The sequence below is a fragment of the Callorhinchus milii genome, unplaced genomic scaffold (genome assembly GCF_018977255.1).
Source record: "Callorhinchus milii isolate IMCB2004 unplaced genomic scaffold, IMCB_Cmil_1.0 Scaffold22, whole genome shotgun sequence".
NCBI lineage: Eukaryota > Metazoa > Chordata > Chondrichthyes > Chimaeriformes > Callorhinchidae > Callorhinchus > Callorhinchus milii.
In genome coordinates this window covers 5,434,289-5,700,757 of record NW_024704763.1, presented here as the reverse complement: position 1 = coordinate 5,700,757, position 266,469 = coordinate 5,434,289, and the positions used below count along the sequence as shown (strand labels likewise).

The 266,469-nt window shown below is 43.4% G+C and overlaps 10 protein-coding genes across 25 annotated transcripts; 5 read left to right on the top strand and 5 right to left on the bottom strand.

Moving 5' to 3' along the window:
• Window positions 1-955: 955 nt before the first annotated feature.
• Window positions 956-58,773, bottom strand: LOC103188829 (leucine-rich repeat-containing protein 49). Of its 2 annotated transcripts, none has more exons than XM_007908963.2 (18): window positions 58,626-58,773; window positions 55,542-55,613; window positions 54,667-54,754; window positions 53,704-53,868; window positions 53,059-53,164; window positions 52,182-52,385; window positions 45,410-45,476; window positions 43,792-43,935; window positions 42,443-42,504; window positions 36,925-37,072; window positions 26,366-26,449; window positions 21,368-21,540; window positions 20,305-20,388; window positions 7,839-8,076; window positions 6,446-6,631; window positions 3,572-3,681; window positions 2,487-2,640; window positions 956-2,129 (listed from the first exon to the last, which is right to left on the bottom strand). In XM_007908963.2, the coding sequence occupies exons 1-18, from the start codon at window positions 58,665-58,667 to the stop codon at window positions 1,926-1,928; spliced, it is 2,331 nt and encodes a 776-aa protein (XP_007907154.2). In that variant the 5' UTR covers window positions 58,668-58,773; the 3' UTR covers window positions 956-1,925. The 2 variants fall into 2 exon arrangements, with proteins under 2 accessions (XP_007907154.2, XP_007907161.2); XM_007908970.2 differs by having other exon boundaries at window positions 53,059-53,143.
• Window positions 58,774-63,636: 4,863 nt separating this feature from the next.
• larp6a (La ribonucleoprotein 6, translational regulator a) lies at window positions 63,637-67,576 on the top strand. The gene is made up of 3 exons (XM_042343070.1): window positions 63,637-64,008; window positions 64,710-64,905; window positions 65,959-67,576. The coding sequence occupies exons 1-3, from the start codon at window positions 63,806-63,808 to the stop codon at window positions 67,033-67,035; spliced, it is 1,476 nt and encodes a 491-aa protein (XP_042199004.1). The 5' UTR covers window positions 63,637-63,805; the 3' UTR covers window positions 67,036-67,576.
• Window positions 67,577-69,454: 1,878 nt separating this feature from the next.
• Window positions 69,455-75,205, bottom strand: tm2d3 (TM2 domain containing 3). 3 transcript variants are annotated; one of them, XM_007908922.2, is made up of 6 exons: window positions 75,116-75,205; window positions 74,839-74,937; window positions 73,710-73,867; window positions 73,168-73,342; window positions 71,946-72,021; window positions 69,455-70,206 (listed from the first exon to the last, which is right to left on the bottom strand). In XM_007908922.2, exons 1-6 carry the CDS (start codon window positions 75,183-75,185, stop codon window positions 70,041-70,043), a joined length of 744 nt encoding a protein of 247 aa, XP_007907113.1. In that variant the 5' UTR covers window positions 75,186-75,205; the 3' UTR covers window positions 69,455-70,040. The 3 variants fall into 3 exon arrangements, with proteins under 3 accessions (XP_007907113.1, XP_007907118.1, XP_042199034.1); XM_007908927.2 differs by having other exon boundaries at window positions 73,710-73,864; XM_042343100.1 differs by lacking the exon at window positions 69,455-70,206 and adding an exon at window positions 70,225-70,381.
• Window positions 75,206-87,108: 11,903 nt separating this feature from the next.
• Window positions 87,109-159,426, top strand: tjp1a (tight junction protein 1a). Of its 9 annotated transcripts, none has more exons than XM_042343113.1 (28): window positions 87,109-87,123; window positions 121,056-121,112; window positions 121,517-121,641; window positions 123,938-124,040; window positions 125,967-126,261; window positions 127,520-127,623; window positions 128,600-128,768; window positions 129,366-129,498; window positions 135,193-135,332; window positions 135,856-135,961; window positions 136,395-136,545; window positions 137,927-138,035; window positions 138,577-138,796; window positions 139,567-139,751; window positions 139,927-140,022; window positions 140,428-140,510; window positions 140,615-140,825; window positions 140,984-141,084; window positions 142,964-143,305; window positions 144,579-144,842; window positions 146,246-147,145; window positions 147,558-147,658; window positions 148,481-148,684; window positions 151,929-152,095; window positions 152,749-153,184; window positions 153,699-153,916; window positions 155,467-155,610; window positions 157,929-159,426. In XM_042343113.1, exons 2-28 carry the CDS (start codon window positions 121,065-121,067, stop codon window positions 158,021-158,023), a joined length of 5,250 nt encoding a protein of 1,749 aa, XP_042199047.1. In that variant the 5' UTR covers window positions 87,109-87,123; window positions 121,056-121,064; the 3' UTR covers window positions 158,024-159,426. The 9 variants fall into 9 exon arrangements, with proteins under 9 accessions (XP_042199047.1, XP_042199048.1, XP_042199045.1 ...); XM_042343114.1 differs by lacking the exon at window positions 87,109-87,123 and adding an exon at window positions 93,994-94,046 and having other exon boundaries at window positions 155,467-155,571; XM_042343111.1 differs by lacking the exon at window positions 87,109-87,123 and adding an exon at window positions 93,994-94,046.
• A 3,578-nt stretch (window positions 159,427-163,004) lies between these two features.
• On the top strand, window positions 163,005-170,974 carry fam189a1 (family with sequence similarity 189 member A1). Of its 2 annotated transcripts, none has more exons than XM_042343110.1 (11): window positions 163,005-163,115; window positions 163,228-163,284; window positions 164,035-164,145; window positions 164,743-164,874; window positions 165,730-165,837; window positions 166,459-166,619; window positions 166,753-166,882; window positions 167,105-167,198; window positions 167,283-167,720; window positions 168,154-168,473; window positions 168,841-168,921. In XM_042343110.1, the coding sequence occupies exons 1-11, from the start codon at window positions 163,008-163,010 to the stop codon at window positions 168,859-168,861; spliced, it is 1,680 nt and encodes a 559-aa protein (XP_042199044.1). In that variant the 5' UTR covers window positions 163,005-163,007; the 3' UTR covers window positions 168,862-168,921. The 2 variants fall into 2 exon arrangements, with proteins under 2 accessions (XP_042199044.1, XP_042199043.1); XM_042343109.1 differs by lacking the exon at window positions 163,005-163,115 and adding an exon at window positions 170,336-170,974 and having other exon boundaries at window positions 163,199-163,284; window positions 168,845-168,934.
• A 274-nt stretch (window positions 170,975-171,248) lies between these two features.
• apba2b (amyloid beta (A4) precursor protein-binding, family A, member 2b) lies at window positions 171,249-190,673 on the bottom strand. Of its 4 annotated transcripts, XM_007908897.2 has the most exons (14): window positions 190,524-190,673; window positions 183,799-183,870; window positions 180,824-181,994; window positions 178,614-178,694; window positions 178,183-178,228; window positions 177,242-177,387; window positions 177,041-177,076; window positions 175,765-175,851; window positions 174,881-175,066; window positions 174,337-174,516; window positions 173,589-173,801; window positions 173,038-173,157; window positions 172,407-172,547; window positions 171,249-172,062 (listed from the first exon to the last, which is right to left on the bottom strand). In XM_007908897.2, exons 3-14 carry the CDS (start codon window positions 181,931-181,933, stop codon window positions 171,991-171,993), a joined length of 2,418 nt encoding a protein of 805 aa, XP_007907088.2. In that variant the 5' UTR covers window positions 181,934-181,994; window positions 183,799-183,870; window positions 190,524-190,673; the 3' UTR covers window positions 171,249-171,990. The 4 variants fall into 4 exon arrangements, with proteins under 4 accessions (XP_007907088.2, XP_007907080.2, XP_007907102.2 ...); XM_007908889.2 differs by lacking the exon at window positions 183,799-183,870; XM_007908911.2 differs by lacking the exon at window positions 183,799-183,870 and having other exon boundaries at window positions 178,189-178,228.
• A 2,278-nt stretch (window positions 190,674-192,951) lies between these two features.
• mphosph10 (M-phase phosphoprotein 10 (U3 small nucleolar ribonucleoprotein)) lies at window positions 192,952-202,134 on the top strand. The gene is made up of 11 exons (XM_007908878.2): window positions 192,952-193,045; window positions 193,478-194,096; window positions 195,432-195,598; window positions 196,236-196,413; window positions 196,929-197,070; window positions 197,963-198,030; window positions 198,725-198,862; window positions 199,846-199,956; window positions 200,242-200,349; window positions 201,008-201,238; window positions 201,854-202,134. The coding sequence occupies exons 1-11, from the start codon at window positions 192,978-192,980 to the stop codon at window positions 202,001-202,003; spliced, it is 1,980 nt and encodes a 659-aa protein (XP_007907069.2). The 5' UTR covers window positions 192,952-192,977; the 3' UTR covers window positions 202,004-202,134.
• Window positions 202,135-203,117: 983 nt separating this feature from the next.
• fan1 (FANCD2 and FANCI associated nuclease 1) lies at window positions 203,118-213,380 on the top strand. The gene is made up of 13 exons (XM_042343138.1): window positions 203,118-203,601; window positions 204,184-204,324; window positions 205,137-205,329; window positions 205,552-205,779; window positions 206,347-206,478; window positions 207,091-207,199; window positions 208,058-208,177; window positions 208,906-209,070; window positions 209,747-209,918; window positions 210,000-210,103; window positions 210,269-210,463; window positions 210,575-210,697; window positions 211,216-213,380. Exons 1-13 carry the CDS (start codon window positions 203,118-203,120, stop codon window positions 211,351-211,353), a joined length of 2,304 nt encoding a protein of 767 aa, XP_042199072.1. The 3' UTR covers window positions 211,354-213,380.
• Window positions 213,282-236,349, bottom strand: mtmr10 (myotubularin related protein 10). The gene is made up of 16 exons (XM_042342936.1): window positions 236,172-236,349; window positions 236,006-236,063; window positions 229,248-229,384; window positions 228,494-228,566; window positions 225,605-225,747; window positions 223,390-223,480; window positions 222,877-223,021; window positions 222,460-222,547; window positions 221,902-221,990; window positions 221,274-221,404; window positions 220,785-220,854; window positions 220,080-220,150; window positions 219,102-219,274; window positions 218,454-218,624; window positions 217,673-217,852; window positions 213,282-217,321 (listed from the first exon to the last, which is right to left on the bottom strand). Exons 1-16 carry the CDS (start codon window positions 236,313-236,315, stop codon window positions 216,722-216,724), a joined length of 2,364 nt encoding a protein of 787 aa, XP_042198870.1. The 5' UTR covers window positions 236,316-236,349; the 3' UTR covers window positions 213,282-216,721.
• A 2,380-nt stretch (window positions 236,350-238,729) lies between these two features.
• Window positions 238,730-265,875, bottom strand: trpm1a (transient receptor potential cation channel, subfamily M, member 1a). Its single transcript, XM_042343137.1, has 27 exons — window positions 265,765-265,875; window positions 262,263-262,342; window positions 261,063-261,267; window positions 260,350-260,563; window positions 259,847-259,971; window positions 258,303-258,474; window positions 257,148-257,322; window positions 255,823-255,946; window positions 255,097-255,169; window positions 254,435-254,535; window positions 253,842-253,997; window positions 253,552-253,686; window positions 252,994-253,044; window positions 250,194-250,334; window positions 249,610-249,639; window positions 248,533-248,822; window positions 247,715-247,943; window positions 247,111-247,232; window positions 246,232-246,364; window positions 245,488-245,616; window positions 245,142-245,393; window positions 244,489-244,663; window positions 242,546-242,566; window positions 242,110-242,254; window positions 241,542-241,738; window positions 240,898-241,030; window positions 238,730-240,017 (listed from the first exon to the last, which is right to left on the bottom strand). The coding sequence occupies exons 1-27, from the start codon at window positions 265,873-265,875 to the stop codon at window positions 238,730-238,732; spliced, it is 5,007 nt and encodes a 1,668-aa protein (XP_042199071.1).
• Between the last annotated feature and the right edge of the window lie 594 nt (window positions 265,876-266,469).

Genomic DNA, 266,469 nt, shown 5'->3' with positions numbered 1-266,469 from the left:
AGCTTACTATTACTGTAGAGGCATGGAGATGAGAAACAAGATGGTAATGTTAAACGTCTACAGGTCTGTCGCTGGTTCCACAGTTGCATTATTGTGTACAGTTTTGGACACTCCATTGTAACGAAGGATATAAAGGCATTTGAAAGGTCAGCATAGGTTCATTCACTAAAATATTGCCAGGGATGAGCAATGAAAAGTCGGGGAATTTAGTGCTGTTTCATTAGAGCTATGGGCCGGGCAAGCCAGATAGAGATTTTCAAGATCATGAAGGGTTATGATAGAATACATATAATAGAATATTTCCACTAGTTGATAAGTCAGTAATGAAGAGGCATGCGGTTAAGATAATCACAGAATGTGGAGGTTGAAAAAAAATGCCTTTACAGAGTGATGGGTGGAATATGAAATTCTCTGCCACAAATCATAGGTGAAGCAGAGTCCATAAATTCTTTCAATAGCGAATTTGATGCTCGAAGAGGAGGAACATTTGTGGGTGTGAGAAGTGAGCAGGAGAGTGATTAGATTAGGTGACTAATGGGCAGAAAAAAACTCCAGCATTGACACTATGGGCTCAATGGCCTGTTTCTGAGATGTAACATTCTGTGATTCTACCTTGCATTTTACAGAGCAGAAGGTTATTTTAATATGTACTTGAGGGAAATCAAGCCATATGCTGCCTCGCCTCATTAGATTCTGTGATAGTTGCTGCAGCAACTGAGAAAAATTCAGAGCTCACCAACCATAAACCATGGCGCATAAATCAGGAGACAATCCTGACAGCTTAGTGGGAAAGCAAACTGAACATAACAGATATGAAGGGTTGGGGAGTGTGTTAGGCTGGGTGTCACTTTATTGTAATACCACTTGAACTTTGCTTCATCAGTTTTAAGAAGTATTTTTTTAACTGGCCTATAGTGCAAATCAATCCAGATGAAACACAATGCTGCAAGTTATGGGAAGTGTAAACTCAAGCAAACTTTATTCATTTTACTTTGGAATTAGCACTGAAGAGGCAAAATAATCTCAGCAAAGAAAAAGCATCAATAGCTCAGCTTTTAAACCAGAAGTTTCAGTGAATTACAGCAATTAAATAAATGAAAAACGTGATAAAATGTACCCGGTATTTATAAAATTAAATGTTAAAGGTATAATAAAGTGAAACATTTTCTTGTTAGCAGCAGAACAATATAGCATACCTCCCTGTTGGCTTTCTTTTATTTGTATGTGAGGTCAAATATACTGGTGCCACGCAGCAGTGCAATGTAATTCAATGGACAAGATGAAGCTGAGCCGCACTGCCCCAGCTCTGAGCAGCCAATGTGCCTAAGTACACAAGGAATGCACCTCAGTGTGGACTTTCTCAAGACAGTGCTAAAAGACAGTGCTTTGTATTAAGTAGGATATATTTACATGTGACTAGTGATAGAAAATGACTGTGAATCTGTTGGAAAACAGTGAACCTTACTTTGAACACTCCAACATAGTGCTTTAGGTGTCTTTCCTCTTATATTTGAGCCATTCTGCACATTCTCTGGGTAGATACATACATCAGGAAGGCTCAGGGGCAGCATGGCACCAATGCTAATTTTTGACACACCTGAAGCATCCCTTGAGCTGTGCTACAGCGCTCAATGGCTGTACAGAAGATGGAAGACTGAATGGGGAACTACCTTGCTTCCTCCTTCTCTCTGCTCAGGTGAGAGCCTTCAGCTCTGATAATTAACCCCACAATCCTACATTAAAACCTCTGGTTTGTGATTTCAATTGAAATGAAGGACATGTCTGACAGAAAGGCCTCTGTGACGTACAGGAGACAACAGTTTCCTTTGTAGTGTAGCAGATGATATTTATAAAGCTGTGATTTTGGTTTCAGTACCATGTGCTGGGAGATAATTGCAGTCCATGCACCGGAGAAGTTGCTGTCTTCATTTCTGATCCATTATTTTCGTCAAGCAGAGCTGCATGTATGACGTTTTATTGCGCATTTCGATCACACAGTCCCGTACGAGCTCAATGAAGATTTGTGGCCAGAGTTTCTGCAGAGACTCATTCTTCTGATCAATGAGACTGGCTTCTTTGACCAGGCTTTGCACGTACTTCTGACAAAAGCATTTCCTCTCCTGCTTACACTTTGAGGAAAAAAAAGTAAGAGATTCAGTAAGGAAACGTCCGGACGGTCTGGCCTAGCACATTCATCCATCTTTCGCTTTTAGATGCTGATAGACTCGCTGTGTATGTACAGCATTGCCTGCTTTTAGTTCAGATTTCCAGTGCTTTTCATCTCTATAAACAAAGTATGGAATTTGGGGAAAGAACATTTATTGTAATGTTACATTATAAGTGTCACGTTTGCTCGGACACTGGTTAGACATGGAATATCAGCAGTGAGCAAATAAATTTGAACAAATGAATGAAAACATTTATTACACGGCTAGAGTTCAACAGTGGCCTTCTAACAGCTCATAACACCAGACATAGCTCCTTACCTGTTCATGTTCAGTTCCACTGTCCCTGATAGTGTAATTCAGCACAGCTCGGCCCATAGACTCGCCTCCAAGCTTCCCGTTGTCCTTACTCTCCTCGAGGCTGGTACCAGCTTTCCTCCCTTTTGCCTCCATTAGGAACTGTAGCTGTTTCCTCCTTTAAAGGACAAAAAAGTATTTGATAGTCTTTCCTTGGTCAGCCTTTTTATTAAATGGGGAGGAAAGGAAATCAGAAAATAGGAAAACATTAGCAGTAGATTTAATGAGTAGAAGATAGAGAGTCTGCTTTTCGCAGCAGGGATCGTGAGTCCTGTTGTTCCTCAGGCGCTAGGTTACAGGCTTTTATGGAGCTGGTGGAAAACCTTCAAGCCAGGAGTCATAGTCCACATTGGGGTCACATACATATGCACGTACAGAGTGTGGATATCTCACATAACAACTTTGATTATTTAATTTAAATAGCAGGACCTCAAGAGTACTAATCTCACAGTCAGCATGGTTTTGTTAAGGGTAGATCATGTCCCACAAACATAATAAGATTTCTTTGACCGAATTATAGGTGACAGAAGAGGATCAATGGATATGATTTATTCGGACATTCAGAAAGAATTTCATAAATTGGCATTTTAAGAGATTACAATGGAGCTTGATTATAACGTGATGGTTGGATCCATGAAACCCGAAGAATGTAAATGCATAATTAGTTACACATATACCCAGATGCCACCTTCTCTGATACTTGTTAGATGTAACCCAAGGTGATTCCCTCACCCCCTTCCCCCTTCGTAAAACTCAAAAAGGCACTGAGATGAATTGCATTGCACTAACTTTTACCTCATGTGCACTGAATCCTCTGGGACCGAATCCCTGACTGTAAATCTTGGCATAAATTCCCAAAGGATAAATCCCAGTTCTAAATCCCTGACAGTAAATCCTCCAGCATTGAATCTCTGGCACCAAGCAGAGTTAAAGTTGGGTGCTTTAAAATGTCTGAATCTGTGTTTTTTTACTGTAACGATAATATTACAACTCGTCATTTTTAATCGGTCATGTCTTATGAAAGGCACGGTTACACGTCAATCTCTTACTTCATCTCTCCCACCAGGGACAGCAGGCGTGTCTGGGGGATCTCGCAGGCAGCCATGTGGCCCAGGATTCCAAAGATTCGTTCACTCATTATCAAATCCAGAGGAGATACCTAGTCAGGGCATAAAGACAATTTTCACTGAGCAAATGGACTGAGTGAGTTTCATTGGATAACAAATTTACATCAACTAATTACACGAGTCGGATTGAACCAATTGGGCCACTGGAAAAGAAGGTGACCAATGCAAAAAATGCAAAAGTAAAATGTTACCCGAAGACCAGATGGATCCCATTAAATCCCTGGCACCTACTATCCCCCTACCTACCTGCCCGTACCCTCCGTTCCTCCGGCTCCGGTCTGCTCCACGTCCCCCGCCCCAATCGTCCTACCATCGGTGGTCGGGCCTTCAGCCTCTCAGCCCCCAGGCTCTGGAACTCCATCCCCCAGTGCCTTCGCCGCCTCCTCCCTCTCCTCCTTCAAGGCCGGTCTCAAAACCTTTCTCTTTGACCGTGCCTTCAGCTCCCCTCTCGACTCTCTTCCCCCTCCTCGCTTCCTCCCTTCCCTCCCCTCACCCTGACCATTTCCCCCCTCCTCGCTCCCTCCCTTCCCTCCCCTCACCCTGACCATTTCCCCCCTGCTCGGGTCCTGACCCAACTGTGCAGCGCCTTGGGACGTCCTCCTGATGTGAAAGGCGCTTTATAAATGGGATCTTGTTGTTGTTGTTGTTGAAACTCCCAGCACTGGAATTCAGACAATCAGGCCACGCCTGACATTGAGACAGAAATCAAGAACATTACCTTTTTTTAAAAAAAGTTATTCTATCAATAAAAACCTGAACATTGGACCCAAAAGTTCTACAGGATTGTAAGTTGTATTCAGAGGTAGAAAAGACACAATATTTCATTACATCCTAAATACAACAATAACTAATGAAGGTGTTGCAACTGGAGCCTTTAAGATTTGTTCCTAAAACAGTTTAAGTTCCTGCAGGAGTGTGTAGTTTCTGAGAGGACATTGTGCAGTGTTCTGTACTTGTATTTGTCTCATGTTGCCCACAGCATGAAAACAGCCCTGTTCAAGGCGACGACAACAACAACAAGATTCCATTTATAAAGCGCCTTTCACATCGGGAGGACGTTCCAAGGCGCTGTACAGTTGGGTCAGGACCCGAGTGGGGGGAAATGATCAGGGTGAGTGGAGGGAAGGGAGGGAGCGAGGAGGGGGGAAATGGTCAGGGTGAGGGAAGGGAGGGAGCGAGGAGGGGGTAGAGAGTCGAGAGGGGAGCTGAAGGCACGGTCAAAGAGAAAGGTCTTGAGACTGGCCTTGAAGGAGGAAAGGGAGGAGGCGGCGAAGGCACTGGGGGATAGAGTTCCAAGGCTCGGTGCTGAGAGGCTGAAGGCCCGGCCACCGATGGTAGGGCGGTTGGGGCGGCGGATGTGGAGCAGACTGGAGCCAGAGGAACGGAGGGTATGGGCAGGTAGGTAGGGGGATAGTAGGTCAGAGAGGTAGGAGGAAGCGAGGCCATGAATGGCCTTGTAGGTGAGGATGAGGATCTTGAAATCGACAAATGACATTCTGTCCATCTCTGACCAGGACTCCCTCTGTCTTCTCGTCCTCTCTGCTGCCTTCGACACTGTGGCCCACTCTATCCTTCTCCATTGCCTCTCTTCTCACTTCAAGGTTCTGTCCTTGAATGGTTCAGATCCTATCTCTCACACCGGCTCCACTTTGTCTCTACAAACGGCATCTCGTCCAGCCCCCACACCATCGCGTGTGGTGTTCCTCACGGCTCTGTCCTCCCTCCTCTCCTCTTCAACCCGTGCATGCTCCGTCTTGGTGACATCATCTGCAGACATGGGATCAACTTCCACATGTATGCGGATGACAGCCAACTCTATCTCTCTGCCTCGAATCCAGGACCACTGATGTGTCTGTCAGACATCAAGTCCTGGTTGAGAGCCAACTTTCTACAGTTGTACGTCAGCAAGACTGAGGCGCTCCTGATTAGCTTGCGCCAGCACCTCACAACTCAGGCACTGGCAGAATCAGCATCCACGGATGCACACTCCGCCTCACCGAGCCAGTCAGGAACCTTGCTCGACCCTCAACTGTCCTTTCTCTCCCACATCTCTGCCTTCCCCCACCACCGCCTGACTCCGCTACATCCTCACTCCTCAGGCTTCTGAAACCCTCATACCTCATACATACCTTCATTACATCTAGGCTCAAGTATGCCAACTCCCTGCTTGTCAGCCTCCCCAACTCTTCCCTCCACAAGCTGCAGATCATTCAGAACTCTGCAGCTCGTGTCCTCTCCCACACCAGGCTCTGCGACCTCATCACACCCACCCTCGCCCTGCTCCAGCGGCTCCCCATTCCTCAGAGGATCGAGTTCAAAACCCTCGTCCTCATCTTCAAGGCCCTCCTACCTCTGCGACCTGCTAACTCCTTATCAACCTGTTTGCTCACTCCATTCAGCAGGCTCCAGCCTGCTCCATGTCCCCCGCCCGGCCCGCCTCACCATCAGCAGTCAAGCCTTCAGGCTCTCAGCCCCCACCCTCTGGAACTCCATCCCACATTCCCTTCGCCTCGCTTTCTCCCTTGCCTCCTTCAAGGCATCTTCCCTCTCTGCCCTCAACCCTCCCTGATCCCAACACCTCCCCCCCCTCCTTCCGACTGTTCAGTGCCTCGGGATATTCTCCCGACGTGAAAGGCGCTTTATAAATGTAATTTTGTATTGCATCACAGAACGTCTCATCTGGTACATTGCCAAATAAATTCAATATCCGAAGCACTAAGAACCATGGTTGGCACAGCACCTACAGGAAAGAAAAATAATTCTATTCTTTCACATAGAATTAATTCACTTGCTTACCTCAATGTCATTTATTTTTTGTAGACCAAAGTGGTTTAGCCTAAAGAGAACGTAATACTTCCACAGGCTGAAGTTCACAACGGGATTGCCCTGAGGATTGATAGTGAGCATGTCCAGGCGGCGCAACTGAGCCAATGCATTGAACTGCTGCAGTTTCTGAATGTTCGTATGTTGGAACTTAAAATGCTGTGAATACAAGAAATGCGCAAAATACAGAATCAGGTAAAAGATGACAAAATTCAAAATTCCCAATTAATTAATTTTTTTTGTAAAAAAACTGTGCTAAATAATCTATATAATGTAGGACATTTAACTCCCTGATGGCCCGGAGGGAGTGGTGGGGGGAACAACACTGATTTCAATCTAATTGATGCATTATCGAGCAGCAGTTATACCTTAACCTCAGAGCAGGGCCGACAGAAGCTGCCAGAGTTGGTTTCATGTACATGGTCTGACATATGCTTCCTAGCAGCTGAGTTTGTGATGGAAACAGGATGGGAGATTAGCAGACAGACAATAGGACACCAAGGGGGGTAATTCTAACCAATAATTGCTCTCCGAAAAACCACCAACATTCTAGCGATCCCACAAAATCCTACCAGAATAACAGGCAGTGAGATGCAAAGTTCACAGTCATCAAATGCCATGAGGGAAGAGACAGGCTTCAGCACACTCCCAGACATGCGTGTTCTTCAGAAACACAGGACTGAATGCTTCAAATGCCAGTCAGCTTTCACCATTCATTTTTATTTCTGACACAAAGTTCTGCTGTAAACTCACCTGCTGATTCTCACTCCTGACAGAAAGCATCTTTCAGCAGTTTAAAAAACACCTGCTGTTTTTGCCCTTTGTGTATGCACCCAAAACAAAGATGTTGAACAAGATACCCACCTATTACAATAGAAGGGGTTGGTCCATAACGAGAGTGCTATGGATTAGCGAGCGCATTAGATCAACAATATAGCTTAAAAAGAGCTTAAACATCATTACAAATCCCAGAATACAGTAGAAAATTGGATATAGTATTAGAAATACAGAGCAGAAACAAAAACAGACACTGTATAAGAGGATATGAAAATAACCAGCGGGAAACATAATCCCAATTTTCTACTCTTTCCCTGTATCCTATAGTAACCTTCCTCTGCATCTGCTTATCTAATTCCTTTTTAAATACCCCGTAGATACCTAATAATCCTCTGGGAGAAAAGAAATCTTTCTACCTTCCCTTTTCATGCTCCTGGTAGGAATCTTAAATATGTGCCTGGTGTATGTGATACACCAAGTACAGACTATGTGTGAGAGTGTGTGCGTATGTATGTGTCTGAACGAACAAAAGAGCGAGCATCAGTTCTCCTAAAATTAATACATTGATGAAACATTATGACTTTCTTACCATAATATTTGGAAATTTAATCCTCAATCGGAATAGCACTGGGACAATCTCATCAAAGTCTATAAACGTAAAGGAGATTGTGGTGACAGCTCCGGCCATCTGCACCCCCCAGCTCCGATCCAGGGAATCGAGAGCACCCGAGCCGTACAAGCACAGAGTGTCCCCTTCCAGCTCTGTCAGGTGTGAGTCTGTGAAGGAGAGCCCTTGTACAGCACTGGGCAGCAATGAATCAGGAGACCTGTGAAGAAGCCACACAATATATTCAATGCTTTTCTAGACTTTTTAAAAAAGAAAACTGCAAAGAATTTATTTAAGAATTTTGCACAACTCTGTGAAATTTTAGGCTTTGCTGCATCAGCGTGAAATGCACACTGGAGTGACTGCCTCAATGTGCAGAGTTACAAAGGACCAGAAAAACAGGAAGCTTTCTTCTTAGATTAGAAATTCTGAATAGTGGGAGTGACTGGCTTTGTGTTTAATGTTTCAGGTTTTATGCATTGCTTACAGATGGATTAACCTGTAATCAAACACATAAAAACCAAAAGAATACTTACAGAAAGGAAAGGACCAATTGTGGAGGATGAAGAACTGGCGGAGATACAATATGAGTACCTTGTCTGTTTTCCAGAAATGGTATAGAATGGAATGTAAGAACAAAAAATTACAATTGTATACAGCGCAGGGAGAAAACAGCTCTGACCGCAATCTTTCAAATATCCTTGGATATGAAGAGTGCTGGGTGATCACAGGGTTGCCAAGTATAAACCTCTGTTCAAGAATAAAGGGATAAAACAAGTAACTGCAGATCAATCTGCCTAACATCTGCAGTGGTAAACATTTAGAAGCCATAATATGGGATAAAATGAATAATATATTAAGAGAGGCGTTGATTAATTAACAACAGCCAGCATGGAATTTTAAAAGGCATAATGTGCCTGACAATATTTAATGGGCTTCTTTGAAGAAATAGCTGAGAGTATTGTTAGAAGGAATCCAGTGGATATTGTGTACACTGATTTTCAAAAGGCATTTGGTAAGGCTTATTGAAAAAATTAAAGTAAATGATATTAAAGGAAGAAGTGGCAGCATGCTGCTCCATACATGCACACAAACCATATTTTTTTGCTACAACGCAAAAGTGTTTATATACTTTTGTACAGTGTAGGGTTAGAGAAAGACTCAAAAAGAGAGATACTCAGAGTGAGAAAGAGCTGAATAGGGAACAATGGCAGAGGCTGAGAGAACTGTAGCAAGAAAGAAGGACTGGCAGAGTGTAGTACTATAATAATAATTATCTGGGATAGGTTGCCAGGAAGAGTGGTCGAGGCCAGGACATTGAAAAGGCGGGTATTCGGGAGAGTTGAGATCAGTGCCTTTTTCATCCAAACTAATCTTGTGATCTTGTGAACTGTAAGATTCTGAATCTGTGTTCTGAACAATTCATAAATCTTGTGTAATTCATTTTATTCATTTGCATCTTTTACTGAATGCTTTTTTTAAACTAATTTATTTCTGCAGAATTATTCCAATTGGAAAATGTTCCTGAGAGATTATTAGTTTTGCCTCATAAGGAATAAACTACATGGTTCCTGGTTTTCTATAGTCCAATCCAAGTAGCATGTTTTATGTGCTCAACAGAAGCTAATTTTGATTGTCCCCTTAATACGCAAGTGGTTACTGGTGGCATTCGATAATATAAGCCAAGATGCAAATCATGAAGGTAAGGTTATTAAGGCATAGAATACTAGAATCTACTATTCAATACTAGCCAATTGTTTGGCTAGTATTGTTTGGAAATAGCTTTATTTATTATCAGCTGGAAATAAATTGTAATTTATTTGGTGAAAGAAACCACTAAAACCACAAGACTGATTTAGTGACGGGAAATTTCACAGCATACAAACCCCAGTGTAAAATCTCCATACCCATTTGATTGCTGCACTTCATTTGTTAAGTAATCTGGAGGTATTTTAGATAAGAACAGATTTTCTTCACAAATATACTTCTGAGGGTGGGGCAAAACCACAACATTTTTAAGGTCACCTCTGAAACTGAACTCCGTCATGATTGGGCTGTACATGGTCTCTTTCAACTCTTTGCACCATTCCAGCTAGTGATTGTTCCTTATGGGACGACTGCCAGAGTAGGAAGGAATTTATAGTCTCAAGTCTTGCAATTAAACTTAGATGTGCTTTCAAACTATGAAACCTGTTGACCATTAGTTTACAGGCAGAGAGGTAGCATTTTCCTCAGGAGCAAATTTACGAAATACATCCTCCCTATCAGTTTGTTACTTTAACATAATTAGATAATTCTCTGCTAATCTCTTCACATGAACACTTTGAAGCCACATTCCTAGGGCACACGGCAGTAAGTTGCAATCCCTCCGTGCACGATTACACATCGCGCCGGTGGCCAAACCTGTGGACATTTCACGGGGATGAAAATACCGAACATTCATTTACAGATTTATAAACACAAAGAAACTACTCAGCCCAAGCTGTGATTAATAGAAATAAGCGGTTTTATGTATGAAGTATGATCTTGAGGCAAAACACTTGCTCTTAGCGACCTCCCACTTAGGTGTCAGTTGCAGGCTGTAATAAATCTGCTCTGCACTACCCCACCCTGAGCTGAACCATCCCCAATGCCTGCAACACCACCCCCACCTCGGCTGGTATCACCATCATCTTGAGCTGCAATGTCCCAACACCCACTGCTGGTAGTTCGACTGCTGACTGCTTATGTCCTGCATCCCGATGGCCTAGTCTTCAGTCACTATACCGCAGTTCTTTGGAACACTCGCTCCCAAATGCCTTTGCCTTGCTCCTTCACTCCCTGCCTTCAAATTGTCAGAGGGGTCCAAGGAATAAACACTGGATCCATTCAACATCACTGAAACTATAAAACATCATTGCTAGTTTGAGCAGAACCATTTGATGGACTTTTTGTAGGTAGAAGGTCAGTTACCAAGGAAACACTGTTATAGACATTTTTGAAATAAACAGACACTTAGATAAACTTCCTTGCAGTATCTGAATATGAAATTCATTACAACTTTCTCAGCAAGACAGGGCAAGCTGGTATTTATTGAGATAAAAAGATTAGTGGGAACTCATATTAGACCAGATGCTGGCTCTTTATGGAATGTGGAATGCATATTAGATTTACAAATACTGTTAAAAGCTATACTGTTGTGTCTATAACATATACAACATGTTTTTTTTAACAAAAACAAAGTCTTTTATCAGCAACAGAAAAGGAAATAGAATAAATGCAGGACATACTTTTAACTTTACGGTCACAGACAGCTTTAAATCCTAATACAGACACATCGTGAGTTGCATACCTCTTGGTAATATAAAGTATCTGCAGATACAGCAAGGAAGACCATTACATTTGAACTAAATAAAAGGAGCAGAGATTAGCGGGAACATCGGAACAGGTGGAGACCACTCAACCCGTTGAGCTTGTTCTGCAAATTTTTAATCCCATTTGCCATGCACTCCACATTCTCACATGTGAAGTAATGTTTTCTAATTTCTCTTCTAATCATTAATATTTAGATTATATCCACTTGTTTTGGATACCACTACCAAAGGAAGAGTTAGTTGTTCACAATATAGCTCGCAAATTCTCTACATTATTTTAAACATCTCAATCAGATCACTGTTTAACCTTTTTATTAAAAAACAGATGGGTGTGACAAGAGTTAGAGGATAAGGACATGGAGGAATTCTGAAATTAATATTTTGCTTTTGTCTTCATAGTGGAAAAGGATTTGATACCAAAGGTACAAGGAAAACTAAAGGTTAGTAAAGGGAAGAAATTGAAAGACATTAATGTTAATACCGCATTGTAATGGATAAATTAGTGGGACTGAAGTCAGAGAAATCTCCAGGACCGAATGGTTTCCTTCCCAGGGTAATAAAAGCAAGTCAAGAAATTGTGGGTGCTTTAATTATAATTTTCCAAAATTCACGGGATTCGGGGATTATTCTAGAAGATTGGAAGGTGGTGAATATGATGCCACTATTCAAGACAGGAGGAAGAGACAAGCCAAATAACTGTACACTGTGACTTGGGATGGAATGCTGGTGGCACAGATGGGCTGCAGAGTTTCCTGATCTGACATTCACTTTCATTTCTAATCGGATACATTTTGTGAGCGCTTCAAGATGTTCACTTGATGTGGGAGCGGCTGTATAAATGCAAGTTATTATCGACCAGTGAATAAGTATTAATAGCATTAATAAAAAGTAATAGTATTAATAAAAAATAATAATAGGAAAGGAATGCTTCTTGTAGTGCAGTGAAAGAGCACCATTACCCCACTGATTACAGCTGCTGTTATGCAACTTCTCGCCAACAACACATATCAAACAGAAAATATTCCAACTGTACTCTTAGTTGGGACTATTTATTGAATTCTGGCACTGTTGCTTGAGCAACTGTTACAATTTCAAGCACAGCAAAACATCAGAAACTCAATCCCACTCAATGGGAAGGAGCCAAATGACCCTGCAATGCTATTGTACTGGAGCTCACAGTGCCAAGGCTAAGGGATGTAAAGAATCAACATTGATTTATCACTTATTTTTCATCTAATTCATAGTATAAAATCCAGGCATGTAATTTGAGCCAGATGCCTGGCAACTAACTTATCTGCCTCAGTCACAACCTAGTCCTTTTGCCAAAAATAAAATTAAAAAATGAATAAGGTTAATTTTCCAAATCAAACCTGAGAACTGTAAAAATGAGCAAGCCTTGGTTGCTTCAGTAAAATCCCTAAACTGCATTTAGGATTTGCAGAAAATCCTTGAACCCTCTGCCCTAAAGAAACATAGATATAGAGAAACAGCACATCTGGAAGTGGAACTAGTAACTTCATTTGCAAGGGAATAAATATAGCTTCAGTTTTAAAATTACACTAGGTTTAACTTATGTCAAAATAATGTACAGAAAGATTTACAGAAAATTAAAATGCTGCACATAACAGGACAATATTAAACACTAAATACTAAATCTGCATATTACAGATTTGTGTAAATGTGCCTATTATAAGGATTGCAATCTGTTGAGAACACTATCTCATGTGTACTGCTGATAATTAACCATTAATGAGTGGTATTTAATGACATATTAGAGGCACATGCAGCTAAACAGAGAAAACAAATCTGTCCAGAACACCAAACCTGATATACTGAGACACAGATAACAAAACACAAATTGGCACTGATGTACTGTAACACTGATATACTAAAGCACAGGCACCAAAGTAAGGCACTGCGGCACAGAGGCTCTGTCACGGTCACTACGGCACTATCTCTCTAAGCCAGTGATACACTGACAGACACTGAGATACAGAAAGTTATCACATATTAAAAATGCATTTATTTGCTTGCATCTCAGCAGTAGAACCATTAAATAATACCTACCTGTCTGCTCAGCATGCTCTGACCTGCTCCACGTCCCCTGCCCGGCCCACCCCATATCCGCGGTCAGGCCTTCAGCCTCTCTGCCCCCACCATTTGGATTGCCCTCAATCCCAAAGTCACTTTGCCTTGCTCCCTCAAAGCATGATTCAAGACCCTCCTCCTCGACCGCACCTTCGACCACCCTCCTACCCATTCCCTCACTGCTCTCAACCCCCCATCATCAACAACAACAACAACTTGCATTTATATAGCGCCTTCCATGCCGGCTGGTGTCTCAGAGCCCTTAACAACAGCGGAGCCCGAGGCCAATCGCCTGCTCGGGTCCAAATTTCTGACTGTCCAGCGCCTTGGGAAGTCCTCCCTATGTGAAAGGCACTGCACAAATGTAATTTGTTGTTGTTGTTCAGGGAAGATCTGGAAAGTAGAATTAATTAAAAAAAAAGGAATGATCTTGCAGTGGCCCCTTCTGACGGAACTTTTTTTGTTTCTGTATTTTTAAAATGTCGCTGTTAATACAGTACCATGATCTGGAGCACCAGATTAAGCTGCCCTAACTCCCATTTGAAACCCACCTTGCCATCCTGTTACAAATTAAAAAAGGGAGTCAAGGCCAGGATAAGATTAGACCTGATCACAACAGCCTGATAAATTGTCAATCCTACTACCAATAAAATGTCATTATAACCAAAAACATATTTTAAGTATTAAAATGTTGGGATAAAACAGTGGACAGAATACGTTTGCTCAGAAATGCTCAGAAACCCGCCGGTTTGTACATAACAAGGAGGTTTAACCCAAAGTCACTCCACTGTGCTGAGGGCAGAATGGACAAAACAGCAAGTATCAGTCATGTGGTCTTTGGAGACATCACAAGATTCTCAGGCTCAGAGTTGTATAGACACAAAGCAAGGGCTGTAATCCAGCTCCTGAGAGCAGGCCAATGTCCATTCATAAAACTTTCCAAAACAGTCGTGGATTCAAATGCGCTACCTGACTTGGCCTCAAAGCAAACTGTACCAGCCAGCTCACTGCTCATCTAATACAGTTATGGGTCGCCAAATTTCAACTAAGTAAAACAAGCTTTCCATTACTAATTTTAGAGTACCACAAGGGCTCAGTGTCTCTGTGCTTGGGAGCCCTGGGGTCAAATTGTGAACAAGCACAGCTAGAGCTGCCAGAGTTGTCGTTCGCAGAGATATTCTTTTTATCAGATACCCCAGGAAAACTGCAAGATACAGGAGACATGGCAGACAGGAACCATCAGCAGAATACAGAGTAATTGAGAAGAGCAAAATGTGCACAGAGCAAGAGAAATCACTTCAAACATTTGGCTGCTGCATGTCTATGCTATCACAAGACACCACTGTACAAGGAGCACACATCCACAATGTGTGTAGCTTAATCTGGTGCTCCAGATCATGGTACTGTACTAACAGCTCATTTTTTAATTAATATCTCCTCCACGATGTGTCCAGGCTTCTTCCACCACTGCTGTATATAACAAGAACTTCACAGATCACCTTGGTGAAGAATTTAAGACCCCTGCCTTTTCCTGGTGATCAATATTATGTGATGTCAAGCGCTCTGAGACTCTACCCTGCGTGGAGGGTGCAAGTTATTGTTGAAGTTGTTGTTGTATTGAACAGTAAAGAGGGTTCAGAGAAAAGCCATGTAGGACATGGGGCACTAGATTATGAAGAGACTTGTTCATAGTTCAGACAACACACGGTACCAGCCACAAACTTCATTCACCATCTCGCCACAGCCTCCCGTTCCGATAATCCCAAGATCAAATTCTAAGTTTCTAGTGTAGACAATTGCTTCTAAGACAAACAAAAATAAATAATCAAGACAATCAAGTATTCATGTTCAAAACATCCCAACTGCACCAGGCTAGTATTAATAACATTGCTCTACTATTTCCACAATCCCGTAAAAAGAGATAACACAAGGGAATACCTCTCTCTCTGACTGTAAAAAAGGGCTGGTATTCAGTTTTGAGTGGAATTTGCTCTGTGAAAGGGAGAGGCTGAGATTCCAGCTGGGAGGAAAAGCAGCTGTTTAAAGTTACAGGTGAGCTGCCTTGTGAGGAGGTAGCAATATATCTCCAGCCAGAAAGAGGGCTGTTTATCTATCCACGAAGTGAAGCCAGAATTCATACAGTTTGAAATAAAGCTGAAACAACTTTATGGTTCTTGTTTTATACTGTTTGCCTTGCAATAAGTAAGAACCCGGTTGTTAGTCGATTGCTGGATCTCTTTCTGGGGGTAATAATCCCTAAAAAAAAATGCACCATTCATTTGCCAATTTCTGTGCCGCTACAAAGTCTAACAATAATATTCTCACTGCATACTCAATGCAATGGTCAAATTCATAAGGGGATTTGACACAGGCTTGAGGCGTATTAATCATGCACGACTTGCATGCAGACTGCATCAGCGCACATGTTGGTCTTATTTGGTCGGAGATCATAACAATTTGCCACAAAATATGGAAAGCTCATTTATCACTCATGAATACTTTCATGAGGGCTTGTTTCTTGAAGTAAACTACTTTTCATAAACGTTTCCCGTTTGCCCCTCTGCCAATCTCCCTTGGCACTCCCCCAGATCTTGAGACCTTTAGGCACTTCTAAGTCCATCTTTGAATTGCTTATCTATGAAATCTGTTGTGCAAATTTTAGAAATCGTTACCCACTTAATTGTATTACAAACATTTGCTACAATAAACCAAGTTGTATTTGTGTTTATAGCTATAAAAGTATCATTATAGAATTCTTAACTAATCAAGAAATATATGAAACATTTTAGATGTCCACACACAAAATATGGTAAGTGATTACTCCTAAACTGGGGTCTAAAGCACAGCTATTTTAAATGGGATTCGGGGTCAAAAAGTGCTTCCCTTCTGGTAAACCTGAAGTATATCACGCAGACCCAGCCCCAGGACAATCTGGTTGAATCCACTTTTGGAGTACAATGTACTACCAGAATGAATCCCCACTAAGAAATCCCATCTGAAGTCTCTGTTTTAGGCCCAACTATGTGTGTAAGCAGTTTGCTGCAAATAATGTCAGTTGTTGAGTATGAAACAGCTCTTATACCTGAGATTAGTTTCAGTCAAGGTTTAAGGATTGAAATACAATGCATTCATCTGATATACAGTGAGGACAAGCACTTTGTCCATTGGCTCTATAACCAAATTGACTGGTAAACTGTAGTCCAGCTCTGTAGGATCAGTCCCTTCTCCACTGACACTAGCTTGAACTGAATCAGTTGGTTCTCAGCCTCAAACAAGACCACACAAGAGCTTCTGCATAGAAGCCAAGCCTTCCTCACTCACTGATTCATACACTGTCTGCATTTTCCAAGAACAAGTGGATCAAGTACATTTCAAGCATTGGCTTAACCCAATGAGGCCACTTCATGTAATTGTAGCTAATTATTCTCTTCAAATGGTGCATTTTATTTTATATCTGGAGCATCAAAATTATAACCAAAAACTTGATTTTCAAGATAACAGTTCGTGAAGGCTAACAAAAATGTGGGCTGTTTCTTAAAGTGTCTGAGTGCTGGCTTGAGCTGCCATGTTATGTATGACAGGGTGGGCGGGGGGGAGAAATGACAGCTGAAATTCCCGTTCCCATTCCTGGACCACGTTCCCTCTTCCCTACGTAAGATAAACACTGTAAGCAGGTCGAGGCTTGCTGCTTTTTCTCAGAAGATGCCCGAATCCACAATGGTGATGCTCAGAAATCCGCAGATCAGGTTTTTAGATAATCTTCTTTCCGTACAACCCACAGGGGAAGGTGTGCATCCAGTATAAGTGACACTCACTTGTATTTTTCACACACCCATCTTCTTAACATGGACAACAGGAATCACTGGCTGGCACCATGGAAGCATGACAGCTCAAGGCAGGAATTATTCCAGTTATAGAGGGTATAATCACAATGTAGCCTTTTGAAAGATCACAAACCGATAAAATGTGAGGTTATTAGATGCTAAGTTCTGGAATGAATTTTGAATATAAATTGGCCATAGCATCAACTTTTAATTTAAGATTATCAGTAGATAAACATGCAGTGTTGGTGCCACTAAAACCAGTCTGTAAAGCACAGTTTCAACTACATTAGCAGTTGCAATTCGCACAAACAAACAAACACAGCCTTCACATAAAAATTTCAAGCATAAATGCTTATAAAGAAGATATCAAGCCAATAATCATGTATCAGGGGCAGAAGATGAGTGAAAATGTGGTCAACCTTCAGTCTTGCAGTTTATGGTTTCTTCTGAAGCACTTAATTAGATTGGGCTTGTAATCACTCCCATCCATGCCACCAAATGCAACCTGCTTCCTGACTTGGTTTTCTTCTGTTGGCTTTATTGCGCTTTCAAGGTGATTTGCCCCAGTATAAATTATTTGAAAAAAAGTGGCAAGACCTCACATCATGACAAGTTTGAGAGAGTTGTCCATCGATATGGGTGAGAGAATGGATATGGCGAGCAAGGTTCAGAGAATGGAGGGCAAGGTGGAGAAATTGAAGGAGGTGGGACAGGATTGGTTTAGATAATAATACTAATTAATAATCCTTGCATTTGATATTGCATTTTTCATGTCTTCTAGACGTCTCAAAACGCTTCACAAAATATACTGTAAAGTGAATTGATTTAGATATAGGTTAAAGTCACCTAGATGTAGCAGAAGCTACACTCAAGGAGTTACGAAGGTTTGGCAGAGTTGGTGAAAGAGTGCACTATTCATGGACTGTGGTAGGAGTAGCCTGGATGGGATTACTGGTCTTTCTTGGTTCCATACTTTCTATTCTTACACCTTTGAATATGAATAATCTAGCAAAATAATAGTACTTACTGGAAAAGGATAATCAAAATACTAATGATCTACCAGACAGAATCTTCACTGTCAGACAATCTTTATACTTACCCGATGGTCACTACCCTATTAGAATGGAACAAGAATACCATGTTATTTGATCCATCCAAGTTTTAGAGGGGAAATGGTAAAACTGGGAGAAAGCCTCAAATCCCATAACTGGAGTAGTGATCGCAAAGGCAAGGGATACGGAGCAGATACTGACTGAGACAGATTGAGCCCAATAATAGAGATCCAAGAGTCAGCAGCCACATGGAATAAATCACAGGGAAGCTGTTGTCAGAGAGGAATGTGATGAAAATTCTGATGAAAAACAGATGATCAATAAAATTATAAAGCTGGCTCACAAAGAGAGAAATAGCATTGAAACTTTTTTTTAAATACTGCAGTGAACTACACTGCACACTAACACATGCAGCAGAAGCACAAGGTCATAGCTGCAATCTTGTGTAATGCCTGCAAAATGTCTGACTGGATTGGAGCACATTTCTCGCACCTCCTTAATGTGAGACAGAAAAAGGCTGCAACTTTAATTTAATTCACTTCTCTGAATGACTTATTGATGAGCAGCAATAACATCAAAGAATGGATATTGTCCTCATTTGATAAGTGCAAACCTAGTTAGTGGAGAACACAGCAACACTCATGTACACCAACTCATTAGTACCTATTCAACTTCCCAAAGTACAATTAATCCAGTAGGACAATTTTGGGCTAAATCCCAAGTAGAGGCGAGATATTCCCATTCTTCACGTGCTCTCTCTAGAGCACTCACAAACCTGAGGCAGAACAGGGCAGTTTCTGCTGGCAAAGAGGTCTTAAGTCATCGGAAAGTTAATTTAGTTTCACTCATGGCAAAGATTGTGACAGTTAAATCCAAGGAGCTAATATATCTAACATGTAGAAATCTTGTGTATATGATTTCATAAACTGGTGATTTCCTGAATTATTTTGATTACTATATCCATAGATCTATATATCGCTATTAAAAATGCACAATTATTCCAATTTACCAATTAATACAGCTGTAGATATAAATGATGGCTGTATATAATCCAGAGACACTCTGTACATAAATGTCTAGTGGATGGAGGGGTAGAGAGGGGTTGAGTTAATGAACATGAAATAACAGTAAGTTACTATGGTCTCTAACTATACTATATAAATTACCTCCAAGAATATTAAACCCAGATGTGAATCTGTAATTACTCCAAGCTTTTCTTTCATTGCAATGTGCTTTATATCACTGTGTTCTCAATTTGCTGGCACACTCTCGCATTTCCCTTGTTAGATCCACGGTAATTTTGCTTTTATACCTAATCAAGTTCAAATGTGAAGTTTATTCAGACCTGATTATGAATCTCAGTTAATCCTGATTTTCCTGCTATCACTATTGACTACCAGAAAATTACTGCAGGTACCAGTAACATAAATGTATTCACGCAACGTGAAAATCACCTGGCGAAAATAGAGCACAAGATTAAATTTGGTGATTTTGTACAGCAATACATATACCAATCAGTTCCAATAACAAACCTCTGCTCTGACTCTACAGCAGATTTATGGCATCATGTTATAAAATAAAAATACAGATTTATGCAAGCAAATTGGGTCCAAACTATGTAAGGTGAAGGAATATGTGCTTTAAAAATAGTGTACAGGGGTAAAATTTGCAAGCTTCCTAACTTAATTACCCAAAGGTTAAAATCCACAAGTTGGTCTGAGCAGCAAAACCCTGAGTTGAGTCAATACAATTGTGATTACACAAATGAATCAAACAGAACATGGCAGTAAACATGTTAATAGTAACAATTCTTGCATTTGACCTAGTAGTTATAATATTGAGAGTATTTTGCTTTGTGAAGTATATCAAAGTACTTCACAAAGCAAAGTTTTTGGAAAATGCAGTGACTGTACGTTTGTAGGTGAACGTTTGCAAGAAAGAAACAATCAGTTGTAGGTCTTGGGAGTGTCTTTCTCAGTCACTTTTTTCGCTCTCTGTCAAGCTGTCTCCCTCCCTCTTTATGTCTTTCTGATTATTTCTCCCTCTTACTTGGGGGAATGTTAGCCAGGAATCTCAACAAGAGTAAAAATCCATGATCAGGAGATGGGTATGTATATTGAATCAACTTTACCTCATGCTGCTGGTCCTCTCTGAATGGCTGGAATCTGACTGTTGAAGTTCCGTCGTCTCCTTGCTTGTCTGCTGCTTCTCAGTGCTGTGGCAGGTGACGTAAAAGTAACGTTACACAGACGACTATGAACAATCAAAGGCCTGAAATTCCTCATGATGTTACCCTTAAAGAAATAGCTTGAAAACCCCCCGTAAGCAGAATTATGGAAGATTCTTAAATCCAGTCTCAATTTGGAAGTCAGTTTCTACAATTCCCACCAAATTATTAATTTTCTAAAAGTCTGTCATTTTCCTTGTGTTTCTGCAAGTCCACCATCTTCTACTCTTGATTAAAGAAATGGTTCTGCAGTGTGGAAGGTAGACCAGAAAGTCACAACTGCAATTGTCCACATGGGAGATCCCAATCTCAGCATGTGGTGCTCAGAGGTAGAAGGTAAGACCAGCCATCTATCTGATTACCAGGAGGAAGGGAGAGATGGTGCTTTTGATTGCTTAACTACCGCTTACAAACACAATGTCGCAACAATTTCACCAGAATAGAAATGTGCCTTTCTTTCACTGCTTTATAACAACAAACCATTTATGTAGCTTTGCCCTTCAGGCAGACGCAGATCACAACACTGCGCAATGGCAGGTTGGACAGTGAGGGAGAGGGGCAAGTGCTCATAGGTGCGGTCAAGAAAGACAAGTCTTAAGCAAGGATTTAAAGATAAATAAAAAGAGGGACTGAATACAGCTGCATACTTATTAGAACTTGTGTTTTTTTTAAATATGTATTACTCAATACATAGTTTAAGAAACGTTTTTATTTCAACCTTTTTCCAAGCAAACACTTGTGCAAGTCAGTTCATACTTTTCTAACCAATACTGTAATTTAATCCCATCCCGTTCTTCTGTTTTTCCACTTAACATGACGGCTGCTCACATTTTTCATAAAAATCTTGTTGAAATTATGGGTTAGAATGTTTACATTTTAGTCAAAGCCAAGAGTTGCAGAGCCACAGAAAGGATTCGACAAGTATGTGCAGCAGATGTTTCAGATTCATAGATGAGGGGACACCTACCTTAGCTCATCTGGCCAGAAATCGTGGCCGTTGCCATTGACGTGACAAGCTTTGTGGATAGTGATGTCGGTACTGAAAGCTTTGGCCTGAGCGTCTTGTTGACTTTTGGCAATGTAGCCGTGCTGCACCTCCCAGCGCCGGGCAGCATTATTGATCGTTTGACGCCGCTTCTCCTGAAAAAGAAACAGAAAAAAAATAACAACTAGAAAATGTTTTTGTCAAAACAACACAGCAAACAAGATCAAAATTAGAACAGTATCTCTTGGATGGTTCAAGGAAAGCTGTTAGAAAAATAAAGTCACTTATGTATATAGAAAGAATCCCATCCAGTGGTCACCACACAAGTCTTCAATACAGATCTGGTAATCTTTTTGACCGTTTCTAAGATCCTGTGTGAATGCAATAACAATAATAAACAATTGTTGCATTTGATATAATGCCAAACAGGTTGAAACATCCCAAAGTAATTGCTGTTATTGGTATATCTGTAAGTAAATGCAGCAGCCAATTTGTCCCACAACCACAAACAGCTATGACATGAATGAGAAATTTACTTGGAAAATTGCTGGCCAGGACAATGGGAGAAACTCCAAATACTGCATTGGGATCTTTAACGTCTACCTGAACAGGCAGATGGGACCTTGGTCTTCCATTCTCTGATAACCCCCGGGAGAAAAATGTATTTCCTCACTTTCCCTTTCTAGCTTATAATCTCACATCATGCCCGCGTGACCTCTAATCACCTACCATCAGTAATAGTTCCTCAGCATTCATCCTCTCAAACTGCATCATTATTTTTAACACTTCTATCCCTCAATCAGCCCTCAAGTGATTATCATCTTCCTAGGGGAGTGGGTGGGGGAAAGGAGATGAGGTAACCTGGGCCTCAATGGAGTTGAGCTGGCTCCAGGATAACGTGCTTGACAACAGAATGTCAGAATCAAGTCAACCTTCCATAGTCCAGCTCCTGACCCGGGCGAGTTTGCAGTGCTCCAGGACACTGCTGATGATGGACTAGCCAGTCGGGCTGACAGGCAGGACTTGAAGGGTAGGGATTCTTCCAACTTTGCTTCGGTTAATCCTTTAAGCCAAAGTCCTAACAGGTTGGGTGATCCTAGCAGGACAAATAGCAGGAAGTGACAGTGCTCTCAAATGACAATTTTAGCCAGTTAAACTCCAGCAGTACCCAACTTCTATGTCTCATACTTTCTAGGATTAGGTCAGGTGGGTATTTGTTTCCCCCCCACCTCCCCCAAACTGCACGGAGCAGAATATAAACCACTATATAGATCCCTCTTGGATTGGGGCCAGGCTTTTGGGTGTTGGGTGAGCAATCAATGGACCCTTCACACTCCAGCATTTTTCCTATTTGCTCTATCCAATCTATTCACCTTCAAATCCCTCCATGGTAAATGTAAATTGTATTATATTTCTTTTAGCAAAGCACAGCTTGAATCTCCACGAAAGGAGGCAGCTATAGCTCCTCAGACCGTTCATCTGAATTTTTGTTTGACACTCGAAAATTCTGCCTTTGTTCTGTCGCCATTTCTTGATTATTGTAGGAGGAAAGCTCGACGGGGTTGGATTGACCCAAAAGTGAATCGAATGGCTTTCCATGTCTAGTTTCCGAGGGGAGGTGTGCTGGTTTGGGCTAGGTCAAGTAACATTTTATGAGATGCTTCCATGGAGATATGAGAAAAAAGGCAATGGTAAAAGGGTCTTTGTCTAAGCAAGGCATGGTGTCTCTGAGCTCTAGGACTGGATACTTGTCCTGATATTATCACATTGATAGACGAGGAAGAGGCGGGTTGAAGAGGCGCTCTGTAATTATAATAACTGTGCTTTGATCTGCAACATACTGCATACATACCCCAGATGTGCAATCAGATTTTTGTTTTTTCTGGCTCCAAATATAATTATATATCACTGTCACATATTTATAGTGTACTGCATTTTAATGTATTGAGGCATTCTATCTGCAAACAATAAAAAACAATAGTTTTTTTTCTAATGTAACTTAAAATAAAATTTCAGGTTTACTTTGCACCAAATATAGGTTCCATTCCAGCTGTAACTTCAAAGTGAGAAACACCTTTCACTTTTACGGGATTCTGCATCATTTTAAGTCAGGTTAATATTTATAGACAGAAGCTGTACAGAGAGAAGAATGCAGAATACTATTTATAGAATCATTGAAATACACCATTGGAAGAGGTCATCCAGTCCATTTAAGCCTTAGCTGTTCTGAATGTGCTTTTTTCAGTCAACATTTAGAGATGCGTGGTAAAATATTTGTAACCCTTACATTTATTATAGCACCTTTCACATCAGGAGGATGCCCCAAAGCACTTCACAGGATATTGTGATATTAATAATAATAATAATAATCCTTGCATTTGATATTGCAGTGACCATGTGTTTTTGTGGGTGAACATGGCAGCCAATTTACATACAGCAATGTCTCACAAACAGCCATGAAGTGAATAACTAATTTTATTTGGATTTTCTTTCTGTTTAACATCTTTATTGGAGATCTCCTGAACCAATTTCGCTACATCTATTTGCAGTGCTTTTTTTGCATTTCAACTGAGAACTGGTAGAGAAAACAAATGAATGTGGGGAATATCAATCAGGTTATGCCAGGCAAAGGGAAGATGGGAATTTTATTGGATCACAGCTTCCTCCATCTCATTCTGAGGTCTGGTTAAGAATTCACCAACAATACCACCCTCCTTAACAACAACAACAAGAACATCCTTCTTAAAGTGTCTCTCAATACAAGGTGTGGGTGTGTGTGTGTATTGGGGCTGGGGAGAGGAAGGTGGTTAGAGTACTAAGTATAAGAAAGTTAGAAGAAAATAAATGATACAAGTATCATCATCTAGGCACTTGCGGGTAAATTATGTAGGTTACAGAGAACGAAGAGATAGAGGGGCAAGATGGGGTCAAGTTACATTCTGACACTCTCCACAATTCAATAAACCAGCCACACTGATTAATGCATTCAGGCAAACACATGATTACAGTACAGAGGAGTGACTGTCATCCAGAGAATTCTCCCTCATCAAGTGTCAAGAGAAGGGAGGAGGGAAAATCATTGCACTGCGTTTACATGGTCTATTTGGCAAATACACGTACGGAATTCAAACACATGAGGTCTAAATAAACTGCAGCATCCTGCAGTGCTCTGCTTGAATAAGCACCAAATGAGGCAAAGTTAATTGAAGAACACTAAACAGTCCAGCTTTAAAGGCAGACAAATCTTGATATATTCCATTCAATAAAATCAATAACTATTCCCAGAGTAAAATACATTTACCAGACTTCATCAGACCACATTGAATCAACAGTAACTGTACACGACTCGACTCGCACAGATCAGATAGCAGGCTCTCTGTGTTAGTGCCTGCCAGGAAACCAGCTTCTCTACAGCCTGTGCCATGCATTGAGATATCTACCATGTCAATCTGACCATTCAAGGAATCCACTATCTTTTGAAGTAACTGACATGTGCAGACAAAGTAAAGAGATTATAATTCAAACAGACTAGCACATGGCAACTCTCCCAGACAGCCATCTGCACTCCTGGACAGGAAGAAATTCCCAGTTGTACAGAACAGGATATTTTGTTTTCAAATCTTCCCTACTTGCAAATAAACTTTAGATCTTCTGCTGATCTAAATAATGCTCCACACAGAGAGTGAGCAAAAGTAATAATGAGCATCAGTAACAGCAGTTAGTACTGAAGGATAGAAAATATTCGAAGAGAAAATTTAATAATGGATATATGCCAAGATATACCCTTATATTTGTGGAATACCAGTTAGCAAATCTCCTTACACTTAGCAAAAACAATATGCCCAGCACCTTCAAAGTAGGATAAGATCTTCAAAGGGCATGGTCAAAGTAGTAAAATCGCTGCATTTAATATAGCAACTTTCACATAGAAAGTTGTCTCAAAATGCTTCACAGGATTTACTGTAAAGTGTAATGACTGTATACTGTAGGCAAATGTGGCAACCAATCTGTCCACTGGAATTCCCCACAAACAACCATGCAATAAACGACCAACTGTATCTTGGCCAAGACATCGAGACAAACTCTTCTGTTTGTGAATAGTGCCATGGGGAATTTAACGTTCACCTGAAAAGGCAGGACTTTGGTTCAATATCTCATCCAAAAGACAGCTCTTCCAACAATGCTGCACACCCCCAGCACTGCATTGGACTGTCAGCCTAGACAAAGTGAGTTCAAACCTTTTTTAGATTTTTAGAAGGGTTTTGCAAGTTGGTGCTGGCAGCGTTAATGTCAGTAGTGTGTGTTGTAAGTGTTGACCAACCCCGGCTGAATAAGACTACAAACTGTTATTGAGATGGAATATTTCCAAATGATTTCTTTGATCTGAACACAGACACAGATTAACCTGGTTCTTCAGACAGAACATTAGGCAATCAGCTGGAAACATTAGTACCAACTGCTACAATTTTGTCTATTACTTTCATTACCATTCACTGCACACTGCCTGTTCCATATCCATTTACTGGCAACTAAAGCAATTTGTGTTTAAAATTTACCAGCCGTGAGAGGTGAGGGGCTGACTGCAAGGGGAACGCCGCAAGAGGCAACACCTATTTCCATAACAATACTTCAAACAAGACACAGACATTTTAAACTGTTGAGTTACATGATTCGTGCTCTACACTAGAAGGAACATCACCTAGTTCTGCTTCTGCATCTCACTTTCTTAGAATGTACAAATGGGAGGCTAGGAGCCACTCACTCTTCCTGCGTTTAACAAACACCAATAGACAAAGAAGACAAATTTAAATTTAGAAATATTTAGTTTGCTAATTTCACTTTTTTCCAAAAGCATGTCTGTTCAAGCCAGTCTGTTCCAACAGATGACTTTGCACATTATAGCTTTTCTCCACAACACTCCTATCAAACAGCAGAACCCGGTCGGTGTCCATTGTGGAAGCACGGACTCTCAGAAATTACCTTCAGAATAGCCTGCTTGTGGATTTCCCGCTTTTTCTCTTCTTCCTTTCTGGCCATGACAGATGCCACTCGCCTTTCTTCCTCCTTCCCAGAAATAAAAAGAGTTAATAAAATGGAAAATTGTGCATTTTCACAGATATCAATCAGCAGTTTCCATCTATCCTGATTTGCTCCTTTCAATATCTGAAAGGCCTCACAACATCACAGGATCAGTGCTTATGACAGTAGTTCGCATTGCAGTAGCAGTTCCTCAGGATCAAGCCCTCCAGCTCCACCCCTGGTGCCAGTGAAAGCTTGTATGCTGAGGCAACAAATTACAAATTACGGTATGCCAAGATGGATGCAAAGTGCTCCAGGCACAAGCCTTGAGATTCATAAATCATAAATTCTTTGAAAACGAAATGATAGATGCTTGAAGAGGAATTTTAAAAGGTATGAGGTGGAAGCAGAAGACTGAGGTAACTGTTGGTCACTCACGTGGGAACAACCAACTAGCACAGAATTGGAGTCGCTGGGAATACCCAGCAGGTCAGGCAGCATCTATAGAGGAAGGAAAGTGAGTCAACGTTTCAAGTCCATGACCCTTCGCCAGTTCTGACGAAGGGTCATGGACCCGAAATGTTGACTCACTTTCCTTTCTCCATAGATGCTGCCTGACCTGCTGAATGTTCCCAGCGACTTCTGTTTTTGTTTCAGATTTCCAGCATCTGGAGTATTTTGTGTTATGACCAGCACAGAATTGATGGGCCAAATGGCATGTTTCGGATCTGGGACTACTGAAAAGGGCGCAAGGGGAGATTCCAATGAACTCGAATAATCAACATTGCAAATAGAACGAATGTTCTCTCACTACTCATGCTCCCTCCAAACACAATCCACGTACAATTGTGATTTGAAGACACAAAAACAATATTAATTGAAAGTGATTTTTCTGTGGAATTATATTCAATATTCATCCCATACTGTAAGACTGGGCCATGGCTACTTTCCAACAGAGCTAGTCAGCTGAACAGCAATACAGTACGGCTGGGACTGTCCAACCAGCTGCGGTAATCTGCTTCAATAGTCAGTAAAACTTCAATTTTAACATCAGAACATGCAGGAATTTAAGAAGAGGAAAAAGCCATTCGACCCAATGAACCCAATAAGCCACAGACTGTTCTATGGCACTAACCGCTATTACTTTCCTAATCCTTTTTCTCTCCCATCTTGCCATAATAATTAATATTTATACATCCCAAGTATCTCTTTCTTGAATCCCTCAATCAATTTCTCACCTATTTCTTTTCTGAGGCAGTGAATTCCAAAATCGTATCACTCTCAGTCCTAATCTCCTCTAAATGTTAAGGTCATGATCATGTTTCAGCTCTTTGAGCTTCCAGTGGACAATGACGAATGATCACTTCTGAGATACATTCACCAGCAAAGGTTCATTGTGATTATGAAAATCATCTCTGTTAGCTTAGCTCTGTACATTATCCACTACTGGCCTATGATTGAGGATTTCTCAAACACATTTTTGATGGTAACTTCAAACATAAACATGAAAAGGTTTCAGATCCCCTTGATCCTTTTTTTTTATTGCTTCTACGAAACATATGAGTGAAAACCAACAAAGTGCAACATTAAGCCTGAGAACATTCAGTGTAGAGTGCAACTGTCTTCTGATGGAAGATTATTGAACTTCAACTAATAATGAACTTGAATCATTTACAATTTAGTAACAAAATCCTGCCGATTATCAGCTTTTTGAACTCCAATTGCAAATCTCACCAAATTATCTGATGATAGGTCTAATAAAGAAGATGGTGAACAAAAGGAAAAGTAGAGGATGAGCAGAGAACAGGACGAGTTTAACCAAACGTGTCTAGAATATGAAGCAGTATGCTACAGCCCAAGACCTAATTTGACATCTGCCAGGGGATAAAGAGCCTGAGGAAAGAACATTCCACTGCACACAAGCTTTTTAAGACTTACATATTTATTTTTAAATAAGCTATGCATAGAAAGCAACAAAGGAAGTAGTGACACCATTCAAACAAGTAAAACAAAGTATTACACAATTAAACAGAGTAATCTCTATCTAAACTGGACTTTTGAGTTAGAAATCATTCAATGGTTTTAGAAGCTTAACATTGAGATATCAGTTACAGCCAGCTCAGCACATCCTCACTATCAGAGTGAAATCTAGTCTTTCAGACCTGTTTTGAACAATTGTCCATGTAAATTCAAAAGGCTAACATAATGGGACATGAAAGATAAGAATTTGAGGTAAAATGTTTTTTTGTTAATATAAATAATCTGAGAAGTGTAGCCTTGATGCCTGCGCTGAAGAAAGACTCAATGTAAAGTGTAGGGATTATTGCAGCACTTCAATAACACCACCAGTGAACTGAACAAAACCCTATCTATAAGCCAGATATCTAATACTGGAAGATTGATGTCTGTAAAAGGCAATAGATTTACGGCTAAGGATTAGTACAATAGACTACCTCACAGAGAAAATACAGGAAAGAGAAGCTGGAGCAAAAGGCTTTCTTTAAATTAATTCAACAAAATGAAACTTCACCTCCCAGAGATTAACATGATGGGTACTAACACGCAGCTATAAATTATCAAATATGTAATCTTTGTGAGATAATACCACAATTCATTCATGAAATTATACACCCACCCACAGGATTCTCCATTTCCAGTGAAGCGTATTTTAATAGAAAGCTTGAATTAACTTACACACTTTACTTTGCAGCTTACTCAGAGATAAAAAAAATTAACCTCCAGCAAACAAACCAAATCACCACTGAATCACTTAGAAACAGAAAACATTCCATACAACTTACTGGTGCAACCAGTTACAGCACTTAACTTAAAGGAAAGTCCCGTCTGTGTGTTCAATGTTAAAGATCCTACATTTGAAAAAAAAGGCAATTTCTTCTTCTTGTGCCAACAATCCTCAAGAATAACTTGGCATTCATCTTATTATTGCTGCTTGCTGTGTTCAAAACAGCCAATTACATCCCCAAAACACTACATACGACAACAATTATAGTGAACATTACTATATGTTCTATAAGATGCAGTTATTTCTCCATACAGTGGTAACATATCAAGCATTCAGTTGGTACCATAAAGCAAGAAAGAATATTAGAATGTTTTAGCACAAAAACAAACCATTCAGCTCATCGGTCAAAGTTTGCGATTTCTCCACACAAACCACTTAAACTAATCTCACCTCACATCAAGAACACACATATGAAGAAACTAACCGTAACTGTTTTCAATTTTTTCTGGCAAGGTGGCATGCAGAGACATTGCTAGCTTCTGTCATCAAATTATGTAGTTTGACAAGAATTAATATTGTGGAAACAAAATTCTTAACCTTCCAAGAAGACATATAACTACTGTAGTTAATGGAATTTCTACGACAGCATCTTGCACACTGGTGCCTCCAGTATACGAATAATTGATCAAACAGAAGTATCTCAAATTTAGTGAGAGTGCTGCTTTAGATTCTCTAATCTGTTTTATTTGAAGGCAGTAGGAGACACTATCCTAGCCTCACAGGGACTAGAACTTTGGAATTCCAGAAATAACAAATATGCAGCTGTCTGTTCGGGGACTACCAAGAAATCCCAAAGTAATTGCCACTCAAGGCGCACACCCTGCTGCGTCCCAACACATTAACACAACCATGTAATAAATTCAAGAAAAATAAGGGAGAGGTCATGATATTTCCAAAAGAACACATCAACCAGGAAAATGCGAGTTAAAGCATGAAGAAATGACCTTGTTACAAGTTACTTAAGTATAAAAGCAAATGGAGAGAGCCCTGTGGTTAACAACAACTTGCATTTATATAGCTCCCTTCATGCAGGGCAGCGTCTCAGAGCGTTTGATTAAATCACACTTCCTCCTATTTTAAAACTAACACTTTCTTTTCAGAGCCTATCGCTGTCTCTGCAATCTCAATTGTATCACGGATACAAGAAAGAGTAGCAATGGAGTGATGGCCTTGGCAGAAGAAACCACTCAGATCAATTGGTTGAATTATTAATAATTATAATAATATTCCTTGCATTTGATGGAGTGCCATTCATGTCAGGAGAGCAACTCAAAGCACTTCATAGGATACCTGTAAATTCTAGCAACTATACATTTTGCAACCATTGCTGATGATGAAAACAATTCTCCTTCATGCCAAATTGAACTGAAGTGAAATGTTTGATGACGTCTGGATGTATAGATCAGAATAATTAATGTTTGAGCAGAAAGGCTAACTGTTGTTTTTTTTTCCATTCTTGAGTAAGCGAGTAATTAAAAGTTTGAACCCTTGGTGCACGAAGAACATAAGAAAGAAGCACTCGCTCACCTTGGAAAATGACAACAAATTACATCAAATATTTTGAGCAGCAAATGCTCCCGCGCCCTTACCACACCCTATCAGAGAAAAATCCTCCAGCCCCTTTCTCCTACTCACTCAATGGAGGAGCCAACTGCACATCCTTATGCCCTGCTTTACCAACAGCTAAGCTTCGCTCACTGTGCCGCAACTCTCAAATTTCCTCCCATTATCCCTCAGCCTCATGGCTTCTCTCCTCTCGCCATTTTCCAGAACATTTCTGAAAACCTATTTCCTCAACATGCTTTCAGTCACCTTGTTTCTACCCCCGCCCCTTTTTTCCACTTAGTCATTCCACACTTTTCCTGTAAATCCTTTGAGGCATTTTGCTACATGAAAGGTGCAAATTAAGTGCAAGTCGTTTTGTAAAGTTAGCTTCAACGTGATCTAATTTTCATGGGTAGTGCCTGGAATACTACCTGGCTCACAGAATGACATGGAGAACACAAGGCTGCCTCCAATCAACTGGACTTTTCCATTTTTTTTCAAATCAGATTGTTACTCAGGAAACAAACTGACAAAAATATGAAAAAATATAGATGGTTGCCAGGTGCTGAGAAAAATCATACTTGCCTCATCACTGACTCAGCCCAACCCACTTAATCTCCTAAGGGAAGCAATAAAACATTAGTAAATAAATGTGCAAGACGCTAAAGAGCCCAACCCCTGAGGGGAATCAAGAACACAGTCCAACCCGACAACCCACAACTTTGACCAGTTGCATTCCACAGGTGCATCATCCACGGTCCCAGCATGTTCCAGACTGCTTAATCATCCATGGCTTTCGCTAACCATACAATCTTCGATCCTGTCCTTAAACACCTATTGAAACTACTTGCTTTTAAAGGGCTTACACTAATTCAACAGCAACAACTCTAGTTGGGATTCTCTTCTCTACAAGTCTACACAATTCTCAGTTTGGTCGAGGCATGCTAATGTTGCACATGTCTGTGGTCTGTCATCTTAAATAGATACGATTTAACACCAATACCTAATATTTTTAAGTTGATCGTTTTGTGCTGCAGAGAACCTGTCGCAGTTCTGAATGGGCCCATTTGCAAAAGGAAAGGGAACATTAAAAAGTTTGGATGGAAGGACGAGCTATATTCAAAATTAGTGTTCACTAGTAGACTAGTGTTATACAGCAGCAGAATATTAATTCTGTTTTAAGAGTAAAATATGATTAGAAACACAGCCACAAGCCCTCTATTTAAATGAGGACAAATAGGCTTTCTTTTTAAAAAAATTAAACAGAACTTCAACTTTTTAAAAAAAGCATTTTCATAATTTTACTCATCAAAATGAGTCTTTTTACTGACAAAATCCAATGAGTTTAATTTGTCAAAACCTGCCAATGGCATGTATGAACAAACCCTGCGTATATTGCACAAAAATTACTTTGCAACCAAGGCATTTTCAAGAATATTTATCTAGCTGCTTTACAGACTAAGTTCTGAATACTGTGTTTCTGAAACTTCAAGGCTTTGATTAGAATAAAACTGAGAAAGAATGGCCTATCTTAATCAAAATCCATACTTGTAGTTTTTTTTAGACCAATGACCTACAGACACACAAATTTCAGGAATAGCTTACTTAGAATAGATTAATACACTTTTATTAAATACCCATGTTGATTTCATACCCTCAAATCTGTAGAGAGAAAGGGGTTTCCAATAGAATAACTCCATGATTTGAGTTGTTCAACATTATAGATACTTCTGTTATAAAACTTTTGCCATCTGTTCACTTTCAAAAGTCCCCAATGTAAGTATCATGTGGGCACTCCACAATTCCACGTCTTGGAAACCTATATAAAACTGCTGTTATCTCTCTGCCTGTCTTTTTATCTCCCGAGGAGGACTATCCTCTCCTTAGATGCAAATTAAATTAAATGCAAATTTGTAGATGCAAATAAGGATTGTTGGCTGACATCCACTATATCTCCAGACAAGTCTAAAAGTAGCTCCCTGCAAGCATTCGGGATTGCCAGGACCTTTAAGGCCTTGGGGAAAGACCTCTTCCTGGCATTAGAGGGAATTGATGCAAACTCAGTGATGGCACCACCATGATTCCACTGGATCTCAAGCTAGAACAGGCTTTGTGAAATTATCACAGCAATATTTTGCACAAAGCAAGAAATTGTGTCAGAGTGGAAAAGGCTGAGAGTTAGAGCTGATAATACTGTTAACTATATAAAGTGGGCCCACTGGCTGCTAAGATGGTTTAGAGCAGATCACTATGAGCTGATAGCCCATGCGAAGCGATTCAAGATTTATAAGGCACAATGTTCTGATTCCAAACTCCAAGTCAAAAACAAGTGAAACTTATCCACTGAAGGGAAAGAGTTCAAACAAAACATTGATGGGACTAAAAGTTAGCATCTAAACCGTGCATTCATTATTGCTTTGCACAGATCATCAGTTGGCCATGTTTCACTATGTTGCACATCTGCATCACTCAAATGCCACAATAACATGAGAAATGTGTAACTGGAGAGTAACCAATTCCAGCCCAATTCAAGCTAAATGCAGAGGTTTCTGTAAATCCTGTTTTGGCCAGTCAATCAGGAAGAGGATACATCTGTTCAAGGTCACCCTCCAGCATTAATCTCATGCTGTCGTACACAGGCCAGATTCAGTGAGATCTTTCGCACAAATATCTATAGAATGACCCCTTCATTCTAATTAACAAACAGCTTTGCAAAGAGCCAAATTCCATTTGCATTAAGGCGACACAATGAAGCTATCAATGGGCTGCCTTATCTTCACTGTTTCCAATCATACCAACAAACTAACAAGGTTATTTTAATAACTACTTGCATTTATAAAGTTCCCTTTATGAAAAAAAATCTCAAATGTGCTTTACAAAGCACTATTGATCCGCAATAAAGTAAATGCTATAAGGGGACACTACTGTAGTTACTAGTTTTATGAGCTAAAATTGAAGGCAACATCGTGAAATGAATAAGTAATTGGTTACAAGAGCTCAGGCCCGGCATAAAAAGGATGTTCTCTGATTGGCAGGCAGTGTTAAGTGGTTTCCCCAGGGATCAGAGCTTGGGGCCCCAGTCTTTCACCCTATATATAAATGAAATGGGTATAGGAATAGAGGGGAATATTTCTGAGCTTGCTGATGACACAAAGCTGGGAGGCATTTCAACTTGTAAAGACAGTAGAAGATTGCAAAGGAACAGAGACTGGTTAAGATAGTGGACATTAAAGAGTGCAGAGTGTGAGGAAGTGCACTTCAGATGTAAGAATAACATATGCGCTTATGTTTTCAATGGAGAAACATTAGGAGAAGACAAGCAGAGGGATCGAGGGAACCAATTCCATAAAGCATTCAAATCTAGTTCGCAGGTGGAGAAAACAAACTCTAAAGCTACTGGGATGCTGGGGTTTACATCAGAGGTCTGGAATCTAAAAGCAAATAAATACGTCTCCTGTTATACAGATTGCTAAGCAGACCCCATTTGGAATGCTGTATTTATTTCAGACAACCAATCTAAGGAAGATGGGCATCCAGCAACAATTCACAGGACTCATTCATATCTGCGGTAAAGGGGTTCAGATATAATGAAAATCTGCAAAGATTGGGTTATATGCCTGAGAACTGAGGAGGTTAATGGGTCATCTGATTGAGCCGATTAAAATAATGAATAGAATTCAAGTTATATAGTGGACAACTCTTCCCTCTGGTAGAAAGATCTAGAACAAGGGAACATCTTAAAATTAGAGCTGGAATGGTTAAGGAATTGGATCAGACAACCCAGGCAGGGCAGAGGCTAAAGGAGTTTACAATGACTGGTCCAGAAAGTTTTAAGCTCAAATACAATATTACAGTATTATAAATGAACAATGATCAGAATTTCTGACATAGACACCTAGCACAGTTTAAAAAAAACTTTAAAAATTTCACATCTAAGTTTCTTGAACTCATTTTCAAAAACAAAACAAAGATAGAGCATGCCAAATACTTTATTTTGTTCTTAGTAGCTTGCAGGTCCTGCAGCAAATAAAAGTGCCAGAGGTAGCAGATTTCTGTGCTGTAGCTTCACATTCACTGAGGGCAGCACTGGTCTGCATACTGACTTCAACAATATAGAAGGGGGTTCTGATGTCTTGATTATTCACAAATTACACAGGATCTTTCTGGTGACATGTACCATGGGCTTTGCCTCTCACCTGAGACTGTCCTGATGCCATATCTAAAAGTGTGGTCAGTGACCTGCAACATGCTGGAAGGTGCAATATCATCTTATCATCTTCTCCAGCGCAGATCAAACAAATCACTCCCTTACCTGTTTTATAAAGCATCAATGTATTGATGAGGAAATGATGCATACATGAGAGAAAAGGGAATTGTACAAGAGAAGGGAATAGGAGGTGTGGGGCTCATGTGGAGGATAAACACCAATACTGGTTGACCAAATGGCTTGTTTCTGTACCATGTCATTCTATGTAATTCTATGCAATGGGTGCGTCCAAACATATGGGAATAGATAATTGGCAGCAGCAAGGCTGTACTGTACATTTTGTACCAGATTAGAAGAGTGAACTTGTCTATTAGGAACTGGAAAGCAGCCCAGAATATCAATCTCAAGCTGCACACTTACGTACTGCAAGGAACAACATCTGGTAACAGTGAATGCATCAGAGGAAACCTGCTTGCTTAAAATGAGTTCATGTTGTCACTTCAGGGGTCTTTGTATGATCTTTAACTTGTCTTCTATATTACATATATATTATATACTCATTATATTCCACTAATCATACTGGGAAAGTGTGGTTTCAGCCCTACCTGATGTCCTGCTTCCAAAAGATACAAACAATTGATTGAATTTTCCATACAGATTTTGATATGTTCACATTCCAAAAGAGAGATATATATTGGAACCTGATTGACTTTTAAGATTGAGATTAGTAGTATTTGATGATCTGTTGAACTGATTATTGAAAGACTGCTGAATCTTTCCAGTAACCTTCACTACGTGTTTTGCCATTCACCTGAGACTATCTTGATGCCATGACTGAAAGGTCCATTGGTGACTAGACCTGCAGGTCACAAAGCCATGTCTAAGTGCAGTCAGTGACCTGCCCTGGAGGTCACATGGCCTTATAGCTAAGACAGAAAGACATGAGCTTCAATAGCAAAATGCTTGTTGTTACCCATGCATTTATTTATGAAGCACACTGGAACTTTCTAAATGGGGAAGCAGATGAAAAAGATATCTGGAGATTCATGTATACAAGTCATTAAATGCTAATTTGCAGATGTTGGAGATTCTGAAGGTACATATTCAGCTTAATGTAAAATGCAATAATAAGTACCGCACATATCACAAATAATCCTAGAACACAAGAATACGAGGAAGTAATTCAGTCAGCCAATTGTCTACTAAATTTATAGCAACTATAATTCCACTTCCTTTCCCTTTTCCATTCTGTATGTTATATCAATATGTTATACCAACTACCAAACTCCCTTTGAACACCTTAAATAGTTGGCCTTCTGATACAGTCCATTCCATATTCTCACATCGAGAATCCAAACCAGACTGAGAGTTCCACATATGTATGCCACCTACACATGAAAATTTCCCTGCATCTTGAAAGGAATGCAACTCACACTGGAAGAATACTTTCTGTTTACCTAATTCCAGAGATATTAGGCTCAGGTTGGCAAGTAGCCAAGGCTTTGGGATGCCAGCGGTGGCTTAAGGCTGGGGTTTAACCTGCTACAACCACATAGCTTGTCATCGAAAGCACTGCACGGCAAGCTTCTCACTGCTTGTCCAGGTATGACTATCCTACCCATTAGGGCTTTGGCTTGCAGAGTTAACAGGAGCCAAATGGGAAGAATTCCTGCTCCTAGTGCAGGATGCTTCTCCAAGTCCTGTTGTTGAGCCAAGGTGGCTAGTCTGTTATCAGCTAGGCCCTGGAGTATTGAAGACTTGCCTGGCTCAGGAACCAGACAACCGAGACCAGGACAGAAGGTTGACTTAATCCTGTCTTTCCATTAAAATAATTTTTTAAGAAATGTAAGAGGTTACAGAGGCGTCACAGAAATTGGATTTTATAAGACTGCATTAGGAGCAAAGCACGATCCATTGACGGATATCTTAAAGGCCTATTTTAGCTCACAGAGTTCAGTTACTCACTGTGATTTTCTTCATGTCGAGGTATCGGAGCTGCAACATGTGCCGGAGAACAGTGGGTCTGTACCATGGCTCCTGAGCTATGGGATTGCCATCCAGGGTAACCTCTGAAAGAGACAGTGAGTCTGCCAAACACACAATGTCTTCAACGCTGATTAAAAACAGAGAAACAAAAAACATATTTGAAGAACATTAATTAAGCTGCCGATAGTCATAAAGGATAAAACAGGATAAAATTAAGTTAAACAGGATAAAATTATTACTGACACTTTTTAGAAAGGCAACGTCAATACTCTTGGGAGCTGTGATAATCACAAAGAGCATAAACATCTTTTGGTAAAGCCACCTGCAAACACCTGATACCAATCGAGCTCTGATACTTATAATAATAATAATCCTTGCATTTGATCTAACGTCTTATCACATTGTTAAGATGTCTCAAAGCGCTTCACAGAATATATTGCCAAGTGGATTGACTGCATATTTTCTACATGAAACGCAGCAGTCACTTGCGTATATCAGTGTTCCACAAACAGTCTTGGAGTGAGTGACTAACCCTCAAAAAAAACATTTTTTCAATCGATTAACAACCGGGTGCCTACTTACTGCAAGGTAAACATAGGCGTGTGGAGTAAGGAACTACCATGTCCATTTCCATTATCCATGCTGTCTTTAAATAGTGAGAATATTATCGATGGCTTAATTGTAAATGTTGGCACTTGTCTTTGTGCGCACACTACTCTATCTCACTCATTTTGTTCTGCCAGCATTTTGGTACTTTTTTAGAGAGCATCAATGTCATCGCTTTCTTTAGAATTTGATGGCACTCGTGGATTAGTGAGTCTCAAGCAGATCCCTGGGGACAAAGCTAAGCCAACATTTAAACTTGTAACATTCTGCAAACTGCCAGTTCAGTTTATGTCATCTCACTTTCATCTGCGACTCTTTACCATTGCTTCTCTGCTCTGCTGCTCTTTTTCACTCCTTCTGCTGTAAATTTCAATTTAACTACATCACGGACCTTTTCCTATTTGATCTACAGTCTCTGTTTCAGGACTTACAGTTGGTTGATGCCATTCACTGGTCCTAAACGTCCTCCACACGCTCTGAATCACTGCTCTTTGCTAACACCAACCCAGTCTCCAGACTTTCCCTGGTCTCCCAAGCTCGTGAGCATGGTAACGCACTGCCTACCCCATAAGCATGTTTGGCAATGTGCTGAGTGAGCTATTTTCTCCAGCTGGTGTACCGTTCTAGGTACTGAACACTGTTTTACTTTAGACTTTACTCTGGCACATATTCGCAACTGTAATTAATGTCAATTTGCTTGGAGCAAATTATTAATGTATCGCATCACTTGTAGTATATTAGTATTAGGCACAGGTTGGCAAGAGCCAAGGCTTGGGGACCACAGAGTGTGCGTTGAGGTACTGCTGGAATCTGACCAGCTAAAACACAATTTAGTGTTCAGTCTGATTTTATGGATTACCCTGAGTAGCCACTTCAGTTTATAACTAGATCTAACTCCTCCAGTATCACCCAAAAAAAGGCTTCACTCCAGTCCATACCATACTAGCTTCTCAAACGTGCATGCAATCAATACTGGCAGCCCAGAGCAGAGTATAGGAAACCTGGATAAACGTGCACCATCTTTTTGTGAGGATGAAATAGGAATTATCTCTCAGGTTTTGTTCAAATTGTGATTCTTTAATTCTACAGAATAAATTACTGAAATATTATACACAATCGAGTGGGAAAAAAATTAAGTAAAAGATTAAAAAAAGGAGTTTATCAGTTGTTTGGGATGTAGTTTCAAAACAATATGGGTCCAACATTCTTGGCAGATACAGTAACACTCACTAACTAAGCAGATATCGATGCACATTTACCTCTGCTTATTTATTCTTCAGTCAACTTTATATCCGTATTGCCACTTACCCTTTAGTATAGTACCACTTTAATTTTTTACACAAGCCTTCTGTATGGCTGCTAACCCAACACGTTTTGAATATTACTGTTCAATAAATTATTTAGCCCAAATAATAACAAAATGACCCACTTTTGAATACTACAGGAAAATTCTATTTATAACTAAGTGGGAACGAGTTCGTTTTCAGCACTGGTCTGATTGTAAAAAAAAGTAATGTACAGGCTCTTCCAAACTAGAATTTTTTTTTAAATTAAAATACTTCCACACTACTCCTCAATTGAATCTATCACCTAATAGCTTTCTAATACACTCCTAAATTTGCTGACACTCGGCAATGCAAACACACTACCGACTGCCTCAATTGTATTTGACTCGTGGAGCCCTGTAGCTCAGTGATTAGAGCGCTTGCCTTGCAAGCGAGACACATGGGTTCAATTCCAGGCAGGGCGAAACATTGGGCAAATTTCCTTACTCCACACGCCTAATAATACTCCCTTCAAAAACAAAATCAATAATAAATTGGTCATTTCAATCCACGACTGTTTGTGGGACGCTGCTGTGTGCAATTGGCTGCCGCATTCGCCCACAAATATACGGTCAATTCACTTTACAGTCTATTCTGTGAAGCGCTTTGAGACGTCGAGAAGACGTGAAAAGCGCTATATCAAATGCAAGGATTATTATTATTATATTTCCAGCCATAGTTCTATGCCTTGCATCTTCCTCCCAAATACCAGGTCATAAACATCCAGATGTTTTTTACTTCTTGTTATAATAATAATAATCTTTGCATTTGGCACATTATCATGTTGGAGGGATGTCTCAAAGTGCCTCACAGGATTCACTGTGAAATGAAGTGATAATGCATTTGTAGGCAAATGCAGCAGCACAATTGCTCACAGCAATGTCACACAAATAGCCATGAAACTAATTTTATCTGGGGATTGTTGGCCAAGACCTCGGGAAAAACTCCCTTCTCTTTTCAAATTGTGCCATGCGATCTTTAACGTTCCCACCGGCAGATGGGATCTCAGTCTCATCTAATATTAAATATATGTTCAGTCCATCTTAGGATCCATTTCCTTCACTTAATATGTTGACATGATCATCAAAAAAACAAAAATTTCTAAATTACGTCCCGTCCAGCTGACATTTAAACATGTGCAACAGGATGTGAATAATGTATGAAACAATTATAAAGCTGTGAAATTGAGCATAGCATAAATATAACCAGGCAAAGCTAATGACTGAATAGTTTCCACTGAGGTTTGTTTTAAAATATATCTGCAACATAAAACTCTTTAAAGGACCATAAAAAGATTGCTGACTAGTTTTTAGACTACAGTACTCTATTTTTCTCAATCCATTAATTACAAGAACATTTAAGTTGCTGAGGGCAGGGGTAATATAAAACTGTACGCATTTTGTTTTTAAACCAACCATTTGCGGTGTTCAACAAGGGCAATGCCCTCATTCAACACTCTCCAGGGACTTTAAATGATTCAGTCTCAAGTCAAAACTACAGTGGTTTCATTCTATTCGAGCGATTGAGAAAGAACATGCACTTTAATCCCCAAAGGGATTGCTATAGTTGTTCGGAGATAGACAATTAAGACAATTAGATGTTCTGCAAATATACAATTCACAGGAGAACTGTTTAGAGACATCTTCAACACCATTTTTCATTTCCCCAGGTCAGTGTATGTCTCACTTGTTCCCATTTGCACAAACTCGCCTGCACACAGCTGTCCTCTGTGATGTGGAAAGGATAGTAAATGAAAGAATGTCTAAGTCCTGAATACAAGTTGTGGTCAGCCAAAGGTCAAATGGGATTTAGGCTAAGACATAATTTGTTATACAGGCGTACTATAAATAGCTTGTTTTATTTGCCTGCCATTTTAGGAAGAAATACATTACATGCATTAAAATTGGGGCAGAAATGTGAAACACATTTTGTTTTTGTCAATATTCTCTTTTATAATTATATTATTGTTTTCATTATAAACATGAGCATATTTAATTAGCCAGAAACAACCAAGAACAAATGTCTCACAAAAGAGCTGTCAGCACCAGAAGCTTTGGAAACTGTATTGAGGTAGAAGAAAGGAACAAGTCAGAGTTCCCAGCTTCCCTGACAGATGATTAACTCTGCAGTTACATAGAGCTGTGCAAAGACTACAATCCAGACAATTGCATGGCTGAAGCATCACTGTTCGACTTGCTTCCGAGCTTTCTGATGCTGAGTAACCTCCTGCCACTTCCACACGAGACACCCAACAATGAACTTGAATGGACCACTTTTGCTCCCTTTCATCATTGATAGATACCATATTATATTATTAAGAAATAAAACAATGCAGCATAGAGATTTTACGGTCATGTTTCTAAACTGTTCCCTCTTAATTATTATGAATATCCCATGGCACATTGCGCTGGACAAGGGGAATCTGCATTGGGCTTACCCTTGTATGAACTTTGCTACTGTTCTGTCATTGGGCCTAACACAAACTAGAAGCATCATTATAACTGTAGAGCAAATCTATTGGTACGAGTGGGTTAATTATTTCAAGTAATAACCACATTATGAGTAAGGTTATTGACAAACCAAGGCCAGTATACATTTGCAATGTGAAGATCAGAAATAGAATAATTAGGTCTAATTTAGGAAGTATTATGAAGTATTACAATCACAAGTCAGGATATATGCAAGTCACATAATATATATAGAAAATGACATGCAGTTAATAAACAGAAACAGTATGAAGGTGGAATGTTCAATTAATACTATACCATTAATTAAACTTGCAGGATATTTTAAAAAAATGAAACTTGTTATTATTCAGTATGAGATTTGGCCTGTCATGAGTTAGCTAACCTCAAACAAGCAATCAGCAGGAGCATCATAATTAGCCTCAGCGACAACATTAGATGCATATGTGAGAAGAGAATTGGCCTTGGCTATGATGCCCCACAGTAATATAAGCTGGCAACATTCACTGTCAAGTCTCACACATAAATAATGGTCACTTCAGCAAGGTACCACACAACAGTAATTGCCTGAAGGACAGTAGAAATAAAATAAGGAGTTAAATACATTCGGGAGATAAAGATGAGAAAAAATTAGAGAGGCACAAAATCATCTTGTTCAACTATATGTACACAGCAAAATTTTATAAACCAATACGTAGCATTTTATATTATTAATATTCATCTTACCGCAAAGCAATCATTCATTTTAATTGCCCTTCACTGATCAATTACTAAAGTATTTAATTCTAAGCTGAGCTCAGACAGCTGCAGTAATGAGGGTGCAGTACCCAAAGGATGCTTTGCTGCATTTCAGTCTGTAAGGATCGGAATAGAAACATCAAGGAACTGCTGGGTTTTCCTCAATGTTACGCACAAGCTGGATTGTAGCTACAATGCCAGAAAATCACCCCAAAGAAAGCAAGGACAAAAAGGTTGATGAAAATATTTTGTAACCGTTAATAACGCAGATTTTATTCTTATGCATGGGAGCATTCAGGCCTTCAAGGGCAGACGATGCTTTTCTGATTATGATTGCAGATTAATACAGGATGCAACTCTTACCTGGATATGTTGTTAAAGCTGAGAAAGAGGCGCTGGAGACAAGGCAAAGTGTCTGCATCGCTCTGTAAGGGAGGGAAGAATCCTCAGCAATATATTTAATACCGCAACATCCTTTTGTGGAGCCCTTGCAGCTCTGTCAGCCCTGTATAACCTTGCCACAGATGGCTGCTCAACTGCAACCTTGCCACTTGCTCAGAAGCATTCCAGGATATTGGAATGATGCACTCAGGCTGATGAAGGAGAAGGATGGGGATTGCACCTCATCTTCATGCTCAGGCTCTCAGGGGAAGAGCAACCTGCCTCCTCAGCACTCAGCTGCAGGAAAAGCCCAGCATGTGCACATTGCATTGCTATTGATTGGCTGTTAAAGCTATCACTCAGCAGCTCACTGCAGTTACAGTATTTTCCAGTTTGCTTTGTGGTAGATTACAGCTCCTCCAGTCCAGCTTCCACCTCCTCGCTCAGTCACAGAGTCGCCAGGTACCCTCTCCCTCAGACGTAGCCTCCAGCTCCTCTCTCAGCCATGGTGTATATAGCGCCCTTAACGTATATTTTCTCTGAGCGCTTTACAAGACACCAAGCCGGGGAAAGGGGGAAGAGAAGAATGGAAAGGTGACCATGGGTGTGATCAAAGAAGACTTTAAGGTGGGACTTAAAGATAGATAGAGAAGGGATCAGTCTCCTGAACAAGGAAGAGAATGCGATTAACATAAATGGCTTGTAGATGAAAACATCAGTATAGGTTTAATGGACCAAATGGCCTTTTCGTGTGCTGTAATATTGTTTGCTTCTATTATTCAGCGCTCTGAGACGCTATCTTGCATGAAGAGTGCTATTTAAATGAAAGCTGGTATTATTGTTTTGATTTACAGGCAGAAACTGCACAACTGAGTAAAATACCTAAACTAATGACATGACAGATGTCTGGTTATTCTTGGACACAGAGCTGGAATGCATTTTAGTTGTTGAAAGCTCTGCCTGCGGGTTACATTTAGCGGCTAAGAGTGGTCCATGGAATCACTGGGGAAGACTTCAATGGAAAGCAGCTGGATCTAAGTGGAGATAGCTAATGGCAAGGTAATCCATGCTTATTCATAGCTGAGCATTCAGAAGTGGTGTCTGGCTGCAAGGTTATAGTTGGGTGAGGCTACTTCACCACCCAGAGACAACACAAAAGTGATTTATTTTCTTTCTTTACAGTAACACAAGTTATGTGCAGTGGCACCATAAACAGGACATTATATAAAATCAATCATAAACAAGTTTCAGATCTATAACCTAAAAAAAATCAATATGTTTGAACCACTACCTCAAACTCTGTACGTGACAAAATAAAAGTTGCGACTTACCACAAATTCAATTTGGTTCCGTCTTAGATTGAGCTCAGTCAATGAATCAAGGCCAGTCACATTTTCCGCCCGAACAATTAAGTTTCCAGCCAGGTTAAGTACTCTAAGTTCCGCCAAATGATTAAGGTTTTCAATTTTACAGATCTGTAAATTTAAAACCTGTATTAATGAATAAGTTCACACAACATAATTTCACACAGCAATATTGATGACAAAAAATATACAAAATTCAAGATTCGAACTCTGGATTATCATTTGTGACAAAGTAGGGGGAAATTTTACTCTGCACCTGGCCATACCTGTGAGTGCTTATAATGCTGTTCCATTCCCCAGTAAAATGAATCATAAGAACTTCACAGCACAGAATGTAGCCATTCAGCCCCTAATTGAAAACTTTAATCATTTGAAGCGAATTGCTAGCTGTTTTGTGACAACTTCCTTCGAGCTATTTAAACTATTTTTTATAACAACAATGTGAATTTAGCTAAACAGCTAAAGTCAAATAAAAGTATATTTCCTTAAGTAAAGTTGAAATGCCCCTCTCACTGCTCTAATTACAGCACCAGGAGAGCAGAACATATGAACACGACACTACCTGGATGTGACTATAATGAGGACTGTCATTTCAGCCAGTAAGAATTTTACCAGCATTTCCGCAGCTGTAAAACTACGTTTGTAAAACTACCCGACATGTAATCTGTCATTTTTCTTAAGTCAGCCAGGTGTCTGATACTGTACATGTGGAAACTGCTTAGTATCCAAATCAGATAGAGTTTCATATATGCATGCCGTCTATGCATGGAAATTTCTGCCTCAAAAAGTTGGGATTAATCTGAGAATTATATCAATATCTCTCATCTAAAATAACTGTTTAGGACCAGAATCACGGGAAACCAGGAAGACTCTGACTCGCATTGTACAAGAGAGGTGAAGCCAGGTGATACTCTTGTCATAAAGTGAAATGTAGATACACGATAATCCTTTAATTTGATATAGAGTCTTATCACATCTTCAAAACGTCTCAAAGCACTTCATAGAATATACCACAAAGCTAATTGCCAATTGCGCACACCAGTGTCCCACAAGCAGTCGTGGATTGAGTGACCAAATTATTATTTTTAAGAGATTATTACCCCGGAAAAGCAATCCACCAATCGACTAACAATTGGGTTCCTACTTACTGCTAGGTAAAAAGAGGCATGTGGAGTAAGGAAACGTGCCCAACGTTTCGCAATTTAGATATTGTAATGTCTGCTGTGGAACTGCTCACCCAGAAACTGACCATTCAGCCTATCACTGTGCTGATCTTTTTGTAATAAAGATTTCACATTCAACCACCTTCTACATAAAGATTTGTTTTCTTTTGTGATCATCAACAACAACAATTTACATTTGGCTGGGAGAAGGGTGGAAAATGAGAAAAGCACAGTATGCTCTTAAATTACTACCTCACTGTACATCAGGATTTAAGAGCAAACACACAAACTCTAAATAACCATTACACTGAAAAGAGTAACATAATGCATGTTTTTCCAGTTTAAGATTCAGAATTCCCTCAGTGCTTTTTACACACTACTAAAGAAGCTGACCTAAAACTGCATTGGAGTGTTCACTGCACCTGGTTTCCGTGGAGATCCAGCACGTCAAGATTGGTCTGGCTCTCAAGATTCGAAATGTGTTTGATTCTGGAAATGATGTACAAAATACCAATGTTAATAGCCATAAAAAGCTTACCCACTATAGAGGTTAAGATGACTAGTCTAGTTGCACAACTTATCCCTTTTTCTCTTTTTGAAACGCTTTCGGTCATCTTTCCTCTCCCCACTCCCCTCAATCCTCGCCCCATCTCAGCCAGTACTCCTCCTCCTCCTCTTGCACCTTACACCCCACTACCACTCTTCTGTGAGAAACAAGACAAAATATTAATTTAGTGTTTCTGCTATTCTGCCATTCTCCATGACAAGAATTTATTACTTTTTGTCTCTAATTGGCCTTACTCTTTCTTTAGTTATTCTTTGCTTTTGATGTGCCCTTTTCTATTTTACTTTATTTTATTTGCTAACCTTTCGTCACACACGTTGGCCCTGTTGGCCTTTCTAATTTCCCTTTTTGCTTCATTACAGTCTCCACATTGGTAGAATAAGCCAAGAAAATGTTTTATGTAACAAAATTGCATTTCAAAACTGTGTCAGAGCATCACATCAAAGGCTGGGTTAGTAAAATGCTGTACACTGTCCAGCGCCTTGGGACGTCCTCCCGACGTGAAAGGCGCTATACAAATGTAATCTAGTTGTTGTTGCATCAGGTATTGGAGGCTGGGTTAGTTCAGAAAAATACTGAAGGCCACACAGAGAGCATAGTACACCTATCTTAAGAGAATTATTCAATGTTTCCAGTCAAGGAGAGATAAAAATAAAAACAGACTTGACTGTGTCAGTAGTGTGTTTAACCTAGGCCCCTAAACCCTCTCTGCAAGCATTCATTGGCTGCCACAGCGGATCCCCAAAAATGGTCACTAGACCTTACAGTAAAATCCCGTGATGCACTTTGATATCCTTATGACATGAAGATCCTGACTCAGATGCAAAGATTAGTATTATCCATTGATGCAAGATACAAATCTGCCAAGGCAAATGGGTTTATGAGATTCATGAACTGGGGAATTGAATATAAAAATAAGGAATTACATTCACTAAGCCTAAGACTATGGAGTGATTTGATAGAGATCTTCAAGATTATGAAGGGTTATGATATGGTGAATAGTAATACAGTGAAACTCTGATAACTCGTAACCCTAAGGTAAATAGCTCAGATGACTACTTATCAGAGTTGACAAATTATCAGAGTTGACAGTTCTTGTAAGTAAAAAGTACTCAAATGACCAGGATATTAAGTGAGTGACTAGTTATGTGGGCTTGACAACCTATCCTAAGGGTGAGTTACCAGAGTTTCACTTTAGATCATTTGAACTGGTTCGCAAGTCATTGAAGAGATGTTGTTGTTGTTGAGAGAGCACATTTTTAAGATATTCACAATGGGAGTTAAACTTGAAAAAATAATGATTTGCTTGAAACACGAAATAATCTGCCACAAATCAAAGCTGAAGCAAAGACCATCAATTACTCTAAAAGGGAATTAAATAGACGCTGGAAGAGGAAGATTAAAGGGAATGATGAATGTCCAGGAAAGTGGTTCTTGTGTGAAGAAAAATATCAGCACAGACCTGATTGGTTCAATGAACCATTTCTTTGCTGTAACATGCTATGATTCCATAAATACTTTTACAAATGCAAGTTTGCATCAATCCCATTTGATTTTCTACAACGTATTCAAACCTCACTTCCCAACTGAAGTGGAACCAATGGAATAAAAAACATCAATTTTCATTAAACTTTGAAAAACTATTAAACTTTTTTTTCACGTTTGCACTGAGTTTGAGTTTTTCTCTAGAAAACAATTCTCATGATTTTGAAAATACAGTTTTTCCTAAATGTTGACAGACTTTTGTATGTGCTGCCACCTACTGTCCAATGTTTCCACAAATAATAATCCTTGCATTCCTTCCACTAGGTTAAATAGCAATGCTTTTCAGTCCATTATCAACTAGATGATTAAAAATAATAATAATTTGGTCACTCAATCCACGATTGTTCGTGGGACACTGCTGTGCGCAATTGGCTGCTGTGTTTCGCCCACAAAATATACAGTCAATTCACTTTACAGTATATTCTGTGAGTGCTTTGAGACGTCTCGAAGACGTGATGAGGCGCTATATCAAATGCAAGGACTATTATTATTATCATCATCAGGGGAGCCTCCTATTGTTCACATTTCTCTCACAACTTTTGAAAGAAGACATCCCACTTGTTCTTTCACATCAGAAGATCGTTAGGATCTGAACCAAGAAACCCTATAACATCTGCCTATTAATGTGCTGCCTTCTATTCCTGACACTAACTCCATCATGTCTCTCTCTGGGACGTCCTCCTGACGTGAAAGGCGCTTTATAAATGGAATCTTGTTGTTGTTGTTGTTCAATGGTGCCTTGTGTTTTACCTCACTTCACCCTCTCAAATAGTGCAGTCCTAACAAGTTCTGGCTCAAACAGCAGCTAAACATGTTTAGCATTCAATCTTTTGAAAGGTTACAGGACAACATCTGCAGAGGTATGATGAACAAAACTTATTGATGTCACCTCAAGAACCATTGGTGGCCCCTTCAGAAGCAGAGTTGTCTCCTCATGCCGAGATGCGTGATTTTATTTGCCATTTCTCAAAAATCTATTGCTATGACATATGCTCAAGACATTAGCAGAATTGAGGCCAAATGACATTTGTTCAGGCCTTGACAACTGGTGGGAAATTCCCATCGGTTTGAGACCCTTTGTCTGTTATTCCCATTCTGCAGTAAAACAAATAAGAGATAAAACGGATGGCAAGCAGCAAGTTCCATCAGACATTCCTTCCACTCAACACGTTGAACAGTCCAAGTCAGCTGACCCAGAACATTGCTGTCATTTTGAAATCGTAACTCAAAATTTTCAATAATTACATGCAATACAGCAACTTTGCTGTACTACTTGAGATAAGGTATGGATTTTCACCCACAAGCAACAAAGAGTTTACTTTGGTGCTATGTGCTCTATTTGTGGAGTCCTGTAGCTCAGTGGTTAGAGCACTCGCTTTGCAAGCGAGAGACCCAAGTTCAATTCCAGCAGAGGGCGAAACCTTGGGCAAGTTTCCTTACTCCACACAGAGCCTAATAATAATCCCTCCAAAACCAAAAACAATAATAAATTGGTCATTTTCAATCTACGACTGTTTGTGGGACATTGCTGTGCGCAATTGGCTGCCGCGTTCGCCCACAAATATACAGTCAATTCACTTTACAGTGTGTTCTGTGAAGCGCTTTGGGACATCCTCCCGATGTGAAAAGCGCTATATCAAATGCAAGGATTATTATTATTATTTGGTGGGGAGGGAGGCAACTTTTGGTCAAGTATTGTCTCTATTTCACAATGGCTATTGAATATTTTCAGTTGAATTAATGTGCAAATTAATCTGCTTTCATTTTTCAATTCGACATTTTTTCTTTTAAATTCAAAGGCAGATAATTTCCTAAACAAAGGTGTGATCCAGCTGCTTCCTTCATTTGTGGTGAACTTCAGCTGAACCACAAATACCTGGAAGTGAAATGTTTGCAAAGAGATGAAGAGAGTGTGTGGGAGGAAAAGGGAAAAAAACATTTGAATAAGCGTGATAGAGAAAATTTGGGGTACTTCAGAATGAATTTCCAAATTAAAATTGATAAAAATTGTTGAACCAATATTTTTTGTAATATATGTTGGTAAGAAAAGAATAATAAATGATATGATGCTGCTGCACTTCACACCCATTGAAACATGATTTCCCCACTATACCAGCCCTTAACCAGTTGCTATACCAGGAAATACTTCTGAAACACTCTGAGATGTTGCAAGGTGATGAGGTGCCAAAAAGTACAGATTCATTCTTTAACATCTTATGCAGCACAGCACCAAGTTCTATACAATGAACAAACGTGCACTATGAACCCTCGAAACTGTAGCTCAGCCACTGGCCACACTGAGGGAATTTATGACTGAGCCCAAGTACCTCATCTGCAAGTTCCCATCCCAGCCATGCCATTAAAGAGGCACGAGATGGATGCTAAATGCTTCACCACAGGCTTCCTTTTAAACCAGTCATGTGAAAACAATTACACCAGTAAATGCTTTCAGAGCTGTTCTCAATTTAAGCAATAACATACTTTTCAAAGAAAAATTTAAAATGCTGCAAGCCAATCACATACTAGTACTGTGCTACTCATTTATTAGTACTATTATGACCTGTACAATTCCAACTATCTATAATCTGCACGATTGTTCACCATAAACAGTTTTTAAACACACACTGCTCATCACACTGCTGGCAAACACTGTTCACCACACACTCAAGCGCAAGCATATAGTGCTCATCACATTGTCACGGGCTGGCACACACTACTTATCACACTGCCACCACTAGCACACAACTCTCACCCCTCAGCCAGGCGTCTGCCACACGCTGCTAGCACACACTGCTCACCACAATCATGCTCTGGCACACACTCCTCACCACAGAACCATATTCTGGCCACACACTGCTCACCACTCTTATGTAATAAATGTAAGCATCAAGTGTGTTCAGTATTTAGGTGTGGGTTTGTAGCCTGAAGCATTAGGCAGATTGTAAACAATGAGAAGCACTCAGTTACTTCAGAACCTTTTCTCTAACCCAGATTTTTAAGTATTCATTACTTTCCATATTAATAATTGTCCATGTACTCCAGACAAAAGCTGGACATCCAGCTATTGCAGTGTTAGTGTACAGAAAATGTTTTCACCACAAGTTTCAAAAGGGTATAAAAAAGTGTCAAAGTTATGAAATCAAGTTCAAATATTTCAGCACCATAAATATGAAACAACATTACTAGGCACTGCCTGCACAGAATATTACTCCAATGAATAAAGCCAAGGGAGGAAAACAAAATGTGAAAAGCTAGAAGTACCCTTCAGCTTCAGAGTGCTTTTCAAATCTTTTTCTCAACATAATTCAAATTCTGGAACCAGAATCACCTTTCAACTTTGGTCAGAAAATGGCCTGGAGCAAACAGACCTTCAGATGTCAAATTTTAATCTGTGAAATCACCTCAATCACAAAAATACTGTTTTATAGTAAGTAACTGTCAATAGCCTGAGACCTTGGTGATACAAGAGCTTTTTAATTGGCAGCAAAGTAATCTTAAAAGGAATTCAAAATTCACACTAAGTAATCAAATGGAGAAGTGGCTTTCAAAATCATTTCACCATAGGGAAGAGATAGTAAAGGTTGTAATAGGCTGTACATTTCAGTACAGAGGAAAGGTTAGTGAGGCTGCAGTGCAAAACACCAGATATGATGCGTAAACAGGAAGAGCTAGTAAAGACCACACATTCTGGGAAAGCTTCCTCTCCACTACCCACGAACTGCAGTATTACACAACGAGCGCAGGACAAAAAGAAGATATCGAATGGTGGGTAAAGTAGCAAAGTATCAGACTACGACTGCGAGGGGCAGCAATGCCGCTCTTTATGCGAGTGGCAGCATTGCTGTAGCAAACTGAGAACAGTAATATGGTAAAATCCTATATTATGCCCACAAAATATACAGTCAATTTACTTTGCAACATCTAGAAGACATGAAAAGCGCTATATCAAATGCAAGGATTATTATTTATCCGATAAAATCTATTGAACTCTTCTTCCTATGTGCTTAAAATGATCAGACAGCTTTGGTTGTTAGCAGGTCTGTGCTTGTATATAAATACCACTGCACTGATGGAAGGAATGTCAAATCAGATTATGGTATGAAAGCAGTTATTTATATAGTTGCAGCACTGCTCATCTACTCTCACAGTAATTTTGATTTATAAAACTATTTTTACATCTTCATATGTGCTTCCACTTAGCAAGGTGGAGTGTGCAACCATGGATGGTGATGTTGTCAGCACCTGAGGTGAGGAGGCGCTGATGCGAGCCAATCAGGAGAGCCTCGGTCTTGCTGACGTTGAACTGAATAAAGTTAGCTCTCATCCAGGACTTGATGTCTGACGGACATTCTGTCAGGACAGCAGAATACTAAAATGTTATCTGTGATCAGAATTATTCAGGTAATTTGCATTTGTATCCTGGTTTTCACAAAATAAATCTCAAAAGTTTTGACAATAATAATAATGATATAGCGCTTTTCCGTCTTCTAGACATCTCAAAGCGCTTCACAGAATGTGCTGCAAAGTAAATTGACCGTATATTTGTGGGCGAAACGAGGCAACCAATTGCGCACAGCAGTGTCCCACAAACAGTCGTGGATTGAAAATGACCAATTTTTTTTTTTTGGAGGGATTATGATTAGGCGTTGGAGTAAGGAAACTTACACAAGGTTTTGCCCTGCCTGGAATTGAACCCAGGTGTCTCGCTTGCAAGGCGAGTGAGCTACAGGACTCCAAGCAGGGAAAAAAATTCAAAGATGTTGACCAATAAGATTTTTAAGATGCTTTTGAAGTCAGGGAGAGGTAGTCAAGCAAAATGAGGCATCATCTTAAGACATTTCTTTACTCAGAAAGAAGCTTGTTAGGGTTTGGAATTTATCAATACAAGTGGTTGTTTAGACTGAATCAATAGAATCATTCAGAATGATACTGGTCAAAGATCTAAGCAGTAAAACCATTACAAGATGTGGAGATGGAGAAAGGGATTAATCGAAAAGGGCAATTTAGAACAGATGGCAACAGCACTGCCACAATGCATATTCTTTTGTACAGAACATTTCTAAATCAAATTATCATGTTATTACCTGTTTTTGCCCAACATAAGGACACGAAGTGACTTCAGAGCAAAAAGGCCACTGATTTCTTCAATATGATTGTTGTAAAGGTCCAAGAAAATGAGCCGCCTGAGGTTGGAAAGGTGCTGGATCTCAGTGATCAAATTGTGCTGGAAATTCAGCAACCGAAGTTGCTGCTCCCCTTCCAGTATTGGACAAACTGTTAGCCTTCTCCTGGACAAATTAATAATACAGATTAGTGCTGTCTCCTATACAGACAGTATTATTGAGAATATCAATGCAATATAATGTGTTTGCCCATTTTCATACACATTTTATAGACGAGCGATTGTCATTAGCTTTAAGAATTAAAACTCGTAAAATGTTTTCACTAAGAACATTCAACCATGCTCAAATGTCCACAGCTGCTTGGGCACATGATGTTTTAGCTCACGTTACGAAGTTCAAGCTTCCCATGACATAATTTAACACTAGTCTGTCTAGATTCAGTCTCCATATCAGATAAACTAGTTAGTCATGAATTTGAGCTTTGTTTGACCTTATCTCTGCTTCAAACCCTATATCCACTCCTTGACCAAGACAGCCCTCTTCCATTTTTAAAACATCACCAAATATTCCCGCAAAAGCAAACAAAAGCCTCATATAAGCATTCATCACTTCAAGAATATATTTCTCAGAAACACTGCAAATCCCTCCAACTTACACCTGCTCTTCCTGTCTTTAAAATCTTCCTAAAAATATATCTGACCATGTCTTGGGTCAGCATCCCTTCTTTTCCGCTCGATGATCCTCATCATCTTTGTGAAGCTTTCGAGAAGCTTCTATAGCATCTCTATAGATAGAGATGCTATAGAAGTAAAAGGTGTTATTATAAAGAAACGCTTACCTGTCTAGATTCAGCCTATCAGCATTCTCTTCCCGCTCCTCTGCTGTGCGATACACAACAGGTATCCCAGGTATTGAAGAGCTCTCTGAAAAAATGACTTGATCACCTGAAAATGCCACCAATTGGACATTTAAAATATTTGATATAGCGCCTAATCATATTGTTGAGACACCTCAAAGCACTTCACAGAATATACTGTAAAGTGGACACACTGCATTTTGTGGGCGAAACGCAGCAGCCAATTACATACAGAAATGTCCCAAAAACAGTCGTGGATTGAGTGACCACATTTTGGGGGGTGGGGGGGGCAGGCATTGGGATTATTACACCCAGAAAACGATCCATCAATTAACTAACAACTAGGTTCCTACGTAATGCTAGGTAAACAGTGTGTATTAAGGAAACTTGCCTTATGTTTCGTCCTGCTCAGGAATCGAAACAGGATCCTCTCTTGTGAGGTGAGCGCACTAACCCCTTTGCTTAGGGACTAACTCGGGTAGCCACATTGCAAAGAGCAAGCAATACATAAAATTACACAACGTACAATAGTGAAAGTTCTCAAGAGCCTTTTCAACAAATGCTTGTCTCACCTAATCTCGTTTGTCATAAAGTGCAAACAAGGAATTTTAGATTCAGAACACGTACCAGGTAAACAGGGCATGTTTCCCACAGTGTGTGAGGATGAGGGGACAGCACTGTGAGAACCCTGTCGTGTTTTATATTTCATTGAAGCCTGAAAATGAGAAGGCAATTCGCCAGCTGTTATACGCGGTACTGAGTACCGGATGGGATCCTCATTGCTAATGAACTCTGCAAAACAATCACGTAAAATATAAAAACAAGAATGCAGCATTTTAACAGAACCATTTACCAGAACACAGCTTAATGCTGAGCTCCGACATTATAAACCTAAACACACTGATAACATCAAATTTCATCATGATTTGTAACAGTGATTGTGAAAGACAGCAGGAAAATAGGTGGCAGATGCAGTTCAACGGAAAATGTACATTTTGTGATATGAAAAGGGAATTGAAATGTACCTTAACTCATAAGATTTTAAATGGAGTCAAAGAGGAGATAGATAAGATACACAAGTTAATAAAGGTGGCAGTGCACATGCCATTAAAGGTCATGGAAATGTGATATAAATCTTTTGTTTTATATCTAGAGGCACAGAATATACAAGAAAGGAGGTAATAATGAACTTGTACAAAATAGCCAGCAGTCACAATGGGCCCAACGGCTTCCTGTTGTGCTGTAGGATTCTAGTTAGGAGGCAGCATTGTAAATGGTTTATATAACATAGGTAGGTAAATAGAACTGAAAGGAATATTTTTTTTTAAAAAGAGCCAACACAGACACAATGGCCTTCTGTGTTGTAAATTTATATGCTCCTACAAAATATTTTAATAAGACGTACACAGTTGCTAGCTGGAATGGGGAATTCTCTGCTACGAAACAGCTGAAGCAGAGTCCACTAGTTTCTTTAAAAGGGAATTAAATGAGTGAAAAAGAATGCGGAACCTGGTTTGACCTGTTCTGAAAGTTAGGAACAGCGAGTAGATGGATTACCAACAATATATAAGATGATATGTTGCACGGCACCTGGTTTGGAGAGAAAATTCTTGTCAGCATCTCCATGCAGGCTTTTACTATGCGAGGCAAAATGCTCCTTATTTAATCTCGAATCAACCTGCAACGATAAATTAATAGCATATAAAAAAATCTGAAGTTCCTCAATTCAATAGTAATTCCACTGTTTCTCAGATCTCCACATCAACTATTTTAGCAACACTGCAAAACAATGGTAATAATTCAGAGATACTGCAAATAGAATGTTGCAAACAACAAAATTACATTTGTATAATGCTTTTCACATCGAGAGGACTTCCTAAGGCACTGGACAGTCAGAATTTTGGACCTGAGCTGGGGGTCAGGATCGGGGAGGGTGGAGGGCAGGGGGTAAGCAGGGTGATCAAAAGCACAGTCAAAGTGGAGGGTCTTGAGATGGGTCTTGAAGGAGAACTGAGAACTGAAGGAAACAGTGAGAACTGGCATAACAGCATCTAAACCTTTAACTTCATATCAACTTGTTAAACAACTCTAACCAGCTTTGTTATACTATTGGTCATAAAATGGACACAGGATTTACTACTCAAAAATTCCTTGTTCAACTCACAGCTCATTAATTATTAGTTTTACTACATCTGATGTCAGTAGATAAATCAAACATTTTTGATAGATAGATAAAATAGTAGATAAAACAAGAAGCATCAATCTACCAAGAGAAAATTTGATGCATGGGAGAAGGGAACAGAGACAGGAAGAGTAGGTGCTTGTATGGAGTATAAACACATACATGGACTAGTTGGACTAAATGACCTGTTTCCATGCAATATCACTCTATGTAACTCCACGTAATTACGTGCAATTGCTAAATCAAACTGTAACATGTTGGTCATTACAAAACCAGGACTTACATGATGCTTTGGGGCAAGTCGATCTCCAACAGATGATGCTTGAACAGTTAGCTTAAGACTGCAGGCATTTACCTGCAAACAAAATTTGTGCGCAATAGTGGTTACTAAACATTAGGCAGAGTGCAAAAGTAAAACTAAGTTGACAGCAGTCCTGTGTCTTCAATCAATCCATGATAATACTGGTCTCTGAAAACCTGATAGCAGCACTTATAGGGTTACTGACTAGGTGGGCCCGGTATCTGATGGGGAACATGATGATGGGGCTGGTCTCTATCCCAGGGGTATCAAGCAGACTGTTATAATATAATAATAATAATCCTTGCATTTGATATAGCACCTTTCACGTCAGGAGGACGTCCCAAAGCCTTCACAGAACACACTGTAAAGTGAATTGACTGTATATTTGTGGGCGAACGCGGCAGCCAATTGCGCACAGCAATGTCCCACAAACAGTCGTAGATTGAAAATGACCAATTTATTATTGTTTTTGGTTTTGGAGGGATTATTATTAGGCTCTGTGTGGAGTAAGGAAACTTGCCCAAGGTTTCACCCTCTGCCTGGAATTGATCTCAGGTCTCTCGCTTGCAAAGCGAGTGCTCTAACCACTGAACAGGACTCCACTACAGGACTCATGAGGTGATATTTGGCAGCTCGTCCATTAGTTTCTAAAATCATATTGATATACTGTCCTGAAATTTTTCTTTAAACCAACCGTCCTCTTTTTAATATGATGTATATTCAAACCTGTGCATTCTGCATTGCATAAGTGACATTCCCATTAAGCAAATGCCAGCTCAGTTAGTAAAAATAGCTAATCAGATGGTGTACAGAATGTTTGCTCACGTACATAGAATGCATTTGCTCAAGTACACATGCAACGGAACACAACTAGCATTGAGTTACTCACTTTTGTACCCGTTTCCCCACACTCTGTCACCAAACTCATCCTATCCCTGAAACCAACCACCTGCTCCCTTGACCCCATCCCCACTCCACTCCTTATCTCCCAGCTCCACTTTCTTGAATCAACATATCACCGACATTGTCAACCTGTCCCTCTCCTCTGGCTCTGTCCCCATTCCTTTAAAAACTGCCACCATCACGCCCACCCTGAAAAAACCCTCCCTATCAGGAGCTAGCAGCTATCAAGCTACCGGCCCATCTCCAACCTCCCCTTTCTCTCCAAGGTCCTGGAAAGAGTTGTCGCCTCCCAACTGTACATCTTCACCCTCTACATGCTCCCCCTTGGTGACATCATCCGCAGACATGGAGTTAACTTCCACATGTATTCGGATGACACCTAACTCTACCTTTCCTCCTCTACTCTCAACTCCACGACCACCGATGTCCTGACAGCCTGCCTGTCCGACATCGAGTCCTGGACGAGAGACAACTTTCTTCAGCTCAACGTGCGAAAAACCGAGGCCCTCCTGATTGGCTCACGTCAGCGCCTCCGCACCTCAGGCGCCGACACCATCAGCATCCAAGGCTGCACTCTCCACCTCTCAAAGCCAGTCAGGAACCTCGGCGTTTTGTTCGACCCTGAGCTGTCTTTTCTCCCTCACATCCGCACCACAACTGGCACCGCCTTCCATCACCTCCGGAACATCGCCAGACTACGGCACTACCTCACCCCTCACGCTGCTAAAACCCTGGTTCACGCCTTTGTCACCTCAAGGCTGGACTATGGGATCTCTCTCCTCGCCGGCCTTCCCGGCACCTCCCTCCACAAGCTGCAGGTCATTCAGAACTCTGCAGCTCGTGTACTGTCCCGCACCAGGCTTCGGGACCACATCACTCCCACCCTCGCTCGCCTCCACTGGCTCCCCATCCCCCAGAGGATTGATTTCAAGATCCTCATCCTCACCTACAAGGCCATTCACGGCCTCGCTCCCTCCTACCTCTCCAACCTACTATCCCCCTACCTACCTGCCCGTTCCTCCGGCTCCGGTCTGCTCCACGTCCCCCGCCCCAATTGCCCTACCATCGGTGGTCGGGCCTTCAGCCTCTCAGCCCCTAGGCTCTGGAACTCTATCCCCCAGTGCCTTCGCCGCCTCCTCCCTCTCCTCCTTCAAGGCCGGTCTCAAAACCTTTCTCTTTGACAGAGCCTTCAGCTCCCCTCTCGACTCTCTTCCCCCTCCTCGCTCCCTCCCTCCCCTCACCCTGACCACTTCCCCCTTGCTCGGGTCATGACCCAACTGTGCAGCACCTTGGGACGTCCTCCTGACGTGAAAGGCGCTTTATAAATGGAATCTTGTTGTTGTTGTTGTTGAGTTGTATAGCGAAGGTAAACTTCACATTGTTACTAAATGGCATTTTCACAACCTGTTGTATTTTTGCTTTGATGATGTTAAAGTGTTATGTTTTGGAATTTAAGTTAAATATTGAGACTTAGCATTATCTATTGTCTTAGCATTAGCCTGCATACTATTTTTGATGACTAAGAATTGTGCAGTGGGGCAATGTTTCATGTAAATTGGTATATTTGAGCAAATATGCATACAATTGCTGTCAACATTTTCAGGTACAGTATTATGTACAATTTTTAAGGGCGCGGCCCACCAAGTGAACAGTGTTAACTTAAATGGCCTTTGGAGCAGAAGATTGACACCCCTGCTCTATCCCTAGTCTCTCTCTCTTTTTCTCTATCTCCAGTCTCTCACTCTCTCTTTCGCACACTGTACCCCAATCTCCCTCTCATACGGTGCCCACCCCCCCAACCTGAAACACTGTCTGCTGCCTCCCAAAATCTGAAAACATTGTCTGACCCATCCTGGTACTCTACATGGCACCACACACACACACACACACATGCCTGACCCCTTCCAGACAGCACTAGTCCTGGCTGCACTTCCCGGGTACTTTTGACTGTTTGTGATCCATTGCTGTGCGCAATTGGCTGCCGTGTTTCGCCCACAAAAAACGAAAGTAATTACATTTACAATACATTTTGTGAAGCGCTTTTGAGACATCTCAACGGCGTGATAAGGCACTGTATCAAATGCAAGGATTATTACATTGGATTGTTATTTGATCACACGGCTCCGGTTCGCAAATCTGTCGCAAACTTAAGCAGGCACTTACGGGGTTACCGACCAGCCGGGCGCGGTATCGGCTGGGCAACATGCCGGTGGGACTGGTCTTGTGCTCGTCTCTAATCCCCCAGTCTCTCTCCCTCTTCCCTGGTCAGTCTCTGTCTCTTTCAATAGCTCTATTCACGCTCTACTCTCTCTCCCAAGCTCTACTCTCTCCCAAGCTCTGCTCTCTCCCAAGCTCTTCTCTCTCCCAAGCTCTGCTCTCTCTCCCAAGCTCTACTCTACTCTATTCTCTCTCTCTCTCTCCAAGCTCTGCTCTCTCTCCCAAGCTCTGCTCTAGTCTATTCTCTCCCTCCCTCCCTCCCTCTCTCTCTCTCCCTCCCTCCCTCTATTCCATCTCCATTCCCACCCACGAGCTCTGTTCCCACTCTCTCTATTTATATTCACACCACATGTTTCGCGCGCGCACTCTCACTCCTCTCTCTCTCTCGCTCTCTCTCTATATATATATATATAACGCTGTCCTGTCTCTGTCCCTCTGCGTATCCCCAGTCGGTGCGCCCCAGTCTCTCTCCCCGCTCGGGACCCCTCTCCCTCAAACCCGCCTCTCCCTGTCGCTGTGTTTTCCCTAACAACCCACACTTCCGGTTCGCCCGGTGCAACCGCCTGACGGACCCCGTGACAACCCGTAGCTGCGCTCACAAGGCCCGGCCTGGACGTAATAATAATAATAATAATAAGTATCCACAAGGAGTGAGAGAGACTCCCCCCGCCACCTCCCCCTTTTAAAATCAATACACTTCTATTTGCGATCGACTGCGGCCAAGTGTGCTGCTCAGCGGATAATTTTTAAACATGTTTTAAACATGTCACAGGGTGAGGAGGTACCGGAGGTTGGGGGGAGGAGGGACAGGCGGGCCGTCGCCATGGTGACAGCGCGACTCCTGCGTTGGATGAAGAGGGAGGGAGCGGCCTCCAGTGAAAGGCTCGGACTTCATCGGAGTCCGCCCAGAAACCCACTCACATCCGACGGTAGGACGCGAAGTCAGACATTTACGGTCATCCTTTGTGAAGCGCTTTGAGGCGTCTCGACGACGTGACAGGCCGCCGGGCTTCATTGTTATGGCCGTATTACCATGTTGTCTGAAGTGACCTTTCTCTGTGTAGGGCTGTGATGATAATAATAACAATAATAATAATCCTTGCATTTGATATAGCGCTTTTCACGTCTTCTCGACGTCCCAAAGCGCTTCACAGAACAGACTGTAAAGTGAATTGACTGTATATTTGTGGGCGAACGCGGCAGCCAATTGCGCACAGCAATGTCCCACAAACAGTCGTAGATTGAAAATGACCAATTTATTATTGTTTTTGGTTTTGGAGGGATTATTATTAGGCTCTGTGTGGAGTAAGGAAACTTGCCCAAGGTTTCGCCCTCTGCCTGGGATTGAACTCAGGTCTCTCGCTTGCAAGGCAACGCCTCGTAACGACTCTACCTGGTGTGATCTTGAGAGATGAGCACAATTACACAATGACTGAGTTAACCTGTTTGCCACAAGTGTAAAATCACTGGCATAGCTGTTCTGGTAAATGGGTTTGGCACTTGCTTTGAACAGAGCTATTTGAACACTCCAACAATGCAACATCCCAGCACTGTATTGAAGTGTCAGTCTAAACTGAGTTCAAAATCCTGACAAAGTGTAACTTAAACGCAGTGGTTCTCCTTTAACACCCCCTCCAACGGGGTCTTGGCCATTCATTTACATTCCTAATATTCATATCATATCTGGACATTTTTATTGTGGAACAGAAAGGCTCAGCAATATGTCCTGCCTAATTTACTGTTAGAAAGAGATTGGCTGTTGATCTTGTAATATGTGATTAATGTTACAACTGTAAAGGAAATATTGCAGCAATGTATTTTGCAATGATCGCAGTCAGTTCCCCTTCCTCTCATATTGGCAGAATTTCACCTCCGGAGGGTTAACAGGAATTTCAATTGCATGATAACTGAAATAAACAAGGTGGCTCTTTACTGTCACAATCATCAGCTCATTCATAAGAAGGGTATTGGTTTAAAAATTCAGAATTCCAGATTGAGTGCCGAACCAGGTCTGTTTCACCAATTTTTAAAATAATTGCAGGAGGAGAAAATGTAAATAGCAATTAAAAAGCCATGAAGGCAAACCATATATCAAATTGTCACCTTGGTAATAATGCCCATTGCACAATGTGCTCAATGCAATAAAGAGAACTGGGTTTATACTAAGTGCAGAAGAAAAATATACAGATCTTGTTGTAAGCCTTTAACTCTGCTAATGTTTAATCCACTCTGACAACAAGTGCTGAGAAAAGCAGATGCATTGAGACTGACAGAATGTTACCATCTGGAGCATTTACTACTGTGAAGCAGTCTGGCAGCATGAAATGTTAGACATTGACATGAGACTGAAAGATAGTAACTGTTCTAAGCAGTGTACATGCAAATGCATGTATTAATAAAATTATGCCTTTATATTTTGATTTGCTTTAGTGCAACTCATAGCAGGGCACACAAAGATTTTTGGGGGGCAATTTTCTGTCCTAAAGTGCAAGCTCTTTGCCATTCTTTCCTCTCCAGTACCTCTCAAAATTGACCCTTCTTCACATGTGATCCCAGTCAATGTGATCCCAGGGTCACTATTTGATCAAGACGGGGGCGAGAAGAGCCATTACAGCCTAGCACCTATCCTTATCCGACATTCACTTTCAAGCAGATGTAACCAAACTGAGATCTGAAGTGGGAACCCTGGCTGATTTTCCCTCTCTCTAACACTAACCCAAGGGGCATTGTGATCAATGGTAGACCGAACTGTAATGATCATTGACTCAGTACATTTTAAGGATGGAGCCTGGGAACTTCAGAAAGTGCCCTTGCTTCTAGGGATTTACAACGATCATGTCTAAAGATAGAAGCAGAGCAACATTGCTAGAACAATTCCATTCCAGTTTCAGAATTTGTTTTCCAGCAAGTTGTTTGCACAGTATTGAACAGACTCTCCACAAAGCCAGTGATGATGTCAATTAATTATTTTTAAAAAGAGCTGAATGAATATCTAGTTATTAGCAGGATTGAGATTAGAGAGATAAATGCAAAGAGAGGATTAAACGATGAGCAGACCAGACTCAGGGTGTTTGCACACCTAACCGCCTGGTCCTCTGCTAATTCAGCTAGAGACAAGGAGGCAAAACTGCTGCTGATTACCCCTTCCCCAAGGAATGGCTGGTGAGCTGAGTTTAGAACAAATCACTTGTGGTGAGGGAGGGTTTAAAAGCAAGAGGACTAATCACACACACAGAGCTCCTATAGAAAGGGCAATGCATATGAAAGAGTCTTCTGGTGAATTGAGTAAAAGAACCACCTAGGACCAAAGATTCACAGGTTCAAATTCACCTCTGTCCTGAATCTCAATCAGGGAAACAAACAATTAAGGCTACATTTTGCATCAAGGCCAAGACACTTGTGTGGGGTAGAGGGTTCCCAATGCAGGGTCCTTTGGGTCCATGCAATCAAGCTCACTCATTCACTAGGAAAGTGCATAAAAGAAAAATGTTTTTTTTTAGGAATGTCCTGTATAGGTTTCATCCATTGGTCAGTAACTCAAAACTGTTTCCAAATACACTCTTACCCTTATGGTGCTCCAGCTGATTCTTTTTGACCTCTGATCCTGAGTGAGGACACAAACAACTTATGTGTTTCTTATCACATACAGTGCTGCCTTGGTTTGGTTTCTTGCTCTTCCTCTGGAGGCTGCCTGAAGGGGCACTGACATCAGGATAATGGAATTTCACAAACTTTTGGGAGCGAAGAAGAGAAAACAAAAAACCCACATCCCTGTGCGCTATTTCTATCATAATTACTGGCACTAACTAACAAGTTGTAAGGGTTTCCCTTTAAATAAAATAATGTGTCACCATGAGATTGGACTGAAGTTTGTTCCTTAGAATAAACTAATGAAATCACTGCCAATTGGTATCTAATTGATGCTAGTTAGTGAAGTTATCCCCAGTTGTAGGGCGCCAGAACCCAGGTAGCATCAGGAGCACGGATGAATCTAAAGCTATTGCCCTCTCTCTCCTCATATAATTATCAATCACAGGAGGTTTGGGGTACAATATGCCATTACCTCATCCAGATCAATCAACCAACTACAGGTGCTGGGGCGAGAGCTTGGCAGTGACTAGTCGTGCAGGCGGGAGAGGGAGGGCATTACAGTCAACCTGGTCAGATTGGGCAGGTTCATACCCAATGGCTGTGTGCTTAGTATTTCTGTGCTTGTGTGGGGGGAAAAAAACAGCTTTGAGGGGGGGTGCCGAATTTTAGCTGATCAGACTCCAGGAGTACCCCAACGCACACTCTGGGATCCCCAAGCCTTGACTCTTGCCAACCTGCACCTAACACGCTCCGGAATTAGGTAAAGCAGGATGCATCCCTCCAGTGAGAGCGCGCATTCCATTCTAATAATCTTATCTCTGGAATTTCCGTGTGGATGTGGAATGCATGAAATTCTCAGCCGGGTTTGCATACCGTGAAGCATGGTGATGGGTTTAATAATTAATTGGTTGCTTCGCTCCCTAACTGTTTGCGGGGACGCTGCTGCGTGCATTCGGCTGCCGCGTTTTCGCCCGCAGAATGTACAGTCAGTTCACTTTACAGTGCATCCTGTGAAGCGCTTTGTCACGTCTCGAAGGCGTGAGAAGGCGCTGTATCGGATGCAAGGATTATTATTATTATTGTTATTCTCGTGTGTTAGCGACGCTTAATATTGGGCTACTTTGGGCTTGGCTTTGGGCTACAAGTTGTATGGTGTCGTATTGCGTGACGGTGTGGGCGGGGCGGCCTGTGATTGGCGGGCGGGGCGGCCTGTGATTGGCGGGGCGGCCTGTGATGGGCGGGGCGGCCTGTGATTGGCGGGCGGGGCGGCCTGTGATTGGCGGGGCGGCGGCTCTAGTGCCGGGGGACCCGGGCGGGGCGGGGTCGCCATGTCCACGCTGCAGGGCGCCTTCCTGCGCTGCGCCGCCTCCCTGGTTCCGCTGCCGCTGCTCGACTCGCTGCAGCCGGAGCCGGGCGGCTGGCGGCTCCTGGCCGGTTGCGGGCGCGGCTTGCGATGTGCGTGTCCCCGGCCTCCCCTCGGCCTCCCGCCGCCCACTGAGCCGAGTGCCCCCCTCCCGCTGCCCGCCAGCCCCACCATGGCTGACCCCGAGCCCCAGCCGCAGGCCGAGCCCCCCCGCAGCCCGGGGACCCCGCCACTCCTACCCGGGGCCGCTCCCTCGTGCAGCCGCGTGAAGATCCGAGTCGTGGCCGAGGAGGAGGAGGAGGAGGACCCCGAACCACAGCCTCTCCCCGTGGGCAACGGCAGCGACGAGGAAGCAGCCCGTCACGAGAAATCCAGGTACCCGCGCCCCGGGGCAGAGAGAGGACCGGCGGGGGGGTAAGAGGGAGAGAGAGGACCCTAAGGGGGTGGGGGTAAGCGAGAGAGGACTCTAGAGAGCCCCCCCCCCCGGGAGTGTGTGGGTGTGGCGGGGGGTGAGGAGAGAGGACCCTGAATGGGTGGAAGAGGAGGGGAGGGGAGAGAGAGAGGGCGCTAAGGGGAGGTAAGAGAAACCGAGGACTCTAGAGAGGGGGGACCCCCTGGGGGTGGGGTGGGGCGGGGCGACGACAAGAGAGAACCCCCTGGGAGTGTGTGTGCAGGCGGGGGGGGGGAAGAGAGAAAGGACCCTGAATGGGTGAGGGATAAGATGCGACGGTGGGCAGTGGAAGATGGGGGGTGGGCTTTATACCACATGTATTTTTAGTGCTGACTTTTTTCTGGAATGAAGTCACTATTAATTGGATCATCTCTTGGTGCATGTAAACTGCTTCCTCCAAAGGATTAAAGGAAGATGCAGACGGGGCACTGTTCCCTGTGGGGCGGAGGGAGGGGAAGGAGAAAGGGAGGGAGGCTCCAGATTCGACTGACTGGACTCTTAACTGAATAAATATTTAGGGCTTCGACAGCAGGTTTTTTTAATTGATTAAGAAACAGTGCATCGAATCGCTGAGGAATTGGAGTCTTTTACTCTGATTTGAAACTGCATGTTGTGTGTGTTCCAGTGGAGCTGAGAACGAAGGGGATGAATTGGAGAGTGACTGGAAGGCACCGGACTCCGAGCTGATACAAAAACTAGTTACCCAGATTGAGTACTATCTCTCTGACGAAAACCTAGAAAAGGATGCATTTCTTCTGAAGCATGTGAGAAGGAATAAAATGGGATACGTCAGTGTTAAGCTGCTGACATCCTTCAAAAAGGTACTTATTGATGATGACGACAACAACTTGCATTTATATAGCACCCTTCATGCCGGGCGGCGTCTCGGAGCACTTAAAGCTATTAAACTCTGACTGTTGGTTGTAGGGTTAGCTCAGGACTGCAGTCAATTGTTTACATTTAACACAAGATCTTAATCTTGAGTTTGTTGCACAACTTAAATGTTGGGTTGAGAAATGTGAATAGGAGGTGTGAAGTAATGTTTGGGATCCCAGCCTCCCTAATGGTCCATTAGGTAAATTGCGATGAGACACAGTCACCAGGAACGTTCCAAGTTTGATTCCTAATTTTTTTGAGCTTATCTGATGTAGTTAGGAAGAGGCAGTATTTTTGTATGGTGGTAGGGGGAGGGGAGCAGAAGAAAGTTTTAAGGATTTTAGGTTCATATATTGTAATCCTATTTAAAATTCACATCTGGGAGTGTTTGTAAATAGATCGTGTTGGTGTCTTTCTATAGAGGATACAATGGGATTGTGCACTTGAAACTTTTAAGGATTTGTAATTGAGCAGTTTAGTAATTTTTTCTCATTGGTGTAAGCCTCTGCTCCTGATCCCAATGATTGCCTGAGTACCCCATCCAAGTGGTGTTTATTCATGTATGATCCTTGACAGTGAATGTTGGCTGACCACTTCATTTCCTCAGCTAACTGCCCTACATATATAAGGCAGGGTAACCCTGACCCTCTCTAACCTTGAGAATACTGAGCAAATTTAGCTTCCCAAATTCAGCCCTAGCTGAGACCAGCAAACTGAGCATTGCCCAGAATTCAAACCAGCCGTTCAGTGATCTCAACAGGGAAAGAAATGATCGCCATCTGCTCTTGATTTGGATGGTTGATGGATGTCCTTTATTTTTTTTTTTGCTCGACCATTTTATTCAGTTGTCCTAAGTTTAATTTGTTAAAAGCCTAAGATAATTTTAAGAATATGAAGTAGATTTAATATTAATATTTGTCCGTATCAGTTGTGCGGGGGGTAATGGTGATCGTTTCCAAGTTGTTCCCTTGATTGTTCCCATTTTAAATGTCCTTCAGGTGAAGCACCTGACGCGTGATTGGCGGACCACTGCACATGCTCTAAAGCTGTCGGAGACACTAGAGCTGAATGAAGAAGGCAGGAAAGTGCGGCGAAAGGTGGCAGTTCCTGTGTTCCCCAGTGAAAACCTTCCTAGTCGGATGTTGCTGGTGTATGACATGCAAAAGTGCCCAGAATTACAGGCGCTGAACCACAACACAGAGCCTGAAAACAGTGGTTTACAAGAGAGAATTATGGAATATCTGCTTAAGATCTTTGGCCTCTTTGGTACTATCTCTTCGGTGCGTATTCTGAAGCCCGGGAAGGACCTTCCTCCAGATGTGAAGAGGCTTAGCAACCGGTACTCACAGCTGGGAACCAAAGAAAGTGTAATCGTGGAGTTTGAAGATGTAGAAGCTGCAATTGAAGCACATGAGTCACTGGGAAAACCGACAGAAGACGATGGCATGAAAGTTGTGCTGATCGGCATGAAGCCACCAAAGAAGAAAGCTGTTCGAGACAAGGAGGACACCGGGAAGGCTAGCTCCAAAAACAAATCTTTGAACAAGCGAGTGGAAGAGCTGCAGTTTGGTGCTGAGGATTCTTCTCCATGCAGTTCATCTGAACCCGACAGCAACCCCACCTCTCCCATGCTTGGGCGCAAGCTGAAACCCAACAACAAGCTGAGTCCCAACACTTACAACAATCACTTGAGCCCCAATGCATCTCCTCGTTCCAGTCCCTGGAACAGTCCCCGATCCAGCCCCTCAGTACAGCGGAAAAACCTGCTTGTAAGGAAATCACCACTCACGGCAGATACAAAACTCAGTCCTAGTACAAGTCCTGATCTTGGCAGGAACTGGGTGGATTATTCGTCCGACAGCAGCACACCACCATGTGGGAGCCCATGGGTGCAGAGACGAAGACAGGCTCAGGCAGTGTCCCATGAGAATAGTCCCACAGGGAGCCCGATGCTTTCACGGAAAATCCTGAATGCTGGCGGACTTCCTCCAGGAGTAGTGAGGTTGCCTAGAGGTCCTGATGGTACAAAAGGATTCCAAATCGGTGGTGAAAGGGGCAAGCCACTTGTCATCTGAATAAAGACATCTGTTCCCTGTTGTAACTTGCTCCAAGAATGACTTGGTTCTGCTTTGTGGACCTGGTCTGTGAGGACCATTTAAAATGAGACCAAATTTTAAATGACTGAGTTGTATGATTTGAGTTTAGGTAGTAGTATATCTGTGAAGTTATGTTTTGATGTAATGCTGGCAAAGCAGCTGAACCCTGTGTTTTTGTATTAGCTTTTTTTCTAAGAATGTATGAACTATACACTTTTTTTTGCTATGCCAGGTAAGCGAAGCAGTTTTATGATTTACATACCAATTGTACAGTGATGGGAACAGCCTAATTGTGAAATACTCATTAGGGTAGCTATGAGATATTGTAGCAAGCTGCTAGCTGCCTTGTTTCTTTATGAACTTACATTGGTTTATTGCAAGTTAGGGGCATTGAGTTACTTACTGTGTTATCATTGACCTTATAGAAAGGGAAGTATTATTCAGAGTGAAGCGCTGATATTTGTTCATTCAGACCAAATTGTTGCTATGATGCAAATAAAAACATATAGCAGTGATGTCATCCTGTTTTGTTATGTGCACTTACTGTGCAGACACTCCCAACTTAACAGCTGGGGTAGATAATTTACAACTTTTACTAACTTTTACTTCACTTGCATTTGTCACTAATAATACTTTGTAATACTGTACTTAGTTCACAAATTAAATGGGGCAATGCTTTCCTACCCCTGACCCAGAAGCCACCTAAATCCAATACATAGTAACAGGTTAGTTTTTATTAGGCATAATGGGTTCATGACATGAACGCTACTTTAAATTATTTGTCCTTTTGCATAGAACGATCACCTTCACTTGCACAGTTCATTCTCCCTGAATTGTTTGAACACCCCTCCACGTTTTCTTGCTTTTCCATTCAAATGAATAGAACACAGTATGGTTTCAAATTGCACAGCTGAATTGAAGGAGTTAAAATCAGAGCTTGCTTCTTTAGATGGAAATTTAAATGGAAACTCAAAATGTTGATACACTGACATTTTATTTTCATATTTACAATCAAACTTCATACAGATAGAGGTATAACGATTTGCATCTTACTGTCCAAGCACTGAAAATACTTCCCCCATATACATTAGGTTACCATTGTACACAGCCCACAACAACTCAAAAAAACTTTCCACCCAAAGCAGAAGTGGAGCAATGTTTTAAATTCCTTGTAATCATACTCATGAGGACATTTTATTGCTAACCTCTTATAGGAACAGAGCTTGACCTCAGGAGGTGTGCAAAGTAAAGCACGTCAGCCAGCAACGTTACTTGAAGTCACACTTTGCTGCACTGAATTAAGTTCCAGGTGGCAAGTTTACATTACATCCTGAATGATGCAACACAATGTTGGATGGTAGCTCACATACCTGCTACTTTGATATTGGCCTAACACCAATCACCAGACTGAGGGCTTAAACCTTAAATTTGTACTGCAGGTGAGGTGCATTAGCAAAGGAAATCCAACTGGATTGTGTGGTTAGAATCCCACATTATCCACTTATTTTTACGGTACCTATCCTTCAAGCATACTGCAGTGAGTGTTAGAAGCCTATTCACCAGGAAGGGGAGCTCATTATTATGATGGAGCTCAATGCTTAAGCATCCAATATTCTCACTGTACACCTTCCAATAGTGGGCATGAACATCACCAGAAGCGGGATCCTCTTATTTTGTTTCCCTCCTAAAGGGGGGAAACTGAGCTAACTAGCACTGCCGCCTCATTTGCCTCGAGTACAACTCAGATCGCCCTTTTGTACCAAATCAGTCTCATCTCCGGAGCAAGTGCCTCGGCTCAGAAATTGGGGGGATTGCATGAATTGGGCCTAGCATAGCATTCCAAAAATATCATCCACCTTTGCATCATAGATCAGGACTGGAGATCATATCTCCAAGAGGAGGTTGACAAAGTGAAATGACTTAATATGTTACATAATAAACTACATTGGTTCTGATTCACTTGCCAATGTTCCAGCATAAAATGACCTGCCACTTACACACACGCGCCTGCATTTATCCTGCCATATCCAACCTTGTCCCATTTGTCCCCAGCTCTTACCTGACATACAACTTGTTCTTTTGTGAGATTAAGATTCCAGTGAATAATAACAATCGTTGCATTTTTATATAGCAGCACATTAACATGTCTTTGAGACATCTCAAAGCACTTTAGAATATACTGTAAAAGTGAATTGACTGTATATTTTGTGGGCGAAACGCAGCAGCCAACTGTACACAGTAGTGTTCCACAAACAGTTGCGAATTGAGTAACCAAATCTTTTTTTGAAAGAATTATTACCCCCAGAAAAGCGATCCGCCAATGGCTAACAACTGGGTTCCTACTTACTGCTATCTTAACAGAGGCATGTGGAGTAAGGAAACTTGCCCAACATTTTGCCCTGCCAGCAATCGAATCCAGGTCTCATTTGCTACAGGATTCCACAATAAGTTAATTGAGCAGTTTTGCAAGCAGCCCAGTCGCCATTCTAATCCCAGTACTGTAAGCACCTTGACAGCTGCCACCATCATTCCTACCAAAGTCCTTTCCCCAACTTAGTTCATTCTTAATCTGCTACTAAAAGATTTTCAGAATCTACTCCCATTTCATGCATCCAACGTTCCTTCCAAGATCCCAACAGCAGTGCAGAGATATTTTACAGTGGTTGTAAATTATTTCACCTCGACAGTGTCTGAAGAAACCAATGCAATGGGTGAAAATAAGGCTACTCGACACTTCACTGACTTTTGGCTGCACATAACTGAAAAAATGTGATCTGATACAATGTTCATACAATTCCTTATTACCTTAGCAAGTCAAGGCAAAAATGCTCAGTACAGATACTGTACACATTAAGCAGCAGCTGTGAGATACACAAGCAATCTTCCCCCATCAGCAACCACATTCACAGTTCTGTTTGGTGCTGTCTTCTGGCTAAAGAAAATGTATAAAATTCAGTCAATGCAGGCAAGGCCTGATTTTCAGATCAAATATACAAAGAACCATCCGCAGGACCCACATATCCAATGCCGATCAGCAGCACATCTATTAAGGTCCAGATTCCAAGGCCTCCGAAGCTGAAGAGTTTGCCGAGACCCTCCTTCCACTGGCCCAAATAGAAACGATCTGCTCCAAAGCCACCCAGTGTGATGCTGTAAATTAAAAAGCGCCAATGTAAGTAAGAAGGAAGTTTATAATCTGCGTAAATTGACATATAGATACTCAGGAGAGGTGTTAGCTGTGCTCACTCTGGCTTTTCGGGCCAACAATCTTCCAAGTAAATTCATCTCATCGCTGTTTGTGGGACCCTTCTCATGCAAACGGCTGCTGCAAAGCCGATAAAAACAGTCATCAAAGATGAACAACAACAACAAGATTCCATTTATTGAGCGCCTTTCACGTCGGGAGGACGTCCCAAGGCGCTGTACAGTTAGGTCAGGACCCGAGCAAGGGGGAGAATGGTCAGGGTGAGGGAAGGGAGGGAGCGAGGAGGGGGTAGAGAGTCGAGAGGGGAGCTGAAGTCACGGTCAAAGAGAAAGGTCTTGAGACCAGCCTTGAAGGAGGAAAGGGAGGAGGCGGCGAAGGCACTGGGGGATAGAGTTCCAGAGCCTAGGGGCTGAGAGGCTGAAGGCCCGGCCACCGATGGTAGGGCGGTTGGGGCGGGGGATGTGGAGCAGACCGGAGCCAGAGGAACGGAGGGTACGGGCAGATAGGTAGGGGGATAGTAGGTCGGAGAGGTAGGAGGGAGCAAGGCCGTGAATGGCCTTGTAGATGAGGGTGAGGATCTTGAATTCGATCCTCTGGGGGATGGGGAGCCAGTGGAGGCGAGCGAGGGTGGGAGTCATGTGTTCCCGAAGCCTGGTGCGGGACAGTACACGAGCTGCAGAGTTCTGAATGACCTGCAGTGTGGAGGGAGGTGCCGGGAAGGCCGGCGAGGAGAGAGTTCCCATAGTCCAGCCTTGAGGGGATAAATGCGTGGACCAGAGTTTCAGCAGCGTGAGGGGTGAGGTAGTGCCGTAGTCTGGCGACATTCCGGAGGTAATGGAAGGCGGTGCCAGTTGTGGCGCGGATATGAGGGAGAAAGGACAGCTCAGGGTCGAACAGAACCCCGAGGTTCCTGACTGGCTTTGAGAGGTGGAGAGTGCAGCCTTGGATGCTGATGCTGTCAGCGCCTGAGAATAGCTGTTTCCACATGATAAGTGCTAAACAAAATTATAATTTGTTCTTTTATATAAAGAATGCATATTTGAATTGGATGCCTAGAACAATAACAGACCAAAGCAAAAGTAGTGCCTCTATTTTAGAGCAAACGATGCACGAATTAAAGCAACAACTTTCACATTCTTGTCTCAAGGCTCTAACAGACTATTACCAACCACTCTCTGTCACCTCTTATAGGTGCAGAGAGTCAGTGTATTTGCTAAAGAAACAGCTTTCCCCCACTGCTCAGAGAGAGAGAAAGAGAGAAGCAGATGAACAGATAATGGAATTGTGCAACTGGTTCGGACTAAACTATAGCTAAAACACTAAAGCATAATGTAAAACAACGGGTAAAATAGCAAAAGAGAAACAAATAAAGTACTTTCACAAGATCTGTGGTAGCACCCAGCATGTGAAACTGGGCAGAATTCCAACTATATCAGTGTCAGTTCAAGTATATTCAGCTATCCAGTTATTATCCCGTTACAATATCTACCATGGCATGGGTTACCTTTTGGAAATCTCAAGCTCACAATGACAGGCAAACAGCTGTAAGGTAACAATGATGTGGGATGCATGCTGCTCCCAGCCTCTAACAAGCGTATATTTATCTTACCTCTCAGCCATGGATGGTGCAAGGAGAGGAACACCAGATAAAGGGAAATGGAGTGCTTTTTAAAAAAAAACATACCTTAGAGCCAGTGCGGTTGACCATTTGTAGCCCCCTGTCAAATTGCAATACATTTTCTTTTGGAACTCCCGATACCCTAGGCACAAAAACAAGATTAATTGGGACCTGAAATTCAGAACTGGATTATTTTCCACTCTTTTGTCATTTATTCAGATTTCCAGGTCTCCTGCCCATGGAACATTACGTGGATTATTTTGAGCTACAGTGTCTTTTTTTAAAAATGAACTAAACATTATTGTGAAGTTACAACACAAATACTCTGCTCATAATTTGTCACTCAAGATAATCTGCTCAGATTCATTAGATAGTAAAAACAGACCAACTGCTCAGGAGGTGAAACCACTGCCCAGAGTAAAAATACATCTACTGAGTGGGAACATGTCAGGTACAATTTTTTCTTTCCCTTCAGTCGGGTATCTATAAATACATACAAAAACACATCGCCATGCTTAAACTAGATAGAGTTCCACATATACTTAGATAATTTTAAGATAATTCTTTGGGGAGAACAAGTTTGCAGGGCTGAGGAGAGCAGGTGAGTGGTATTGATTTGGTTAGCTCTTTTAAAAGAGCGGTACAGACATGATGGGACGAATGACCTCCTTCTGTGCTGTATAATTCTATGGTTCTATGCTATGTATGCCACTTGCACACAGAAAATTTCCAGGAGTCGTATGCACTATCGCTCCCCGATGGGATACGAGGAGCATTAGTTGCAAGTTGGTAAGGCTGGGGTGGGGTGGGGGGGGGTGATGCCACTGAAGTTTAACTAGCTAAAACTGTTTAGCTGCTTGACCAGCTACAGCCACTCTATTCTAGAGCTTTGGCTTGCAGGATTAACAGGAGCTGAGTGGGAAGAATCCATGCTCCTAGTTGCTCCCCAGTCCTACAAAGACCACCCACACACATAAACACACACCCCCAACAAAAACAACAACAACTGGCATTGGCGCCCCTTGGACTGGGAGAGTATGAATTTTAGGCTAATTTTCCCCATTCATCGCCCAGTGACTCCTGCAGATATGCATTCTACCCTCTTCCCAGTGCAGGACTGATCTCTAACACTAAACGGTGACATTTTCATGTGCAACTCCTGCGACATAGAGAACTTGTTTAGCAAAGAAGTGACAGGAAAGTCCCTTCAGGGCTGCACTTGCTTGACAATATCAGCAACCCCTGCTGATTGATTACAACTGAAAAATGTCACTGAAAGACAACTTACCCAAACAATGGACATGGGGTAGAACGGTACAGTTGGAAATGTAATATTCACGAGGACATTGAACTGTCTTGCAGATTTTCAAGTTTGTGCAATTGTATTCAGTGGGTGGTAGTTGCCAACAAAATCGACAGATCATGGTTATTTGGAAAAATTTCTGATCCACTTTATTCTCATCCTGGACATGAGAATGGAAAAGTATATGTTTATATACGAGTTTACTGTTCTTCCTCACAAAAAGGAACAAGGCAAGTTGCAGCTGTATGTCCAAGTACAGCATGGCAGAGACCTTAGAATCTGCAGCCTGGTTGCAGGGCAATTCAGAGGAATGGAAACCTCTTAAAAATAGTAAGTGATTACTTTTCAAAATTAAATATTTAACAGCACCATGGAAATTAAAATGGACAATTCATCAAGCAAAGGGTAATGTAAATTTTACATCACTGACATTTTTGAAATATTGGAAAGTGAAAGCTAGACACAAATAACTGATATCAGATGATTCTTAAATTACAATAAACAATTTGTCCACAATTGCTACTTACTACACACTGTACTCCTGGCTTTGTTGTGCAATTAAATGTTGCATCTTTGCCATACACACACTTGTTATGCATCTCACAAGTCATACAGGATGCAGGCAACTTGCTGCAGAGTCCAGCACTGGGACAGTCTGGTAGGTGAGATGACACCGTGCTCACTGCTGGGGGAAAAAAAATCAGGGGCAATTACCATCTTGTGTCTAAGAACTTAAGGGGCCATTCTCTCTAGTCAGCTAATTCCACATCTTCCAATCTCCGACCACGTTATTCTGCCCTTTGAGACACCATCCCAACATGAAAGGCGCAATATAATAATAATAATCCCTTGCATTTGATAAAGCACTTTATCACGTCTTTGAGATACTGAAGAAGTATCTACTGTGAGGAGAATATACGGTAAAGTGAATTGACTGTACTTTATCGTGGGAAAAACAAGGCAGCTAATTGCACAAAGTTTGTGCCCCACAAACAGTCGTGGACTGAGTGCCCAGATTTTTTTTTTGAAGGAGTTATTACCCCCGGAAAAGTCACCCACTTGCTCTCATTGTGGAGTCCTGTAGCTCAGTGGTTAGAGCACTCGCTTTGCAAGTGAGAGACCTGAGTTCAATTCCAGGCAGAGGGCCAAACCTTGGGCAAGTTTCCTTACTCCACACAGAGCCTAATAATAATCCCTCCAAAACCAAAAACAATAATAAATTGGTCATTTTCAATCTATGACTGTTTGTGGGACATTGCTGTGCGCAATTGGCTGCCGCGTTCGCCCACAAATATACAGTCAATTCACTTTACAGTGTGTTCTGTGAAGCGCTTTGGGACGTCCTCCCGACGTGAAAAGCGCTATATCAAATGCGAGGATTATTATTATTATTATTATCCACCAAATCGACTAACAACCAGGTTTCGACTTCCTAACAGGTAAAAAGAGTTGTGCAGAGTAAGGAAACTCGCCCAGCACGTCCCCTGGCTGGGAATGGAACCCAGGTCCCCTCGCTCGCGAGGCAAGACGCGAGGACGGGGATTCTAATTATTCCGCGTGATTAATCGACGATTAATCGGGGAACGGTTTTTTTTTTTGTTTTTGAAAAAACAGCGGGAGACATATTTCTAGTCAACACACGGTGTGGTTATTTACCTGCCGGCAAAGTACTAGGTGTAGTGTTCAGAATGGTGGTTGGAAGCAAAGAGCTTTCAGCCGAGAGCCCTCGGTTGGGATCCTTAGTGCTGAAGGAGTCTGCAGAGGAACATTAACACTGAAAGTGACTCTCCCCTCCTCCACTGGAGTCAAACAGCCCCTAACACTGCGGACACTCCCCTCTCCCCCTCTGTGCCTTTGTAGCAGAGCCGAGGTCCCGGTCCGCGCGAACTCTCCGCCTCGAGTCCCCCTTTCCCGTCGCCGAGGAGGTACTCACCGCCGCCCAACAGCGCGTGCAGCTGCGACACGAAGAGAAAAAGCTCAAAGCTTCTCGACACCGCCGCCATCGCTGACCCCTAACCCGGCACCGCTCTCCCGACAGCAGACCAATCACAGAGCGCGGAGTGGGGGGCAGCCAATCGCAGAGCGCGGAGGTGGGGACAGCCAATCGCAGAGCGCGGAGGGGGGACAGCCAATCGCAGAGCGCGGAGGGGGGACAGCCAATCGCAGAGCGCGGAGGGGGGACAGCCAATCGCAGAGCGCGGAGGGGGGGACAGCCAATCGCAGAGCGCGGAGGGGGGACAGCCAATCGCAGAGCGCGGAAGGGGACAGCCAATCACAGAGCATAGAGGGAACAGTCAATCACAGAGCACAGAGGGAACAGCCAATCACAGAGCAAACAGCCAATCACAGAGCACAGAGGGCGGGTCAGAGGGTCACTGTGAGTGTAGTGACTGTATTTTCCATGTAAACTCAGCTGCCAGATTTGTGCACAGTAACACCACGAAGACCACCCACAGTGCAGCGACTGACGCCAAATCGGAGGCACAACAAATGGCAATGAAGATCGTAAAAGATTGCCAGAGGACCTACAGTAACTCCCGATCACTCATCACTCCAAGGGAAAAGGGCTCAGTGACGAGTTATCTGGAGCGATGAGTTAAGCAGGTGTATGAGTTACGCATACGTATGAGCGATGAGTTAGGCATAATTAAATCCGGCCGGGATATTGGAAACCTCGTGACTTCAATCAGGGTGACCATAAACATATAAAAAAAATGGAACTCACCACAATTCACGTTTCCTGACAAGCTTGTTGGATTTATTTGCTTGTTGGATTAATGTCTGTATTTCTCTGTGTTGTATTTCTCTGTATTGTTCTTGTTCAGTTTGCGGCTGAACTCAAGTCGGGGCAAATTTGGCCGAGCCAGGGGCACAGTACCTCATCCGGGGCCCGTTCCCAGACATCGTGACGTGTGGTCACCCTGGTTAAGTGCTGGTGACAAGAAGTCAAGTCAGGGTTGAGGAGTTTATTATATATAGGCTAACCGGGTGGTAGATAGGCAGCAATTTCAGTATTAGACAATGTGAAGAAGTGCATTTTGGAAGAATAAGGAAATAAAACACAATAGGCAATATTTTAAATGGTGTTGAGGAACGGAGGTGTGCAGAAACACATCACCAAATGCGTCAGCGCAATTGTTTTAAGGCCAAAATATTTTATACCCAGAAAATAAAACACAAAGAAAACTGAAAATAAAAACAAGGATATAATGCTGAAAGAACTAAACTTCTTGGAGTATTGTGGATAGTTTTGGGCTTTCCATTTATAGAAAGGATATAAAAGCATTTGAAACCGTGCTAGTGCTGAATCATGGATGTTGCCTTGGGAAGTCCTCCTGACATGAAAGGCTATACAAATGTAATTTTTGTTGTACCAGGGATAAGAGTTTTGAAAAATTACAACTTTTTGACTAGACCTGAGAAGCTTGAGAGGTGGCCGATAAGAAATTGTTAAGATTTTCAAAGGTTATAATAGGATAAATAGAAAAATAGGTACAGGAAGAGCCCATTCAGTCCATGTTTATCAGATCATGCCTTTCATCCCATTTCTTCAACTTTTCTCCATACTCTTTAACATCCTTGCTTTCCCAGTATCTATCTATCTATCTCCCTTTTGAACACCACACCTAATTTTACCTCTACGGCCTTGTAGGGAAGTGCGTGTCACATTTTAAACAACCTGCTGTGCAAAAAATATATATTTTCAGATCTCAGCCCTAAATTTAGGAAAAGCTCCAATGCAGGTTTGGAGGGCTGAATGGCCTGTTTTTGTACTGTAGCATTCCATGTCCTTTTCATTCGCCAAAGAATCTCATGTGATGAGGGCACTCAGCATAGGGTTTGTCAGAGACCTTTGAATTTCACTGCGGTCCAGTTGGCAACACTTTCCTTGCTGCAACATATGGCACCATTGGATAATCAAGGCGCAGGCAATGACCAGCCGTCATTTAAGTCGCTTGTTGTGATAAATTAGACTCAATCAATCAACGGGGAGTGAGGATCACTGAAAATCCCTAATTGTAACAATCCTCTTATGTTGCTGAGTGCAAAACGACCTTACTGTCCCTCGCTGCTCTTGCTTTTGTTTGCATCAGAGAGTTTACCGCAAGGAAATTCACCATGAATTTGGGTCCTACATCATCGAACGATGGGCATTTTATTTGCTGAGCAGTATTTTGCCAAAAGGGAAGAAGAGATCTTGATCTCACTGCTGAGGGAGAGAATGTTGCGCAGAACAACTCTCTCCTGGCTCACAAACTGCACCAAACCCAACTGGAAAAGCAGCAAGATAGAGTGGCACGGGAAGACCACTGCCCTGCTCAAGAACCATCGCCAGAGAATAGTCAGGGAGCTCGACGTGAGCGAAATCCTTCCCTACTTGGTCTGCAACAAGGTCTTCTCCCCGGTAGAGTACAAGGAAATCCTCTTCCATCAATGCAGGAATAAAAGAGCTGAAGTGTTTCTAGACTGTTTGGCTTTGAAAGGTCCCAATGCTTTCTGCGTGTTTTGCTCTGTGCTTGAGGATGTCTGCCCCAGTCTCCTCACGTCTTTTCTCCTAGAATGTGAAGGTAAGATTAAGGGCTACAGAGGCTGATTTTGACTCTCACTTTGTTTTAACTCACGTGTTCAAAAGGCTGGTTAGTGCAGATGACCTGACAGATGGAGATTACATACTCTTGAGTAGAATTAAGTACCCTATGACAATGACAATTTGTATCTAGGCCAGTATTTACTCACACTTTCTGAGCACTTTGTTATTGTTATTGCCCCTTCCCACCTCTCTTTCAAGATCCTTATTATCCTCTGCCCTTCCAAGCCTACAAGATGAAACTTTCTCCTCCTCTCCTCACTCAGCCTTCTTATTTTTGCTGTCTTTACCTATACATTCTTTGGCTTTTCCTGCCTTGTTTCCTCTGATTTCTCTGCTCTTCTGTCCTCCTCCAATGTCAACTTCCACATAATTTCTCCCTCCATATCTGCCCACTTTGGCATTAGACATGGCCTTGTCATCTCTGAGGTCAATGGTCATTCAGTGAACAGGCCATTCCTATTATCTGTCTCCTTACCTGTCTCAAATCCTTCCTCATTTCCATTATGCCCCTGGAGAAAACTAACCCCATAAAGAAACCAAAACACAAAATACTGCAGCTGCTGGAAATCTGAAACAAAAATAGAAGTCACTGGGAACACTCAGCAGGTCAGACAGCATCTATGGAGAAAGAAAAGCCCCTTAAGAATTTTGACTAAAAGAACGGTTGAAAAGACAGATAGTGGGCAGGGGTATAGCTTGGCCACCAATGGCAGGACAGAGGGAACAAGCAATAAACCAGAGTCAGAAGAGCAGAGGGCATGAACAGGAGAAAAGGGTCACAATTTTGAATGCGTGGCTTTGAAGGGTCTTTTGCCTCATTTCCAGTGACACTTTAAGTAGCATCTGGTGTAAATGACGCAAGAGTAAATGTGCAGAATGTTTAACTGCTGCAGGGATTTATAAATTTATAAAACAGCAATTGCAGATTCAGTGAAATATCTTTTATTCAAACTGGAAGATAATGTTTTCCTTTCCCCAGAAGAGATAAATTATTCCTTCAGACAGGAGGGGGAGTGTGTTACAGTTTATTAGAATTTGCTTTTGTTTCACCTGACACTGATGAGTCTCACTACCTGTTGGGGTGCGTGTGTGTGTGTGTAAGTATGTAGATCATGAACATGAGTGTCTATGTGTCGCATGATACTAGATGTCCTGGCCAACAATTGCCCAAATAAAATAGGCTAAAATAGGCTTTTCACTTCATAGCTGTTTGTAGGGTTTTGCTGTGCACAAATTGGCTGCCACTTCGCCTCCAAATACACAGTCCTACAGCACAGTAAAATTCTGTGAAGCACTTTGAGATGTCTTAACGTGATAAGATGCTATATCAAGTGCAAGTGTTATAAGATCATGAGAGGTTTGGATGAGGAAGGCCACTTAGTCCATTTGATCTCATCCTTCCAGAACGTATCCTGACCTTTATCACCATTCCCGGTAACCAGTTCTATTTATTGATTCAACCTTATTAAAAACATACTTACTAGTGTCTGATCTGAAATTGCTCTTCACAAGCCTGACCTTTTTCCCCCTTGTTTTCCTGCGTTGGTAAATCTGAAAGTATTGTTGTGAGTTTACGTTCCCATTTAGCATCTTACAAACCTCTACAAGGTCCCCTTTGACTTGTTTGTTTATCTAATCATTCCTCAACACTAGAGATCATCTTTGTTGCTCTCCTCTACATTGCCTCAGAGACCTGGGCATCTCTTTTATATCATAGCAACCAGAACTCCATGCAGTGCTCCAAGTGCAATCAGAACACTGTACATAATAAGTATGATTTCAAGGGCGGAACACAGTTGATTTGACAATGTAGCCAAGCATTATATTTGCCTTGTTAACTGTTGCATAAGAGTTTTGCTATAGTAAGGGATGAGTCAGATCTATCAGGTCTATCTCAGCTTCCCTCTTGGCAAATTTAATGTGCTTCGAGTATGTGTGTCTTCTATTTACTTCCTATACACAGTATCTTGCATCAGTCTGGGTTTATGGCTCATTCAGCCTCCTCTAGCTCCCCTAACTTGGTCTCAGCTGCAAAAGGTAACTGGCATACAACCTGCAAATCCAGATTATTAATTATACATAATATATACAAAGAATACTGGGGGGTCAACACAGTGACATCAGTCTGCAAAGGAGTCTGTCATGTTGTACATTGTCATAGGAAGTCTGGAAATTAGACACATTGGGGTAAAATATTATGGCATTCCTTAACTAATGCCAGTATAAACTATCACTCACCAGGTGGCAGCGCACCCTACCAAATAAGTTTTTGTTCCCATTTTACATCCCAGCTCCCAACATTTTTTCACTCAGAGACTGATATTTTTGTTTGTTTTAGGCCCTAGAGTGTTCTGGCCAACAATCCCCCAAATAAAATTGGCCATTTGTTTCATTGCTGTTTGTGGGACATTGCTGTGCGCCATTGGGCTGCTGTGTCCTACAAGTACACACACTTCACAGTAAAATCCTGTGAAGCACTTTGGGAAATCCTCCCTACCTGAAAGGTCCTATACCAAATGTGTGGATTACCAAATTATTACTGTTATTTGCATGTACATGTATATATATACATGTGTGTAATAATAATGCTTGCATTTAATACAACGCTTACGAAGTCTTCTAGATATCTCAAAGCACTTCCAGAATATACTGTAAAATGAATTGACTGTATGTCTTGTGGACGAAATGCAGCAGCCAATTGCGCTCAGCAGTGTCCTGTCGCTTACAAGGCAAGTGCTCTAACCACTAAGATACAGAATTCCACCATAGGACTATATGGGCATGTAAGGTTTTGCATGCATGTACATATCTGTGTTTTTGAACGAACGTATGTCTATTTGTTTGAGTGCATTTGTATATGTGTGTGTATGTGCACAAATCACCTAACAAGATTTCCGCATGACCAGACTCTGAGTAGCTCCTGCTGTCTCTTAAGTGTATTTTCATCATCCGCAGGAGAGAACAGGTTTTAGAAACAACAACCTCAGCCCTGACACAGCCTGCGACCTGACAGCAATTCTCCTCATTAGCAGTGATGTAGTTTGCATCTAATCTTGGTTGTAGGGATGTGGTTGTGAAGAGCTAAGCTGGGTATTGTGTTTCGGATGTCATTAGGATGTCACAGTGTGAGGAGAGCCAAACCCAGAGGGTAGGATGTTGAACTGTGTTTCTCAAAGGTTTGCTGAGGAGCAACACGTCACATCAAGTCATATCATGCCATCGCTCACGGCCGTGAAACATGAAGCATGATGGAGTGACATTCATTCTCACAGACAGGATGGGGGGAGACATACAACAGCCATCAACCAGCTCATCTCTTCCAGCACAGAATGACCTTTATACAATGGTGTGCAGATGTGTCTCAGAGGGCAGCGTGCAAACCTGTGTGATGGGTGGGGGTGGGGCAAGAGATCAGGGCAGGAAAGTAGTGCCATGGAGGTAGCCCCAGGGGGAGGGGAGGGAGGGGTCCCACAGAATATCATGGCCTGGCCAAAGTGGACGGGAAATTGGTTGGTCATCAACTAATTCTATTTCCTGAATAGTGTCGGGATCACTGGCTGGAACTAACTCAGCAGCGAGCTGACACACCCAGTCAGGAACAACAACAACAAAATTACATTTGTAAAACGCTTTTCACGTTAGGAGGACGTCCTAAGGAGCTGGATAGACAAAGTTACGGACTCGAGCTGGGGATCGGGGAGGGTGGAAGACAGGGGGGGAAATAGAAAGTAGCCAATGGATTACATTCACAAGCTCACTTTCACACTTGGACATTCCCAGTATATATTGGATTGATTCAAGTCCCCCCTCAGTACAGTGCCATCTTCCTTTTCTCACATACACTCCTTAATATGATCATAAAAGTGACGGGTCACTCTCCGTACTTTGCTCTGGCAGACTACAGCAAACCTCGTATATTAGCCGAGCCTTTCCTCATTAACCAAACCTCAGCAGAGAATTTCATACTCTGCTGGTTCAACTACCTTAACCTTCCATCTGTTCCTCACATACATGTCAAATACCTTCCACATTTCTGATCTTCGTGTTCACAAAGAAGGGTGAGTGTGTGGAATGAAGAAGCCAGAATTTGCGTCAACAAATGCAAGTGGAAGTTACATCGCCATTTGGTGAAGAAATTAGCAGACGAACGAATGTGAGAGGTAGAGCAGGAATTATTCAACTTTTTTTTTAATATTTGGACAACCAAGAGTCCAAAATTCTACCGGATTTTATGCAGAAGGAGCATTTTCTTGTAAAATTGAATATTGCACCATATTTTGGAAAAATTCTTAAATTCAGCCTTAATTTTGGAAACCGGTTCTTTTTTTAAAAAAAAGACTGCGAGAAATCAGCTTCCAAATCACAGCTGAATTTAAGAATTTTGAGACAGAATAGCCATCCAGGCTAAAAATAACAACGGGCCTTATATTTTTAGGGGAGGGAGGGAGGTTGGTGGGGAGGTGGGGGGAGGAGGGTTAACATTCATGTGTTCCTGTATTTGTTAGGTTCTGCACCAGTTTCATGCCTGGCTGTACATTCTGCTCACCCAGGCATGGAGACACGGGGTGATCAGCAGGAATTGTTCACTCTGGGCGGAAGGTAGCAGCTGATCACAGCTTACACTTGGCTGGAGCTTTAGTTGCCTGAGTCCACAGCTCCAACTAATTACTGCCATGGATTTGTGCTTGTGGACAGATATTCTTAGCTCCTGACGCTGCGGATTAAGCTTTCACCCCATTTGTAGTGAGTTTTCATGTGGGACAGTCTGGTACACTGTGAGGTCTCAATGTCTAGGTACACTGTCAAGGATAGGGCATTAGCTGCAACCTGGACCATATGTCGCTCGGCAAGTCCACTGGCTGATAAACAGTCTCTAATTATAGAAGCCAATCAACAACGACCTATTTATTTCAGATACAATTAAGCATTCATTTGGTGATGGTTTATTCAAATCCTGGCTACAGTAAATTCAGGTTCAGAGTCCCCACCACGCTCCTCCCTCAGACTTAATGATTGTACATGTACGGTTAGAAAGCATATAGAACTAGGTTTGCCATTTCACAGGTTAACATCAGTCCATGGCTCCCTCAATAATTCAGTGGAGAAAACCTGCACCCAATGTGAGAAAGAGTCTCACAAACTGCAATGCGTCAGGCTCCATTCCCCACTCTCCACTCTGTACCGAGTTACTGAACTCAGCCAGATATCAGTAGGGACGATGATTAACATCAGTCCCCCGAGGTGAGGACAGGGAAAGACAGATGGAGCTTCCTCTCCTAATCACCATCCAGAATGTTCCCCCCACTCCCCGACCGACCCCCCCCCCCCCCGACCCCCTCGCTCCCCAACACACACTCACATTGTTGGGAATCTCTGGATAGCGACACGTGTGTGTGAACATTAAGTGAGTTCAGGATGAGTGCTCAGCTGTGATGTTCCCTGCAGTTAAACAGTCACTCTGTGGGTTCACATCTGAAGGCCAAAGTATTGAAGGATGCCTATGGAATCATACTTTAACACAAGGCACTACCTTTCACTATCTGCCTGACTGGTATAAGGAGCTGCCCGAGTTCTCTTGTACACAAGGCTCATCACACTAACAACTCGAATCTTTGTGATAGCCTGGCTCAGTTGGTAGCACTTTTTCCTCTGACTAAATCAGAAGATGATGGGTTCAAGTCCCACGTCAGGACATTGAACTCATATAGTCCAGGCTGACACTCCGATGCAGTGGTGGGAGTGTGCCACATTGTTGGAGGTGCCGCCCTTCTGATGAGACATTGAATCAAGGTCTTGTCTGCCTTTTCAGATTAGTCGAAAAAAGAAAAGGGTTTCTCCCAGTGTCCTGATCACCAATCCCCCAAATAAAACCTAGTGGTCAAAACTTGGGCTTCCCTTGTCCCAGATCATGCGGTTTGGGAGATCTTTCGAAAGTTTGTGATCGATCAACTGTTAAAGTGTGTTGCTTTCTTTAGCTCCATCCTGTGGAAGCCAGAAGGAGTGTGAGTGGTGTGAGGCCAGCAGTAAGGACAAGGAGCGGGATTACAAACAAAGCCACGTGAAGCACGGAGCCAGTGGGACAGCAGCGTGGCAGCCCAGAGCAGGACCTTCCCACACTCCCACTGACCAGAGGTAACGTAAGTCTGGTTTGCTTCAAGCTAATTCAAAGGGTACGCAGTCGATAAAGGCAATTCAGACTGGAAACACAGGAGAATAAATTGCTTTTTATTATATGCAAAATCCTACTGTTCAGGGGTGGGGGGGAACTGTGTCCTTTCAAAAACAGACAGTGACAGGCACAGAGGGTGAAAAGCACAGACAGTTAGACATAGTGAGAGACAGACAGAGACACACAGAGAGTTAGACATAGAGTGTTAGACACAGAGGGGCAGCCAAGCCAGGGGGCTTGATGTGGAGACAGGGCTGAGAAGAGATCCGGAGCGGGCTGAGCAAGGTGTGTGATAGGGCTGGGTGGGGTGGGGGTGGAGGCGAGGGGGTGGAGCTGAATTTGGGGGGGTGGAAACTGAGTTGAGCTCTTGGTGTCCAATTGGTTTCTAGTCCTGTTAACTGAATATTTTTAGATGTAAATTTGTGTCAAATGAGTACTTCTAGTCAATTGGTGGATCATTTTTCCAGTAGTAATAATCCCATCAAAATTAAAAAATAAATTTAAAAAAATTTGGTCACTCAATCCACGGCTGTTCGTGGAACATTGCTGTGTGCAATTGGCTGCCACATTTCACCCACAAAAATACAGTCATTTCACTTTACAGTATATTCTGTGAAGCTCTTTGAGACGTCTCGAAGATGTGATGAGGCGCTATATAAAATACAAGGATTATTATATTATTATTAATAAGCTGGGGCCAGGTGGCTGGGGGTGATGACTGGGGTTGGGGTGGAGGGGTGATGAGGCGTGGGGGGTGGGGTAACCGGGGGGGGGGGTTGGTGACGGAGAGGAGGGGAGAGCTGGGTTAGCCTGGGCTGGCAGGAGGCCATCTGCTTTTTGATTTAATTAGTTGTTGTTTCAGTCCCAGTGCTTCCAAGATCATTTCTGCTAATCAGATCATTTGTGTCCTGTCTCAAAGCTCTTAAACGCACCCTTATCCTCGCTCAAACAATGGGCATAATACACAGCATTTCAGCGGCAGCAACGCTTTATGAGGAATAAGGTATCAGTGAATTATGTAACCCGGTTCCTTGCAGGCAGAGAAAACCATTCAGTTTCAGTATTTTTTTTCTGCAGGCGATGTGAGTAGGAGCTACAGAATTATAGGCAGTGGATTAATGCGCTATTCTAGGACTAAATAAGATAATCATTGTTGACAGCTCGTTCCACCGGGCCTCTGTTTGCATTGCATCTTTTCTTGAATTCCTGAGGGAATTTCTGTGTGCGTGGACTTCTCCTGCAGAGATGGGATTGCTAATGGAGGAAGAGAGACACTGAGGGCGGACGTTCATCTCTGATTCTCTCTACGCTGCCCGTGTTTGTTGCTCTCTGTGTCTGTTGCATTTGTAGACCTGGGAACAGCATGAAATACCAGAAATATCTGAGTGTTCTGCAGATGGCTCTGGGAGTAACTCCCTCTAACAGGAGTGCCCTTTTGCCCTATAAACGCCGGTTGTGGTGAGTATGTGAGGTGGGGGGGAAGATAGATGTTGTCGTGTGATGATGTACGGCTCAGAGCCACCGCTCTTTCAGACACAATATAATAACATGAATAAGCCTTGCATTTGATAATTGTGCCTTTTCACATCGTTGAGACATCTCAAAGCGCTTCACAAGATAGACTGGAAGTGGATTGACTGTATTTTGTGGGCAAAACAGCAATGAGCCATAAACAGGTCCATGATGTCTCTGAGTACCCAGCTCCTCTCGGCAAGACACCTTCAACACTTTATTAATCCTGTGGTGAGGGAATGCCGAACAGATTTAACTTGGACACTTTCACTCAATTATAGCTGTCTAGGAACTCAGCTTGTATTTGTTTATTCCTTTTAACAAGCTAGAGTCTGTGTGAATGTGTGTGTGTGTGTGTGCATGTCTGTGTGTGTGTTACTGAAGCAGACCTTTCCTTCCAAAATCTAACAATAATAATCCTTGCATTTGATCTAACACCTTATCACATCATTATATCTATTATATATTATATAGCCTTACCACGCCATTTTATCTATTATACATTATATGTCATAAATTCTTAAATCCAGTCTCTGCTTTAGATTCTGCTTCAATTATTCAGAGCGCATCCTTGACAGTGCGGTTAATTATTTAAAGCTCCTGCACAGCAATGATTTTACATGATCTCTAGCAGTGGCTCCACTGCAGGTGGGTGGGGTGAGGGATGGGTTGGGGGGGGAGGTCAGGGTGAGTGGGATTGTGGAGGTTGGGGAAGGGGTAGAGAGGGAGTTGGGGTAGGGTTTGGACAGGGGGATGCAGTTGGTGAGAAGAAGAAAAAAATGAATTAACAAAATGAATTCATTAAGAAGTAGAGTGGAGAGATAGAGAGTGACGGAGAGGGAGTGTGAGGAGAACAGAGCAGCTGTGTTCTCCTGTCAGCCTGGAGGTGATACCTGGGGGGACTTTTTTGCCTCATGGTCTTTCCCAGGGGGTTAATGGCAACACTGAGCCACACATTCTGGGCTTGAATCTCCATGCAATCCCACCCACACATGGAAATCCCAGAGATAGATTGTTGAAATGGAATGTGCACTCTCTCCCTGTTGGGATGCAGTTCTGCTTATAGCCTAATTACGTAAAGTATTAGGTACGGGTTGGCGAGAGACAAGGCTTGGGCATCCCAGAGTGTGCATTGGGGTAACTGCTGGAGTCTAACCAGCTAAAACCGCGTAGCTTGCCATTGATATCACTGTCTGGCAAGCTTTCCCGCTGCTTGTCCAGCTAGGACCACCCAACCCGTTAACAGATCGGGTGTGATTCTGGCATCGTAGTGGAACCCAGCACTGTCTGGCTTCACACATGGAGCTGGGGCGCTGGCCAAGGTTCTGGAGACACCGACAATGATTGTCGCTGGCAGCAGCCTCACAGCTGGCACTAAAACAACAATAATGTGCAGGGTAGCATCAAAGGTGACGATTTAAATAGCAAACACCATAAACTTGCCATTGGAAGATTGCCCTCAGGTCACTGAGATGTGTGTGGTCTTCTGGTGCCTGAAATGTCTTTGTCACTATCTCTCTCTGTCTCTCCCTTCAGGGTTGTTCCAAACTCGGATAACTCTCAGCCTGCTGCCGGGGCGACATCTCAGGGAAAACCTTCCCTCCGACGTATCAAGGGTCGGGGACAGAAATGCAAAGCGTGGGAAGGCGCCGAGTTTCCTGCCGGCTATGTAAGTGCTCATTAGATTGCGTGTGGCGGAAACCATGGGCAGAATCTGATGGCTTTGATTATTAATAATATTACTTCCATTTAATGTACTGCCTTCGCACATCGTGGAGATGTTTCAAAGGGCTTCACAGAATTTTACTGTGATGTTTTTCTATAGGTGTTCGCAGCAATACCAGGGGTCAGTATTAGGACTTCTGCTCTTTTTGAGCTATGTAAGTGACCTGGACCTGGGTTTAGGGATGACAATTTCCAAGTTTGCAGATGATGCAAAGCTAGTAAAAGTAGTAAATGGTGAGGAGGATAGTAGCAGACCGCAGGAAGACTTAGACAGACTGGTGACATGGGCAGCCACATGGCAGATGAAATTTAATGTGGAGAAATGCAAAGTGATGTACTTTGGGAGGAAAAATAAGGAGAGGCAATATAAGCTAGATGGTACAAACTTAAAGGGGGTGTAGGAGCAACCTGGGAGTTCACATAATAATGATAATAATAAATAATCCTTGTATTTGAAATAGGGCCTTATCACGTCTTCGAGTCATCTTTGAGACAACTCAGGAAGACACATAAGGAAATCTTCAAAAGTGGCAGGACAGGTAGATAAAGCTGTTAAAAAAGCATAGGAGATCCTTGGCTTTATAAGCAGGGACATAGAATACAATAGTAAGGAGGTTATGATGAACCTTTATAAAACACTAGTTGGGCCTCAGTGAGAATACTGTGTTCAATTCTGGGCACAAGACTTTAGAAAGGATGTCAAGGCCTTGGAGAGGGTGCAAGTCCAGGACGGTACCAGGAAAGAGGGACTTGAGTTATGTGGAGAGACTAGAGAAGCTAGGATTGTTCTCCTTGGAGCAGAGAAGATTAAATGGAGATTTAATAAAGGTGAAAAATTAGAGTGAACAGGGAGAAACTGTTTCCACTGGTGGGTGGGTCGGTAACTGGAGGACACAGATTTAAGAGGTGAGATATTTTCACACAGCGGGTTGTTCGGAGCTGGAATGCATTGCCTGAAAAGGTGATGGAAGCAGATTCGATAACAACTTTCAAGAGAGACATAGATAGATATTTGGGGAGGACAAATTTGCAAGGCTATGGGGAGAGCGTGGGGGAGTAGGATTAATTAGCTCTTTCAAAAAGACGGCATGCCACGATGGGCCGAATGGCCTCTTTCTGTGCTGTATAATTCTATGATTCTATGAATGTGGACCTATCTGCATCCACATGGGTCAATTCACCTGTGACAGCAATAAGACTGAACACTCGAATTAAAAATTAAATTGCTGCAGCCTGGAATAAAAGGCTCAGATTCTTAATGCCTTAAAACAAATCCGGCGACGTGATTCCGAACAATTTCACTGGAGTCAAGGCTTCATTGTTGAAGGCTACCTTCTCAGTGGAGTCCTGTAGCTCAGTGGTTAGAGCACTCGCCTCGCAAGCAAGAGACTTGAGTTTGACTCCCGGCAGGGCCAAACATTGGGCAAGTTTTCTTATTCCACACGCTTCTGTTTACCATCAGTATGTAGGAACCCGAAATTTAGTCAATTGATGGATCACTTTTCCAGGGGTTATAATTCCTCCAAAAAAAATACAATAAATTGGTCACTTCAATTCATGACTGTTTGTGGGTCACTGCTGTGCGCAATTGGCTGCTGCGTTTTATCCACAAAATTACAGTCAATTCACTTTACAGTATATTCTGTGAAGCGCTTTGAGGTGTCTCGAAGATGCGATAAGGGGCGATATCAAATACAAGGATTATCATTATTGTCCAGCAAGTGATGTGCTCCACCCCAAGCCAATCATTTAGTGACATGTTGCGTAAAAGACATTTCCATGCGTGGGTGGCACACGTGGAGCTCTCTATCTGGTTTGGCTTCTCTTAAGCCTGATGATGTGTCAGACACCCGGCTGACAAATAACAACAACAACAAACAACATTTGCCTAGCGCCTTTCACGCTATACAAATGTTTGCGTACAGCAATGTCTCACAAACAGCTATGGAGTGAGTGCAAACAAAATAAGGATATGTTTTAAACCACATTTTCCAATCCTCTCTGATTTCTCCCCTCTCCCAGAGGAACTTACTGGTGCATGGCTTTATAGACACTGGCAGCAATCTTGCAGCCCGGTCAAATGTCCTTTATTAACAAGGGGGTGCGGAGCTATTCCAGGCAAATCCTAACATGAATGGATATGCGGAAGCAGCTGGAAAGTGGGATTAGTAACGATGCAAGGTTGTAGTGGTACAGAGATGATGGGCCAAATGGCTGCTTCACCTGATGATGCACTTTCCGGTCATTTGGTGGTGTGAGATCTCCAAACCGAGTCAAACTCCCATGTCATAGCTTCACCAAGTCCACAGGAGGGCGCCATTGCACCACTCACAGCTTCTGCAAACCAAAGTGAATCTCTCTGTAAGATGCAGCTTACAGTATTATAATAATAATAATAATAATAATAATAATAATAATAATCCTTGCATTTGATATAGCGCTTTTTACGTCGGGAGGACGTCCCAAAGCACTTCACAGAATAGACTGTAAAGTGAATTGACTGTATATTTGTGGGCGAACGCGGCAGCCAATTGCGCACAGCAATGTCCCACAAACAGTCATGGATTGAAAATGACCAATTTATTATTGTTTTTTTTTGGTTTTGGAGGGATTATTATTAGGCTCTGTGTGGAGTAAGGAAACTTGCCCAAGGTTTGGCCCTGACCTGCCTGGATTTGAACTCAGGTCTCTCACTTGCAAAGCGAGTGCTCTAACCACTGAGCCACAGGACTCCAGAGATAAAAGTTTTTGAACCACACACAGTGCAACCCATTAAAAAATAACACAAGAGTTTTGCTGGAGCTTCACCAATGAACAGCTGAAGGCAAGGGAGGGGGAATGCTAGCACTCTAGGGAGCCTTTATTTCAACTCAAATACACCAATTACTACACAAGATTCAAACTGTAAGTGATGACATACCATGAAATCGACCACAGCCTAAAGGAAATAGGAAAGTACAGGCGTGGAATAATATCATTTGACCAAAGTGACCTATTTTAAAAAATAAGTAATCTTACATCCATATAAGTTCTAGTGGAGTCCTATAGCTTAGTGATTAGAGCATTCACCTCGTAAGCGAGAGGACCGCGGTTTGATTCCCGGGCAGGGCCAAACATTGGGTAAGTTTTCTTACTCCACACTCCTCTGTTTGCTTAGCAGTAAGGAGGAGTCCGGTTCTTAGTCGATTGTTGGATCGCTTTCCAGGAATAATATTTGTTCAAAAAACAAATGTGGTCACTCAATCAACGATTATTTGTGGGACACTGCTGTGCGCGATTGACTTCCGGGTATCATCCACAAAAACATACGGTTTTCGTGGTGTGTCATCACTTTACAATCTATCCTGTGAAGCGCTTTGATACATCTCAAATCACTTGATGATGTGCTATATCAAATGCAAGGATTATTATTTTTTATAAAACCTGTTACTTTGCTAAAGACCAAAAGAAAGCAATGGCTGACTGAGCTGCCCAGCCCTGGTTTCACACCTTCCACAAGCGTGACATCGATACCGCTAACAAAGCAAATCCCCAGTTAGGCAAATTCCTGTGCATTGACAGGAATTTACTCCGATCAGCAGCTTTCTGCTTTGTCTTTTGACCACTACTTTGTCGGCCTGATGACACATTCTCTCTAATATAGTCTGAGTATTTGTGCTGAAATCTGCATGATCTCTTGTGACTGCGCTGTGATTGGTTATCTTGTGGCTATTTAGCTCTCAAAGACAAATGCGCTAAAGCAGCACAATATAATCACTGGGATTTAATGTTATTGTGCCCACGTTAGCAGTCAGAACCAACAGCAGAAGAGAAGGGGACGCAACTTAATCCCTGTGGTCACTGACGGCATTTCTGGATGTTGATTTCTCGGTCAGACTGTATGACCCTGATCTATAGTACATTGTCAACAAAGTGTTCATTCTCTGGACAGAGCACCCAAGCACCAGTAACTGACAGGTCCTGGATGCTGCTGCCTGGTGGGGAGTGGAAAAAATTGCCAAAAAAACACAGTGTCTTAGTTTGAGGATCTAGTCTGGCTCTGACAGTATATTAATTATACTCATAGAATCTGTTGGTTGAATAGTGGATCACAGTATTGAATATTTTAAGTTTACGAAAGCTACCTCAAAGGATTTAACTTTCAACAGGCACAGAGTAGTTTTTGAAGCAGAACAAAGCCTACAGTGAATTTATTGCCCAGATGCATTCTTTTCTACTGCAAACATTTCCGGGACCATTACAGGAAAGAGATACAATGGGTGGTTTCCTGTTTCCTGATTGGGACAATGGGAACCGCTCTTCCTGGTTGCGTTCTGTCAGCCTACATTCTGGGCTGATGGGTGCAATTTCTGTGGAGTGTTGAAGGATCTTCAGCAAGGTTGAGAAGTGTAAACCCCCAAACGACTAAAGTATAAGCATCAGGCTGACCTACACAGACCTTTACTTGCTGTGTCTTTTTTTCAAGCCACTGAGTCCTCCCAATGCTGCGTGTGGTCTCCTATTCCACAAAGTTATCAGTACCTCAGTGCAGTGGCAATAAAAACATTTGCATGGATACAGGCCAATTAAGAGACCATAAATGTGTTCCCTACACAAGTGGCACAGACAGTGAATTGTGTCAATTGGGTTCAATTGGGCCCACAAAAAACACAAAGTCAATCCACTTTACACTCTGAAGCACTTTGAGACGTCTCAACGACGTGATAAGGCATTATATCAAATATTATTTGGATATTATTTATTATTGAACGATAGATACATAGTGTCCGATATGATGCACAATATCCATAGCAAATCAAATATATATAGAATTGACTGAAATTTAATCTAGGAAATGAGACAAAATGCAAAATTTTCAATAATAGTTTCCTACAGTGGGTGTGGGGGAGGGGGGAGCTGGGTGGAGAAAAAGAATAAGAGAAATCAAGAACAGCTATCTGCGTGATCAAGCTATCTTACTGGACCGGCCGGTGAAAGGAGCGCTGACTCACAGCTATGAAACACAAATGAGAGACCACAAATCTGTTCCCTACACAAATAGCACAGACAGTTTGTTAGCACGTGTGGGCAAGACCTGATAACAAATGAGTAAAGCAATGATTGATGATTTCCCCCCCCATTCTCTTCTGGTGGTGAGAACACTCATTCATGTTCTGTTCACTGGTACCAGGAATACTCTGGTACCTCATTCAAATGGTCATGTAAGGAGTAATGCCAGCATTACTGGATTGAATTAATTTATAACAATAATAATCCTTGCATTTGATATAGTGCCTTATTACATCATTGAGAATTCTCAAAGCATTTCACAGGATGTACTGTAATAATAATAATAATAATCCTTGCATTTGATATAGCGCTTTTCACGTCGGGAGGACGTCCCAAAGCGCTTCACAGAATAGACTGTAAAGTGAATTGACTGTACATTTGTGGACGAACGCGGCAGCCAATTGCGCACAGCAATGTCCCACATACAGTCATGGATTGAAAATGACCAATTTATTATTGTTTTTGGTTTTGGAGGGATTATTATTAGGCTCTGTGTGGAGTAAGGAAACTTGCCCAAGGTTTCGCCCTCTGCCTGGAATTGAACTCAGGTCTCTCACTTGCAAAGCGAGTGCTCTAACCACTGAGCTACAGGACTCCACAAAGTAAAGCGAATTGAATTGTTGTTGTTGTTGTTGTTGTTGAATTGACTGTTACGGTGTATATATATATATGTATGAGATGAATTTGGGTTTGATCTGGTGTTATTTTAAATGACTGAACTGACGGCGATGCAGATCCCCTCCCCCCACCACCGCCCCTTTCTTCTCTCGACCAACACAGCAATGCCCCCCCCCCCCCGCGCCCCCTCCTATTTGCAGAGCTCGCGCGGAAATAAATCAGTTTCCATTGAGTTCCTACAGTTCAGCTTCTGGGTGTGTTAGTAAAAAAAAGTGGGGTTTTTTTGAAAAAAAGAGGCAAGAAAACCGCAAAACAGTCATATCAGGAGCACTTGGTGGTTCATGAACTTCCTGCCACACAGTCACTACTGTAACCGAGAGAGAGAGAGAGAGAGTGGTGGCCTGGGGGCCGCGTCTGCGCCTGCGCAAGGGCGGCGGGGCCGGGGGGGCGGGGCCATGTGGGCAGGTTGGGCGGGTTCACGCCCAATCGGGCGGGTCCGCTTGAAAACAAACGGCTTTTGGGCGGGTTTGCGCCCTCACTGGGGGCACCATTTTTAAAATCTTTTTTTTGGGGGGGTTTCCCAAACAAAATGATCTATTCCCAAAAAGAATTCCATGTTCGCCCCCTCCTCTTTCTCACGCAGTTTCGAGAAAAAAAATCTATGCACTTAAAACTCTTAAAACGGACTCCCCCCCCCCCCCCCCGCCCCGCCCCCCCCCCCCCCCCCCGCCGCTGCCACACAGAGGGGAGGCGAGGGTTTTGGGCTACTTTTTGGGCTCGTGTCTGGTGGACTTTGGGCTACAAACGTCGTCTCACTCGCGGCCAAAAGCCCTGGGCGGCGGCGGCGGCTGCCATTGGCCGCTCGGGTTTGGTTGCTCGGCTCCGCGGCCTCTTGTTGTTGGCAGTCGCAGCCCCGAGCTCGAGTGTGACCCCCGAGCCCCGAGACACACACACACACACACACAGACTAAACAAACACAGTCCCTGAGGGAGGAGGAGGAGGAGGAAAAGGCTCCCGAGTTTTCACTGGAACCAGCGGCCGGAGTCGGGAGTCGGGCTCGAGCCGCCGCCCCCCCCGCCCGCCCGCGCGGGGCCTTTGTCCGCCCCCACCCCGGGCCCCCGCGGCCGCCGCCACCACCGCCACCGCCACCACCTCAGCCATCGCCAAACAAGATGTCTGCCCGATCGGCCGGCGGGAAGGTGAGGAGCCGGGGCTCCCGGGGCTGAGGGGGGGAGGGAGAGAGGGAAGGAGCCGCCGCCGCCTTCTGTTCCCCGGTTACTGATGAGTCGGGACCCGGTGTAGGAGGAGAGAGCGGTTGAGCGACAGCGACGGCGACGGCTCTGAGGGGGTGAGAGTGAAGTTCGCTGGTGGTGGTGGTGTTTGAGCTTAACTCTCCCCTCCCGGTTGGGTTGGGTTGGGGGGGGGTCGGGGTGCGGCTGCTCCGGGTGGGGGTGGGGGGGGGTGTGGAGTTGGGGGGGTTTTGGGGCGGCGGTTGGGCTCAGGGAGTCGTCGTAATTACAGTTGTTGTTGTTGTGGCTGTTTTTGAGCTGAAATGAGTTGGGAGCTCTGAGCTCTGGGGTTGGAGCCGAACTTCCTCCCGACTTTGCGCGGACGTGAACCAAGTTGTGGTGAGTCGTTTGACTTGTGAAGTGGGGTCTCGATGACCCAGTGACAAAGAGGGGAGGGGGGGGTTGCCCGCAGGTCCTGGGGGTGGGGGACTGGGGGTGGAGGTGGTGGTGGCACTGAGACAGTCAGGGTCGAGGCAGTCGGTGCCACAGGGACTCTCACAACTTCTCAGTGTGTTGTGTGTGTGCGCTCTCTCTCTCTCTCTCTCTGTCTCTCTCTCTCTCTCTCCTCCACCACAGGAGACTTCGGGAAAAAAAGAAAGTAAGAAAGAAAGAGGGGCGAACATCCTGCGGGTTTAATTGAATTCTTTTTGTGAATAGATAATTTTTTTTTTGGGGGGGGGGGGGGAGGAGGGCGGAAATCACAGGGACTTCGTAGTTTGAACCCCTTCCTTCTCGTGTTGAATGAGGCAGAGGTGAGCGAATTTCAGCGACGGTGCGGGTACTGTACTGTACTGTACTGTCCAGACTTGTGGTTTGTGTTTGTTTTACGAGGAAACTTCTGACCGTTGTACCCTCTCTCCCCCCTCTCCCCTCCCCCCCCCCACCCCACCCTCCCCCACACACACACTGTGACTGTACCGAGAGTGAGATTAGATCTGGTTTCGGTCCCCCGATGATCCGATGATGTAACTTTATCTGAAAGGCGCACACGGGCCGAGATTTCTGCTTCGGATTCCCACTCGTGTGTTGCGCCACGAGAGAAGTAATCCGATCTCATACCAGGCATTCCTTCAACGTGGTAGTCCACAGATTATTTTTTGTCGTATAAAGCGTTATAGCTCTGTGCGAAGCAAAGTGTACATACATTGATCTGGAGGGGGGACGACGACAACAACAGCAACAGCAGGAAAATCTTTCTTTACGTCGCTGTTGTTGTTGTTGTTATTGTTGTCCTTTCCAGTTTTTGCTGAACGCAATTTGGCAACTTTCAGCAGGAAAAGTCACTCAGACCTTTTTGTGTTGATCGTCGTGTGGCGGAATGGGGGGCGAACCAGGATCTCAGCAGATCAGACACACGGAGGAGACGTGTTTCGGGGCGACTCACTCTGTGCTGATGGAGACCTGTGTTACAAACCGCGGAACTCGCACCTTTTGAGTCCTTTTGAGTCGGTTTAATAAGTTACGATCAGACAAACGCCATCAGTTCTATCCCATGTCCTTTTATCTCATTCTTTATTTAAAATACATTTTAAATGTTTCTCTAATAACGAAGCCACCGGATCGTTGGTTCCCACACTACCAATGTGGGGAACCTCGGACACACAGTCACCGAATGCGTTAGCAATGTGTTAGTTAGTGTGGAAATCGAACAGTTTAAGATTTTTTTTGAGAAAAAATGCTTTTTTTTGCACCAGAATTCAACAGGTGGAAAACTGAGTAACGTTTATTAGCGTTTAGGTTTTCCATCATCTTCTTAATTCCAAAGTATTGAGAATCAAGTTCTTTGTATTTTTTTTTGCAATGGACATCAATGTTAGTGATGCACTTTTGCTTTTTGTAAACATTGTTGATGATGTCAAACTTCATTAACTTGAAACAAGCCTTAGCTTTGAACTCTGGCCTTCAGAAGCAGAGGGACAGTAGCTGTTATATGCTCTGGTTTTAATTTATGGCAAGAGAACGGAATTGTTCCTCTGTCCATTGAGCAAACTTAGCAGTATGTTCAATTTGGCTCTTTCTGTGTTGGGTTCATTCGTACCGCTCTTGTACAACTTACACATTTAAATATTTATCATTCATTCAATTGTTTTTGGTAACTATTTTTCAAAGATTTTTGAACATTGAGCAAATAGATACTTTTTTTAACATATATATGGACTTTATACAAACATGAATCTCTCCTTTTTAATATTCCATGGCTTCAAAAGGTGTTGGGGTACCTCTGTCAATGTACAACCCCTCCACTTTGGCAGAGGGGCTGTAGAGGGAAAGTGGATGAGTGTAGGTAAAGGATAAAGGGGCTGATGGAGGGCCAGTTTTGGATTGACTTCACAAGTGATCGGGTTAATTGGGATTTATCGGAATATTTGGTCAGTGAATCCAGAGAAGTAAATTTGACCATTTAATGTTTAAGGATTATTGGCAAAGGTCAGCATGTTATCCCACATGAGGACCAGATATATTCAGACTGAGCTGGTTCAAATAAGTTTGTCCTTTTTTGAAGAAAATGTTGGTTGAGGTGAGGGATATATTTGCTGACTTTGATGGGTGACTCGAGCAGTCACATGTCTCCTATTCTTCCTCACTTGACATCTCCCACAGACTTGTAAATTTTCTCCATTGCTGAAGCTTCTGTCATGTTCACATTTTTGCAGAGCTGAATTAGCAGCTTGTGTTGTGGGAGATGCTAAAGGTAGCTGGGTCTTTGCCATACGTGTGGGAATTTGCCATTCTTCCTGAATTTATTCATTTGAATTTTCAAAAATAATTTAAGCAGCCAAATTGTGCTAACTTTGTTCTTCAATGGCAAATGGAATGAGCAGTCAATATAAGCATAAACCAGTGTGATTTGTAGTAACGCAATATCCATCTGAGAGGAAGCTGTGGTTTACCACTCGACCCTGAAGTACCCATTTGTGGAAGAAATAGCCAGATTTTGCATTTAATGTTGTGACTCATCCTGTTGGTGTATAAGACATGTTTCATGATTTCAGCTTCATTGTCATGTTAGCTTCCTGTACAATGAAGGTGCAATCACTCACATTTAACACAATACATTTCAGAGGAGATGGAAGTTGATTATATCTATGTAGGGAGCTGATCTGCAGCTGCACAACACTTCTACCTTCCTTTGCCGCAGAGGAACATTTGAACATGGGTGATCGTTTTTTTAAAGAAAATTAATGATACAATTCCTCAAGCAAGAAATCGCTGTATGCAAAGTTATTTGGAATATTTGGTGCACTGAAAGATGCGAGTGCTGTAGCTTTTTACAATCGTATTTGTTGTGCGTGACATTTTATGTGTCATAGCCACAAGGACAAAGGACAATGGTGATTTGTACTGTGCAAATTTGAAGAATACTTTGTACCCAAAATTCTTGTGCTTTACTGCATAAAGCCTTTACTGTATAGCAAAGGTCTTTTCAATCTTAGTACCCACCGCTATTATTTGGTAAAGATTTTTTTTTGGTGGCCGTGAGTCTGAAGTGCACGGGAACCCATCACAATACTTAGAGTATTCAGACCAAACTACTGAGTGTTCCATATGTATATGGAAATGTCCTTTTGTCTACAATGGAGTACTTACTTTCTCACCAGAGGGAAGCACAGTACTCACTGAATTCCAGAAAGTATTCGGCACAAAGCGTGGGAATCCCACAACCAGCTAAAACACTGTCTGTCTGGTAAGCCTCCTGCTACTTGTCTGGCAAGAACTACCTTATCTCTTAGGGCTTTGGTTTGCAAGTTAACAGGAGCCGAGTGGGTAGAGTCCCAGACCCCACTGACTGATCTACTCCTCCATGTCCTGCTGAAAAACCAGGCTATCTAGTTTGTTATCAACAGTGCCTTGGAGTACTATCTTCTGCCTGGTTGAGGAATTGGATTTACTTACACCCTCACAGAGAATTGCCTCAATTCCAATATTTCTTAAATTACACAAGCCACTCCACTTTACAGTAGATCCTGTGAAGCACTTTAAGATATTTTGCTGAAAGGTGCTATATTACATACGTAGATTATTCTTATTGCCTGCTACTCCAACGTGTCTCTTTGGGACCAGCTTTCATCATCTCTATTCCCCCCCCCCATCCCCACCCCTCCCCGGATAGCTAACCATTCTCTTCTGTTAGTTTCGTATCTGATAAGAAAAGAAACATGTGGGGAGATATCGCTCTTGTGTGCTGATCACCAGGCATTTCGGGCAACAATGTCGCACAGTTCACATAGGAAAGTGTATCAGTGCTTTACAGGGACAATGTAAAAACAATACGAAAAGGGGAAATGGGAGGAAGGAGGCTGATTTTTATGAGGGTTTTGAAAATGTGGAAGGGTTTGGGGGGGAAGGCAGTTACGCAGATTACATTAAACAATTGAACTTGTGCAATGCAGTATCTTACAGTACATGTTAAACTTGCTGTGAAATGGCACGTCCTTTTTTTCTTCTCTCCTAAAAGGGCTTTTGTTTCTTTCTCTGCCAATTTAATTGTTACCTGCGTTTAATTGTTAACTTTTACCTGGGCTTTTGTATTGTGCTTGCAGCAAAAATAGAATTATTCATTATAATTTTATTGCTTTTTTATACTGTTTAAATTCCACATAATTTAATATTAATTGTCATGGGTTGGGGGGGTGGGGCGCGGTTCTACACATTCTACAGTGATGCACTGGAGGAGTAGAAACAATCTTGTAAAGTACTTTAGACTCTTAGTGGTGGGGAAGAAAAGCCAAATTACGTATTGTAAAGTTGGAGAAGCTGCAGGAAGAGAAAACAAAAGAGAGAGAGACTGTATGTTTAATGTAAATTAGTTACATTTCTACTATTCAGATATGTATAACTTTTGTAAAATCTGCCTAGTGCTGGGAATGCCCTTGGTATGGACGTTGTTTCAGCGTTAGGATCAGTGAGTCAGCATTGAGTCAGGGGTGGGAACAACTTTGGGATGGATATCTGGGAACACCCTTTGGCAGGATGCCATGTAAGAATTGCCCTCTTTTCTTGCTTTAACCAAAGTGTTTCACAATGTCATTTTTTTTAAAAAAGAAGCAACAGCTTCAGTGAATTGAATAGAGGTATTAACGGTTAGTGTGAAAGTGGGGGAAGGAATAAGCAGTTGTAACCCATGGCTGAAAGGAGAACTGAGATCCCAGGTGAAATGGAGTTATGACTGGCTGCACGGTGCCTGCCTTATGTTTTTAGAATTTGGTAGAATCCAACGGGTTTGAATACTATGAATTATTTTGAGTGGGTGGTATAATCTCCAGCGTGTGCACATCCAATCAGGCTGCCATGATTTTATGCCAGCTGGACTTGTAATAGAAAAAACAGCTGGGTCATTTAAAAAACACTTGAGTCAAGTGTCAGGAGGTTGGAATGCAAATTCCTAATCATAAATAATTGAAGCAAGTACTTACAGTAGCTAACCCAGAAGGGAATATAGCTGTGACTGCTTTAAAACCCAATTCTGCTTCGTAACTGAAGCAACGTGATGAGCTCTGTGGAGAGTCTATTCACGCTCTGAATTTCAATCCTCATGCATTGTAACATCCTCCTGACATGAAAGCCGCAGTATAAATGTAAATTGTTGTATTTACAGATGAGCGATACCCAATCATAGAATTCATTGGCATTTTGCTCCAAGTTCATTGAATAATAGAATTGCAAATTTTAAGCGAAAGTGGATAATCTGATTTTTGACAAGTAAATGGCTATTAAACCTAGGTAGTGATTGTTTCCAAGCCTTTGTTTTCTCAGTTGACTGAGAATCTCGTTTTCCCAGTTGAAAGCCTAAAGCACCTCAGCCAATGGTATCTAAAGCTGACAGCATAAAACACCTTGCAAAGAATTCAACAAAGGTCCTCAGAAATGGGACATATTTGTCAGGGTTTGCAAGTGTTTTCTTTCCTTTCATTTTGTTTGTTAGGAACTCCTCCCGTTGTCAGCGTCCAATTTCCCCACACCCAAAAGATAATCTGCTCAATTGTATGCTCCTGGCATTCTATACACACAGTGATTGTCAAGTGGGTAATGCTGACATTGAGCACACAATTGATTGTATTTGTAAACCCAATTTGTTCTTATTCAACGTGAGCGTGGCCAGAACCTGCTGAAAAAAAGACTTTTAGAGAATTCGCCATTGACTTCGTAGTTTCATTTTGTAGCACGAAGAACAAAATGAGAAGCTTTCTGTAGTTAAACTCTGTCTGTTCGGGGTTGACATAATCATTTGTTTTCTCATGTTTATGGGCCATATTTTACTGATGGTAAGGCATAGTGCAATTCCATTAACATTTAATTGTCAATGTTTAGTGCGGTTAGCAAAACAGCATCCACCTTTTAAAGTTAACTGTCTGATTTGTGTTACTGAGAGCATTTTATGGATGATTTAAAAAGAATATAATTTATCAAAATAACACAAAGATCAGCATGATTATTAGTGTTGTTTTCTTCAAAAAAAAGTGTCTGTTTTGATGCTGTGTAACAAGCTTTGCTACAAATTTATAAAGCTACAGATTGTGGGGAAAAAAATGCTGACATTTCACTTTGAAAGACTTTGTAGCAAGCTTGTTTTCCTGTTTTGAAAGGTGACGAGATATGTATGGGTGGACTGAAACAGAGCTACACAAGAACTCAAAGCACTATCTTAGCATAAACGCCCTGCTGATCATTACTGCACAATTGTGTGAAGGCCGAGGCCACGTAGCATAGGGTGCGGTATTTGTGGGAGGAATGGGGCCACCTGACCTAGGACGGGACTCAGTAGTTTGACAGAATTCTGCTAACTTCAGCTTGCATAGTTATCTTCAGGCCAAAACAAACAAGCTGTCAAACAGCCCAACTCAGATGAGTCCAGAGTTCATCCAGCCTATTCCTTTCATTTTACTTTAACCTCGGTTTTATTTCTATAGAGGGGCGATCCGAAATTACTTTTAACATATGTACTATTGTGTGACATTATTAGAATAGATGGAGGCCTATACTATAATTATTTTGGACCTATCGTAGTTCTAGCATCTAGTATCATCTGTGAAGCAATACTGTATGCTTTCCACTGTTCTTTCTATAATGGGGCACCAAGAACTACACCCCATTCTTGGGATCAAATCAACATTTCGTATAAATTAACATGACTTTCTTGCTTTTGTATTCAGTGCCCCTAGATATAAAACTCCAAATCTTATGTTCCTTTTTGATGGCTTTTTCTACCTTTAAAGATCTATCAGATTTAAAGATCTCAGCACTCCAAGACGCTACCCCATGTGAAGGGTGCTATAATAATAAAAAATAGTCCTTGCATTTGATATAACGCCTTATCACATCTTTGAGACATCTCAAAGTGCTTCACAGAATATACTGTAAAGTGAATTGACTGTATATTTTGTGTGCAAAACTATATAAATGCTGGTTGTTTTGTGCATTTAGACTCCAGATGTCTGTTCCTCAGCGTCATTAAGAACTTAATATATTTAGGGTAAACTTCCTGTCTTTGTTTTCCCTAAATGTGCTACTCCACATTGTTAAACAACTTACACTTTTCTCCTCTCTGCCAACACATTGTGTTCTATGCATTTTCCTGTTTTTTTTCATTTTATCATTTTAAAATATTTAATAGATAATAAAAAACTGTTTTATTTACAAAATTGTGCCATCAAACCTAAGCTCTTCCTTCTAATAATTATTGCATGTGATACAGTTCCATGTCTGAAGAATGTCTCAATACAGGATTTACGATAAAGTGTAGTGACTCTACTTTGCAGCTGCTGCTCAAGCTCTAAACCCCCAATTGGTGAAACCATTACTCATTGGGTAGGAATGTATGTCTGAGCTGTGGGTAGGAAGATGGTGGCAGTACTCTAACGTGTTTCATGCTGAGCTTTGCTGCTCACCAGGAAACTCGCAGGGAGATGCTGGTACCTGCCATCTACCTAGTAAGGCTCAAATCTACTCTTTTCAGATGTGAAAGACCAACTCATGACTATATTTCTTGGGAGGCGAAAGGTAAATAGACTATTCTTGGAGCTGAACAAGCTCCATCTGCTTGGCAATGGAATGTCAGAATCGAGTCAATCCTCTGCGGCAGTCTCATTAGTCTTGTTCCTGGGCCAGGCAGTACTGCAGGGCACTGCTGATGACAGACCAGCCAAACCTGCCTCATCAATAGGGTTTGGAGGGCACAGGATTATTGATTTACAGTGACGAGCCCGATATCTGCACTGATGGAAACTGAATACGGAAAAATGTAGATAACTGGTCATCACACAAAATACAGTACTAACCAAAACATTCTGTCAGTTATACTGACAATACAATATCATACTGTCAGTTCTTCTCAATGTCCCTTATTGCCTTTTTTCTACTCCTCTCCCCCCCGCCCACTCACTCACTTTCTCTCTTAGTGATGAGCCTGATTCTAATGCTTGTAGATTCAGTGTATTTCTACAGTTGAAGTGTTTGTGCACCCCTTGTACTCTGTTCAGCTCATGCTTGTGTAATCTTCGAACAGAATGTTTATTAGAAGTGCAATGAACCAGGTAAAAATACATTCTAACTGGAATTTGTTAGATTTACTTATATTCTGTGTGGGTATATATGAAATCCTTCTACACCGGATTATATATATGATATATCAATGTATAAGAGTAGAAATAGTATTGAGAATGACCTCATTTTATGTTTTCATAATTGTTTCATTAGAAAACTGTGCCAAAGATTGCCACTTTAATATTACTTATTATATTCTAGGGACTTGATCTTCCGCTTTCAGTAATGTTTGTTTTCCAAGTCAGAATAATTTGAAAGCTTTGTGAGTCATTTGACAAATGGAAGCTACATCCATTGGAGACTACAACAATTTGCAAACAAATATCCAGTATCCGCACATACCATGGATATCAGGGAGTAACTGACAAAGCTATAATCTAATCGACGAGTTCAGATGAAGTGCTAACCATAAAGTACCAGGGGTTTAGAAATGTTCTCTAAATCCTGAGATTATATTTGTCTTTAAAATACTCCCCATGTGTTTTTTGTAAATGTAAATTACCAGACGTGCAGTTTCTTATTGCTAAATTGAAATGGAGTAGTATTTATACACATTATCCTTGAGGGGAGGGGGGGAGGCTGAAGTGGCATCTGTGATGGATATTCAACGGTTTTACAATCTTATTAGTGCCAGATTAATGATTTAGTAAATGTTTGATTAAAGGGGAATTCTGTGCCTCCTCGCTATTCAGGATGGGCCTTGGCAAGCTATGTGACAGGATTTATAGTCTTACCTGTGGGTGACCAGATTGTGATAGATTATTTTAACCCTTTGCTTGCTATACTTTGAATGTTACTATGCTACTTGGGAACTCCTGAAAGTCTTGATGTTTGTAGGACTACCATATTGTGTTAAATTCAAATGGATGCTTTTAAATTTCTACACGTTTCCTTATAATTTTTGTGGGAAGGTTGCCAAATTTAAGTTCATTCGAAAGATTGAGACATTGGCTAGTGCTTTATAGTGTAATTGTGCTAACTCAACAGTTAATGACAAGAATGTGAGATATTCACATACTGGATATCAATCTGCTCTTAGTAATTAAGTACATAAAATGTCTTTTTATTGCCAGGCATATTTCTCTTTGCAATTTTAAGAAAATTTATTCAAAGTTTATGGTCATCCAGCAAATGGCTGCGGCATGTCTCAAAATTTATTTCTAGGTTAAGGAAAGTAAGACGCCTACGATCAAAGAGGAAATGTGCAGAACTTGTTTATGGGCCATTGTTGCCATCTCTTGTTGCTCTCTTTTAAAGTTGACTGCTCAGCTTTGGCAATGTCTGTGTCCGCAGCGTGAGGACAGGAATGTACTGGAACATTCAAAACTGCTTCTCATGCCACTCAGGTTCTAATGCTACTTAACAGGATTCCACCCGGGTGATTGTAATGTGGTTTGATAGTTTAACTTTTTATGAAAAAAGTTAACTTTGATTTTTAATAGCCGTGGGACCTGCTGGGAGTTGCTGAACCAAAAAGAAAGGCTACACTTTACAGATGGCCTGGTTTTATTTTCAACTAGCGATTTTTTTTNAAACTGACCGTTTTAGCTGTTTTAATTTGGGGGAAATAACGTTCATCAAAATTGCATTGTCAACTGTTCTTGAATGATTTTGTTGATCTCATCCTTCCAGTCTTGCTGCATTGCACTGCACTGGTACGTGCTAGTCAATGGACATGCTGTACAACAAAATGCTTGTTTCAGCGTTTGATTGTCTATGAGGATTGCCTTCCATTAAAACATAAAAGGAGCAGTGAATAAGCTTCAGTTTGTCCTTGGAGTACTGGTTCATGCTTACATGGCTGCTCAGTTTAGTGGGATGTGCATAATCTCATGACTAACTGCTACGGTATGAAGTTAATCAAGGATCACCCACCCCTTTCTGGACCACTGGCCTTCAGGGACTGTGCTTGCAGTTAATGGAGAAATTGGAACAAATGACTTCAAAGGCCACAAAGCCAGATTTGTAAAAAAGATTGTACCAGGTAATGTGAGGCACCAAATTTTTGTACAGGCGAGTAATAATAGTTATTCATTTATTTATAATGCTTTCAATGACTGGATTGAAAGATGTGTCAATTGACAGTTTTATTTTTTAAAAATATGTCAATAGGTTTTGTTCCACATTCTGGAGATGTGTGTGTAGGGCGGAAGGAGGGGAAAAGCACAACATATCTAGTCTAATAGGACTGACTTTTCTGTGTAGTTTATAAATGGAGTCCAGAAGTGCTTCATTGTCTGAAGTACTGTCATTTGGAGGAGAAGTTAAACTGAGACCTGTCTGCCTGTTCATTTGGATGTTAAAAATTCCTAGACACGATTTGAAAAGTGAAGGGGATTTTTCCCAGTGTCCTGGCTCATAATCCCCCAGATAAAATGGATCATTCACTTCATGGCTGTTTGTTGGTGGGACATTGTTGTGCATAAATTGGCTACCACATTTGCCTATGAAGACCCAGTAAATTCTGTAAAGTGCTTTGAGATGTTTTGGCAATGTGATAAGGCTCCATCTATATCAAATGCAAGGATTGTCATAATCAAAGTGAGATTTTTTTTCTCCCCCCTCTTGATTTTAGTTCAGGGATTTTGATTTACCAGCTCTTTACCTTTGTACAACACGGTAACCTGTTACCTTGGAAAAGGTAAACAGACAAGGTGATAATTTGCAAAAGGATTGTTGCAGCAAATAAGGCGTGAACAGTTGAAATAACCCCTGCCCTTTAATGTTTGCCAGTTAAATGTAGAGTGTTTGAGGAGTCCCTGTACAGAAGCTCTTTTACAGCATAATGTAACTGCAATATTTGCAGTATTTTTTTTGTGTTGCTGAACATTTTGGGAGACAGAGTGTAGCTGATAAATACATATGAGAATCAACTTGGAGAAGTCTTTGCTGTGCCACATTCAGCTGCTCCTATTAAAATGTAAAAAAACGCCTTAAATCCACAGCATATTACTTTGTATTCGAAAGAAACGCTGCTAAACAGTCATATCTTCACTTGTCGTCCTTTCAGATCTTGCCTGATCTCTAAATTTCTAACATTTTCTATTATGTTAGTTTTTAATTTTGTATGCATGCTTCCTATTAAAATCTCCATTAACATTGGCTGATCACCCCTATCTTCCACTGGCTCCCCATCACTCAAGATCCTGGTCCTCACCTTCAAAGCCCTCCACGTCCTTGCTCCTCACTAACTCTGACCTTACCCTCTGGAACTCTATCCCACAGCCCCTCCGCCTCGTACCCTCCTTTGCCTTCTTCAAGACCCGTCTCAGGACCCTCCTCTTCGACTGTGCCATTGGTCAGCCTCCTACCCTTACTCTCCCCTAAAACATTGCCTATCATTAGGTTATTTGAATCGCTTCCTCTGCCGTAATGAATGGTAGTTGACCAGATGCACTCATTGAAAGCTCACGAATAGTTGGGCAGTCATTTAGTTTTTACGTCTAAGTCAATGCAAGCTGTGAGAGCTTTTATCCTGCAGACAAAATCTGTTTTTCCACATTAAATCTGCACCAAATGTGTGTGGGGTTAAAAGCCTTTAAACACTTAAATTGGCAAGTACTGCCTGGCTTTAAGAGAAGCCTTTGATCAGCAGTGACCATTACACTGGTGAGCGTGCAATGTTGTTATTTTATTAAAACCTGCATAATGTGCTGACTGCTCTTTTGAAGGAATTCAGCATTCAAAGCATCTATTGTATGAATGTTTGGTCTTGTATATTGTTATTAGTGTGCCTGGATGTGAGCACTCTGACCAGAGGCGCAGTGAGTTCAGAATTTCTTGTAGCCTCTTCTCCCCAATGGTCATTGACATGCATGTCTCCTCCCCTCCACCTTGGGATGATGTGATCTGACCTATAAACTCGATAGCTTCTGTCAGTGACACTCGGTGGCTGATCGGTGAGGAGCATAATTCATATTGGACAAGTTTAATTTTTTTTCTCTTCCCCCTCCCCCAAAAAACTTGCTCCTTAATTCTGAGGTCTGATCGAAATGTAGCATTACAGACAGCTCTGTGGTGACTGGTGAGCAGGTGTTGGAGCAGTCCTGCCATTGTGAGTTGTTTAGCTCTCAGCTGAGCTGGAATTTTGTCGGACTGATTAAGTGCATGTTTTTTAGGCCGGACTCGAGGTCTCTGGTTTCTAACTCTTCAGAAGCTTTGCTCTCCTTTGGTGAGCAGTTTCCTGTATGTTAGCAAGGAAATGCTCTTGGAAGCAGACGGGCACTGATAAGGCATCAGCAGCTTTACTTTTTGCTTTTAATGGTTTTTCAAAGTAAGAATCAAACTTCAGAATGTAGTATTAGTTAATTTTTCTAAAGTTCCCAAATGTAAATCCTTTCCTCACTACTGCGCTAGAAGAACCCTGAAATAGCTCCCGAGTTTCCCCAGAACATTCCTTCAAGCCTTGCTTTCCTAATTGGCAGTGTGACATGATAGCCATGGACTTTCACAGGCATTTAGTGAATTTACCCTCCTCCCAGCTGTGTGATTCAAGTCAGCAGCAATCTGTACATATCCCACAATCTGTTTCAGGAACATTAAGTGATATTTTGTAGTCGATGTTTTAGCTCTTTTTAGAGCAAAATTTCATTACCCGATTTTAAAAATGCTTTTTTGTCAAGTTGTGCTATTTAATACTTTAAACAATAGAAATATTCCACTGGTTACAATATTATTGGATTTAAATGGCACGTTTCCTGCAGACAGCAATCTTTGGGTGTGTGTACAAGTTCCAGTCAAATTTGAAGAAATGCCAATCAGTTTTTGTAATGAATAGAATTTCATTTCCACAGCATGGCATTCTGATTTAGTTTTAAACCTTTTACAGTAGCTAATTTCAGATTGTGCTCGAGGTGTATGAAGCACCAACGTGACAGGACATTTGTTCTGACAGTTGCCACACAGCAAGTCTGATGGTATTGAGGCAAAGGTATCAAAATAGCTTTCAAAACTAAGCAATGATAGATTGAAAGACTCATCTGCCATCTTAGATGTACAGAAATCATTGCTTGGTGCTCAAATTCACTCTGACCAAATTAGTCACTGTTTCCAATTTCTTTCACATAGATCTTTCACATAACTGATTGATAGAGTGCATTGCTACCTCATCAAAGTTACTTAACCCGAAGGTTTTATCATAGGTTTTATCATAGAAATTGGAAGCCATTAGTCCCATTAGATGGTTACCCCTCCAAGAAAGTCATCTATCTGTTCTAATCCCAATTCCCTGCTTTTTCCTCAGATCACCCAATAGAATTTCCCCATATGGGGGGAATTCACAATTATTACGTTTTATTGTTCTGCATGGGTTCACTGTATTAGCCATTTTGTCCACTGGTTTGTAGGGAAACTGCTTTACATGTGCACCATTGCAGTGCATTCCCGGTCATGTACTTCTGTTTTGATGAGTTTAGTATGTTAGGTTAAGTAGTCAATGGTAAATATGTGTTTGATGAAAAACAAAGTATCTTAAGTACTTAAATTCAATAAGTGCCCCAGTCCTTTATTTAACTGGGGATGTTTGTATTAAAGATACAAATGGATATAAATTCTGAACCCATGGTTTCACACTAGGACTATACTCATTACATCTTTGATTCACATGGGTGAAAACACCTCTACACTTTCATATCTGAATGATGACTTGACAACCATTGTTTTTGGATTACTATAGATTTACCTGGATTTGCCAAGTAATCTGGTTCAGTAGAAGGTAGCTCCTTTCAAAAAAAAATGTTTTTCCTCACCCTGAGGATTAATTTTAGACATGGTACCTAACCTCAAGTGCTGAATGGATTCACCAGGATTCAAGCCCAGTAACGTCTGATGTCAAGTCCAGTACTCAACAGACTGAGTTACTCAGATGACTAACTGCATTGTAAATGGGTAAAAATAGACAAGTATATCTAATTGTTCCAGAGTTGAATGGATCCAGGTGTTTTCCATAGAATGTTTTTTATTGAAAAATGCAGGCAAGGCTGTTTTCTCATCTCAGTTGGAGATGATTGAATGCGTATGGTGTCAGAATTTGAACATTTTGGAAACGTATACAAGAAACTGATTAGCTTTTGGCTTTTTACTTAAATTCAGCATATGCATATATGATTTGGAGTGTTAGACTGAGAGTTCAAAGTGCCGATGTGGGGCTTCAACTCACAACCTTCTGAATCGAAGACAAGAGTACTACTAATTGAGCGTAGCTGACACCTTGGATTTTCGTACCAGTTACTTGATTCTTTATGTCATTTGAAACCATGAGTTAATAAATGTATGTTTATGTACTTGAAAATAGATTTGTTCCTGTTTCGTTAATTTATGCAAGTATTTTGCGCATATCTGGTTGCTGCATCTCGCTTTGTGGTACTGAGTTGATGTCAAACTAAATTTGCACCACACCCGAAATACCAATGTGGTTAGTTCTGATGCAAAACTGGTTTTAAAATTGTTGACAGTTCATGAACATTTCTTTAAGTTAAGGCCTCTGCAGCCGTACTAAAATGAACAGATCCAGCTGAGCCGGGGAGATGTATGCAAGGTGACTCACACAATTAGCTGTCCAGTCTCACTTAGCAACTGAACCTGGACTTTGGGAAACATCTTCACTTCAGAGGGATGGATAGCTCTGTCTTTGCCAGAGTTCCTTTACACAGGCAGAGACTATTGATTGTATATTGAGATGGAGACTCCAGGAACTTTTCTCCTCTTTCCCCCTCTCTCTCTCTCTCTCTCTCCCTATCTCTTCTCTCAGCGATAGCTTTTTAATTATGGAACTCTGGAAAAGTTTGTTTAAAAAAAGTTCAGATAACTAACGCAATACCATAACCCAAATGTACTTCTCCCAAATTAGTGCAGAGTGTTTGCACTGAAGCAGCGAGTAGTTTACAGTGACACTTTGAGCTTCTGTGGATGTCAGATGGTATCTTCAGCCTGAATTGACCCATTTTGTAGGGGGAAGCTGTTGTAGTGAGGCGGTGTTGGTTAAATTAACAGTACATTTCATTAGGCAACTATTTTATCAAATACAACACATTAAAATAGCTTTTAGTTTCTGGGGTTGATTCTGTAGCTAACTGTTGTGAGACATTTTTTGTTTGAAAGTAATAATCTGATTTAATTGTCACCATTTGTTTAATGCTTACTGGTCTGCTTGTAATTTGCAGAACACCATAAATGTGCTTCTGTCTGGATATGTGAAATGCTAAGAAAGCAGTCTGGTGTTTCAAAGCTGTTCTGTTGTTTTGTGCTCTGCAGATCATGTTCTTTGCACTTCTGTGATTCTGAATAAAATATGTCGTACCCAGCATTTGTGATTTCACTATAGATTGTGTTTGGAATTTGTGAAAAACTCTCCAATCTTAAGAACTCAGCTATTACTCCCTTAGTCTATTTTAAATTTAATTACTGCAGTGACCTCCAGCCAGGCAGACCTCCATAGACTCGTCTCTTGGTAACAAAATTATATTTAGACCTAGCCTTTGTTTTTGAGCTGAGGTGTGATGACGCCAGATATTGGGGCTCCTGACGAGACGAGAGTGGTGAATGGAAAATTCCATCTCTGAGCAGATAACTGCTGCAATTAGTCCAGGTGGCGATTGCCTCGATTGCTCAAACCACATTTAATACAGATGCAAAACTTTAGGATTAAAACTCCAGTTTATATTTTGTGTATTTCCCCATTTTGTTTTATTTTGTATCTTTCATTGGATTTTTTTCCCCAAGTCGGGTGTCCGTGACACATGTGGGAACCATGCTTGCAATCTGCAAACCGAACTACTGAATGTGTCACATAAGAACGGTGTGGAGTCTGCACTCTCTCCCCAAGGGACATAGCTTGCTTGCATAATCCCGTAGAGTTTACACACAGGTTGGCAAGAGCCAAGGCTTTGGGTTACCAGAGTGCTTTGAAGTAACGGCAGAATTTAAACAGCTAAAACTGCAGAGAATGACAATCTGCCAGCTGTGTGCCCTGCTAGGAGCACCATACACTTTGTGGAATTGGCGGGGGTATGAAAGGTTACCATGAGCTGATTGAGGAAGAGTCCCAGACCCCAGTGACTGGCTTGCTCCCTCCAAGTGCTGCTGACAAGTCAGGCAGATTGTCCATTATCAACAGTGTCTTGGAGTACATGTCTCGAACTGGACCACCAAGTGCGCCACACAGGATTGACTCCATTTACAATATTCCTTTGTCTGACATGTCACCTCAGGCCTAACAGCCCAAAGATTCCCCCTTACCTTTAAATTTTGAGGATTAATATTTTATGAGGACCTTGTAAAATCGATCATGTCATTTTAACCCAGAGTTGTAGTTTTGAGGCTAGATTTATTTATTTAATGAATGAATTACTATGGTATTAACTGATAAATGAAAGTGTCTATTTGTGAAAGGAACTGAAGGTGTGGAAATATCTGCATGCTTAGATCTCATACCAAACACGGTGCTCCTTGGCAGAGGTTCTGTTGGATAATAGGAATGTGAGCTGTGGAATGTCTTGGAAGCCTGGACGATAGATTGGTATCTTGGAATTTGCTCAATTGCCTTTGAGGGTTATAGATAGACTTGAAATGCTTATTCCTTTGACATTGGATACATTGGGTGCCCTGTGCAAAGAAGTGCGCCTGAGCAGAATGACATTTTCTTATCCACACTTTTAGCATTGATCCTCAATGGAGGTTATAGTGCGGCACTCTAAGATGCTATCCTGTGCGAGACGTGCAATATAAATTCAAGTTGTACAGACCCTTTCAAGGGCATTATACCACTTTTGCATTACTAGCACTGATGAAGACATCAATATAATAATAATCCTTGCATTTGGTATAGCAGCTTATCACGTCTTCTTGACATCTCAAAGCGCTTCACAGAATATACCGTAAAGTGAATTGACTGTATATTTGTGGGAGAAACACGACAGCCAAGTGCGCACAGCAGCGTCCCGCAAAGCGTCATGGACCAAATTATTATTTTCTTTTGAGGAATTATTATCCCCAGAAAAGCAATCCGCCAATCGACTAAGAATTGGGTTCCTACTTACTGCTAGGTAAACAGAGGCGTGTAGAGTAAGAAAATTTCCCCTAATTTTTTCACACAGCGAGTTGTTCGGATCCGGAATGCATTGCCTGAAAGGGTGGTGGAAGCCGATTCGATAACAACTTTTAAGAGAGAAGTAGATAATTATTTGGGCAGAGCAAGTTTCCAGGGCTTTGTGGGGGAATGAGATTGATTTGGGTAGCTCTTCTCAAAGAGCCGGCACAGACACGATGGGCCAAATGACCTCCTTCTGTGCTGTATATTTCTACGATAGTGAGTGTTTGGAGCCTGGCGGAAAAAGATTCAAGTTATGGAGATCTATGTAAGATGGAGTTTATGGAGAGTGGAATTATAGACATTTAATAATCATTTATTAATCCTTAGATTTGTTATAACACCTCTGGCATCAGGAGGATGTCTGAAGCGCTCCGGGAGGCTACCCCACGTGAAGAGCGCTATATAGATGCGAGTTGTTGTCGTTGTCTCAAAGTGTTTCACAGGATTTACTCTAAAGTTAAGTAACTGTCTTTTGTAGGTAAAAGCTGCAACCGATTTGCACACAACCCTACAAGTGTGTGCACAATTTAATCTGGGGATTGTTGGCCAGGATACTGGGAGAAACTCCTTTCTCTTTTGAGTGGTACATGGGGTCTTCACGGTCCATCTAAACAATCTGTAGGGCGGAACTTGCTCAAACGCTGAGCTCCCCCAGCGCTGTATGGGAATGTTAGCCTCGACAGTTCAAAGTTCCAACATGGGGCTTGAACTCACGACCTTCTGACTCAGAGGTGAGAGTGCTATCAACTAAGTATGCCTGACACAGGTTTGCTTCCCAAACTAAAATTGGTTTTCAGTGAACTTGCTTTTACAAACTTAAAGCAATAAAACACTGATATATAGCAGTTTAACTGTAGGCTGAAATGGTTATTCAAATGCAGACTGTAATTTGGTGGTTTAGGTGCCCAGAAGCATAACAGCCTTAAGATTCCACCTACACTTTATTGGTGTTTGTTTGACTGGATTGGCTTCTGGTAGCATAATCAGTTTCAGGAATGTGTCCAGTTAGGTAGCACCTCATTAATAACCAGATTGACCACTTGCTATGTCTAAATTCTTTCAAAAAACAATGAGCTACTATGTGCAAAGTGATATGGAAGAAGCAGGAGAATGGAATTAGGTAAGGTATCATGAAGGATAACACCGCCACAGGAAATGTGTACTGTAATTTTCTATGATTCTTAATTTACGCAATGAACAAAATGTTGATTAGAGTTCTATGTTCCAATCTAACATTTAAAACTGTGCCACTTTGTATATTATAGTTAATGTTGAATAACCTCATACCCAGGAACAGTTTTGCAGTGTGATTTTTACCAACTTTATTTCTTGGTATAAGTGGATAATAAATAATAATACTCCTTGCGTTTGATACCACATTTCTGGGAAAACCTGTAGAATGGCAATGAAATTCATCCAGTGGTTTGGTGTGCAATCCGGAATTATTGCTGATGTTACCTTGAAATTTTTTGTTGCCAAGTGTGAAAATGCTGCTTGAACGGACTCACTATAATGATCAAATGAGTACACATCAGAGGTATTTCAGCAGTCTGTAATCTCTGGGGACTTATCCGTCTGACCTGACTGATCAGTTTCATGAGCTGCAGCAGAGAGTGAGACTGTAAGAAACAAAACAAATTGAGTCCATCAGCAAATTTCTGTGTTACAGCATTGTGGTTTTCTGAATAGGCACATAAGAATTGTCAGCTATTCACCCTATTGAATCTGCCTCGCCACAAATGGCTCTATTGCACTGTTCACTATCCCCTCCCACAACCCCACTTGTCTAACATTTAGCTACGTTAATATTTCTACTTCCCAAGAGTCTATCCCTTTCTTCCCCCCACCTCCCCAGCCCTCAATTGATTTTTCTGACGGGTGGCTTTCTGGGGGAGCAAATTGCAATATTTTGCATAGAAATATTCAGCAAATAACCAAAGCACTAGGAATAGAAGGTGAAACTGGCGAGAAAGATGCGCTGCACGGACTTTAGAATCAAACCAATAGAAGTTTAGGTTTCTGGAATGTGAGTTGTGGTATTGTTAAATGTTGCATTGCAGTGAGAGTCCCGCTGTTGAGTGCAGCAAGTCCTGTGTTACTGCTGGCTCTTGTCGTCTCCAGGCTAGACCTTCCTCCTAAGCACTCATTTCCTGGTGTTATTATCGCAATACAATTTCAGAGGAAACCTAAACTCCTATAAATCTTGCTGTGCTTTTAAAAGCACACAGGGCTGCAGGAAGGTGAGCCATCAAGTGAAAACACATTGGCTTGCGTCTGTTTTCCCGGTGCACTGAATTTGGGCTGAGTGGGGGGGGGGGGTTTGTTGAACAAATCCAGGTGTTCTTAACTGATTTTAACTGCACCTTAGCTGTATCTTAACTGTACTTTGGAGTCCTGTAGCTCAGTGGTTAGAGCACTCACCTCTCAAGCGAGAAACCTGGGTTCGATTCCTGGCAAGGCATAACCTTGGGCAAGTTTCCTTACTCCATAACCCTGATAATAATCCCTCAAGAAAAAAATAATAAAATTGGTCACTTCAGTCCATCACTGTGGGACACTGTTATTATTAGCTGTATACCAGCTCATCTTTAGGGGGCAGGGTATTTCCTAAAATGGTCTGTTCTACGTGTAAATAGTAGTTATAATTGTATTTAACTTCAGATGCAATTAATAAAACACTACTGTATGCAGTGTGAGTAGATAGCTACAAGCAATAATTCAGGTGAGCGCAGATGTTTTATTCAGGAATATAGTTCAGACTGCCCATGTAAACTAATGGAGGCTGTGTCCTGGCTAAAATAGTGACTAATGAAGAATCTGCTTGTGAGAAGAGGGACACCCTATCCTCAAATGTACAGGTATCTTGATCTACATCATGCTTGCTTCATTTGCTCTCATCAGAAGCTTCTCCAAGCCAGTCTTTCCTGTTCTGAGGAATGGTCACACCTGAAACAAAATGTGACGCTATCTTTCTGAGATGTTGATTGACCTGCTATCCATTAACAGGACAGAATTCCTTTTCTTGCCTAGTTTGGCAAGTGTGGTTGGTTTCTGTTGCAGTTTCTGGGTCTTGGAGTCAGAAAACCAGAACATTTTCCCACCTGAACATTTAATTTGAGTTGCAGGGGGAGTCCGATGAGTACAAGCTCATGTATGTACAAGTTCGATATACACCGCAAAGGTATTGGGTGACCCTAGCTTCTCAACACATTCCCCATACTATACCAAACTTGGATTGCTATGAAGCGTAAAGCACAAACGGATTAAAGTGTTTGAAATACTTTGGATCTGATTTGCAATGTAGCACTACAAATAAAAAAAATTAGTTCTACAAAAATTAAAGACCTGAAATATTTTGGAATTTGTATTGGTTAAGCCTCTGGTGGTCAGTTTTTGTTTAGCTGAGTGTGGTCAGCTGTTGAGCAATACTGATTAGATTAGAGGATTGAAAAGATGTGATCTAAGATGACGATTTTGTGCATTGCCAACCACAGTCGCACACAGCTCCTGCTGCGAAACCAGATTAAATCACACCTTTGTTGCCATGGTTGCAAAGCAGATGCGGTTATCTCAGCAGAGTACAAACTGATATTACTGACGCCTTAAAATTATAGTGCAAATCTCCATTTGAGCACGAGAATGCAGGTAACTGCAGTCCTAATATCAGTGCAATAAATTGTTTTGATCTCCGATACATAATTTTAGAAACAGTGAATGGTTTTAAGAAACGTTACTACAATACAACCCTGTTATGTGTTCTGTTATAATGTAGAAAGTCTGTACTGTATTAATGTTGTGTTAATCATGCAAGGTTATTGTGAAACCTCTTCAATACCTAGAGTCGCTGGTTCTGTGGAAATTACTCAGTTTACGTAATGCTGGTTGTAATATTTGGTACTGATTATAAATGCTGACCAAAAGTGCTTCACAGAGAATTGCAGAAAAATGTAATGACCATTTATAGGCAAATGAGACAGCCAATTTGCACACAGAGTGAATGATATTTTATCTGGAGGGCTTGGGTTTAACAGTACAGTGTTAACGATAAACCACTCCAAGCTGCCAGTTTGTGCCTTTTTGAGTGGGCTTTTATGATTTCTGATCTGTGTAGGCCAGGAATGTGAAAACCACAGGCAGAAAATTGTCAGACCGCTCTGCTGGGGGCAGGGGGGAGCGTCACTGGGAGAAAACAATTGATATTTTGTCTTTCCTTTTTTGCAGTGCTATTGGCTATAGACCTGAAAACTGTCTGTGCCTTGCAATAGGAAAACCTGCTCTAGGAATAGCATTAAAACATCCTAATGCAGTATTTAACTTAACAGACCACTTGAACTGGTTGAGGTTGAAGTGAGGCTGTGCATTTCTGGAATTCATCCAGTTTGCATTGTGGAATAGAATTCCTGGACGCGACACAGTTCATTATGAATTTGAGCACAAGTCAGAGTGAAGCTCGCTGATGGCTCATTCAGCTCCTGGTCCTGGCTACCTGGAAACATTTGTTCACTTGTTTGTGCCAGGTGCTGTTGCTGCCTAAGCTAATCGTACCTGCCAGTGGTGAGCGTTCCTAAGCCTAGCTCATTTAAGTACTAGTGTGTGTTGTTTTTTAATACATCATAAAATCTACCATTTTTCAAATATCGCTTAGGAGCAGTCATTCACTATAATCTGCATGCGAACTGTTGTGTGGATACTAAAAGATAAGTTACTCTCTCCAGGAGAGGCTGATTGACAGAATAGAAATTATGAATTTAAACTGTAGAGATGTATTTAAACCTGTTTTAAAGAGAGTGTCCTAAAAACCTGTGCACAACCTATGTGTGGTGAAGGAATGTACCATAAACAACAGGATGTTTTTGCTTCGGGAGAAGAGAAAAATTGTAACAAGATGTTTTTCGTTGTGTTTGTTTTGGATTTCTGTTGTACCAAATATATTTATAAATAAATATATATTTTCAAAAATAAAGTATTTAAACGTTGTGCTGACTGTTTAGTTACCATTCCAACTATTTGCTTCATTCTCAAACTTGAATTCATTAAACTCTAAAGAGCAGTACAAGCATTTATTTAATAAAGGTTCAAGAGAGTTCACATTAAGTATTGTATGGATCAGCTTTGAAAGATCCAGTCTACGCTAACTCATTGGCTTCATAAGCTAACATGAGGGCGTAGTTTGGAATGACATTGCTAGGCTTTAAATTTACTTGCAGTGACCTTTTTGTGTGGAGAATTTTGCTTTGTCAACATTGTCTATTCTTGCAGGCAGTGCAATACTAATCAATATTTTAAATTATTTTTATCATCCTTAACCCCTCTGCCTTGTAATATTGACTGTTGAGTCTTATTTACTGCATGGAGCTGTACCGTGGAGTTATTCTCTGGGATGCTATGCAGTATATTCTGTGAAGCACTTTGAGACCTCTAGAAGATGTGAAAAGCGCTATATCAAATGCAAGGATTATTATTATTTATTATTATAAATGCAAGTTGTTGTTCAATCTCTTAAAGCTGTCCCAATCAAATCTTTGACCCGAGTTCAGGCTAAAATGACCCGGCAAGGGTGCTTCTCTATTTGATCAGCTTACAAAAATATTGAGTGGAGTAAGCTTTTTATTACAGGTGGAATATTTTTAAATTGACCTGTAAATCAGTCAACCTCTGCGTAGTTAATTAGCCTGTCTGCAGTGGATATCCCGCCCTCCACCAGTTTCCTTGTATACGAGCGATTTATTTGTGCTTAACTCTTACTGCACACCCCCACGCACACACTCACCCATGCGGACTTTTGACATTGATCCAGCAGGAGCTTTCCAAGCACCTCTGTTTTGCTGTGAGGAAGAACTTGTTTACAATCTGTTGAGTGATAGGTGATTTACAATAAGGGGAATTACTATAATGGATACAGATTAGGTGCAACTAAAATGAATGAATACAACTGAGTCAGTATTAAAATGATGTCATATGTGACTAAATGGGTTGAAACCTGACTAGTGTAGATGGGGAGGGAGTTTCAGCAACAAGGGAGTGTTTTACAGTCACTAAGTAAGATGAAACTAACTTTAGTGGGCAAGGTTGTTCCACCCTTAAAATATATAATAAATCCACTTTACATGCTGTGAAGTGCTTTTGATGTGTTAAGGCGCTATATCAAATGCAAGGATTATTATTAAGTATTGAAATGTCAAATTAAGTGCTGATTCCAGTGGCAAGGAGTAAACTTCTGTAAGTATTATGATGTTTTTAGTGCTGAGACTTTGGATGCTCTTGTGTCTTTTGTATCCCTCTGATGTGAGGGCTGCTACATTAAGTTCCATAAAGTTGGTTTGTCACCGTCTTGAGAGCAAGCTATCATTAATGTTGCAGCTTAAAATGGGAAAGTACAGCATGTACTGATTGCTTCAGTAATCAAGTTCAGCATGAAACTGAGTGTCTCAGTATTTGTTGTTCTTCATCTGTATACCAGAAATGTTTAAAACCCAATCAAAACGCCCTTCTGGAAGTATTAGAAACCAACCTTGTTTTGTGTTCAGTAAACGCAGTCTCAGCCTGGCCTAATTTGATCAAAGCCTTGTGTTCAAGCTTCATTCAATGCAAATATATTTTGTTTGTATTTGTCATAAAGCTACAATACCTCCTGAACTGTAAGTCAAGGAACATAACTGCAGAGGTAAATTTTGATGTATTAAGTAAGTGTGTCGGTGTTCAGTGTAACCGTGTGGGGAAATCTCTTCGAAAGGAATTTGGGAATGCATTGTAAATGGATGGTTGCACAAAAAGATATATCAACCACTTTGAGACATCGCCAGACATAAAAGGCGCTATATAAATGTACATTGTTTTCAATGTAAAGTCCAGTTTAAAGCATTCAGGCAAAGAGGGATATTATGATGAGAGGCTGAGTAGGTTGACTGTGCTCCATAGAGTTGAGGGTTGATCTGGTGTGATTTTAATGACTGAATTGGCAGGTTTGATAATGCTCATCTTCCTCTGGTAGAAGAATCAAATACTTGTGTTAAGTTTCACAAATGCACTTGTGTTAAAACATTTTCTTTAAAATGTGTAACAAATGTAAGACCTGCAACAAATGGCACAGGTACAAAAACCTGAACATTTTAAAAAAATACAATCTTTGTTACATTTCAAGTCTTTGATATTGTGTGACTTGGCAAATGTTATCAATGCTTTGCTGGGATTTATTTGTGATTCCTGATACCGTTTCTATGGTTGTAAGCCATAAATGCCACAACTAGTGTGCTGCGAAAGAAGTGCCAATGGAATGCAACGGCTCATAGGTATACATACAAAAAGCCCTCCCATCTTAACGATGGGACGAACAACTGACAGTAAGAAGGCGTGGAAGAACAGATGAGTCTTCAGGAAGTTTCTGAAAGCAGAGAGTAAGATTGTGATCTTGAGTGATTTTGGAAGCATTCCAGAGCACGGGTGTGGTGACTAGGACTCTTGTCTCCAGTTTGTACAGAGTTTACACTGCTGATCTCTAACAGTAGTTACCTTGAGAGGACAACGACAATTTTATAAAAGTTAAATTGTGAAGACCATTGACTCAAGACTGTTGTTGAACTATTAACAATGGCAACATAAGCATACAATGCCAGGAGCTGCCCAATGCTGCAATATTTCACTTCCGACAGGAGCACCAAGAATTGTGACTGGTTTCACTTCTGAACTGAGTTGTGATGCTTTGCAATACTATGAAAAAAGCCTTTCATTAGTTTCACTGTAGCCCTAGAAATGGAATGGTTTCATTGGTGCAAAATACTCGTTGAAAACTGCATGATTTATAAAATGTATTGTGCATTGTACAATGGGGCCTCTATTGCTCGCATTCCTACTTATCCACCATTTGACCAACTCGTCTCCTGTCTTCTGTTTGCTTATATCAGAGGGTTACAACTGGGTGTGCGTTTAAGGGTCATGGGGGTACGCAGAACAATACAGATATGCAAAAGTAAAAATGAAAGTAAAATAATAATCTTGAATTGATTTTTAACGGTATTATTATCTCTAAACCCCTGTGCGTAAATATTTCATTTCTGTTTAGCTGCTCAAAGTTTACAGTCTGACTATAGTTTCCTGTACACATGCGTGATTTTGATTGGGTTTCCACTCTGATATTAGGAGCGGCTGCATTTTAGTGACAGCAATAGTTGTTTGGTTGAATTGTTTTTGGTGTTTGCTTGAGTCCATCCATATTATCCTGTATATCCTTTCTCAAGTCAAAAATGGATACATTTCTCACTTGCAAAAGAAAAATAATTCCTAAATACTAACTCTTTAAAAGTAATTAAACTTTTTACAGTTTGGTATTCTGTCCTAAAACCAGCAGTTTGTCAGTCCCAAATTCTTGTGACGCATTTTATTTTAAATAAATGGGGAAAAAATTCAATTTGTTAATCAGAGTATTCTTTTGTCAATTTGTTAATCAGATTATTGCAACTGTGGTTTCATTCAGGAGAGCGAAAATTGTAAAGGGGTACTTAAGCACAGAACTTATTTATATAAACATTAAGTGCATTTCACTGTTTTCTTATCTCTTCAGCTGGGTCGTTCACCTACAAAAATACAGTGACTACATTTTATAGTAAATCCCATGAAGCACATTGAGAAGACCTCAGGTCTCCTGCCCGATCCGCCTCTTTGCCCCCACTCTTTGGAACTCCATCCCACAATCCCTTCACCTTGCTCCCTCTCTTGCCTCCTTCAAGGCGAGACTCAAAACCCTCTTTGATCATGCCTTCAGCTGCCCTCCTACCCCCTCTGCCCTCCCTCATCCCAACCCTGTGACCCGCCCCACACTCGGGTCCTGATCCCTGACTGTTTAACCCTTGGGATGTCATCCTGACATGAAAGGCGCTTTGCTAATGCAATTTTGTGGTTGTTGTCCTCCTGGTGTAAAATGCGCTCTATCAAATGCAAGCATGATTATTATTAAGTCATGCTCTTAAGTGGTAGTGAACTGGGTCATTAGATGGTAGGTAAGACAGGTTGTATATGAAGATGGGTGGGGGTGTACAGTGAAAGGGAAATTCTTTCGGTAGGTGTTTTTTAATGCATCTGATATGGATCCAATCTGTTAAATAAATAATCTTGACTTTTCCTAGTATTATTACTAGTGGTTGTTTTTCTAAACAAGATGAACTGAAGCACGTGAAATTAGCAAAAATCAAAATGCTTGACTTCTGCAATTATTTTCACGTAAACGTATTGTACTTATCGACGGGTATTAACTGATTTTCCTTTCTCTTGCTTATTCTATTTCTCTTCTATTTCAGAACACAGTCATGGAGGAAACTGTTATCTGGGAACAGCATACGGTCACTCTTCACAGGGTGAGTCACCAGCTCCATATCCAGTGAATGTCAGGATATTGAATCCTTGGGCATAATACAATAGTACAACTTCAGATGTCAGGAAACTGCAGAAGGAAAATTTTCCACATCAGTTCTTAAATCTGCATGGTGTTCGGGAAGTTGTATATTCATGGCTAAAGTCATACAAAACAAATGTGTAAGATACAGGCTCAGCAAGAAAAGGAAAGGTTATTTTCCCCTAAATTTGGACTGACCTCAGTTTTTCATGCCAGGTTATCCAATATGTGAAATATTTGGAAATGGCAGTAGGATTTTAAATGCTTGTATTGATGAATATATGAAGGTGTGAATGCTCGGTGCATTTTTCAGTCTGTTTTTGTTTGGATCGAGTCTCAATCAGTAACCTTTCTGTTTAATTTTAGGCTCCTGGATTTGGGTTTGGGATTGCAATATCCGGAGGAAAGGATAACCCACATTTTCAGAGTGGCGAAACTTCCATTGTAATTTCAGATGTTTTGAAAGGAGGTCCCGCAGAAGGACTGTTGCAGTAAGTGTGCTTAACCCGCACCTCTACTCTACACTATCCTCTGCCCCACTCTCTTTACTTTAATTTCCAAGTTGATGTTGCAGTCAAGCGGACTGAAATTCTTAGCATATCACACACAGCCTGGAGGTGTTTTAACCAGGCGGTACATTAAAAACATGCTAACAGATATGATGTGAGCCCTAGGAGCTTGACACCAGCTTGGCAGTGGCTGAAAAACAACAAATCCCCAGAACTCAACTGATTTGTGGAGCACTGATAAGACATTTTGAGGAGGCTGGTTGTTACTGGGAACTTTCGTACAGGCTGGAAACAGCCATGTGTAATTTCTATTATTAAAGAATTTATTTGCAGCCAAACTTGAAAACGGCAGTCCCATAAGTCTGACCAAAATAATTGGAAAACTGATGGAATTCATCAACAAAAGGAATATTGCCTTAATGAACACAATCTACAAATTACAGCCAGTGTGAAGGACACTTTAGGACAGACACCAGAGTGTTAGTAGTGTGTCAACCCTTGTAATAGGTTACCAGGAAAGCTGTTCTATTGATAGCATTCTCGCCTAGGAAGTCAGAAGGTTGTAGCTTCAAGTCCTAAGTTGGCTCTTGATACCCATATAGTCCATGCTGACACTCTAACACAGTGCTGGGAGTGTGCTGTTTTGTCAGAGGTGTCATCTTCGGATGAGACGTTAAACTGCGCCCTATCTGCCTGTTCAGGTGGATGTTAACGATCCAATGGCATATTCGAAAAAAGTTTATTCCTGTGCCCTGGCCAGAAATCTCCCAAATAAATTTGGTCACTCACTCCATGGCTATTTTGGGGCCATTGCTGTGTGCATATTGGCTGCCACATTTACCCACAAAATACACGCTGCCACGTTACTTTACAGTAAAGTATCCTGTGGACTGTTTTGAGACGTCTCAATGACATGATAATCGCTATGTCACATGCAAGTTGTAGTTATTAAGAAGAAAATAGCTTGTTGCCGTAATGACGACACTAGATAAAATGCTTCTTCATCCATACCTCCTTTGTGATCTATCTTTACTCCAACACACGCTAGATTTACAACTGTAAAAGATTGGAAAGCAATAAGCAAGTGAAGATAACATACTCTGCTGCAAAATGTTTAACCTTTATCCTTTTGTTTGAGGAAGGTGACTCAGTGATTAATGCAAATGCTCTCTGGTTAGATGCAGTGTCTTATTTTCATTGCCCATTGAATGGAAAAAGACAAACCTGTCGGTTAATTTTCCTCTTTACACACTAGAATTGTGGAATTTTACATCACTGAATGCGGCCATTTTCAGATTGCCGGCTCTCTGAAAGAACTGTTGATTTAGTACCAGTCCACAGCCCTTTCCTTATACCCTTTTATATTTTTCTTTTTCAAATTTTTGACTACAGTGTCATCTTGAGGATAGAGATTGGATCTAGAATGCCCAATCGTATTTCAGATTGGGTGCCTGCAAGTACCAAGAGGAGCCTGATTTTCTTAACATTAATCAAAGCTATATTTGGAAAGGAGAAACAAAAGTTTACTTTCTGGACCAACAGTTTATCTGTTGTGCTTTTGCTACTTGTATAATTCTGCCCCAGATACAACTGCGTCTGGTTTAGATTTAGTTCAGTAGTTACCTTTTGAGCCAAATGCAGAGGTTTGTGGTATATCAGTTTACGGTAGCATAGAAGAGCAACATCTGATGGTTTCATCAATCGAAAATCATTGTCTTGTATTCGATTAATTTAAAGGGCATTCAACATTTTCACTAATGGAAAAGTGTTCTTCACCCCTCCTCCCTTCTCCCCCCCACCCAAGGCAAGGATTTATTCCAAAGCTAGTTTCTCTATCTTAACTTCAGATGAGATGTTAAACCGTGGTCCCATTTGCCTATTCAGGTGGACATTAAAGATCTCATGGCACTATTCGAAAAGAGAAGGGAGTTTCTGCCAGCGTCCTGGTAACAAATTTCCCAAATCAAATTGGTCATTCATTTCAGGGCTGTTTGTGGGACATTGCTTTACGCAATTGGGCTGCTGTGTTTGCCCACAAAATACATTCAACCATTTCACGGTAAATCCTGTGAAGCGCTTTGAGACGTCCTTCCAACGTGATAATGTGCTGTACCAAATACACTTGCACAAAATACATATGTATTAGTTAAATGAGAAACTGAACTTTGGCTAAACTATGTCCCTTACGGTGCTGTTGTCCTGTTGGAACCCAAAAAATGCATTTGCAGCTAAAATGGAATGGAATCTGTTCTAATTGGAGGGTTTTTTTTTTTTGCAGGGAGAATGACCGTGTTGTCATGGTTAATGCGGTTTCCATGGATAATGTGGAGCATGCTTTTGCAGTCCAACAGTTGCGCAAAAGTGGAAAGAATGCAAAGATTGTAAGTAGTGCATGTTAAATGGGTGTGACTTGAAATTAACCTGCCTGCATGTATTCAACCAGTTGTGAGATTGTGTATTACTGTAATTCCTAACCTGTGAAGGTGGTAGTTTGTAAACTCAAAATTTGATATCATCATGAATTTAGTTTTTCCCATTTCTGAACATTTCAAACCCTGAGGTAAATGGGAACAATTAATGCGACTCCTAGAACGTAGCCTCATTTAACCGTTCTGTTTTTATAAATCCTACAGAAATAAGAGTATTTCACAGCCTGAAACACTTGGGCTGAGCCATCTACAACAGTGATGTGTACAATATTCAAGAGCCAAATAGTAATGTAACTGACTCAAGCAAATTAATATTACAAGCTTGAGCAGAGAAATTATTGAGAGTTTAGTTTCTTTGTTAAGATGCTATTTAAATGCACTTTAGTATCAGGGTTTTTTGTACATTCTACCACTGTCGAAAAATTGTTGCTCACTACCTTTCCTTGACTTCCATTTGTTCAAACTTTATTTCTGCATACCTCTGCACCCAAAACACTAAATACACATTGGGGCCGTTGTGTCACTTTGTATTCCCATACAACTGTTGTGAATTATTAACAAAAATCCCTCCTTTAATCTATCAAAATCCAAACATTGTTGTTAATCATTGCATTTGAATTCTCACACATTTCTCAGTGCAACAGCATAAAGTAACTTTACAGTAGCAGATATTTGTCAACATCTGATTCACATTTGCCGGCTACTGTTGTCGCAAGGTATGGTGGAATTGAGAATGGTGCTCAGCATCTGTCACATTCATTCCTGTAGTTCCAGCATTAAATATTTAATACAATGGTCTTATTCTTCTGCCTAGCATTTGCTGCCGTTGGTATCAATATGTCATTAAAAGCTGTTGCTGTCACTTGTTCCTGACTTGGTTTTGCTGTTGCTGTAATCCAAACTCTTATGTTGCTACTGCTGCTTGTCAGCAGTCCAACAGCGGGGCAGCCAAACTCGGATGGTTTGTGCGATTAGTGTCTGTAGTGGCAGTGGGGGACCTTTGATATGTTCCAGGAATGAAATCAGTTTGCCTTTGTTTTCAGTTCATACAATCATAGAAATTACAGCATAATAGGAAACCATTTGGCCCTTCGAGTCTAAACAGATGAAAGTGTTCCCTTCTTGAAGCTAACTGCTCCTGTCTCACTTCCCTGCTCTTTCCCTTTTATTATTCTCCAAATGTTTATCATATACCATAGGTTAGACATAAACTGAAAATTTGAATTCTGGCTGAGTTTTGATAGAAATTCCCAAGTAGAATGTTTTAGAGGTGGTTAGGTTCTTCAAATGATAGGTGCTGATTGGGGTGATTAATTTCAGAGATTTGTTGTAGGCAGCCCCAGTGATGCAGTGAATAGAGCTGTATCTTACGTCTTACAGACTGGACCTTGGTGGTTTGAAACCTGGTCTGGTTGGCTTGTCTCATGCGTGTCTGTGAGGTTCAACTTGCCCACCATCTCTCAGTCAGAGAGGTTAAAATCAGCCAAGTTCACTGGTCCTGGTCCTTCCTTAGTGCCCTCTAGTAATAGTGTGAATGTGTGTCAGCTGCGTGAGGTGAGGCTGTGACAGTCTCGGCAGTCATGTGGCCTGGCAAAACTGACCACTGTGGAAAAAGTTCACACATGAAAAATAGCCACTTAGCGGGGTACAGGAGGGCATCTAGCACCTGTGGAACTGCACCTCAGCATAGGCTTCAAAGTCTAGAGACCAGGAGCAGAGGACTCTGCCAATGGGAAGAAAATTGGACACTTTTTTAATTTGTCAAGAGAGAAATTGGTCAGAGTTGGAAATAAAGATCCTTATAACCAGTTTAACTTGCACAATGACCCTTGGGTGTGCTTTTGATAGGTAATAATGGTTTTCTTTTGGTGTTCGCAGACAATAAGGAGGAAACGGAAGGTTCAGATGCCGGTAATGAGGCCGGAGCCTGATCGTCGACCGATATCCGAGCCTGAAGATGACAGCTATGAGGATGAAGAGGAGCTTTATGATCGTAAAAGTGGCCGGAGTGGGCCCAGTCCTTATAGTGGGAGAAGAAGTGAAAGGAGCATTGGCAGGAGAGCAGACAGCAGGGAGCGAAGCTTATCGCCGAGATCAGACCGGCGATCGGTCACCTCAAATCTACCACCAAAACCCATTAAAGTTACATTGGTAAAGTCGAGAAAGAATGAAGGTGTGTGTCTTATCACAAGAATTCAAATGACTTGCAAAATGATGCTCACTTGTGCAACAAGTTCTATTGTCTTCAGGTTCTTCTTGTGACTGAATGTTGTCCTCCTAATTCAAATTTTTAGCAAACATTTAAAAGGGTTTCTGCAATCTACGCTAGTGTTCCATGTTGCAGGATAAGGCATATGTGAACTATGCAAATTTAAATTTTATATATATAATTTATATTTTTGTGTGTGTATAGTATATTTGAGTTTGTGGTTATCCTCTGGAACTTGCAGGTGATACGAACAGGTTAGTCGCTTGAACTGGAAAAGTTAGAATGGCTGTCTAAATGATTACGAGGCAGTAATGTAAATTATGGCTTCCCATACGGATTGCTGAAGCACATAGACATGTTGGTCCGGGTGGAGGTTGAAAAGGGGCTGTGCTGTTCCTAAATCCGCATTGGTCACCATATTGAATGTTATGTGGATTTGTTTTGAAATGAATGATCCAGGACTCTATAAACTTCTGTGGATTCAGTTTTGCTGGGACTGCAGGAATATATCTGGCAAGGTATACTGGTTTAGATGGAATAATATAGATTGTTGCAGAGCATTAATATCCTGAAGTTTCACTTCATTGTTTTCCTAGGCAAGCAAGCCTTTGTATGTTTGCTCTTCTTAGAAAGTTTTTCCTTTGGTTATTTGTCTGCCATCAGCAGTTTCTGCTGTACTGTCCCTTAAGTTAAGTGTGCGCCTACACGCATGCAAATTCAGAATCCTATTAGCAGGATGCACTCACTGAGTGATCTTCTCTTGATTCATAATCAGCGCTGTGAGTGAAACAAACTCGATGATTCCTCATTCCTATCTTTTAGATTTGTAAGGCGACGGTATGAGCATTCTAAATCACGAGATCCTAGTTTGATTTGTCCAGGTTCATGTCCTCATTGAACCAGAGAGCCTTGAAGTTCTGACTTCGGAACCATCTAAAGAGTTTGTTTCACAATGGAGGTTTCGATATGTTTCTGTGCTTGCAATGCCTTTAATAGTGACCAAGTGATTGCTGTATTTCCATGGTCACACAAAAGGATCAATGATTCAGTGCAATCACTACAGATCAGTTGAGGAATGTCCCATTTTTAAATAATCCTATGTAATGGGTGTTGATTGATTGGTGAGGAGCATGGTGGATGAGGGTGCCATGGAATTTTAGAATGGAACACTCTGCCTGGATTTAGGGCGCACGTTAGTTATTGATGTCATTGTGTCCAACAGAGTATGGCCTGCGATTGGCGAGCCACATCTTTGTTAAGGAAATCTCGCCAGAAGGATTGGCAGCAAAGGATGGCAACATTCATGAGGGTGATGTAGTGTTGAAGGTGAGCCAAGTTTCACTTCCTAATCTTTGAAGTTAAAATTTGTGAAGGTTTTGATTGTACTCTTCCCTTTTGGTTCTTGAACTGTGAGGTCTGGACCATAATCATCTGTTTTGATGTTGAGGGCTGTGCTATGCTGCAGTCCAGCAACATAGGAGATGGTTCTGCAGGGCTGCTCATCAAGCTTTGTGGCTGCTTTTATAGTTGTGTATGTTTAGGGACCCCGTAAATTTCTTTGTCCATTCCCCCCACCCTAGTAAGCGCTAAACAGTTGATTCTGGGTTGTGAGCTTATTCTGGTATGTAAATTAGCCTGCCCACTATCTACTGATGCCTTTTATTTTTTTAAATCTTAATACGCTTGGTTTTATGCACTTAGCATACTTATCTGGGAAGTCAACTGTTGTTTGCTCCTTCAAAGGTACACCTTTGTGTGGGAGTGTGAAGTACAGGCACATCCATGAGTTTTGCAACGCAAAGTTGATATGCTTTAAGCTCTAAATAGAATCCATTTGCTTCTTCTAGATTTGTGCATGTCCATTGGGTTAATGTTGTCGCTGCTGTTTTTACCTCCTCAGCAAATTAACATCATTGTTCAGAATGTTTTGGTTACACCAGGTGTCTCTTGATGAAGAACAACAATCTTAAGAATTTGCACTGTTATCATCTTAGTTTTTATATCTTAATTTAACTTTTGTTTTATTCCGTTTTAAATTATTGGTGCGCTGCACAGGTATTACGTGCATTGCTAGATTGAAGGCTGATGCTGTTAGTCCCAAGGAATTGTAATCAGCAAGTGATAGTTCATGTGTACTTTTCTCTGTATTCAAGGCCAGGAAGCAAATAAAATGTTAACATTGTCTGTAACTCTTGTACATAAAATGTCATTGTTTCCTGGGACTCTTTCCAGATAAGATCTGATTGTTTGTGATCGTGTACTGGACTTCTTGCTTTACTACAAGTCTTTTGTTTCATTTCAGATCAATGGCACCGTTACAGAAAACATGTCCTTGGGAGATGCAAAGAAACTAATCGAAAGATCAAAAGGAAAGTTAAAGATGGTGGTGCAAAGGGATGAGAAGGCAACTCTTCTGAACGTGCCTGATTTAGATGACAGCATTCCTTCTGCAAATGCTTCTGAGAGAGACGGTGAGTTATAGATCTGGGGTTGTTTCAGCACAAATTTGATATGCCCACAGAGATTGGAGGTAGAGCATGGAATGGATAATAACTTGAGTGCATCAATGTCTTTGTTTATCAGAGTAAATATATTTTTAAAAACTTACAAAAAAAAAAGCACTTTTGACATTGGAAGGACATCTCAAAGCACTGCACGGGATTTACTAGAAAGTTTAGCGACTGTATTTATATGTATCTTATCAATAAAAGTACTGAGTAGAAAATATGGTACTGGAATTAAAAACATAGAAACAGGAGTAAGCATTCAGCCCGTCAAGCCTGTTCTGCCATTTAATAAGATCATGGCTGATCTGTACTTCAAGTTCCATTACCCACCTTTCCCCCATACTCTTTAATACCGTAAAATAAATGGTAACACTAGTGAATTGAAAGAAACATATCCATTTCTTTAAACATTGTGCATTATTAATTTGATAGTCTGAACAATTGTGTTCTACTCTATTAATACAGATATTGTATTTTTATCTATTTTCTTTGTAAAATTGTGAGCCATCACCAAAAAGTGACCTTCAGCAGCGCAGAAAATGCTAATGTTTTATTTTACAGATATTTCAGAAATCCACTCACTGGCATCTGATCATTCCAACCGTTCGAATGAGAGACCCCGGCATCGGTCCCGCTCTCCTGACAAGCGATCTGACTGGTCTGACCATTCTCCTCAGCCAATAAGCAATGGCAGGTGAGTGTTTCCCTCTTAGGGCTGGCTTGTGCATAGTAGGTAAAGTGTCAGATTAAATGTAACTACGGTTCTGTGAGGAGGTGAGGAATGGCCTTGTGATGCGGGGAGCTTTGTTTTCCGCCCGCCCCCCCCCCCCTCCATCAAAGTACATGGAAAAATATTCTGGAGACAGTTAGATTATCAGTTTAAATAAATAGTTTGGCTTTGTGGCAATGTTACAGAGCTTTGATGTTGCTTCTCGTGAGCTGCTGAACCCTTGCATTGAGAATCTGCCACTCCCTCTGCCACTAACCATACCTAGCTGTGAATTGATAACTGCAGGATTTATGCTGCGAATTCCCTCCTGCAGCCAAGATGTGCTCAGTGCTATGCTTCTAGCACCTCAGTGCAAAGCGCTGAGAGCAGGAACCTGAAATAGTTCACTGATGCTTTGAAGTATAATTGAAGAGATTTCACCTTAAATATGTCTGCCAAGTTTGAAGCCTTGGCCACCAAGCCCATATAGGAAGCCAGAAAAACGTTTGTGGTTAGTGTTGGCCTATGTTTGTACTCTTTTAACTATCCGCGATCGTAAAACCTAGTGAAGCCTTGAATTAAACCCCAGTGATTGAAGTCTCATCATGCAATATCTAAAAACCCATTGGATTTGTGGAGGTTTTCCGAACTGTGCTTGCTGTTAGGATGTGCACAAGCATGATGGAATTATGTAGTAGACTAGAACCAGCTGCAAGATGGTGCCTTATGTGCTTAAGAGTTAGTTTCCCTGTATCAATGGAGAGTGATGTTTTAAATTACTAGCAGCCTGCCAGTTCTGTGTTCTTTGTTTCTGTAGTATGAAGCCCTGAGTGGAGCCATGCTCGGGTTTCCCCAAGTACACACTTTTCTTTACAACTTTCTGCTTTTTGAAAGCAGCTGAAATTCAGCTGCCAAGTAAGGTCAGACCTCAGTTGTGAAAGGATTTACAACCCCCAGCTTGGGTGCAAAACATTGATTGTCCAGTGCCTTGGGATATCCTCCTGACATGAAAGGGAACAACAACAACAAATTGCATGCGTATGGCACCTTTCGTTCATGAGGATGTTAAATAAATGCAAATCATTGTTGATTTTTCCTCTGGTTGGAATATATAGAATCGTAGAAATGACAGCATCAGCAGAGAGAGATTGGTGATGCAACTACTAGTCCCAATTTCTTGCTCCTTCCCCATACTAGTTTATCACCTACAACAACAACAAAATTACATTTGTAAAGCTCCTTTCACATCGGGAGGATGTTCCCAAGGCACTGGACAGACAGAGTTATGGACCTGAGCTGGGGGTCAGGGTCGGGGAGGGCAGGGGGGGATGCAGGGAGATCGAAAGCATGGTCGAAGAGGAGGGTCTTGAAGCTGGCAAAGGAGGCAGAGGGACTGCGGGATGGTGTACCAGAGCCTGCCCGCCAATAGTGGGGCGACCGAGGCAGGGGGAACGTGAAGCAGACCGAAACCGCTGAGCAGAGGGAGCAAGCAAGATGATAGGGGGTTAGGAGGTCGTAGAGGTAGTGGGGAGTAAGATCATGGAGGGCTTTGAAGGTGAGGACCAGGATCTTGAACTGTATCCTCTGTGTGATGGGAAGCCAGTGGAGCCGGACGAGGATGGGGTGATAGGGTCATGGAGCCTGGTGCGGGAGAGAACATGGGCTGCAGAGTTCTGGACGATCTGCAGCCTACGGAGGGAGGAGTTGGAGAGGCCGAGAAGCAATGAGTTTGCATAATCAAGCCTAGAAAGCCTTTAAGTCATAATTCTCAATTTTCTTCAATGTAAACTGTTGTTGGTGTTCAGGTACAACATTGCTGGTGCAGTGCTGCAATGTTGGACTTTGTTATGTACAAATTGGCTCCTGTGTTCGCTTAAAAAAAATACACTGTCAACAACAGCAAATTACATTTATATTGCGCTTATCACGGTGTAAGGATGTCCCTAGGCGCTGTCACTGCACATTACAATAAATCCTGTGAAACTCTTTGAGACATCCTCCCAACGTCAAAGGCTGTATCAAATCCAAAGATTATTATTACAATATTGCAATTCCCATTCTGTATGGTGTGTGTATTGCTGCCATGTGCAAAAGGAAAGATCTGCTTGTTGCATTATGTGTAAAATATTACATTGGTCAGATTGAGAAGTTTTAATAGAAACAATGTTTTGATTACATCTAAATTGGCATTGTATCAGTCTTTCTACAACTATAAACTGGGAATCCCGTAATCTAGTGGTTCGTGCGCTCGCCTCGCAAGTTCAATTCCTGGGTGGAGCGAAACCTTAGGCAAGATTTCTTACCCCAATTGCCTTTGTTTACAAAGCAGTAGATAGGAAACCGGTTGTTAGTCAGTTAGAAGACTGCTTCCCAGGGGTAATTATACCAAAACAAAATTAAAATCCACAACTGTTTGTGGGACTCTGCTGCGCGCAATTGCAGTTGCGCTTCACCCAGAAAATAAAGTTCACTTTACCATATATTCTGTGAAGTGTTTTGAGATGTCTGTGATAAGGCACTGTATCAAATGCAAGGATTATTATTATAACTCAATAAATCAAAGGAATCCTACCTCCTTCTGAATTGTGGTTTATAACATTTGGATGTGACCTGACTCTGCAAACTGTTGCAGTAAAGGCTACATTTCAAACACTGAAATGTCTTTAGCCTTTAACTTCCTGCTTTTGTTCTGAGCTTTAGGCGTAACCACAGCTGAACAAATTTGGCAACTTCATACATGAGAGAACTTTATATTTGACTTTATTGTACAACAGACAGAAGGTAGAAATTAAGTGAGATTGTTTTTTAAGGCTTGTTGAAGAATGGAGTTCTACTCGTATTTCGGGTTGCTTACAAGCAGGTCGTGGTTAGTGACTCGCATTTAGTTTCTGCTGTTTTGAAGGATTGTTTCTGCTGAGTGAGAAAGTAATTAAGTTTTCTGTTGTGCAGTATGGCAGCTGAAGTGTGAGATGGAGAGATTTTGCTTTTTCCCAAACTCGAGTACTATCTGTGGTGCACTTCAGTGCATCAGTTCTGTTCATTTTCTCTTCTCAACAGTAGGTTTGCTTTTTGAAAATGTGCGCTCAGAAATAGCATTCAACATTGTCCCACCTGTGGAAGATGCTATCAACTGAGCCAGGCTGACACCTTTATGCAGTTGAAATGGAAAATGTACTGGTTAGACTGCTGGGGATAATGGAATTGTAACAATTGTGGTATAGACATGTTATTCTATTATGAGCAAGCTCTTCAATGACTGACTGCCTCGTGGCTCTCCCGCTGTAATTAGTAAATAAACAACCAACACATTATCTGTGCTTGGTCATAGTGAATTGTTCAATATGCTACTCTATAATTTGGCACCTGACTTCACCTTATTGAATAGCCTTCACAGTTGCTTCACCTCTAAGCACCCAAAAACGTGGTACACACTGATTCCCAAAGGTACATCATTAATATCAATGTGAGAATGAAAGGTCATCGATTTCAAAGAAAGTCCTGTATATTGTTTACAATGTCCCAGTGATATGCAAATTTGGGGTAGTTTCCTGAATCTCCCCAGTCAAAATCCTTATTGTTAATCTGGGTACTGAAACATAAGTCTTGTTTATTTAAAAGAATTTATCGCAGTAAAATATGGGATTGACTTGTTTATTTGCATGTCATGTCACATCCCTAAGTTGATTTGGGTGTGAGGCTTCTGCACATTGATGCATTCAGTGAGTAATGCAGTTACACTATGTATTGTGCTTCAAGATTACTGATGACATCAATTCACATCCACTGATGTCAATGTATTTTGGATAATATAAAAGTACATTAGCCTTTTTTATCAAAAAAATTATTTGATACTGTTGAGTCAAAATATCACAAGCTGCCTCATATAATGATGTGTTTTGAAATGGCGAATTGGTATGTGTTCAAATGCAGCCATTAATTCACAACAATAACACCCCAGAAATGTAAATGACATAATCATTTAATAATCTAGGTGTGTTGTTTCCCACCTCCTCCGTACAGCATAAATGCAAACTGCCTTGGGCATTTCTAAAGGCATTTTTGTGCCACTGTCCGTGCTTAGTATTCAGATGCCTCTTGACCCCAGAATGATGCCTTGGATATTTTAATGAGGGTTTAATATTAGCCAGGACTCCCTAGTTTTCACAAATAGTGACAGGTTTCTTTAAGATCACTGGAACCATCAATCAGATGTGTAGATAAGATCTGCATTTAAAGTCTCATCTGAAAGACAATACTTCTCAGTGTAGTTATCCGCAGTATTGCACTGGAGTATCAAGCTAGACTGTGAGCTGCACTCCTAACTCACAACCTTTTTGACCCAAAGGCGAGAGTATTTGAGGCAGATTGATGCTGAGAAATCATTTTCCTGCCAAATCCTTTATTTCCATTTGTTTTAGTCCCAGGAGAGCTCTCCCAAACTATGCTGTAATACAGTTAAAAGGACAATTTTCAGATTTTAAATTGTTCCACCATTACTTATCAGAATTTAAGGTTTGTGATTTTGGTTGGGAATTTCATTTTTAATAAAAGCTTTAAAAGGGAAAGTTTATACTGCGCTAAACTGTTACCTAATCCTGAGGTTAGACCAAGTGTACATACTGTTTGCGGTGGTTGGAGGCAGCTGGAGTAGAATTGCCCTTGCGTGACATCAGTTTCCACTTGAGTCACCCCAGGAATGGGGTCAGTGGATTGTGAGCATTTTTCAGCCAAAAACCAATTGTAATGCACAGCGTAGCAAGGCATGGCGAACGGACATCAGGCTGTGTATGGAAAGCTTCCTTCATGACATTTAACATTACTCCCCTGTACTAATGGTACAGTAAGAGTTCAGGCAAAGACATTTTAACGGTCCTATCTTTGTGATAAAATTACCCAACTTCTGTTTGAGTAGTGTTGCAGAGATTGAATCTAAGGCAGCTGGATTAATTTCCTTAAGGCTATTATTTATCTGATGTTGGCAGTTTCTGCAGTTGCATCTTTTAATCTTTGAAAATGTGTTTTTTCCGAGGGAATTGTTTTGAAAGTTTAAATTGTACTCTAAAACAAGCCAGCGAATGTGAACTCGCATGAGCGAACCTGGGGAATGCAATACAAATATTTTGTGTGATTTAGTTTGAATACTGTTCTTGTTTTATTACTGACCAGCTCCACCTTCTGGTCACAGAGTTTTACCAGCGTAACACAAAACCATTTGCTGTAGGGGAGGAGAGTGCTTGATACATTCCTGATTTCTGGAGTTAATCATGCTTTCAGGCACAAAAAAAAATCAAGCTCCTTTTCAGAAAACATGTCCAGTTGAAAAGGACCTGGTATCTGGCAAATGTCAGCCTGCTTTCTGATGCTAGCTACAGACTAATGGCACAGTAAACGAATAAATCATGTCCTCCTACTTTATCACTACATCGTATTACAAATGCTGCCTAACTGGAACTTAATTTGACCTTTTGCTAATGAGTATTTTAGCTGAGAATGTATGTAATTGAAGATTATTTGCATTTTTGTGCATTTCACCAAAACGTTTCTAAAATGTGCTACTTTCTCATGCATTTTGTTCAATCAATTTCTTGTAATGTGATTTGAAGCAGTGCCCAGATATCTTAAATGATGCAATAATAAAAAAATAAGGATTATGACAGACCATTTCTGTTCTGTGTCCAGCCAAAGGCCCCATGAAGACGACATTACTGTCCAAGGAACCAAGCCAGGAGCTATGTCAACACCAGTGAAAAGTACGGAAGAGGCTTTTGTGGCTAAAGTTGCAGAAGAACGAGTCGAGAAACAAGCCCCACCATTGCCAGGTTTGTTAATGGAAATTAATGGTTTGGAAGGAAGTAATGTTGCTTTATGATGCAGATCATTCAGCAAATAGAGCTGCCAATGAACCCAACCTTTAATATAATCTCTATGTGCAATGTAATATTGGTCAGTCTTTGGCAGATGGCCCTCTTCTGTTCCAGCAGCTACATATTTCTTGTTCGTTCAATGGTTTTATGACCTTGACCGCATTTGATTCACTGAGTCGCAGAACCATTGCTTCAATTGGTTAAATCCTCTTTTAAGGTATTTGTTTTTTAAAAAATCTTGCTGAAACTCAAATGCTCTGTTGGCATTTTCACCTAATAGACAATCAATGAAGATTCAACGGAGGTTTGTTTTTNATTACAAACTAATACAAGTACAACTTGCATTTATATTCCGCCCATCACGCAGATAGCATCTTGGAGCACTTAAAAATGCTGTGCTTTTAAAGGGTACACAGCATTTTTTCATAAATATACCAAATATTTTATGACTTACAGGATTTAACTTTTCATTCTATAGAGCCGAAGCCAGTGTACGCTCAACCTGGCCAACCCGATGTGGATCTGCCTGTTAGTCCCTCCGATGCACCAGTTCCAAATGCATCACACGATGATGGCATGTTGAGGTAATTTGGAATTGCTGTATTAATCACTTTTTAAAAAAAAAGATATTTTGTGATTTTAATGTCTATTTTAATATGATTTAATATGCATCTTAATATGTATCTGTGTTAGGAATAGAGAGTGGTTCTCAGGAGCTTTGCTGTGTGGTTAACACCTGCTTGTCTAAAACTCCATTGTCTCATGATTTGGAAACCATTTAGATAATGGATGGAAATAGACCTTTCTGTATGTAAGGAATGTTAACCTGTCTAACTTGTTGGGGAAGGGTTGAATTCTGAAGTTGGCGATGAGCATGTGTCTGATAGTCTCCTGGTCTTTGCTGTGTCATTAGTACTCAGACTGCCAGAGTTTTTGCCAGCTGTTAATTCTCGAGCATAATAAACTGGATAGCATGCCGCTTCCCGCTTTTATATTAACAATTTTTTTTTATTTCAGACCAACAATGAAGCTTGTGAAGTTTCGAAAGGGTGAAAGTGTTGGTCTCCGGCTGGCAGGTGGCAATGATGTGGGAATATTTGTTGCTGGAGTGCTTGAAGATAGTCCTGCAGCAAAAGAAGGTCTGGAAGAAGGAGATCAGATCCTAAGGGTAAGGGGATTTGGAACTACAACACTTCAGGCACTATGTGTGTTCTATAACAAGTCTGGCCTATTGGAGAACACCTCACATTTTAATTCTACCTCACATTTTAAGCTCCTATCTAAACTATTAAATCTTTTTTCCTGCATAGAGATGCTCCTGCATAGAGATTCACATGTGATCTTATCTTTAAGTTAAATATAGCAGTGGATTGAATCGTGCATTCAAAAATATCAAGTCCTGTGCCAGAAGAGCAGTGGCAGTTGACTGATTAATTTCCTGCACATTAAGCAGGCCAGACTGCATCGGAAGCTACAAGTGACGTCAGTGGTGACCTGATGTCCCGGAAGCTGGGCCTTTATTTTTGGCTGACCAAAATATGGGGTTATAAAGGGGTTACCCTGTGTTCGTGAGAACCTGTTTGTATGTGTGCACACGTGCAGTTCCTGAAATGACGCCTTTGCCTAACGCCTCTTACTGACTGCAAATCCAGATGGTGCATGTTCCTCAGCAGAGCACTGCTGATATGACAGTGACATGAAAGCATGCCACACCAGTCTGTGTCCTTTATATCAGGAATGGCCATCTTGGCATCAACGGGCCGCATGCACACGTGTAGAATTGCCCTCTCTGTTTTAAACCATTTACGGGTTGCTCGTTCCACCAAAACATTTAAAAACAGAAACCACTATTTTCTGTACAGACGCAAGCCATTCTGCCCTGAGTGTCTATGCTACTGTTCCATGTTGAATGATTCTATTGATCAAGCTTCAATAGACATTTGTAGTAATGAATCCAACCCTCTGGTGAAAGGGCTGAATGAAACCCTTGATTGAAACAATTCATTCGAACCTTTTCTGTAAATTTTCTGCTACGGATCCTGACATTATGTCCGCTTGTCACCAGTTCTGCGACTAAAAGAAATAATTGTTCCCCATTTCCTTGTTATATTGTGCTACTTCAGAATCTTAGACATCAATAATATAATCTCTCAATCTCCTCTGCTCCAGGGAAAAGCATCAATTTAGCCATACATATGTTGTTGTCTTGTTATCTGTGTACGAAATGCAATGCCTTGCATTTATCAGTGTTAAACTTGCCTAACTATTTCTCTAATCGACCACTATTCTCCTGATGTGTTGCATACAGTCGTGCTTACGATATGCAAATCAATCCAATTAAACATTTGCCATTTTATTACTTGTCATACTTGTTTGAAACTAGTAGGTTACAGTGATCTGAGGTGTAAATATCCAAAAGTCAATTTTGCTGTTGTGTTTCAAACTGGGATTTGAAATTGTGAAATGTGATTTATTGTAAATTGATATAAATTGATGGACTAGAATATAGCATGGCTCCTACATCTTCGCTATGTTTGTTTCCATTCCAGGTAAACAGTGTAGACTTTGCTAATATCATACGAGAAGAGGCAGTCCTGTTTCTGCTGGATCTTCCTAAAGGAGAAGAGGTTACTATCTTGGCACAGCAGAAAAAAGATGGTGAGTTGCTTTCCCATGTGCAAATCTTGGAATTGTTCAAAACTTAGCTTGTATATTTAAAAAAANGTATGTGCTTCATAAAAAAAATCTAGTCTTTAAAAACTTGTAATGATCAAGAGCTATTTTCTTCACTATATATCCATTAAACAACTTATCTATTAAGCAAGTTACCCATCCAGAGTTGGGCTACTACATAGACTTATCCAATAGAAGAAGTGCCACCCTGGATTGCTTTAGCATTAGAATTTAGTGTTTAAACTTCCCAAGTGGTCAGTTGTACAGTGGCAGAGCCCCAAGAGCCACTCACAGAGGATGGTGTATGACTTGTAATACAATACAGTTTACCCTACAAATTTAAATTTATATAGAGCCTATCATGTCAGGAAGACATCTCAAAGTATTGGTAACCGTAGAAAAGAGAAAGGAAGAGGAACACAAATGCACATGGGGTCACACGGTGTGATGAAAAATGCATTGCTTTACATAATGAATCACACACTACATAAATCTACATAATCATAACCGTAATTTACTTTTACAGTCTACCGGCGTATTGTGGAGTCCGACGTTGGAGATTCTTTCTACATCAGGACCCACTTTGACTATGAAAAAGAATCTCCTTATGGCTTAAGCTTCAATAGAGGAGAAGTATTCCGTGTAGTGGACACACTGTATAATGGGAAACTTGGCTCCTGGCTAGCCATACGAATTGGCAAAAACCATAAGGAGGTAGAGAGAGGCATCATTCCGAATCGAAACAGGTATGTGATAATGGCATTTCAGGAATACAAGTTGGGTTATTGTACCTCTCGTTTAGTTAGTAATGTAAATGTTAGTAAGTATTGCTTAGAATTTGTTCAAAATGCCAATACCCCACTCAAAACACTCTTGCACTTAAATTCTTTAAGACTTTAGTATGGAGTTTCAATTTATTGTCAATACTAGACTAAAAGCAAGACTTAGTAGGGTTATTGCATTGTGATCGCAATGCCTCTTTGTATCTTAAAGACCTGAATCTTATCCGCTATCAATTTCTGCTGTTCTATGTTCTAAAAACTAAAATTACAATTTGAGAGGATGGTTTTAATACATATCCCTAAGAGAGCAAGTCCTATGGTTACCATCGTTGCAGTACATTTCCAGTTTCTGGCTCGGGCTGGACAGTTTTCTGAGCGTACACAAGAATCCGTTTTCATGTGTTAGAAGTATTTGTGTGATCAATAGTGGCTTAACTGACCGTTTTGACGTGCACAGGAAGCTGGCCAGGCTGCACTGGAAGATAGAAGTGATATCAGCAATGACCTGATAACCAGAAGCAGGATGGACAACTGTTTTATTGTGCTCCTGTTATAACACTGGGTCTAAAGTTTTCAACCTCAACTATTATTACAAGATAAGGAAGACTGACTAAGCAGGACATGAGGCCCATCAAAGACAATAAAAAAATTCATAGGGCATTTGATCATCAGTTGTATTTAATCATGGTTCCTGACTAAACCAGTTAAACCATGCATCTTGAACTGTTTAACAGAGCAGAGCAGCTGTCCAGCGTGCAGTACACTCTTCCCAAAACAGCCGGTGGTGACCGTGCAGATTTCTGGCGTTTCCGTGGGCTCCGTAGCTCGAAGAGGAATCTCCGCAAAAGCCGAGAAGATCTTTCAGCTCAACCGGTTCATACCAAATTTCCAGCTTATGAAAGAGTTGTTCTCCGTGAAGGTAAAGGGGAAGATCAGGGATGTATTGGGGCTTCAGTAGGAAGACAATTGCTCACTATAGCAGATTTACATAGATTATTAATTGCTAAATTATTTGTATTCTTACTGACCTGCTTTATGCTTTCTGTACGACGCTGTTAGAATTTGTTTGTGTGACCATTTGGTTCTCTCTCCAGCTGGATTCCTCAGGCCGGTTGTCATCTTTGGCCCAATCGCAGATGTTGCTCGAGAAAAGCTGGCACGAGAGGAGCCAGACCAGTATGAAGTTGCAAGTAAGAGCTTCATTTTCTTTTTTCTATGCACTTCTCTTCTCAGCCCACTTGCCAAAGGATGTGAGACCTCCCTAGAACATTGCAATCTAATTCCATGAGAGGGACTGATAATGGGTAATGGGATATCCTACTGCAGTAAATGGTTGTTGCCCTGAGATTGAGTTTGGAAGCATCAAGGTATTGCAAAGGGAAAGTGCTGAATCCTGCCTGTCACCTAGACCAATACTAAAATAGTCTGCACTTTGTTCTGAGGAGTGAAATATTCACCCAACTATCGACTTTACAGAGGGTTGACTATAAGGGGAGGGTTGAGTGTAGTAAAATGCTGGTAACATTTCTCAGCATGACCATTGTTGTTTTCAATGTTGAATTATTTTGACATTTATATACTCTGTTCTTTTCCAGGGAGTGAGCCCAGGGATGCAGGCACGGATCAGCGCAGTTCTGGTATTATTAGGCTGCACACAATCAAGCAGGTCATCGACAGAGTAAGTTTATTTCTTTTGTATTCAATATAACCTCATCAAATTTAGATTGAGAAATTGGTCTGTTGAAGTAGACCTCATATTAATAAATGCTAACTCTCTGTCAGGATAAGCATGCAGTGTTGGATATTACTCCAAATGCCGTGGACCGTTTGAATTATGCCCAGTGGTATCCAATCGTAGTTTTCCTAAATCCTGATACCAAGCAAGGGGTTAAAACCATGAGACAAAGACTTTGTCCTGAGTCCCGAAAGAGTGCCAGAAAGCTGTTTGAGCGTGCTATGAAATTGCGGAAGAATAATCACCACCTCTTCACTTGTGAGTATAGATTTGATCAATTTAATCACGTTCGATTTTGATCCTGGCACTTTTCATAAAAGGTTCCAACACTATGTATATTTGTTGTTAGCTGATGTTTCAGTGTTTTTTTTTGTGGCTGTGATTTCCTTCACTAATAAATGATTTTGTTTCTGCAGCTACTATTAATTTGAATTCGATGAATGAAGGCTGGTATGGAGGGCTGAAGGAGTCTGTTCAGCAGCAGCAGAACCAGTTAGTTTGGGTCTCGGAGGGCAAGGTAAGGTGATATTTTATTGTAGCTGGAGTCAAACTCTAGGGAAGATGAATATTTGTATTTCCCCCCTAAAGGCTGCTTCCTGCAGCACAGATCCTGAATATGGAAACTTGCCTGTGCTGATGGCCTCTTACCCCAGCTGTTATGAGTTGTACGGAAACAGCCTGTTGTAACCAACTCAATTCACAAATCCCCGGAACGTTGAGATGTACCAAGTATTCTTGGTCCCTCCCCAACTTGTATTTGGAGAAGATAGGTGGTGAACGATTCTTCCCTCTGGTTGGTAAATCTATAACCAAGGGCATTAGATCAGCAATGTCACTGAAAGAATTAAAGGAGGATTAGAAGAAATATTTTTACACAATATAAAATATCAACAGAATATGGATTCCTTTGCTGGAAGTAGCTATTGAGGTCGAAGCCTTAACATTTAAAAGGAAATTGGACGAACAGTTTAAAAAATATGAAAGGGTCCAGGAAATTGGGATTCGAGTTGTTACAGTGTTGCTATTCCTGTGTTGTAATTTCTGCACTATAGTGTTTCACAGGTCACTACTATCGAGCATAATGACTTTTTAAAGGCAAGAATGGCAGGTAATTTATGCACTGCAAGACCTACAAAGTGTCACGTGTTGAATAACCAGTTTATGAAGAGGGTATAGGCCCTGATCTGTGTTGACTTATTAGCTGCTTTAAATAAGAGTAGACATTGAACACTGCACTGGGTGTTAGCATCTCTGGAATTGGGAGCGAAATATTGGACAGAGTTCTGGTTCCTCATCTCTAACCAATGACTTGTTAGAAATACACTTATGTAGGTATTTAGTTCAAATGCCTCACACTTGAAGTATACCTCCATAAATTTGAATGAGATAACAGAACATTGCTGGCTCCTGTGTGGAACAGAGCATTGCTGACACCTGTGAAACTGTACTCCACCATAAGACCACTTTCTGGAGAGGAATGCATCATAAAAACTGAAGTTGTGAGGTGGATGAAAGATGTACCTGTCAATTGAATTAATATCTTTTAACATTTTGTTTGCGAATGTAGATGACAGGTCAATGGCCCACAGAATGGGTACCAGCAAGGTGAAATCAGGAAGTAGTGGTTAAAAGACTATAACAAGCTTGTTAAGCGCTTATGTAGACTGTAGGAAGCAAGGGAAGCCTGAGGGAGGGGAAGAGTTCCTCAGTCTTGAGATTGTAAGAAAGAATGAGAGTAGGAGTCAGTGAGATGAATTTCCACTTCAGCACGGTGAGAATCTAGGAAGGAAGAAAAGCCTCTGAAATGTATTTGGAACTTGGAAGGAACAAGTTTGGAGGAGCAGTGCCACAGTATTGCACCAAAAATAAAAGATGAAAGCTATTGGTGAGGAGAGCGTCACTTGTCACACAAGCTTTTTCACGTCCAGGTTTTCAAGATCTTTGTTTTAGATTTCGTTATGGAAGCAAGTATTCAAGCCTTTGACCATATTGGGCTTTGTAGCGTTGAACTTTGAGAGGAAGAAAATGGTTTGGCACAAGACAGGAACCAAGCTGCTTGGAGGTAGCTGTAGCTGTTGGAGAAGATGTTTTCTGATCCACTTGACAATACATAAGGTAGCAAAACCCAGGATATCGATGGAAGGATTGGTTAGACTTAAAGTACAGGAAGAAAGTGCCTTGGAGGAATTGAAAGGAAACAAGATCACTTTCGCATCAAAGGGCATGGCAGAGGCCCAGGTTTAGTGATTGAGCCATGGTTCTGCACAAAGAATGAAGGGTGTGAGATGGGAGCATTAGATTTGCAGGAAGTTAATGAATGCATAGTGCTTCTCACCACAGACAGTGGTGTGATTGCAAGTGTGTGGCGATTTTATTGGGGTTTGGTTTTTCTCTAGGCTGATGGCACGGCAGAGGATGACCTTGACCTCCACGATGATCGCTTGTCATACCTTTCGGCTCCAGGAAGTGAATACTCCATGTACAGCACAGATAGTCGGCACACTTCAGACTATGATGATACAGATACAGAAGGTGGCGCCTACACTGATCAAGAACTGGATGAGACTCTCAATGATGACATTGGTCCAACAGAGTCTGCCATAACCAGGTCCTCGGAACCTGTGCTCGAAGATTCATCATTGATACATCCAGAGCCCCTACCCCAAACTTACCCTACTTATCCTGTACAACCCGCAAGAATAGATTCTCCCATCTACAAGCCTCCAGTGAATCAGCCGGTGAGTGGCATCTATGGAAGCACTGCGATTTGCAATTGAATCGACTTTAAATAGTTATTGATCAGAATTCATTCCGGTGCTTATATCCTGAGCTATTACTTTCAATCAGACACCCTGTCACATTCATCTCATCAAATGCTAGTACTTCAATAAGTGCCCTTCTCCCTCCTCTTTACCCCCCCCCCCCCCAAAAAAAAAAACAAAAGGTGGCCCACCATGTATCTAAGATTCAAATTCAGTTTATTCGGATTTTAAAATTTTTAAAATTGTGTTCAAATTGATTTTTTTAAAAATCTTATCTATTATGTCAGCTGGCTGTTTGAGATTGAATGCTTGTACTGGAGAGGAAAAGCCGCTGACTACTTAGTGCAGCAATGTTTTACCTTCGGTGGATGTTTGTTCTTCGCAAGGTGAGGGTGTTGGTGCAAACTTGAGTTTCAGTGTGAGCACTTTCAGGTCACACTGCGCAGGCTCAGTGCACCCGCCCCTACTCTGTATGTATGCGTCAGCTTGTTTGTTTCATTTCCCACACCGTTGTGCCTTGGCCTAACTGTCAGATCTTTTTTGTTGAAGTATGAATAATTATCTGCTGAGTACAACATTCAGTCTTTGGGTTACCCTTCCCTGTTCCGTTCTTTTGCTGGAATCTTTGGGAAGTGATAGCACTTTGATACAAAGCGTTTGCTGATGCAATTCTGTGATTTTCCAGGAATTCAACCTCAATTTTGACAGTTTTGTTCATATTAAGGAAAATATTCATATAGGTTTGGATTACACTGTAAATTTACAAATCGATGTGGCATGAAAACAGGCCCTTCGGCCCACCAGATTAATAGGTGAATAATAGGTGTGCTCATTTTAAATTGCATATGGAAGGAAACAAGACAGTTTTGCCCTTGCATTCAACGGATGAGATTTCCCTGAGCGGGAATCATACCCGGGCCACGATGGTGAAAGTGTCGAATCCTAACCACAAGACCACCAGGGAGCATGGCAAAAGATTCTAAGCCATGGGTAATAGATGGGTAACGATAGGAAATGTATTAAGTTTGACTTTAATTTATGCAATTTGGTGTGAATCAGTAAATAATGGATTTCTGTATAATGAAACTTTTATCAATCTCAAATAGGTTTAATTGATTCTATCCATATGGCAGCGATGTTTGGTATTGTGAGCCTGATATCCGCTTAGTATTTAACCTTTGTGCCAAGGTTGCGTGCACCTTGTAGAAAACCAATTGTACTGGAATATTTTTTATTTTGCCCATTTCAGACAGCAGATATCCTTCCTGCCATCCCCACTTCTCCTGAATCCAATCCTGTGGTTGCCGTGCCCTCTACAGTTAATTCCAGAGTAGATCTAACCAATGTCAGACTGGAAGAGATTGCCCCTCCTTCCCACAACATTTCTGAACCCCAGCCTGATCCCTACAGCAACCAACCCAGCCCTGAACCTCGTCGTGTAATTCATTCTGTTAGTCCTGAGAGGCTGAGAGACACAGAACCAGCAGCAGCTCACCATGCAGAACCATCAAAGGTACCACTTGCTGCAAACCATTGGCATGCCATCTTTACAAAGCTTCCACTGACTATTGCATAATCATTTACTTTGTCTTTGTACTGATTTACAATACAGGAGTCTAGGCTATCAAATGTACAGTGAAGTAACCAGTCTGTGTTTGGGGGAGAGGGAGGTGCAGAAATTTGTAGTGCCTGTAATCAACTTTATAGATGCTTAAAATGTTTCAAAGAGCATAATAATCTAATTAACCTTTCTGGTACTGCTTTTTAAATCGCCTCAATTCATTTAAACATCAGCATAGTGCTATTCCAACACAGCAATACTTTATTAAACTAATTCTTAAGTGAGTTGAACTAATTACAGTGGAACATTCAGAACTTGGCTCCCAGAATTTATATTCCATTAGGAAAACTGCAAGTGTAATTCTAATTGAGATGAATTAGCTGGAACATTGCTTGTGCACTTTTTTTTACTTAACACTGAAAGCTTTCTTCTAATTCTGCTTTCATTCCTCTTGACACAATCATTTTCAAACTGGTTTTTACCTTTGTGGACTGCAGTGGCACTTCAGTGATTGCATTCCTGATATCCCAGTATCCTAAGTTATAGGATGCAAATGTTGAAAGTCAGAAAAGGGCATTTCAGTACATTTATTTTGAGTTCTGTGGTATCTCAATTTAGTTATAATTAATTAGAATTGCTGTAGAAATACACCCTTGGCCTTGTCTCTTGCCCTCGTGGCAGCATTCCTTTTTTTTAGTTCCCAGCCTGGTTCAGTCAGGGATTAGTGTATCATTGAACACAACACAGTCTATGTACAATAGTTCAATATCTTTAAGCATAATTACAATCACTGATGCATCTATTGATTAATCAGCCAGTTTTCATCCATCAGAGTTTCCTGCTTCTGCTCACTATCCAATAACTCCCTATTTCTCCTCTATTTCTGTACTTCAGAGCCTTAAACTGGCAGGATTTAGAAGCAGAATTTCTGTTCATAGTGTCTTTCTGAGGGGGCGGTGAGCATGATGGGGTTCCATTTGTCTCTGCCTGAAGTGGTGGTGTAGATTGACCAAAGTTAAGCCATCAAAACACAAAGGTGTATTTCAGGATGGATACTGTTAGAAACTTAGAATTAAAACCAACGTATTGTGGGGAAATATTTGTCAAGGTGTTTAGTTTATATCTGTCTACATTTCACTATCTTTAAGCAACTATGGCTTTCTTTATTGCTTCAACTTTCTTTGCAATTAGATGTTCTTCTGGTCTGAGTTTAATCTGTGTTTGTCCTTTTTATTGCAAATGGGTTTCCAATATTAACAAATATTGTGCAAATTTGAAATGTACAGTTTCAAAACTTGCATTACATCTGTAGCTATACGTTGTTGACCTGTTTACTAATGCTCTTTGCTCTATAGATGTACAAAAAGGATTCATATAATGATGAGGTTGCAAGGCAGAATTATGACCTTAAGCAACCAGTAGGCAATCTTGCTTCGAGACTTGATAACGAACGCCAAAGTTATGAGCGCCAACAGCACCGGGATTATGAACGGCAGCAACATTTTGAGGAACAGCCGCTGTATAGATATGAATCTGCGGCAAAGTATGAAGAGCAGCCACCCCAGAGGTATGGGGCAGGATCACAATATGAAGAAACCCCACCTCCCTATAATGACAAGTGGATACAGTACAATGAGAAGCCTCCTCATACCTACCATCATGAGCATCCTCCTCGCGACCATGAGCCAAAGTATTTAGATGATTACCCAGATCACAGCTATCAGCCACGTTACGAAGAGACATCACATACAGGCTATGAGAACCGAGCACCGCGCTTTGATAAACCACTTCAAGATTACAAGCTCACACAGCCACATTACAGCGATCAGGCACTGCATGGCTATGACCCTCGACCACACTATGAATATGAGGCACAAGCTTTTCATCCACCGACGTCCAGGTCTCCAGAATCCCATTACTATGATTCCCAAGGGAGGACCTACGACCAAGGCCCACCTCAGGGGCACAATTCCCTACCTAGACATTACGAGCAGTCCTTTAGTACAGAAGCTTCCTTTCCTTTGCCACCTCCCCCTCAAGCTAAACCTGTTGAGCCTTTTCATCCTGTTAGTAAAGTCCTGCCACCACCTCCACCTGTACACATGCACATGGAGCTAGAGGAGGGGGAGGAGGAGGAGGAGGAGGAGGACCCAGCAATGAAACCGCAGTCGGTGCTTACCAGAGTCAAACTGTTTGAAAGCAAGAAATCCACTTTGTCAAAGAACAAGGAGCCCACTGAAGGGTCGTCGATGCGGGTGGGTAAAGTCGCAGTCTTAATTAAACTACTTCTGTATCAAGCATGGCTAAGAAGCAAGCTGTACACTTTACTGTGGCTGCAACTACTCTCTGGGTTTGGGTCTCTCGGTGAGGCTTGCATTCTAAGCTGTACCTACAGGTACAGAGCATCTGAGCACACTCAGGTCTTGCATATAGAGTGTGGGTGGGGACTAAGCCTATGGGGAACTTTTGGTCCTTGGGTTCTGGGTTTGACCTGTAGAGTTTAGTAATGCTTTCTGTCTTTTAGCTCTTGTGCCTAATCTGTTTTTCCATGTATTGTTCTGCTGTTTGTATTTATCACTTGAAAATGTGAAAACTGTCCTGATTATGAACGTTTATATTGAGGTGAAGTGTTATTTAGCATTTGCTCAGTGTTTGTTTTTGTTTCAGCCTCCTGATGTAGCACCTAAGCCTGTGTTAGTTCCAGTTACTGCCTCCAAACCAGCCATTCAGCCATTACTGGAACAGGAGAAGCCTCCACATTTATACAAGTACGTTCACTGACAGCACCACTGCACCTTATATAAAGTTGTGCTGAATACTGCAGCTCTTTTATTTTATCAGCTGTTATCAGGAAGTACACTGTACCTCTTTGGATATGTTGGTTTAATTTAAAGCCCTCTGCCTTCATAGCTTTGAGTCCAGCCCCAGAACTATCCATCTCCCTTTTAACATCCCAAATGTTTCTGTATTTTCAGGGTGGGGTAGTGCATTGCACATTCTATCAGAGACATGAGATTGGTGCAATTCATAGTGCTCTGGGTTGAAAAAATGTGTATTCAAGCCCATATTGAATATTTGAGCTCATAGTTGAGGCTGACATTCTAAAGTAGTGCTGAAGAAATGCGTTGTCAAAGGTACTGTCCTTCAGATGAGACGTTAAACTGAAGTCTTGTCTGGTTGACTGTAAAGATCCCATGGCTCTATTCCAAAAAAGGAGTATCCTGGCAAACAATCCTTCAGATAAAATTGGTCATTCCCTTCATGGCTGTTTGTGCAAGATTGTACAAATTGGCTGTTGTGTTTGCCTACAAATGCAATCACCACATTACAGAAAGCTTTATGAAGCGCTTTGATTTGTTCTCAATATTATAGCTGCTAAATCAAATGTAAGGAATATTAATCTACATGAAAAAATGTTTTCTGATTTCCAGTTCTGTAGAATATAATGTGTTTCTGGGTGTATTTAATGTAAATAGAGCTGGACTTGTAGTGTGGAAGTTTTTTTTAAAAGCTGGTACAATGATTGATTGGGCTCTTGCATGACACTGTTTGGTTTCGTCACTTGCTCCTTGTCTAATCACCATCTGCAGGGGCCCGGAGCCTCAGAAGCCTCAGGTGAAGCTTCCACAAGAAATGCCACGAGTGAATCACTATGACCCAGATGAGGATGAAGAAGATTATCGAAAGCAGCTCTCATACTTTGGCCGCAGAAGCTATGATAACAAGCCGCCTGCCGCAAGCTTCCCTGAACCTGCCAAACCAGCACAGCCCAATTACACTGGGTATGTGCCCAGGTAAGTTGCTGATAAGTGTGTTGAAGCTTTCTCTTGCACTTTGATTTAACATTGCAGTCACTGCAGATGATTATTCTTCTACACTGCCTGATAAGAGTACAGATCTTCAAATGCATCTCTGGTCCGATCTCAGTGTTGATCCTCATTTCTATATCTGACCGTGTGATGTTAATCAGCAGTTGGAGTAGGAACTAGATTGAGGTTTGTCCCTGTTAGCAATGACTGGTAAATGTTACGGCAATGATGTCCCCAAGTGGACAGTAAAGTGAATCATAAAATTCAGAGAGAGATGAAAAATACCTGATAGTTATTCACAGGTGCTTCCAGATTAAATATTACTAGAATAATGTGTTTCTGTTATAGACTACATGTAACTACAATATTCATCCATTTTCAATTTGAGCTTGTCATGGTTTCGTCATTTGCTGAATAAATTGTGGGTTCGGTAGCTGGTCAGCAATTCTCTCAATATAATTGATGGACATAAATCAATCCTGTGCAGTTCTTCAGATATTCCTGATTATTTAAAAATGAAAGTTTTGTCCAAGTCATAACGTGTGTGTGTGTGTGTGTGTGTTACAAAAATAATATATATCAGAGTTGCATTTCTACCATCGAAAATACTATTGAAATCAAACTGGTAAAACATGAGGACCTGATTGGTGATCCAATGTTGAGTCAACCTCTGGATCAGAAAACTGTGAATAGCCTTTGTCCTACTTTAAAATAGCAAAACACTAGTGCATTTTATTTCTGCTTAAATCCCCAAGTGCCTTTCCCTGACTGAGGGTGTCTAGGTGGCCCAACCCCAGGCAGCTGATAGATGTATAGAGTGGCTCAGGGTGACTTATTTTGTTTCCTCTTCCTGTCTGACTGATGTAAACTCTGTAAAGAAGCTCACCCATGGGGAAGTCTTAGTGCAGTTTAGTTCAGGCTGTGAAGCCTGAGTGTTCGAGTGAATCTTCCACCCACAGCTTTATGAAGTGAGAATGGCACCAATTGTTTCAGACTGACAAATGATTTAAGATTACCTGATTTGAGTCCAGCAGATACAATATATTTGTTATGAACCCCTGAAGTTATCCTTTCGTCCACTCTGTAGAAACAAATTTTCTGGTGAAAGCCATTTGGCCCATCATGTCTGTGTTACTGCTACCTGTTTTAAGTCAGCTTTTTATTAATCTCATTTTCCATCTCCAAGGGAGGGAAGAGAGAGAGAGAGAAATTGCAAGTTGAGTTTTAGTCCTCTAGCCTTCAAAGTACAGCAGCCGTCAAAGCTCCTAAGCTGCTGCACAATGACTTTGAATCCATGGTAGGAGAAATATAACAACTTTCAGGAGTGAGCTGAGAAATGTGCTCCTTGTAGCTGCAGCAATCGTGGCTGCTCAAAATGGGCTGCCTGTTCAAATGGTTTAGAGACGGACAGTGCAGCAACAACACATTACAGTGCAGCGTCTTTCACGTCAGGAGGACATCCCGAGGCGCTTGACAGTCAAGGATTTGCACCCGAGCTGGGGATTGGCATCAGAAAGGCTGGAGGAATCAATCCTTTGTGTGTTCCCACTAAATTTAGAGAAATAATCTAGCTGACTAGCTGCTGGACTCGAGAGATTCCTGGCCAGTGAAGGACTAGGACTGACCTGGTCAATGTTGTGCACCACCCAGCAGCCAAGTGCAATGAAAGGTTCGGAGAAGGCTGCCTGCCTGCACACTCCCGCCCCTCCCCCACCCCCTCCCCCGGGGCCATGGACTGGTGCGTGTGCTGCAGATGAAACGTTTCTGGGTGCTTGGGAGAGAGAAACCTCCAAAGAAAGAGGTACCGGTTACATTTGTTGTGCATTGAAAGGAAGAAAGAGCATTTGATTCTAAAACTCTCCAGTTGGAAGTCATTGCCATTTTGACAAAAGTTACGTCAAATTGAAGCTGCAGTGACCAGCCAACATCAACGTGTTTTATTTCCTTACAAACAGATACATGTTCAAATTGAAAATTAAGTGATTTATTTCTTTCATAGCATCCCACTGATCCAGTTAATTCACTAATTATACCAAATAGTCTAAGGAAAAATAGTACAGTGTCTTGAAATCCACTGAATCCATTTACTTGAATGCTTCTGTGGATGGTTGTAAACTATACTTATACTATACATTGAAAATGTGCCCTTATCCAATTTTGTGTTAGCAACTGGAGCACTGCAGCTTTAAGTTGGGTTTTCACAGCTGCAATTATCCTTATTTTCCTGCTTTTGTTTTTTATTTGAACCATTGCCTAGACTTCATGGCTCATACACAACTCTTGGCTTGCGCGCTAGTTGTGAAAGCCTGAAAAGGAATCTGAAGTGGTAAGGCTTACTGGTATCATGTGTAATTGCTTCATGTCTTCAGGTTGTGAACTGAACTTCGAATAACCCCATTTTCACTCCAAGGGAAAGGAGCAGAAATACAACAACAAGAAGTTACATTTACAAAGCGCCTTTCACGTCAGGAGGACATCCCGAGGTGCTGGACAGTCAGGGATCCGCACCCGAGCTGGTGGTAGGGATCAGGAGTGTTGGAGGGTGGGGAGGGTAGGGGCTAGGAGGGTGACCAAAGGCACAGTTGAACAAGAGGGTCTTGAAACAAGTAGAACAAGTTGCCAAGACCTGAGAGCAGGCATCGGTGGGACACTCCACTGAGAGAGAGTAACAGGCACCTGAGGGCAGGGGTCTGTGCGAAACTGGCACTTAGAACCACCGAAGCATACTTGTTTGTATGAGAGTTGGCAACTGGAAGCTAGTGCCTGTGTGAGATCAGCATGTTCTTTCAGATAAACTGCACTTTCAGAATTAAATTGAAGCTCGGAAAGAGATGATCTGGTATAGATTGACTTAATGAAATATAAGTTTTGTTCCTCAATAAAATCCAATTGAATCTCATCCCGAGAGTGAACATGGGGTTCTCAGGGTTTTGCAGCATTCGGCAAAGATCCGGGAGTTGCTGACTTTCTTGTGCAGAGTTTTTCTGTTTTGATGCTATTTTTCACCATTATTGACTAATCAACCAGCTATGCAGTGTTTTTACTGTGAGTGGCTTTGTCGTTTCTGTATGCTGTGCATGCTGAATAAATTGCATTGTGTGCTGCACAGGATATGACTTGGCATGTTGTTTCTGCAGTGACAAAAGCCGTCACCATATTTGCATGTAATGTTGAAACAATGACACAGTGTGAGTTGCTTGAGATTATGACGCTTAGTTTTGGTTTACAGGAGTACACCTGCAGAGTTCGATCATGTTAAACCCACCATTGTGGATAAGCGTTATGACCCTTCTCCCCAGCTGTCTGCCCCTCAGTCACGCTACGGACCGCCTTCTCAGCCCAGTTTAAACCTGCCTGTGCCTCCACTAGTCCACCCCAAGCCAAGCCCACTAGAAGGTAATAGGGTGCTTTACACTCTCTTCTACTACATTCAGTCTTTGATTCCAGTTACATTAAAGGAAACAGCTGCCAATCTAGATAACTAGCAGCATATTGCTAAACGTTCAAATCCAGAATATCCATGTGTGAATCCACTTAACAGCTGGTCGCTGTCGTATCAAAATATTTTTCAGTGGAAACAATGGAGCTCACTCCCATTAACCAACACAACTTGTGTGTCTGGTGAGGGAGATCAGCACCCAGGAGCAAATGTCAATGTTGCTCCTTCACTATTTGTTTCTTATTGGGGGTAAAAGACCTGTTCTCAAAAGTACTTTGTACAAAATTATTGTTTCGTACAAAATCTACAGTCAATTCACTTTACAGTATATTCTGTGAAGCGCTTGAAGACATCACAAAGACGTGATAAGGCGCTATATGCAAGGATTATTATTAATAGTAGTATTGTTACTCCTTAAGCTTCATTGAAAGCCCTCGTCTCCCACGAAACCTCTAATACTTGTTCCTAATTTATCTGCTGCTTTAGTCATCAGATTTTTATAAAAGATAACTTTCCCAACTAAAAATGGAAGCTGGTTTCGTATAATGTCTCAGGAGTCTGACGGCAGACTTTTTGAACTGAAACCTTACCAATTTTCTCTTCTTTTCAGTGAGCTCAGTGCCACGGGAGCTGCCTAGTGCCTCACATCCAAAGTCAGAACCCCCTCCTCAAAGCAAACCCCAGGCTTTCCGGCCCAACACTCGTGACGAAATTGTTCATCCAAACTTTTACCCCCAGAAATCATTCCCTGTGCCTGAGCGGGCTCCTGTGAATGGAATGGAACAGTCTCACAAACAGCCTGCCGTCTACAACCGCTTCGCCCCCAAACCCTACACCAGCGCAGCTCGACCCTTTGAGCGAAAGTTTGAAAGCCCTAAATTTAACCACAACCTCCTGCCAACGGAAGGCCAGCCCCCTACACCACACAGTCCCTCGCAGCCTCCAGACTTTGACAGTGGAACAGACACTTTCCCCAGGCAAACTGACCATAGAGCCAAATATCTAGCCAATAACATCAACGCTATACCTAAAGCTATTCCTGTCAGGTAAGAGTATGCTACAGTTGCACCACCTTTCTAACTAACCTCTGGAATTCCCTCCCTCTGCTTCCCCTCCACCTCCCACTGTAGATTCCACCTTTAGACCTAGTACTTTGAACTGGCATTCTACCCTGCTACTGTGCAGCTCTCCAAGGTGCTATCCTGCATGAAGGGTGCCGTATAAACGCAAGTTGGTGTTAAGGTTATTGGATTCCAAAAGATAAGAGGCCTCATCTTTGGTGAAACCCAAAATCATTTACTCCTGTAGTGCCCATGTTAGAATGTTTTAGATTGCTTAACTTCTGAGCATCTGACTCAAGTCACTCTAGGTGTTTGGGGCAAGGACCCACTGGTTACTCTGGCTTGGTGATTGTCCATGACTTGCTTTCTCGGCTGCAGTGCTTGCACATGATTTGCTTTCTCGACCGCAGTGATTGCACATGATTTTCTTTCTCACCCCTGTGATTGACTGTGATTAGCTTTCTCAGTCCCTGTGACTGGCTGTGATCTGCTTTCTCAGTCCCAGTGCTTTGGAAGATGACGAGGATGACGACAGTCACACTGTGGTGGCCACAGCACGCGGAATCTTCGACAGCAATGGCGGCGTGTTGAGCTCTGTTGAGACTGGAGTGAGTATCATCATTCCCAAGGGAGCCATTCCTGAAGGGGTTGAACAGGAAATCTACTTTAAGGTCTGCAGAGACAACAGTATCCTCCCTCCGCTGGACAAGGAGAAAGGTAAGCGTAGCTCTTCACTTTGACACTGGTCCACCACAGAAACGGGCCATTTGGCTTAGAACTCATGGAATTAAAGGCAACATATTAGCATGGATTGGAGAGTGGCTAACAGGAAGGAAACAGAGAGTAAGGATAAACGGGTCCTTCTCAGATTGGCAGGTTGTGACTAGTGGAGTGCCATAAGGATCAGTGCCCTCAATTACTTATAGTCTATAGGAATGATTTAGATGAGGAAATATAACTTAATATATATAAATTCACAGACAATACAAAGATGAGTGGGAGAGTAAGCTGTAAGGATGACACACAAAGAATGCAAAGGGAAATAGACAGGCTAGGTGAGTGGGTAAGAAGGTGGCAGATGGAGTATAACATGGGAAAGTGTGAAGTTATTCACCTGGGTAGTAAAAATAGAAAAGCGCATTATTTTCTAAAGTGGGAGAGACTAGGTGGTTCTAGTGTGGGATTTGGGTGTCCTTGTACACGAGTGATAAAAAGTTAGTATGCAGGTACAGCAAGTAACTAGGAAGGCTAATGCCATGTTGGCGTTCGTTTCAAAAGGGTAAGAGTACAAGTGTAGAGAAGTCTTGCTGCAGTTGTATAAGGCCTTGGTGAGACTGCACCTAGATCATTGTGTGCAATTTTGGTCTCCTTGTTTAAGAAAGGACATACTCGCCTTAGAAAGAGTGCAGCATAGATTCACTAGGTTGGTTCCTGGGATGAGATAGGTTGAGTAAACTAGGCCTATATTCTCTAGAATCTAGAAGAATTAAAGGTGTTCTTATAGAAACCTATAAGGGTCTTGATAGGGTAGATCCCATGAGATTGTTTCCCTGGTTGGAAAATCTAAAATTAGGGATCATAGTCTCAAGATTAAGGGTCAGCCTTTTTGAACTGAGTTGAGGAAACATTTCTTCACTCAGAGGGTAGTGAATTTGTGGAATTCTCTATCCCAGAAGGCTGTGGATGCTCAGTCCTTGAACATATTCAAGACGGAGGTTGATAGATTTCTTAAGGATAGAGGGATTAAGGGATATGGGGTTAGGGTGGGTAAATGGAATTAGGTTAGAAGATCAGCCATGACCTTATTAAATGGCGGGGCAGGCTTGAGAGGCCAAATTGCCTATTCTTGCTCCTTCGTCTTATGGACTTATGGTGTATCAATTGCACTGCTGTTTTGACTCGTCGTGGGCCACCACTCTTCTGCTTGCTCCCCATGGCCTCTAATATTCTTCTGTTCTAAACCATTATCTAATTTCCTTTAAAAGATTCAGTGGATTCTGTGTCAGTTATGATTTGTAGCAGAGAATTCCAAGTTCCCAATATCCTCTGTATAGACATTTGTTTTCTAGCCTCCCTTTAATATGATTATCTTAAAGTTGTGCCCTCTTGTTACTCACTTACTAATCAGTGGAAATCTGCTATTTACCCTGCATAGCTCTTCATGTTGTACAAAACCTATACAGTGAAAGGGCAACCCTTGACATTCTCAAGTTGGGCAGTGCTCTGTGTTTTACAGGTAGTATTGACTACTTTCCTCTCCCTTTCAGGTGAAACCCTGTTGAGCCCACTGGTGATGTGTGGACCCCACGGCCTGAAGTTCCTGAAGCCGGTGGAGCTACGTTTGCCTCACTGTGCGTCCATGACTCCAGATGGTTGGTCTTTTGCTCTAAAATCCTCTGACTCCTCGTCGGGTATGCTTTCCTCTCTCTCTGCTTTATCTGGAGAGTCTGGCCATTTGGCTTGCGGTGCTTTACCTGCTTAGTTGGGGCCATCTTGAATGGGGTGTGATTCATACCGCATCATTTAAGTTTCTTCTTGGCATCTGTGGCTTAACGGGTGTGGTTTTCAGTTTGGGGTCAATCACTTTGGGTGCATAATTTGCATTTTCTCGAGTGTTTCAGGGAAGAAAAATCGTCTCTGGAACATAGAACCTTCATTAGATTGTAAATCCTCTCGGGTTGACAAAGTGTAATGTTCCCACAGGTTCACAAACAGGACCTTTCACACAGGGATAGATAAGCAAAGGGATTTGGGTGCCTAAAGTATATAAATCGTTAAAATCTAATTTGTAGGTGCAGAAAGCAATCTAGACTAATGGGTTGCTGGGCTTTATAACAGGAGGATCTGAAATATATCCATATATAAAACTAACAAACCAAGTAAGTGCTGCTGCAGTTATATAGAACACTAGTCAGATCTCATATGGAGTATTATGTTCAGTTTTGGACACTCAATCATAGAAAGGGGCCTTGGAGATTATCCACCTACCAATTCACTAGATTAATATCTAGAACAAAGGATTTTAGCAGTGGTGAGAGACTGGATAGGTTTGGGTTATGTTCTTTAGAGATCATGATAATAATCCTTTCATTTGGTATATCACCTTATCACATTGTCGAAACAACTCTTAAAAAGTGCTTCACAGAAATTATTGCAGAGAACAGTGGCTGTATTTGTAGGCAAGAAGATTAAAGCATGATCTGATTGAGGTCTTTAAAGTATTGGAGGGAATTCACATGCTTGATAGTGAATGCTTTTCCTCTAGTAGAGAAATCCAAAACGGGGACGTAAGGGATTGAATTTACAGTACTCTTAAATGTATTCTGTTCCTTAAAATGTTCTTTGACGTATAATCCCTCTCCTCACCCCCATCTGCCACCTGCCGCCCCCCCCCCCCCCCATTCATGCCCCCCACCCCCATGTACTGAAGCATTGTACTATCCAAACGTGGAAAAACCCAGTGTGCCACCATCTCAGATTCCTGCTTAGCAAAGGGGAGTAGTCTGTGACTAATAATAATAATCTTTGCATTTGGTATAGAGCCTTATCACGTCTTTGATATATTTGTAGCAATTCTCAGAATATACTGTAAAGTGAATTGACTGTATATTTTGTGAATGATGTCGGGAGATGACACTCAACCCGCTTGCTAACTACAATGGAGATGCAAACATTTCAGTGAGCTGTTTAAGAGCTCAGAAAATAGCCACCCTGCCCTATGCAAATTAAAGTGAACTAATTCTGTGTCCTGTGAAACTTAGTTATGCTATTAACTTTCTCCTCATCCTATACTGCTAAAATGAACCTGAGTGGTAAGTAACACAAAACCTCCTGTAACTGGGCTCTAGAGTATTGTGCTGCAGGACACAAATTGCCAGTGTTGCTTTACTGACTCGAGTGTGGGGTGTATTGATTTTCATGTGTTCCTTCTATGCATGTTGATTTTCATTGCTCTTCGGCGTGTGGCTGTGCTTCAATAAGCTTTCAGAACTAAAGTTTAACTTTTGAAAAGAGCTTTCGTAAATTTCTAAATTTTTACCTCTTGGCCAATTAACTTTTTTTTACAACTGCCAACCTCCTGGAAAACATTGAGCTTCTTAGCTGTAACTAATTCTTTAACAGGGACTAATGTGTATCTTGCTTAGCCTGTCTCAGAAGTTGCTGTTTTTTGTGTTCACCTTGTGTGTTCACAAAGTCATTTGTTGGGCCGGAGAGTGCAACAACTACTTCTAACACTACAATGGGGACCAAGGAGTGATTAAGAAGTCCTTGACTGACCAGTTATGTGCTGCCTAGATCTGACTGGCCAGTCCTGACTGACTGGTTTTGTACTGCCCTGAGCCAGATGAGTTGGATGCTCTCTGCCCTGGACCTGACTGAAGGCTTTCTCTCTGCCCCAGAAAAGTTGAACAGTCTTAAAGCAGTGGTCCTGATTAATCTAGGATACTTTTGATCAATTTAACTATTTAAATGTACAGCATGGAATAGTATTGTTATTGAAGCTGTACTCTGGATTGCTTTGCTGACCATTTTCTACCAAAACGTTAATACTATGTCTCTATCTCTGTCCTTTTGCGTGGCTAACCTTTCCAATCTTAGTAAAAATGCAATTCTTAATGCAAATTGTTCCGAAAATTCAATAGCTTTGTCATTAAAAATTGTGTTTGATTGTATTACACAGTAGCGGAACAGATAATGCAAATAATCTTATACCTTTTCCTCCTTCCAGGTGATCCTAAGAGCTGGCAGAACAAATCTCTTCCCAGTGATTCCAATTATCACGTGGGAGCAAACTGCGTCTCCGTCCTGATTGATCACTTTTAGAGGTGTAAACGGACACCTCTTCAGGGACCGGAGCGCATGCTAAGCAATAACTGCTTTCAAACAATCACAACTGAAATTGTGGGAAATCCTTAAATTGGAATTGCTCACATTCCTCGTGTGAACGCTGTATTCTAAATGCTGTGAGATGAAGTGCAGATGAGCTTGCAATGTTGTGGCAAATCCGACATGTAAAGTTTTTCCCCAATTTCCATGTTAACCAGCAGGGATGCCTTACCCTTCATGTTCTTACCTATCATTTAAAATACTAAATAGACGTTTCTATATTCCATAAACATTTTCAGCTGTTATGTTTATTTAGGTAATGTCATTGTAGAATACACGTGAACGTTACTTCCTTGTGTGCCCTTTAGCTATGAAAGAATATTTTTGGGGGGTTTGAGTGAAGTGCACAAGTGGGAACAACTTTCTAAAGAGTGTCAATGGTTGTTTTCAGCAGTGCTTTTAAGATCATGACACAAACTGCCCTTTCACTGTACATAGCACAGGTAGCACCTTGGTTTCCTGGTTTGTAAATTAACTTTTGTATGTCTCTTTTGTATAAAACAAGACAAAATACCTTTCTAAAGATTATCTTTATATTCCGTCACCCTTGAGCCTTGAACCAAGTGTAAAATTTGAAGCAATAAATCCAAGTCCAAGTTTAAAATCGTTACTTTACAGCTTTGTATTAACTCTGCTATTCTTATTGAAGCTTTTTGTCAACATATGAAACGTTACCAACATTTTGAAATCCTTTGATGGGTGGGATCTTTGTGATGTCTCTGGTTAACCTGACACAGATGCTGTACTATGTGCCCTAAAGTGTATTTTTGTACTAATAGACAATTTATTATGGCACAGGAGTACTACAGATTTAACGCACTGCTTTCTGTTAATCAGTTAATAGCTATTCACTGTGTGGCTGACTTTCTCTGCAGTTACTTTTAAACTACACATTTCTAAATATACCACTGTATTATTGAATAAAAACATTTTTAAGATATAGGGTTGTGATCTTTTGAAACCATTTCAGTTTATTACAAAATGTGCTATCCTTGGCAGAGCTTTATGTAAACTGAAAAAAAATTGTATTTATCCGACGGTAGAATCAGTACTTTTTATCAAGCAAGTTGGCAATTTGCTCCATTGTATCTGTGCCATCGTTACCAGTTTTTTTCTAAGGCACCCTTCATTATTAACCTTTTCCATCTCTTTCTTCATATTGAGCATTAACACTGAGGCAGCACAGATATTACAAGTTACATAGTTTACGCTGTGTGTGCATTGTACAAGAAATTGCATTCAATATCCACAGTCTATTGGCAACGAAGACATTTCATTAAATGTAAATCCTACAGGGTTTAAAAGGAGGGAATAAAGCAGCAAATTTGACTAATGGATCATTTCTTCTTGTCCAAACAACTTTCTTTATTTTCCATATTACCAATTAATTATGCCTTGAGATGTGCTAAAATGCAATTGACCTTTTTTTGCAGTGGTTTCTATGTTCCTGTGCAATGTACAAAATGTTTTAATTACCTTAGATTTTAATAATGCCACATGCCAGTATTACCCACATCTTTCTCGCTACTCATCTTTTTTTCCCCTATCTGTGTATCTCTTTTTTTCTGCATCTCTCACACTGTCTGTTTTTCTAACATATAATTCATCTCTATGTACACAAATGTGTGACTTGGTGTGTCCTGAGGCTGAATGGGATGCAAAAGAACTTCTTGAAGAACATTTATAATAATCATCCTGGTGATTGATATAGTGCCTTATTGCATCGGCAAAATGTCTCAAAGCAATTCACAAGATTTACTGTAAAGTGTGTGTGTGTAGGTAATTAAAGCAGCCAGTTTGCTCATACCAAGGTCCCACAAACAGCCATGAACCGACTGACTGATTTTATCAGAGGGATTATTGTCCAGGGTACAGGGAGAAATTCCCCTCTCTTCAAACAGTACCATGGGATCTTTAATATCTTCCTGAACAAGATGCTCTGTTGTACAGTGCCTTTCACATCCTCCTGATGTGAAAGGCACTATACTAAATGTAATTTTTTGTTGTTGTTGAACAAGTACACAAGATGTCTAACATTGCAGTGCATCCTCAGCACAGTAGTGGAAAATGAGTGCAGACTACAGGCTCAAAACTCCTAGAAGTGGGGCTTGAACCCTCAACCTTCTGAGGCAAAGCGTAACCACCTCAACCAGGTTGACACATACATACATGCATGCAAACTGGTTCATTGAGTATGCTCAACAAGGGATTATATAAACTCTAGTTTTATTTAAATGTTTAATTTTGTTACAGTAAAAAAAATCAAGTACTCAGTAATGATTTTTAGTGGCTGGTTTCAGCTTATCCAGTACCACCAGCAGCCATTACTCCAGAAAAGGTCTCCTTTCAAGACTGTATTGTGTGTTGACTTTCTAGAGGTACACACAAGAAGAAATGTTTTTATTCTTATCGGAACACAGAAATATCCTACCAAAAATAGTGCTTGAAGCAGAATCCATAATAGCTTTTGAAAGGAAATTAAAGAAACGTTAATTAAGAAAAGGAAAACATTAAAAAGTTAGTGTGGCTTAACAGAGAGTAAAAATGCAATTCTTAAAATATATATAATTCTATAAATCTGCATATACCAATTAACAAGGATTTAGAGCAATTGGCTGTAAACACAACCATAGAGAGAAAGAGACACTCACATAGACACCCACACATAGAGGAGAAAGAGACACACTCACAGACACCCACAAACACAGAGGTAGAAACACATAGACAATCTCATTCCTCCCAGGTCCGCATCGCCACCTCGTTGAGAATTATCTCTAGTTGTTATTATCGACTCCTGGTCTCTCGCACTGTTCCGTCGGCCCAGGCCATGAGTGTGTGCACACTGGGTAAACAGTCAATACACATGATGAACATATTGACAATATATAGCGAGCTGGGAACGCCCGGCGGGTCAGGCCGGGAACGCCCGGCGGGTCAGGCCGGGAACGCCCGGCGGGTCAGGCCGGGAACGCCCGGCGGGTCAGGCCGGGAACGCCCAGTTCTGACGAAGGGTCGTGGACCTGAAACATTGAGTCACTTTCCTTCCTCAATAGATGCTGCCTGACCCGCCGGGCGTTCCCGGCCTGACCCGCCGGGCGTTCCCGGCCTGACCCGCCGGGCGTTCCCGGCCTGACCCGCCGGGCGTTCCCGGCTCTCTCTGTCTTTGGTTCAGATTTCCAGCATCTGCAGTATTTTGTGTTTTGTTGACAATATAGACACAGGCGCTACAGATCATACATACGTGGTCTGAACATGGAAGCTGATGGGCCACACATTGAATGCACACACCGACATACACAGTATGTAAGCACTGAAATACAAAGCCTGTATATACACCGTCTATACACACTGACACACACACACCCCAGGCTGTACACACACACTGACACACACACACACACACTGACACACACACACACACAGGCTGTACACACACACACACACACAGGCTGTACACACACACTGACACACACACACACACTGACACACACACACACAGGCTGTACACACACACACACACACACAGGCTGTACACACACACACACACACAGGCTGTACACACACACAGGCTGTACACACACACACACAGGCTGTACACACACACACACCCCAGGCTGTACACACACACTGACACACACACACAAACACTGACACACACACACACACACAGGCTGTACACACACACTGACACACACACACACTGACACACACACACACAGGCTGTACACACACACACACACACCCAGGCTGTACACACACACTGACACACACACACACACACTGACACACACACACACAGGCTGTACACACACACACACACACACAGGCTGTACACACACACACACACACAGGCTGTACACACACACACACACACACACAGGCTGTACACACACACACACACACAGGCTGTACACACACACACACACACAGGCTGTACACACACACACACACACACACACGCTGTACACACACACACACACACAGGCTGTACACACACACACACACACAGGCTGTACACACACACACACACACAGGCTGTACACACACACACACACAGGCTGTACACACACACAGGCTGTACACACACACAGGCTGTACACACACACACAGGCTGTACACACACACACACACACAGGCTGTACACACACACACACACACACAGGCTGTACACACACACACACACAGGCTGTACACACACACAGGCTGTACACACACACACAGGCTGTACACACACACACACACACACAGGCTGTACACACACACACACACAGGCTGTACACACACACACACACAGGCTGTACACACACACACACACACACAGGCTGTACACACACACACACACACACACAGGCTGTACACACACACACACACACACACACAGGCTGTACACACACACACACACACAGGCAGCCACCGCCTGTACACACACACACACACACACACACACACACACACAGGCTGTACACACACACACACACACACAGGCTGTACACACACACACACACACAGGCTGTACACACACACACACACACACACAGGCTGTACACACACACACACAGGCTGTACACACACACACACACACACACACAGGCTGTACACACACACACACACACAGGCTGTACACACACACACAGGCTGTACACACACACACACACACAGGCTGTACACACACACACACACACAGGCTGTACACACACACACACACAGGCTGTACACACACACTGACACACACACACACACACAGAGGCTGTACACACACACACAGAGGCTGATGTTGGCTGTTGCCGGAGCCGCGCCGCTCGCTCCCGCCCAGTGAGGGAGCGCGATGCCGGGCCGCGGCCCCGCTGTCAGCCCCCGGCCTGGGCTCCGGCCTCCGCCCCGGGTCCGCCGCCGCCTCCTCCTGGGCCTGGGAGCCGCGCAGATGATCTTCGGCTCCAGCATCGTGGCCGCCACCCTCACAGCCTGGGCCCTGACCCCGGCCCCGGCCCCGCGCCTGCGCCAGGCCTCACCCTTCTGGGCCGGTCTCTCGGTGAGCCCCCCGCCCCGGGCCCCCCGACACCCCCCCGGGCCCCGACAGCCCCCCCCCCCCCCCCCGGAGCCTGTCCCGGGTGTTGGCGCTGATGGCCCTGTTCTCTCCGCAGGTGCTGCTGTCGGGGCTGATCGGCATCACTGCCTGGAGGAGACCCATCGCCATGACAGTGAGTGACACACACACACACACACAGAGCTCAGGCCATGGCCTGACACTGGCTATACAGCACCAGCAAAGGGGGGAGGGGGGGGCAGAGGGGGGGCGAGAGCGGGAGGGGTGGGGGTGGGGGAAGGGAGGGGGAGGGGTGGGGGAAGGGAGGGGGAGGGGGGGGAAGGGGGGGAGAGGGGGGGGGGGGGGGGGGAGAGGGGGAGGGGTGGGGGAAGGGAGGGGGGGGGGGGGGGGGAGGGGTGGGGGAGGGGGTGGGGGGGAGGAGGGGAGGGGTGGGGGAGGGGGGGGGGGGGGAGAGGGGAGGGGTGGGGGAGGGGGGAAGAGTTGGCAAGAAATCTCGGTTCGGTGTTGGGTTCACCAATTATTTCGTGAAAATAATATACATCGGTGTCAGCATCGACGGCCCAAATGACGATGGGTTTGCTTGAGAACCAGAGTGTGTACGACAGAGCGCTGTGGGGGGCGGTTACAGAGCTCCCCCTCGGTCTCTGCCCCGCGGGGAACCCGCAGTTCACCCCTTAAGAACGATCGCTCCAAACAACAAAAAACAATAATAAAATTGGTCGTTTTCAATCCGCCACTGTTTGTGGGACATTGCTGTGCGCAATTGGCTGCCGCGTTCGCCAATAAATGTACAGTCAATTCACTTCACAGTATATTCTGTGAAGCGCTTTGGGACGTCCTCCCGATGTGAAAAGCGCTATATCAAATGCGAGGATTGTTATTATTACCGTTTTCTTTTTCACAGATCACGTGTTTCCTGCTGCTGTCCGCAGTTTGTGTGATGCTGAACCTGGCCGGTTCCATCCTCTCCTGTCAGAACGCTCATCTCATCGCTTCCCTCCAACGATGTATGTTGGTAAGTGAATCGAAGCCGCTGTAACGTCCTGGGTGCTGTGTTGTGTGACTACTGTTCACAGTTAACTCGGAAGTGTTTACCCTGCAATAACACTGTACTTATGATGAACTACCCAAACAGTGCACCTTTAGGCAGTTGGGTTGTAGCAGTGGAGCACATGTTGCCCATTTCCGCCCCTACCTCACACCAAATACCACCAAGACCTTCACCTATACTTTTGTCACCTCCCACCTTGACTTCTTAAAAGCCCTCTTCACTCGTCTCCCCAATTTCACCATACACAGAGTCCAAACTCCCCAGCCCAATCCTCGGCACCGCTCCACTGACTCCCTGTCTCCGAACGGATCAACCTCAAGATTCTCACTCTCGCGTATTCCTTCATTCCATAGCAACTCCCTGTGAGAAGTGGGGGAATTATGTAATTGTCAAAACATAACCCTTGTGTTTTGATACAGTATCTATCAAAACACTCAAAGGACTTCACAGGCATTTTATGTCTCGTGTAATGTGAGGTTGAGAACCACAGACCCATATTCCTTTGCTTGCCGTCTGTTTGACCTGTCTTTGATATGTCTTTGGCCTGTATGTTTGTGGCAGTACAAGTTTGACCGTGCAGGAGTTTGTGTATGCTGTGAGATACAGGAGCGAGCGACAGAATGCACTCATCTGGGGGAAACGCTGAAGCTGAACCCAGTGCTGGAATGCGGTGCTGTGCGGGTGCTGTTGAAGGTAGGATAGGAATCGCTGTAATTACTCTGTACGTTAAATAATCCTTGCATTTTGATATGGCGCTTTTCACGTCGGGAGGACGTCCCAAAGCGCTTCACAGAACACACTGTAAAGTGAATTGACTGTATATTTGTGGGCGAACGCGGCAGCCAATTGCGCACAGCAATGTCCCACAAACAGTTGTAGATTGAAAATGACCAATTTATTATTGTTTTTGGTTTTGGACGGTTTATTAATAGGCTCTGTGTGGAGTAAGGTTTCTTCCCGGCCATTGTTCTCTCACCAGAGACATCAGCAATGAAATCAAACGTGAGACAGTGCACGGCAGACAATTTTATTCTTACTGAGTGGTAATGTTTGATAGGTCAAACGGAAATGTTAAGGAGCCCAATGATGTGCAGCACCTGATGCTCGAGCTGCCAAAATTGCACGTGTGGTGCAGGAAAGGAGCAGACTGCGAGTGTGTGTGTGTGCGTGTGTGTGTGTGATGGGAAGCCATGTACATGATGCAGAGAGCAGCCGCGTGTGTGTGGTGCAGCAGAGGAACTGTGTGTGATATTGACATAGAATCACAGAAATTTACAGCGCAGAAAGAGGTGCATTTCACCAGCTCTCAGAGCGAGCCGTTCATCCCATTCCTCTTCCCTGCCCTATGCCCATACCTTCTTCAAGCCTCTATTTCCCATATAACGGGACTTGCCTATAGAACGAAAGGTGTCGTCAGCGACAGAGCAATGCAGCGATGGGATGATGATAATAATAATAATAATAATAATAATAATGATGATGTGCTGATATGGGGAAGCAGCGGTGATGGAACCTACGGTGCTGATTTACTGCCGTTTATCTTCGCAGGATCTGCTGTTCAGTATCTGCACACTCAATGTCATCTCCACGATGGTGTGTGCACTCGCTACTGCCACCTGCTGCACACAGATAGTAACCGCGGACATTATACACATGGTGAGGGCCGCGGGCGCCGTCTCCTCTGTTTCTCCCGTTCGAACCCCCCCACCCCCCGTCGTGTCACTTCACAACCTGAACTCTTCCCACCACATTGCCTCTCACCGTGGCTCAGTTGGTAATCACTCTCGTCTTTAACCGAGACACGCTCTCGTCAACAATAAACCAAATCGGTTGCCTTTTTTTTTTCCTGCATCGGCACAGTCACTACACTTCACAGCAATTATCCATGAAGCATTTTGTAACTTTTCAACGTTGTGATAATAATAATAATAACAATAATAATAATAATAATAATGGTCCCAAAGTCAAATGCAAGTTTTCTTTCAAAAAAGAAAAACAAAGAGACTTAATTGATGAACGAATGAGATCCTTTACAGGTTCTGTTGCTGAAAGATCCAGTTGTTCTTCCGTTTGATGACATGAGGAGCATCGGGTGGGGGAGGGGGTCATTCACCCATTGCAGTTGTTTCCACCATTTTATTCCTTCAGTGCAGCTCTGTATCACTGTTTAGGGCACCATCCACTACTTCGAATCCCATTTATCTCGCCGCGAATGACTTGACCACTGTGACACACTGTAATGTTTGCTCCTTTTTGCTGTTGCTGCTTTCTCGACAGTTTATTCCACAGAGATTGAGAGCGGGGACCCCCGAGTGCTGGATCCCGAATGATGTAGGTGTGCCCCAGGTCATGGATTATGATGAATTTATCCCTCCTATTCCTCCTCCTCCGTACTATCCTCCAGAGTATACACGCAGCCCAGCATTGGATACCCAGAGGTCAGCCCTCAGCTTTATATCACTTAATTTTAACCCTATGTGAGAGAGAGAGAGAGAGTGACATATACACACACACACCAGGTCAATTACCTTCAGGCTGTGCGATTGCTCACTGCCATGCATTTCTTTTCAGGCTGCTGCACCTGCATTTCCCCTGCAGAGCTTCTCCTTGTGATGTTACTGTTGCCAGCCATGGCGATCAGTACCCTTCCGAGCTACCTCCGCCTTATGAGGCTGTCGTCAGTGAATCCTCCACTGCTCAGGTAATAGAGAGTGGTGACCTCATGTTACCTCCCTCCACTTCATAAACCGTTCAGGTGTAGCAGATTTAATTTACCAGACGTTAACATTTAATGTAATTTGCTCAGATTCGCACTCCATTCTGTGCGTCCTCTGTCGTGTGCATTTCTCGGCTCGGTGCATGCGACGCTCTGGCTCACTAAACGCTTCTCTAGCCCACGGACTGCTTCTATTCTCTCACTCAGCACGTAGCCAGGGACTCTCACGGGATGGAGCAGTGGTCGATCTGTCGGCCCAACCTGTTCCAGAGGAGCCCAGCCATGACATTTAGCTCACAAGGTAAGGAGTTTCACAATATCCACTGACACCCAGCTTGGGTGCAGTGCCAGAGAGGTCATCATTCAATATTCTTTTTCCTCTCAGTGTCCGGCGTTGTCTCGCCAGCTGCCTCGGGAGCTGAGGGTGTCCAAGGACACACCTCGCCTGCGGATCTGTATTGGCTGGAAGTTCAGGTGTTGCTCGGTGCTGGTGAGATGTCTTTGTACAACACGATCTACGGCAGCCACAGTGACAGCTGTCCGAGCCCGGCCACGGCCCACAGGAGGTCAGCAGAAGTGGCTGCGTGTCAGTCAGATTGCTGTGTGGACGGGCTGCCAGCAAGTTACAGGCCCCAGCTATTCCCCCAGCGACCCCTCGCCTCTCCATCCCTCCTAAACTCAAACCAACACTGTCAACTCCTCAGTCGGGCCCTGCCAACGAGCGCTTCAACCTCAGGATCCAGAAACAGCCCTAGCAGGAGGCAGAGGGACAGAATGGTTCGGTCAACAAGTGACCCGGTGACGTGCTGTTCTCTGACAGACGGTAAATATTCTACTTTGAAATACAAAATTTTTACATCACACCTCGACAAAGCCTTTCACAGGATTTTACTGTATAGTGCAGTGACTGTGTATCCTGCTGTTAGCGTGACTGACCTTGATGTGAAGGTGTCTGAATGGTGATGGTTAAGCAGCGGATTGACATTAATGTCGTGGGCTGGACTCGGGCGGGCAGATATTTTCTGATAATAATAATAATAATCTTTGCATTTGAGGTAGCGCCTTATCACGTCTTCGAGACGTCTCAAAGCGCTTCACAGAATATACTGTAAAGTGAATTGATTGTGTATTTAGTAGGCGAAACGAGGCAGCCAATTGCACACAGCAGCGTCCCACAAACAGTTGTGGATTGAGTGACCAATTTTTTTTTCATTTTATTTTGAGGTGGTGATGGGTGTGTTTGTCTCTGTCCCTAGCTCCCGCTGCCCCGCTGGAAGCCGGTTGCTTTGGGGCAGTCGCACGCCTTCGCTCGTTGAGGCCCCAGAAGGACGCAGGGAGAGTGGTCGCCCGGTGCAGGCACCGAGCCTTGCAGGCGGTGGGCAAGGAGCGGCCACACTCCCTCGTGGACCTCAAAACATATAAAGATACGAAGATCCTGGTGGCCAAATTCCTGGAGCACTCGAAGTGCTCGCTGCCTCCCGAGGTCAGGCATGTGGTCAACAACATCAGGACCGTCATCAAATCAGACGAGGTACACATGGAGGAGGCCATCTTCAGCGCCAGGGTCCTTGAGGAGGTTAGTGTTCATCTGTCAGCTTCCCAACCTGCCCCTGCACTCCCGAGACCTTCCTCAACAACGACTTGCATTTATACAGCGCCCCTCGTGTAGAGAAGAGTCCCAGCGCGCTTTCTCACTGTGTGCGGGATAGGTCAAGGGAGGAGTGAGTGAGCGAGCGAGTGAGTGAGTGGTGGTGGGGCCTGACAGATAAGGGAAGATAGATGAGGGTGATAGGGAAGAGGATTAACCTCCTGTTTGTGCCTTAAGACTGGCCCTACCAGGAGCAGAGAAGATCACCGGTGCTGGCTGTTCTCACAGTAACAGTCAAAAACCTGAGCTAACACTCACACTCTCTCTCACATCCCTCATTTACATTTTTTGACAGACAGCTATGTTATTTTCATGAGTTTGCTGACACACCCTGCCTCCACCGCCTCCGTGGGTCATCCATTCCATACATTCACCGCTCTCTCTGTAAAGTAAGTAAAATCTAGACCGTCTATTCACTTCCTTCTGTGAGCTCCACAGCCCGACCCTGTTCATGTTCAGTGTGGGACAGAGACTGTCCAGGGCTTGTGGCTGCATGTTCTAGAGTTAATTTCTGTGAGTAGCAACTCGTGCTGCCTGTCAAAGCATTACTTTCAGTTGTAATGACAGTAGACACAGCAGCTAACGTGCAGGACAGCATCGCACACCCAGCAATGAGGTGGGGGGGTGCACAATCTGTTCTATCTTTGGAGTGTCTCATTTTTCATTCTGTGATTTAAATTATTTGATGGTGTCTGTGAAATAGTTGACAGGGGGTAGGTGGGGGTGGTGGTGGGTATTGGATATCATCTAATCATCTGGAGGGATTTCCAGAATGCAATCACACAGGATTAGAAAGTTGAGGTGTGGGCATTGGAGAGATTCTCTCGATGTGAAGGAGGTCTAGACTAACAGACTGTAAGTGTTGTTCTCTAGAGATCAGAGCCAGGTCCACGATTGTTCAGCAGATGCATCAATTATCTTGACCTGAGTTCAGCAGAGATTAACATCCAAATATGCAGGTGACAGAAAGCCTGGGTTGAACTGTGAAGAAGTCCAAAAGAGTTGGCTGGAAAATGTAATTCAATATAGTCAGTCAAATATCAGGTAATATATTTTGGAATGTGAAAATAGGGATTGGAAATATGTTGAATGGAGAAGTTTCATTGGGTGCAGATGAACAGATGGATTTCTGTGTGCTCGTAAACAGAAGCTCGTTCACAGGTCAGAGAGGCAGTAGCAGAGCTTGGAATGCTGAGGTTCATAGCTGAGAGCCATGGCATTTAAAAGCAATAAATTACAGTCCTGTTGTGGTTGTCTAAGGTGAGACCACACTACACACTGTACACGTGTAATGTTTGGCACCAGTACAATCGTACTATATTGAGTTGTGGATTAGCTTCACGAAATGATCCTGGGGTGAAGCAGAGTTATAGTGAGAGGCTGGATATATTGAGGATTAGTAACTGGAGCTGAGAGTGATATGATTGAAGTGTTCTCATTCCTGAAGGAGCTCAACAAACAGTGAGAGAGATCTTTTACCCCGGAGGGTCCATCATTACAATAAGACTTGACCTTAAAACTAGGAACATTGGGTTAGGACCAAGAAAGTATATCATCCTTGCAGAGTGGTAAGAATTGGGAACACACTGTCCAGAAAGTCATAGGTAAGAAATCTGTCGAAGGATCTAAGAGAGATGGCTCTAAATATATTAAGGGATTATTATGGTGATGTAGGATTGTGAGAGGGGGTAATACCCTGATCATGGAATGGTCTGTGGGGTAGTGGACTTAATGGGCCGAATGGCGTTCTCCTGTTCCTGACTTCTTGTCTTCTTCTGATCTCCCCTCAGGTGATGACGGGTTCCCAGCGTCACACCAAGGTGGGTGGGCCCCGGTCCCAGGGTGGTCTGCACCTGCACAGCTGTGGGGATCTGAGCTCCCCGGTGGCGTTCCCGACACACGGAGACTCCCTGCAGCTTCACCAGCTGCAGCTCCGAGTCAGCAGGGAGACCGTTCTGTGAACAAGGACACGGGGGCTGAGACAAGTCGTGGCAACTGCCCCCCGCCCCCCCCGCCCCCAACCTGGGCAGGAGCAGATTTTCCAGTGTTCACTCGGACGTTCCCACAAATCCTGCTCAGAACAACTTGTATTTATATAGCGCCCTTCACGCGAAGTAGCGTCCCAAAGCGCTGCATGAACGACAGGGGATGTGGAGACAAGGTGAAAGTACATACAGAGCACCGGCTTCTGAGGCCGTCAGTGCCTGCACGTGGAGGATGGCAGCTCTCCCAAGGCCAGCGCAGACCTTAGCCCCTATGTATCGAGGGACATTCAAGGTTAATACGCTGAGCAGCTCTGGGAGTGTTAATACCATGTTAAATTATTACACTTTATTTTTATGTATCTTGTTTTTAATTATGCGGAGTGAGAAGCAGTGAGAACCTTTTGTACGAAGCTCAGAAATAAATTTGAAACGGTCGCCTCCAAACTGTTGCTGACTCGGTGACCTTTGAATGTGCCTCAGGGAGTCCCCCGGCCCCCACCATTCCTTCATTAAATCGTTTCAAGGACAGTGACCCTAAGGGGTGGGTGGGTGGGGGGGGAGGTTGGTCAGCCGGGTGTCCTGACACATGTAGAAACCCATCACCGTTCAGGGAGGATGGGGGGATCGGGGATTGAGATAGCGAGTACTCGGGATGGAAGCTGTGCTGTGATGTTGACCTGCAGAGTCACATTGACGGTTGAGGATCGTTCTGTGAGTCTTGTGTTCAGAGAGTTTATTGGCACCTGTAGCTGCATGCAATAGTAAAAGCGAGTTACAGCGTCCCAAGGCAGCCAGACCGCAGCAGGCCCTGGAGCCCCCCCCCACCCCCCACCCCGGCTAACATTAAACTAGCCTTTACCCCTACTGGGCTGTGACACACACTGACAACTAGTCACAACTCACTCACCACCGGCAACACGCACATTCAGCACAGAAACACCATCATCAGAAACGCCAGAAATTCACTGCCTTATTTCCGTAAAACCAACCGTTACACGAAGCGTTGGGATTAGTTGCCAATTTGTCAATTCTATAAATACACACAAAAAAAACATAGGAATGTCTCCGTGATCCCAGTGTTGGCGATGGTCTCAGCGCTAGACCAAGAGTTACTGACGGTGATTGACTGCGAGAGAAACGTTCACATGATTAAATGCCGGACGGACATTGATCACATCAGTCACTGGAAACTCCAGGAGCTGCACACACCCTCGTTTGTGACACTCTTGTTGGCTGTGGCAAGGATTCAGCTCAAATACGTCAAGTCTTAAATATTTTTGAAGGCGATGTCTGCGTGTTCTGTGTTCCCTTGCAGTACATCGGTGTGTGTGCCTGGTGTGACGGCCGTTCCCAATTCTGGAGTCTCTCGCTCCTCTTTATTGCACCTGGTCCACTGACCGGAATCCACCATTCACTTGCCGGCCACTCCCTCCCGTTGCTCAGATCTTCCCCTCGGGCTGTTAGATGTACAGAGGGGTGTCCTGGCCAGTCAGCAGCCTGAACATGGCCGCTGGCATCGTCCGCATGTGGATCTAAGTGTTTCAGATCAGAGTCAAGTTACTGTTTGTTACACATGAGCCGCTTGAGTGTCAGCAGTCATCTAAAGCTTGATTCTTTCATTGTTGGTATTATAAAGGGTATGACCCAGAGCAACTGGTGTATGTATGTGGTTGTTCATGTCCATGTGTGTGTGTGTGTGTGTAAGGGGTGGGGTTGTTTTGTCTGTGTGTGGGGGGGCTGTTTTGTGTGTGTGTGTGGGGTGCTTCTGGTTGTGGGTGTGTAGGTGGGTACATAATTGCCACTATACTCTAATGTATTGCACATAAGGTCTGCAATGTGAGGGTTGAGAGGAAGCCCTGGTTTACTGAATGCTCACCTCACCCACAGAGTTAGACAAGGCCTGGACAATCTTTTCGTGGGCTGTAGCCACCACACTCTGGCCGTTGATCTCAATGATTCGGTGTCCAACCCTCACCCCTCCGCGCTCGGCTATTCCGCCTCTCATCAGGCTGCAGATCTGTGAGAGGAACCAGGTATCACTCTACCCTCACTCACACATTCTTACACTCAGACACACCTTCGCTGAACAACAGTCCATTCGATCTCAAAAGGGCACAGAACCTCCCCTTACCCGGTTAAGGGCATCTAATGGGGAAAAGAGCAAATCTGGCACATTCAGTCACATTGCAAAGCTCCTCTGAAAGAATCCACTCCCCAATATAATATAATCTAAGAGGAGGTGTCCCTTTGAAATTCCATCCCACAGTCACTTTGCCTCCCTCACTCCATTGCCTCCTTCAAGGCCCACCGAGACCCTCTTCTCCGACCGCCCCTTTCACCACCCTTCTACCCCCACTCTCCCTGCCCTCCACCCTTCCTGATTACCCCAGCCCCGGCTCGGCATCAAGTGCCATGCATGAGGGCCGGTATATAAATGCAAGTTGTTGTTAAGCTCAGCTGTAAACCCCCAACAATGCAGACGGGCAGTGAGTACAGCCGTTACTTACAATGCCATTCTGAACGCTGAAGCCCAACTGGTATTTGAGATCTGGCCGCTTGATCAGCACCGTGGTGACGGGCGGACAGCTGACGATATTCAGCTTCAGTTGTGTCTGGTTCCTCACACCCTGTGCAGGCGCAACACAGCACAAAAGCCTGTTATCCTGTGTTTGTGTGACGCTATACCTGTGTGCCATGTTCCTGTGCCTGTGTAATGTCTGTGTGTGTGTGTGCGCCATCCTGGGTTCAGTCATCGGAGCTACACATGTGCCATCGTAATGATAATCTTTAGTTTACAACGTCAAATTGTTTCACAGCTATTGGTCTAGTGATTGTGTGTCTGTTGTATGTACAGCGTGTAGCGACTGGATTTGCAGGCAAGCATGTCAACCAGTTTCTGCACAGCGAGAATCTCATAACAGCTATGAAGTGGATGAACAATTCATGTGGAGAATTGTTGGCCATTGTAGGTACAATAAATCCCTGGCCCTGTGATGCCCGGGTGTCGTGTTCTGTATCCGTGTGTCTGCGTGGCAGCCGATTGTACCAGGGACGGTACCTTGATTATTCCTTGGCAGGTGGCAAGGGGCAGGCCAACCAGGCTGGTACCATTGATGGACATGATCTGGTCACCGATGCTGAGTTTGCCGGAGCGAGCGGCCGGCCCAACGTTCATCATGTTAGCGAGGATGACGGTGGGGAGGATGGAGCCCCACCCTGACTCCACAATCACCACCCCCAGCATCTCCCCCTTCTGCTTCTCTATTTGTAGCTGCAGCAGGTACGGAACAGAGAGAGAGAGAGAGTAGCAGCTGTCAGTACATGCACATCCTTCACAGCCCATCTCTGACACTAGGGGATGTGGAGGCTGCAGGAGAAGGCAGATGCATTACTGCGTGGGCGGAGGACTGCGATGCTGCAGTACAGAGCTGCACTGTACCACTTAGCTGAGGAGAGGGCAGGAGGACAGCACCTCACACTCACCTCTCGCTGTGACTTTGCTGTTTTATTGGGGCTGATCGGAATCCAAGGAAAGATTCTCTCAGTGCACTGTGACCTGGGTAAGAAAATCTCACCCACACATTGCTGGTGGGGGGCAGTGGGGGGTGGGGGGGGTGGGGGAAGAGAATGGGCTGCACCAACATGGGAATCCAGTTCTCTGTAACATCTAGACACAAGTGAATGAACCTCTGTACCTAACCAGTGCTGCCCCTGACCTGGGGGTGTGGAGGGAGCTTTACGCTGTGTGTGTAAGTAACCTGTGTAGCCAGCGCTAGCATAATAGCACTAGCACTAGCCAGCCCCACCTCTTTGCAGTTCTCGGAGTTGGAGAAATGAACGAGGTCATCGTTATACATCTCCTGGGTGTTGATGATGTCGCTGTATTCCTTCTGACTCAGATCCTCGGGATTGATCCCGTTCGCTCTCAGGAACTCTTGATACGCAACGCTGAACGCCTGCCCGATGGATTGAGCAATCAACTGAGCCTGTCAGGTCAAAAGAGAACTGGGGTCAATGGGGAGGGTTGTGTGGGACTGTGTAGAAGGAGTTTTACTTTGTATCTAACATACACTGCATCTGACCTGGGAGTTCTGGATAGGGCAATGTAGTAATAACAGAAAAAAAAGCAGCGAACTGCACAGTTTTAACAACGATAATCCTTGCATTTCATATAGCGCCTTATCACGTCATTGACAGGTCTCAAAGCACTTCACAGAATATATTGTAAAGTGGAGTGATTGTACATTTTGTGGGTGAAATACATAGTCAATCCACAGTGTAGAGATTCTCTGCTTTTGGCCTTTGTGCTGACATGTGGAATGGGTTTACGGTGAGATATCCTCCACTCACATCTTCTGACTCGAAGACATGACATATCATCTTGTATTGCTTCTTGCCCTCCGTCGCGCCTGGCGTGGTCTCAATGCAGTCCTGAGAGGCTGAGCGAGGCATGCGCCGACGTGCCATCAGCACCACAATGTTACCGATGTCGGCGATGTAGGAGATGGTGCGAAGTGCGTGGTCCATCATCGGCTCCTGTAACACACGTGAGGAACGGTGAGAATCGGGGTCAGCGGCTCCCGGGACACAAGACCGGTTCAACACAACAATAATAATAATCCTTGCAATCCATAGCGTCTTATCGCGTTGTTGAAACGTCTCAAAGCGCTTCACAGGTGAGAGTGTAAAGTGGAGTGACTGTATGTTTTGTGGGAGAAAAGCAGCAGCCAGTTGCGCACAGCAATGTTCCACAAACAGCCGTGGAGTAAAGTGACCAATTTTAACTGGGGGATTGTTGGCCAGGACACCAGGAGAAACTTCCTTCTCTTTTCGAATAGCGTCACGGGATCTTTAGCGCCCACCTGATCAGGCAGACAGGATCCTGGTTTAACGTCTCAGCCGAAGGACGAACATAAACCCATGATAACACTTCAACCGGAATGTGTCTTGTTACCCAAGAATGCAAACCCTCTTATCCGAGGAGTGACTGAGAAAGTTCAGAGTGTGGGACATTGGGGAGGGCGGAGTTGAGTGTGACGGTGCCTGGTCAGTATAGCTAAGACGTTCATTCTTAGAATGATAAGAGATTGACAGAACAGAAATAGGCCTTTCATGCCACTGCTCATGTTCTGAAAGAGCTGACCATTCAGTCTCAACCTCCTGCGTTCCCCCTCACTCCTTTATGTTTCTCTTAAAACAAGGTGGTACCAGCTTCTGCGGTTACACTGTGTTACCTGGGAGTCAGCGTTCAGCATTTTAATCCTCTGTGTGGAAATGAAGAGATCCACCTCAGTCATCGGCTGCAAGGCTCCTTCGGAGGCCTAAACATAGGACATCACATTGAACTAACAGACACACACAGTCCCTGAACCATGTGGAAATAAAGTCTCTCAGCAGTGGGCTTCCCCTGGCACTGGTCAAGAGGTGAACTCATTCCCAGCCATGGGAGTACATTGCTTCATCATAGTGCCAGAGCAGGAGAGAGCTCGGAGCTGAGGCAGACCCCACACTCTGGGGTCCACAAGCCTCGGCTTCGGCCAAGCTGTGCCTAATAGCAGGATGCAACCCTCCAGGGAGAGGGTGCGCATTCCATTCCAGGTAAAAACAATCTATCTCATGGGCTTTCCAGAGATGCGTAGATGGGATGCATGGAACTCTCAGTTCCGTTTGGGATAATCTTAAGCACGGTGATGGGTTTCCACGTGTGTCAAAGCTGACAAAAAAAAAGCCAGGTTCAGTGCTGCTTTCTTTCGGTTAGTGTATCGCCAGGGAGGCAGTGAGGAAGCTGCTGTACGCCAACCACACAACAACCTGGAATTACATTACATTACACTGGAAAGTGAGGCAGATTCAATCCCGTCTGTGACACATCCTCACTGGTTCCTCTCTCAATCACTAATCACACCAAAGAGCCTAGTGACAAACTCCCGGTTGTAATAACAGGCAGGTAAAAGCCCCAGCAACTCTGTTCTGATCCCAACGCCCTCACGATCACTCCTCATTGGGGAGGTACCGGCTGCTCTACAATCAGTATCCAATTGTGAGTGAGCCTTTGCTTCATTTACATGATGATCAAATGGTTCTGAATGCTCGTGCAGCTCGTCTCTGACTCGGCTGCTGAGGCTCATAAGGAACGCTAGGCGGCGCTGCTTGTTAATGAAACAACCGTCCGCAGCAGCAATCAGTTTACAATCACAGCAGCACACACTACAGTCAGCACGAGGTGGCAGCACTCATGCGGTCAAGGCATGGCACCAAGAAACCGACATCCACTGGGGAGCAGCACACAGACTGTTTGGACAGAACACTGTAGAAAAACACCATAAGCAAATCACTGGGGAACAGTGCACAGAATGGATAGAAATAGACACAACACAGAGACAAGACACGCGCACACACACACACACACCAATGGGGGGGGGGGGAGTCACCACACACACACACACATACACACACACACACAGCAAAGGGACGGCAGTGCACAGACAAAAGCAGGTCTCAAGTACCAACCGCTTTCTTCTTGGTTTTCGCTGCCTTTTGCAGCCGCTGAGAACAAAGCAGAGAGTAGACTTTGGTCAGTGAAGGACTGAAATATCAGAACTCACAATCCGTGAAAGTAGCATCAACCTCAACCCCACCGCCAATAGCAACCAGAGTGTCAGCCCTATCCCAGCCCCGCACACCCTTGTCCCTCGCCCCAACCTCTCTTACCTTGATGCGACTCACTGCCTCCTGTGCCTGCACCATGCGGATATTTTTGGATGGGTTACGTTCAGACAGCAGCTGGGTGGAGCCCAGATAGTTGGCAGCAAAGATGATACCGTCAATCAGATCCTCTGGTTCACAAGGCCCTGGAACTGAACCCAACATCATCACTACCTGCCCCCAGCACCCATCCCCCCCAGCACTCCAGCACCCATCCCCCCAGCACTCCAGCACCTATTCCCCCAACCGTTCCCCGGCACCCATCCCCCCTCCCAGTGCTCCTCCCTTAGAGCAGCGTTTGAAAAATGAGAAGAATAAAGGATATTGGAAGTGTGCAAGAGAGTGGAATTAGATCAGGTGGTTCACATAGAGAAAAAGACCAGTGCAGACATCATATTTCTGTGTTGTAACATTCTATAATAACACAGACTATACAGTGTGTACATTACAATACCACACATTATTTCCAGCCGACATGAAAGGCGCTGTTACACATGTAATTTGTTGTTATATAACACACTAACACAGGCTATGATAAAATGTATATAACACAGTACTAACACAGGCTGTCCAGTGTATATAATACAGCACTAACACAGGCTGCTTGCTGTGCAGTGTATATCACTCAGCACTAACAGGCTGTACAGTGTATATAACACAGCACTAACACAGGCTGCTTGGTGTACAGCGTATATAACACAGCACTAACACAGGCTGCTTGCTGTACAGCGTATATAACACAGCACTAACACAGGCTGTACAGTGTATATAACACAGCACTAACACAGGCTGTGCAGTGTATATAACACAGCACTAACACAGGCTGTACAGTGTATATAACACAGCACTAACACAGGCTGTACAGTGTATATAACACAGCACTAACACAGGCTGCTTGCTACACAGTGTTTATAACAGCTCTAGATGGGATATAGAAATGAACTTACACTTACCATCCACAAAGTTGGGGAAAGAGGCTGGTTTCTTTGTTTGCTAGAAAAAAGACAAATCATCAGTCTTCTCACATTCACAATCATCTGGTGTGGCCACGCAGCACTGTTCTGCCTCTAGCACAATGTCAGCAGAGAATGGCTGAGGTCATGAGCTGAGGGCAGGTCGGCCTCGGAAGCTCACTCTCCTCGACTAAACCTTCAGCCCTTACAGAGGAATATTCAGGTAAACCTTTCATGTTTCTCCTCCTTTGGTACAGTATTTCCAGAATAGCAACTGTAAGTGGGCAGGATCAAGGCATCGTGGTACCATCCCATCCCAATGCATTGTCTACAGTACACCAATATTCTGTGGTGAAACACTAATAGACCAATATTCTGTGGTAATGCACTATTGCCGCACGATCTAAAATCACAGTGAGGTTTACCTCCAGCACGTTATTATTCTCCACGGGTGCATTCAGGTCTGATCGCTGCTGTTTCCTCGGCTGCTCCGTGTTATACGGCACCTGTCACAAGACCAAAAGGGGGTCAACAGGAATTTTGGCTTTGCAATCGCATCTGTGTAAATCCCTGCCCCTGAGCAGCCTGTACCTCCATGGCGGTGGGTGAATATCCTTTGGGGGGGGGGAAATCAGTAAAACTCACTTAAAGAGTCATCCCCTATAAAACAGGGGAACATTGGCTTGGAGGGGGTGAGCCAGCCAGAGCCTATGCGTACGCCACTCTGTGACCACCCCCCGCCCTCCCCCCGCCCCACCGTAAACCGCACCAACACCCTGTGGTGTGATACTGATGCTCATTCATCCCCATCCGCTCGATCACCCTCTTGAGCCTGTGACTCTCTCCTGGTTGCCACGGGTTGAAGCTTGTCACCACGGCAACACATCTTTCTCGTTCCATCCACTTCAAAGATGTTCCATTTAATGAAGATTCGATTTGCAAAGTGGCATAAAATTACGAGACACGGAAATCATGTGTCGAACAGAGTAATTACACAGAGTGCATCAGGAGAGTTCAGCGGCGGAGCAGACGGGAGTCTGTAAATTCATAAATTTTTAGACTGCAAAAAATTGCAAGCCAAGACTATTGGAAAATTCCAGCAACTGAAGCTTAAAATGCAGCTCCTGGAATAATAATAATAACCTTTGCATTTATATAGAGCCTTATCATGTCATCGAGACGTCTTAAAGCTCTTCACAGAATATACTGCAAAGTGAAATTACTGTATTTTGCGGACGAAGCTTAGCAGCCAATTGCGCACAGCAGTGTCCCACAAACAGTCATGGATTGAGTGACCTAATTTTTATGGGCATATTTGTGGGAATTTACTGTGTGCAAACCGGCTGCCTCATTTTTCTACAAATTCAGTCACTACATTTTACAGAAATCTCTGTGGATTTGCAATGAGACATTGCAATGTGAAAAAGGTACTGCATCAAATGAAAGAATTATTATTACAAGTCCGTAAATTTCTGCCACCTTTATCTTCAACCCCATAGAGAAGGGAGTTTTATCCGGGTGCCCCGGGCCAACAACTCCAGATTAGATTGATCGTTCACTTCATAGCTGTTTGTCGGACACTGCTGTGAAAAATTGCTGCCACATTCGCCTACAAATAGACCCACATTAAATGCTATTGAAGTGCTTTGAGATGTCCTCCTGACATGAAATGTGCGATAAATCAAATGTAAGGATTAATAGTATAATTATTAATCCCAGCATTCTTTGTGACTCTCACACTTTCTTAAGTGTGTTACTAAAGCTTATACACTAAATGTTTAATTACTCAGAGATCCACAGACCGCCCTGGTCTCTGTGGAACTTTAATTTTGAGTAAATATATTAAAGATATTAAAATCAATATAACGTTAATGAATCATTGCTCAGTAAGACAAACATTTGACTCTTGGCTGATCTGTTTACTTGCTGAATATACAAAGCTATTACTGGTCCCAGCACTCTCCTTCCAGCTAAGGAGACTGATGGCCGATCATATTGAGGAGTGTAATATAATGAAGGGAATTGACTAATGTGAGCCAGGACAGCAGTCAGTGCCATAACTGGTCTCAGTGCCTGAGTCGGGGTGGGGGGGAAGAATAAATATAAATAATCCTTGCATTTTCATATAGTGCCTTATTATGTCGTTGAGACATCTTAAAGCGTTTCACAGGATATACTGTAAAGTGAATTGACATAAGTGTCCCACAAACAGTCATGGAGTGTCGACCAGGACACTGGGAGAGAGAAACTAACTACCTTCTCTTTTCGGATAGCGCCACGGGATCGTTAACCATCTGAACAAGCAGACAGGACCTCGGTTTAACGTCTCATCTGAAGGACGATTTCTCTGACAATGCAACACAACCCCAGTGCTGCATTGGAGTGCCAGCTTAGACTCAACCACAATTCCTGCTTTTGGTCCCATCCACACCTGACATAAAATGAAGGATATTAGATCTTATGGAGAAAAAGCAGGGAATTAGGATACATGGCTTTGTTGGAAGAGCAAACAACGACAGCAATATAGTGGGTTGAAAGGCCGTCTTCACAAATTTCTAGGCCCCTATCCCATCAACACTCACTGTCCGAGTTCACGCATAAACAGAGGCAGATTGAGGCAGATTGGGTTGTTTACCTTGCCGTGGTTCCACTGCCTCCTGACGTCAGCCCTCACACCTGTGCTCTCACTCCATGTGGCCTCTCCGCTTTTCCCGTTTCCCAGTGCCATGTGCCCGGCTTCTCCTGAGATGTGATGTGTGCCGGAATCTCCATTGGGAACGCGCTGGGTGCAGTCCGAGGGCAGGCTCCTGCCACCAGCCTCCTCGGGACTCTGCTGGCTCAGACTGGTCAGGCTGCTGATACTCATACTCATCTGTATCTCACTCACTATCTGATCAATGTCCTCTTCCTGATCCTCCACCTCCAGCTCTACTTCAGGCTCCACCTTCACATTGGGTTCCATCTCTGCATCCGGTTCCACCTCCACATGTGGTCCCACCTCCACATCCAGTTCCACCTTAACATCTGGTCCCACCTCTGCATCTGGTTCTGCCTCCCTATTGGGTTCCACCTTTACATCTGGTTCCATCTCTGCATCAGGTTCCGCCTCCAAATCCGGTTCTTCCTCCACATCTGGTTCCACCTCCGCCTCCTGGGCTGTGGACACTGGGCACTCAGCGAGCCCTGCTGTGCGACTGACCTGACAATTCCGTTCGGTGCTGCATGTCTCGTTATCGCCGCTTTGCGTTGGCTCAGTGCTCGAGTTACTGAGCTCAAGATCCGTCTGATCCTCATCACAGAGACACTGTGTGCTCCCTCCACCAGTCACAGCACCGAGTCTGTTAGATTCATCCCAGGACTCTTCCGTGGCCTCCTGACAATGATCAGTCTGCATTGAGTGGAGCGCCCCATGTCCATAGCCCCCTCCTGCACACTCGATGTCTTCTAAATAACTGTCCTCTTCTGGACAGTACCTTATGTAATAGGTCACACCTTCCTCTTCCTCGGGCAGACCTTCGTCGTAGTCTTCCTCCTCAGACGTGCTGTTCACATAGTCAGAGCTGGAGTCTCCGTCCCCGGGAAGGTCAGGTCTGTCCTGTTCCAGGGCAACTGGATTTGCCTCCCTGCTGAGGAGTGGAACTTCTTTCTGCTGTCCCTGCGCTGACGCCCGGGGATCCTCCTGTTCTGGTTCCTGTCTGTCGGAGGGAGGTAGCGAGGCCTCATGCCCCAGTGCCGAGCTCGCCATAGTCTGCACCTTCCTGCTCACTCGCCAGCACTCACTCCGTGCTCACATTCCAGGCACCTCTCTGTAACAGTACACAATTCGAAGCAGGGTTTAAACAAGCTCAATGCAAGATCATAGCCGAGCCCAAAGCTAGGTCGTTGCAAAGCCGCATATTAATCCCACTCCCCTTCACCTGTGCCCACACCTACAGTGACTGACTGAACCTGAAGTCTAGTGGTTAAAGCGCTCGTCTTGCAAGTGAGAGGACCTGGGTTCGATTCCTGGGTGGGGCAAAACTTCTGGCAAGTTTCCTTACTCCACACGCCTCTGTTTACTTAGCAGTAAGTAGGAACTCGGTTCTTAGTTAATTGGCAGATTACTTTCCGGGGTAATAATCCCTCAAAAAAAATTTGGTCACTCAATCCATGATTACTGCACACAATTGGCATTCTGCTCACAAAATACACAGTCAATCCACTGTACAATATATTCTGTGAAGCGCTTTGAGAAGTCTTAACGACGCAATAAGGCTCTACATTAAGGATTATCATTATAACCGATATTCCTAGTGACTGACTAAACCCTTAAAAAACAAAGGGAAACTACCCACAGCAAAAGGTATTTACTCACAAGGAAGAGTGTTTGACCACAGTGAAGGGTCAAACAACCAAACACATTGACAAGTGAAGGGCAGTTACTCACAATGCAGGGCAATTGCTCACAATGAAGGGCAGTTACTCACAATGATAATAGTAATACTTGCATTTGATATGGCGTTGGGAGGATGTTGCAAAGTGCTTCGCAGGATTTACTGTGAAGTACATTTTTTTAAATAAAAAATAAATAATAATTCGGTCACTCAATCCACGACTGTTTGTGGAACACTGCTGTGGGCAATTGACTGCTGCATTTCACCCACAGAATATACAATTCACTTCACAGTATATTCTGTGAAGTGCTTTGAGATGTCTCAACAGCAATGATAAAGCACTATATCAAATGCAAGGATTATTATTATTTAGAGCTGTGCAGTGACAGCCATGAAGTAAATGCCTGACTTTATCTGGATGCTAGAAAACTAGGAGAAACTCCCTTCTCTTTTCAAATAGTGGGATCTTTAACGTCCACCTTACAGACAGAAAGGTCTTCAAGGGAATTTCAGGCTTGAGGAGTCCAAAGGCAAAGTAACCTGAACCTGATCACTCTCATGCTACAATGTGTGTCCATTCACTTCACCACCAACCGCACAACCGGGCAAAATCAGGGCTTTTCCTTAACACATTTCTTGTTTTAATTAACAAAGGAACATAGGTTAAGGTATATCGCAATTGTTTCCCCCAACGTCAACATTTCAGTCTCAATCTCAACAATTGGCGATGCATTAACAACAACAACAACAAATTATATTTGTAAAGCGCCTTTCACGCTGGGAGGACGTCCCAGGCATTTACCAATGACACACCTCACCCCTCACTTCACACACTGGAATCTGTCTCCATCTTCCCTTCTCCCTCCGTGTCCCTGCCAGCCCCTGGTGCACCAGCTCACTCTCTCTTACAGGGAGCTTTCTTTTGTGCCAAGAAAACGGGCAAAGAATAAAGATTTTTTTTTAGCTGGCGGTGCATCAGTTACTAAGGGAACCTTTGCACAGATCTGCATTACTGTGTGAGCAATCCAGAGCTGTGCCTATCAGCCAGCCCTCATTTCAATTCCCGGTTTAACCTCTCCAATTATCAGTACAATGGGGTGAGCGGTGTGTGTCTCCGCTCTCGGCACCTGAACACAATGCCACAGTGTCTGGGAGCAATGCGATGCGCTTTTCTGAGATTTGCGACGAGGGGGAACCTATTTCAACGCTAAAAAGGATGAGCGGTCCACACAATTACCGTGTGTTCAGGGTCCGGTCAACCCTCCCGTCTGCCTCCACAGCAACCAGGTGCCAACGACGTGCTGAGGCACTATATCAAATGCAAGGATTATTATTATTATAAATTCAAGAGCATCCTCCGCGCTGGTACCACAGCCCTGCCACTCGCGAGATGAAATGGCGTGTTTGCTCTCTTTCTCTCTCTCTCTCTCTCTAGCTGCTGCAGGAGCGGTGGAGCAGACATGCTTACTGACAACCAACGCAGGCAGACACCACTGCTCGGCCCAACAGCAGCCCTGATTAATAATTCATGCTTTATCTCTCTCTCGCTCTCTCACACACACACACACACACACAGGCAGCTGCAGCTATTTACTGTGGGAGCCACTGAATGGAGGTTTTGAACAATTGGAGACTGCAGAGATTGCATCGCGTCGGAGAGCGGTCATGGAAACCACTGGGCCAACTGACTAACTCGCTAACCGGAATTCGTTCAGTCGCTGCCCGATACATGAAGACATTTACAGACTGCGTTTGTGTGTTAGACACACGGAGCAGCGATACAGTATAGACAAGTGATGGTGCCAATGGCTGGCGATCACCAGTGGGATATCAGCGTCCCACATCCACACAGGGATGTCTGTCTGTCTCTATCTCTCTCTGAATGTCAGTCTGTGTCAGTCTCTGTGTCTCCCCCACCTCCCCCATCGCGGTCAGTCTTCCCCCTCTCAATCTATGTGTCTGTTTTGTTTTTTTTGGGGGGGAGAAGTGCAAGGCCCTCCGTCCTGCCAAATAACAAATCGCTTCCTCCTTACAAACAACCCTCCAAGCACTGAGTGCAAATCCTCACCTTTACGCACTCTTATGAATCACTGACAATAAATTTTAAGCAGTCACCAGCCAGCCTGTGATTCCCCTCAATAATCTCCACACGGGAAGGCGTAAAGGGGGACAAATTATAAAAAATACAACAGCTTTTCAAAGCACCTCACAAACACTCAGTATCTCTGAGGTGTAGTGACTGTGACAAAGGCAGCTTCTCGCTGGCAACATTCTGTTCATAGTAAACAGATAAAATGTAATTAATATGATTTTCGTTTGTTTTGGGACCAGATCAGCAATATCGTTCTACATGTACTTTCCTCTCTCCCGATCTCCTATATCCCCCTTTCCCAGTCCCTTACACTGACCCTTGAGGTGGGGGCACTACAGACTGAGCCTGACTGACATACCCGACTGACGTATCACTCGTTTCAATCCACGATTGTTTGCGGGACACTGCTGTGCGCAAATGACTGCCGCATTTCACCCACAAAATGCACAGTCAATTCACTTTGCAGTATATTCTGTGAAGCACTTTGAGAAGTCTCGAAGACATGATAAGGCGCTATGTCAAACGCAAGGTTATTAATAATAATAATAGAATAATAATCCTTGCATTTGATATAGCGCTTTTCACGTCGAGAGGACGTCCCAAAGCGCTTCACAGAACACACTGTAAAGTCAATTGACTGTATATTTGTGGGCGAACGCGGCAGCCAATTGCGCACAGCAATGTCCCACAAACAGTCGTAGATTGAAAATGACCAATTTATTATTGTTTTTGGTTTTGGAGGGATTATTATTAGGCGTGTGGAGTAAGGAAACTTGCCCAAGGTTTCACCCTGCCATAATATTATTTACTTGCCACAAAGGCGTCCTGAGGCTAAACATACTCCATCACCACCTTGGAACGCGAGGGACCTGAGGAATTTCACGTCTGAATTGGATCCAACATCCATGGGCTGTGACTTAAATGCAGTTACTTTCCCTCTCTGTACGCTTTTGGTGTCACGGATCTGAAAGGGGAAACAGGGCTCATCTTTCCCCATCCCTAGCACAGGAACACTGAGGTGAATTTGTGACCTCGATTCCTTGCCATCACTGAGATCCACAGGCTCAGCACAGACCAGGATTGAACAGGATTGCAGCCTTTCTGACTTGGAATCCCAGAGCACTGACTCAACAACAACAACAACAAAGCATTTATATAGCGCCCTTCACGCTGGATAGCGCCCCTGCACGGTGCATGGCAGGCAGAGATACAAGTCATTCCGGCAGCCTTGTAGTTGTGATCAGCTACAGTGAAGAAACCTGCAGATCTCACGCAGCTGCTGTTTGCTATCCCGGCGCAGTAACTACAAGAGGCCAGACAGTGCTGCATGTGACACTCTCCGCGGGATTTCAGCGATGCTGAGACGGGTTTATTTCTGGTTTGACTTTGGTGGCACCTCGTAAGATCTTGTGAATTATTCACTGTAAAAGACAGCAGATTCCGAAGCTCGCCTGCCTCCCGCGCGTAGCTGTGATTTATGCAGATGTGTTTACGTGTGCGCTTACAATGCGGTGTGTGTGTGTGTGTGTGTGGTTCCATGAGTGTAAAACATCTGCTTGTGTGCACGGTGAATTGTGTGCAGGCAGAGGATTTGTGTGCGTGCATGTGGAGCGTTTGTAGATCAGTACCCTGCAGGATGTGTGTTTGTTTGTGTGTGTGTGTGAGTGTGTGTATGCGTGCAAAGGGTTTGTGTGTCTGCATAACTTGCACTTATAAAGCGCCTTCCGTGCAGGGTAGCGTCTCAGAGCGCTTAACAGTGGCAGAGCCTGACTTCGAGTCAGGGTGGGGGGTTGCGAGGTGACCCTAAGCACGGTCGAAAAGGAAGGTTTTCAAGGCAGGACTTGAAAAAGGGAATGGTGGGTTGGAGAGTGAGGAGGTTGGAGAGGTAGGCAGGTGCAGGGAGTGAAGGGATTTGAAAACGACACACAGTTTGGAGGTCTTAACATCTCACAGCTTGTGTGTGCACATACAGACGGTGTGTGTGTGTGCACACAGAGGGTTTGCATATCTGCACATTGTTATGCCTGTCATCCCACATGCAGCAATTCATGTGAATGGGCCTCGTGTCCAGCAAAGGGTGTTTTTCAAGATCTGGGACAGGTTTGATTACATCTTACACTCGCGATCCCACTCCAGGAGCTTTCCACTGCCGGGAGCTGCCTCTTCATTTCACTGCCATTTCAGGAGCTGACAACTCAGTATCCATTGCAAAAGGCATTACATTCTGGACCTCATCCAGCACATAAGGCACCTGCTTGAATGCCCTTCATCCAACCCATCACTTTCACACCATCTGTTTCTGTGTAAAGGCTGCAATAGCTCTGGGTACCACTGCACATTGTGTTCTGTCCTCCGACCTGTGCCATAACTAGAGAGGAAGGTGCAGGGAATTCATTCTGAAAACGTGAAATAGGGCAAGGAGTCATTCCACTCAGCTCCTATTAATCCTACAAGCCAAAGCCCTAACAGGTAGGGTGGTCCTAGCTGGACAAGCAGAGGGTAAGCTTGCTGGACAGCAATATCAATGGCAAGCTATGTGGTTTTAGCTGGTTAGACTCCAGCAGTACCACAAATCGCACTCTAGGGTCCTCAAGCCTCGGCTTTTACCAACCTGCGTCTAATACTTCCCAGAATTAGGTAAACAGGATCAGTCCCTCCAGGGAGAGAGTGCGCATTCCATTCCAACAATCTATCTCTGGGATTTCCATATGCGAATTGGGAAATCTTTTAATCGCATTGTGGAATGCACAGATTTCATGCTTCTTTGCCAAATACTGGCCTAAAAATTAATTTAATAAATAAAATTGGAAAGCTCTTTCTAGCAGATGGGAAATATGCCTAGAATTGAGATTTTTGTGAAGGACCAGGGAATCAGCGAAGGAGGAGAAGAGGCCTTATTAACAAGGTATAAGACAACAATTATAATAATTCTTGCATTTATAGCAGTCGAAAGGAGGGATAAAACTGAATAAAAATTCTTGCATTTGATATCTATAATGTTGAAACATCTTAAAATGTTGTAGGTGAATGCGGTCATTAATTAGCACAAGGCAACGTCCTACAAACAACCATGAAGTGAATGACCAACTTTATCTGGAAAATTGTTGGCGAGGACACCCGGAGAAACTCCCTTCTCTTTTCGATTAATGCTATGGGATCTTTACATCCACCTGAACAAAATGACTGGACCTCGTGTAACATTTCATCTGGCGATTCAGGGCTCCCCCAGCACTCCACTGGAGTGTCAGTCTGGACTGTACGAGCTCAAGGTCCCACAGTGATCAGCAGAATACACTAAGAGTATAATTATAGCTTGTTCGAAGGGAGTTTTTATGCTATGCACCTCCTGACAGTGACAATGCAGTAAAGGAACGTGTGTATGTATGTATGAGCAGATCAGAAAATGTATGTATGCCTTGTCAGAAAAAGAGCATTGAGGGGAATAAATAAAGGTTAGGGACATACAAACAGAATGCCATTTGCTGATACAAACTAATTTGTTCTGTGAGAAATAACATCACCATGCACTTGATTCATAAACGGGAAACTCCAGGGCAGAACTAGAGTGCTGCATTGTAGGAGGAATCACTCTTAATGAAATACAGTCACTGCATTCCTACTCAAAAATTCTGTGAGACGCCAAGGTTTTTCTTCCAAAAGAAAACAAACTTCCTGTCAATCATAGATCACAGGATATTTCGAAATTAATCCCCTCGTTTTCCAGGAAATATTAATCTCGCTGCCTGTTTATGAAAAGTCCGATTACTTCCAGCTGCTCTACTACAGCAGCCATCCCAGGATTCAGTAAAATCCTGCAGGATTCTCCAGGTCTAATCCCTGCTGTGTGCCACATTACCTGGTCTCAGCCAGAGCAGCAACTGCATTCACAGGAGACCACCACAATCCCACCCCCAACACACACACATACACACCACAACCCCCATCCCAACTCTCTCTCTCTCAGGGGATGAGTTGCCATGAATGATTGCCTTCTGCCATCCTCCCACCTCCCCGCCACCTCTCTAGATTCCAACCCCCAGCTCGGTTGCGAACCCTTAACTATCCAGTGTCTTGGGGGACATCCTTCCTATGTGGAAGGCACTGTATACATGTAATTTGTTGTTGTTGATCCCATTTTCTCTCTCTGCCTTGTGCTGTGTTGTTTCTAAGGTTGCTCTCTGCTTCCTCACCAAACCTGACCACTGCGTGTAGGCGGGATGCTTACAGACCTGGTCCTGCCTCATCCCAAGATGAGGTGGGGTGGGGGGATATTGAAGAGAAGGTGTCTGTGGTCACAGATCAGGGAACTCTAAGGAGGTGGAATGTGGGGGAGGAGGGCTGAGGCCAATTGTCACCCTGACTGAGATCAGAAACTCAGCACAGAGCAGAGATGGAGCTTCCCACTTTGTATGGCTCAGGGTCTGGGAGTTGATGAACCATTGATGAAGGAGTCATGTTACTAAACCCTAATTACTGAAGCCCTTTCTTTATAAACGCGAGGCTGGTAAAATCCCTGTTTTGTTTGTTTCCTGATTCCCTGCCATCCTGAATGGTTTCGAGGCAATGTTCAGGAGTAAGTGACATGCAGGCTATCTCACTGTGTGTGTGTGTGGGGGGGGGGGGGGATCACACTTCCCACAGGGAAGCACAGATGGATCCAGAGCTCAGAAAGATGCCAATCCTTTCTGTGTGGAGCCCAGAGATCCAGCTCAACCCTGTCCTCACCCATTCACAACCACTGCACCCTCCAGACAGCTCCATGGACCTTCTCAGCTCCAGATCCATTTGCTTCTCACATCTATCTTACATCTGACATCTATCTCATTTGCATTCGTTGTGTCCCTTCTCCCCTCGCCTGCATCACCATCACCCCCTTCCTTTGTCTCAATCACCTCTATGCCTCGTCTTTGCTATATATATATGTATATGCATATATATATATGTATATGCATATATATTTAATTCATTCCCCCAATCGTTTTCTGCTCTTTCGTGTGTTTGGGAGACGTCATCTGAAGGAAGGGGATGAGGAAATGGACCACAGGATCATCACATCTCCCGCATCTCGTCTCCCCTGCAGACCTGCACCAAACCAGGCAAGACAAGCTCTTTAAATGAAGCCTCCCCCCACCTCCCCCTCCCCCCTCCTTCTCAATCCTTCTGCCACTTGCATGCACTTTTTTTTTAGGGTGGGAGGGAGGGAGGGGAGTGGGGGGCAGTGTTCTGCTGCTGTCCACCTGAGCTCAGGAGCAACGCTGTGATCGGAATGCTGAGCTCTTTCACCCTTTTTCTCCCCCCACTATTGGCAAACACAAAGCAAACGATTGCCCTTCATCCAGAACGAAGCGTCTTTTTTTAAAAAAAAATATACCCCTTTTAAAATAGAGTACCACAGATGTGCAGGGGCATCGGTGCATTCCCATGCACCAAACGGCATTGCTCCATGCAATGCACCAAGGCAGCCAGTCCTGCACAGCACAGCAGTGTGTGTGTGTATATAAAAAAAAACACAGGCTGAAACGTGTGTGTGTGTGTGTGTGTGTTTTTTTAAAAAAATGCAATACCATATATCGATGCATTTTCAACCCAAGCTTTTGCAGTCAAGTCAATGGGACCATTGACACACACACACACACACTCACACACTCACTCACACACACACACACACACACACACACCCAAGAAAAAAAGCTGTGAGAATAGGTAACCAATAATAAAAAGCGTTTGATTTGCAAAGGAGTTTTTCTTTGGAATAAAACAAAAAAGCTTAAACGCTGTGCGACTTGCAGATCTGACCCAGGGGACGGATGCAATGAGCAGTGTGTGTGTGTGTGTGTGTGTGCAGGTGTGGGGCTGTGGATGCTGCTCACCTGCTCCTCGCCTCTCGCTGCTGCTCCTTTGTGTCTCTGCAAACACTGAGAGAGAGAGAGAGAGAGAGGGAGAGAGAGAGAGAACCCTGAACCTGAATAGCCAAACATCTCCACACCCCGCACACTGAATACTGCGTGCACTGAGCACCCCCCCCCCCCCCCCACCCCCTTCCCATTCTCCCCACTACCCCCACCCCACCCCACCACCGAACCCCAGACTCTGAATGCACACAAGTATGTATCATTCACCGTTAGGGGCTCCGAGGTGCTCCATCCTGCGATGTGATGACAAGTCAGTTCACATGAGACTGAATGTAGATTGTTCAGCAGAGCCCTGAGACCTGGACACATATTCATCTATTCATCAATATTTACTCATAGATCAATATTTCTTCACTTCTCTGAGGCGCCCCATCATCTTTGTTGATCAGCAAGCTGGTTTGAGACATACAGAAACCCATACAGAGTCCAAACCAGACAAGAGTTCCATATACTCATGCCTCCGCTTCAAGGAGATTTCCCTTTGTCTCGGACAGACTACACACTCTCTCCATGGAAAGGCAAATCCTGCTTACCTAATTCCAGAAAGTAATAGCCACAGTTTGGCCGGAGCCAATACCGGGGGAAACCAGAAAGTGGTGGGAGTTTAACCAGCCAAAAATTCAGAGCTTGCCGTTGTGAATATTCTGGTAAGCTTCCCACTCCTTGTCCAGCTGGGAAGAAGCACTTCAAGACATTAACCCTACATGTTAGCACTGTATTACTACAAGCCATGGTATCTGCACATAGTACCTTTCAAAATGTGGATTGGAAGGCAGGCAACGAGGGCGCAGAGGGCAGCTGCCGGATCAGGTATAGTTTTGCCATCGCTAGAAAAGAGAAAATTGAGGAATCACACTATTACTTTGAAGAATGCGATGTACAAAATGAAGATGATATGATTGTGAGATGAAGAAATCATCAGGCAGGTCAGGTGTGTGAGTATAAAATTCAATCAGAGTTCACTTGGAGAATAACCTCCCAAACAGTCATTGTGTGTTTTGATAGTGGGTGGAGGAGGAATGGGAAAAGTGCTTTAAAGCCTCAGAGATGGTGCTGACTTTTTCTAGATAACTAGAGCAGTCACTGTGATCTCTGAATTATAGATGCAATGGCTGTAAGGCACTGAGCAGCAGATATAATAATCATCTGTCTCATCACCTCCTTTTCTGTCTTCAAATCCTGCTTCAAATCCTCCATTTTGAATGCACCTATGGCAACCTCCCCTTGCCCCTCTTCCCTGCTTGGCTTCCAACCCCGTTCCTGTAAAATCCTCTGAGACATTACCCTTACGTGAAGTGTCTATAAATGCAAAGTATTGTTGTAATTCCAGCAATGGGAGTAATGACTCAGTAGCAGCCAGAATAATAAAACCAGAAACAAATCACAAACTGAGCAGCCGGAAAAATAATCACAGCAGAAGAAAGTAATAGCCCCAGCAGTGGGAGTCAAACAACAACAAGAAGATTCCATTTATAAAGCGCCTTTCACGTCGGGAGGACGTCCCAAGGCGCTGTACAGTTGGGTCAGGACCCGAGCATTGGGGGTAAATGGTCAGGGTGAGGGGAGGGGGGAGAGAGTCGAGCGAGGAGCTGAAGGCACGGTCAAAGAGAAAGGTCTTGAGACCGGCCTTGGAGGAAAGGGAGGAGGCGGCGAAGGCACTGGGGGATAGAGTTCCAGAGCCTCGGGGCTGAGAGGCTGAAGGCCCGGCCACCGATGGTCGGGCGGTTGGGGCGGGGGATGTGGAGCTGACCGGAGCCAGAGGAACGGAGGGTACGGGCAGGTAGGTAGGGGGATAGTAGGTCGGAGAGGTAGGAGGGAGCGAGGCCGTGAATGGCCTTGTAGGTGAGGAGGAGGATCTTGAATTCGAGAGGATCCAAAATCCAATCAGCGCGAGCAGCCTCGCACCACTGTTAGCACTCTCGCTTCTGAGTAAGAAAGTTGTGGGTTCAAACGTCCTCTTGTCTACTTCAGGTCCCGTCTAAAGACCTTCTTCTTCGACCGTCCCTTCGGACACCTTCCCCCCCCCCACCCTCCACCCCTCCAGACCCCAATTCCCTAATCTGTGGGAGTAATAATCCCAGCAATTGATATGCTGTAATACCTCAGCAATGAGAGCAATAGTACCAGTGGGATCATAATATTGCCAATGGGGCGTAATACTTCGGCTGTGGGAGTAATGCAATAGTAATGGGAGTAATGACCTTAGCCGCAGGAGTAATAATCTCATCAGAAAGCTTCAGCTGCTGATGGTGTTCAAGATGAATGAAGAGAAGGCAATTGCCAGTGACAGGTACCATTTACATGTGGGGACACAGTGCAAAGTGCGCATGTGCAGGACTGGGACCCTGCGAGCGGCGGAACTGAAGCCGCGGCCCGAGCCCCGGGGGAGCGGAAGTGGTGTTGCTCAGCAAAATGGCGGCGTTCAGGGAGATCCTCCAGCGCCTGGAGGTCGCCACAGCGCAGCCCGAGCGGCTCCTCAGGTACATCCCAGTGTAGGCCGCTTCACAGGGGAGCCCAGCGCCGGCCTGCGCTGAGCTACTGAGCTCAGTCGGGCTGCGGGGATGGTGGGAGAGAGAGAGGGAGTAAATCAGACCGTGTCCCCTCGTGTAGAGATGCCCCCCCCCCCGCTCCCTCCATGGCCTCCCGGCCCCGGCCCCGGCCCGCTCGCTCTCTGCCCCTGGCCTGTCCGCTCCTTGGTCCACTGGCCTTGGCCCGCTTGGGACTCGAAGCTCACAGCCCCGGGCTAAGACCCCGGCGTGGTTCCATCTTCCCCAGTGTCTGACGCTTCTCACCATTACAGGTTTATTACATTTGTAAATAAATGTTTTGAACGGCTTCCTCCTCAATGGCCCACGGCGCTCCTATCTCCTCGTGTACAAGTTCTGACTAACATTCACTCCTTTGATCCCCAGTGTACAGGATGGTTTGGCGTCAGACTTCACTGCTCTCACTAAGACGCTATATGACTTTCAGAAGGCTCAGGAGGAGGCTGGTCCGGCAGGTAGTCCTTTAAAGGAACTTGTGATAGAACACTTTGATGAAGAACAAATCTGGCAGGAACTCGAGCTGCAGAACAATTCTGTCTTAAACTACTTCAGAAAAGCAGTGGCTGTTGTGGGTAGAGATACAACAATTAGACTTATTTCAGAGAAGGAAAAACCTGCCGAGGAAAAGCTTGAACCTAAGGGGTCTGTGGAAGATGAGGGTGAGAAAAATGAAGAGGTGCAGTTGAACAAGAATGAAAACAAAACAGAAAGCGGTACAAGTGAAGAATTCAGTGCAGAAGATTCTGACTTAGATTTTGACATTGATGAACTTCAGAAACAGACGAAAGTACCCCAGAGAAAAAGTCAGAAAAATGCTCCCGAATCTGCAGTGGATGATACGTTTTTTAAGCTTTCAGAAATGGAAGCTTTCTTAGAGAAAGTGGAGAAGGAAGACGGGAAGAAAAGGAAAGATGAAGAAGACGAAATAAATTATTTTGAAGATATTCCTTCTGATGAGGATGAGGTGAAAAAATCGAAAACAAATGTAAGAATTTCCATCTTGTTCTTCAATAGCAAGAAAAGTGGCTGTTTTGCCACTGTGCCCCGTTATAATGCAATGTATGAATTTATGGATCTGAAATTGTGTTATAATGGGATACTGCTGTAATAGATTGTGTAAAGAACTGCCTTGTTGAATGCTGGATCCATTTAAATTGTCAAGACTGTGGTGGATACATTTTTGGTAGGTAAAGGTATCACGGGATATGGGGCAAAGGCGAGTATTTGGAGTTGAGGTACAGATTAGCCATGATCTAATAGAATGGCGGAACAGGCTCGAGGGGAGGAATGGACCACTCCTGTTCCTATGAGATGTATAAACCGAGGTTCCATGTGCCTGATCAAGTGGACGTTATATCGCATAACACTATTTGAAAAGAGACAGTAGTTTCTCCTGGTATCCTGGCCAACAATCCTACAGATAAAATTGGACATTCATTTCGTGGCTGTTTATGGGATATTGCTGTTCAATCTTACAGCTAGATTTTCCAACAAATACAGCCACTACACTTTTTAAAAAAAATCTGAAGCACATTTGGTTGTTTCTATTTGTTAGTGCTAAATCAAATGCAATCAAGTAATAGCATGGATTCACTGAGGCAATGCAGGAGGTGAGAGGGTATAGCTATGAGGAGAGGCTTTGAGAGCTTTCTGTTGGAGCAGAGAAAATTGGATGATGTTATGATTGAGATGTTTTAAGGTTTGAAAGGAGAATAAAAATCTCCCAAAGGCTTGTCAGAATATGGAATGAATTCCCAGGGAAAACTGATGAAGCACAAATATTGGGCATTTTAAAGGGTATTAAACACATAAGTAATATGTGTAATAATAATCTATTAAAAAAAATGGGTCACTCAATCCACGATTGACATTTACTGTGTGCAGTTGGCTGCCGCATTTCACCCACAAAATATACAGTCAATTCACTTTACAATATATTCTGTGAAGAGCTTTGAGCTTTGATAAGGAGTTCTATCAAATGCAAGTGTTATTATTACTATTATTAAATAGGAAGTGCATTACAGAGTACAGGCAAAGAACGGAATTAGGATAGATGGAGCACACTGACTGTAATGGGTCAACCTTAAGAGGTCCATGAAGAGGGAGTGTTGGTAGTGACTGAGTGAGGTGGAAGTGCTGGTTCGTGGACACTTTCCAGGTCTTATGGATGGTTTCTCCAATCTTGCTGCACACTAATGCCATCAGTATTTTCATTCAGACAGCATTTTCTTTACGAAATGGAAATTTATGATGCTTTTTCAGTCTCCTACGGTAAAAATCGAACGGGCACTAATACAGTGAAATATTTTCCTGTTTTCAGTCAAAGAGTTCCAGAAATTTGAAGTACAAACATTTCTTTGACCCTGTGGAGGGTAATGCAAGTATGACTGAAAATGGTGGCCAGGATAAAGAAAATGATGAGGAAGAGAAGCAACCAGGCGCAAATGAATTTGAAGATTTTGAAGATGATGCAGAAGAAATGTTCGAGTAATGTCTTAATTTATTTATTCCACCTCATTTGCCGCTTTAGAAACTGCAGCAATGTCTGTACCTAGTAATTCTTTGGTTCCAGATTTTATAGCATTTAATTTGTAGCAATACAATGTAAATTTTGGCTCAGTTAGTTGCGTTGGAGCCTCAAGAGTTAAAAGGTTGTGAGTTCAAGCCTCAGTTTGGAACTTGAATTCACAGTCTAGGCTAACACTACGAGGCACTGGAGGGCACTACATCTTTGGAATTATCGTCCCTCAGTTGGATACATTAAACCGACATCTCACATGCCTCTCCAGGTGGATGTTAGAGATCCCATTGCAATATTGGAAAAGAGTCCCTGGATTAATCGATCAAATTCCTCATGCTTGTCTGTGGTGCCTTACTTTAAGTGAAATAGTTACCTAGTTCACTATACTTGACAGTAATCACCTTTGCTTAGCTTAGAAATGAAAATACAAGTACTTTAATTGGTAAAAATAATTAATTACAAGCTAAAGGTAGATGCTGTATTTTAAAAAAATGAGTAAACCTGTTATACACATTGAGTAAATTCTCCATTCCCCACTGTAGAAAACAAATCCCAGGGTTGAAGTGCTGGAAAGTTAAATTAGTTTCCTTGTTACTGATTCAGAGATGAAGAACAGGCGATGGAGGAGACTGAGGGAAGCAAAGAAGCCAAGGAGGCCCTGAAGAAAGTTACCTTTGACCTGTCGGATGAGAGCGAGGGAGAGGAACTGTCTGCTGTTTTGGGAGGACAGGACACACAGGAAGAAGAAAGCAAATCATCCTTTGAAAAGCGCCAAGCAAAGGTGAATGTAATTTACAAACAGACATTCAACTGTCATTCCAAAACACACTCCTTTATTCCCATAGTTCAAGAGTGTTCCCAACATACATACTAGCCTGGAGTTCAGTGTTGCTCCCAGTTGCCTGCTTTTTACAGGACCCTCATTTTAGTGAATACTTTGAGTTGGGGGATTTTTCAGGGCATTTGCTAATTCTCATCAAACATCATGAAACTGAATGTGAATGAGCTGCAAGCCCAAGACCATCTTGTGTTAATGTGTGATAACCAGAATAATTCTAGACTTCGGGAGTTGTGCCAAGAATGTTGCTGTCTATGCACTGACTTTCTTCCGGAAATGTCAGTGTGACTGCAGCTCTGGATTTCCTAGAATCGTAGGATGTTTCAGCACAGAAAGGGGTCATTTAGCCCGTCAGAGTCTCCATTTGATGTTTTCTTCACGTGATTTAGCTAGTTGAATGCCATCTCACTGGCTCCTACACTCTTTTTAATGTTCTTCTTGTGGTTTGTATCCAACAGCTGAAGGAGAAGATGGAAAATCTGGAAAGGGCAGCCTTAGGGGAGAAGCCCTGGCAGTTGATGGGCGAGGTGACCTCACAGAAACGGCCTGAGAACAGCCTGCTGGAGGAACACCTCCTGTTTGATCAGACAGCCAGGAAAGGTAACCACCTCTCAGCTCTCACCCTGAGTGCAGAGGCACCAGTTACTTATCAGAGCTTTGGGCATGTACACCAAGTCCTGTTACCCCTATTTTTTTTTACACACAGCGCACTGACCAACAGCTGAAACATGTGGAACAATATTAATAATTGTATTTTCCGCAACATGGATGGAGTGACGAGGAAGTTACTGGTATCACACATTGTTACACTCAACTCATCTGTCACAGAAAATAAACAATCATTGTGTGGGAAAAAAAAGCACACCGGGGAGGTGGGAGTCGGGGGCCAACAGGACTTTGTGAACTACCCTCCAAAAAAAAAACAATAATAAATTGGTCATTTTCAATCTACGACTGTTTGTGGGACATTGCTGTGCGCAATTGGCTGCCGCGTTCACCCACAAATATACAGTCAATTCACTTTACAGTGTGTTCTGTGAAGCGCTTTGGGACGTCCTCCCGACGTGAAAAGCGCTATATCAAATGCAAGGATTATTATTATTAAGACCCTTTATGGTTCAGCATCTACGCCAGACACCCTAAAGATCGCTGCGTTAAATCACAGCTTGTGTTGACTTTGCTGAGCTCAGCCGGGGCAACATCCTGACGCCAGCTTCTTGTTCACTTTCCTGTGTCCCTCCATTTACCGCATGAGAGGACAGGATTGGGCTTGGCTGTAATAACACCCCTCCCACGTTAAAAAAAATTGCTGATAAAAAAATTCTGTGGATAAGTGTTATTTGTTAAACCTTTTTTTTAAAAAAAAGGTAAGGTGCACTTGGTTGCTAGGTGGGTTTGGGGGGAGCGGGGAAAGAGCTTTCTGAAATTCTCCCATTGGCTAGTTTGTTGTGTTGCTGTTCGATTTGTGTTAATTTCCCATTTGTATTTTTAGCTCCAGTGATCACAGAAGCTACCACGCTTGAGCTAGAAGACCTCATTATACAGAGGATTAAAGATCAGGTCAGTGCAGCGCTTCCTTATGTCTCTCCAGCAGACAACCTTTTCATTGACAGTTGTTCGACAAGTCAACATGATATGAGTGTGAATCCAGGGCCACAAAGTTCAATAACTTCTCGCAAGAACCTGTTTGTTTGCAGTTTAATGAAAACAAATCCATTTTGCCAAGTTTTAACTTAGTAATTTTGATTATTGCTTTCTAATTTCGCTCTCAATTTTCTGCCATCATCTTCCTTCTCTCTTGAAGGATTCTGACTTTTCCTTTACTGGGGTTTGGTTTCATGGCCATCCTGTGTAGTTGCCCCAAGCGGTCAGTCTTCGTGTGTGAGCTTTGTATGTGAAAGCTGCCGGAAGGAGGTGGGGGGAGGGGTGAGTGGCGGTAGAAAGAAGAAGGAATCTGATTATGGTCCTGGGATCATCTGGTCTGTGTGACTGTTGTAATCTCGTTAAGGTCTGGCTCATTATCATGTTACTTTCTTTGACGGAATAAGCAGATATATTGCTCTGAGCTGGAGTCCAGCACCTGGTCTCCCCAGAAGCTATGTTCTACTGTTTCTAGATGGGAGACTGATACACACCAATTGTTCCTTTGTAACATCTCATTGAAATACATGAGGTGGGAAGTGTCACAGGAGGGGGGTGGGGGGATGTGATGGTGCTACTAGGAGCTAATCACATTGCTATCTCTCGGATCCAGGCCTGGGATGATGTTGTACGTAAGGAAAAGCTGAAGGAAGAGACCTTTGAGTACAAGAAGCGTTTGACCCTGGACCATGAGAAAAGCAAGCTGAGTTTGGCTGAAGTCTATGAAAAGGAATATCTAAAGCAAACCCAGGTACTTCAATAGATATTTAAGGTTCTTTGTTTTATGTACAATATATATAATATACTCAATAATAATAATCCTTGCATTTGATATAGTGCTTTTCAGGTCTTCTAGATGTCTCAAAGTGCTTCACAGAATATGCTGTAAAGTGAATTGACTGTATATCTGTGGGCGAAACGCAGCAGTCAATTGCACACAGCAGCGTCCCACAAACAGTCGTGGATTGAAAATGACCAATTTATTATTGTTTTTGGGTTTTGGAGGGATTATTATTAGGTGTGTGAAGTAAGGAAACTTGCCCAAGGTTTTGCCCTCTGCCTGGAATTGAAACCAAGTGTCTCGCTTGCAAGGCGAGTGCTCTAACCACTGAGCTACAGGACTCCACAGGATGGGACTTCACCAATGGCCCCCTCACTGGCCTCCCAGTCTTTAACATCGACAAGCCTCAGCTCATACAAAATTTGGCTGCTCGCGTCTTTACCCACACTAAGCTTTGATTGCCTGTAATTGCCGTCTTCGCCAGTCTCCACTGGCTTTCTGACTCCCGGCAGACAAAATGCTCATTCTCCCCTACAAATCCATTCATTCCCTTCCCTACCTCCGTGACTTTCTTCATTGCTCAGCGAACTGATGGTCGTGTGTTTCTCATCTACCCTACCCCAGCATTTGTTGCTAAAGCTTCAGCCAATGCCTCCTAGAATTCTCTCTGAAGTCCCTCCGCCTCACTCATCTCTGTTTTTCAAAGTATCCAGAAAACCTACTTCTGACCATGTGTTCAGTCATCTCCCTCCCCCCTGCCTCTTGCTGATGGGGATGGAGTAAGATTAAAGAAAAAAAGCCTATTTAGCTCATTGTAAGGTACTATCATTAGAAGATACAAGTCGACTATACAAAGTGAGTTAACATTGTAGAACTAGTTGTGCAAACAGAAATGTAGAATGGAGCCCATCTAACCGACTGACTAGTGACTTACAAACCACTTGTTCCTGCAGCAGCAGACAGAGGCTGAGGAGAATCCGCAGCATGTGGAGGTGCAGAAGAGGATGGATTCACTCTTCCTCAAACTGGATGCACTTTCCAACTTCCACTTCACACCCAAACCAGTGAGTAAAGGAACCTGTGTAATGACCGACCGACAACTGAACATCCTGCTTTAACTAAACGCTAACGTAACTTAACACTCATTATTACAGCAAGAATTGCTTTACTATTTAAGAAACGCACAAAGCTTGTTTTAGAGTAAAGTTAAGTGGGTGGAAAGGAAGCAGAATATTTCCAACTATTCCTGTGCAAAAATGCCCTGCTGCAAAGCCCAGGGGAGCAGGAGAAGAGTGAAGATCCTGTATTTTGCTCTCAAATTTGTTTCTAATGACCGTCTCTTTTATCAGCCTGTACCTGAAATTTCAGTTGTTTCCAACCTCCCATCTATTCAAATTGAAGAAGTTGCACCTGTGGGTACCAGCGATGCCAACCTACTGGCTCCTGAGGAAATCAAGGTAAGCACCACACACAGATTAAGGTTCAAATAAACAAATTCTATTTCACATCGAGAGGACGTCACAATGCGCTGGACAATCAACGATTTGAACCCAAGTTGGGGATTGGGATCAGGAGGGGTACAGGGTAGGGATGGTAGGAGGAGGAGGGTGACAGAAGGTGTGGTCAAAGAGGAGAGTCTTGAGATGTGCCTTGAAGGAGGCAAAGGAGAGAGCGATGCAAAGGGACTGGGATGGAGTTCAAAAGGTAGGGGCAGAAAGGCTGAAGTCCTGACCGCGAATGGTGGGGCAGGAGGGGTTGGGGACATGGAGCAGGCCAGAGCCTGATGAGCGGACCGATCAATTATGGAAGTTCAGTACAAGAAGTTCAGAATGTGTTTTTAGCAGAAACCAATGTACTACTGGACTGCACACTGGCCCAATGCACTGGTACAGCATGTGATCCAGATTCCCTAGTCTATGCTGAGATAGCAGCAGTCGGGGCTACAATTAGTTCCTCAGTTAAAGAAGGAGGAAATCAGTCAGAATTCCTATTCTGAATTGCTGCCTATTGACTGTATGCAGGGAGGGAGAGGGCAGTGCTGGGTGTTGTGTGTGGTTTGAGTGGGGGGTTTGTGCAGGGGACTGGAGCAGTGCTGAATTTTGCTGGTGGTTACAGGAGAAGAACAAAGGTGGGGATGTGAAAGGAGATACGGAAAAAACAACGACAGATAAGAAGCGAGAGAGAAAGAAGAAGAAGAAGATGAAAAGCTTGCGAATGAAAGAGAAAGAAAAACGCAGGAAGTTACGGGAGGAACAGAATCCAAGTCTCAGCAACAAGCTGTCCAGAGCAGGCGCTGCCGAGAAACTGAAGAAACTTACCCGGGACGGCAAAACTACCCTGCTGAAGGTGGGTGCTGTTGGTTAAGATTCAGGGAAGGAATGAAGCATGATACACTCAAAACTTCAACATGGAGGGGTGGAGGAGAGGGAGAGAGATTACAGATTAAATTAATTCCCTTACAGCTGCTATACTCCAGCAGCATCGGGCAACGAGGCTTTCTGTAGAGAGTAGCAAATGTCGGTGGAAAATGTTGCAGCTCATTGTAGCCATCAGTTACAGCAGATTGTCGTTCTCTGTATACATCTCTGTATGATGGGGGTGGTGGGGGAACAGTTTACCATGGTGTGGGGTCCTCTGTAGCTCCTCTTCTCTCCTGGTAATGATGATCGAGAAGACTACTGCTTACCAGAGTTGGCAGTGTTCAGGGGCTCTGCAGTTGAGTAGCAGAAGTCACTCATTTGTCTCCAGTTTCCTCCCCCTTCCACTTCCTCCACCCCTCTGCTCCATCCAGACACCCCTCCCCATCTTGCTTCTCTCCCCCCCCCTCCACCACCCCAACTATTCAGTTATTTACGTTTCCTCCCTCCCTGTCCCCTTCACAGGTATGGTATTTTGTATTCCTTAGTTTTAGGCTTTTCCTAAAATGAATTCTCAGCCTGATTTGTTTTTAACCATTAACAGGATGACGGGAAGGATAAGGCTTTGCGCACCTCCCAAGCCTTTTTCTCCCAACTCCAGGATCAAGTCAAGATGGAGCTGAAAGGAGCAAAGAGCAAGAACAACAAAAAGAAGCGAGGTGCAGAACTTTCTGCCAGCAGGTTAAAGCTTTAAGTCTGAGGTCACTTGTCCAGTTCCTGTACATACCCATTCCATTATACAGTGGACTCTACTGCACGTACCCAACACAAACGTTGTTTGTTAAACTTATTTTCCAATAAAAAGTAACGATCTTTTTTATGCTACACAGCGTCTTTTGCTTCACTTGAGCTGTGGGCTCGTAAATTTCAAAAATAATATTCCTTAAAATAATTGTTCCTTGCAGTCGACTTAACTGCCTTCAGCAAAAGATTGGAACACAGTGCAAAAGACTGAACAGAGCTCGAGCGAATAATTTTGTTTCACCCTTTGAAAACCTTTTCTTACAGTTTCGAATGCCCGAACCTATAGGTAAATCTGCTCGGCAAGGCATGATACAGGGCTACCTTTGGGCGTATTTGCTTGACTTTATACTGTACACAATAAACTACAATTATCAACATTCTTCCACAGGTTTCAGTGGTTGGTCAGTGAAGCGTAGAAGAAAAAGAGGCGGAGATGGGGGGGGGGGTGGGGGGTAACGGGGCGTTGGGGAGACCCTGTAGGTAACTGGAGGATCTGCTTGTAAACAAGGAGCCCAGTGGCGCCCGGTACAGGAGGGGAGTGGGGGTGGGGTTGGGGGCGGTGCTGGGCTGGTGGGGCGGGGCTGTTGGGGTGGGGGGCGGAGCTGGAGTGGGGCGGGGCTGAGCTGTTGGGGGCTGTTGGCTGAGGTGGGGGCGGGGCGGTTGGGGCAGGGCTGACCTGTTGGGGGCGGGGCTGGGCTGTCGGGGACGAGGCTGACCTGTGGGGGGCGGGGCTGACCTGTTGGGGGCGGGGCTGACCTGTTGAGGGCGGGGCTGACCTGTTGGGGGCGGGGCTGAGCTGTTGGGGGCTGTTGGCTGAGGTGGGGGCGGGGCGATCGGGGGCGGGGCTGACCTGTTGGGGCGGGGCTGTCGGGGGCGGAGCTGACCGGTTGGGGGCTGTTGGCTGAGGTGGGGGCGGGGCGGTTAGGGGCGGGGCTGACCTGTGGGGGGCGGGGCTGACCTGTGGGGGGCGGGGCTGGGCTGTCGGGGGCGGGGCTGACCTGTTGGGGGCGGGTCACCTCTGACTCCCTCCCCCGCCATGTGAGCCCAGACCCGCTGCTGTCGGTATGTGGTCGGGAGGCGGGAAGCGGCGGCTGAGCCTGAAGCTGCGCCGGGCCCGGGGTGAGGCGGCGCCTCGCTCCCCGCCTCAGCTCCTCCCGCCGGACCCGAAGCAGCCCCGGGGCGAGGCCGAGGCCGAGGCTGAGGCCCGGTCCCCCTCCCGGGGCCGCGCGGCCTCTAAACTCTCCAGGAAAAGCCGGCGGCGGGAGCGGGAGGACCGCGGCTCCCCTCAGCTACACCCGGGACATGCGGGGCCGGGGCCGGGGGACACGGGGCGGGGGGACACCGCTCGGGGGGACACGGGTCCGGGGGACACGGCGCGGGGGGACACCGCTCGGGGGGACACGGGCCCGGGGCGGGGGGACACCGCTCGGGTCCCCTATTACCTGTCTAACTTCCTGATGATGATGGAGTTGGTATTGGGCGGTGAAGACAGAGAGCTCTTCAACGAAGAGGATCACTCCTGGATCACAGCCTTCCTTCAGCTTTCAGGTACTGGGAACCTGGCACCAGCTGTACCCCCCCTCCCCCTCCCCCCCCCCCCCTCCCCTCCCCCTCCCCCCCCATGTCTGTGCTGTCTATAATAATAATAGTAATAATAATCCTTGTGTTTGATATAGTGTCTTTCATGTCGTCGGGATGTCTGACAGCGCTTCCCGGGACATACTGTAAAGTGGAGTGACTTGCGTTTCGTGGGCGAAACGCGGCAGCCATTCGCGCACAGGACTGTCCCTCCAACAGCCGCGGAGTGAGTGACCAGTTTTATTTGGGGGGACTGTCGGCCGCCAGGACACCACCGGGAGAAACTCTTCTCTTTTTGAACGGCGCACGTGGTCAGCATACAGGGTGGTCGGGGGGGGGGGGCTTTGCGGTGATTGGGTTGTTGGTATATGGGGGGGGGGTTGGTGTGTGTGCGCGGGGTGGGGGGGGGGGGGGTGGTGACGGAGGTTGGAAGGTAGTGGTTGGTGTGCGGAGGTGGTCTGCGCTGGGAGAGGAGGGGGGAAGTCAATGCGCAAAGTCATGTACGTGGTGTATTGTTGATATCAGTTGAATCATCTCTCCTTTTCCACCCAGTTGATGCCAAGAAGCTCTACGTACGGCTTTTTCAGCGGAAACTGATTTGGCTAAAGGTGAATAAATTGGATTATGCGGAGATTGGTTTGGATCTGATACCGTACATTCGGGAGATGGGCAAGGCTGGCTTGTTACAGACAGGTAAGCACTCAGGGTTTGTGCCATTAAATATGTGTTGGAGCTGCCTCACAGGTGCAATAATGTGCTTGTGACAGATTAGGGATCTTGGCCAGAATATCACAGTCTCCTGAAGCTTTCAACTCTAATCCCATTATTCTTTCACCATAATTTTTGTGCTTGTGCTGGCTTCCCCACTTGAGCTATCTATCTATTCCAATCCCATTTCTCTGCTCTTTCCCCAAACCCTTTTGTGCCTCCCATTTTTCAAATATTTACCTAATTTAGTGATAATCCTTGCCATTGATATAGCGCCTTCTCATATCGTTGAGACGTCTTAAAGCACTTCACAGAATATACTCTAAAATGAAGTGAGTGTAGTTTGTGGGCGAAACCTGGCAGCTAATTGTGCACAGAGCTGTCCCACAAACAGTAGTGGATCGAGTGACCACATTTTTATTATTATTTAAATGATGTAATGCAAATACATTAGTCACTTGTGTAAATGTTTCCCAGATAACACTTCTGTTTTAAGACAATAATTCCAACCTCCCTCTTTGTGCTTCTAGAACTCATCTCAACTTCATGATCCCAAATTATCTGCGGGCATTTAAATGTGGTATTATGTAACAACACACAAGAGAGCTGGGTGTGAGGAAGAGGTGTTGGCTGAGGGTTGACAACATTGGTGGTTTAGCTTGTAGCTGATCCCCAATAAGTGAGGGAACAATTAGTGGCTGTTTCCATCTCTTCGCAGTGTTGTGTACTTTCTGGTTCTGATTTATTCATTAGGCTCCTCATTTGCTGACACTGTGCTCTTCGTCTTTTATCCCCAGAGTCTGATCTTCAGGATGTTTCTGAATCGTTGGATTTACTATCTGGCCCGGAAATGAAAGTTCTCGCCAAGCGTTTCCTGGTGCCTGGCAGCGGACGGAGGGAGCTGATGACGTCTCTGTTGCGATTGTCGAGGCAGCGCTCGCTCTTCGGAGGTCTGACCAGCTCCACCACCGGCTCTATGATGATGAAAAGGTCAGCGGGTAGTTACTCACTTAAAACTTATTTCACTTGTATGAAGAATATTTTATTTTTTAAAAAGGGAAACATTCAGATATATCTTAAAAGAAACTCGTTGGTAACAAATGGTCTTGTGTTGGAATTTGAAATGTGACTCATTGTGTTGTGTGTGTGTGTGTGTGTAGTGTGTGTGTGCCTGCGGTGGGTTTTGTGACTCACTATGTGGTGTGTACACAGGGCTAAGGAGCTGGCAGGCAATTGTGTGCGGGTTGCTCGGGCCCCACGAGCAGTCCTGTCGAGGCTGCTGCTGCTTTTCTCACTGACTGATGCGGTGGAGGAAGAAGCAAGTAGTGGCCAGAACCAGATGTCTACAGTGCTGTTGGTGAACATGGGGCGCGTGACCTTCCCTCAGTACAAGGTAGCACGAAAGACGACAATCTTCCGAAATAGGGACGATCTGATCAGGTGAGTAAATCCATTTTTGAGTGCATCGAGCAATATCTGCATGACTGATGCTCTGTGTGGCACTAACCTGGACCACAGATCCCTTCTCTCCGCTGTGTTAAATAATAATAGAATAGTGCCATGGGATCTTTAACATTCACCTGCACAGGCAGACGGGGTCTCGATTTAACATCTCATCTGAAAGACGCACCTCCAACAATGCAGCGCATTCCCAGCACTGCATTGTAGTGTTATCTTAGACTAAGTGATTCCAAGTCCCAAAGTGGGGCTTGAGCCCACAACTTTCTGACTCAGAGGCAAGAATGCTACCACTGTGCCAGGCTAACACCGAAAAGGTTAGTTAGTGTTAGGGTCAGTAGGGACACCGGTTATGAGAATGATTAGCTTCAGCACCTTAGGTTAAGGAATGAACCCCAGTTTCCTTCACTGTAGTAATCTTTGGATGTCAGGTAAGGGCTGACGACATCTCATCTGAATTCTAATAATGTGTTAAGATGGTGGGGCGGGATGTGATATGGGAGTGCTGATAGATGTGTTGTGCTGGCTGATGTGGGGCTGTTATTGCAGGTATGAGACTGCTGGGCATGCACTGAGGGATGTCAAGGTGCTGATGGAAAGCGGACACTGGGAGGATGCATTAGAGCTCTACAAAAACAGCAGAGATGAGCAAAGTCAGGCAGCGGCATCCAACGACAGCAGGTAACCCCAGGCTCCCTTCTCGCCTCACAGTAAATTGTATCTGCTATTCTCCCTCTCGCTCACTTAATCTCCGTCCATTTCTACTCGGTTCATCACGCTTCAAAGCTTAGTGTAATTTGCAAACTTGTGTATACTTTCCTCTATATCCGAGTCATTAATACAAATAATAATCAGTGCATTTGATGTAGCACCTTTTCACGCCATTGCGTCGTCTCAAAAGTGCTTCACAGAATATACTCTGATAATCGTTGCATTTGATATAGCACTATTCACATCTTCTAGACAACAACAACAAAATTACATTTATAAAGCGCCTTTCACGTCAGGAGGACGTCCCAAGGCACTTTACAGAATATACTGTAAAGTAAATTGACTGTATTTGCTGGTGAAATGCAGCAGCCAGTTGCACACAGCAGTGTCCCACAAACAGTCATGGATTGAGTAACCAAATTATTATTGTTTTTTTTTGAGGGATTATTATTCCCGGAAAAGCGATCTGCCAATCGACTAACAACTGGGTTCCTACTTACTGCTAGGTAAACAGAAGCATGTGGAGTAAGGAAATTGCCCAATATTTTGGACTGTAAAGTGAACTAATGGCCTTGTGTTCAGGTTTGATCGTGAGCTGCCCGTGTACCTGCGGTGCTTCACTGCTGGCTGGGTCCATGTGCGACTCCGTTCCCATGGTGTGGAGATTCTGCAGCGGCTGAGGCTTTACCAGGTGAGTGTGAAACCCGAGCCGGCAACACACATGTTGGCACCGAGTCCAGCCCATCGTCGCTCCCTGTTCAGGGACAGCACCAGAGGAGTCAACATTACCCAGGAACATTTTCAAACGTGATTAGGTTAAATCCCAGTTACCACATTCCATAACCTGTGCCAAGGATTTCCCCGTTGGACACGGCCCTCTTTGTTTCCCTGATTTCTTCCCTTTTTCAGATCCACGGAATTAGTAAGTTTTACTATTTGCCAATGTGCCTGTCACATTATGGAGTCCTGTAGCGTAGTGGTTAGTGGAGTAAGGAAACTCACCCAGCATTTTGTCCTGCCAGGAATCAAACCCAGTCCTCTCACTTGCGAATCGAGTGCTCGAAACAATATGATACTGAATTCCAAGAATTATTGTTATGCTACTTCATCCAGTTCCCATGTGTATCTGTGCGCTCGCATGTGTGTAAAGATAGTGTGTGTGTAACCTAACCCTCTTCGCTATCACTCTGGGATACCTAAATAGTATGTGAAAACTCATCAAATCTACAGCAGCTGTTCTTGGTAATTGCTGTTTGAAGAGAAGAGGAGGCTTGATTATAATAACCGTTGAATTTGATTTACTAGGAGACGTGTTGTTGGCCAGGACAATAAGTCAATCTCCCCTTTTGCAGTCCTACCGCAGGATCATTAATGTCTGCCTGATTAGAGAGACAGGCGCTCAGTTTCGCTTGAGTCAACAGCTTCTGACCCAAATTGTTACCGATTGAGCTACACTGACATTGACTGCATGACGAAAATGTAAAGATGAGTCAGGCGATGGTGACGTGTGTGTGTGTGTCCTAACCGAGTGCCGATTCTTTCTGCTTAGGAGGCTGTAGAAGAACTGCGGGCTCTTCTGGCTCAAACTGTCTATTGTGCGGCCAGCAGAGGTCGGTGGTGGGACCGCCTGGCTCTGAACCTGCACCAGCATCTCAAACAGACAGAACAGGTAAAGGTTTTCTCGGCCACTCATTGACATGCGTCCAATGAGTGATCAATTCTTGTCACTCACTGCCTCTGATAGAGTGTGCAGAGGTTAATAGTCCACCTAGGAAAACCTGCTAAAGGCAGTGTAGGGGCTGTAATGGCAGGGACTTGAGTAAGATGATAGAGGCAACAGGACTTGCTCGGTTCCCAGTAAGAAATAAAAACCTGTGTGTAAGAGGGGAAGAATAAAGAAAAGTCTGATATGGTTCAGTGCTTGTTGGTTATATTTGAATATCTGGAGCGTTTTCATGCACTGTCAGTCAGAGAAACATTGACATTTTCTCCGTCGTTTCTGTGACACTGCTGCCTAGCTATAAGGAGAGGTAAGAGAATAAAACTAACGGGGAACGTACAGGAAAGAAACAAAAGTGGTTGTTATAGATACGTAAAGAATACAAGGATAATTGGAGAAAGAATACCCAGTAAAAAGCAAGGGTTGGTGGACCTGCTAAAATAAGTTCTTTACATCTTTGATTGCATTAGAGGGAGATGCTGGGAGAGATGGAGATAGATGTGAAGAAACAGAAGTACATAAAAATAGGAAGCATTCCAGGGGAGTGAAGAGAGGCAAATGTTATACCATTGTTCAAAAGAAGAATGGGATGAAGCTGGGAACCACAGGCCGGGTTAATCTCATGTTGGGACAATCATTACAAAGCTCTTTCTGGAGAGAGATGTTGTCACCCACAGGCTGTGCACTGTATCCTGGAGGGGTTGGACGATGGCCATGTACGTCCAGGCCACAGACTGGCGCTACACCAGCGGGCAACAAGGTTACGGGATTCTCCGGGGGGCAAGAAATGGCAGCCGCTGCTTCTCACACTGCCAGCGTCCAGCATTGGCGATGTTCCACATGTGAGTCTTCCCCCAGGTGCTTCTTGCTTTCTCGGTCTTTCACACGAGTAGGTTTCAAATCTCCATCCAAGCATCTGATTTTTCCTAATCATAGGAAATAAAGAAGCCTTCCAGGATACCACCAAGCATGAACGGTGCAAGTTGTTGTAGTAATAATAATCCTTGCATTTGATGTAGCATTTTATCATGTCGTTGAGACGAATCAAAGTGCTTCACAGAATACACTGTAAACTGAATTAACTGTATGTTTTGTGGGCGAAACACGGCAGCCAATTGCGCACAGCAGTGTCCCACAAGCAGTCGTGGATTGAGTGACCAATTTATTTTTTTTAAGGAATTATTACCCCCAGAAAAGCATCAGCTCGGTGATAAAAACCCTCACGAATGCAATGCTAGATATCTCCTGTAATAGCTGCACACTCTCGACCAATGTTGTCTTAAACAACATAATTCATAATTAAAACTATGAGTAAGGACTTCAGATTCACCATGTATTGGTGTTTCTGTGATGTTTTAATGTGCTCGGCAGTATCCTGCTTCTCTCACCTGAGCATGAAAGATCCTGCTTTTGGGAGGGGAGAAGGTTAATAGCCTTTGCCCGAGCTACTCGGTTCCTTTGACATAGGTCGAGGCTGTCAGTCCCCAGGAGGTTGGAGTTGACTCACTTGTTTTCCAGGTTACAGTGAAAGGTAAACTGTGCCCTCAGACAGGCACAGGGAATTCCTTCTTTCTCCTGGAGACTGCAGAGAACATTAATAGTTTGGAGAAAAAGGGCGATGGGGCCATGGTGATCTGTTCAGTGGAGCAGTTGGCACTGGCTCACTACCGGCAACAAGGCTTCGATCAAGGTACGGTCACTGCTGCCCCTCACAGCTCGTGTCTGTTCCCCGATGCTGCGTTGTGACGCTAACTCTCGGCATGTTTTGCAGGAATACACGGAGAAGGGGCCACGTTTACCACACTTTTTGGACTTCTTTTCTGGGACATCATATTCATGGACGGAATCCCAGATGTTTTCCGAAATTCTTACCAGGTATTTGGAGCATTTATGTGAACGTTGTGCTCATCGACGTTAGAGATTATCCTATGTCCGTCCTGCTGTTAATACTCTCATGACTGTTGTGTCTCAGGCATGAATATAATGTGGCTGTTCCATGTGTCACGGGTGAGTGTAACTTGACTATTTCTGTGTCTCAAGGCATTCCCACTGGATTTGTACACAGATTGTTTCTACACAAACAGGAGGGAGGCTGTGGACTCGCGCCTGGAGTTGGTACGAGAGGCATCTCCGCTCACTCTGCAGAGTTTAATCGCTGACGTGTGGCGGAGTCAGGAGGGCAAAGCGACTCCACTGGTGACCTGGCAACTCTTCAGCTCCCTGCAGCAAGCACAGGTAATCCCAGGCTTGATCACTGACCACAACTGCAGCCAAGCAAAGCTGCAGCCAATCCTACCATCTCTCTGGAGTATGTTACATATTGTTACAGCATGATCTGACTTTCAGAGTCTGGTGAGCAGCCTGGGTGGAGCGTTTCTGAGTGGAGTGTGCGAGCGTCTGGTGAAGGATCTGAGACACTATCGGGCAGGGCTCCCAGACCTCGTGGTGTGGAACAGCAACAGCTTCAAGGCAAGTCCATGCATCGTGGGGGAAACAGCCGGCGACTAGCTTATAATGTTGAAATATCTCAGAACTTTTATAGAAAAATCAAGTGTAGTGAATATTCTTTTTGTGGTCAACTGCGAAAACCCACAACAGCCCTGAGGTTAGTGACCAATTTATTTGGAAGATTGTTGGTCAGGACATCAGGAGAAGCTCCTACCTCATTCACAATAGTCTCACGGGATCTTTAGTGTCCACCAGAATTGGCAGGTTTAACGTCTCACCCAAAGGGATGGCACTTTGGGGAGGGCAGTGCTTGCCCCACTGGTGTAAAAGCTCAAGTCCTGACCAACTTGATCCCCCAACCATCGGAAGCAGTCCGACTCTCAACAGGTTCCCAAGCCCCCACCTGAAGTGGGATTATTCCTTTAGCCAATGTGTTGCTGCCTCAGTGAGTGGTCAGCTACTCAGGCACGTCTGCTGTTTGTTTCGAGATTTCTGCTCCAGCTGTCAGATCTATATCTATCTTCCTTTATGGTTTGCAGTTTGCCGAGGTAAAGGGTCCCAATGACCGGCTTTCCCCGAAGCAGACAGTCTGGCTACACGAACTGCGGCAGCTCGGGGCTGAGGTGGAAGTGTGCCACGTTACAGCAGTGGGAGCTCGGAGCACTCGCCTCAGCTGAAAGTTAGGATGATGACAGTATATCCCTGACCTCTCCCACTGCTGAGGCTCCAATCACTGTAGTGCGGACAACTGGATCTGCCTTCAAACATTCCACAAAGAAATATGGGAAAAGGATGAACGCAAAGGAGGGGATTTGCCTGTTTAATTAGTAATCGTTGGAGATTGAGCATCTGATCAAAGCCCTGTCTGCCTTCATCTCCTGTTAGAATGGTGCCATCGTCTCACAGACATTCGGTAATTTAAGTGTCACCATCATAATCCTCCATCACTGCTGATGCCTCAGAAACATTAAGTGAGTAGCTCAATCGTACAGAGCTGTAAAGTTGTGGCATGAATCAGTGGTCTTCTGTGTGTTAGGGAGGGAGAGAAATCTCCATTGACAGTTGGGTGAGGTACTGTAACCTCAAGGGTAAATAAAAAGGAGTCAAAAGCTTTTGGGAATGGAGTAAAGCAAGCTTTCCAGCAGAGGTTTGTTTCTCCGCACTTACGTGTTGTATGACTGGGATGCGCTGCAGTCAGCAATCAGAGGCTGCTTCCTGACACGCTTGGATTAGAATAAGCCTCTTTGTAAAAAGGCTCACAACAAATGACAAGATTTGCAACTTAAAGTATATTATTGTGTGTTAATCTGCAGCCAACGCAGTGAGCAGTCAAATCCACTTCTGGAAAATGCCTAATCTTTACTTGTCTTTCAGAACTTGCTCACTGTTACACATGCTAAAAATTAGCATAAAATTCAGCTTAATTCACACCGCGGGACAAATCCTTCGGCTATAGTCTCTGAGCACCAGCTATTTTAACCAACTGAATGAAGCAGTTTACCCGGATTACGTGCTGGCTTCAGGCTGTGCACAAAGCACTGATAAACCAGCCAATTGGTAAACGGAAACCACTCAGTTTAAAAGCTTCAGTCAAGGCTGGCGGGTACAGAACTGGTGCTCTCATTAATGATGAACACTCATCTGCCCTTCATCCTTTTACAAATTGGTTAAGAGAAAAAAAGGATATTGCTGAAAGATGGTGAAATGCAGATGCAATTGGACTGCGAGTCCTGCTCTGATTTCAGATGGACATTACGGCTCAGGGAGGTAGTTTATGGATGTCAAATGCACTTGTTCTGGAATCTGTTCACTCTGCAATAGCCACTTTCAGGTTCAGTGCCATGCACTGAGTCAAACAGAAAGAAAGATCCCAGGTTCAATGCGCTTTGAGACATCCGCTCACCATGAAGGGTGCTATATAAATGTAAATTTATTGTAATGTCTGGTCTGCTGAGATAACATTAGCTAAGCAACAGTGAAGGCAGTATAATTGGTATTTGTGCTTATCAGCCATGACACACACCCACCTACTATTGTGTGGTTAACCTATGAGGACAGTATGGTGACATTATATAGTAGAATGCTGCTTATACCCCATACATGGCCTTGACGGTGAGGTACTGGCCAGGTAGCAGTTCTGTTGCTGTGCTCAAGGAAGGAGAGAATACTGCAAAGATTGGTTGGATGGGAGCGAACAATTGTTGGAAAACAATCTTAAAATTAAAGCTAATCCTTAATTATCTAAGGTTGTTGCTAATGTAGACTGAGGTAAGGATGAATTTGTCACATTGAATGATAGGATTTTGCCCAGATAGCCATTGATGAAACTTTGAAATTCAAGGATGAGGGATATATTAAACTTTAATAATTAAAGCATAAGGCGAGAAGGCAGGGACGTGGGAAGGGTCCATGGCTAGTATAGAATACTGTGGGGGAAGATCAGGCTAGGTGGATCAAATGGCTTGTACCTACCTTTGTTGAATTAACTGCAGATGTATAGCGAACTAGCTGTAATGTTTACTGCAGCAACAATACCACACTGACTCACACTGCATTTATTTTTGGTGAATAATGCCTCAGCTAATGACTCTGAAGACAGTGCAAATAAAGGGGACAATTTATTTTGTGGTTATTTTGAGTGTGATGGTGTTGATCCGCTAACAGAGTACAAGCAATTGAAATCAAATAAAATCGCACAACAGAACCCACAGCGGGTAATGAATATACAGCAATCAATACAATCACTGCATTCCAAAACTCCATCCCAAACCATTGTCTTATAAAAATAGAGTACACTTACATTTGAGAAGACGCACTATAAACACATGTAGCAGATTGATTCACAAATATATTGCAACAGGAATTGGCGCCTGGAAAAATGTTGGCATTAACCAGCTACTACTTTATTGAAAAACTAGAACTTTTATTGCCAATAAGCACATCATTTGTTTGTAAATATTGGGTGCTCCTAACCTGAACTCAGGTGGGAAAAGCACAACCATTTTATAAAGTGGCAAAGCTTAGCCCCCAAAGCAGTCAACCCCTGTGCAGTGTCTACAAGCCTCAGTGACTATCAGGAGGGGAAAGTTGAAGTGCACCATGGTCTCTGGATTCCCCCTCACTGGCTAATCACCATTAACCACAGAGATCTCCCTGAGGTCTCAGCAGGGTCCTCTGTCTTGCTTGTCCCAGTTGGATCGTTTCCATCCAGCAGGTCCGCTGTGACGGGGAATTCTGAGGCTGACCGACCACTGGCAGTAGGCCCACTCTACATTAGGGGCAATAGGGAGATCTCCACTGCACCTTTCCTGATTGGAGTAAGACATCTTTTGGTCATGAATCCCTTTCTGATCGGTCAGCAAACCTTTGAAGGTGAGAGTCCTCTAATGTACTCTCATTATGGGAACCTTTCATCAGGACTGGACTTAAGACTGACAAGTACGTGGATTGCATCGCAAGTATCCACATGCTTGACCACTTCTCCAATCCAATTTGCCAGAAAATGTGGATTTTCACCACATTTTACTGAGGCGAGAGCAGTTATTGATTGCTGCAGAAGCAGCAGTCACAAGAGATGAATTGGTGCTTTTACCTATTTTTTATTTGTATTTAGTCAGCAAAGAAAACCCCAAGAATTGAGAAACTATCCTACCCGTGCTTGGCACGCATCAAGTTTGGCCTGAGCATGTTGACAACGTGAGTTCCTACGATATATAAAGGCACTAGGGACCTGGGCTTCCTCGTCCTGTGGAAGCTACTGGATGTAGGTCCCTTTATGGTTATTAAACACAATAATGTTTATCTCCGCTTTTCAACCAGCTGCAGTTACACTCAGTTTCCTGCTGGAGGTGCTGGTGAGCTGCACAGTCACTGCTCTCAACTGCACCACCACCAGTTACACAAGTCCAGGCCAAGAGTCACACCCCATAGCTCTGTAACTTGTGATCATTCCGTCAGCATAAAACATCATCAAAACTACAAGACAAGTTTGCTTTCCTCAACCCCTCGGCTAAGTGTCTACAGTTAATACTTTGATGCAATGGTTCTCTAGTAAAAACAGTTTAAGATCATTTATTTAGGTCATAAAACAATAAATATTGCATGCTGAATGCTGCCAATTATTAGTGAATGTGTAATTGCACTGAATCTGCTTCCGAAACATTCACAACTCATTTCAAACAGCCCAATACTTATTTTCATTAAACAGCCTACAGATACCCTGGGAAATACCACACACTCTTGCAGAATTCTGACAAACAGCTAAGCTTCCATTCATTTCCAGCGCTAAGCATTGAACACTATTCGTGCCACTTTCCCAGCAGCTGAGGATCAGGATACCAGGGGCAAAGTCAGTCCTCAGGCACAGTCTGAGGTCCTCTCCCAGCATCCATAAGCTCATCACAGACCAGGCACTGAAACGCAGTAAATAAGCACACATCCATCCAACTTTCATATCAGCAACCCATGACATTATTGGGTCCACACGTGCAGACCCCATCATACCCATGTATGCAAGTCAAAATATTTTAGTCTCAACAAGTCGGGCTGCAAGGAAATTCAGACTGTCTTCGGCCACACACCTGGATTCTATCAAAAACGCGTAAGGCACAATGTGAACTGTTCATAAGTAGAACTGGGGTTTGGAAAGTTTAGGATTCAGTGGTCATGTCAGCATCTGTTGAGTAGGATGAAGCAGAGGAACTTACACGTGAAGGGGATCAAATGGAAATTAATGGTAGTGAGGAGAAAGTGCAGGAAGGAGTAAAATACCTAGTAGAGCAGCAGCAGAACTCACTCACCGGCTGCTGTGGGTTTAACATCTAAGCGAGTCAGCAAATGATTAAAGTAATGGAATTGAATAACACTTTCCAACACCTATTTTGTACTTACTCAGCTCCTGGAGCTGGTCAGATCCAACAAACTGCATTAGAATTCCATGTCTCTGGCAACACCAGGTACAGCATCGCACATTCCCTACAAACATCACTGAACAAGGCAGACCCTCACCCTGCTTATTCCGTCAAAATCATTACATCTGTGCCACGGTCGAGTTGGGAGGATACAGAGTGGGAGATGGGGAGGAACAGGAAATTGGAGAATGCAGCAGTCACTGCATGGAGACAGTCACTGGACAGGCCGAGTGAATCACCACTTGTTGACCTGTGCTCTACAGTTTTTCATCTCCTCTCCCATCTGCACAACACGCATATAGCTTAAAATAATATTCCTAATTGCACTTTGCTCACTTGCAAATACCACACCCAGCAAACTGCAAGTAAGCAAATGATACTCACCCAGAATCCAGTGGCCACTGTCTGCGCCAGTGCCTGATGTCAATCAGAAACTTGGCAGGACAGACACCTGTGGCCGAGACAAGTGACTGAACTGGAATAAAGCAGCAGCTTGTGGGGGGCAAGGGGGATTAAACAATTGTGGCTAAAAGGACCAGGCTGGAATAAGGCTTCAGCAACTGAATATTAAAATTAGAATCAGAAGAGAAAGGGCCAGCAGCCAATCTGCAGGCGCGGGAGTGAGAAACAAGTAAAACAGGGTGCGACATGTGAAGTTGGGAACTCAAAGGCTGAGTAATGTACCAGGCTTGTGGGGGGAGGGGGGGTTCTTTCCCAGACTGCGCTGAGCTCTCCCACTGGGGTTGGGCTGAGCTCTGCACAGAGCGAGAACAGTACAGTTCAGGACTTGTATTAAAGGCCGTACCTGTTGTGTACAGCAACACTCTTTAGCAATGTCAACACAGAGAGATCCTTCCTGTCATCACTGCTTTGAGAGCAATCTGTCCTGTGAAACAGCCTGAGGTTTCGTTCATACACAGATTGTGGGAGAAAACAGCCTATGTGTCTCATCACAAAGCATTCCTTCTTGGTTGCCCTTCTCATTAAAGATCTGTGCAAATAACTCAAGCAGCTTCTTGCATATCTATTCCCAGTGTCCGCCTTCACTGGTAGCTGAGGGAGCAGACTGGCTGGTGGGTTCAGCTGCTGCTCAGGTTGGGGTGGTGGGGAGAGTGGGGGGGAAAAGAGCTGTAGTTCAGTCCTCATTGGCCAGGGTCTCAGTGGAAGGCCATGTCCTGGCTCCGCTCTGCAGGAATTTGCTCAGGGGCGTTCCCAGGATGCTGCGTCTGCACAGGTTCCCAATGGGGGAGAAGGGAAAAGAGGAGGAGAGAAAGTCGGGAGCGCTGACGCACTGGCTGAAGTACACGTTGCCTCCCTCGGGCTGGGGTGAGGGCGAGAGGGGGTCGTTTCTGTACCTCCGAAGGCACTGCTGGAGGCGTTGGATCTCGTCGGCCAGCAGGGAGACCTGGTACAGAGTGCTGATGAAGCCGCCGTTGGAGATCTGAGCTTCGGGAACCCAGCGCAGGTAGCACTGCTTCCACAGCTGCACGTGTGGGCTGCTGCAGTGTGGCAGCAGGAGCCCGTGTAGGTCCAGGGGTTTGGAGACCCAGTCCCTGAAGAAGCGCTCAGCGGGCAGAGTGCCGGCCGTGTCCGGGAGAGTGAGCGTCAGCTCGGGAGCCGTGCGCCGGATACTCGAGTTCTTCCGGGGGAAAAAGTCTTGTTGCTCGCTGAGCACGCCCTTCTTCATGGTGTAGACGGAGCACAGAGGCGAGCACACAGAGGAGGTGAAGTTTCTCTGAGAAAAGAGAGAATAGATTAACAGCATTACCCAAAGATCAACCCCAGTATAATAAATCCTTGCTTTTAATATAGCGCTTTACCACATCTTCTAGACGTCTCAACATATCCATCACTGCAACTCTTTATAGCCCTGATTTGCAATAATAAATAATCCTTGCATTTGATATAGTGCCTTATCACCTTATTGACACGTCTCAAAGTGTTTCACAGAATATATTTTAAAGTGGGTGGACTGTTTATTTTATGGGCGAAACCGGCAGGCAATTGCACATAGCAGTATCCCACAAGCAGTCATGGATTGAGTGACTAATTTCTTTGACCCATCACTTTATTGCAACATATTTACCTTTGATCGCCTGAAGGTTTTAATCGTTCCATTCTGTAGACAGCTGGCAGTTTTCCCAATGTACAGAGGGTTGTTGAACAAAGTCCTTTCCTTCTCTGTAAACTGCAGCGACCAATCCCACACATTGGGTAGCCTCAGCCCTGGCCCAGAACAGTGCAGGTTCCCATTGATGGCAAAATCCTACAACATATAAAAACAGTTATTTATCAGGACAAAAATACAGCCGAAATCTGAATTGTGAATACATCAGGTTCTATGTTTCACTGCTAAATTCATCCAGGCACAGAAACTCTCCAACCACTTTCAGGCCAAAAAAGGAAACACTGAAGTTTCAATTAGCGTTTAGGATTCACTGCGGACCCTTCACAGTTTCAATAGTTAGCTTCAGAGCTAGAGCTGAGAAGGCCTGCATTTAGCGGAGCCCACATCCTGAATCTAGGTGTACAATGCTGTAGCACGCATCTTCCAGGCTCCACTAGTAGGCTGCAGTTTGTGATTGCCAGCCAGCACATCGTGTATGTGTATAAAGAGTGTGAGTGGTGTGGTGTATGTGTGCTTGGTGTGCTGTGTATGGTGTGAGGTGGTGGTGTGGGGCATGTGTGCGGTGCGGTGCGCATGTATGCACGCGCTGGGGGGTGGTGGGTGTGTAGTGTGTGGGGGGTGTATGTGGTGTGTGGGTGTGTATGTATGGTTTATGCGTGTATGTATGGTACATGGCGTGGAGCAACACACCCAGCACAGACACAATGTAATCTCACCGTCAGTTTGCAGCTGAACTGACCTGGCTCTGCTGTACCCGCTGGGATTGGCAGTTGAAGAGGAAGGTGTTAAACAGCGGGATCCAGGTGCTGTCGTACAGCATGGTCAGGTAGGTCTCTGTGAACTCGAAGGCGGCTGGGTACTGCTGAAGCAGCTGCCACACACAGTCCAGGAACAACAGGAACAACGGGCACTGCAAACACAGTCACAAAGGCAGAGAGTAGGTCACTCGCCTGTCCCAGTAATCTACAAAACATTTAGCCACGGCAGCGACCTACTTCCTCCAGCTGATTCTCACTCAGGCAACAATATTTCTGCTCACACAGGTATTCCCCCCACCTCTGGCCAAATCTGATGTATGCTTGGTCACAGGCGATATGGGATTAGAGTAGACAGCTCAAGTGAGGGAGTGGACTTCCAACACAGACATGATGGGGGGGGAAAGAAAGGCAATAGGATTAGAGTAAATGCCTCCAGAGGGGGAGCAAGCACTAGAGGGTAAACAAGACTCCTTGTGTGCTGCAGTTTTCATGATTAGGGATTTAGTATTTCAGGGATTTCTTTTAAAGCTGCCTCCCCCCCACCACCCAAAACAAGGTAACACCTGGCCACTGTTTAAAAACAACAACAAATATTTTCTAAAACGACAGATTGGCAAACGGCGCCTGACCTCCTGCTTGTCGGATTTCTGCAGGTGGTTACAGCGGTCCAGGAACCGGTAGCCGGCGATAACCCACTCCTTCTGGATCAGGCTCTGAAACCCTTGGATGCTGCGGAAATGTGGGTCCAGCATTACCTGGACCACTGAGGCCACCACACAGCTTAGATCACGGCCTTCCTCCTCTGTTGAACAAAGAGAAATACAATACAAGGTTGATTTAGTAAATTTTCTCCCCTCGTTCCCCTCCTGATGGTGCTGCGCTCAGCTGCTGAACAGTCCACACCTAAGTGGCCATTATTAATTACGAGCCTAGTGAGTGGGTGACAGCACGTCATTCCTCTTGGTTTAGTCTCTATCTTCAGAGAACTAATTCCACACTCCTGTGGACCAATGATACACACCCATACATTGTAAACCTCACATAAGTCGTATCAGCTGGGAACAGATTTAATATGACTCATAAAAGTGTGAGTTATGTCAAATTTGCATAGAATGCAACCTCTTGACCGGGACTTGGGCAGATGTACAACAACAACAAATTAGGTGATTATACAGATCAGACTGATGCAAGTTTTTACTGCATACAACATCCCTCCCTCTTGCAGCACCCACACACATGTGCACACATGTGCAGTCCTTCACACAAGCAGTCGTGCAATACACAAACACCCGAGCTCTTACAGCAAGTACATAAACCTGTGCGTGTACAACACTAAATGCCATGCAGTTCGCACACACTCCCATGCAACACTATACAAATACATGTAGACATACACACACATATATATATAATATACCCACACTCTAAGGGAGAAATCTTTCTAAAAACATATCTTGCAGGAATCAATGTTTTTCAGCACCCTATGATAGATTGTGATAATGCAATAAACAAACAGTTCTTGTGGCACAACGAGGCAGCAGAGTGAATGTTTCCAGGCCTGGAAACAGACAAGATACAGGTTTATGACCCTGACTCTGAGAATTCACCTTGAATCACCACAGATATGTGCTTGCTGTCCAGCCACTGGGTCAGCTCCGCCGAGTGCTTCAGAAACAACCTAGGGGAACACGGAGATTGTAACCATCAGTGAAAAATAATCTGCTTGAGGTACATTCACAGAACAGAAACAAACACAAGAATCACAGGTAGTGAACTGTGACTAGTGTCACAGCTTGAGATACACATTCAATAACAATGGCAAGCCAAGGAGAAGGTTATTAGTATTTGTGGCATAAAAATGCAACAATGCTGCAGAAGCTAAAACAGCTTCAGCAGAGGAGTCACTCAAACAGTCAATCTCTGTGATACCTGAATACTCAAGTACAGGCGCTTGTGTGGACGTTGTGTCAGCCTGGCTAGTGGTAGCATTCTTGCCTCAGAGTCAAATTGTGGGTGATTTCACGTATCTAAATTGAGGCTCCAATGCAGTGCTGGTGGGGGTGGGGGGAGGTTGCATTGTCAGAGATGGTTTAGGAGGTCTGTCCGACGTAAAAGGCGCTATACTGAATGCAAAGATCATTATTATATTAAGTTTTGATCGGGAAACAAAGGGGGTGTTTTGGGGGGAGAAACACTGTGGGACACGGTGCCTCCTGAGGGGCTATGGGCCTAGGTTAGAAAGGGGCTGAGTTGTGGGGTAGGAGCTCAGGGTAGATGGAGAAAGGGGGATGTGGATTTCCTCGCTGTCTTACCTGATGTACTCCAGCCAGCGAGTGCTTTCCAATGAAGACGACCACTTCTCATCAGTCTCCTCAAATAAATCTGCACAGAAGTGATCAGAAACATTGCAGGGACATTAACAGACGTTGATAACTCAAAAAACAGTCAGTGTCTGAGCAGCAGGTAACCTGGAAGCTGTGAATTGCCAGCCGTGCAGCCAGACCTGCTAGGTTTCGGCATCAATCATGTGAGTTGGCAACTGAGACATCATGGCAGCTGAGTTGCTTTAAAAACAAGAAACATTCGGCACTTGCTCAAAACTCCCACTCTCAGCACCCACTCCATCGAACCATAGAAATGTACAGCAAAGAAGAAGGCCCTTTAGCCCACTGTGCCTGTGCTGGCTCTTTTAAAGAAGCAACCTTTTCAGTCCCATTTACCTGCCTTCCCCCCCACCCCATAACCTTGTAATATACTCCGCTCACTAGCATGCAAGCGGACACCCAGAACTGGCAGCTCACCACTGATGCACAGCTGTTTCAGCCTGTGAAATGCAGCTTGGATCTCCTGGAGCGACGGTAACGTCTTGTCCAAGTCAGACTTGAAGACTTCACTCCTCTGTGGGTGACTTTGAGTTATTGCCTTGAGAATCCTAAGAGGAAGAGAAGAGATATTGTTCAGCCCAAGAGTCTCGGGTGCACTTTCTGCAGTACGTTTGTAGATCACATTTGAAAGGAAATATTATCCAATGTTGATAATCCTTGCATTTGGTATAGCTCCTTATCACTTCAGAAAGACGTTTCAAAGCACTTCACAGAATTTATTGTGAAATGGAGTAAATAAATTTGTTGGCAAACATGGTAGCACAATTGTACACAGAAATGTTCCACATACAGCAATGAAACAAATGACCAAATTAATCTGGGTGTATTGTTGGCTAGGACACCGGGAGAAACGCCCTTCTCTTTCCAAATAATGCCTTGGGATCTTCAACATCCACCTGAACAGGCAGACAGGACCTTGGTTTAACGTCTCAACCGAAGGAGTATTTGATTAAAGACTGGAAATAACTCGCACTTATGCAGTGTCTTTCATAACTAACCATCTGAAGTGGCCTCAACCCTACCCTCTCCCGAGTGGCTTGGTTACCTGGTGTCGTGCTTCCTCAGCTGGACTCCGGGCCTGACATTGGCCATTCTGACCAGCGCGCTCCCGCTTGAATGCTGCCAGCACCACATCTGAACAAACACACAAACACACTGCAATCTCAGTATCCTTCAGGTGATCGGACCATCCGACAACATGGTGCTCTGACTCAGTTCTCCCACTCTCACAATACACCATACGTGGGGCTGGCTTCAGTACACAGGCTTCAAGCTGGGTCAAAGGAAGGATCCAGATTGTGGAAATGTAGAAGATAATAGGAGGCCATTTTGGCTTATTTTATGTTGGATTTTGCTCCTCCAATGAGCTTTGCAACCAATTCCCCACACTTTTCCCACACCCACTAATACACTTCCTCTGGACATGCTCATCCAAATCTTCTTCTGAATGCCCCAAACGACTGCTTGAACAGCCACCCCTGGTAAATTATTCCATACTCTAACAATCCACTGGGAGAAGTCCTTCCCAATCTAAAACTTGTGCCCTCGTCTTCAAAGCCCGTTTGCCCAGGGAGCGAGGTAACTGCAATTTTCAGATACTCACAGGAATCCGACCCCCATTAAAAGAAGGAGACAGTTGTTTCAAATCTTCATCTGCCAGAGAGGACGGGACTACAAAATATTCCGGGAGGCTGCAAACCATAAAAGAGAAGAAATGATAACTCGCATTTTGTACAGCACATTTCATGTAAAAGAACACCTGAAAACGAGTATATGTTTTTAGGAGGGTTTTAAAGACAGGAAGAGGGGTAAGTTACGCAAAGTGCATTGACTGTGTATTTTGTGGGTGATATGCGGCAGCCAATTGCGTACAGACACAGCTTTTCATTTAATATTTGTGTTATTTAAATCATACAAGCTATGGTGGAACTGGTCTCACTTGAGTACAACACTGGTCTGAGGGGAACGAACAGCAAAACACAATTAAAATGTGCTTCATGGAACTCAAAGAGCCACCCACCTTGACGAAGTGGTGAAGCGCTCATTGACAGAGCAGACTCTCCATTCCGAAGCCACCGTGCGTTTAATTTCTCTGTCCCAGTCAGTGTAACTTTCAAACAGAGAAGTCTGTTGCCCATCTCCAAACTCACCATTCACTTTGGTATCTGAGAGCAAAGATTAGGAGATCATCAGGTTATGTAAACTGCACAGAATGCAACGCACAGAAACCTTGGATTACTGCACAGCAGTAAAGGTCACCCCTCAAATATTCCCAACGTACTTATACCCGAAGCATGTCAATTATGTGCATGTTAACACACAAATCATATGAGTGGTAAACCCCAGCAAGGCTAGTTTTAGGACTGGTTCACTTTCAGGGTTCATCAAGTTTTCAGATGTGAAAATGTCGAACGAATAACGAACCTGCACTTGGCTTACGATCTTGGCTTGCAGCTTGCAAGTTAAAACGAATATGTTGCAGGAGCACAGGGATTGGGGTCTTTGAACACAGCTCTCATTCACACCAACTCACCCGGATTTTGGTGCTGCTCTCGAACATACGCAAACCCAAACAGCAGCTGAAGATCTTTTGGCTGTGAATAATGTGCAATCGCAAGGCAGAGCTGGCAAAATAAATCAAAGGAACTTTGCTAAGGAACAATACTCTTCAGGTACCATGGACATTGCACAGAATCCTGGAATGTTATTTTACAAAAACTACACTGGTAAATGTAGTTAAAGCGCTCCGAGACACTACCCTGTGTGAGGGTATAAATGCAAGTTGCTGTTATAATCCCACTCCATTTAACATTCCTCTCCTCAAGCATCTAGACGATTCAGAGAATGCAAATAAAGCCAACTCTTTCAGGTCATCTATTGGAATGTCACCTTTGTACATTAAGGTAATCATTTTGGGGTTTGCCCACAAAACACATTCATTGCACTTTGCAGTAATATCCCGTAAAGTGCTTTGGGATGTCCTGCTAACGTGAAAGGCACTGCACTGAATGTAAGCATTATTATTACAGACCATGGGTCTGTATGTGTGTGTATGCGTATATATAAAAAACATTATGAGTGGGCTTTACAGTTTGTATTGAAATGTAAATAAAGAGTTAAAATAGGTATTGTGAGGAAATTCAATCGCATTTTCTGCAACTCATTCTGCTGAGCACAAGGGGTGGATTATGACTCCATTCCACGGTGTATGTGCTAGTGCTTCAGAGGCTTCCAGCTTCATTGTGGACTTGACACAATGAGACCCATTCATTAAAGAGCAGCGTCGCTTCCCTCACACAGAAGAAAGAGACTCTTGTACAGACCATGCAGGTTTCCAGTGCTGCAGTCAGTCTGGCCACATGATCACATCAGAATACCTCAGCTCACCCACCCAACACATCACTGCTATTTGCAGCATCTGACTGTAAATTATTTACAATCTAAAAAACACCCAGCGGCTATTTTGACGTAGCCATAGCTGCACCCTTCTGAAAAAAATATGATTTTGCCCAACAGGCTGTGAGCACTGTTGTTAAGTCGATGTATTTAATTCCGCACAAACCACATTGGATCTGGGCGTAAGGTTTGATCCCTCTGTGGCTTACACAAGGGGCCTCTCGCTTCAGTGAGAAGCATCCATGTGAGATTGTTTCCCTGTGCCTGCACCACTCAGATACTCATTCCACCCAAACACACAGTCAATTCACTTGACGGTATATTCTGTGAAGCGCTTTGAGACGTCTTGAAGATGAGATAAGGCGCTATATCAAATGCAAGTATCATTATTATAATAACGGACAGCATTACCTCACCCTACACTTGCGTCAGTCAATCTAATATTAAATGCAGCACGCAAACACTGCTGAAAGAATCAATTCGAAACGGTAACGCATTTTGTAAAATTTTAACTGTTTTGGGTGGATTGGAGTTCATTCACCCCGGCCCCCACCCCCACTAATGCCCCGCCCACACCACTGCAAATTACATTAACTAAACTGGCAGCTTGGGCGAACATCCAGCTCATTCTTGTTGAATGCTGCTGAGAACAGTTATTCACATTTTCCAAATAACAGTCTTCAAACGCGCTTTGTTGCCGTTTCATTGCCTTGGGCTCATGCCACACGAAGACTTGCAGATCCAGGATATTCTGACATTTTAGACGTTTAGAAACCTTCCGTAATTATGCTTCCCGTTTGAAGCATTTTGTTCAATTCTCAGAGTTTGAACAGGTGTTGAGAGACTTTTATGTGGTTTCACAATGCCAGAGAAACGCTTCCCAGTTTTAATGCTAGAAAAACTCCAGGATAGCAGCAGCTTAAAGCTACCATCACCCTAAGCCCCACCTATCTTCTCAATCCATCCTCAGCCTTCGCCCCACCCATTACAATTTTCAACCCCAACTCATCTGAAGCCCGAACCACAACCCAACTCTGAACCCACAACCTAACCATCTGAAACCCCAATCTTTTCTTCCCTTTGCCCAAACTCTGATCCTTCGACTGTAAGTGACTCCTACTCTGCAGTCCCTTTCTCCTCTAGAAATAGCCTGCTCACAACTAGCACATTTCTATGCAATGCGGAAAGCAAAAGTGCGCACACCCAGTCATGTGTGCCTTGGGTCAAGGGCCACATTGTAAGCTAAGTCCCTCTCTCTAGCTCCTCTTCCCGCAGCCTGGCTCTGAAGAGATGCAACTCAATTTCCATAAAGGTAAATGATAAAATGTAAATGAAGCGTTATGTGGTATTACCTTCCTGGCAGATTCAGGAACAGCTTCGTCAAAGCGGAACAGTATGATACGGAAATCTTTGCAATAAATGATCAGTTCATTGGGATTAAACTTAAGGAATTGGTTGGAGCTCAGGACCTTCCTTTTCTTCCGAGCATCGTTTACTGAAAAAGGGACAACAGAACAATTAATCCATGCAGTGCCACATACAATAATTGTGGGACACTGTTGTGTGCAATTGGCTGCTGCCCACAAAATATACAGTCACTCCACTTTACAATATATTCTGTGAAGCTTTCTGAGAATCTCAACAACATAAGGCGCTATAGCAAATGCAAGGATTATTCTTATTAATACAACTTCCCACAATAACATTTGCATAATTTTTGGCAATGAATTAGAAAGAGCATGCGCTTGGAGGCACTTGCACAATAAGAACACGTGGGTACCCACATTTGAGGCACAGGTGCTCATGAGGGCACACACAGGTATACATGGGATGGGCACGCATGGAGCTGGGTACACAAGCAAACATGCTGACCCAGGCACTCACAAGTAGTACACCACGTCACAAAAAAAACTGGCTTCGTACTTTTGGCATAAATTAAGAATCAGTTCCTTTCCTAATCTACACTCACTGCACCCACTTCATTTGTAACTTTACAGGTGAACCAGTCACTGCTGAATCACTGCTTCTTACCATATGAAATAAACCTTTGGATTTTGTCAAATATCACTCAATGGGTATTATGAGTCTCAATCAAACTGTGCAATGAGATTGACAAAGCAGTAAAGTGGATAGAGGAATCGTTGAAGCAGAGGTGACAAGAGAGTGGAATTAAAAGTTGTTTCCAGATTGGTAGAGAGTCGTTAGTGAAGTGCCTCAGTGATGAGTGGGCCTGCTCCTATTCTCTATTTATATTAATGATTTGGCTATAAGCATAGAGAGAATGATTGTAATGATAATAAATTAGGAGGCGTTAACAGTGACGAAGAGGGCAGGAGGCTACAGGAGGTTGATAGGTTAACAGAGTAGGCGGATTTCTGGAAAATAGAATATATCCTAAGTGGTAATATTTTCAGTGGAGTGGAGAAACAGTGGGATACGGGGGCACAATTGCGAACATGATTAAAGATAACACAGATAGAGGCCATAAAAAGGGCAAATCAGATTCTGGTTTTATACATAGAGCTGTTGAATTCAAAAGCAAAGCAATGATTCTTTTTATATAACAAGCTGCTAAGGCTGCAGTTTTGGGTGCTGCACTATAAAAAGGATATTATAACTATGGGGAGGAAGCAATTCACAAAGGAGCAGAGGTGAAAAGCCATAGATATGAGGAGAGGTTGGAGACTCTTTACATTAGAGTGGAAAAGGGCGATATGATAGAAGTATTCAAGGTTATGAAATGGTTTCAGACTAAATGATGAGAAACTATTTCTGCTGGAAGATGATTTCAGCACACGAGGACACAAATTTATCAGTGTGAAAGAGATGGTTGTGAGGATTATTTTTCCTAGGATGTCAGCGTTTTTTCATATTAGAGCATAGAAGAGCGATATGATAGAAGTATTCAAGGTAATAAAATGGTTTGTGGCTAAGTGATGAAAAATTATTTCTGCTGGAAGTTGATTTCAGGGCAAGAGAGCATAAAATTAGGAGAAGGTTTTTTTCCTCAAAGATATAAAAATATGGAAACATTTTCCAAGGGTAGCTGTAAACTGGGCCTTTTAAACGGGAATGTGGATAAACATATGTGGAGGAAGATACCGGCAAAGTGCAGTACTTGGGATTTGGATAGATGGCTTCATTAGAGCAACACTAATATAATGGGCCAAATAGTGGGGCAATGTCACCTATTGGGTCATAAATGGCTCTATATTAAGTTAGATTCACCAGCATTCATCATGGGGGGAACAGGGTGTGACTACTGTTGATTTACTGTAAGCAAAGTGTGCAGTAGAACTATATGCAATGCGTATGCTAACTAAAAGTGTATGCAATATATACATTATATATTAATTAGACAAAACACACAGTATGAGGCATTCTGGTTCAAAAGCACAGCAAATGACCTCGTGCTTCAGCAGCAGTTTCCACCAGCTTATACAAGCTGAAATTGGACCAAGTCCTAAATCTTTTTAACCCTTAATCTCTTAATGGCACTGCAACAATTTTTCATGCATTAATTTTTTTAAAGAACGAAAATAAACACAGCAGATAATGCAATATATCTATTTTTTGTGTGAGTCTGGGAGGTCTCAGAAGTTTGGTTCAAGGCAAAATGTGAATGAGCTACTTCGTTTACTGCAAATAGGCCATTTCCCCTCAATGTATCAAAATCCCTATTCCTCCATTTCAAACTGAATGGACAACTAGTATCACGGAGGACTTGGTTTATTTGATGCGTACTGTACTGTGTGAAGACGCCTGGTCCAGAGGTAAAAAAANTACCCAGTCACTCCACTTAACAATATATTCTGTGAAGCGCTTCGAGATAGCTCAATGATGTGATAAGGCACCATATCAAATGCAAGGATTTGCCTACAATTCCACTGAAAAGATAAAGATAAACAGTTCCCAAGGTCATTCAAAAATAAAACTGTGACAACCACCCTCTATCTCTCTGGGAAAACCTACAATTCCACTGAATGTGGAGATGTGTGCAAGAGCGTAAGACATTCTGGACACCAGCCTGCTGACAAGCAACCACTATATGGGAGAGTGAAGTACCTGCCCCCTCAACTCTCCCCTCTCCTGGGGATAAATGCAATTTGGTAAACAATCTGGAGGCCAAGCTAGGAACCGTAAACCTCACCCTGATGTGCAGTTACACCTTCTGCTGGTGGTGGATTCCATTACTCAGACATGAAGCCCGACAGTAACAGTTTTTACAAACGGTACAGTACCTGCGACAACTCGTTCCACACAAGTCAGAGATACATCGTGCTCCTCCAGCAATAGGTTTTGGTATTGAAATTTCTGTAGGAAAATATGGACAGAGTCGGTTGGGAGAACAGTGAGCCAGCACCAGGGTCTATTCTTTACATTGGAGAAAAGCAACATTCCAAATTGAACATTTACCGAAGCATTTGCAAAATACATACACTAAACTTTTTCAATACAGTAAAAGTTGATTTGCACAAACACCATTGGAGCAATCAATAAGAGACTTCTCCCTGCAAGTTATAATAGCATTTTCCAAACCAAGTACTTTCAGGGATTTGTAAACCTCCGGCAAGTGCCTGAGTTCCAGGACCAGTAGCCAGTGCCTTGATCAACCAGCAACACCTTTACCCTCAGGAACCTCCCTTCAGAGCCACAAAACCAGGAATTTTCCACATCGAAAGGGAATACTCCATGTGGATGAGTAAGGAGTCATCACATCAACTAGGATCATAGAGAGGTCATTGGCCTGTTCTTCCTCTGAACTGCTCTAAGCCACCAGGTCAAACCCCACTCCCCTGGTTACTCCCCATCTTCTTTAAATATTCCTCCTTTCCAATATCTAACTGCCTTTTATAAAGAATCTATGGACTCTGTTTCAACAATGTCTAGGCCGAAGGTGATAGTCCAATAGAGTCAGTGCCTTGGGAACCTTTGAGAATCTTCCTACCACTGGAAGCGTTACACTTAAATATTAGAATGCCACTGTGAAGGTACCTGAAAAGGGGTCACGTCCTTGGTAATGAAGGAAATCCTGAAGTTAGTGCAGATCAGAGATCCGTACAGATCATGTACACTCGTGTCCGCTGCAATGCACTTCCTCACGTTACACGTCTCACTCACCACCAGCTCTCCTGCAATAAAGTACAACCATCATCAAACATCAATTAATCATCAAAAACAAAGTAAGAACATCTGGGTAAATATGAGCAAATCAGAAAGTCAGCCTGCCCTTCTAAAAAGGTACATCATATCTCACAAATACTGAGCTCTTTAACAGAATCACTGATAAAGGTCCTTAAGGCTCTGGAGGCAGTGGAGAGGAGATAACAAGGATGATCCCCAGTGTTAGAAGAATGTGGTATGAACAACGATTAGATAAGCCAGGACGCTTCAACCTTAAAACGATGCATCTCAGAGAAAGCTGTATACAGGTACAGAAGATTTTAAATGGAATTGGGAAGGTGAACCCAGAACAATACTTTCAATGCTCAGTTTTCTCATACAACACAAGGACTTATATGGGCTCTTCACTATTCAAAAGCACCAGATCCAATTGTAAGAAAGAAGAAAATTCTTGCATTTGATAAAGTATCGATAATGACAAATGTCTCAAAGCACATTATTCATCTTGTGTTTCCTGAGTATTTGGAGGCAAAAATTACAGCCGGCATATCATAAAAATCCACACATAGCCATGAACAATTAATTAACATGGAGAATAGTTGACCACACAGCGGGGGAATAAATATTTTGTCTTTTCCAAAAGTGTCCTGGGATCTGTCCATAGACATTATCTGAAGCACTGGAATGTCAGCCTGGACTGTGAGCTCAAGTCCTGACGTGGGGTATGAACACAGCTATCTGTATCAGAAGTGAGCGTGATACCACCTAAGTTGCAGCCCGCCCTTCATGCGATGTAGCTTATGATAAGCAGGAGTACAAAGACAAAGCGAGACAGTGATGTCCTTTGAACCCATTCATCACTTCCCTTAACTTAAGTGGACCAAAATAGCAACTAAGTCAAGTCACCTACTGAGAAAGCAAGGCGGTTATTCTCCGGGAGGAACATGAAGGAGGAGTACACAGCATTTAAAGGATGTGTAATTTTGTCACAATGGTACTTATTCCACCCCCACCCTCACTGCCCCCGAGATCTACTCAGTGCTTAGCTAACGTGTTCTCTTATAATCGCATAAACCCTCAGTTTTGAATCCATGCCAGGAAACAGACCATTTACGGAAAGATGACATTGAAGTTGATTTGAAGCCAGCTAAGTGCAGTAAACAAGTGGTGCCGTGCCATCAGACAGGAAACACCCAGCGTTTCCATCTAATTCAACAAGGAGTCAACCCTCGCCTCCTGGGAACTCACCAGCCCATTTCCAGCAGAAAATATAAACTCCCAACAAGTCGCTCTGGCTTCTGAACAGCCAAGCACAGTAATTACACACAATTTACACTACTTACATGCATAGGCACATCCACAGCAAAAGGGATGTAGAATTAGTTGGTGCTTTTCACCGGTCACACAGGAGGCTGGAGAGGTTATAAACACTGCATTCAAGTCCACAGCATCAGGCTGACAATCTGCATCACACAGCAGTAGCTTAACCTCATCACTAAAACGTTGGTTCATTGCCGCATGCTCACACACATACACACACAGAGACACAGGTATGTAGACACGCATTCACACACCAGCTGCCGTTGATGTAGTATAATGTCGGCCGTGCAGTTTATCAGATACAAAATATTGGTATGTGTCATGATGATTGCCCTATCCATCGAGCCCTTGGCTCACACGCTTACTTATCTGTGACTCTAAAAGGAACTCTCATTTTTACTGAATGATGGGCAGTACCCACTGAGTAGTTATCATTCAAACTAATTTCTCACAGTCAGAGGGAGAGAATTTTCCTTGCCTTAGTCACAGCTCAATTCAAATGGATGTCTTAAATGTGTAAAGAGTTTTCTAGTCCCGTCTCCAAACCACCAACTAGCAAAACGTTTCTCCATTGACCTGCCTCGAGGCTGGAAACATCTGGATATTTAGAAAGTCTGCCAGACATACACTGCTTCACACCCTGTGCAAACAATTTCAAAACATTGGGTCCCATGCTGTTAGCCTCGTGTAACAAACAGCTCAGATAAGTGTTGTTTCCAAATAAACTACTGGTTCTGCCTGTTCAGCAAGCTACTTTCAGCACTGTTTACCTGTACAAGAGCTGAAGCAATAGTGAAATGTGTTGCAAGGTCCAAGCTTTCAAACATTCTGTTTTCAAAAACAAATGAAAAAGACAGAACAGAGCACAGAAAGAAGCATGTTGGTGGCATTATATAGAAGACAGGAATATCCCCAAAACACACCTGGAACTCTGCAGGATTTCACATAATAGAAATGTAAACCAGTCTCCACTTTCAACTCAGGAACTACATCTGCTCCCATCCTGCTCATCTTATTCATGTATTTATGTGATATACATCAGTCACCTGGTTTTAAGTATACAGTGCCCGGGTTTTGGTACAAGGAGATACCCTTTGATACTGTTTTTTGTACATAATTAGTGGCTATTAATTTGCCTATAAAAACATTCATTACACTTTACAGTAAATCCTGCAAAGCGCTTTGAAATACCCTCCTGATGTGAAAGGCGCTCCATCAAACGCAAAGATTATTTATTTATTTGATACTAACTTTATAAGAACCTAAGGCTCCGAACACAGCCTCCCGCTTCTGGCGCATTGCTTTTAATTGTGTTTGGAAGCCAACGAATAGTTTTACTAATAAGGTTAACGCTGAACTGTGGCAACAGTTGGATTCAACACTCATTCTGAATAACAGGGTCTGTGTCCCCTCTCTTTTTAAAATGAGTTTGCCACATCTCAATTCACCAGTTAACCGAGCTTCTTTTTACTGACACTGGGTACTTGCAATGGGGGAAACATTTCTGTTCCTTTCGCTCTTGCATAAGAATTTAGGAAGATTGAGGAAGTGAACAAATGAAAGATCAACATTCTGACTGGAATCAGTGAGGCACAGTGATTGGGATTCTGTTAAAAAAAACCACACAGGACATGCCCCTGCTCATCTGACACCCAACAAAAGCTTGTGATTTTAACAACCACGCGGTAGCTGCTGCCAGTACCACACACCTTTGACGTTTAATTGGAACAACACCACTGTCTGCTGTTGTTTTACTCCAGAATCCCATAGTTGTTTAGACTTGGCGACTATAAGAAACATGATGGACAATGAGAAACTGTACGCTGTTCCATTTGCCTCTATGCAAACTAGAGCTTTTCTACTGAAAGCTGATGACACACAATGTATATGGAGTGACAGCAGGGAGCATATGTGTGAATGGGTGGGGGGAGAGGAAGAGTCACGAACAACGGTGTGCAAATCAACACAAAGCATTTGTGGTGGTGTAGTTACAATAGTGCATGTGGGTTTGGTGGAGTGGAGGAAGGAAGAAAAGTTACAGCAGTGGTGATCAGACCACATCATTACCAGGTTTAGGGCTGGAGTCCACATGGAAATCCCACAGTGATAGCAGGCGTTTGCAGCCAGTATGGAATGCAGCCCAACTACTTCAAAGGGATCTATTTAAACTTGATGCAAATATCCACACACGATGTCCCAAAGCTTCACAGCCCCACCTATTTGTTCTCTATCACAAACTCACCTTCAAACACGCAACATATGCTTTTATCTGCCAGATAAAGCAGAATCAATTCATCAATTTATGCAACAATTCCATTTAGCATTTAATCAGAACACTGAGCCCTCTGATCATGGATCTTGATTTTATAACAAACTCATTTTCACCGAAATGTCTTGATTTAAAACTGTCTCCAATTTCTTTCATTGCTGGCTTTCTGTGAAATTCGACAGACTCTCTCCTCTCCTGCCCCCACACCCCCGGAGACTCTTCTCCAGGTGTAGTTAATGTGTTTCGTCTGCACAGATATGTTCTTACATGTTTCCTCTCAAATGCACCAACTGACATGAGGCATCGGTTTAGTTTATCCAGCTTAATTAAATAATAAATTTAAAAATTTGAAATAAGAAAAATCACGAGTGGAATCAGCCAGAATTTTACTGACTTCCTTCCTACATACGTTTCCCCTGAAATGCTGGATTCTCAAATGCTACCTGCTACCTAACCAGACCCGCATGTGAAAAACAGCCACAAAGGTAAGGTACATGCTGCTACACCCACAAAACCACACACGATTGACAACCCAACACCATGCCTAAGAGTTTTCAAACCAAGTTACCATCGTAGATCTATATACCCATAGTTTCCGATTGATATGGAGTGAGCACTCTGTTCCAACACTGTCCGATATTCCATTGATAAGCATGCTTCCCTGGAGCCACCTCAAATCAAGGGGCAGTGTGCCTCTCCCGCCCCAACCTCCAGAGTGTTAGTCCCTGGTTGGTCAATAGACATCCAACATACAAAGGTTTACGTTCTTGCTAGGTGGATAGCAGGTATTCCTTACGACCAGCAAACCTCAGGATAAAACACACAAGTGCATTGCCACCATTCCTCTTGACAGCGCAGAGTGCATCGTCGACACATGATCTGCATCAGTCAAGCAATGAATTAACAGTATGCAACAATCAGATGTGTCCAACACCCAGACATCAGTGATGTGCAGCTTTACCGGCAGCAGCCAAATGCTGAGGGACAGGGCCACAGAATCTCCTCAGCAATACATTAGAAATACGAACATAAAATAGCTCACAGAAGCTCTGTGGTAAAGTAGTTGTCACACCACCTGCACAAACACACGTCAATAGCAGGAAGCATGCGAACAGCTTGCAGTCATGTGGTTAAACGCCTCAATGCATTTCAAATCGAAGTCAAAGTAGGAGCCTGAGCTGGCGGTTATAGGAGTGAGATGATCGAAGGTGCAGTCAAAGAACACGCACTTGTCCAATAGCACTTCACCATTTCTCATGTCTGCCTGTGTACCTTGGGGTCAATCAACACAGTAGCCTCTCGGCTGCTCCTTCTTACAATATCCCTTGATTCTGAAGGCAAGATGCAAGCTCTTTGGTTATTATTTTTCTTAAATGCCTTCCCCCTCCCACCACCAGCACCTCTCCAGTGTGACTGTGGTCTATATTGTAAGCCACGCATTGGATCTGAATGAAATGGAATAGTTGGAATATTGAAATTTGAAATATCAGTTTAATTTTGGATTCTGAGAGCCTCTAGTTTTCAGTGTTAATTTAAAAAGAAGGCCAATAACAATAATACTTGCATTTGATATAGTACTTTTCACGTCTTCTAGATGTCTCAAAGCGCTTCACAGAATATTCTGTAAAGTGAATTGACTGAATGGCCACAAATGTAAGACCGTTTTAGAAACTTTCAATGAAGATCACAAGAACTTAAAAGTCTTTTGATGAAATGAATCGTATTTGAAAACTAGAATTTCGAGTAACTGTTTTTAAGTCCTCTTTTGGAAAATAACTGTAGATGATTTCAAACATTTTCAGATTAAAATCATAGAAATTTACAGTGTAAAAGGAGGGAGGCCATTCAGCCCATCGAGTCTCAGATCATTATGTTCAGAAACCAGCTGGTTTGCAGTCACTTCCTGGAGACCAGAGTCTTCACTGCCAGACCTGACTCACATAACGGTGTTGAGAGGCCAGGAGTTGGTTCTACCTCAATTCGCTTTTGACTTTGCCGACCTTTAGGGATTGTTCCTCCCATGTCTGCTTCACCGCTTTGCTAGGCCTGCGTGTGGATCGTCTGTAGTTGTCAGTATTGGCTGCCCGGTCTCTCGCAGGTCCGTCACCCAGCACTGCTGTTAGCCAGTCCACTTCCCCACTCCCCCTCTTTTTAATAAGAAAATTGTACAATTGTAAAAGCGTAAGAATTTGTTGGATAAAGAGGAGACGGTGGATGGGCGATGATATCTCTCCCTGGACCAAATGGGTTTGTAGTTAGAATCTGACTACTGGCCCTGGGACCTTCCAACTACAAACCCTATTTTTTGTCATTTACTTTAGTCCGGGGGGAGAGACGTCATCGCCCATCCAAGGTGGTGAAACGGACCTGGGAGGCACGACCCCCAAACGGTCGGCAAAGCGGACCGGGTAGATGCAAGCTCTGTCGTCTGACCGCCGCTCGCTCGCTGGCTCGCTGGCTCGCTCTGCGAGTCCGAGTCCGGTAGTGAAGAGCGGGGAGCGGGGAGCGGACCCGCCGGAGACAACGCTCCAAAAAAAAAGGACACTTTCTCCACATCCACCCAGTTTTAAAAAGAAATCAGCTGCGTCGTCCATCTGCACTCGCCGAAGCTCTCCCAAACACACAGAACAAAACATTTCCTCAACCAGGTCAGCCGGACAGGAGACCCTCCTGTACCTTCCTGCGAACCCGCACTCACTCTCCTGACCGAAGGCAGCAAAGCCCATCCTGGATTTATAAACTCAGCCACAGTTCAGATCAAACCAACAACAGGGCCCACAACTAACTAACTAAGGGGGAGGGGGTGGGGGGGGGGAGGGGGGGAAGGTATTAAAAAAAAGAGAGAGAAAAAAACCGGGGGGGGGGGTGGAGGAAGGAGTTTAGAGAGAGTTTATACAGGAGAGAGAGAGAGAGAGTTACAGGGAAGTGACTGAGAGTCGGAGGGAGTGACTGGTCCGGTTTCAGGGAGAGTTCAGAGGGAATGCCGAGCACCTCAGGGGGAGCGGCTCAGGCAGTAACAGGGGCGGGAGGCGGCACTCACCGGGCAGCAGTTTGCTCTGGCAGCGCTGGCTCACCTCGGCCGGGCTGGGCAGCGGGCTCTGCGGGGGGGAAAGAGTCGGTCAGTAACCGGCAGTAAGTGTAGGCGAGGCCCAGGCGGCCGGGCCCCGCGGCCGCGGCCCGGCCCCTCGCGCCCTGCCCCTCAGTACCTGAGCCGCCGGCAGATAGGACCTGAAGCTGGGCTTCGAGCTCTTCATCCCGGACACCCCGAACATCCCGCGCCGCTGCGGCGGAGCCAGAGCTCGGGGACTGTAGGCGGGGAGCAGGAGGCGCCCGCCCCCTGGCCCCTTCATCCAGTGCCCGACCCCGACAGCACAGAGACCGCCACCACCCGACCCCGGGGAGGAGCCAGGGCCTGAGGGGAGGGGCCAGGGCCTGAGGGGAGGGGCCGGGGCCTGAGGGGAGGGGCCGGGGCCTGAGGGGAGGGGCCAGGGCCCGAGGGGAGGGGCCAGGGCCTGAGGGGAGGGGCCAGGGCCTGAGGGGAGGGGCCAGGGCCTGAGGGGAGGGGCCGGGGCCTGAGGGGAGGGGCCGGGGCCTGAGGGGAGGGGCCGGGGCCTGAGGGGAGGAGCCGGGGCCTGAGGGGAGGGGCCGGGGGCTGGGGGGAGGGGCCGGGGGCTGGGGGGACGGGCCGGGGGCTGAGGGGAGGGGCCGGGGCCTGAGGGGAGGAGCCAGTGCCTGAGGGGAGGGTCCAGGGCCTGAGGGGAGGGGCCAGGGCCACGTGGGCGGGGCTATCCGCCTGGAAGGGAGGAGCCAGGGAGAAACTGAAACCGTGCAGGGGGAGGAGCCTCCGCTTGAGGGGAGGAGCCAGAGGTCCCGGGGCGGAGCCACAGATATGGAGGGAGGAGTCTGGAGCCCACGGGAGGGTTGGGGTGGGACGTCCTGTTGGGGCTAATGTGATGCCCAGGGGTTCGGCCCCTTTTAATCACAGAAACTTTGCATAGGCGGTTGCTGTGACGTGCACTGGCAGCCAATTTTTTTTTGCGCACAGCAATGTCCCACAAGCGGCCCCCAAAGCGAGTGACCGGGGAATTTTATTCGGGGAACTGTCGGCCAGGACACCAGGACAGAAATCGTAGCGAACGAAAACCTGCTTCCGATCAGGTCGCCCGTTGCACAAGAGAAAAACACGAGCTACAACCCACAGTTTAGATAGCGCCATTTCCAAGTCGGAAGGACGCCTCGAGGGGCTTTACGCAGCTAAACGCCCCGTTTCTGCGCTGTGGCTCGTTCTGTGATTCTCCCCCTCTCTGTACAATATGGAGCATTTCACAATACGAAAGTTATAAAGACGTCCTGGAGTCCAGCACTCACTTGGCGTACATAACTACACAAGATGTCAAAGAGAGAAACAAATTTTAATGCATAATAAAATCCGCACTTATTATTATTTTCTACGAAAATGTCACTTCAAACATACACTACTGACAAAAGACACCGGAAAATTCATTTGTAAGTGTAGTTTTTACAAATCCCAGACACCTGGTCATTACAAGTATAAAAATATGCAATTTAAAGATACATTGAGGCAAAAGACGAAGAAAATTTACGTCAAACCACACAGGCTTGTGACAGCAGGTTTCAAGCAGTTAGCTCACAGATTTGGGCTCAGCAATAACAGGGAATCAGCACATTACTCTGCCCGGCCCTGCAATGTCGAGCCAGGAGCTGGAAAGCAGACCGCCGCAAGCCATGTCTATAAAGGTTATAACATGTTATGCACAAATAATCGTGAGCTACAGCCTTTACGACGTATGATTCAGAATTCTAGCGTTAACCGATCTGGAGCCCACTAAACCTTTAATAGAACATTAGGAGCACTGGAATTGTCCCTTCTGTTATGACACATTTTAGAAATACTTTCAAAATATGGGTCGTTTGCAATTCTCACCCAGCAGCCGTGTTGAAACTTTGTCCAGAACACACATGTGCTTGGATTGTGCATACAGTGAGGTCCAAAACATGGCATTGTATTCACAACAGGATTTGTAACTATCGAAGCAGAAGAGGGGAAAATATCAAATCCTGCCAGTAATCCTGCCCATACATTGAGAGCTGGACACGAGAATTAGGTTTCAATGACACAAGAAGTATTCAATCGTCACTGTTGGAATGGATTGGCTTGTTCACTGCCATTCTCGGATGAGGTGGTAGAGGGGCAGCCTCACTACCATTCGCGGGGAAGGGAAGCAGGTTATACAGTAACAAATAATACACCAAAGCTATAATCACCAGAGTAAGTATGGGACTCAATTCTGCTGCATTTGTCCTAAACAGACAGTATAGACACCACCAGATTACTCCAATGAAGAATAAGGTTCATGTCAGTCAATATGAGCGAGAATCAGAAACATCTTGGGTTATAACAGCAACATTTATAACATGTTATAAAATTTTCACAGTAAATTTCCAAATTTTTAAATTCTTCTAAATGTGGCATTATTATCTTTGCCAATCTATGGCCAACCTTCCTTTCCAACAGTGATTAACTTCATAATCCAGACTTCATAAAAATAAAATGATGACATTTTTACAATATTTTTTACAACAGCATTGCATTGGATTGTTAGTTTAGATACTTATGTGACTCCAAGTCCCGACCTGGGACTTGAACCCACAATCTTCTGACTCAGAGGCAGGAGGTCTACCGCTGAGCCAGGCTGACACACTGTACAGAACAGTAAGATTAAAGTAACAGGCAGTAGGACGTTCAACAGAAGGTCTCAGAGGGCTTTGTGCGTGTACTTCTGGTTGGCTTGGTTTTAGGTTGCTGCCAGTCACCAAATGGGTCCAGTAGGTTCTTCACACTTGAAGCTTGTTTTGGTTTACTAAAACTCATGCCCATTGTGGACTTCTTTTTCCTATTAGGGTTGTGAAGACTTTTGGATCTTGGAGAGCTGAAGCCATATCTAGCTTCTGTTACTGATAGGAAGTTCTCAGATTTTTGGGCTGGCCTGTCTGAGGAGAGCATCCAGGAGTAAGCCATGTCTCCAGTGTCGCTATCCTCTCCCTCCAGCAGATGCTGTTTCTCTTCTGCCATGGACTCAGGAGTGGGCAATGATGACTGGTGAAAAGTCCCTTTAGTGGCGAGTTGCTTCTGCGGCAATTCCTGACCAAATTTATGTTCCCATTGGGAAGTCAATCCTCCCACTGGGGATAGCGTAGAGTCAGGTTTGGCAGAGTACCTGACAGATCCATGCACTCTTGTCCAGTCTTCTGGCTCACTAGAAAAACCATCTCCAGGAGGAAATATAAAACTCCTAGATTTTATCATGGTCTGGCACATGTCTAAAGGTTGTGGAGGAAAATATTGAGTTGCTCTGGACCTCTCTAAGGGGAAAGAGATACAGGCCTCCAGCTTAGTTCGCTCCTGTGATACTCCAGACGAGACGATTGTACCTTCATGTTCATTTGAACCTGTTTTTATTGGATGCAGGAAATTTTGCTCTATGGGTGCCTCATAGTCATCAGATGAAGAAATGAAGATGTCTACGCAGGAGTTGGGTCTCCTGGTGTCAGGTAACACTGCCAAGTTTTTCCGACTTCCTGCCAATCCTATGGAGTGAGTACTGGCAGCACGGTGCAGACCAAAGTGCCAGTCTGGAGTCAGATGTCTCATCCCTTCTCCAAACGCTTTCTCCTCTCTCAATTTTATGGAGCTGGTTCTTCCATGAGACTCGATCGCCAGGGACAATTGGCCAGTTCCCTCATCAAAGGGAGAATCATCGGCCTCCATGTGGTAGCGATGGAAACCCTCTGTGCTGTTTATGCTGCTCTGTCTCAACAGGTATGGCGCAGTGTCATACTCCGAGGGACACCTGGAGTGAGTGCGGCGCAGCTCGGTTTTGTCTATGCCTGACAGCTTTTCCAGTGCATTAACCATGCGGCTCGTGAACTCCTCCAGCTGGGCCAGCCGAAGGTCCACCGTTTGCAGTGAAGCTTTCATGAAGTGTTCCCTCTCGTTCACCTCCTCCAGCCTCATGGCCATATTCTCCACTCTGAAATATCAAGACAAGATCACATTCTAAGTGCATTGCTACCCTTTCTCAGATAGGCATTAGTTACAGTAAACATCCTTTAAATGTGTGCTAACAACATACAGCCATGCGCTAAGGATTGGGTTTCATCTGCAATTAATCTATTCAATAAGCTTGGTGTTCACCTTCTGACATTAGCTCTGACTATTAAATCCAGGACGAGTACAAGTGAAACTCCTGGACGTCTTCATCGCTTCAGTTGTAAAATAATCATCTTAAAATTTAAGATCATGCATCTTGGAAAATTCTTAAATACAGTCTTAACTTGGAAGCTGGTTTTCATCGGTTCTTTAACAGACCAGCAGAAATACGGTTGCAAAACTAATACTGAATTTAAGAATTTTCCAAAAGTTTTTAGGACACAAGAGAATTAAAGAACTTTTCAAAATGCCTCAAAGTGTTTCAAAGTAAATATTGTCCATTTTAGTGAGGGTTTTTGGAGGCAAATGATCTTAAGGCTGAGAATATGATGATTTTAAGGCCTCTGGTCTCCTCTATTTATTTATTTGAGCTTGTCCCGAGGTCCCTGGAGCAGTTACTGTACATCTTCATTACCCTTTAGCTGGGTCATCAGCTGACACCCAGACCTGTACCAGGCTGATATCCAAATGTCTTATGAATTGTTGCCTCCATTGAGGGCTTCCACTGCTTTGCCCAATTGGCTGCCATGGTTTGCCCACAAAATATAGTCAATTCACTTTACGGTATATAGCGCTTTGAGACGTCCCAAAGATGTAATAGGCGCTATATCAAATGCAAGGATTATTATTGTTATTTCATTGTTTATTCCCCTGAATCTAAAGATAATTATCTCAATGACAGAGAGCCCTCAGCTGATTACCTGTCTGCTGTAATCCGAACAAGCTCTTGGTTGGATGACAGCTCCCGGTCTTCCTTCTCTGCAAATAACGACTCCACACATTGTTCCTCAAACTCATTCAGCTTTTTCAATTCCTCCTCGCTCAGTATCAGCTCTGTAGTGAGAAAAACAACAACAAATTTCATTAGTTTAGTGCCTTTCACGTCGGGACGACTCCCAAGATGCTGGAGAAAGGGCGGGTTAATTAATCGATGGTTGTCAAGTAAGAAAAGGGGAAGTGGATCTGAAGGGTTTGCTCGAGTCAGAGAGTATATACATTCGCCATACTCGGTTCTGTTGCATAACCCCTGCTCTCTCAGTAGCCAAGCCTTCAGCTCCTACATCCCTACTCTCTAGAAATCCCTCCGTCTAACACTCTGGCTCAACCCCTCTCCTCCCAGTCTTTAAATCCTGCTTCAACTCAGACCTCCTTGAATACTCCTATGGAGTGACAGCCCTGGCAACCTGGAATTCAGATTAAAAATGATTTAACAAAAAAGTTAAAAAAAAGTTCATCAGTGAAAATGGATTTTCATCGAACTGCAGACAGACATTGCAAAAAAAAAATGCAGAATGTAAACGTTTATAGACTTTTTTTAAGTAAATAAAATCTTAAGTGTACGCACTTAGCCCTCGATCTCGTTCATCAATCTCACTGTCTTTCCTACAGCAAAAGCAGAAGCGGTGAATGATCATGGACACGTAGCTAAAGATGATGATCGGTGGAGGAAAGACCGGCCTTTGGTGAAATGTCATGATCAGCTGATACCGCTGGAACTTCCACACCTGGTTCGAGATGGAAATGACTTCCAAGAAAGTATTACTGCAGAGAAAAAATATAGATAGGTCAGTAGAAGGTGGGGCAGAGGCCCAGTGTGCAACAATCAGAGCAGACACTGATTGTGCAGCAGTCAGATGTAATGCAGTAGTGTACAGTACATCTGACCGTAGAAGACAAAAGTAGGCTATGGGTGAGTGGTGAAATAAATGGGTAAAAACACTGGAGTGAAACATTGCAATTAAGTGTGAAATTGAACAAATAAAACATGAGACGTTGCATAGTTTTAACATGAGCAAATGGAACATTACACAATTAGAACACAAGGGCATAAGACATTGCCCGGTTAGAACATGAGGTGAGGAGATGTTGTAAGGTTAGATAGCGAAGGTGTGAGACATTGCACTGAACCTTACTTGAAGACAGCTATGAGCAGATTTACAAGCAGAATGTTGGCCACCAGCAGATAACAAGCCATGATGGCTGGAATGATCCAAGCACCCGGGATACAAGGTGGCATCCTCTTACCATCTTCATCAAACAGATTCTCTCCACAAGGTGCTGGGATAGAAGAAGTTATACATTTATACAATCAGCACAAAGTCACAGAATCATACTGGTGTTGTATTCAAAATTTGTCCTTCCCTATTGCAGTTTTATTCTAACATGTTTATCCTGGTCACAAGCCCTCTACTCACTAAAGCTATTTTTTTTTAAACCTTTGGTCACACATAAATTACAACACCACATGCACACAACACCCAAATCCTTCCCTTCCTCCACAACTGCCCCTCCATGCACACCCAACCACCACCGCCCCCCCCAGACGCTCCCACTGTTTCAGATACTCACGGTTGATTTCCATGGCATACACTAGTATAAGAATCCGTCACGGTGAAGCAGCAAAGAGAAGGAGATGGTAAACAAAGGAAATATTATCACAAAATATCAAACACTCAGGGCATAGTTCAAACTGAAATGTCTTGAGATCTTGAAACCCAAACTTGGAGCATGTGAGATGGTGCCTCGGAGAATAAGGCAGGCACAGTGCCATGAACCACACATTTGCATGCCCTACACTGCCACCAACTAACCACTAATCCTTCTGCAGAGCAGCACTGGCTGGAAGTGGCAATGTTGGTTCACACACAATTTCTGCAACTGACAGAAAACGTTGAACGTTTGCAACAAAAAACTCCCTCTCCTTCCCCATAATAATAACCATCCTTTCTTGCATTTGGTATAGTGCCTTTCACGTCAGGAGGATGTCCCAAAGCACTTCATAGGATTTACTGTGATGTGGCGTGTCTGAGTAGTTTTAGGCAAAAGCAGCACTAATTGTGCACAGCAAGGTCCCACAAACAGCCATGGATTGAGTGACAAATTTTATTTTGGCGGATTGATGGCCAGGAAACCAGGAGAAACTAGCTTTTCTTTTCGAATAGTCCCATGGGATCTTTAATGTCCCCCTGAGCAGGTAGACAAGACAGGATCTCGATTTAATGTCTTATCCGAAGGACAGCATCTGCAACAGTGCAGCTCACCCCTAGCACTGCATTAGAGTGTCAGCTTAGACTATGTGCGTTCAAGTCCTGATGTAGGGCTTGAACCCCAACTTTCCAACTCAGAGACAAGAGTGCTACCACTGAGCCAGACGGACACAAAATGTGACAGCACCTCACATGTAACATTTAGCTAGTCTCTGCAACACGGTCCACTGTAAATCTGGGTACAACGTATTTCAAAGATTACAGAATGTTTGTTTATTCAGCTTATCTAGTCATAGTAACTCAATTCACATTTCTTTCAAATTATTTTCATTTCATTAACATTCCCAGGGATGGAAAACAATTTATCCTTCCCTTTCTGATGATTTGGGACTAAGACTAGCTGATTGCATCAGATTTAATCATAGCATTGAACTCGCTGGAATCAGCAGGTTCTCTGTGATCTAATGCTCCTGTGTTCTTGTAAAACCTCATCTCCAGTTGCTATAGAGTGTCACAGGGATAAAGCCTCAATTTGTTGAAGAGAAATCAGCCTCCCTCAGGGTGTGTGGGCAAATGTCTTGCACGTTGAGTGAACTGACATCACATAGATCTGGATGGTCTTGTGTTCAATCCCTGCTCTGCGCTGTTACTGATTTTAGAAGTGGGATGGCTATAATTGGTCTCAATGCCCCTGGTTTAGTGAGGGAAAGGCTAGAAGTCCCACTCCTGATCACTGTCCAGGACCCGTGGTGCAGGTTTGTGAAAATCAGATGAGAACACGATGGGAGCTGAGGTGCTTCTGTGATCACACATGAGCGAGCTGGAGGGCATATGGTATCTTTGGAACTGTCCAGCACGTGTCAGCATCTCCAGGAAACGACAGGAGAAACATCAGTGGGGAAAGTGGATGTGGAAAGATGGACAGAATAGATGTATTTTTATTATTGGTGATGTTACACATATTGGATATTTAATATAGGACAACTAATTTCCTTTAGTTGGAGAGTCAGTGGTGGAAGCTAATGGTGGAATTAACACAGCAGTTGCAGGGATGAATCTCACACAGTGAATCTCACACAAGTCGTACTGGTTGGGACCATACATTTAATATGACTTATGTAAAGTATGAGTTATGTCAAATTTACATAGATTATAAACTGTTGAACGGGACTTGGGCAAATATATAACTTAGGCAATTATAAGATTTATATAGATCAGACTTTTGTGAGTTTTACTGTAATCATGGTAACTTATCATCTGCTCCAGTAACGGGAATCAGAGCCTTACTATTAATTCTATTCTTACGGTCTATCTGATCCGCAAACACCTCTCCGTAGATCATCCAGTAAGGCATGTAGAATATATTCCGAGCTAATCTCCAGGAAGGCTCCTCGTCAGGGTGTAGGATAGCTTGCCTCGCCACACCAAAGCTCATCAGCACCACAAGCATGATCACCACAAAATACAGCATATCCAACATCTATAAGGCAAGGTTCACACACAGAGCATCAGCACATTAGTGTCAGCATGAAGGCATCAGTGAAGACACATTCACACAGACACACAACCTCCACCGATAGTTTAGCCTATTTACCATTGAAACACAAGGTCCTTGGTTCAAATCAGTACTCGCTGCTACATGCATACAAATATGAGAGGTTTTGATAGGGTAAATGGGACACAACTATTTCCACCACTGGGTGAATTGTGGGCATCAATTTATGATTGAATGCAAAAAAAAGTTAGGATTCATTCTTAACATCACAGAATGGCCAAACAAAAATCCTAGTTAAACTATTTAAATAAAGCATTATAACGTTTGCATCGGGTATAGATTTTGAAACGGAAAATATAATAGGGGCAAAATGCTAGTGGAGAGGGATGAAATGATGTCTCAAGGACTTGGTGGGGGGGTGGGGGGGTGGGTTCCAGTGTGTGGGAGGATCTTTTGAGCTCACCATTTTCCCAATCATCATGACGTAAGGGCCCAGGTACTTGTTAACGCCGAATATGTCCAACACACGGATGTACCAAATGATGATGTCCACGCAGTAGATGACCCGGCCGTAACTCATGTAGGGCTGGTTCTGGAGGCGGAGTACAACGCCAATGTTGAAGATGGTGATGGCAACCATGTCCGTGATATTCCAGTACTCCTGCAGCCACACCTTGATCTTCTGCTTCAGTTTACTCGGCTCCGACACCAGGACCTGAAATCCAGGATTAACATTTAATGAACAGATGGGTTTAGTGAGTGGAATTGGTTCAGGTTCTCAATGATCAGCACCTCACATCTCCGCTTACCTCTCGGATTTTCTCGATGGATAGTGTAATGATGTAGGAAATGAGTACCCACTCTTGAATTGTAGGCATGGCTTCCATTTTCACCAAGATGACGTAATTGTACAGTAGCAGGAAACTGAGATATGCCAGCTGCAACAGAACAGACTTTAAAAGCCACCCACTACTGTAATTATAGACTCAGAGAAGATTACAGCACAGACAGAGGTCATTTGGCTCGGTATGCATGCGCCAGCTATCTGAAAGAGCTGTCCATTTATTTAATGTAATGTAAATGTAATCCCTCCTAAAAAGGACACTGATTCCCTGAAGGTGTTGAATATTTCAAATTGAATAAATATTTCAGTTCGACATTTCCGATGGAAATTTTCCCAGCAACTTTCAAAACCTGTGAATGTAAAGCTTCTACCTGTCTACCTGGAAACTAGAGTTAAGTAAAATAGAAACATACAACCCTTTAAAACTTTGATTCTCACAGATTGGCGAACAACACTTCAGAGTTGGTCAGTGTTTAATTTTCCACAACTCCATCACAAATACCCTCCCCATTACCCGAGTTGTAAAGAAAGAAAAAAAGAACTGGCATATTATAGCACCATTCCACAGTGAAACATTTTCAAAGGGCTCCATAGTAATTATTGGCAAGTGTAGTGACTGATTTTGCAAGTAGCCATAGCAGCCAGCAAGGTTCATGGCACACAACATGAGGGAGTTGAGCGATGGATTAATCTGTACAAGGAAACTTACTGTGTGAAACCAGAATTTGACAATGGGTGCGTTGTAGAACTCGTAAACCTTCTTTCCTATCGGGATGCTCTTATGTTTTCTCTTCCCTTCTTCTTCATCTCCCTTTCTGGATAAAGCATCAGCATCCTGTGGAGTGAACAAAACGTGAGCTGTGTCCCCGACCAGGGAGTCTTCCTTACACATCAACAACTGCTTTATACCATCACAGCAGAACTCTGAATTACTTCAGATTTTTGCCTCTCCACCAGCAAGGAGCTTGTGGCTATTCAGTACCATGGATTTCTCCACAACAATAGCAGTGGCCTCCTATGATTGTGGGCAAGCATGTTGCAAGGCAACAGATCTGGGTGGTTCGTGTTGAAAGGTTCTACCTTACAATGCTCTAGGTCACAAGCACACAGGCAAGTGAATCCGAGCGAAGCATTTTAATGACCTGCAATAAGAGAGTTGTTAGACCCAGCAAAACTGTTCTTTTTCATACACTAGCCTCAGCTTCTCACCTTATCCTTCAATCTAGTCAGTACCTCGAGGAACCATTCATAGTGCCTGGATCAGTAGTTTGTGAGCTCATGGTTGAATGGGCTTAGCACTTAGCTGACTCAGATCAATTTAAGGGACTGTTATTAACTGGCCATAATTGGCAGCCAATTACTGATATCAACACAGTCCTGTCCCTCACTGTGCTGAATGCTACTTCATAGGAAGGCAAATGACTAGTGAGTCATTACTGCTCAAATGTTCAGAACACAAATAGCTCTGACTTCTCACCAAGAGGCAGAAGGGCTAGAACAGTTCTATGAAAAGGTAGAGAATTGGTGACAGCAGAGAAACATTGAAGCAAACACCCACAGGACAATGCAACAGACATTCCTGACACATACATTATCTTCCTCCTTTTCTTTCCCTTCCTCGGTGACTCCACAGTCTTCGTAAGACATGTCGTCGCTGGTTTTGAACTCCTGGAAGAGGATGGCAGGCGGGAATATGATCCCCAGCATCACCTGGAATAAACACAAGGCAGGTCATAGCAGGCATACCCAACACTGAGAACAACACTGCCTTTCAGCTGATACAGAGTGGAATATCTTTCCCATTTCATTAATTTACCACCAACGCTCCCTTCAGCTACTGTGGCACATGTCACAGATTACAGCAGCGAGAGGTGTAAGATTATAGTCAAAATCATTGTTTGATTCCCCAAAGTGTATAAAAAGAAACCAAAGGAAAGCTTTGCTGAATTATATGCAAGAGTGAGTAATTGATTGATTGTTTGATTGGTTATTTGTTTGTTTATTTACTTACTTACTTACTTAGTTATTTATTATTTATGCACTGGAGACAGGCAAAGATCATGGAGAACAAAATAATCAGAACCATCCTCCACCCAGATGGTAATTTTACATTTAATTTGGACGTTTACCTAGAAAGACTGATGCGTTACACCTGCAAACTGCAAGTTAGACTGAACAGGTGTGTCACACACCTTAAGACCTGGGTTCTTGCGCATCCGGAGCCGCCCCATCCACATGTCGCTGAGCAGCATCTGACTGCAGGTGTGCGCTATGAAGTCCCGGTGTTTAGCTGCCACTGCCAGCTTCAGGCAGGTGGAGCCACTCCAGTGCTTCAGCTCATAGGTCAGGAGTTTCATAGCAACCTGCTCATCGTGCTTGTAGGACTGGTCCAACAAATCAATCGCCAATTGCCCAAAGTCTCTGGGAACAGACCAAGAGAAAGAGCGATTACCCCAGAATGCAGAAGAAAGACATTTGCCTTTATTATTCGAAACAGATCACAAGTCAACCTTATCAATGATGGGATTGACTTCTCACTGCATTGAATCAAAATCTTCTTAAACAGGACTCTTAATCACCTCTAACTCAGCTTGCATCATCTTGGTTTTCTATCAAATTCCCAGATTTTGTCACAATAAAAAACACAAGTATTTATCCTATAGACTGCTTAATATAATAATGATAAAACTATTATGTGAGGTGGAGAGCAATGTTCCCACCACAACACTGATTGTATCATATGTAAGAGACTGGTCTGGTAGGGGTTATACAACAGAACCAGGGCACAATCTTTTACTGGTCTGTCAACTGGGCCAGAAACAACCAAAGTAAAACAAGGAGGGGAGGAGAGAGGCCACCAGTGTGGCTGACAGATGGAATTAAATCCTCAGTTTGGGGATTGGGCCAATGTAAGCCCAAAGAGGCAGATCTTCAGCACACCACGTGCTGGTAACTGTGACTAAATTATAGCAAGACAGTACTGGATACGATTAGAATAAATGTCACTGACTTTGAGCTGTTGTCAAGGTCCTGAAAGACGTCATCCACCAGCTCGCTTTCAGAGCACTCGTGCGACATGGCTTTGTAGAGCTTGCAGGCCACCAGAGCCTTGGCCATGGCTTCCTCGCCGTGCTGCCAGAAGAACAAAGCCATCTTCTGCCGCTTCATCAGTACCGCCCACACCAGCAGCTCGTGGAAGGGGAAAGGGAAGCGGCTGACCATAGGGTCATCCAGGTCGATGTCAAACTCCTCCTCCTTTTTCTTCTTCTTTTTCTTCCCTTTGGTAGGGGGTTCGTCATCCTGTTAAGAGTCATCAGAAAATAAGTGAAGTCCATGCGCAAGAAGCACACCTGTGGGTTCAGCCAGAACCACCCATGCCAAGGGCACTCACAGGGTAAGCCTGCAGAACTCCTGCTCTATATATCGTCTGCAATCAAAGGCACAGAACAAGACTGAAACAGAGAGAGTCAGAGAGAAATAAGGGCTGACATTATGTAGGGAGATCTGAAAAGAGAGCAAGAGAAAGGACAACACTGTGTGGCACTTTAATGACGGTGTAATTCCTGGTGCAAAATGTTTTGGTTACTGTTATATATGTATAAAAACCTCGTAACCAGAAATCCACAGTGGGCCTGGTCTCAAATGGTGCGAATATCAGGTTCTGTACTATACTCCCACGTTCTGACCAACAATCCATACAACATGCAGCAGTACTTCCTTGCTCTTATACTTCACACCTCTTGTGATAAAGCCCAGCATCCCATTAGCCTTCTTGATCATTTGGAGCAACATTATGTAAATTATCACCTTGAATTAAGAAGTTGGTCTTGACTCGCTATGGAAATGAGGAAGAGCAGGAGGTGCATAGTCTCCGACAAGGGCTGGCTGGGGATGGGCAGCAGGAGAAACACTAGAGGCATGAGGGAGCGACTGGAGCACAACATTGGTCCTAGAGGGAGAAAAGCCATGAGTGGGGAGAGAGAGAGAGGGGCTGTGATGGATCTCAAAGCATTATTGCGTTCAATCAAAACATAATTATTTTCAAGTAAAACAAGCCACTGCACAAAGGCTGCACAGAATGACTTACCTCCATTCCCAGCAGTTTAAGAGCCTTTGGCTGTATGGAAAGAGAACAAAACACATGAACACTCATGCACCAGAGGCAAGTTTGAAAGAGGAAAACAGGTTGACTAGGTAAAACCCAAACGCTTACAGTTTGATTTTAATCCAGTTCACTCACAGGTTAACAGTTACAGCTGCAAAACCCACATGGGCACAGTCGGGCTCTGTGGAGCTCCAGAGGTTCCATTTCACAGTGAAGGAAGAGGAATTAACTAGGTTATGAAGCAGCCACTGCCTGTACAGCAGAGCACAGCTTCAGTCTCTTGTCTGAGATTTGAAGAAGCTCCTCCTGCTTGTACTGGAGTGAGAGGCTGCAGTACAACTGAAAGCAGAGGATGAACGTAGGGACAAATAGGCCAGAGTTGTGCGTGCACAGGGCTGCCTCGCTACCTCTTCAGGTGGGAAAATGAGGGAAATACCACTCTCCACACAGCCTGCCTCGTTGTGTGTGTGGGGGGCAGAGGGGAGAGTTAAACCTGATAGCAGGGTCACTCAGTGTAACATGGCAGATATACTGTATGTTTCACATTACAGGTGGTGGCTACTTGCCCTCTTTGGTCCGAACAGATTGTTGTATAGGCTGCGGAAAGATTTGCGGGTGTAGTTGCAGCGATACGCTCCACCCATGAGGTACTCCATCACCAGGCCAATGTCTATCAGACTGATGTGGTAATCCGGAGGCAGATTGCCCTGTGGGGTAGAGCGGCAGATTAAAGTGGCTACCACCCCAACCCAGAGTGCCTGTAAGATTCCCACTCCTGCTAACACCTTATTATACCCACCTGCTAACTCCCCCACTACACCCAATGATAATATCCCATTGCACAATATCCTCTATACACCACTAAGAATTCTCTGCTAACATCCCCTTACATCCCTGCAAAAACTGCCCTCCACTATCCACTAATACTCCCGCTAATCCCGACCCCATTAACATTGAACATCCCCCAGACCCACCAACACTTATTGCGTTAATACTCCCATGCCATACTTTCTCATCCCCCCTCCCCCAGCCCCACTTATAACATTTCCCGGGACTATCCCCACTATATCCTTCTACTTTGCGCACCTCCCTGCTATAGCTCCTCATTTACTATACCCTGCTAATACCTCCCCACCCCCTTCTCTAACACCCCCTATTATCCCCAATCATTATACATACAACACACCATGAAATAATTTCTATCGATTTAAGCTTCTTAAAAGAACTATGTGCCATATGTAAGGCTACTCACAGCATTGTCCAGCTGTGCATAAATAATTGCTATGGTGTTATGCTAACCTCACTGACCAGCATTGCCAGGCTAGGGAGAGGAGGTCAATAAAACTGATATACCCCAAGACACTCTCCCCCCCCCCACACACACACTTTTCTCCCCTTTCTCTCTTGTTGTTCTATGGACACCAGCCGCCCTCTGGTACATTGGCATTGTTTATGTGTGAGCCCAGTCAGTGACTATTTGATAATGGGAAGCATCAGTGATGAGCCTGAACCTGCTCAACATCCTGGTCCTGTACATGCACCTTCCTGATAGGTATTTTACTGATCAGGAACTCTAGCTGATAATTTTCCACTCCAGCCCAGGGATTACTGAGACTAACTGCATTGCCCCTATTACTGCCTCAGAGGCAATCAGGTTGGAATTTGGGATGTTTCCGATCTGTCTGTTGTAAGTGGGGCAGGATCTCAGAATCAGAGTTTGATGATGGCACACAGCTCTTTAATGTGACTGCTTCCTCCTTTCTGGCACCAGGTGAGTCTAGGCACGTCTACCAGATAGTAGAAGAAGACTATCACCTTATTAACCCAGCTTTGTATCGTCGCTGATTAAATCATCGGGTGATGGCATTGAATGAGAAGAACATTATGAACATGTGAAACAATGTGTTGTACAGACAATACACATACAGAGAATACATAGAAATACAATGACGCAGAACCAAATACAACAACATAGAATACACATTCGCATCCTAACACATGCTCACTCAATTCACACAATCTGTGAGCAGGAGGAGAGCTGAGCTGGGTAGCCGGTGTTTTTGGCTCGTTTCCCATTCTATTGTAGAACATGTTTCCACATTGACAGGGAATACATACAATGAAACAGACACACCCACACACACAGAGTACATAAATGCAGATATACCCCCACAGGTGCAAGACTAAATGAAACAGAAATGGCAGTGTCGGCTAAACACAAAGAATTAACACAAGAACAAACCACAACAGATCAGCCCAGAAGCGGAAGAGTGAACGGATCACCAACCAGACTAGAGGACTGAAGCAGCACACAACAGCAAAGTGTTACATTAGAATTCATTAGAATATACAGCACAGAAACAGGTCGTTTGGCTCAACTGGTCTATGCCGGTGTTTACGCTCCACATGAGCCTCCTCCTGCCCTTCATCAACTAAGCCTTCAAGCATAACCTTCTATTTCGTTCTCCCTCATGTACCGATCTAGCTTTCCCTTAAATACATCTATGCTATTTGCCTCAACAATTCCTTGTGGTAGCATGTTCCACATTCCCACTACTCTCTGTGGGAAGAAATTTCTTCTAACTTCCCTATTTGATCTATTTGTGACTACTTTATATTGATGGCCCCTGGTTTTGATCTTCCCCCACAAGTGGAAACATGTTCTACAATAGAATGGGAAACGAGCCAGAAAACACCGGCTACCCAGCTCAGCTCTCCTCCTGCTCACAGATTGTGGACCACAGATGGCTGTTAACAAGGATCAATATTTTTGTTGTTTTAAATGCTAGGTATTCACAAGTCAAAATGGCTGTGGGTCTCCAAAGGTAAAATCGCTCTGTATGATTATGGAGCATTATTATCCATGAGAAAGCCTTGCTGTCCACATGCGCAAGTCAGCACAGCATCTCTCCCACTCTCAGGGACTGGACTTTCTCTACTCTGCGCTATTTAATATAACATTTAAGACCAGGTTTATGCTTGATGTTATATGTTATATGTTATCATGTCTTAATGTTATATTAAATAGCTCAGATAACCCATGTCAAATGAAGAAGATACTTTGCACACTGTTTCTTAGCCCTAGTTGAATCACACCTCCACTGGTATGCTGAGTTGTGAAGGGAGAGGTGGAGGGGCAACAAGCTGAGGTGTAAGTGACAATAAAGATACAATAAACTGGGGAGGAGGAGGAAAGCGATTCACACAAAAACTGCAGATCGAGTGGAAGAGATGAACACGTGTCAAGCAGGAATGGAGATGTAAGACATGTGCATTTAGGTTTCTCACAATTAAAGACCACAAAAAGAAGGTGATTTTAAGTGAGGAGCATAATTGGAAACCACCCATTTCAATGAAACCGGTTACCTTTTTGACATCCCTGACCAAGTAATGAAGAGTGTTGGGAGGACCCAGTTTCTGGAATACAAAGGAGATTTACAGTCAAAACATTTTATTCCCCTTCTCCTTCCTAATTCATGCTGGGCAATAGGACCACAGCTAATGTTCATGCAGACAGTGAGTGTCAGCAGGGCGTTCAATTTTGGGGGTAAGCCGAGCCCCATCTTGTCTTCATCCAAAGCCCATACACATGCCTTCCAATAAGTGATCATTGATCATTTCAGTAAGCTCATTCCCCTCCCACTCCATAACCCAGGGGTCACTGAGCCTATTTGTAGGGAAGGGAAAAGCCAGGAAAGCTTTAAGTTACAACAGCATCAGACAAAGGGGACGCTTATACAAGATTCACATCATTGGGTTCCGAGCTTGGTTAGGAAACAAAAAGCAAGTATGCGCAACGCTGTTTGATTAAAGAAGGTCAATGCCACTTTAAGACGTCAGCTCTCTGTTGCCTCTGGGGTTGTAAAATCTAATGGATTTTACAGAACCGGTGCCCATGGTGGAGTGGGGAGTGGGTGGACTCACCGTGTTGTAGAGCTCTTCCAAGCGTGGAATGGTTAGGAAGTTGTGTATATTCACTCCATTTTCTATCAGTAACTTCACAAAGTCCATCCTGTCCAGTACCAGAGCATCCATCATGGCCTGTTCGAGGGAGTTCACCTACAACAATAACAACTCGCATTTATATAGCAGCCTTCACACAGGACAGCATCTCAGAGCACCTGCACAACCCTAGAGAAAGAAAAGTTAAATGCTTTACATCACTGAGCAGCAAAACTAACTGAGAACTAACAGAGCAAACACAGGGTTCTCACCCAGTTCAACAGTTCCAGTTTCCTGGGATCAGTCTCCTCTTCCACAGGACTCTTGCTTTTCCCCTTTTTCTTTCCTTTTCCCTTCACCTTCGCTGGTTTTGCTTTGGGGGCAGAAGATTTCTCCTTCTCCTGGTCCTTCGTGATGTTGATCATGGGCTGAAACAAAGAGGGGATGTGGCACAGATATGGTTTGAAGCAGCGACTCAGACAACAGTACATCCTATTATTGAAATGCATAGTAAGACAAGGGCAGAAAGAGCAGCAGAGAAGACAAGAAAATAAAGAAGTAGTGGATCGATGCCGCCAAATTTGGGTTTAAAAGATTATATTGTAGAAGGATAAAAGCAGAAAGGGAGGTGAAGAGTTCTATAATTTTAAAATTCTTGGGCAGAGCGAGTGAGACGAGGAGGCAGGGAGGTAAGTGTGTAAGGTTCTGTATTGAAGTTTGGGATGAACAAGAGAAAAGTTCAGACGAGCAACGACCAGGGTAGCAGCTCTAACAAGTCACATGAAGAGAAATGTTCTGATGCACTCAGTCAATATATGACACATATTCCCAAATCCTAATCTCTCACAACACGAAAGGGGATTACCGGCCAACAATTGCCAAAGACAAAGATCTGACTGCGGGCAATGTCCACACGGTTCCAGGCGAGTGCCAAGCTCAGCTGATCAGGGGGAGAGGCGTTCGTGCCTGTGATGGAGAAAGTAATGTCAAAACTAAATCAAGCACACGCTGTGCAGTATAATAAATAACACCTAGAACATCAGAAAGCGCTTTACAACTGCAAAGAGTAGTCACTACTTATTTGTAGGCAAACCCAGCCGCCAATTTGCACATTGCAATATCCCGCATACAGCCATGAAGTAAATGATCAATTTTATCTGGAGAATTGTTGGCCATGACACTGGATGAAACTAGTGAGGCGTGTTCCATCTTTAATGTCCATCTGAACAGGTAGATGGCAATTCCGTTTAATATCTTATCTGGCACCTCCAACAGTACAAACCTCCGCCTGCCCTGCTATGAATTTAATATAGGGCTTGAACCCACAATCTTCTGACCCAGTGACACCCAAATACCAGCCTGGCTCAGGTCATTATACAGCCTATTCTCCAGATCCTTTTACGATTTCTCCTTTTCAAATATGTATGTAATTCTCTCTTAAAAACTAATACGGTTTCTGCTTCAAACGCTGCTCTAGATCAGGTATTCTATTTCCTAAGACACTGTGCGCTGCAATGATATACATACCTTTCAGTAATGCTGTCAAAATTGCAAGGTCAATGTCCTGCTGACTTTCTGAACCTAACCGGAAAACAGTGATCTGTGGGGAAATGTTTTCCAAATATCATTCCTTGGTTCATTACTTGGGATTCATTTGAGGACATCAACTTCAAAAACAATTTCTGTCACCGTGCTCCGCACTCTGGAACTGTCTCAAAAAATCTCTTCAACTTACACCTCAGCAACTTCTTGAAAACAAATCTTTCTGATTGAGAATGTCAACATTCTCAAGCATTCTTCTTCCCATCCTGCTCAGTGAACCACATCGCCTCCGTAAAGTGCTGTGAAACTTCACGCTGCACGCAAGAGGCACATAAGTGCAAGTTGTAATGGTTCCCAGACAGTGAGTGTTAGGAGGGTATTTGACTCTGATGGGCATTGGCCAATCCTGTCCTCATCTGACTCGACACATACACCTCTAGCAGGGGTCAGTGAACAGTGATGGAGAGAAGGTACTCTGGTTGATTTTTCCCTCCTTAAACTAGAGACTTGGGCTAACTGACAGCTACTTCAGCTAAGTTCAGCTCACTTGCAAGGGATGGTACTTGGGGCTGGCTTTCTCTATAAACTCAGCTTCAGGCAAGAAGCGCACACAATTCTCTTTCACATTCTCAACAAACATTTTGGGTGGAAAGTGACAGATCCCAGAACATGACTTATCCCTTCTTTCAGCATTGCCTCCACAACACTCACCAGTTCCTTCTTCTTCATACATTCCATGACCAACACAAAGAGCTGCTGGGCCTGGGTACGGCTGGAGTTGAAGGTTTTCTGGAGAGTGATCATGAGCTGGTCTCGAACGGCTTCATTGATTATGCTGCATGAGGAAGAAACAAAGCCCGAGAACAGAGTAGATGCCGAGGGGAAAAATAAAATAAATGATTCTGAGCATTTGATATAGGGCCTTTCACATTAGGAGGATGTCAAAAAAGAACTTTACAGGATTGAGCTTAAACTACAATGATTGTGTATTTTGAAGGCGAATACGTCAGCTTATTTGTACTCACTGATGTTTCCCCAAACAGCCATTAAGTGAATGAATGTTTGTCCTGGGGATTGCTGAACAACAAACACACCAGGAGAAATTCTCTTTTTTTGAGTAGTGCCATGGAATCTTTAATGTCTGGGCAGACAGGTCCTGATATAATGACTCATCCAAAGGATGCAACTTCTGACAAAAGCAACACCCCCTTTATTAAGAGCGTCAGTCTCGACAGTGAATTCAAAGTCCCCACGTGGGGCTTAAACTGACAACCTTCTGACTCAGGGTAGAGAGTGCTACCAAGAGGACCAGATTGGCACCTAAACCTACCCTAGAAGGAGATGGCTTTCTAAGCAACAAAGTGACTTCACAACTGATTATTTATTCCCAATAGTGCAAGTGTATTAAACGTAGGCACAGTGCCAGTGTGGAATTGATTGATAGGCACAGTGCCAGCCTGGGATTGATTAACAGTGCCAGCATGATAACAATCGGCAGAATGCCAGTGTAAGGTGCAATATAAATCTGACTGCTACAGATTTAACCAGCATTGCCCAACACTCAGCAAACGTAGAACCATAGAAAATTTACAGCATAGAAGACTATTTAGTTCAGTGAATCACATTGGTACTAACCTTGTTGTGTCAGCCTGACTCAGTTGATAGCACTCTTGCCTCTGAATTCAAGCCCCACTTCGGGACTTGAAACTCATATTAGTCTGGGCTGACACTCCAATGCAGTGCTGTGGGGTGGGCAACACTGCAATAGGCAGACAGCACCTCAGTTTAATGCCTCTTCTAAAGAATGTCATCTCCGATAACACAACACTCCATTGGAACAACAACCCAGACAAAGAACTAAAAGTCCCTAATGTGTGGCTTGAACCCACAACTTCCTGACTCGGAGGCAAGGCCAACTAAGCCTAACTGCTAACCTTCCCCCTCAATTTATCTCAGTGAGAAATTAGATTTTTGTCTGTTACGTCTCTGTTACTACAACAATGCAACGTGTGGGGGTGGAATAACATTGAACATACCCTTCCTCCTTCGAGTACTTGTGCGCAAAGGCCAGTATGTCTGAGGCTCGCCCACTGCCATCACAGACCACCACTGGCACAGGAGGATCTTCCCGGAGACTCTCCAGAACAATAGATATCACATTCGGACCACCTTCCACAATCAGGCAAACCACAGGCACTCCCTGTCCGAGTCCTGGGGTACAAAACAACACCTCAATCAAACATAAGCCACCAGCATACCTCACACAACACAATGAAACTGGGCGACAAATGCAGTGGGTCAGGCTTCTAGCACCACTCATTTCCAGCCCAGAATGATTGAGTGAATGTCTCCTGCATGAAAGGACTTACAGATCAATTTCTATGGAGCTTGAGCTCAGTTTCATTAATTTAGGTAGCTTTTTTTCTTGAGAGAATGACTCATTTTGTTAGGACCCACACTTTTGTTATACATCACTTGTAACTTGTATTAATTTGTTGTTTGCTCCTCCAATGAAGCAATCTTTCCTAATTCCCTGCTCGTTCCCCACATCCTCTAATTCCCTTCCTCCACAAGCGTTTATCTAATTCCCTTTTAAAAGCCCAATTTACAAAAGCTTAGAGCTGCTCGTAACATTAGCTACCCATCACTCTGAATCTCTCGCAGGAAGCAGTTACATAGCCAGGATCTGTTATGCTCCTGTTACATTGAGGTGGCAGTGACAAACCCTATGTCTCCCTGCAACATGTACCAATTCTGCTTTCCAGCGTGAGCATCATTTGCTATCAATGGCAGTGCCAGCCTTTCCCTTCAAATAATAATGTTACCAGTCAAATAAACAACCAATGATCTTTTAAAACAAAAACTAGTAGCAGAGTGTGATCTGCCCAAAAGTGATGTAATGAGCGCAGTTTCCATTCTCTGTCAATTCAAATTCACAGGGCAGCAAGTCGCAGGACCATATAATGTCCCCCATGTAGACCTCCAGGCCAGTAGCTGCTGTTGGAGTTGACAGCTGAGCACCCCTTTGTCCCCCCTGCCTCACTGATACTCCCAGGCATAGGATGACAAAGGGAAACCCACAGGTCACACAGTTGTGGACATCCATCAACACGATCACGGGGTCAGAGCCTATGGATTAGGTCTCGTCCTGTGGAGCACAGTTTAAACTGGGAATTAGAAGTGCTTCTTACGTGTATTGATTTTCTGCAATGCCACGTATTTCTCCAGCTGACGGCGGAGCTTGACTTCCGCCCCGTACTTGCCCACTGTCCCGTTGTCAGCCAGGATGAAGTGGGTGTGCGTGCTGCTGAGCACACTGAGCTTGCTGAGCGGGTTCAACATGGTTTGATAGGGTCTTGTGACCTGTTGACAACAAGCAAGGAAAGGCTGTAGTTGTATCGGAACAAAAAGCCGGGAATGATAAAGTCCACTCCGACCAGAGCCGGTCATGGACTTCCCACTCATGATAAACCGGAGCAGACATTCCCACATCCCCAAAGGCAATCCCAAAAGCATATACACAGTGTGAGGCTTTCCTTGCACAACCCTGATCCTACTCCACATTCAGAACCAATGCTTGAGATTTCTGTGTCATAAAGCCCAGGTGAAAAATACAGGTGAACAGTTTATATTAATTAACAAAATGAGTTATAAAATACTGCAAACCATGCCCATCTACTCTAAAAAGCTCTGCCCCTGGAGAGTCCATCTCCTTTTAAAATTCCTTTTTCTTCTAGTTTGGTAATAAACTAGAAGTATTGTTTCGCCCACAAAATACACAGTCAATCCACTTTATAATATATTCTGTAAAGTGCTTTGACATGTTTCACCGACATGATAAGGCACTATATCAAATGCAAGGATTATTATAATAATATTAACAAGGAGCTTCGGAACCTGACAACCCAAGTGCTTTCCTCTTATAAAAATTCTCTGTCTTAAATTTATAATTCATCTATCACCGCTCCACTTAGCCCCAAACTTAGGACCTTCCAAAGGCTGAAGCTAATACCTTGCTGCCCTGAATATGGGACCAGAAGCACAGCTCAAGGCTGCTAAATATTTGCACCAACCTCCTTAGTGCGTCACTGGGAAACAGACACATGCTCAATGTCATCCTGCGTGGCAGTATGGTCTATCAAGTGCTCAGGGACGCTACCCTGTGTGAGGGGGTGCTATGATAAATGCAAGTTTTTATTGTTGTTGTCTGCCTGGTTGGCCAGGTATTAGTCAGGTGCCCAACCAGGTCTACAATAAATATGGACACAGTTCTTGCAAACTCTCCAGCTTCTCATAAACGTATCTTTCACTTACAAGCAGAGGGAACTCCCGCCCCACACAGTGACAGGTATCTGGAACCAGAAGCTGAGAATTACACTACACCAGAGCAAAAATGGATCTGTACATATTCAGTCAGGTTAGTGGTTCCAGCCACACATACTGACCAAGTGGAGAATGGTTCTGGACAACAACCGATTCACCTCAGTGCGCCAACAATGTAAAAACAAAGCCATCAAAATCCTACCACAGTCATTGAATAAAGCAAAAATCTGGTTTGCAAAGGAGATGGAGCAGAACTAGCTCAGGATCGTGGTTCAGCAATCAACCACTGTATTCTCAGTAATCTTTTAGCAAAGTCCCATCTGGGAACAAAATGAACAAGGACGGACTGAATCATTTTTGACCTCAATGGGCAGACAAGCTATTTGGACAGATTACCAGATACTGTACTTACATCTTTCCCGATTAATTCCATTCTGTTTTCCACTATCCCCCAGGGAGCAAGTCCAATCGCACAAATTCTTCCTCTCGATTTGGAAGGTTGATCTTGCAAGGCATCTCCCACATGACGTATTACACCTGAAACCCAATAAACTACTGGAGCCTAATCTTATCATATTCAACTACAACGTTTATACACACAGACACCAAGGTTGGCAGGAGACACAGGGACAATGCCCTTCAGTACTGTGTACCCAAAGAATCAAGAGCTTCCATGCAGGAGAAATAGAGATACACAGAGGGAGAGAGCAGAGGCACTTCAACACTCATGTGCAAACCTCCTTGTGACTTTGGTTAGGAGCCATAGGGTGATGCATATCTGCACCTGTGGAGGTGTGTACATTGGAGTGTAGAGGGAAGGTTGCTATTTGATTAGGATAAAGATAGCAAGAATAGGAAAGGAACATTGTTACAGTAACCATGGAAGAGGAAAGGATCTGATGACTGCTTCCTGACCTGTGCTGACTCCAGCTGTGACGATCCAAGCCCCTGTGGTCACGGCGGCTTTGATCAGCCCCTTGCCAAAGACCTGTTTGAGTTTGGGCTGCAGCTCAAAGTTCTGGAGGCCACCGTGAATGGAGATGAGCAGCTTGGGAAGCTCCAGCTCCCATTCCTTCACCATCAGATGGAGCAGGTGTTCAGGCTTTGTGTCATTTGCTACACGGATATACTGCAAGAGAGCCATTGACCAGACATTAACGATTTCCCACCGTGCACCTGCCTGCTCTGCACTTTACTTCAGTGTGTGTGTGATCCCAGAATAACAGGCCCAGTACAACAGTAACTATTCACCTCAAAATGGAGACGGGGGAGGGGAAGACAGAATTATTAAATAAGGCAAAATCCCAATAATTACAACTGTAATTATTCACCTCAACATTGATCTATAGAGGAAGTGGAACAATGTGAATGGAGCTCAGAATCCCGGCTCACCAATCACTACCATGACCACATTTAACTCCTCTGCAAGACCATTGGAGCCGTGAGTTCAGCCACTGCGCTCCTAACCTCTGGTATTGACGGTTTCAATTCTTCAGTACAACACCCCAGGGTGACTTCTTCATCTCAGAAAGTAGTATGCCCTCCAGCATATTGATCAGTCACAGAAACACCAGGACATGTTGACACAATGTTCTTGGTACCTTGCATGATGGGGATATATGGCTTACCATGGCCTTGTTAGCATGAGTTCTGCCCTCAAATTCAATGACCCCATAGGCATCGGTGGGACTGGCCTGAGTGTTCTTCAAGACAGACCATTTTTCAGGCGAAGCGTCTGCCTTCACCAGCTGCTTGCTTTCATCACCCTTGCTGTTACGCTGGGCACTGTGAAAAGTGCTTGTGTGTTGACTGGTCTGCTGACCACAACAGCACCTGGGGGAAAAAAAGGAGTAAAAGATCTAGGCTGGCACAACAAGGGAATTAGCACCAGTGTGATTCTCTGGGCTGAAAGGTCTCCTGTGCTGTAAATGTTCTAAGTTCACTGAGTGTTGGGCAATGCTGGGTAAATCTGTAGCAGTCAGATGTATGTCACACCTCACGCTGGTATTCTGCCAATTGTTATCATGCGTGACAATAAATCAATCAATCCCAGGCTGGCACTGTGCCTATCAATCACTCCCCAAGCAGCACTTTAAAGAAGCAGTGACTACACAATAAGAGGGTTTAGCATTTTTTTTTAAATTTGAAGAACAGTTGAGGCTGTTTGGCACATTGAGCTGTGTTATTAGAGCATGACAGATCTTTTAATCTTATTTTCATAACTTTTCACCCATCTCTTAATACCTTTATTTCCCAAATATCTAGCTCACTTTTAAAAACAACAACTTGCATTTATATAGTGCTCTCACACAGGGATAGCGTCTCTGAGTGATTGAGAGTTACCCTGTGCATCAATTCCAAATCTGCAGCCTTTTGGGGTAGGGGCAGGGAATTCCATGTACGCACAACTCTCAATGTTATAAACATTTTCTGATTTCACTCCTAACCATCTCAGCTATAACTTTTAAGGTTAGGTTCCTGGTTTTGGATCCTTCCACCAGAGGGAAGAGTCATTCCCCCACCTAGCTTGACAACTCGCTTCATTATTTTAAAACTTCAATCAGATCACCCCTTTAACCTCCTCATTTCTACATCATGAAACCCAAGTTGACTCAGCCTCTTATCATAGCTAAACCCCTTTCATCCCACGCATTAATCTGGTGAATCATCTCTGGATGCCCTCCAAGGTTGGTATATCCTTTTAGATGGTGGATATCCAAAACTGAACACAACAGTCCAACACTCTATTAAATGCAGCAGCACTTCCTTGCTTTTATATTCCAGAACACTAGTCATGAAACCCAGCATCCCATTAATCTGCACCGTACTTTTGGGGGTCTTTGGTGTTCTGGATGATGTGGACACATTCACGTTTCTGGAAGGTCTTTTCGATCCAGGCTTTGTGACCCTAGAATGAGAAATGAGCATCCTCACATTCAGCAAAGAAAGACACACAGACATTTTCTACAGAGTAGAAGCCATTTGCCTTCACATCTGCATCACTGTATTTTTATGTATTTTATGTATTTTTCTAAATTTCCCTTTTTTTATTAATCCCATTTGCCAGTTCTTTCTCCTCATCCCTTCAATGCTTTCATCGCTAGCAGCACAAATTTTCTTCTAACTTGTGCCAGTTAGGCCGTTATGTAAAGTATAGCAGCTGTGTAAATTGTAGGCGAAAAGATTGTAGTTTACAAAGTGAACTGTCGCGAATATTAGACCCTTTTGTCCGAATTTTATTTCAGAATATTTGCTGTGACCCAGTTAAAGTGGGTGGAATTGCATGGCCAATGGACTTTTATTTTTGAATGAATTTTCTACACCTTTTACTACAGTGGAGGCAGATCGTGTGCAGAGCTTCAGCTTCTTGTTTTTGAAGGGAATGGAGATGGATAGTATATTAAAACTTGGGGTGGATGGATGAAACTCTGATACCCTTTTCCTCTCTTGCACATTCCAATGTTCCCGTGTGTAAGGAATTAGATCTGAGCTAAGACTGCTCTTTCCCAGCAATGGAGGTCTCACAATACAATTGGAATTTTGTTGCCAATTTCATCCGTCGCTGTGTAAAGTGTTTTTTTCCCCAGCTGATTAGTTGCATTACTGGCACTAATGACCAAAAACAGGAAGCACACCACTATTACTGTTGTCGCGGAGCCCACAGATTAACTCAGTGTAAACTATACTGTACAGTACTTCATATCTCTCTCACACCACTATCAGAAATCTTGCAGTCAACTCATGCTGAGTGAAGAACCCAGGTCCCTCAATTCTACCCACAACTCTTTCTTAAACAAACAATCTCCTACCACATCTTTCAATCAGCTGCTAATTACTATAGTCTCAAAAATACTTGCAAAGCATTTGTAGACATTGACGTATGACTATTCTTGGAGCTCGTTCTGAAACTAAAAGCAGGCGGCTAGACTTGATTCACTTGCTTAGCTATCGCAGGAGAACGGTGAGTGGAACAATTAGTTACCAAAGCGCTGGTCATTGACAGTTTAATCCCAGTATCTAACAATCAATCCAAAACAAAATCAAAACAACTGTTCATCTGCATCTGCTCTTTGCTCTGCTATTGAACAGATCATCCCTATAACCTCCTCATTTCTACATAATTCTTCTGTCACCCAATTTTTTTGGCTGTGTTGTGATGTCTTGCCGAGCACAATCTTTTAATGAATTCAGTGGGTTAATCCCAAGGTAGCCATCATAGTTGCATTGAAACAATCCTGATATCTAATATGCGGCACTGGATTAAAGAGATGTTACTCAGGACCCAAGAATCATAGAGCAGAAAAACAACTCAGCACGTCTGCACTGGTGCATTCCGCCATATGTGCCACCAGGTCTAATATCACTTCTCGCTTCATAACCTTTAAAATTCCTCTTATTTAAGATCTAATTCCATTTTAAAAGAATTGATTTTGACTGCTCCTCAACAATGATTTGTGGCAGACAATTCCGCATTCTTCCCAGCCTCTGTGCAAAGATATTTCCCCTGGCATGCCCTAGACTACTGAGCTCTCTGAGAAATTATCACAGATTATCGAATCGATTCTCTTACTGTATTGCCAGCTCGGCTCCAAGGATGTCCTGCTCACCTCCCCTGGGAGAAATTACTAGTTGGTTATTAGACATCCAACAAACCCAATTTGAGCCCTTGCTAGGTGTGTAGCAAGTACCAAGAACTCCCTGCTAACCTGTTGGTGAGCAGCACAATGCAATTCAGAAGAGAACTGCCATGCACACACATCCCTATTCACTCAGCAAAATGGTTCCAATTGTTGGAAGTTTGGAGTTTCAGCAGCTGCTAACCTATGCATACCACTCAATGTCTGGATATACGAGCGCTTGTTCACAAACCTAGACTCCGAGTAACAGCTTCAAGCAGAATTCGTTCCAAGGGCAATGTGCCACTCACTCAGGCAAAGGTTTTTGAGTGAAACTAGAATATGTGCCTTGCCTTACAGCTCAGTGATTTAACCCCGAGCAATGATTTGCACAGACAATATTACACACTCACAGCACCCCAGCATTTAGACGATGCTTCTAAATACAGTAGATTGAAACGTGTGATGCTGATGAGTTTAAGAGCAATCCCGAGTCCTGACATTAATAGGTTTATCAGACAGTCTGACAAACCTTACTCCAGCAATGTAACCTCGACATAACACAGTGCTGTATCCCAGATACAGCAATGTATCTAAGCACATCACACCTATGGTGCTGGTGACACAAACACGCACTGTTCTATCTTGTGCTGCCTTAAGAGACAGAACGGATGGTGCACCATGCAGGAATGTGGATTTCAGATGGAGCCACTGCAGGTCAGTCTCAGTGGCAGTCAACTACTGAATCTGGTTCCTTGCTCCAGTCAGCCTCCTCTGTTGCAACAAATAGAATGTTGTTCATTTTATGCTGCGATATAAACATTGGCACAAAAGTGCAGTTCAGTCACACTGCCTCTGAGAATACCAGAAAGTGGAGGTTTGCATCAGACCAGAATCACTGAGACCTCTCTGAGTCACAGCAGTACCTCGGGATTGTTACACAATATTGTGTTTACAGGGCTTGACAAACAAGTTCAGAGACATACAGAGCAGGGACTCATCGCATCTCTTTACACTCCAGTCTCTCTCCACCACCAGCTCACAGTCACTCCTTACTGCCATCAGTGACAGCTCCTCTCTCCATGAGCCAGCCATTCTTGCTTAAACCCTGGCACAACGCAGCCCTGTATAAAGTCCTGCACCATTTTTGTGTAAAATAGCATTGCAATCCCTTTCCCTCACACTGGCTCTTGAACAGGCTGCTCATTGATCGACCACTTGGGGTCCAAGCCAATATGAGCACACAGTTTGGAGCATTTCCCACAGGTTCCTTGTACTAATTAACGCCACACAATTTATTTACTCCCAAGGTGAAAATTTCAATCATAAAAAGTTTCATTTGGATTGCAATCTTTAACAGTTTTACATGCAAAATTGGTACATATCTATATATATAAACTGTATGTAAAAGACACATGTGACACACGACCACATAAGGTTTCTACATTGGAGTAGCGACAAGCAGCATACACGAATAATAACTCCTAGTGCGGCTGGTTCCGTTCTCACACTTTCCTTGAGATGGGTACCAATGTACTTTGGGTACCACGTGGACCCTTTGGCAGTGCACCCCACATTCACTGACGTTGCACATCAAAGTACATAAAAGTGCCCACCACTGGTTTAAATGGCCCACAGAGTACATACACCAGCCACACCTAATGCACGCAATGCTCAGTTTCACCTGGTGCGTCCTGCAGTTTCTCTCACTCACCTTCTGCGATCCAGAGACTGTGCGTTTAATAGAAGTTCGTTTAAATGAGCCATTCATTCCTCGCAGAGAGCCAGACTTTCCTCGCTTAACACCCTGTCCCTTTCCCTCCATGCACAAGGTGTTCGATCACCTAACCAGCTACAAGCATAAAGTCAGAAAAAACAGTTCCCTGGATTCAATGCCGACTCATATTGTTCAGGGAGAGAGTGAGGGAGGAGGAGGATCAGGCAGGAGAGGGATGGAAACAAAGAAGGAATCCTGGTGCTGTTAGTGTGAAGTGTAATACAGGAGATAATGGATCAGCAGACAGTGCCTCAGTGGCACTGGATGCACACTATAATCAGGCTTAATGCACAGCTCTCCTGGCTAAATGGATGGAGATTTAATAAATTGTGATTGAAGGCAAATCTACTTTACAAAGTGGAGTCAAAAACAATTTCATGCAGGAAAACATTCAGCAGTCAGATGGAAATCGCGTTTCTATCAGTAAAACCGGGGAAGCAGATGGTGAATAGATCTGGTGCAAGAGAGGAGTGAAGGGATCATGGCCGCTAGGCCAGCCTGCAATTTAGAACAGTCCCAGAACAGCTAGTCTCACATTGCCACAGCACCAGTCACACCACCCATGCATGCAGGACAGATGCATTGGATTGAGGATGCATCGCAATGATGGCACCAGGAAATGGCCTATGGCCATTTTCAAGC

Bases quoted from the DNA above. Each gene is read 5' to 3' on its own strand.
- LOC103188829 (XM_007908963.2), bottom strand. From the start codon at position 58,667: ATGTTGCCCAGCCGATACCGCGCCCGGCTGGTCGGTAACCCC. The intron at 53,165-53,703 runs GTACGTGTTCTG...TGGCATTTTCAG, and splicing joins AAACATGCCCTGTTTACCTG to GTGATCAAGTCATTTTTTCA. The intron at 21,541-26,365 runs GTAATTTCTGAG...TTTCTTTTTCAG, and splicing joins ACAAGCAGGCTATTCTGAAG to GAGAAGCGGCGTCAAACGAT.
- larp6a (XM_042343070.1), top strand. From the start codon at position 63,806: ATGGCTGACCCCGAGCCCCAGCCGCAGGCCGAGCCCCCCCGCAGCCCG. The intron at 64,009-64,709 runs GTACCCGCGCCC...TGTGTGTTCCAG, and splicing joins GCCCGTCACGAGAAATCCAG to TGGAGCTGAGAACGAAGGGG. The intron at 64,906-65,958 runs GTACTTATTGAT...AATGTCCTTCAG, and splicing joins TGCTGACATCCTTCAAAAAG to GTGAAGCACCTGACGCGTGA.
- tm2d3 (XM_007908922.2), bottom strand. From the start codon at position 75,185: ATGGCGGCGGTGTCGAGAAGCTTTGAGCTTTTTCTCTTCGTGTCGCAG. The intron at 74,938-75,115 runs GTGAGTACCTCC...GTTCCTCTGCAG, and splicing joins GCACGCGCTGTTGGGCGGCG to ACTCCTTCAGCACTAAGGAT. The intron at 70,207-71,945 runs GTATGTTTTTTT...TTTAATTTACAG, and splicing joins TCAACCGCACTGGCTCTAAG to CATCACACTGGGTGGCTTTG.
- tjp1a (XM_042343111.1), top strand. From the start codon at position 94,020: ATGTCTGCCCGATCGGCCGGCGGGAAG. The intron at 121,642-123,937 runs GTAAGTGTGCTT...TTTTTTTTGCAG, and splicing joins CCCGCAGAAGGACTGTTGCA to GGAGAATGACCGTGTTGTCA. The intron at 138,036-138,576 runs GTGAGTTGCTTT...TTACTTTTACAG, and splicing joins GGCACAGCAGAAAAAAGATG to TCTACCGGCGTATTGTGGAG.
- fam189a1 (XM_042343109.1), top strand. From the start codon at position 163,207: ATGGCCCTGTTCTCTCCGCAGGTGCTGCTGTCGGGGCTGATCGGCATC. The intron at 164,875-165,729 runs GTAGGATAGGAA...TTATCTTCGCAG, and splicing joins CTGTGCGGGTGCTGTTGAAG to GATCTGCTGTTCAGTATCTG. The intron at 168,474-168,844 runs GTTAGTGTTCAT...TTTGACAGACAG, and splicing joins GCGCCAGGGTCCTTGAGGAG to CTATGTTATTTTCATGAGTT.
- apba2b (XM_007908897.2), bottom strand. From the start codon at position 181,933: ATGGCGAGCTCGGCACTGGGGCATGAGGCCTCGCTACCTCCCTCCGAC. The intron at 174,517-174,880 runs GTGAGTGGAGGA...TTGACCTGACAG, and splicing joins ATGTCTTCGAGTCAGAAGAT to GCTCAGTTGATTGCTCAATC. The intron at 172,548-173,037 runs GTAAGTAACGGC...TTCCTCTCACAG, and splicing joins TCAGCGTTCAGAATGGCATT to ATCTGCAGCCTGATGAGAGG.
- mphosph10 (XM_007908878.2), top strand. From the start codon at position 192,978: ATGGCGGCGTTCAGGGAGATCCTCCAGCGCCTGGAGGTCGCCACAGCG. The intron at 199,957-200,241 runs GTGAGTAAAGGA...CTCTTTTATCAG, and splicing joins TCCACTTCACACCCAAACCA to CCTGTACCTGAAATTTCAGT. The intron at 201,239-201,853 runs GTGGGTGCTGTT...AACCATTAACAG, and splicing joins GCAAAACTACCCTGCTGAAG to GATGACGGGAAGGATAAGGC.
- fan1 (XM_042343138.1), top strand. From the start codon at position 203,118: ATGTGGTCGGGAGGCGGGAAGCGGCGGCTGAGCCTGAAGCTGCGCCGG. The intron at 209,071-209,746 runs GTGAGTCTTCCC...CTTGTTTTCCAG, and splicing joins GCATTGGCGATGTTCCACAT to GTTACAGTGAAAGGTAAACT. The intron at 210,464-210,574 runs GTAATCCCAGGC...TCTGACTTTCAG, and splicing joins GCTCCCTGCAGCAAGCACAG to AGTCTGGTGAGCAGCCTGGG.
- mtmr10 (XM_042342936.1), bottom strand. From the start codon at position 236,315: ATGAAGGGGCCAGGGGGCGGGCGCCTCCTGCTCCCCGCCTACAGTCCC. The intron at 228,567-229,247 runs GTACCTTCACAG...ATTTTCCTACAG, and splicing joins AGGACGTGACCCCTTTTCAG to AAATTTCAATACCAAAACCT. The intron at 223,481-225,604 runs GTAATACCACAT...TTATTTTGCCAG, and splicing joins TTCCTGAATCTGCCAGGAAG to CTCTGCCTTGCGATTGCACA.
- trpm1a (XM_042343137.1), bottom strand. From the start codon at position 265,875: ATGGAGGGAAAGGGACAGGGTGTTAAGCGAGGAAAGTCTGGCTCTCTG. The intron at 247,233-247,714 runs GTGTGTGACACA...TGTTTATTCCAG, and splicing joins GCAAGAACCCAGGTCTTAAG to GTGATGCTGGGGATCATATT. The intron at 245,394-245,487 runs GTAAGCGGAGAT...CCTGGATTTCAG, and splicing joins CCATCGAGAAAATCCGAGAG to GTCCTGGTGTCGGAGCCGAG.